This window comes from Rhopalosiphum padi, chromosome 4 (assembly GCF_020882245.1).
Source record: "Rhopalosiphum padi isolate XX-2018 chromosome 4, ASM2088224v1, whole genome shotgun sequence".
NCBI lineage: Eukaryota > Metazoa > Arthropoda > Insecta > Hemiptera > Aphididae > Rhopalosiphum > Rhopalosiphum padi.
The window spans coordinates 37,601,697-37,819,922 of NC_083600.1; the positions used below are offsets into that span (position 1 = coordinate 37,601,697).

At 28.0% G+C, this 218,226-nt stretch overlaps 2 protein-coding genes across 12 annotated transcripts; one reads left to right on the top strand and one right to left on the bottom strand.

The window, feature by feature from the left end:
* The first annotated feature begins 44,333 nt into the window (after positions 1–44,333).
* On the top strand, positions 44,334–192,583 carry LOC132930863 (eye-specific diacylglycerol kinase-like). Of its 5 annotated transcripts, XM_060996949.1 has the most exons (21): positions 44,334–44,659; positions 76,014–76,503; positions 79,201–79,836; positions 95,604–95,742; positions 151,906–152,103; positions 152,210–152,339; positions 160,322–160,443; positions 172,596–172,952; positions 174,084–174,297; positions 175,497–175,786; positions 176,742–176,935; positions 177,029–177,126; positions 177,745–177,897; positions 178,012–178,204; positions 178,307–178,420; positions 178,917–178,961; positions 179,212–179,278; positions 179,655–179,812; positions 183,039–183,202; positions 183,563–183,619; positions 192,406–192,583. In XM_060996949.1, the coding sequence occupies exons 2-20, from the start codon at positions 76,040–76,042 to the stop codon at positions 183,589–183,591; spliced, it is 3,765 nt and encodes a 1,254-aa protein (XP_060852932.1). In that variant the 5' UTR covers positions 44,334–44,659; positions 76,014–76,039; the 3' UTR covers positions 183,592–183,619; positions 192,406–192,583. The 5 variants fall into 5 exon arrangements, with proteins under 5 accessions (XP_060852932.1, XP_060852931.1, XP_060852933.1 ...); XM_060996948.1 differs by lacking the exon at positions 183,563–183,619; XM_060996950.1 differs by lacking the exons at positions 178,917–178,961; positions 183,563–183,619.
* A 9,103-nt stretch (positions 192,584–201,686) lies between these two features.
* LOC132929449 (cystinosin homolog) lies at positions 201,687–217,679 on the bottom strand. Of its 7 annotated transcripts, none has more exons than XM_060994804.1 (12): positions 207,964–208,430; positions 207,573–207,903; positions 207,368–207,456; positions 207,206–207,296; positions 206,922–207,104; positions 206,033–206,173; positions 204,592–204,688; positions 204,401–204,520; positions 204,074–204,244; positions 203,571–203,688; positions 203,403–203,505; positions 201,687–202,629 (listed from the first exon to the last, which is right to left on the bottom strand). In XM_060994804.1, exons 3-12 carry the CDS (start codon positions 207,435–207,437, stop codon positions 202,515–202,517), a joined length of 1,209 nt encoding a protein of 402 aa, XP_060850787.1. In that variant the 5' UTR covers positions 207,438–207,456; positions 207,573–207,903; positions 207,964–208,430; the 3' UTR covers positions 201,687–202,514. The 7 variants fall into 7 exon arrangements, with proteins under 7 accessions (XP_060850787.1, XP_060850785.1, XP_060850786.1 ...); XM_060994806.1 differs by lacking the exon at positions 201,687–202,629 and adding exons at positions 202,864–203,197; positions 203,269–203,335 and having other exon boundaries at positions 207,573–208,429; XM_060994805.1 differs by lacking the exon at positions 201,687–202,629 and adding exons at positions 202,864–203,197; positions 203,263–203,335 and having other exon boundaries at positions 207,573–208,429.
* Between the last annotated feature and the right edge of the window lie 547 nt (positions 217,680–218,226).

Consider the following 218,226-nt stretch of genomic DNA (forward strand, 5'->3'; position numbering starts at 1 on the left):
CATAAAAGCAGCGAAAGTACCTGCTAGTAAAATTGGTAAAAGTACGTAACATATCTAGTCAAACAGACCTGCAAAATAACATTTAATTTTTGTAGGTAATGAGGTACTTTGTCAGCTGCACGTTGTTTTACTATCGATGTCAGAGGCGTTAACAGAATTTGTTATTGGGGGAGGGGGGATATATGAACATTTATTAAAAAGTGAGCCATGGAGCTAAGCCCTCACACCCTCTTGCTTATAAAAAACAACATACATTAAATTATAATACATTATTTGTCTGTTAATCTTGTAATCTGTATATAAACAAAGTGTATTGATGCAATACACCTTGATACGAATATTGTAAAAAATTATAACAAGTCAAAAAAATATTTTGATTATATTTATTTATTTTATGTTTGATTATCATCACTAAATATCAGTTAAACAGGAAACTCTAAATTATATATATATAAAAAAAAAAAGATCATGGGGGATGTATCCCCAATGCCCCTCCCCTCCCGATTCAATGGTTAAGACATGCATTTTGTTGTTTTTGAATTATTATTAATAATCATAATAAATAATAATAATATATATATTATTTTTATATCATTTAATTCATAAATTAATTTCACAATTTAATGAATAAAATATCAAATGTTTATCGTTTAAGGTATACATGTTTAGTGATTCCCTGATTTTATTACTTGATGTTTTTTTTTTTACTTGTAACTCATTTTTGGAATTGGAATTAATAAAATTTTCAGCTATAATTTAATATTTAAATAAAAATCTTAGGAAGTCATTTAAAGAGTGTAATATACTTCAAAACCCATATCTATTTTATATATAGTACTGTGATCTATACATGGATATATTATTACAATTGCAAATGTGAAAAGTAGAGGATAGTACAGATATATTATTATGCAAATATATAATAATGTAATGTGCTATATATTATTCCTTATCCAGTACTTTTTTGGGTCATTAAAGTTCGAGCCCTATTGATATGAGGTATCAAAATAGTATATCACTTGAGCTTTGGTGCTCGATCGATATTGAAGGTTGAGAAGACATTCGGCACGGTTGTAACATAGTACCCAGGGTATACACGCAGTACGTTTTATAATAATACTATACTACAACGGGGTGTATGCAAGTTAGAAAATTTTTTTTATTTAGTTTTGAATTTACTGTATTTATGAGTAGTTGCTGCTCACCACGACGCCGAATGCGGTGAAAACTTTATCCCAGCGCCTGTGGTATTCCGTGTGTAATAATAAATTAACACCGTATACTCAAGAAGTCCCATTATATCTTCCCGGAAAGTCATATATATGCATACTATATTGCATAATAATATGCAAGTTTTATGCGCGATTTATTATATCAAAATTCAGTAACATTTAGTTCTGGTAGAAACCTTCCTCGGGCGTGCATAAAGTATACATATACACACCCAAAATGTGTTCGCTACTATTATAGTATAATGGCAAGTGTTTGAAGTAAATTCGTCACGTGTAATATATTACCATATAGTTATTTTGTCCGTAGTTATTAACAGAGTAAAAATTACATCTTACCATCTCGACACTCACGTCGTATTTCTTATAGACGTATAAATATATAATATGACGTGTATTCATGGTCGCAAATAACATTTCAAATTTGAGGACTGATGGTTTGGATATATAAAGTGTTCTGTATCATATTACTTATTAAAATAACAGAAAAATAGACCAAACTGGATAATTAATAAGATATTTATTTATATAATAACTACTAAGTAATAATAAATACTAGGTATATTATATGGCGTACATCATAAATATCCAAGATGCTGATTGGTATCTACATAATTTATTTTAGTGAGTGAATTGGTTTTATAAACTATATTTATTAAAATAAATTTCATTTTTTTTCTCTATGACAGTTATTGAGTATAACAATTATTGTATATCAATTTTAAATTATAATATAATATACTTTCACAACTTAATAAAATATTTTTAAGAGAATTTCATTTTTTTTTCGGGATCTTGAACCGTTAAAGCGCCCTTATTTTCTTATTTACGCTTACATTTAAGTACCTATTTAATGTCGACTAGTTTATTATTAAGTTATTCGATATGAAATATTACATTTTGAAATTTGTTTATCTTAATATTATTACTACTTGTGAGACTGTCTGGTTTTTTTTTATGATCAAAATCGTACACATTAATATAGGTATTCAAATAACGGTTATTAAAATGGGATATATAACAATATCTTATCGAATAATTTATGAACAAAATATTAACGGAAAAATAAAATTACAATAACTTTAAATAATCGGTTGTGATAATATTGCGAGTTACGGTATTTTAAGTATAGTTGTATGAAAACAATAAAAAGTGCTTTTGTGGTATTCAATTGGTTTTCAGTTTTTATGGAACTTTATTGATTAAATATTCATAATGCTATGAATACAATTATATAATCTTTTAATAATACATATTAACAAAATAATAATAATAATATTAAGAAGAAGAAGAAGAAGAAAAGAAAAAAATAATGAATAATTCATTAACAGATTCTTTTTCAATTTTAATAATTCTATACAGGTACACAATAGATTGGTATATTTATACATGTGTTATCGTTATCTGATAATGTTTGAATTATTTACCTATTTATAAAGAAAAACGTATTAACGAAAAGCTACAAAATCAAACGAAATGTCGACGCACTGCAATGTGATGCGACAGACAGATTTATAAGTTGTTTACAATCGTTCACAGAGATCAGTTGATAATAATATTTTACCGTCATACGTATACAAGTCTTATTGTATTTATAATAATATTTGACTACCTGACTATGATATTCGAATAACTTCTTTGGTGGCACGAAGAGCTCCGATTTAAAACGATGACTGTGCATTTGGATAAAAATCTCCTTGAAATACGCGTCTATAATTTGTCAAGACGACGAGAACGTTGAGAAATGGACGGCGATAGGAGGGTATAATATGTGTAGTGGCGGGAATATCACGGGGCTAAGACATCGCACGTGTATCCTATTTGTCAAGCAGTCACGATTATTAATCGTCCAAAAAACAAACGAAAGTCAATTTGGACGGATGAGCTGAACTTTTATCGTTCAACCACTGTACGCAAGCGGTTATAACTTTTTTTGAAAAAAAAACACTTGTATAGTTGTATGTACGCGTAGTAGCATTATTATATAATAATAAACTGGGTATTATATTCTCATATCGCGTGACACAGAAATAGATATATTTACGACGTATCTTTTTAATCAAATTTCTCATTGAAACGTAGTCGCATTTCTGGAGTTATTTCCTGTTGATTTATTTATTGTACGTATATCTTTTTAAGAACAGGTCATGTGTATGTTGATTTGTAAAAAATAGAGATAAACGCATCACTGCTTTTGGATATAGCCGGCCGTGTGACCGATTGAGAGTAACATATATAAATAATAACGAAAACATAATTTGTCTTATTTAGAAAAGCGAACATAATATGTTGTGAAGTATTAAAGTATTATAAACGAGTTAATAAATATATATACGTGCGCGTGTTTTAAAAGTCAAAATTTTATAAATTTGGAGCAAAATCTAATTAGTTTTTATCCCAAGTATACCGATATTACCATTGGACCATACATTTAAATTTAAAATAATGAACTTTATCATTAAAGTATGCTCTGCAATAGAAATCAATATTCACAAGGGTAATCATTATGAATCAATGGAATCGATAAAGAGATGACTGTTTTTCACATGAACAATTTTATAGCGAATGTTAAAAATTTCAAACCATAAAGATAAGTAATTTTGGTGCCAGAAAGAAAGACAGCTAATATAGTTTCTATAAAGAATCACTGAAATAATTTATTTCTCTCAAAGTTAAAATGTAAATTTTTTAATAGTTTTATAGTTTTCAATAATAAAACAGCTAGAAACCTTCCAACATTCTCATTGAGACAGCAACATGCATTTATCACTGACTTAAAATGTTCTTTAAACAAAGTCCAAATTCTTTTAAATCATAGGTATTCTTCATACGTATGAAGAGAACACTGGGACCAAATTATTGTTCTACTAAAGTCATATTTAGTCGTTTAGTGATACTATATGTATAATTTAATTAAAAATCGATCGATTGATCATCGTTATTTTTATTACCTGCTATTCAGTTTCCTACCCATACCAATATCTACTAAATTCTTTCAAAATATTTTAGTCAGTAAAATATCATAAATCAAAATAAGTGTTATTTTTTTATGCACTAACACACCATAGACAATGTATATAATAATTTAATACATCAAATTGCACCGGTATATATAGGTATGTGATACACGAACAATACATTATAATAAGTAGAAATCGTCCATTTAATATGAAAAAAATCAAAGATGTTTTAAATTATAATATTGAACAAATATTATATCATAATATTATATACCTATACGAGTACACATAATAACTTTAAGATCAATTAAAAATAAATATGCTTGTCGATCGGAAACGATAGTAATCTATTTTTATTTTTTTATTTATTTATTGAAATAAAGTTTTCAAATACTCGCCATTAATATTATAATATTCTTAAATTTAATATTACCAAAGTGTAATATTTTATTTCTTATGAACTGTTATGATTTAATGTATATTATGTATAATAATATACTTTATTGTTAAACTAACTAAACTACGTCAGTTTAGTGTTTTAAATATCGACTTCCTTTGGCTAAGTCTTCAGATATCGACGTATATTGTGTTTACCTTTTAATATTTTTTCCTGTGAAAATTCTGATGAAAATTATTATAAAAATGTCATTAGATATTATAAAACTCAATATTTCACTATTGATACTGCTAAGATTTTATTTTCCACCCCCAACGCATACCGTAAATAATGTACATTTTTTTTTCGCATCGACGATAATATTTCAGTGGTACGTTTTAGAGAGTTACCTAACGATTTCGCATCAATTTATTATGTCAAAAAGTAACGGATCACTTTTATAAAAACGGGTACGGTTGGCATACTTTATAGTTTAGGTATAATATATCCACTCAAAAATAATACAAATTTAAAACTAGTTGGACTTTATATGATTGAACGTATTCCTGCCACCAACTGTGAACATAATGGTGCTATACGCGAACTATTTTTATATATTACAATATGGTCTCTGCGCTATGTAATATTTAGCAATGAATGATTTATTATTCGATAATCTAGGAAAAATCGTTAAATAGTACTTTTAAGATGGGGCGAGTTTAAATATTAACGGTTTTCTTCCCAAATATCTTCTGCGCAGTTTAAACGAAATTATATTAAATTACAAGACGTAATTTCGCATAACATTAAATTTAATATAAAATAAGATAATTACCTAATCTAAACCAAAACGTGGCTTTTGAAGACTTTTACTTTCAGTCTATTAATTATCTTATTTATACGCATGGTATATCTAATTAATATTAAGTGTATCAAACAATCAAAATTGTAACTCACGTATATGCCATATAACGAGTAAAATGAACAATAAAACGTACTAACTGCATAAGTGTATAATATAGTTAATGACTGAAATAAATTAAAATAGCGTATTTTTTACTTTGATATACTTCATTTTGTATTTATTATTCATAATATTATATCATATATTTCAACTTATAAATTATCTACTCATTTAGAAATTCGTCTAGAAAAATAAATTAAATGAGGTATATGCATACATATATGACGGTACATTAGACTCGAATACAAATGATTAAGTGAATTCCTATCATGTATGAATAACCATAGCAAATATAGTAAAGTGTAGTATATTATCTAGTTGTTGATAAAAACGTTCAAATTTCAAACCCACAACTTGTCATTTAAAATTTCAAAAACAGAATGCGATTTATACACATATGAAATATTTTTTTGTTTTCGAGAAATTCGATATAGTTCAACGCTATTCCAAAAGCACAGTGACAAGGCTTTACTAAGAAATTAAATTTGTCTTTGAGAAAATACGAATTCAACCAAGTGTTAAATGGTATGAATTCGACGTCGGAGTATAACGTAGTACTTTTTCATAAACCTAACTCAAGCTAAAGACTCGTAGACATTTTTCACATGACTGAATTTGGAAATTAAATTTCGAAAACCCAGTCTTAATGTAATTTAAAAGACCATCAAGAGTTGTAGGAGTAAACCGTAATGATTTCGTTAAATGTTCGAATGTCACGTGTTACATTGTAAAATATGAATCTGATTATATACATACTGTGTAAAATATTTTTGTGAATCGAATTTCGCAAACAACGACAGACTTGACCAAATGTGGTATTTATATGCAGCACACAGTTGTAAATTAAAAAATAAACTAAATTATTTTTAGAGAGTTTAGAGTAAGACAAAAATAATTCTTAAAATAATGGTCGTCTAAACATAATTAAAAAATGAATAAGCTACTGTAAATACAATTAAAACAAAACAATAACAATTCAGTAAAAAAATCAACCCTTATGAAACATTGTCTTTTATAATTCCAATCTTATCTATTTAGTTGCAGAACGCAACTAGTTACTATTTATATAAAACTGCGTATTTCTAAACATTTAAAAACCGAGTGAATTAAGTTTAGTTGAGTATTTGGTGTGCTGAATTTCCAAACGCAATTTATAATTGAAAACAAATGGAACTTACTTTAATTGTAAAAATTATGTCTATATCAAAATATCGTTAAATCCAATCGATTTGCGCATAAAGTAAAATATTTATTAACGTAATCATCGATGACGTACTATAACTTGAATTTGTTCAAAAATAATATTTAAATATTGATAAAAATAAAATAAAATACAAAATTATCTGCTTTATTATCTGGACGAATGCCATGATATCATGATGTCGTACCTATAATATTATATATTAATGTTCTAATTCTAGTAAATTTGGCTTAGGAAACGATACGATTTTAGTGTCTGCCAGCAGTCAAAGACAGACATCCTTAGCAAGACTACTCGTCAAAAGTATATACTTGTACATAACTACTCGAGCAGTGCTGTAGATGAACAGAAAATACATCATACTTATATGATTTGGAGTAGGTATCTAATACCCGTATAATAGTACCTATTTAATAGGCACCCTCCATCGTCACAATATTGTTATAAAATATTGTTCACGTAATTTATTATTTACGTATTGTATAGTCATATACACGGTAAATTACAGTGGATTGTAAAACGCACGCAATGAAATAAAAGGTAATCATTATGAAATTGTACTGTACTAGAAAAATTGTTTGGATATTATGGTTTATTTTGAAAATCGTAAACAAAAATAGTAAATCAAAAATTATTTCAAAACTAAAAATATAATACATAATGTCTAATGTTTATATAGGTACACAGTATATTATTAGGGACAATAATAATTAATACATAGTCACTATATTATATATTTTGTATAGGTACTATAATTTACTATTTATATACTATATAATATAGGTAAGATTTCGTGAAATGTGTTCCCTGCAGTGCATTATATCTTAGGAAATCTAATTTGTGTTCTATTTTACATTGGCATGATATTAAGTTGAGTATTGTGAGTTATATCATACACTAGAAACGTGCATGGATTAGTTACCTACTTTAACCTAGCTAACAGTATTTATTCTGTGGTAAGCTGAGATATTTTATTTATTTTGACTAATATATTTATTAAAATGTAAAATTGAAATTTGATATATGTAGGTAATATAAAATATAAATAAAACTGTGTCGAAAAACAAATAAACTATTTTTTATTATTATTTATTGAAATAACATGGCAGCCATCATCATAGGCTGTAATTGTAAATATTTTGCAAAGTTATAAAAATATATATAAATATAAATGAATATAAATTAGTGTCTTTAATCGAATACTTGGTTGACTGTGGGCTTCTTATTATGTTCGTTTCACCATTACTATGGCATGACTATATTATTATACAAAATTGAGCTTGTGTTTTGCAAACATAATATGTACACAAGTTTTAATATCCAAACACGATAAAAGGAACGAAAAAAACGCACAACACGATACTTCATACTATTTATGTATTATTTTAAAAACAGTATACAGTGTGTTACGCGACTGTTTTATTAAGGGTTGACTTGGATTTTACAAACGTAACCTATATACCTATTATCCCATACCCACATTATAATATTATGTAAATGTCAATTTTAAACACCAATATAATACGGACGTAATCAGTAGAAGCGTCGGGCATAATGGTATATTTCCTTATTTCCAAGCTACGACGTACAAGCAGCCCGCGAGGCTGTGAATACCGAATAATGTACGTGACGTTGTGTGATCTTGAAGCGCAGTCTTCAAACTGGTGATCGAGTTGGGAAACGGACGGTGATGAGTATCGGACATGACACGGTATCAAAATAAAATGCCATACTTTCAACGATAATACGTTATACTTATACAAGACTCGTTTCGTTATTGTTTTTTTTTAGTTTCACGATGCCGCGAAAACGATTTTATTGTGAATCGTCGAAAGTAAGTTGGTAAATCGAAACGACGGAAGTCGAAAAAAACGACCAACTTAACGTAACCGTTTTCCACTAAAATCGTCAGTCGATAACGGAAAATATCGTAGTTACTCCGTGAGTACATCATCAACATAATAAACAACGTGGACGGTGTTCGCCAAATTTGAACCACGAGATCGTGATGGCCGAGAGGTGATTTTATACCACGACCTTCATCGATTCGCAGACAAACGGCAGTTAGACTAGACGAGTTTTGTATAATTTACGCGTATGTAATATATTATTGAACGTCGTCACTTCCGAACCGATGAAATGCGTCATTTCCTGAGGAAAATAACTTAGGGTATCAATGGTATCATTTTAAGGTAAGAAGTACGTAATACTCACCTATAGGTTAGACAAGGTATAATATAATATATTATGTTTATTTCTCGCATCTACGGCCTTTATTGAGAATTCGTTGTAGTCTCACATTGTGTACTGACAGTGTTATTAAATACATTGTAGAAAAAGACGGTCTCCAACAAGATATTCGTGCTCAGTATACTGTTTCGCTCATAATTATTTTAAATGTTATCAATTTTCTACATATTTTTTGAAAATTCTAGTTCCCCTTTTTCTAAAAAAAAAAAAAAATAATAAATACGCACTACCTTAGGAGATTGCCACTTATAGATCTTTACTAATGGGGATATGTTTAGTATGAGTATTCCACCTCTTGTACCGGAACTGCAATGGTCACAACAGTAGGTCACCACTTGTTCAAATCATCGTTTGACACATAATTGTATTTTCGATAAATCGTCCTTGGCCTGTGAGTTTGCATCCGTGCACTACGATTTGTAATAAAAATCATTGCAATAATAATATTCTATAAAACAGCGTAAGTGGACGGCTGTCACACACAATTGTTTTATTATTAATCGGTATAGTAAATATGTACGTTTACACTACATAGCAAGCTCACTATTGGACGTTTTTCCTCTTATACTACTGCGAGTAACCGGATAACCGACCCGTGTGATCATGCTGCTTCCCTTGTGCATACATAGGATTAAGTACACCACCGTTGATAATAATAATATATCATAACGTAGTCGGGTCATTATTATTTATAGTATAATTATTGCGAAATCCGATATAGCATCGCGTGTCGTAGCTATTTCGGTCGTACTTAACATTTTTTTTTTTTTACATACACCACAAAATATATAATAATATAACGATATTATACAATATGCACGTGCATTATCGTTAAATCAAACTCGGAACTGTAATATTATATATTATATTTCTGTCGAAATCGAATCTCTACCTACGCCTAGTCCGAAAGACGACACGTGTATCCGTGTATGCACGCGTGTTTTACGCATATATACACAACATAATTAGTACCCATTTATATTGTGTAATGATGTAAATCTAAAACGTCTACAATAACATCATAACTCATGTATTGTTATTATTACTATTATTATGATCGTCATAGCTGAACACAGTTCTTTAACGACATGTATGCACATTTAACGTACATAATATAATATCATATTATCAGTATTACCTATTCAATGTTGTTTCAATTATCAACCATCGTGTATTAGCAAAAAATAAAAATTGGGAAATGTATTTTTATTATATTTTTTTAACCCTGTGGTAGTCGTACGTTACATGATATTTTAAATTGACAATTATACATAACATAATAATATCATACCAGTAGTTTCCTTAATTGTATAGTACTCCAGACGTACGAGTAAATAGTAATAGTTAAGCCCTTGTGTAGTTGTGTGCCTACTACCTACCTATACATTGTTTAAAACACGGCTACTACAGGTCATTAGGTCATAACTAGTGAACGGATTTAAATACAAATTGCATTTTTTTCTGAATGTTCGAAAACATTGCTTTCCAAGCACAAAGTTCATTTCATATATCAAGGAATTAAAAAGTGTAACTTTTATTTTGCATCATTTTGCATTTTTCTACATTTTTCAGACTTATTTGCTGTTTAGAACATTTTTATATTGACAGGAATTGATAAAATTCGATAAAAGTTAAGCAGCACCTGATTATACAGTGCTATTATGAAACACAAGGTAAAAATATAACAAATGTATATTCGTATAATGTATAAATTGTATATTTATTTTTTGAAAATAATTTTTAGAGTAAAAAGAAGATAGGAAAACTAGAAGATAAGAAAAATGATACATTTTTTAATGTTAAAGATAATTTTAAGTGAATTTTTTAGTATATTTAAAAACAATTCTGTTATGAGCGCATAAAATCGTATTTGTGTTATAGGCAATGTTTTGTAGGCATTTTCTTGTTTTTTAGAGCATTTAAAACCGTTTCCTAGTCATAACATAAAATACTACGCAGATCCAACAGTTATAGTTGGTGCCTGGCTCTATAAAAAAATACCGAAAAAAAATTAAAAATTGCTTTATAAATGACAAAAAATGAAAATAAAAAATTAAGACACTTGAATTTAAATTATTATGAAATTGAATCTTATTCATCTTTGATATTGATAGCAATGATATACCATATACATGCTCAAATTCTCAAAGTTAAATGATCTACAGTTTAGTCGTAACACAGATTTGTAGTGACTAAAGGAGTGCTCGACTTCAAAGAGGTACCTATGGGGCAAATTTCGTATTTGTAATGTCCAAAGGAGTGAGTTCAGCCTGCAATATTACCCCATTCATTCCGCAATGTATATATTCTATAATTAATTTTAGGTAGTCTAAACCGGGATTTTTATTTAAAATACTGTAAATATATAGGAAAAATGGAATTATTGTGAAATATGTAAAAAAAAATGTAAAATAAAATAATGTATTTCATTGGAAATCGCTTGAAACGAATTTACTTACCACTTATCTAAATTAATTTTATCAAGTCACAGTAAAAATATGTATTTACATATAAATCCGAACCCTACTTATTATTCTTTTAATTCTTCGTAATAGGTATTATTATGGAATATAATATGTGTAATTTATATCGCGATTTTTTACGAGCTTATTATTGATTATGTAGATATACAATTTAAACGTCATATTGTATTAAGACCTATTTCACAAATTTGTTTTCAATAGCTAGTGGCTATAACAATTAGGTATAATGATATATTACGCGCGATTATAATTTACTATCACTGTGAACACATATTGGACAATAATATTACCATGCCAGTTATTATACATTTGGCAATGTCGAGCAAATAAAACAACGGTCATATAATATAATAGGTGATAATATAAAAGGTGATTTATCATAACATTGTATAATGTATAGTGATGTAGAGGGAGTGTACAGTGTTATCAAACGTATAACGCAACATCTACACACACACACACACACAAATGTATATATTTATATTTACATTATGCAAAGGATAAGTAGATATCATAGCATACAGACGGATAGGTCACTTTACCGATGACAGTAGCTGATGCAAACTGCATTACGTTTCCTGTATCTATATTACATATTTATTGTGTACTTCTGAGCACCAATATTATTTGTTATATTTGTTCGCGAGTATTTCTAACGGGATTGACCTGTCAACAATCGGTTAGGTTGGTTATACGGGTTTCATCAATATGTCCTGTCCCGCGTGCGTATAAATAAAGTATATAAACGATGGTATACCGTGATGGCAGTATACGCCGTGTGCGATGACAGTTGAACATTAGAGTGAAATTCTCGTGTTTTTTTTATTTTTATTATTCAATTTTTAAATTGGAATCGAAAACCCTGTTAGATACACTTTGTTTATTTCTAGTTTCTACCATCTTCCACACCTACCTCGCCCGACCGCTCCCTCGTCTAGTTTCAATTTTTCTCGTGCCTGTCAAAGACAGTTATATATCCGCGTAGCTTACAGCGTATAGCTTGAAACAAATAAAACAGGAGCCGAGATTTTTCGTCTTTTAAAAGACCAATTTTTCACATGATTTCTTCAGTCCTTTTCATGTCTTTCTTTCTGATTATTGATTGAACGATTCGCATAGTACCTAGTAGCTTAAAGAAAGTGTGGTTTAGGGTACAAAGTTTTGTGCTGAGTCTGTTTTTTTGTTTGTCTACAGACTGACAGCGTGTAGCCACCATAACCATCCTTTAAAGAATAGAGGCCAAATGTAAATGAAAACTTTACAGGAGTTAACTTCGAATAAGACATAATACAAATACCCCACATCTTAAACACAATCATTTTGTCGACAAATTGTTTTTAGACAAAAACCTTGACTGTCGATGGTTGTATATATCACAGAATAATCTATTATGCACGAAGTTGTTATACGCGTGCACTATAACGTCTAACAACAGAAATCGTAAATGTACATATACTTTATAATATATATATATATATATACATTATACATAAACTCATGTATACACGTATTCATAATCTTATTCACAGGAAATATAAACGAGTTAGTCTTGTAACTCGTAACTCAATAGTGGTTAGGTATATATATAATATATATACTATAACAATTGTTATAAAATGTTTCTTAATAAAAACTTTATAGATCAAAGTTTTCGAGAATTACATCCTGGATACGAAATAATGCTTTAATTTGTATCCCATCCAATATTTTACATTTATAACATACACTCACCGGTTACCACTGTGTACCTAATACTTTTAAAACGTAAAATATCGTTATTATAGGATAATATTTTCGAAATACATAAAGGCTATATTTTTTAACCAGAAAGCTATAATGCGGAGACAAAAAAAAATTAAACTGGTGAATATATATTACGATTGTACGATATAACGTACCTATATAAATATTTGATATAGTGGTTTTTCGATTAATGCGATCACTAAGTCCATACGTTGTACATATTTTGTAGGTACATTGCAAATACAGCCGTTTACAATTTTCATGAATAAATAACGAGATGGCGTTTTGTATTTCACCCGTGTATACAGTTTATATTCGAAATATATTTGCAACAATAACAATACAATAAATCGATACGCGAGATCTGCAGAAGAGGCTCTGTATTAAAGTCGTTTCACAAGATAATTGAAAATAGCTATTTTAAAAAATGTGAAACTATATTATATACGTATGTTTTAGGTCGAATAAAAATCATTCAAATATATTTTTACACTGGAGATTTTCGGCAACAATGACTTACCTATATCAAATTATGTTTTATTCTTAATTTCATAATTTCAACAATCCTTTTAAATGTAACCAGTTAAGAATTTAAAATGTCTGTAGATTTGTAAGTACCTAATGGTATAGTATTTTATTTAAGGAAAGACAATATTGTTAAAGAAAAAGTTGTAATTCAAAGAATTATTATTGTACACTATTTTAATTGAGATTGTATTTTTCCTAAATGTTGTACACTATAAATAAAAAAAAATATATCGAATGCTAATTTATTATCAATTGTCTTTCTTTGGCCATTGAGAACTAACAGTTTAACGTATCATTCAATTAATTTATATTTGGGATCTCCGCAGAACAATAAAACTAAAAAAAATTATCACGAGGACACAAAACCCGCATGCGTTGTCTGAGTCTTGTTTCTTTCTTACAAATGAAAAGTTTAATTCACTCTAATGGGTACTGATATTAAAGCATACAATACAAAACTGGAACCAACTTCTAAACACAAATTTCTACGATGTGCTTAAGTTTGTAAGACGGAAACAACGCATGCGGGTTTGGCGTCCTCAGTTTGTAGTTCTATTAAATTTCGAATAATAATCCATGAGATCTAGATCGTCTGAAAATAAAGTTTCATATTACACAGTCCATGCGTTATACATTTTTTAATAGATGTTAGTTTTCAGTTTTTATGATTAATAATGGCAATGAGATTTGTTGTAGATAAAAAAAAAAATAAAATAAAAAAAAAACCAATAGTATGAATGTCGTTTTGCGTGACTCGTGATTTTGATATTATATACTTTAAGGTAAATTGAATTCATCTCGGTAAGCGTGAAATTATTTTAGGTGTTAATATTTTATTTTATTGACTTACTGAGATCGTGAAAATATTTGAAAAATGTTTACTGATTAAGGGTATATACAGAAAATATAAACATTATTATATATTTAGACTCTTTTTCTTTTATACGAAGATCTTTTTCTAGCCAATACTTATTTAGTCGTAGGTACAAGGTTTCACTCCAATCTATGATTATCCTGCACACATTTATTATCTGTTTCCTTTCCCCAACATACAAAATACTTCTTAGTTTTGGTTTCCTTTGTTCTTAACCAGTTTAAAACCCATATGGGTTGAATGTAGGAAATTGTTACTCGCTTAAGTATTACTCTTTAGAGGATTTGACCACACATCAAATGCTCATTGTCGTTTTGTTCGTTTTGATACTTGTGTTTTCTACTTACGCCTTCGTTAGTATGCGTATGCTTGAATAAACAAACTTTTTAAGCGCATATTATAACTCGTCTATTTCTGCATGTGACTTAATGATACACTGTAATAATTCGATATGATTCTACAAGCGTTATAAAAATATTTAGACTTGATTTTCGTATTGTATATAATAATAATTTCATGTCGTATTATTTATATATAGAGAAAGAGGTATTAATACATTTTTTATAATTATTACGGAGCTTTATACGATCGTATTAAGTGTTCTATTTTATTTTAAACATAGTCACGTATATACACTATTTTACTATGTTTGTAATGACTCTTGTGTAATATACATACAGGTACCTATTGCTATACCGTATTGAAAAATATGGAAATAAATGTAACACATCTCGTAATTTCCATGTCCTAGTTAATACTTTCTTTCAAGTAAACATGTGTATATACGTGTACTTATTAAATATAACACGCTGAGATAGGTTAAAATGAAAGATGGGGAAAAAATGTATATACATTTTTATTTCGACTTCACAGTTATTAAAATGTTCGTATGTGTTTACTCGTTGCGAATGCGGTACTATTTATTTTACTGACTACAACATGATTTTTTAAGTAAGATATAAAATTTGTTTAAGAAGCAAAAATAATATATTACCTAAATAGTTTAAAAAGTTATCATAACACCACATTTTTACAAAAAAAATCTAATTTTTAAGATTACTTTTAAGTTGTAATTGTTTCATACGTAGTAATTTTAATGAATTTTTTTTTACACAAATATACACCTATATATTTTTTTTTATGCGGAAGTAGAATACTTTTATTATCTTAACTTGAAATGCTTATTAATACAAAAATTACGTTAAATCAAGCGGTTGTGAACCGATGGTCCGCGAGAAAATATAGGTAGTCCGCGGAAAAATTTGAACATTATTTGTAATATTATTTTATGAAACTTCTAGCGAGATCGTGTCGTATAATCATTATGTGAAAAAGTATTGTGTTATGTTGTTGAGTAGGTTCAGTTTGGTAAACGGCAAATAAGAATTAACATGTAATAACACAGTCATCAAAGTATAAGTGGTCCGTAAAATTTAGAGTATGGTCAGTATGAATTTAGTGGTCCGAGAGGTCCAAAAGGTTGTCTACCACTGGTATTATTTATTAATTTATTATAGATATTCATCAACATTTATAGTACTTTTCTATAGAAGTAGTAAACAAGTAAATAAGTACCTATATGTTCGATACTGTTCTTGTATAACTAATAATTATACATATTATACTTATATTTATTGTGTTTATTGTTTTTATAATAGAATAATAATAATAATAATAATAATATTAACGAGTAACTATATTTTCTATTGGCATTGATGCACTGTTAAAAGCTGGTCAGTACCTTTATAGTGTTTGATGACAAAAAAAAATTTGATTTAAAAGTCCTGCTCAACTGTTAAAATACATGCCGCCCTCTATACAATACGCTTTAGAAAATTCGCGGAATACTTGGATTTTCCACCAGATAGAGCAGTCGTTTACAATATAAACCGTTTGATCAAAACATTTCAAGAGTTGGACTTAGCAATCATATCGCACGTTTATACGCCGACTTAATTATACCCCAAATGCCAACTAAATACACAAATAATAAAGAAATCTTACGCCCACTTTTCCTTTTCCAAACATCATCATTACCTCTGGAAACGGTGTCGCACTAGTTAATATATTGTATACATGTATAATTCGTCGACTCATAAACATATTAGTATATTATATATTTATATATAAGCAATGCATATCGAAATTATTATATACAATATAATCATAGGCGGAGCTCGATAAATTTAGTGGGAGGGGGACTTAAGTCCTAGATAACTTAATGAAAATAATTATTAATAACTTCCTATTTAGTTAGAAATAATCTTGTTATCTGTAATAAATTTAATTATACAGTTTTTTTTTATATAGTTATTAAAAGTCAAATTATACTGTATTTAAGTTTTCCACATTAATTATTTATATTTATGACGTTATATTATATTATAAAGTATTCGAGTAATACCATTATTAAGTTAAATCATTATTTAGCATTCGAATACTTCTTTAAATGTTATATTTAGGGGTTTGTACATTTTTTTAACTTTACATTTTAAAGTACGTTTACATAATACATATAGCATTCCAACTTTCAAGCACTTAAAATTATTAATGTTTTATATGGCAATTTTATATATCTTATTAAATTTTCACCTAACTTTTTAGGTCCCTAGTGATTTAACATGAATATTTTTTTTTATGTTAAATTTTTTAAGTACTAAGAATTGTCTGAGTAGTGCCTTTAAAATATCGGAAGTCAAGTTTTTATGGTACTTACTCTGAAAAGATAATTATTAATTTTTCAATTTTATTAATGATTTTTCTAAGCTTCAAGAAAAAGAAATAACCGTATATTTTTGAAAAAAATATATTTGTGAATGGTTCTAACAGTACTCAATCACCCGTAGTATTTTTTAAATACAATAAAATACATACCTATATCAAATATAAGTAAATACATTTCTTATAATCATTTATTTTTTTACTTGTGTTAAAAATCATTTTTAATTGACAAATGAGGGATATAGATTGAATAAAAATCCTGTTTATAATGTTATATATTTACATTTTTTATATATACAGTAAAATCCCGTTACAACGAACTCCAGGGGACTGAATTTTTTGTCGTTATAACGAAAATTCGAATAAGCTCTTTATAAGCCCTGCTTTTCGGCAGGGGACTTCTATGACTTTCGTTATAACGGGATTTTTCGTTGTATTGGTATTCATTGTAACGGGAATTTACTATATATATAAAAAACATATTCTTATTTAAAAACTAAAACACAGAAAATTAAAATTTCAGTAGAAACAGTAGAAACAAAATAAAATCAAGAAATTGGAAGTATATGAGGGTAGTAAGTAAAAGGGGGTATTATAAGAGAAGGAGAAGACGGCAATGTTAGTAATGCGTTTATTAGGTACCTATATGTTATAAATATATGACAATGAACTGATTGTTGATTATAAAGAGATGGCGGGGTGGTTCTCTTAATTTTTCTATTAAATGTGTACATATTTATAGGTCACTACAAGACTAATTGTTATTATTATGATGATTGAAGATGTATACGGTATATTATATTTATTATATATGAATATATATTATATATATATATATATGTATGTGTGTATAATTACACATATTATGATAATATCAACTATACTGATTGTTCAATGGTCTAGTGTGTGTTGGTGAATATAGGTATCAGTAGGGATGAATTCAACACTTTAGATCACTATAAAAGTATTGCCTAATGTGTTTATTTCTTCTTAAATGTGTAACGTGTGATATGATTACTCTGCATTATGTTGTTACGTGGTAGGAACAATCAAAACGTTGTTTGTTTCAAATGCGGTGAAACAGTGACAGATTAATAAACTAAACGGGGGGATATGAACAGACTGATTATTATATAATCACAATGATTTAAATAATATTATACAAGACATTCAATTATACGGAGTATAATTTAACGTAGATATACTGAAATAAAATGTTTAAAAACATATACCGATGAACGGATAACTACAATACACAGAGCAAACGATGAAACGTGACTGCTTCAAGAGTTTGACACACGAATATGTAACAGGCCGAAGCATTATATCATTATAATATAATTGTTGTAAATAGTAATCAAAATATAGTTATTTGATTATACCTATGTGTCGAGATTCCGTGACAATATATGTATAATAAATGTAAGATGACACATGACGTGTCTAGCCATTTAAGATTTATGTTTAATATATGTATGTATATTAATATAATAGTAGCAAAATATAAATACTGTAATGGTGTGAAACACTATTACAATGCGTATACCAAATTTAATATTTATATGAATTATAAGTTCCAAACACGTATTATATTGCACCTTAACGCGTTTCTATAGTTGAATAACCTTAGAAATTTAAACTTTCATGATATTTGAATCCATAACAAATAAACTGTGTTAAATTTAGTAATATCTTATCCTTAGACAGAGTAAATTTTTTAATATTATAGTGATGAGACAAGAGTTTTGTATATTTTTATAATATATTACAAGAATCAATCACGGTTTATTATAATTATTGTTATTCTTTTTTTACTTATACTCATAATCTATTTATTTTTTGATACAAAAAAAAAAATATATGCTAAATATCATATTGTAAGTATTTTTATTTCTTTTGTATTCTACAACTGTAAGTATTAGTTACGCAAATTTAAATTCCATGAATTAAAGAATATTACTTCTTGTAGGCTCTTATTCCATAATGCGAGTACATTATGCATGTTTGCTCTCAATAACTATTAAGTTAAACAAAAAATAAATAAAATGCATCTATGATTTATAGATAAACCTATCTATTATTTATATTACTATATGTTCTACTATATATTATTAATTATTATGTTATACATAATCTATCGTAAAACGGTGGCTACTAAAATTTCAACTAAATACTTATCCACCAGATAGAGTAACGCATTTACTTGAATTTATTTTAAAAAATAAACCCATTTCATTTGGATTTAAAATAAAGAATATATATAATAAATAAAAATAGAATTATCTTTTTTTAACGATATTGCACGTGGAGTTTTTTTTTTTTCATTGAAATAATAATATTTTTAATATTATTTTATTAATTACCAAGTGTTTATTAATATTATAAATTAAATAAAATATTTTTTTTGCCCTATATTGAAGTACGTATATTCATATTGATATAGACGAATTAATTTATATTCAATCTGTGTGTGTTATAAAAATAATTAAAATTAAGAAAACGATTGGTTGATATTTATGTGATTATGTCCATAAATGTAAAATGCAAAAACTGAGTATTTTATGTTTCTAATTTAAAATTTCCGAAATGCCAAAAAAAATTATGGTTGAAATACTTTATTTGGCTGTGTAATCAATAGACATTTTGTGAAAAGTGAGACTATTTAATGATTTAGAAAAAAATCATATATTCATATTTAATATGATTTAATCCTTAAATCCTTACCTACACAATTAGACATATAAATTAATTATAGCAGTACTCCAGTGATCATGTCACTAACTGTACGAGTATTTAGGGTTTTTTTTTATCTTGAGATAAAGATGTCAATGTTATATTATTTTTTTTTTAGATTTGAGATTTATTGTAATAATATGACTAGCTCGAAGATCGATCGGTATGTTATATCCATATTTTTTTTGAAATTATATTAATATAAAAACATTATTTTGCATTTTGTATTATACTTTATAAGTTGTTCAGTGTTCATAGTTCAAACAAAATCTAAGGATATTTTTACTATCGTCGGTTATGAGTTATCACAAGTACAATAGTTATATTGAAGAATATAAAACAATGTTGTTTATGAGATATCATCAACATGAGTATAAATAATAAGTAGGTACTTTGGTTTGAATGGGTAATAAACATTTACATGGTGCAGAAGTGAACCAATATATTTGTTTGGCGCTTAAAATATATAACCTTTATCGTAGCGTGTTGTCGTGGCCTTATTTACTAAGAGAATTTAAAAAAAAAAAAATGCTTTTCTCTTCTCTTTTGCTGCTGTAAGTCGTGTGTTTACACATACACATACACGCGGTCTGGAAATTGCCGAACTCGTCGCAGTTGGGGTCGTAGTGGTCGAAGGAAAACACTTAGACATTTCTAGGGCTTTGACGGGTCATATATTATAATCCAATAAGAAGAAGAACGTGTAAGGATTCATCCTGGTGGTTCAAATGGAGTATTATATACATGTCCCGGAGCGAGAATACCTGCAGCGGTCACGTCCATCTATTGCATTTCGTTGTTATCGCAGCCATAATTATTGTTTTTTCTCGTTTTTTGTTTTCTATTTTGTCTATTTGTTCGTCGGTTTTGGTTTTTTTCCTCCGAATACGGTGGTCAAGCTGGGATCTTCAGCAAGCTCGGGGATGCCTCCAGACGGGTAAATACATATATATGCGAACACGAATGATAAATTCGTTTACATATTATTACTTTGCCCACAAATCGCATTTCTTTTGCCATGTTGTTAAGTTCCCTCGTCGTCCACGTAGTGAGTACCTATAGGAGAATGCATATACCAGGCCTTTTTTCCTATTTCCATTATTTATTATTGTTTTCATTTTGTTTTTATTTTGAACCTGCCACCTTTCCATTCACTACCCAAGGGAAATTCAGTTTGTCGAACTTTCGTCCTGCACTGCAATCCCAAACCAATCAAACGTTCTCTAAAAAAACATGTTAAAATATTAATAACGCGAGATATACTGTTAATTACTTTAAGTGCTATTTATTATATGTAACCAATATAAACATATAAACATAATATTTTATCGATATGCAACTAATGTAAATTAATAAAATCGTTAGAAATTTTAACTGAAGCGTACACAATACATTATGAACAAATAATAGTTTCGATAAAGTAAAAAAAGAAAATCTATTAGTGCGATTCATGTGAGTTTAATTTTATATTATTAATGAAATGACATAAATATTACGATTTTTTGTTTTGTTTTTTTTCACTGCGATTTTTCTAGCATAAACTAGAAAATATACTCTATATGATTGAATCATTTCATAGGTCATAAGTATTTACTTCTTAAGTTTTCAACAATGTACTTTTATGGAAGAAAAAATAACCAACGAATAATTGTGAAACATAATGAAATTATAGGATCTCAATTTTATTGACATCTATTACAATTATTTCATTATAATTCCTTATAGTTGTCTCTGAGGAATTGAAATATATATTGATTATTTATTATTCATTATCAATCGTAGATTTGAAAATTTTTTGTAACCAATTCATGCACATTACATATAAGTAAATAAGTAATTGAATAATTCGAAAATTCAAAATAAAATATTCATCTATGAGTAAATGTGTGTGACAGTTAATTTAAGAAAATAATATTTTAATTACATTATAAACGTTGTCGATTATAAAAATATGTGGACTACAATAAAACGGTTTTATGATTTTATACATTTATAATTAAAAATATACAGTTGTTTTATTTATTTAAAGTTTAATTGGTTTTCTTATACTAAACTTTTAAAATAAACTTTTTTGGAGGAACAACCTACATAATAATAAATTGAAAGAATATAATATTATGTTTGTATATTTGATTATGCAATTAATTGGCTTGCTTACTAAAACGTAGGAATGTAATTTAAAATATATATTCTTAAATGTGAATACAGACCTACGTTTATAAACTTTAAGTGGAAAATCTGGATCAAATTTCTTATTTTGTATTCTAACTTTTTTTCTATAGTTTTTCATTCCTGTTAAAGACAGAAGTATACTAACAAAAGTTTCAGTACATAATTAAAGTTTTTAAAAATCTAGTGATTTTCTGAATTGTAGAATGTGGTTATAACAATAATAATAATAATAATAATATCATTATAGTTGTATACTCGAGTTAAGAATAAAAACATAATTGCTTTTAATTGAAATTTCTGAAATGTATTCGCCGTATAAAGTCATTCACAAAAAAAATAACAAAAAACAAAAAATCGTTTAAATAACTTAATTTTAATCTAGAGAATATTATTTTTGTGAACATTGGATAAAAAATTATTATGTAAAGTGGATAGCTTTTCATTTTTATATATTTGCTTTTAAATTATAATTATAAGTCAAAACATTTTAGTAACATTGTTGAAACGATTTATGGCAAACAACAGTTTATATACTTTGAACGAAACTTTTGGAATAAAATCAAGTGTTTCAAAACGGTTCTTTGTAACTTTTTTTTGTGAATATGAAGGAAATTTTGGTTCTTTAATTTTTCGTTGTGACCAGTGTAGTAATTTTGAAAAAAAAAAACCATTATTTTTCGTATGTAATATATTTGTTTAAGCCATAAAGTTGTTGTAGAACAATGCTTGAAATACCGTTAATGCCATAAGTGTAATAGTTTATAAACATAATAAGATAATACGAAATTTTTCAAAAATGGCTGAAAACAGTAGCTGTTGAAACGAGATTGACACTCATCATGCTTTGCTCACCCCAGTCATAGTTAGAACCATTTATTATAGGTAAAATTGCAGTACTTATTACAGTGTATTTTCACAGATGAACTAATTATTCTAAGTACTTATATATTACCATCTAATGATGCGGTCACAACTTGTGTTGTTACTTTTGGTATTTTTTTTATGGTAAGACTGGTAAGAGTAATAGCTTCTGTTTATTTCAACCTTGAAGACGAAGAAATTTTACCGTCGTTCATACTGATATCTGATCTAGATGCATTAAATCTATATATGTCCTATTTCAGTAGGTCGTTGTTTTTGGTTCAACAAACATCGGAAACCCCAATACTTCACTTAATCGTAATAAGTGATTAATTCTAATTAACTTTTAGCTTGTATTCATGTACTTAAGTTATTTTTCAATAATAGTATCGTATACCTATATTTTATTCGAGTTTTTTTTATGATTTTGTCCATAATAGTCATGATTACATAATAATACATATATATAGTCTGAAGAATGCATTTAGATGAGCTATGGGCGATAGGTTTATTATAAACTGTAAAATGTCAGTCGGTAGGTACGTGTGTATTTTTTGGTTTTGATCTAATATTGTTTAAAAAAAAACCAACGCTAAAATCCCACATATCGAATTTTCGTCTTTACTGATCGATTACAAATAACCGGCATACGACCCATTTAATATTATATTTACTATCTACTCTTTGTAGGTACTCCTGTATAATACGAGAGAACTTGACTAGTACCCATTGCGTGTGTTATGATCTGCTATAACGCGTATCACGTATAAGGACTTATATCCTAATCCTTACCGCAGTAAATACAAGTATTATAGGTATATGCCGGTATTTTGTGCGGCGGTCGTCCTCCCCGCCCGTACAAGTGCAAGATGTGAGCGCCCGCGTCCTCGTATTAATAAGCGAGCCGGTGCGCGCGCGCGTGAATAATATAATAAGCTCGAGTCGTCGTGGGTACAGTATATCGGCGTACGTAGAGATAATATAATATTATATCATATACGTATAGATACTCTGCAGTTAATGGGAACATGCGATTAATCGACACGAGACGGCGGCGGCGTCCCCGCACCGGCAGCCGCGCCATCGTTTTAGTGCCTATACCTGCGCCTATAACATAATATTATGTAAAGGATATTAATATTATCGTACGAGGACACAGCACCGCGCCGATACACCGACTGTTGGTCCTGCTGCTCCTGTTCCTGCTGCTCCTGCTGTCTGTGCCGCGCCGGCAATAACGACCCACTCGCGGGCGCGCACAGCACCCACTCAGACACAGCCGCACTCGGAGCACGTGTGCCGCCGCAAACGCGCATTCGGTTAATTAATGCGCGCGCGGACTTAACTGCCGTCGAACAACAATAATAACGGTAACGGCAATGTTATTATCGTTTTAGCAGACGTGCATAATACGCGGCACACGTACCTGTGTAATATATGCATATTACACTACCACCTACTGTAATAAATATCGTAGTACACTGCAGCGGCGTATCCCGTGGACTGCGTTATGATGTTAGAATAATAATTATTATTGCGGAGACTCGCGGTGCCGACGAGGGGGATGCCGCGCCGCCTTCTCTCGCGCCCTCTCCGACGTCGAAAGCCGTTATGGCCTAGCCGCGCGACAGCAAATAACGACTCGTAAACCGCGACACGCGTGTACCGGAGCGGCGAAATGCCGTCGTGCCGCGTTCACGGCGGCCCACGAAATTGCATACACACGACTTCGTTCGCGGGTCTATATGGGTGTATTGTACGCGATTTCGCTTTATATCACTCGACCCGCTGCGAAGGATTTAACGATTTGCCGCCCAGAAAAATTCATTCCGGTCCCGACTTCCACGTACATGCAGACGAAACGACTTCGTACGGCCAGCGGAGTGCGGACGAAACGCTCGATGGTTTGAGTTTTTAAACATTACGTTTTTAATTCGAACGCGTTTCCAATTTATTTAGATATATTTAGATATATGTATAAAACGTATAAATTGATACGTTCGCTCAGAACTCGTCAACGCTGAAAAGGTTTGTGATGATGACGTGTTTATACCGACGTTAACGTCAATAATATTTTATTATGTAAAAAAAGTAGTCGGTGAAATATTAATCAGTCACGAATAAATTGCAATTATTATCCACGATTATTTCGTTTAATTTTGTTTTTATAATAACTACTATAAAACACACTTCGAAATCATAACTACCTAGTATGTTCTATAACACCTAGTTTGACAGATATTTTGAAAAAGGCAATGGCAGCATATTTACTGAAGTTTGTGTGCATTTTAAACTACATAATATATTTTAACCTTTGTGCACTATAATCTTCGGTTTATCATAAAGCTTTTTGTCCGACACTGCGTATACAACGGCGTTACGTGATATATTTTTTTTTCAATTGTCGTCGCCTTCGCTTTAACCAAAATACATTTATATAAACTTTATACTTCGGCTGTGTACTTATATTTATATTTAACTGTTCGTTTCAAACGGAGAAAAACCAGGATTTAACTATAATTGAAATTACTTTTTTGTGTTGACCCAGTTTTTCATTGGCGCCGTGCACCTACACGAAACACGCTGTAAACTGATAGCCGCCACGTATTATAGAAATCATAAAAACAATCCGAACTGACCTTATATTTATAAACATAAAACAAACTATAGACGAGCTGTCAATATTCGCGCATTGATGGTGACATGAACGTCTATCTCTAGTGAAAATGTAGTTCTTTACTTTTTCTTGTCTATGGTTTTTTAGGTGTGCATTAGCACAAAGACATGATACGTTTTGAAGTTCGGAATTCGGCGTTTACGTTATGTCCTTTAAATGTTACAATGCCTTGTCGCTTTTAAAATAACGATCGATTTCGTTCCATCGAATCACCTATAATAGCATTTGGACAATTTGTAAGAAGAAAAGAAAACAACAACCCTTATTGTACTTTTATACGCGAGTGTTTGAAACGCTATTAGGATAGCATAAAAAACCCCGTTCTTCACGTTTGTTGAAATGGTTCTATTACTACAGGACCTGTAAAATATAATATATTATTATCTAAACGTGAAGTGAGTTTTGTCAATGCGTAACGTCATCTTGTACTCGGTTTAGCTTTAGCATGCATGAATATATAATATATATATATGGAGACGGCAATAACATATTATTGTCTCGATGTTATATTATATGTGAATTGGCTACGAAGTTTGATCGAAGTTTTGTCATGATAAAAAAAAAAAAATGATAATAATAAATTTGCCGTCGTTAATAACTTATTATAAAATACATTTATAATTTATTATGGTGTATTTTATGACGGGTCGGAAGTGCATGTTTCGCGTGGCGATTTTAAAAAACAATGGGACTTGCCCGGCTGTATATTTGTATATAGCGTATAGTTCTCGAGAAAATCTCATCATCGAGAAACTGTAATGACTGTATTACATTTAAACTTAGTGATAAACATAATTGTGTATAAAAATTATAATTCTTAGTAGAGATTTTGTGTCAACTTCTATTTAAAAATATACTAATATTATATTAATAATGCTATAGAAAATTAAATTTGTAGGTTAAATAATTATTTGTCAAAAAATATCACGCACGTGTCATATTAATATACTACAAAAATATTATAATAAAATTTATTCTTTATATTAACTTGTAGGAAAATCAATATAAACGTACCATATAATGATGTGAATGTATTTGTGATATGAATAGCTTGTAATTAATCTTAATATTTTGAATAGTACCTACCTAAATGTAAGATTGAACATAATATTACATGTACCTTAGGTATAGACAATAATAATACACGTAATATAAGAAAGTTTTAGTACCTATGCAATTAATATTTTTTAAATTACTACAAAATAATTAAAATTGTTAGCGAAAAAAATCGTTATTTTAGGTTTCAGTTTCAATATCCAATTTCATAAACATTTCAACTTTAAACACTTCTAAAAAAAATTAATTGTGACTATGTATTATCGGTATTTTATATAATTTTTAAACTTTTATACGATTAAATACCAGAGCTTAAGGTACAAAAAAGAATTTTTTTTTAATTAACTGTTACAACTAAATTTAAACTGTATTTTAGTCACTTTGAAAAATTTATCTCCTAGCTGTCTATTAATAGTAGAATAATAATATTGGATGGCTGCGTAATAATGCATAATATAAAAATTATAAAAAAAAGTATTGTAACATTAAGTCTATTATTTAAAAATAAATGTGCGTACATTTTGATATAAAAATATTTTGGTAGAAGTATGTATGAAAGTAAGTATGTATGGGCGATAATACCAATTTTTTTATTGAATTTGATAATGACCAATAAAAAATAAACTATTAAATACAAAATTTATTAAACATTGTAATTCATAATATATTACAAATTAAAATTACTGAAACATTTAAAATTTCACACTACTGATAAGAAATTATTTGAAAATATACTATCAACATTAGAGCACATACATTATTTATTATAAACATTATGAACTAAAATTGAAACTCGTTCTATAGAAAACAAAATAAATGTTTATTTGATAGATATGTTATAGGATTTTCTCATTTTTATATAAGAATTGTGTTTTTGTGTCATCAAATTTAAAAGTTTGGTGTTTGATTTAGTTAAGTTTACGGAGCTTGATTTTGACAGCCAGGTAATATGACCGGTGAAAGAACCAGTGATACAACTGAAATATAAAATATGATGGGGGGTGAGTGAGTTTAAAATAGTTTATCTTATTATATTATTGAAAAAGGATTTTGATGATTCAAGTTTAATTTGAAATACAATGTTCGGAAAGATACTTCAAATATTTAATACATATAAGATTTAATTTTTTTCACAACGAATTCAATAATCATATTTATTTGATATATTTTTACTAAAACATTCACAATAAAATTTTATTCTTTGATTTAATTATTACTTAATTGCATTTGGTTCGTTTTAATAAATATTAATTTATTTGTTTATTTCAGGTATGTTTTTGTTAATGTCATATTTTAGTCAAATACTTAAGTATCTTTATTATTGTAACTGAAAAAAAATAATTTATGTTTTCCCAAATAAATATTTGAGAATTAAATGACGCATATTCTTTAATTTTAACGGAATTTTTTTTTAGCTAGTTTAAAATCATTAAAAAATAAGATTTTTAAAAAGAATTATAATTTTACTATTTTTATAAATATGATTTTTTTAGATTTTAATTTTTTTATTAATGATAACGATAAATTAATAAATTAATATATTTCTAAGAATTTCAATACATGAAAATATAAATTTTAATGAATGGCTTATGAATTATATTAATTATAATAATTAATATTTAGGTATTTTAAGTTTAGGTTTGTAAAGTAGTTAATTATAATGTTCTAGGGTATCACAATGCCACTAACAGCCTCACATATTAATGATTTGCTATATTGACCTACAAAATGTAACAAGATTTAGGGGCGTGTTAGACCAACTTTGATCAACTCGTCTATATTTAAAATACTTGAATAATTATTTAAAAACTGATTTTTATGTATTTAAATTTACAGAAAAATATTTTGTTTGCATTATTAAATTGAAAATGGCACTAAAAAAAAAAAAATAATGATTACAAAAAATAATTATTTCTAAAAATATCACTATTTTTTTGGTAAATTTAGTGTTAATCTTTAAAACAATCACCTTGTATATATTTGTTCACAGGATAGTTGTTTAAATATTTTCTCTTTTCGGTATTCTTCTTTTTTTTTTTTTTAATAAAATAATAAGATATTTTTAGCCAATAGGTTTCTACATCTATGGATCTCTACAATGATACATACATTTTTGACTATTTAAACATGATAGTTAAACAAACAATGTTGGGCATAAGAATAATAATTATTAATAAATATTAATATCTAACAATATTATACATTAAGGTCGTTTTTAAAATTAATAGCATAATAATAATAGAGAAATATTAATAATAATATAATATGTTCTATCTGTTTTATATGTGTGTAGTTAACTATGAAGGTCATGAGAACGGCTCTGTTTTAGTCTGTGTTGAGGTTACGTTGAGGATGTGCGTGAAAATTGTAATAAAGTATAAACCTGTTGAGTTAAACAATGATCCGTGAATATTTTTAGATAAAGTCGAAATGTGATATTGGATTTATTGAATTTGGAAATATTTTTTGTTAGTCAAAGTTTTTCTATAAATCACGGGGCATCTGAAATGTATTATTCGAAGTACTTTATTTTGAAAAAATGTTATTGTATTAATGTAAGAGGTCGTTCATTTTCCCTCGATTTTTAGTTTATTTTTCACTTTATTCAATAAATTTTTTTATGGAAACCATTACACTTACATCATTTAACTTTAAAAATGTGTTTAAGTAATATCAAGTATAATGGATATTTTAGGAATATAATACGTTTAGAAACGTATAATCTTCGTACGTTTTTAATTTAATTAATAGTATATAGTATGTGCTACTATATTATAGTACAAAACTACAAAATAAAACAAAAACTTATTAATAACCATATTTGATTTAAACTATTGCATACTCCACATTATGTAAATAATTAATAATATCTACATTTCCAGAGGGGTTGTTTTAGATATAATCCAATAACTAGCGACGAGCGATATTTAATATATGTACAATGTACATGTCATTCTGGATTTTTGACTCTTAGCCTCGAGCAGCCTTTAAAAATGTCACGGGTTTTGATTATTTATGAGATTTTTCGGTCAAAATGACTGACACGAGCGAAATGAAATCGGCGGTGGTCCCGTGTCCTGCATGTTAACTATTAAAGGTGAAATCATATTATATATATAAATCGTAGTGAAGGTCAGGGCACGACGACCGCGTAAGTCTAATAGATTTCGTCGACAACTAGCACGTGCACGCTATAACCCGCGATCCATTATAAGTATATATCTGCATCAATTGCATATACATACTTTTTTGCAGTCGAAAGGGGTAAATCTAACAAATGTACAATAATTAGATATTTTAAGGTACCTATGTATATAAATCGCTAAAAATAAAATATTATTTTAATTTACGACAATGTTTATAAGTTACATATAACTTATAAATAACCTATACAATGTTTAAGAATATATTATTACATATCATTAATTTCAAAATGACATCTCAAAATAAACTTAACTATAAAACTAAATTTATTCATTCTTTTGTCAATTTTTCTATTACCTCTTCAGAAGTGATAAAAATATCATAGCGTGAACCCGAATTAAAATATGGTGACGAAAACGGCGATTAAACATTATAATATATTATCTATATATATTATGGAAATAATATTACTATATTATATATTGAGTGAACAGAGTTATACTGAGTACTCAACGTAGTAAGTTAATTCGTAAATTGTCGCTATGCATTTTAATACGTAAAATATTTATTATAATGAAATAACAACATTTTTTATGAGCACGAGCTCCGATATCATAATTTTAAGCTTAAAAAAACATTATTTCATATAATTTCATTAAAAACAAAAAAATAACGCTATAGGGGATCTGACCCTCAAATCACCTTTTTGTTTACGCCCCCTGACCTGCACGGTTGCTATGAACATGATTTTTATTTTATATTATGTTTACCTGTGCATAACATACCCGTATATCATTATTGTATTGCGCCTCGCGGTTTCATCGAGAAGGGCGATCGCCAAGTCATTTAGAACTAAATTCTTAATATAATAATAACCATATACCTACATACTTTGGACCTTAGAAATTGTGCTATTATATCGGCGGTGTTGAGGATAGCGATGCGATGAAATGGGTTATAGGGAATGGTTGACTATGGGCGAGTGCTCGTAGGAGGTGTGTGACCGCGGGTACGAGGCCCGTTGGGGGTAGGTGACTTTCGACAGATGTGACGTCAGCGCTCTCGATCGTCATGGCAACCTTACATACGTGTAACTCCTTATCCCGCACGCTTGCAGGGCATTTGTGCTTTTCTCTTTGACTCATCATCGTCTAGCTCGAATGATATCATTAAACGTCTGTCGAATCAACAAAAGTGTTTTTTTTGTACGCGTGACCCTGGTGTTTTATTGTATTTAAGGGAGTAAGGATACTATGCATCGAAACAGTCACTGCGAACCTTTGCGTGAATTAACCGCCTATACGAAGATGATGACATATTATTATTGTTTTCACTTTACGAGTAAAATATGGTTTTGCAAATTATCGGTCACCATTGGTTACTCGTGAAATTCCATAACACGAACAAAAAATAATTGAAATCACCTTTCTTGTGTTCTATTTTCCGATGAAAATTACATTTAATAATGATTGATTTACCTATGAATCTATTGGTTTTATTTATATTTGTTTTCATATGACATTATGTTTCAGGCGTTTTTAAATAAATTCGAAGAAGTTTCTCGCCCAAAACTGATAGTACTTTTAAATTAAATTATACAATATTGTTTGTACCATACATTATGGAATAAAAAAACTTTGGTCAAATATTGAGTTGAAAATAAAACACATAATATTTCTAAAAAATGTTCAAAAGTATATCAATAACTACACTATTTATTATAAATTTAAATTAGTACAACATCTAATAATATTATTATATTAATATATTATTATTGTTTTTACATATTTATAACCTAAACATTGAGAATATTAACTAATTATAACATATTATTTACTTTATTTAAGATAATTGTATTAAATTAGTTAATGGAGATAGGTTTTTTTAATACATTTTCTGAATAACAGATTTTTATGAAATTGCGTTGATTTCTTAAGCAGTGTCTGAAAATTTATATTTGTGTATTAATTTTATACATTTTTAGAATTTTTTTGACTGAGATTATTTTGTAACACTAACTGGTTAATAAAATGTGTCATCTTTAGCCTTGAGGTATTTATGTAATTAAAAAAAAAAAGTTATATGACTGGTTGGGTCACAGTATAATAGGCTGTTTAATCTATCTAAGTTAAGTATCTTATAAGGTTAATCTATTTAGAATTTAAAATATTTTTATTTTACTTTTATTATTAAATATGTACATATTCAAAAAGTTTTCATTATAATAACATATTGATCAAAGTGTTAAGGTATATGATTTTTTTTATGCATACCTAAAAATTGCTATTCAAACAATGGTTGAAATTAGAATACTACAGTATACATACATTTTTTATTTTATCAATTTTTTAAGACTAAACTTTCGAATGTTAACATTTGTGTAGCTAAAGTGGAATTATTTACATCTTCCTATTATTTATTCAAAAGCTTCTCCTGCATAAAAATAAAATTTCAAAAAGAAAATGTAATAATAAAACATACTTGACGAATATCAAATGCGCATTGTTGGAATTATATCACGTAACCTGTCCAAGAAGTTGAAACATAAGTTGAATTACATGAACTGACATGATACATATTTATTTTCCCTATTTTTTATTTTAAGTCTATTTTTGGTAACTTGAACCTAAAAACACGAAATTCTCATATGCTTAAAAAAAAAAATCTCTTCAAATTTTCATAAAACATAGTTCTTCATTCACTCAAAAAATTCAATAGTTCCAATAATTTATATATTTCCTTTATACTTGAAGTTATTACGAATTATAACAATTGAACTTATAAATAAGTTACCAACTTTATTGTTTAACTTCTTGTAAAAAAGTAACACCTCTATATACATATTTTAATGTTATTAGTAATTCTTTTATAAAAAGCTTTATTTGTAATAATAAATTTCACCATTCATCTTCTAATGAATATTATACAATCTAATAACAAATGTTTACTTATACATTGTGTAATATACACATCATACTAAGTATTTTTCAAACCTTTATTTTCAAAGGAAGAAAAAATAATAGGTTATAGTTTATAAATTTTAAGATAAATGTCTAGTACGATATAAGTTATTATAATCATCCATTTTTTAATTTATTAAATGCATTTAGAGTAAGAAATATAATAATTATTGAACGACTTATAATTAGTCTTAGTGCAATTAAAATATTTGAATAAAATATAATAATGGATAATATGACTTAACTAATAAAATTGAAAGATATAATACTATCGTATGACCTAAAAATTACAAAGATATCAATACTTGATTCATAATATTATTATATTAATTTCATAAAAACGTTTTATATCACTCAAATTCTCTCATTTCACGATACCTGACAACCTTCTCCGACAATTTAAAAGAAAGTGGTAACGCGATATCGTTATTGTATTATTTAAAATGTATAAAAAAATAAGTTAAATTAAATTAAGTTCATATTTAATAATAGTAGTGTCGATGGATGGAGCATTGTTTACGCCCTCATACTTAGTAAAAATAGTGAACTTATTTACCCATTGTATTATTATGTAAACATATTGTAATTTTTGTAATTTCCTATTTTCTATCTGTTTAATAGAAAAAAAATAAACGATAGTATAAACTGTATAATTTATCTACCTATATTATATCAGTTATACTGAAATATAGTTTTAATATTATCTCGATTGTTCAAATAACAATATTATTAAATAATATATTTCATGTATTTATATAAAAGTATAGTGTTTTTTTTTTGCAGAAGTAGTGAATCAAAAAGGTTTACAAAACCCTGATCTATACTTAAACTTTTTTAACTATAATAAAATACTCAAAATGACAAAATATACAACTTATAAGCATAATTTTAATGAAAGAGTAATAATTTACCTTAATGTATGCGTATAGCTTAAATAAATTAAACTTTTCAAAACTATTATGAACTTAACAATTACGTTATTACGTTCATGCAAACGACGTAGCAGAGGTGTACGAGTGGTGAAGTGGTGCCTGCAGGGTATATGGTTGTAAAATAAAATAGTCAATAGTATACACGAGTATAATATTATAATATATTATATTGAACAATTTTTTTTTTATAGTTTAAAACCGTATACAATTTATAGTATCGAGTAAAATATGATATTATACTTTTATTAAAATAGTACATTAAATAATACGCTTTGGGTCCAAATTGAAATATCTCTGTTCTATTACACGTATAAAGATACATGTGACGCAGTATAATAGGATTATTTGTTTAGAACATTTGAAATAAAAAGTTAATCAATTCGTAGTCGTAATATCAGCCTGCAGTCACTATACGTTGTTGGTAGATTACCGACCGAGACGTGCTTATAAGGGTGTCCATACGATTTCTAAAGACTAAATTTTGAACATAGTCCTTTTTCTACGTTACACTGTTGAGAAAATATGAAATAAAACACTAAAAATCGGAATAATAATAAATCTATGGTAAATGTCACAACAGTGGTGAACTATTCGTGTTTACTGTGAAATATACTATTATTGCTATGTTCAATAATATAAGTGAAATAGGATAACAGTTTTGTGTCCGCCCGTCCTTAAGATGCGTCACTATGTCATGGAAATATATCTTGTAAATTAATTACATACATTTGTATTAAATCGTTAAGCCTAGGTCATATCTATATCTATATTTCTGTAGCTTATAATAGTTAGTGTAATTTAGTTTGTACTATTAATAATTTACATTAAATAATAAACTACTCTTGCTATTTCACGGTTAATAAGTTATAACAACAATCAAATTAAATTAAATTTCATACTTCACATGAATTAAATAAAAATGCGTTGCTTCGTGCATTTTAATTAAGTAAAAAACAAAAATAAAAAATATTTAAATTATTTTTTATGTGTTTACTAGCTCTGGTAAATTTCGATTTGAGCGTATACTCCACGTTTGTATTGGTGGTTTAGTCCTGTGATCCCGGGAATAGAATACAGTGATCTATCTATAGGCCTTGGTGTTTTTTGTTTAAAAAATAATAACATGATTAAAAACATCATTAGTATTATATTACGCAAGATAAACTTTGTAAAAGAGTGGTGTACCTAAATTGCCTATCTTATGTGCCGTGTAACCATAATTAAAGTTTATAATATTATATTTAATATATTATTATATAATAATTATCATTATATATATATTTTATAAACATTTACCTTACACAACATAGGTAAAATCAACTCACTCAATAGTTTCAACAACTAAACAAAGGTTGGGACAAAAAAAAAAATTTTCATTGAATTAATATATTCTAATAAATAAATAAATGCTTATAAGAAAAATATTTTTAAATATACTAAATTATATATATTATAATATAATTTAATATATATATAATACTCTTTTCATGACGGCAATACAAACATAATATAAGCACCCTCATATTGTTTAAAATATATGCTTAATTAAACAGTTGATATATAGAATCATTATTATATTCATACACACTTCATATTATAAAGTTAATACATTTATATATAATTTGTATAACCGCTTTATATTCCGTTATAATATTATGGTCTACCCACCATGAATAGTTTAACGTACTGGTTTTTAAATTATTCGTGTAGTGTTTTTCAAGCAACGCAGTCAAATTAAACTTTATCAATAGCATAATTTCACTCGAGTACAAGCGCCATTTTCTTATAGCTGTCATATTGGTGTAACGTTGGAAATATGTTCATATAATGTCCTTCAACGTTTTAACATTTCTTTTTTTCGATTATAATGTGGAGTGTATCGCCCTGGGCGTCATGGTCGCGTGGTTGGACGTGTATTATGCAAAAATAGAAAAACACTATGTCACACACTCTGTATAAGGCGTATATTTGTATACTTCATTATAAATAACATTTCATAGTCCGTATTATAAACACTGTTATACGTACTTGCTATTATACTGCAGGCTTCCTCAATCCATTTATCGGGAGACATTTTCAATATTACCCCAAAAACCTACACCGGACGTGTAGTGTGTAAAAAAAAAAAAATGTTTATACACAGTTTGTAATAATACATACATCTTTTGTGAGAAAACGGTATAAGTATACGTTGGAGTTCATAAGTGAAAAAGAAACTAACCAGGAAGACAAATATACTCCTTTATATACCTGCTTTCGTATGATATTATTTATTTTATTATAACATATTGTATATTTTGTATAAAAACGATATAGTAAAATTAATGTAAGCCGTGTATCAAAAACATGATATAACACACATAATAAATACAGCCAATATTGATTTTGTATACATGAAATCCAATAGTAGTAAAAATAATTAAAATAACAATAACGTACATGTTGGTAACAATATTAAAGTGGTCGCAAAAATAGAAGTGTGCAGTGCCTAATTTATTATTTATTCGATTAGCGTATAAGTTATTTATAATGCTAAAACCATATTGTATTCTAATAATGTGATTGCTATCCATTTGTTAGGGGTATGTAACAGGAGTAGTTAGTCAATACTTTATGTTTTTTTTTGTATTAAAACGTTTGCGTACATTATCTGAAATTGGCCTACTAGATCTTTAAAAGTTTATATTATGCACTAAAAAACTGCATTTTTTTCATTTTTCCAATAGTTAGCACCGCTTTTGTTCAAACAAAAGATCACTGTCATAATTCCTCTCCACAACCATTATATTTTAGTCTATTCTTTTTTTTCATATTATAAACTTATCTATAGCCCTATAGGTTATTGATTTAAGTATTATAATATCATAATACTAAAGCCTTTATATTTTTTTCAAAATAAAAGTTACCTAATGAAAAAAAAATATGGTGAACAAAGTTTTAATAGAGTTATGATGGATAAATTAAATTTCATAAATTATTCGTAATCTTTTTGTTATTATTAATTCATTAGAATTTTTATTTCATCATCAATTATTATATTTTTCTCTGTACCAAATACTTCATAAACTGCTCATAGAAACCATTAAATTGTTTATTTGCAATTTAATTAAAATATATTTTACAAAACATTGTAATAAAATAGATTTGTTTATTTTTTGTTTCAGGTGAGTGGATACAATATATATTACATACTAAATATTTGTTTGCTATATTTTATAGAAGTAAGTACCTACACATAATAATATCATCTTAGAGTATTTATTTAAATGTTTAATACGTCGATCAACAGTCCAGTATAAAACCATTATATTTTAATAAGTATAGGTAGGTACTCATTATTATGTGTGTAAAAGTATAAACTTTAATTATTAAGAAATTGAATACAAAAAACAGTATGACTGTAATAATTATTTTAAGTGTATTACTATTACTTATTAAAAATAGCAATTTTAGATATTCTGTTATCTTGCTAATCTGTTTATGTGTAAAGTATAATTTATTATTGTTCACTTTAATTATGATTATTTAATAATATTATCGTGCGTAATAATTATATAATAATATATTATAATATTCCAATATATTTTCTTATATGGGTGGTATTATTTTTATATTTTTTCACATATTTACATATATTTAAGCTAATGATTATCAACATGACCCCATTTTAATCGTTATTTATCATCTAGTAGTATCCTACTACACTTGAATTATTTCTATTACATAATATATTTTTAATCAAGTGAATTTTATAGACACAATTCGGTATCACTGAAATTATTAACTATTTAGATAACATAATAAGATCAGATATTATATGATATGCATTTTTACAGACATGTGGTCACCTTTTTTTGTTTTTAATCTAAACATTATTAAACATATCATACATTATAGTATGATATTATATATCATAATAACTATGCACTATGCACAGGTATTATACACCATTATAATACCTATATGCTGTGCATAGGTAATAAACATAACATTATACTTTGTCCAAACTATTACAATAATATTAAAACTTATTATCTAATTCCATTCCATTCGGTGTGCAATTATATAATTATTAGTAATTAGTAATTATAGGTATTATAAAATAATTTTACTCAACAATGTGTTTTAGTTATAATGCAAGGGCATTAATTTGTCACTTTTACATATTATGTTGGCGTAGTTGATCAGAGAATTTATGGCGTTTATTATATGGATCGCTCGTTGTTGGACAGTGGGGCTCTAATTATTACTAAGTATATATAAGCACTACATGTCTACGGCATTATCGAAACTGGCTGTGCTCGTTAATTAAATGGGCCTCCTACTTTCCAATAAGAAACCTCAAGTTTCACTACACTGTTGCTCATATTATATCTTTACTTACAATTCTAACATTGTTTGAAATTCCTAAGTATAATTTGACCATTAGTCGTGATGAAAAACTCGGATCTTCTGATATCATAGTATAAAACATATATACCTACGCTATGAGTTACTCCATTTATTATTATTACAATCCTGAAATAGCATTACTACCAACTTCACTCTTGCAACATTACCAATGATATGCACAGCATAACTTATTATAGTACTACCTGAATTGTATAACATATCGCTGTTTTCATAATGAAAATATAAAATACAATTAATTATTGTCTTGAAATTAGTATTATTTTTTACCGCAATAATACAAATTGTTGTGTTTTAATCTTAAATTTACAAATATTGAAAAGTATTATTAAACGCAAAAATATGTATACGTATAGGATATATATATTTATTTTAATTTTTTAATGTGATATGAGGCTCAATTAATAAGTAAGTTGCATTGGACTATACGTCTATACATTATTCCAAGAAGCATTCACATGCTTATTGATAAAATTTGGTGCCAACACTGCTTGAGCAGTTCTATTCTGTTGTATTATAATGGTATTGTTTGTAATTTATAAAATTAAAAGGTAAACGAAAAACAAATATTTATTCGTTTTTAGACAAATAAGTCAGAAAGAAATAAACCGAAATTTGTGGCGATGACCAATGGAGAGTGTTGGAGTTAATAACAGTTTTAAATATTAAATTTTAATTCAAAAATATTTCTATAAATTGTTTTATTTTATATTAATCTCGTAGGTAAAAAAAAAGATACATTGTCTTTTTTATTATTTTTTTAATTAATATTATATATGATTAATTTAATGTATCTATTTTGTTTTCATCGTATCTATACTCTAACGTATAGGTACGATAGAGTTATTACTTAAAAAAATAAAATATAAATGAGAATAATTTATCAAACTTACTTTTTCTGATAGATACATACTAACTATTAAATTAAATATATTGAACATAAACATGAAATGCGTTGTGTTTAATGTTGATTTACGTTTTGTGGTATATTTGAATGGTTTCTAAAAACATTGACTTTTAATAATATAGTTGACGTACGACAGCTTACTCGAAAGGCTTTTGTAAATATTAAACGAATGTAATAGTAAAATTATTTTAATTTATACTGTAATAATAAATTGCATATTATTATGTTTGATTATTATCGAATAATTTTAATAGTCTTAATAATATTGTGTATTGTATGATTATAACAACTAATTATTTGTGAATAGTATTTTGTTAGTGTCTTATTTGCCATTTCCTAAGAATAAATATTAAAGCCGTTTTATAGTTTTATATTATTATTTAATAATATTATAGTACTTTTTTAACCATAAGTTTTTATAAGAGAGAAAAATACTATAGATCAAGATTTTTTTGAATAAATGTATAATGTAAATATTATATACATTAGTAAATTGAAGAGATGATACAAGGAGATTATATATGGATGTATACTCTAAAATCAAATTTATAAAGGAAAAGTAGGGAACCACTTTACTTTACAGTAGGTGTCAAATGTTCTTCTTTATTGAGTAATCCACTGTAATGTATGTGTTAAATTTGAATTCAATGATAAATCATTGCAGACGAAAAACGATTCTGAGCGAAGAACTCTGAGCTAATCTAACCTGTCAGTTTATATTACTAAGTATATTTTATCATATATTTATATTGCTACTTAAGTAATTTATTAAAAAACCAATACATTTTATATTGATAATTAGGTTAGTTGAATAAATATTTATTGAAAACATTCCATTTATATTATTAATATTTAATTATTATAATAGAATATAATAGGTACACCATTGTTATTTTGTTATTTAATTTTGATTCATTATAAACTTAACGTGAATATATTTAAGGTATGTATAGTATAGATAATTACTTAAAATGAATCTAATTTTTTGAAAATTTCATTGTATACCTACTTAATGAACCATAATAATATCGTTCAATGTTTTAAGTCCTTATGAAAAATATTTTTGAATTTAACCAAAATAACTAAAATTATTCTTCTTTGCTCTTGAACACCTTATTATTTCGTAAAAAGGTTCAGTTTTAGCATGAATTATTTACAACAGATCTCATATTAAGCTACCAAGTCTTAGAAATAAAAATTGAATATTTTTTAAACTTTCAACTTTAAAATGATTTTCAAATTTTCTAGATTTTTATAGATATTTTCAAAATTTTAAATTCAAATGCTTATAAAAATTATTATTTATATGTAACTTTTATATTTTTAAATAGCTATGAAAACAAGCCGTATAGACATCGAAAACCACTTTATTAATATTTAAAGAAAAAAATGTTCTCATGTATAATAGCTTAAAAAGTACCAAAATATTTTGAAACGTTTTTAATCATACTGGAAAATACTATTAAAATTTGGTGAAAATTGCAAGTATCTATGGTACTTTATTTTTATATAATAACAACTAAATAAGAAAATAGATTTTATCAAAAACTGGTTTCCCGTTTTTCTTTATTATTTTCCTGATTATTTTGTATCGTACTGTAGAGTGAAGATGTTTTGCTTTTGACTCTAATGTACTAACCATGTTCAATTTATTACCAGAAAATTTATTGGAGTGGAAAATCTTAGCATTTTTACTACTCCGAAAGATGATAATTGCCTCAAGAATCAATATACGCATCTTTAACACCATTACATGCATCGCTCCGTTCAGAATTTAAAAAAATATTATAATAATGTTAAAGTTATATCATATTGAAATTATTGCCATATTGACAAAAATGCTTTGTTATACAATAATGAATATTATAAAATTGGTATATTTTAAATTTTCAAATTTCTTGATGTTAAAAAATAAATGCGTTTCAAGTTTAGATTTTAAATAATAAAACTGGATATTTAACTATTTACAGTTTTTACTATTTTACTTATATTAACTTTCCTGATATGATGAACAAAATATTTGGTTAATAAAAGGTAAACTTTAAAACATCTTTGTATATAATAATCATTTAGACATAATCGTATATATGTTTATATAATGTATATACGTAAACGTAATACATAATATTATGTATTATGTTGTATTAAATATATATTTTATGTTTCAAAACAATTTACTCAGTAAATTATAAACTTTTACCTTTTGACGTAGTATACATATTATTATATTGGTATACGTAAAATACATTTTTACATTGTCTATTCATGTAAACTTCAAAAACAAGAAATATGTCGAAATCCTTATAGTCTTCTTTACTTAATAAATTTGATATTTTATTTAGATCTTAAATACATGATATAAATAAGAAATATTTTTATTCTTAAGTTTTATAACATACTTGTATCACTATAATTATATTTTTTCACACATTATATTAATAATATTATTTCAATCGAATTATCTTATGAACGAACAAATTATTCTGTATAATAACTTTTTTCTCAGAAAAGTCTCCATGGATTATTGTAATGGTTTATTGTTATATAATATAAGTGTTTCCTCTCTAACTCTCTTTTATTGAATACATCAGATATATGATTGTTACTTAAAAAATGATAATTTATTGCAAATCTTTGGTTGTTTATGTAAATTTGGGAACTGTGGTCTGTGACAAACATTGGTGTTTCTAAAATAACTATTTTTAAAATTATTAATATTTTAAGTAAGTTGATTTTTTTAAGTACCTACCTAAATGTATTTTTGTATTATTTAATTTTGAATTGAAGTCTAATGTATTACAATTCGTCAAAATACTGTACAGGCTATCTATCTAATCATTGTTATTAAATTAAATAAAGTTTGCCACTAGACTATACTGTGCATTTGAACTTTTTTTCGTCGAAATGGCACTAGACTCTATAACTTTTAAGTGGATGAAATAATACATTTTTGACGTGTAATATACTCGAACTATGAGTATTATTCTGTATTCTTTCATTGTAAAATTTTAAGTGATTGGTCGACTTTACTATAAATTAAAGTACATTATTTGAATGTTTCAATTTATCAAAGATAAAAAAAAAAATCATTATTAATAATATTATTAGGTTAGGTTGATTTTTACTATGTTTAATGTGGCTTATAAAGATATTAATTTTTTATTTTTACTGCTGTGTCTTCTTACAATATATAACATTATGAACTTAAAATGGTAAATAATATAAAATAGAACACACTGGTTCATTGTTAATGCAAACAACTTATTAGCCAATTTATGTATATTTAAAATTAAAATGAATAAAATGTTTTACTGAAATCTAAGAATGTAACTGAGCACTGAGTCCGTGTTATTCATTTTTACCCGAATTATATATTATTATAAAATATTGCTATACTAGTGTATATGACTATAACATATATAATATTATGTTTACGTTCAGTTACCGACCACTTGTGGAAGATAATGACAAATCAACCCAATTCTTCTCGAGTTTCTGTGATGTTTAAGCAACGCAAACGATCCAACAGGTCCTCTTCCTTCCCCTTGTGACCCGCTGGTCTTATTTTGGGGAATAGCTATTTCGTTTCCGGTCGAGCGACATGCACGACCGGCAGCGCCCGCCAATAGCAGGCACGCGCTCCCTTCAAACATGGATAAAAACTCTGTTACGATCCGTCCGATTTCCAAGTACTGTGTTCACATAATACAGGATGATTCTTTCTCAGTTTTTGTTTTAATAAAGTATTTTTTAAATAAGTTTTGATAGTTGGCATTTTAGAGTATTATATTTTAAAATGCTCAAATTTTTTATAGTTTATACCATTTAATGAGTATCGATATAAACTTTTTTTTAAGATAAGAACCGTTATTTTTACAGTATATATTATTACACAAATGTTTTCTTTGAAAACATTGATTTTTCTAAATCGAAATTGGAACAAGTAGCTTTTTAATTACTTATGTTTGTGCAAGCTATTATATGATTTAAAAATTATGCTAATTTATACTAATCTGTAAACATTTTATAACTTAAAATATTGTCTGAATACATTAAGTACTTGACTATAAATACTAAATGTATTTTATATTTTATGTAAAATCATTATTATGGACTTCTGACCTTTCTACATATATTTTAATAACAAGGAAACTAGAATTGAGATTCATCAACATAAAATAATATCTCTGTCTTTATAATTTACGGTAAAAAAAGGTTGTTCTAATTGAAAAAATAGATTTTTTTATAGCTACAGAATAGTGTCTTATTGGTTTACAAATTCAAGTACCTAAACAAAAACATAGCTTTTACGTATAAGTTAACATACGTTATACAACGTGTTTTTACAAATGTAAAAAAAAAATCGAATATATAATAAATACATTATTTAAGAATAGACGAAGAGTGAGCGTGTTTGGCAAATCACTTTGTCATTTTTTATGTTTTATCAACATCGTATTTCATTCACTCAATATGTCATATTATAATAGGCTTATTCTGAGGAACAATTTTTATTTTGTTGCACGTCCGCGTTGGTTGAGGATGTATGTTGCACATGTCTCAGTTGAACGGTGGGTGGGCCAGCTGTTACAGATCAGTTAGAGTTTTTTTGGTCTGGAAATGAGACGATTGCTGTGTACACTTACTTTCGAGACTTGAAAAAAAACGATTATCATAAAAATTATAGCAAATGGTAATGGTACAAATGTTACCTGCAGTGCCTACATGAAATAATCGATGACTGTCAAATAATTATAGGTAATATTATTGATAAAGTGTTATTGTCAAGTTCGCCGATGATTGATATTAAACCCAATTCATAATATTTTACTCAGAATTGGGGTTCGGATAGACTTGAAAATGCAGTTTATATTATTTAAAAAAATAAATAAATTGATCAATAATCAATACGAATCTATTTAGAATTTCGGTTCGAACGGTTCGTAACATCGGACTGGTAAGTCGATAACGATTTAAATATCATACCCACTAACATAATATAATATTTATAACTCGTGTACACGTCCGTTGCACGAAAGTCGACGCTACTTTCGGAGAACAACCGCCGCTGCCGCCGCTGATGACGACGACGACGACGACGACGCTGCCGCCGTAATAGTAATATTATTATAGCAGCCGTTGTAGGAATATACTCTAGTAGTCGATCAAACGCGGTATCGCGCGGACGCGGTTGCTGCGCCGCGAATCCGGTGTGAACGGTGTGCGTGTATTTATATGCGCGTGTATGCTTGTATGTGTATGTATATGTGTATGTGTGTTTGTGTGTGACTACATGAGAGAGAGTTTGTTTGTGGCACACGTGCTTTGTTTTTGTTTTTTTTTTTCGATAATAATATTATTTTACAATAATAATAAAAATCTTAGCTGAAGGAAAAAAAAAAACGAAATCGGATTTAACAACGTCGTAAATATGGAAACGCCGACCACATTTTGAGACAACCGCTTTCCGGATTAAAGGTTACGACAATATTTGATTTTCTTAACGTAAAACCAAAAACAACAATGATAAATTTGTTACGATAACGAACAAAAAAAAAGTAATAATAATAAACATACACATAATTCAAACGCACCGTGGAAATATTTAGTCCGACAGGGTTTTTGGTGACTGTTACCATTTTTTTGGGGGGGGGGGGACGAAAAGGTCGCATACATTTGCATAAGTACTGTGATATAATGTTTTGTGTCGGATAAACGCGATACACGTCCTACCCAACGGCTGGTTTTTGATTATAATATACTTTATCAGCGTATTATAAGACAATCGTTAATAAAAATTAATTTTTCTATAGTAAATTTTCGACCGTTAAACAACATTAATAACAATATTGTATTAGATAATATAATATACTTACAAATAAAAATGCCAGATATGTATGATCGATTAAACAATTAGATATATGATTTGGAAAAATATAGCGTAGGTACATAATATGTCCCGCAGTTATTGCATATTATTTAGTAGATACTATAATAATGCATATGTTAGGTATATATTATAATCATCTCTACGCCGCACAAAATATAATCGAATACTGTTATTAAGTAATTTGACAAAATTTTTTGAAAATTGAAATTTTTTTTAGTATATGAATTTGATAAGATGTTTATTATTATCTACAGAGTTATTTTATATTAGTTTTTAACACGCAGATTTGGTGCGTTTACAACACGCTTTCGTGTATTTTTCTTGGCTTACAAACTGTTAATTCATGTATGTATACGTATACAATTTTTGTCTAATGGTAAACAACTGTTGGACGAAATAATTTGAAAACATTACCTATAGATTATATTTTAATAGTTTTAATTGATTTGGTCATTATATCATAATTTTTTTGTTTGCTTTTATTCAATACATCATATTTTATCTAACTATAATCAAAAACAGAAAACATAATTATATTTTAATATAAATTTAAATTTACAGTAAACAGATATTTGGTACACATTTTCTGTCTCTGTAATTATTATAAATATACAAATATTATTATTTTAATGAAACAATCATTCGTAAAAAGCAGGTATTATAAATGTATATAATGACAAATACCTAAACTCACATATTTTTAAACAAAAATAAAATCAACTCTCATTTTATAAATAAACGTATTTTAATTTATTTTCTCAAACTAAATAAACGTTGTTGGATATACATATAATATTATAATCTACTAAATGATATGTTTTGGTACTTGAAAATTTGTATTAAATTATTTACATAACTCTAAACAAATATATTTTATGTACAAATACGATTTTTAATTTAGCTAATAGTGATTTTCAAAAGATTTGTATATTTGTATGTTATAAATAATTAAAAACTTGCTATACCTTTGTTTGGGTTTTTCCATTTTCCATTTCAATTTAAATATGATATTTTATAATTTAAAAAGCTATATAACTGTGAAACAAATATTTCTAAAGGAAAAAAAAAGTAGGTATATAATATTTCTTTAATCGTTTAATTCAATATTTTTAGTAAAAACCAACTAAGTATTTGCATATAATATAATGAATAGATGAATATTATTTTTTTAATTATGAAACTAAATTAACCCAGAAAGTGATATGAAAAGTTATTTCCTCAATCGGTATAATTAACATCAAATTAGTATTTCATTATAAATAACAAAAAATGTAATGTTTCTAAAGATTTTATAAGTATATAATTCAATATGATTTTTATTTATTTCAAATAAATATATATACCTATTCTAGTTTTAAAATTTTAAAAACGTAATTTTAAGATTATTACTCAAACACATAAAAGTGTTAGATTTTTATTTTTTTATATTTTTTACAGAATATATCGCACTATTGATGTACTTAATGTAATATGCAAACTGTAAATTTAATATTTAGTCATTAAAGTTTAGACCAGTCTTAGAATAACAATAATATTTAAGAATTCTATTCGAAATACGTTTCTAAACAACATTTTGATTTCACATAAATGGTCGAGATATTTGACATCATGTGCTTGTCTATATTACTTCGCGTTCAAATATTACACTAATAGTTCTATCTATGTTCAATTTAAAATCTTCTCCGGGAGATGCTAGATTAAAACTTTTGTGGTTTTCAACTGAGTAGATCACTTTAACAGGAAAATAAATATATAAGAGTAAAGCTCAAATAATTTAAAAATAAATAGTTTTTTTTCTAACACATCATAGAATCAAAAACACCGATTCAGTAAATGTATTTAAAAATGACTTCCCCTTACAAAATAATTTATAGTATGAGTATAAATGATAATTATATAAAATTATTATGCATCTTGTATTTAAAAAAAGAATCTTCAATATACTCTAGTGTTTCTTATTTACTAACAGGATATACCATTAATATTCAGGTAATCATAATAGGTAGAGACATTTGTATGTTTTTGTAAAACTTTATATCTCTTAAAATTTTTCTAAATGTATTTTATTGGAATAGAAATAAATAGTTACTATTGAAATGAAAACATTATTCTTAAATTATAACATTTTATTGTATTGACTGACTATCAATTTATACCTATATTTTTTAAAACCATTATAATATCTTATGTCCGAATACAGTAGTAATAATTTTAATCATTTCTTATTCAAAATACTTCTCTTAAATTATGCCATTATGCTACCTTAGTCATAAAAAATAATGAATATAAATAGTTTATGTTTGTAAAGCGTATCATGGTACATTATGCTATTCCTATTATGTTTAAATATTTTTCACCATATATTACATTTATTAGAAAATTAATTAAAAATAAATATTCGCTACTTTTTAAATATTATAATAGTTTTTAAAATATATTTCACAAAAATGGTAGGTACTTAAGGTTTAAGTAGTACTTATGTGATTCCAACCGCGATTATGTGATGTAAAATTTGAAATGTCTTGTATAAAGTAAGTTTTTATCCAAATATTATACAGGATGCTAAGCATGCTTACCCCTATTTTTCTTTAATAATGTAAGTTGTTTAAAATATTTATTTTCGGAATTTTTAAATATATCATATACTTTAAGATCATTTGTTTTTCTTCTCTAATCAAATTCACTTATTTTATAACTTTGTAATATCGATTATAAATATAATAATTTAATAAAAAATAAAACACTGGTTTGATATTTTTGATTTAACCAATTATATGGCATGCATTTACTTAACTTATTCAATTTATTTTTATTTTTATTTGCCTATACTTTAAGTATATATATATTACACATTAAATACAATTATGTTTAATGAAGTTACTTATTTAAATTTACATATATGAAAACGATAGGTTTATTCGTAGTACCATAATACTTTTATTTCTTTAATTTTAGTCACTACAATTTATTTAATACCTAACTAAAAATATTATATATATAGTTAATGCTGTATGTGTACTCATTTCGTTTTAATTAAGATACAAAATGTTGAAACTTGTTATTTACTAATGGGAATTTCAGTTAAAAGATTAAACTAGTTAATAAAATATATAATAGTATAATACATACAAGTTCTTACTTGACTTTTAACCGTAACAACTTTCATGTATCTCTTTGAAGTGTTAATCTAGGTAATAATTGCTGATTGAAACATTTTTTTTCTGTAATACTTTTTATGTGAACGTTATACAATTTGACTAACGTTATGTTTTTATGTTTTACATTTTGTTAAAATATATTGTTTTGAGATTGTTTAATATTAGTGATACATATGTTAAAAATTAAAAAAATAAATAAATATATTACTAATGTTATATTACAAATATAATATTATACTGTCGAGTATTTTATCTGCAAATAAAACATTTTAACGATTATAATAAGTTAAATAAGTATCTAACACGAAAAAACTAAAAAAAATAATATACAATTTTCTAAAATGTTCTAATTAAATTGTTTAAAGTCTGATAAATTATATTTATATTAAAAATTCTTCGTTACTACTATTTATTTTAAATTAAACTTTTCTCATACTAATTATCATTTTTCAAAAAAAATATTTCTTATAAAGTATGCATAAAATATTTTTTTGACTTAGCAGAACCTATTTTTGCTATACTATTTGTGCATACAATTTTAGTGAGTATAGGTAATAAAAAGTTCTTTCAAATTCATATTTCCAAAATATAATATGTTTTGTTAACGAAGTTAACTATAAACTTAATCTTTTTTGAACATCTGCAGCGTCAAGCATTTTCTTATCTCAAAACTTTCATATTTGGCACACATTAAAATCACATTTTCCTCTTCCATCTTCTCGTCAAAACATTCAATTTTGTTTCTATAAATCACAGTCATGTTTTCCTTTGAGTAATAACGTCACATTACTAGAGACAACAATATTTCGTATTTATTTTTCTTTCAATAAGTACCTTTACGAAAAATTGCTTGGTAGGAAACGTGCGAGCCGTGAGGTGATTGTTCATGTTTTATGAAAACAAATAAAGAGATGCTACTATGTAGGTTATTTTTCAATTCAACATTTAAATAATAGTATGACGTCCTTCCGTCTTCTATACACTTATAAATCAAAATATTTTTTTTCAGATATCTATATTTTTATTTATTTTTTTTTTTATCTATGCTACATTTTAAAATATTTCGTATCTAATTTAATATACTTAACTTGTTATGTATTATAAAAATGATAAAACAAATGAGGAAAGTAGGTAACAGCTTTGCTATACAATAATCATTGAGTTTACCTCATATATTAAATAAACCACTGTAATAATATATGTGTTTAAAGTTGAATTTAATGATAAATCATTATTAACATTAACAGAAAAAACGATTCCGAGCGAAGACCGTCTGTCAGAGTGTCAGACGATAATATACTATGTAATGTATTGTATAACTAACTATATGTGTATTTTTAAGATATATTATATTTATATTATAATAATTTATTTTAATATGCACAACGTTTTATCATTGGAAGATTCTTTTACTTAAGTCTCATTATTATTAAAATGTAGCTAATTTATGTATACGAACCGTATGCACCATAATTTGTGAAAAAATATTTAATTTATTAAATTATTATAATACAATATATTTATATCACGTATTATTGTTATTAACTTTTTAGTCATAACAAACTTACCACGAATAGGTTCGAGGTATAAGTAGGCAATATTTTAAAATTAATCTTTGTGTTTTGATTATATCATTTTGTATTTAAAATGTAATAATATTAGTATAATGTTCCACGAAACGAGGACGTAAGTCCCCAAGAATAATATTTTAATTATAACAAAATAACTAAAATCGTTATTTTTCATTTAAATATCTAATTTTCGTTCAAATTTAAAAAAATCAAATGGTTTAAAAAAAAAAAATAATTATCCTGAAGTAAAGTACATTAATGATTTATTTTTGAATTCCAGTTACAACAAATTATGAGGAAACTTCATATTAAAATTCCAATCTTTTTGACCTATTTAAAAATGTCATTACTGACATTAATTAGATTGCTAATTTTGTTATATTTATTTTTTAAATTATATCGAAAATTGTTTTTTGTATGCTTTTTTAAGCATAAATTTAAATGTATATGTTCTGTATTGCAGCTAATGTGTTTCATATTAAATATAAACAATTGAAAAATGCATATAATGTGAGAAATATGCATGCTTATTCTTAAATTGATTTTACTTATTCCTAATTCAGTTACAGTAATATGTCGTTTAACAATTTATTACATATAATACATATTATTACTATTTATGTATAAATAAAATATTTTAATATTATTTTTTCTACATTTGCCAAGACGTTTTTTTTCTTTAATTGGAATGTTTTATTAATATACCGAAGACGCAATATAGTTATACAAATAAAATACAACTTAAATAATATATTAGACAACGGATAAAATAATAACTGAAATAATGTAAATACATTATGTATTTTAAAGACCAACAAAGTGTATACTATTATCACAACTCATATTTTCTTTCGTAAAACATAAATGCCTGTTGAATGCTGTGTTAAAAAAATACAATAACTGTATAATATTCTATTGTTTTTTAGACTATAATATTATCACGATTGAATAATTTAAGTTTTTAGATTTTTTTCTATTTCCGGCACAAAAAAAAAATAAAATAGTTAAAACGCGCTAATGTGTCTATATCCGGCCCTCGTGCTATAGCCACTATAGTACATAGATCCTGGAGATTCCGATCAAAAAATTTTTAATAGTGTTACTACTTTATGTGCGATATTTCAAGTACCTTAATGCGTTCTGTTCAGATTTTACTGAGCATGTAAGTCGTCGGTTGTGGATTTCGACTAACCAATATTATATCGTCGAGTTGTTTCTCACGCGCACGATTTAATTTTAAAAAGTATGTCCCTTCCGCCAAGTCCAACTGGGTGACTGCCAACCACGAAGAAAACAACGACAAAAAATCCACTCTTACCGCCGCGGCACATACGCACATAGCACACGTGTCTTGACAACTTTCTATATCGTTACACATCGTTACAATACTCAAATTTTCACTAGACATCGCGTGGGTGGTATGATGTTTATTATAAAGTTTTCCACTAGGATTTTCACACCGTCGTTTATCAGCTGGTGGATTTATTAATTAATTTTAATCATACGTGATGTGTTATGCTTAGAATTTTATACGAAATCAAAATAATATGAATTGTAATAGGCCAGTGACTTGATAATTAAAAAATATTATATTTACCTTTATTGTATTTCCAACATAGATAGTATTTAAATATAGTAATTCATATCATGCGAATGACCGTAAGGTTGGATCAGTTTGGGTAAAGTTTAAATTTATAAGCTGGTTTAAGTTTTCACGTTGTACGAGAACACTGGTCGGTATTAATAATTTTCTTCGAGTAGAATATAACGAAATAATGTTATTTCAACAGTGATCTCGGGTTGGGTAATGTTCATGAAATTTGAGTTAGGACAAATTAGGTTGTATTGAAGAATTAAACGTTTAAGTCAACAACGTGAAGCTGAAAAATAATTTCTAGAAAACTGTTTCTCTGACATTCTTTAATTCGAACCGAGAATAATAAATTTCGGATACGTTTTCGTTTAATAATTTCGAACAATATTTATATTCAACGATTTATGGTTAAACTGATTGTATGATAAACATTGCTAATCGATGATGAATATTAAACGATATAGGTATCTAAATAGGTTTTAAAAAAATTATATATATATTTAAAAACCTCAAGAATAATAAGTTGGTCTCGAAAGAAATAACTGATTCTAATACCTTATCCGCAACCATACGTGCGATGTATATTTTATAACATAATTACGTATATTGAAGTATCACAGTTTAGTTATAGTGTATACTATATAAAGTAGGTTATCTACTTCGTAACTTCATTCAAAAGACGAGGATAAGCGGTAGTGATAAGAATCGTGAAGTAATTGTTTCCACTTAGTTGATAGTCTTAAATACAATGGGATTTCATCCTTTTAATGACATTTAAACAAAAAACATTTTTTTTTTTAAGTACCAACATTTATATTAATAAGAAATTCAAGTTTTAACGAACTAGGGCGGTACGATTTAACACTGACAGATTATAAATATATCAAAAATCGTATCAGCTTTATTTATGACCGCATAAGATACAATAATTGAAAAATAAATGATAAAGTTATTTAAATACCTATTCGTTTCTGATGATGAATGAACTAGCTAATATTGTGATTATGAAAATATTCTATTTCACTAATTACCAATTGGATTTATTTATAATATAATATTAAGAAGTATAGTTTGCAACAATGCTTCATTTGACTTTTATAATAATAATATAATTAGTATCAGACTGAGCGATACATATAATCTTATTTTAGTACTTCAGGCGAAAGTATATATTATTTTTTCATTAGGATTAAATTAACGAATAAATTTAAATTACTGTTCTTTTCGTGTTTACTAAAATACATTTTTATTATGGCGGAACCATAATACCACCTATAATAAATCTACTTTGCCTCTATGCAACATTATAGATCAACTTTATATGAATTTCGTTAATTCAATGTTGGCATATGATTTTAATATTTTTTCAATAGAAACCAAGCATAAAAATTAATATATTTGTCCCTTAATATTCATAGTAAGTAATAATTTTAATAAGTTTTAATTAAATAATATTTTTTCTCAACGCGTTCACCGGACAGAAAAAAATGTATATATGTTTGTAATTTTTTACCAATGAAAAATCACTTACCAAGTTAAAAATCTTAAATATAAATAATATCCTATATTGTTTTCAATTGATTTAGAAGCAATTGAATATGTAATGATATGCAATGTAGTTTAATTATTACCTAAACAATTATCTAAATATCATGTTACCAATCTTAAACACTTTTGAAAGTTTGACATAAATAACAAACCCCGAGATATCTGTAGAGAATTTAAATTATTCCTAAGTGCTGAGTGATGAGAAAAGGAACCCAAATGTTGTACGAACAACCCTCACCACGATTCCAGATTGAGTAAGATATATGTGTGCGTTCATTAAATCTAAAACTAATTAGTATTTGTATTGAGCACCCAAATATTTGGTTTCCTATAGCTGTGTTGTACGAACGTGTTTAACTCTAGATGTAGGTAAGGTATATAATATAATATAAATATTTGTTATTTTTCACAAATCGACAACCACCTCGATTAATTAAGTATAATTGCGCGACAGTCATCGATATTGTGAAATGTTGATATAATAGTAGTTTTATTTTTTTTTTTTAATACGCCGGATAATAACAATAGACATTTATTGTATAATTTTACTAATTCTGATCACGATGCATAAACGACAATATCCAATTAATATCATAAAGGAAATTTCTCTTTGAACTCGCGTGAAATCCCGCTTTAATTCAGTATATTATTCCGTTTGTTTATTAATGATCACGATTTCAGTATCTTGAACTTGTTGTATTGACTTGAATATTATGTGGTTTTGCACTACATTTCATTAAGAAAAGTCGAAGGCAATACTTGTAGTTGTTCCTTTATTTATATGTATAATTAAATGTATTTTGACGAATCGTCGTTTAAATTTTTGTTTGATGTGAATATTCTTAGTGCACACAAAAGTTCCGACAAGAACAAAATCGTATTGTTTATTAGTATAGAAATATACCTTTAATAGTATAATATCGATTTATACATTTGCTGATATTTTTTCACTTCTGCACGGGACTGCGTTCGCAGCTATCAGTTTTACAACGAAGTGATTTTCTGTAAAACTTTTTTACAGTAAAAATGCTTTAAAAGTTTCAAATGACGTATGTATCAATTGGAAATTTTAAACACAATCGGTGCGATTCTATTTCGTTACAGAAATTTGTTTGCCAATTTTAAAGTCATTTCAGAAGAGATATGTTAACACTAAAGTCTTAAAAAACAATTTTTTTTCTGCGGTATTAACTTGAAATAAAAATGGTTGATTATTATTAAATTATGTGAAATACGGACTCTTAAATTTACTATTACTATTTATGTAATTTATATAAAATTGTATTCAACATTGCTACAATTATTATTATAATTGATGCTGCAGACGTCGTATTTCATAAAATAATTGATGTTGACCTATAGTCATATTATTGAACTAAAATCTAAAACCAAACAAATGCACACGAACATATACTTTAATTATCCAAAAATGTATTTTAAAATATAAATAAACATGTATAAAATTGTAATTAATTATTACAAAAAATAACTAAAACTAAATTAAAAGACCTATTCAATAACAAGGTGCATAGGACTTCTACTTTTTAGCAGAGCAGTTACCTATACATCCTCTCTTTTATAATTTATTTTAAATACATTCAGAAAATATATTTTCAAATACTTAGTATGTTTTATGTTTATTACAACGTCTGGAAATAAAGTTATGAAAATCGAAGTCCTATGAAACTTGCATAAAGAAAAAAAAAAATGAAAAATATTTGAAACTGACTTTTACGAGGCCTAATATTTTTTTAGTGAGGTTGTTTTTTTATACTTATAAGGCAAATAAACTATTAAGGTACCTAATAATAAATTTATAAATCGTCATACTAAAAATTTATGTCAACCATAAAACTGTACATAATTATTATGAATTTGGTGTTTCAGTGTTTGATTTTTTTACAACTTCTTTATTGGGGAAAACGTAATTGTGTTTGAAACTTTGATTCCATATACTTTTAAACGACGATGACGGTTCTGTACATAATAAATTACATACAATTTATAGACATTTACACCTGCCTAACTCTTTTTAAAGCACTATATCAATGTTTCAAAAGACGATACAGGAATTTCACATAAATCCCGTTAAGTTCATACTCAACCTATATATGCGATTTGTACCTATAGTAGTAGGCCATAATTTGAAATCGAACATAAACCATATAGGGGATTTTATAATCCTCAGAATATATCACTTCCCGTTGTTGAATTTATTCCGGTCATTAATTTCTTTATACCTACATTTCAGGCCAGAATATACCACCACCATGCTTTATTTAATAATACATTAATACGTAATAGACATCGTATAAAATTACTATCAACCAAAAGTAAATTTTTATTTTAAATAATGTTTCATAAAAATGTCGCTGTTTATTAAAATGTATCCATTGCGTGTTTCCAATGGCATAATGTTTTTTTTTTACGACAAGTAAAAAATTGGTCAAGGAAATCTGTCAACCGTTTATTTTATACTATTACCCTGTACGGCTTGTAACAGACAGCATAGGTTTATCGAACAATATATTATATGAAATGCATAAAACTGGCGGTCATAAAGTAAGGGTTCGTGAATAAATATTTTGATAATTTGTATCGTAATAACACGATTGACATATTAGGTACTAGGTATATACCTCTAAATAGAAAAAAGAGAAGAATATTCGTTTAATAAATAACTTTTATTTTGAAAAAATAAAAAGGTGGTTTCAGTTTAAGAGATTTATAACCACGTTGTCGAGCCTGTTGGTATTATGTTACTTTGATACTTTTTCTTTTTCAAATTTTGATTAGTCTCTTTTGTTTTGTCTTTTAATATCATTGTGTAGTAAAAATAATCATATATAGTCCCCAACTCTAAAAGTATGATAATCGTTAGCCATAACCTAAGAAAAAATAATATATTATTCGTTGAATACCTACCTCATGTAATTTTAAATAAAATGTTATGCTATTAAGATTTTTTAGATAATACAATAAGTATCTTAGCTGCATTATATTTATAGTTTTTAATTTATTTATTTTAATATATTATACGTATACATATATGTAGTTTTTTAATAGAGTTTATAATACAAAAAGCATAAATATGAATATATTTATATGTATACGTTAATACACAAACTATTAGCAAATAGTCTAACAATATAATATTATTACACATATATTATATAATTTAAAAGTTAATTCATTATAAACTCAATTATATTATACTTTAAAATTATAAATGTTTAATATAAGAGAAGTTTAATTATTTGTTTAGTAGATATTAATAGACGTATAATTGAATACTGAAAATATGAAAGGAAAAAGTAAATTGGATTGAAACGTATTTTTAGATTTGTCTTCATACATACGTGATTTGTTCTTTATACAAAGTTTAAAAACCCGATTAGTTATTTTTCTTACGAAAAATAGTGTAAAGTAACTTTTTATTTTACTTGGTGTGATGATTGAATTCAGATCAAATAACGAATAATATAAATAAATCCAAACTATGTTCTGAGTCATATAATATTTGCACTTGTTCAGTGTTCGATGTATACAAAAAAAAAATAAGTATGACGAATTTATAACATTTAAAATTAAATTATTTACTCCTTTTTATGTACAAGTAAAAAACGGTCGACCAAACGTTAAGGTTCGTCAAAGAAATCAAAAATAATAATATTTAAACAAATGTCTTCTGTGCATTACTATAAATTATAGTTTTACAACGTTTAGATATGTGTTCATATACAATATACTATATAGTGTATACACTAAACATCATAAAAAAAAAAAATCATGAAAACGATATAAGTAGCCCAATAGGTATTTACTATTTTGTATAATAATAACAATAATAATATTTTATTATATAATAAGAATTGCGTTATGATAAATTTGAAATACTTTTTGGATCAATTATTTGCTGTTTATTTGTTATAGATTGTGGTCTGGCACACCACATTTGCATAATAGTATCCAATGCTATACAACGTTGCCATTCTGACTTCCGATTATAATATATATATATATACGATCTGTTAAGTTCGTTTCGTATATGAATCCATTTATGACAAGCATGTCAAGTGTACCCTGTGTTGATTGAATATACATTGGATGTTGATTTAGAAATAACAAACAAACACACTTAGTAATAAAATAAAAACGTTTTAAAACTAGATTTAACATATTTCTCTCTTGCGTAATATCATATCGGCGATATCGTTTTAGCGTGCACATTTTCGTTTTAAGTAAATGAGCTTTTTCTCGTTTTTTTTTTTTTATATACCTCGCTGGAATATTATATCATTATTATTGAACTCGACCGTTTATCGAACATTAAATCATATAACTCGATTTCGTAGAACTCGATCATCATAGTTCAGAATAATATAAACGCGCGCGACACGCGTCTTATCGTCTATAATATCGAGTTGTACTTATATTTATACAGTTTTCGCCCGTTATATTTCTTTTACCGATAATATTATAATATTACACGCATTTTTCACCTTCCCTCACACTGCAGCTGTTAATAGACGTCACTCACGTTAAGTCGTCAAAATAAATCGCGCACATTGCACGTTAATCAGATAAGCTGACACGTCAGTATTTTATTCATGTATAGTGAAAACCACCGCAATATACGACGGTGCTTGACGTTTTCCACAGCGCACAATATTATAGTACGCCGCCGCCCCCTTTTGAGAGCTGCACGACACACGAAGTGTGTGGTGGCCTTCGTCAAACGATCACTACAAATTTTAATATTTGATACGGTTATTGTGACAAGTTCCCGCGGAGGTCCGTTTTATTGTTTTGTTTTATATTATAATACGAATTTGAGCAAGGTGTCATAGTTCCGCGGTAAAATACTTTTTAAAAACATTTTTTCATTCGATGTAGGTACACATGTTCGATGTGCGTACGTTTGAAGTCTGAAATATAAAACCGTAATATTGATTTTTTTGCCGTTGGTTTGGTTACAAAGATGATTACTGCAAATAAGAACGATTCACCTATGATTATCTGTTCGTGTTATCATTTTTTTTTAGCGGTTAGACACGAATATATAAAAGAAAAGCAACCATTCTGAACGTGTGAGATAAATCAATGTTTAATTAAAATAATTTAGTAAATATTTCATATTTCATCATTTATGAAGTATTAAATTTGCAATTTATAAAATTGTTAAGAAATAAATACCTGTTGTAACATCATCAAGACATTCTATAAGATATTTTGTTTTAGTAGGTACGAAGAAAAATATCAAAACTGATTACCATCATAGCGATTTCCACTCCGTCTTATTTGCTTTAGCGCCTCATTTATATTTTAATAACTTTATTTCCAATACGTTTATTCATTATTTATAGAGAAAATTAAGTTTGGTGTTTTCGTGTAAAGACCGAACTACCCGCCCTCCCACTCCACCGCTAAGCGAATGGAAGTCATGTGACATGAGATCGGTTTGTGTAAAGAACAAACGGCATTAGATACCCTATGCTATGCTTTTCGTGTACGTATAGGTACCATAATAAAAAAAATATATATCATACTAAAACGTATGCGACGTATCTATATATCTGTTGCTTCGTATAGCCAAGCGGATATGAGTTGCCATGGAAACCCATTGACTGACCGTGTATGGGTATACATTCCTATTTTGAAAAAGATCAAAGCGATTTGTTTTACATATAAATTTGAACCAATAAGATTTTTTGTCACGTGCTATTATATATATATAAAAAAAAATTATTTTACTCAAAGTTGTTTCCTTGAAAGCGACATGCCGATAGTGGTGTGCTTCGAACACACTATAATATAATATCGTAATCGCGTGAGCGTTAATATAATATTTTTAATCACCAAACTTAATTAATTAAATTCTAGTATGGGTTTCTGAAAATAACACCGTACTTGGAAAAATTAATCACCTAGTGTAGTGCACAAATTGTGCGTCATTATTAAAATAATATATAATTTTGAAGATATTTTAATTTTAACATCTATATACCATAAAAGTTTAAAGTAATTAATTGTTAAAAATAATATCATCAACGTCCGTCATCGATTTTCACCTCAAAGCTAAATTTATTATAATAATACATAACCAATGTACGTTGATAACGGATTACGTTTGTACAGACGATATGCTACGTATATTGATTTAAACGTCGACTTCCGGAATAATTAAAAATGTACGAATCTCTCTCTCCCTCCGCAGTATATAATAATATTTTGCATAATTAAATTTAATGTAAAATCTATTATTGACGACATGTTATACGTAAACAGATCACCCACGATATTAAACTTCCACCATTTTTATGCTAATCCCAAGAAATGTTTTTTTTTCAATTGAAACGAAGAACACGCGTTTAACATTTTGACAGTTATTTCTGTCCCCATGTTCACTGCAATGTGATTCTTGAATCCAAAATAGGGTATACAGCTTGCTGAAATTAATGCTATAATAAATCTCAGGCGGTCCGCAGACTTAATACAAATTTAATTAGGCAGGTAGTTTTATTATTTTTTTGTTTTTATTTTTAACTGTTCTGTCCGAATACCATGAACTGGATTTAATTTAAAAACAAGACTCAACAGGAAATACATCAAATATAATTTAATTTATTAATCCTGCATTATATTATTCCCACATATTATGTAGAAACGTTTATCTAATGGTGATTTGTTAATAAAAAGTCGTGAATACTTCCACAAATTATAATTTATAACAAATTCGATTGTCAGGTATTGTGGTAAAATTAAATATTTATGTGATGATCAACGGTTTTTTTCGTCTCAATGTATACGTACACCACTATGTACAGACACCCACACATATATATACAAAATATGTATGACTTTTAACAACAGTATTAATATATGGTATAATATATTATAATATATAGAATGTAAAACTATGAATAAAGATTTGCTATAAAATTTGTTTTCATAATTTTGTATTAGCTTATATATTATAAAGATGTACTAGTTTTCTATTTTTTCTATTTTTTTTATTTTTTGTTACAAACCCTTCCTGGTTTTTGAAGATTTCGGGAAATATCTAAAAGAGAAAAATATATTGTGACGAGACGAAGTGGCGGGGAGAGAACAACACAGTACAAAAAGGAAACAATGACAAAGATGAATAATTAAACAGACAGTGGGAGAGACTGAGGCGCCGTAGTAATTCCACGAAAAATAATTACTGTGAACATTATTTTTTCTTAGCACGCGTCAACTGTCTCGGTCGATGTTGGGTGGTGCTAACGTAGTGTTAGCCGATCGTGCCTTTACTCATTTCAAAGTGTTCATATGAATCGTCAAATTATTTATCATCGTATATTATTGTACTATAGTATGGTATGTTTTCCTCAACGCTATCTACATGCATACTTTTTAGTCTGCTGTCAATGCAGTGGTGCAAGATATGTACATAATTCTAGAAGTCTATAATATAGTATGCGTGCAATCACTCGTTTTTCTCACATTTAAATATTATAATATGGAGATTGGCGACTGAAAACAATTAAATAGAAGAATATTGCTGTAAGCAATAATATTTATTACTAATACCGTAGGAGTAAGTTTCTGAAGATAAATACAATTATAATCATTGTAAAAAAATGTCGAGCTGGTACCATTTAACTAAACGGAGGGCATTAATATTAATTAATAGACGTATTTATGTCATATTATATTATTACATAACATACGTATAATAAATTATTATTTTACGATGGTGACGGAGGTGATTCTCTGTAAATATACGGTCTCGTTGTCGTCCGTCACTGCTACCTTCATCATCATCGTCGTCATCGTCGTCATCCATTAAGCACTCGCTTCAACATTATTTGCATAATATAAAGTTAACACAATATTAATACCGCATATATCCGTTTTATTCTTGTTTAAAAACAACGACTTAAATGGAAGTTTCTATACGCGCGTATAACAAAGTAACAACAACAACGGCATTAATAATGTTTATATATATTTTTTTATTAATATACAATACGCTCTCACACATTATGTTAACTATTATTAATTTATTATACCGGCGTATTGATTCTAATGTAGAAACATGATTATGTCTTGCATCTATATTTTAAACTTAATAAAAAAGATCAAGTAACCCATATGTTTTTATACTAAAACGGTTATCTAAATCGCACGAATTGAAAAAATAAACGAGCTCAAGTTTAACGTATATGGGTGATATTTCAATAGATAATAAATAACACTACAACGAAGAAGCTATTTACGCTATATGTGTATTTAATATGATTTTTGTTACCCTAAAAAGTGCAATAAATTCAATTGATGTGCCAGAAAATATAAGATGAATTGTTTAACAGTTTAAAAAATCTGAACGACTGGAACGAAAATAATATTTCTTTGTATTTTTTATAGGCTCTAAATGATTGAAGGATAAGGTATATTAACATTGAAATTATATCTTGAACAATTACTTTTAAGAGAAGTAAATTAAATTTAAAGTTATTTAAAAGCGTCATAAAACTTTTATTTCCATTGATTGTACATTCACCTACTGGTGAAAAATATAGTTCAATAAGGAAATAATTTCAGGGTGTTGTTAAATCACAAGAAGAAGTTCTTCGAATATTAGTCTATTTATTGAAAATTTCAATGTTTAGTTTTAGTAAAGTGTATCAAAATGATAATACCATGTGGCAACTTCGTTTCTCAGAACTAGTTTTCATAGTTGACTTTTAATATTATGTATCATTACCTTGAAATGAACTGACGTTTATATCTGAACCTTATACGATTTGTAATTTAAAACGATTTAGCAGAATAACGATGATTATTTATATTTACTTTTTGGTTTAATATGTAAGTGATTTATGTATCTAAAATATAATTTAACAAGACCAAAAAATGATGTTATAACTACAGTAAATAATATTTCAATAATCAAAAATATTTCTACACCTTTAAAAGGATGAATACAAATTTACAATATTTCACGGTAAAAATTGACCAATAAAAAATGTAATAAGTGGATACAATACCAATCATCTGGTTTTGTTAATCTGAATGTGTTTTAAGCCATGACTGGGAAAAATTAAATGTTTTATTAAATATTTGTTAGGTATACATTATTTTAGTTTCTATAGTGTTTTCAACACCTTTCAAGATTTCTAAGTGGTTTTAAATTGTTCATACATCAATCATGATTTGAAAATTGCTTTTACATACACGTCATCTCTGTAAATAAAATTTAAGCTCTTGAGTGTATCCCTAAGAAGTTTTATCAAGCTAAAAATAAAGTTATGAGATCTCGTGCTATTCGATTTATGACATAATTATACAAAAAAAATAAATTAAACTTGCTACCATTTTATAATATACCAACACGCAAAATACCTATACAAAACACTTTTATATTATAAAAGATTGAATTTAAAATTTGAACAAATAGTCGATTATTAAAATGAAATGGACTATGGCTTTTATATACCGTATACTGCAGGGCTTAATGCTTAGAATTATTTATATACACTGGAACGTTTAAGTTTATTGCATATAAGTGACACGGATGCTGTCTGACAAGAACTTAAAGTTCCAGTTTTTCTGTCTAAATGTCTAATTTGGTCTTACTGTTTAAGGGTACGAACTCTTGGTTTTTACGGTCTAAAAATTAATTAATTTATATATTCATTAATTTCACCTGTCGTTGTTATTATCGAGTGAAAAAACTGGAAAACGATCAATATAGAACCATTTCTCGTAAAAATGATTTCAAAACGTGACGCATTGAAACATCTGACACTACCAAAACACAGCGATTTCTGTCTCGGCTATTTTTATCGAAATTATATATCGACGACAGGAGTCCAACAATTTTTTTATTTCACATAAAATAATACGGATTAAATCATAATAACTCTAAAACTATATTGGAAACTAACGTTCAACTGGGTTAGCGTCTTTTCGTGCTATTCGTCGGTAAATTTTCTGAAATCAAACAGAAATAACTGTGTTTCTGGCGTTTCTGCAATATCAAATCGTCATTCGTGAAGTTTTACAGAATGTATTATAATAAGGTCTGTTTAATTATAATTTATATGTACGTCATGTTAAACATTTTTTGAGTCGAGTCTTGAGTAAAACATTTCATGTTAAGACCGCTTCTAAGATAGATATTTCACATACATATGTTGTATGTTTCAAGAGGATTCTGTCGAGTCGTTAACATGATATCACGAATGCATTGTAGTGTTTAACGCCGAAATCCTCTCAAACGCACTCAGATTATATTACATTGTATTAAAATATTAGAACACGATACCGTAATCGTAAGACCACCGTAATATAATTATTATTGTGATGACGTTTTAGCGCAACGATTTATTTGAGTATTTCCCGATTATCGGAAATATAAGAACGTTGTATCGGATGCATATATTATCATCATAATACTAAATATATTCAATACAAATAAGACGCGAGCTCATGGTTTTATAATATTTTATGTCTTTTACAGTTTTATGTAGATAAGAATTTTTGGAGGAAAAATATTATTATAGTCCAGACATTCGATATTTAGCTTCCGGGCCCCACCTTTTATGTCCGGCGTAGTTGTTACGCTGTATAGCAGCGATTCGCCACTATAATAATAATAAGAAGAATAATATGTGTAGCTATTTTATGTAGCCCAGTTCCAGTGTTCTATATTTAGCTTAACGTATTTAATGTCACATCAAAACACATTATTCTCGGCTTATACGTCGACGGATAATTCATAAACGATATGATGACTGTTCGGTGCAGCACTTATTACTCATATATATACGAAATTCCGTGTCATTAGCGAGACATATCAAATTAATTTATATTTTATAATAAAATTAACGTATTATCATTATCAACGTAATTGCTTTCGTCATGATTGCGGTATACATCAATTGGCAAGGCAATTGAAAATTGTCTTCATTACAATGATATATGAATATTTTTACATTAAGGCAACATATTGTCTTTGACAGTTAAATTTATTTCAATTTACGAAGATAAAATATTCATAAGCAACATTTTATTGTTTACCAAGAATACATTTTGATACTAATAGTTAATTAAATAATAGGTACATTTAAACATAGAAAATAATAAATTTACCTAAAAATAATATAATATTTAAAAGATAAAATAACAACTATATAATAATATGCACTCAGTAAAATTCTACAATGGTTAAATTAAAAATGTGGACAAGCTTTTTAATTTTAATACTTTTTTTTTCAAAAATGATTTGTATAAAAAACATTAAAATATATTTCTAAATAGTTTTATTATTTAATTTTAAATATTTTGATGATTTAGTTTAAAACAGACGTCCTCTACTACCCATTTATAGAGGTTCTTACGAAAATAATGTTTCTTTTAGAAAGACAACACGATAATATTATACAATTCAATGTAATATATTTATTCCTCAATAAGAACTATCCATTCTATGAAGGTAATTTCACATGTGAATCGGCTTAAAAATATTAATTCATTCGTTCATTCGGGTGTTAATTTAAGTATAAATTTACTATCTTTAAGCATTATTGCACACATTTAATTATTTTCCATGGTGAGAATACATTATTGACTGATAACTGTAGATTAATATTTTCCATGCTTTTTAATTTTAATACTCTTTTATTTGTTTTTAATATTTTAAGATTAGTTTTTTTTTATTTATAAGCTCTGAATTGTTTGCCAAGTACAATTTTTATCGGTATAATAATAATTATTGTTAAATAGTAAATATTAACGTAACGCTAATAAACTAAAATTCTCGCAAATACGAATACAAAAAAAAATAAAAAAAACCGAAAAATAAAATAAATCATTACACAATTGCATTGCAATTTGAATCGTTGATCATAAAAGTAATACTTTTTTTTATAGGCTATAAAATTAAAATTAAAATAATTGGAAAACATTTTATTTGACACGAAAACTGTTTTCAATGTCCACTGACTATTTAACGCCACGAGCAAGTTTATAGACCGTAAAACAAAGTCAAAATTATGACCCAAGGAGTTGCAATATGTTTTCATTTCTCCCTGTAAAAGATTTTCCCGAATGAAAAGCAGTAAATCTAAGCTAATCCCAACGCGTCACTCAAATAATAAAAAAAAAAATCTGAATCAGATAACACAATCCATTGTTTTAGTCAAGTGTATTCTTTGTAATGGTTCATTTTTAACTTTAGGTACTATTTAATTTTGACAGAAGAATAATACTATACCATAATATACAGATGACAGTTATATCTTTTTACTAATCAAAACGTAAAATAAAATAAACTTACTCTTCTTGCAGAAACAATGGAAAATTGCGAGTTTAGGTACCTACACAATATTATATACTGATGTAAAAGTTATAAAAAAACAAATTTTCCACAATCCTACATATATAATTAAAATCGTTTAGTCGTATGGTTTAAATTGTTTAAAACAAAAAAAAAAAATTATGATCTAATTTATTTAAATAAGTGTGCTGGAAACTATTGTTTAAAAAATATTAGGTTTGACATTGACTATGAAAACATGATATCTAACATGTACGAAATTAGCTATTTATCAAATATATCTTATTGCGATATGATTAAGACTTTTTCATTTATTATAAATTTCGAATTAATGTAAGTTGAACGATATTTATAAATATAAAACATCAGCGTTTATTATATGAATGATACGAATAGGTAACAAAAAAATGTAATACATTTTTAATTTGTCGATGTATGAAATCATTATTAATTCATGCAGATTATGTTTGGCGAATTATCGTAAGCCGTATTAATTAGACAAATAACTAAAACAAACCCACTGGAGACGTTAATCAATAATTTATTTCAATTGTGTTGAGTGTGTGCACGCGAATTTTATCAATGTCTTGATTCTGCGAATTCCTTTTTATTTTTTATATTATTCACATATAAGTATTTGTAACATATTTTTAATACTTAAAAACGGTGACAGAGTTCAGTATATATTTGCGATTTCGAATGGTTTACTATACTTTAAATCGTTTTCATAGAATATTATAATGCTTAAGTATTTTTATTTTTGCCCACACGATTTAAGTTAAGACGGTTTTCCATTAACTAGCGCATTGGCCAATACCGTACTTAAACACATTGTATGCTCTGCGAAAAGCATTTCTAGTTTTTCTCGTATTTCAATTATCTACCTAGATACAATAACGACTGCGTCGGCGGCCATGTCACGGTGAACAACGATTTTCTGTAGGTACCTATCTACGAACTTATATTGGCGCGCGGAAACAAACTTCAGTCGTCAAACATACTCCGCACTTGTGTGGTATAGAGCAGCGTGTGTAAAACCTCTTCAGAAATTATTACAAAATATCCTAAAATAATAACGATTCGATATATTATTACAATACTACGTACCTAGGGTATATACGAAATAATAAGACGACAAATATTTTCTTTGCAAAGCGAAAGTATTTTACCGCAGGTATAGCTGTTATCGATCTCTTTATATATTATTACCTATATATAGTATATATAATATAATATAATAAGGAGACTCGTGAAGCCGGAACTCAAAATTACTACGTCAACGAGTGACATGTCCAAACAGGAGGCTCGGGTATAAAAAATAACCACCTCGTGACATGGAAAGGGCGTTTTCCGATACGGCTTATGATAAATGACGGCAATGTCGCACGAGAGTAAAAACAATATATATCGATTGTTTATTTTCTTTCACTTTTTTTCCGCTCACTTATAATATTGTAATATTATATACAAGTAGCTAGCCTGCAGCAGGGACGCGCTCTCTATGTATGACAATAATAGTATAATACATACTGTATTATACGGTGTCAACAATATTCAATACTCACCACTGTGCAGCGATAATAATGTACTACAACAATAAGAATATTGTGACGATAATTTGTAAGACGTAATAGCGATGTAAATCGTATTATGCTTATTGATAATCGAACAAAATCAAAACGTTCCGGTATATTATTTTATCGTAATTTTTGTCCGTAATAATGTATAAAACGTTGGTGTCTATGTGTATAAAACAATATTATAATTATATGAAAATAACATAATCAAATTGTAATTTGTTTTCAATTAATGAAACAGACGTTAGAAATGATTATATTATTATTATGCACTGGTCCTTTTTTTTTTGCAAATGATTTCACATCATTAGGTACACAACTTGTTTTAAACGAAACAGGGATAATGTTGCAGCTGACTTGATCTGAATATAATAAGTTTTTGATTAGAAGAAGGATTAATTATAGGTGGTACCTATATATGAGCACATACACGTAAATGTTTATACCTACCGTTTAGATTAGATTATAGGGTATTTCGACGAGATTTTGTGATTAAACGACTAGATTATGCTTATTTTTTTCTACTTTAAGCTAATTTCATTTATTTGAAAACATACAAAACGTATCACAAAAACAGTAGTCAATTTTTCACGAGGAAATTTCTATACATTTTAGAAATATAATAGAAATTATAGAAGTTTCTAAATTTTGTTTTGTTTTGGGTGAATATTTTTTTCCATTCCCTAGTTTTGTTGGAGTGTTGTATTTAAATTTGGTATACATGCAACACGCCTTTAACTTTTTAGAAATATTTTTTTAGAACAACCTTTGATTTTAATTTTCTAGTAGTTCTAAATGTGTAAGATTTCAATTGTACAATTAATGTTTTGATAACATTACACTATATTATAAGAGTAGGATCTACAATTTTTTACTGCTTTCCGCTAATAAACTTCTAGAAACTTTAAAGTTAAATTGTTATATTCTTGCAAAGACTCTTGGTAGATGATTAAATCTTTACTTTGTTCATACTTATTAAAACAAGATAAATAAATTTTTATTTGCAAACAAGTGTCACGACGTGTTAAAAAATAACATCCTAATCATATTAAAATATTATATATACGTACGTATTCTATAAGGACATTGTTAGCATATTGTACTAATAACATTTGTTTACGAAGCAAATAGGGCCCTTGAAAATGGAGGAAACGGCATACAAAAAGTTTCCATTCATTCTAAACAAACACAAAACACACTGTATATAATAATAATAATAATAATATTATCATTATGTTTTCTTCTTGTATTTATTATACGCGCGTGTGCTATGAATGCGTATACCTTTACCTATCGACCTTTTTGAACCAATACAGATTTACCGGTCGTTTTAAGATAGCTTACACGAATTGTGATAGTCGTATAAAAGAAACATGATCGTCGCGTTACATAGGTATGTACGATATGACACGTGAGATTGGTATTCAAGTCACGTCCGCGAGTATTGGTACAAAAATACAAACAAACGGCAACGTTTTAAGTTGTTCGCCGTTTTTCGTTTATCGTTGATGGTATACCTATATGTACGGTTTGTGGTGCGTTCCGTTTAATAATCCAATATTTCGTATAACAGTATATAAATCCATGAAAAAAATTATATGGTAAAATTACAATAAACGACACGACTCGACGGTGTACGACTGCATAACCGTGCACCAATAAAAAAAAAATAATATAAACTCACAATTTTAATTCTTATTTTTTTTTTCTTTTCGGGTTTTTCTTATTTATTTATTTTTTTTTTACATTAATTAAAATTAATATACCTATAAATATTAATTAATTGAATTTTTTAATTTATTGTAAATATTGTAATATTTATTGTACGTATAATAAATTATGAATTATGTGAGTACTTAATTTTTATTTTTTTATTTGCGTTGTGTTTACAAATTCATTATATTTGATTATTTTGTTTATGTTTCGTATGAGATTACTTGTAAAGAAAACATGGACTATACAATGTTTATAATTATTTTAGACAAGTGGATTAACATAGTATAAGCACTAACATTTTTATTAGTCACGCACATATTATTTACTTGCCAATTATATAAGCCTATAGCACGTATTACCTCGTTATTGCTTTAGTTTATTGTGTAAACATATATATACACATATAAACTTACTAAAAGCCTACATCCTATTTCCATCGATTTACAACCGTATTTTTCGATTGAAAATTTAAGCATCAGGTGCTAGTGACATTTTCTCTACAGCAATTACATTGGTACTTTGTTTTTAATATTTAACACTGACGATTGAACAAATGTTAAAAATGATAATAAAAATAATAATAAACCTTTGTTCCATTTTATTATTTTTGTAAAACTAACACATATATAATTATTAATTTTGTAATATCTGTTATATCCTTTGTAAACTTTTAGATTAAAATCGGAAATCATCTTGAAATTAATCACAACTCTTCTCCATCACAAAAGTGCTACATATATATCATATAATATACAATAATAATTTTCTAAATACATAATATAGGTAACCCCTGCGAAATGTTTGCTACGTAAAATATCAAATAAGAGCTGTAATGCGTACACCAGTAATGTTATTATGTGTGTTTGAGTACCTACAAATAATTTATCGACAATTTTAATTAAATTTGGAGTAGGGATTAACATAACTATTATATAATGTAACAGATAATGCACTCGTACATACATCATGATATTATACGTATATAATTATGATCCACTGCGAATCGTCGAAAGCCTCCTGAAAATACTTGTTGTAAACCTACCGTATAATGTCCGTATGGCGTGTACCTACGCGCCACACGGGTATTGGTTATTATAATATGTACGCCGTTTATTATTATTATTAATATTATTTTTATCGAAATGTGACTCGTTATTGATTATAACAAGACACACGTGCTCGAAAGCGCAATTTTCCAAAACAGGCGGGCGACGGCGGCGTCAATAATAATATTTCATGTCCGTAAAAAAATAAATAAAAAAACTACGACAGATAATTATTACGGTCTGGGAAGTTGGCCAAATCATTATTATCGGTCTGACGTATCATTATGTATGTATTACGCTATTATGCTATGCACGCGTTAACGATAAAAACGAAAAATACAAAAACAATAAGTCGGTCGATCAGTCAGAGTGTGACCGAAGACATAATATTATATTGCAGTCTTGTGCGTGTGTATATATATATAATATTATTGTGTTGTGTACGCATTGTGAATTACGGAATATTTCTTCTCTGCACCGGCCCATACGTTTATCCTTCCTGCCGACGTACAGTATATAACCTTATAAATGTAATTTTTGTAGCGTGTAGCCCAGATTCTCGCTGACGATATAGCCTTGTCTACTTTTACCGATCACGCGCGTCTTCCTGAAAACGGCGAAATAATTCGATTTACTGATCGCACATGCGTGACCACTTGCCGTCGACGAGAAAATATAAAACACGACCCAGAGATAACGACATACAATAATGTATAGAAAAAGGCGTTTTATCTTTTGGTCCGTATTAGACGGGTACTTCCATTGCCGATTTTCGGTGACTCCAACCTCCGCCACTCCATTTTCGTGTTTATCAATGACAAGCGATTAAACTCGACAGTGTTGTAAAAACCGATTATCGATGTAATAAGTAAACGATATACAATGGCGTAGTTTATTTGATTGGCTGATGGTACGAGATAAATTTCTTTTAGTCGGGTGTTCGACAAAGTTGCGGTTCGCGTTTATGTGCAACGCATCGTCATCATCTCGATGTATGTTTAATTTTATCTTTTAAATGTATAGATTACAATATTCCCTGTTTGAGTGAAAATGCAAAGTTTTCAAAGCTGGCGCGTAACTATATTAAGACGCTCTACATATTTTTATTTCTTGCTGCGTACATCATATTTCAAAATAATAGTGTTTCAACCGTCGACACTATATACTTCTGTTGCTAGATTCACGATTTTTCAAAAAAAAAAAAAACATTAGCTGAATTAAATATTTAACGCGTGTTTCGACATGGAGTTTATTCTTCGCTTGTATAACATCAACGTTACACAATACACACATAGATACATTGTTGTTGAATAAACAATAAACGTTTTTTCCCCTATTCAGATAGTAGGTATATTGTTGTATCTTTGCCAACCACTTTTGCCATTTTTATGGTTCGTTTTAAAACCTGTAATATAGGTAGACCTTTATAATATATTATGAATACGTCGAAAATATACATTTATTATTTCAATGAACCTAACAAGTACCTGTGACGAATATATCACAATTTTTCCATAGCCACATTTGATGTGCATTGAAAACACACCTTAATGGTGAATTTTACGCGTTTTTACATATGCACGACAGTACTCAATGATACTGCAGGTCCTGGAATAAAAAAAGCTCTATCGTACCTTTATTTATTTTCCGTACGAATAAAACTGTTTACCTAACGCTTAATCATCGACAATTATCCAGTATCGTTTTTGTTAGTTATCTATTTATATTCCATGACGAAACAAAAGTGTTTTTGCACTGTAAACAGGTTAAAACTTAATGGTGTTCGGCTGATTAAGTCAATTATAAATTATTTTATGTTGTACAAACTAATTATTCTTTGCGCAAACCGTATTTGTATATGACAATGGGAGTATAAAATAATTAAGTTTTTCGTAATTATGTCTTTAGGGGCTTTATCATGATCATTATGTAAAGTCAGTTGTATGTAAAACTTGTATACACTATAAACATATTATATACATATATTTGTGTAACAATAGTTATTCGAAAAAATAATGAATATTTTAATTTTTGAATTTTCACTACAAAATGTTTATCTTTCTATATAGTTTTCTTTGTATAACAGTCATTAACATAAATATTAAGTATTTTACCGTTTCCAATTAAAAAAATATAAAAGTTGATTTGAATATGAAGTAAAAACTTAGTAATCGATAAGAAACTTTAAGGTAAAACTAATTAATAAATTATTATTGTTTTGTATTATTCGGTACAAAACTAGTATCTATCTCAACTCTCCAGGAATAACAATAATTGACAACACCTTATTAGTTGGGTACCTACTTAATTAATTGCTCTGAAATGCTCAATATACATTTGAATAATATTTTGGCAAACATTATATATATATAATTGCATATAGATAAACCCTAATGCGGTTATTTACTATTGAATTTATAGTGAATTATGTTTAAAACCATAACACAAATAGATATATTACAACTGTACAACACTTTAATTTAATTAGTCAATATTATATTAGTATACGAAATATATTAAACCAAAAAAGAATTATGAAAATTATATAAAACTGTCAACAAAACATATTACCTATCTAAAAACACATAACAGATGTGTACATGTAAAGTTTTTGAATAAAACCAGATATGAGAAATTACGAGTGAGAACTGAGAAGGGATTGCTTTTCATACAAAACATTTTACTTTTGTGTTTTATTATTAATACCTTTTAAATGTCTTAATTTCTAAATTATTTAAAGGAAATTAGTTTCAGGTGATATTATAATTTATTTCTCTATATACGTATATTGGAAAAAAAACAAATAACTGGCGCGAACAAACGATAAGAAAAACTTAAATTAGCTGAAATTTTTATATACATAGAGTAATAAAATATTACATTAATTAAGTGTACATTATACATCGAATCCCGTTACGCGTTTCTAAATTGTGTTCATTGGTTTTGCGATCAAATTGTAAAAAGGTCTGTTTGCGGATAAATAAAATATCTTGTAATATATTTCCAAGAATCTTCAATATTATGTTATTTTTGTATTTGTACGAATATTCCATACTGCACTTGAATAATATAGAACTTTGCTATATGCCATTGATTTGAAACATAATATATGTATATATATACATTACGACGCATTTTAACTTTATCGTATTCAACTAAATTTGTATAATATATATATAAATTAAATAGGTTGATAATATTTTCTGTCTTTAATATATACCAATAAATATATGAAATCATACTTACACGTGTATCTATATCATATATGATATTATATTTATTATTTGTACGTAATATTCAATATTATACGCAAACCAAACAATATTGTTTGACTATACACTACACTGGATCTGATTGTGCAAAACTTTCATAGTGTAATTTTTCCTATAATATTCAATGAAATTCCATTACTATTATAATAGTAGTATCAAATAAAAAAATATATATTCGACCAGTTGTTCGTTATTTTTTATTTTATTATTTTTCAATTCCACTACGTACAAATTATTTATTTTATTTTATTTATAATATTTGGTGCTTCCGTGTTAATTTACTCGTAGCGTTTGTATGATAAAATGTAAAACTAATTATTTAATATCATAGTATATAATCGTATAATAATCTTCAAGCATTATCTGATTTAACGGCGAGAGACGGGCTGATTGGCAAGATAATAATTATAAAATGCATAATAATAGCCTATAGCAGCGATACTGTAAAATTGAAAATAAAATATATTTTACCACAATACGCTGTGTTCGAAAAACGTAATAAGTCGGCTACCATAAAATAAATAATACCGTCAACTTAAAAACGATATCAGTATTATGAGAATTTCATTTGAGCGTTTACAAAATTAATTTCCTGATGTCGAGCATTAAACATCTCAAACGAATAAACGCACATTGAACAATATTTGGTCAGGTGTCAGGTCTGCAGTTACATCTCACTCGAGCCGCAAACAATCAGTACGCGTATAAAACGTAAAACGGTTGAAATGATAATAATAATAAAAAAAAATAAAAAAAAGAGATAGCGTTTTTCATTTAGTGAAAAGTATTTTGTGTAGGTCGGTATTACATAGGTATGTAATATATTATATTGTGATATTAAGATACACTATAATGTAATACGGCTACTGAGGCCAAGCATGAACGAAAGGCCGGATTACGAAAGCTTTAAAGACACGAATGTACAGAACCTGTTTACCTATACGTTTTGACGACGACTACCTTTTAAACCGCGGTAACCTCACAGAAAAATCCGTAAAACCGTGTGCACCCCGGCGAATAAAAATAATATTAGGTATATATATGTACACAGCGAATTTAACGTTCGGACCACGGTGAAAATTTATAATAACGGTTTCCCTCGACTTCAATATTGAAAAAAAAGTAATTTTTTTTTAGACACGGGTCTTAGTGCGCCGCTGGTTGACTCGAGTCGTTAAAATCCTATAAATAGTATATATCTCTCAACCGTTCCGCGCTACCGATTCATTATTACAACCGCATATTATATTTTATATAGCCAATAAACCGAGCGCAGGGTTGTAATAAAAATGACGGAACACCACGGCGTTCTAGACGATTAATTAAAGCGCCACATTAACCTGAAAATCGCATTTGTCTGTATGCCCGCTCAATATTGATATACGTCTGGATAATAATAATGCAACGTATAAACACGAACATTTATCTCTCATCGGTAATCATATCCCCGAACATAGTTTGTCGAATCGCGGTGGTACCGATACGTAAATCAATCACGTCTATTCAGGAAAATCCGCGCGATATTCATCTTATTTACATAAACATGAAATCAATGGTGGCAATATTATATAGTATTAAATAAAACACTATGAAATTTACTATATATCACTATTTGTGATAATATTAAACATGAAAAATATTATATGAACTAGATTTCCGTATTAGGAATACAATAAATTTATAGGCCTTATAATGTTATACGATTTTAAAACTATAATTAATCACTTATAAGTGTTATTAAAATAATATAGTATTTTATCGTTTGAATTCAATGATACACTTAATTATAGTCTACATTCGTTTAGAAGTACATATTTTATTATTTTTTTCAAGTTTTTATAGTAATACACAGACATATTAAATTATACTATGAAATTTATTTTATTGATTTTCACTTCGTACCCTTATTATGCTAAAGCTATTTTATTTTTTTTACATATTAATAAAATACCAATTATGAATTTAAGAAGAAAAAAAATGTGTTGATGGAAATTTTCTAGATTTGTAAAAATATATAACTACTATATAGGGTGGTATACAACAGTATGACGTAATATAACGGGAATTGCAAATATAAGTATAATAATGATATTCATAGGAATCTTTTTCATAACTGCTTTTAATAAACATTACAATTCGATGAAGTTATTGTGTATAGGTATACACACTTTATTTTATTCGAACACAACAACTACGATACGAAACGTAGAAAATACGTATTTTCGCGAAAACCCGCGCGAGGATTGCGATATCTAATATTATTAAATTATGTTTTTTTCGCGGATATCTCGCTGATGTTGTCATAACTGATTATGAATCGATTTAACGGTCAGTTATACATCAGAATTCGTCGACGTTGTAATAATAACATAATTAAACGGAATATCTGCACACATGTTTTCAAGTTTCAGCTCGACAAAGTGTATCCATCACAGTCGGTTGCAACTTAACGGTATCATAAGGATATATATATATATATATATATTATCATAATATACGTAAAACCGAAACCGATATTGTGCTCGTGCCGGGCCGGTTAGATGTATAGTGCGATGGAAATAAAAGAGAAACGCGAAGTCACGTCATCCCTTATATAGATCCTTTCCGATGTGTCTCGACGTCGGCTTACGCGCGGGTTACGTCGAAAGTGGGTCAAAAAGGGGTGGAAGCAATTGTTTGAAAATAATATTACCGCGCGTATACAATGGCGAATTTTACGTTCGGGTGACCTTGCGCAAGGCGGAAACCCGACGTGTACTCGGCGCGGCCGAAACGGCAGAGAGATGAAAAAGAAAAAAAATAATAATATGATAACATATAATAATAAATAAGACCTACGTAAAATAATCATTATTTTCGCACGCTCGTTAAGTATAATAACGGCACGGCGGCGACGAGGGACTGCATATTATAACAACGCGTATTTATATATTATTATATAATTAAACCTACCCCCACCCCCACCCACACATCCACAGGTGCGTTTGAAGTGATTGTTTCTGGAAATTATTGTTGTTTTGTTTTTCGTTTCGTTTCATTCCGACTTTGAATCCGACCGGATCGACGATCGCAACGGTTCGCATCGGTCGGTCGGTGCAATACGTCGCGTTACCAATGTGTGTGTATATATAGGCGCCACGGCAAACCTAACGTCGGTCATGGACCGTCTGCGTTCGACGTTCAAGCGGTCGCGGACGCCGACGGGCGCCGAGATGAAGACGCAGAACAGCCTGGAGGTGCCCAAGCAGGTGCGGTCGGTGTCGTTCGACGAGATCAAGTTGGGGTGCACCAAGCGGGACGAGGACGCGCGCAAAGAACGATCGTCGGGCAGCGTCGGCGGCGGTCACGCGGCGGCCGCGTCGTCGCTGCGCGTGCCCGCCGGCGGCGGCTCGGGACAGCGGTCCCGGAGCTTCGACTCGTCCGCCGCCGCCGCCAGCACCTCCTCCGGCGACCGGGACGACCCGGGTGTCTACCTGGAGGTGCCGTCGTCCAAGCACCAGCTGTTCCACCGGCGGCGGTCGTCCGGCGAAAAAGTGCCGGCCGCCGCGTCCTGCGTCCACTGCGCGTACCTGGAGGAGCTGTCCAAGATGAACAGGTCGTCGTCCGGCGAAGAGAACCATAGGTATTGGGCGACACGTCGCGATCGCTAATGCGGTGACGCTTTTTCTTATAATATGTCTTTTTTTCCACATCAATCTCGCAGTCTCCGTCGACACCGATACGGCGCACGCGCGCAATGCCATTCCGTCGTCGCAAACCGTCCGACCTCCAATATACGCGCGCGTATACTATATTATGCCTCCTATATGTGCGTACGATAGTATTACTATTGCTCCGACCAAGTGGGGTCCTGAACTTGACGTTTATATTTCGTATTAATTGCCGGGCCCCAAATTATATTAGGTACCTCTATACACTATGGTTGGGTCCTGGCGCGTAATTTGAAGAAAAAAATGCATCGCAATGTCAAGTATGCATAATTTTACCGCGTCAAATCGACCATATCCTAATAGTTACAAACAACACTACACCTGATCATCCCCCCTCCCCAAAAAAAAACATCTAATACCAAATTAGTGTGGTGACTAAAACAATCCAAGACTCAATTAAACTAAGCTATATTTTATCACGTAGTCTAGTATCATTCGGAACCCAACTCAGATGAATATAATATGTACATGTTGGCCACGGCTTAATAAGCATCTATTATCAATAAAAACGTTTTTCGACGTCTAAACAATGGTTCATATAGTATTTTCTAAGACATTGATGGCGGTCACGACAAGAGAATCATCCCGTTTCGACAGTGCGGGATAGATAGGGTTATGGGCAGAGGGTAGGTCTCGAGCGAGTGTTGTGTCACCGCGCACGATAACAATATCTTATTATTGGGACGCACGGTCGAGGCATGTGGGTATGGTTTCAATGGATATGGTTTGTAAAGGCGGAACGGGTATGGGGAACGTGGTAAGTGTACTGTACGAATCGGCGTATTTCTTTTAAACTTAGAGGATTCGAGTTCAGATGTCGGCAATAAGACCGAAAACGGCGAGGCTTATTTTACTATTGTTACTTCTGTAACGATCCCCCAGATTATTCTTGGATCTATTTATTTCGATCGTTGTAATATGAATACAATTTGTACTATATATATTTTTATGTATGTATAAACAGTTCAATATTTTTAAATAAATTGCTTATAACAAGCTTGTGACTCGGATTGCCATAACTCTATAGTCTACGCGCATATTGTTAATAAATGTGATCAACAATAATCTTAGTTATATAAAAATGTATATAAATTTGGAATTATAGTTTGCAAGATACGTTTTTATTTATATAAATTCAACGCGTATAAGTTTTGGACTGAGACTCAATAAGTCTGACAGTATTATTTATTCCTAAAGTAGAATCTGAAATATTATGTGATCAATTTAAAACTATGAAAATGTTCACGAAATTCAATGTTCGAATGTTTATTAAATTTGTTTATTCACACGTAAAATCTAGCTTTGAGAAAATTCATGAACATGGTACATCGTGAAATGACGGTATTTTTCAATATTCTTTATCGAAAATATGTTTAGTTTTACAATATTATAAAATACGTAATTACATTTAATACTGGCGATGTATAATGCATTGTCGAAGACTTTTATTTTATTGAAATTACGAAAGACGTATAATATATTATTATTATTATTATTATTATTATTATCTACGCCAACTGAATACCGAATCACGATGGAAAAATATATTTGGCCAAATAATAAACCGTGTATATATACTATATAGGTATAAAGATAATATATACTTCTATCATCATTAATGCTTAGAGTTATTTCTGTTCTTTTGGCCGACACCATCTCCGTTGTTCCTGTCGAACATGATAATGTTTTGCCGTTCATATAAAAATTCCGAACAGTGTTATCAGCGTTAAAATTAATTTTGTGTCGATAGCCCATTGAATATTCAATAATATTTTACATTATTCAGCAGGTATAACTCAATAATAATAATATTAAAAACGCGAAAATATTTGATTGAGCTCGGCCTCTTAAATAATATGTAGCAGTATAATAATATCGATTCCCCACCCCCACCCCGCTACACCACCCAATCATTAGATAATACGCTACCATTGTTGTCAGGGCTGCCACGTGTACACCCCGTCCATAATAAAATTATACGACAATTTTTGTTCGTTTTCAAGTCTCTCTCTTTCTTTCATAATAAATAACACTAATTTTTTATTTTTATTCTCGACGGAAATTTATTCGCGATCTTAAATATAAACATTTTACTCACACGAACAGTCGTGGTGAATGAACGTCGTTTTTTGTTCAGGAGAAGAACTAAACAAACAAACAATTTTCCGACACAAATAACAATAAACGAAGGTTTCGATCGCACCGCGAGTTGCAGTGTATAAAAAAAATAAGTTTTTGAAAATAATAATATTTATTATGATGATGAAGTTTTGAGAATCAGATTTCAATATTGAGGACTCCCTTACATACTATTATTAGAGTACTTCCCTTCCCAATTCTTGAGAACAATATACCTACATAATATATTATATTAGACGGATGAAATCGAATACGAATGTAGCGAAACCAGCCTTGTTCGGGCGACATCGAACGCGAGAAATCCGGCGATTTTTGCGAGTGGGTTGGTCGTGATGGTGAAAAATACGAGTTTTTTTGAGGGGGGGTTGGGCGGTACATGGCGACGCGTGCTATTCGGTGGACGACGGAAATTAGCCGAGACTGACCTACGCGCGTATGTGTGTGTGTGTGTGTGTGTTGTTTGAACGCAGTCAGAGATCGTTAGCGTCGACGTCGGCCAGCGAGGACATGGAAGACGAGGACGACCGCGGTTGTCAGATCACCGTCACCGTGGACACCGACCTCCAAGACGATCCCGCGGCGGCGGCGTCGGCGATCCGTTTGTTGTCCGTGGCCGACGGACGAGCCGGTGACGCATCGTCGCCGTCGCGCGATTTGGAGGAGGCGTGCGTCAAGAACCAGCTGACGTTGGAGCTGACGCCGCCGGACGAGTACCTGCAGGGCAACCGGCGGCGGTCGATCACGTCGCCGAAGCTGGAGCGACAGGAGGCGTTCGTGGTGAGCGACCCGGCCGACCCGGCGGCGGTCCGCGACCTGTTCCTCACGGTGCCCGACCTGAAGCGCGACCGGGCCGCCAGCATGGACTCGTGTTTCATCAACAAGCCCACGCCCGCCGGCAAACCGGAAGAAGTAGTGCCCGTGTCGCCCACGCAGCTGCTGCTCGACCCCAACTGCGGGCAGCCGGCCTGCAACAACATCAGATCTCGGTCGGTGGACATCGTGTTGCCCACCGACCAGCAGGCCCGGTACAAGGCGCTGTCCACCAACAATCAGACGTCGTCGCCGCCGTCCGCCGTGCCCGCGCACAGGGTGCCGCCGGACAAGGGGTGAGTATATATTGTTATTAATTGATGTTGTTGTTGTTGTTGTTATATTATTTATTACGCACGTGATTGACCATAATTTCGTTTAAAATATGTCGGCGAAAAGTTCGACTTGACGACGACGACGACGAGTGTTGTTCTACAACGCAGTCATGTCAACTTTCGTGTTTTTTTTTTCCGGTTATTGAGTCGTACGGGCGCGATAGCGCATCCGATCGCGTTTCTCCGGTGGGATTTGTCTCGATCACATTGACATTTCTGACAGTCTCACGCTTTTATACATCTCACTAAATAAAAATTATATTACACTCGAATACTCGATTTTAAATAACATGTTGTGTTAAGCGATCGTAGTAAATGCATACGTTTATCAGTTTAGCGACACAACGCGTACGCGAATCCGATTTTATTTTTAATCTAGAAAATATGTTAGAGCGCCGCTCGACTGACCGCCGTCGCGTTAGATTTTTAGAAAATTAATTAATGGCTTTAGTTAAAATAAATGTTCTAATACGTTTGTACTTAACTGCTGTCCAAACCGTTTGTACACACTATACGCAGTCGTTAATACTTACATCATCTCTCGAATATATTGTGTGGTCCGACATTTAAGATGACCATCTGTCGGTTCAATATTTTTAAACTATAATATCTGGACCGTCAAAAAGCACTTTATCTGTCTCGTCTAAACACACAATTATTCGGTAATTAATATTATTGTTATATCGGCCCGTCATGTATCGGGTTCACTTAACTCATGGTAGAACGCATGGTTACACAGAAAAACGCATGTATCCCATGCCAATAATATATCGATTTTTTCCGGAAAAATACTTCAAAAAACGGTCGGAAGTGATTATCTCGATTACGAGTTCTTGGACAAATCGCGAACTCCTATCGAAATTTAATACTAGTAGTACGTACGTATATAATATTATAATAGATGCGATACTATTGTTTGACTTTAATATTATATACATTGCTTATATTGCTTATAATAATATGATCGTTCAAATCATTGTTTTATAATTATCTATATTATAAAGCAAGTGGATATATAAAAAAAACCTAAAAACAAACATATTATAACGAGTTGAATGGCCAGTTTTAAAACGTTTTCGAAACACACATGTATCTATAATATTACTTATAATCATTACGCCGCGCGCCGACCACAAATAATTATGTGCTTAAAAATAGTAACTGGACTGGATATTATATTATTATACTTGTATAGAGGCGTGACGTCGTGACGTATCGCTGAAAATGAGAATTCATCTGGTAATGCACTCTTTAAAAACGATCTCAAATAGGTTTTCTATTATAACAGTAATACATTAGGTATACTGTTTAGTATAAAACTAAAAACAGGTCGTCCAAAATAAAAAATAGTGATCTCTTTGGTTTCGTCGAAATTCCAGTGAATCATTTCTTAGCAATACAATTCGTTATGAATAATATGGTTATTATAAAGTAGTTTTATGAAATAAAATATTATCCTTTACTATCTCGTGTGTTGGCGTGGCCAAGACAATATGTATTCTGTAGAATTGCATAAAATATGGTCTCGTGGACCAGGTTTAAGTTTTATTTCTAGGTCGTCAGTAAAATGTTAATAAAAATAAATAAATTTGTCATATTTTATTATGTGTTTTGATTTGGAAAAGATTACCAATAAAATCTGTTACGCTTCAATACGGCGATGTTGCATTAATATAGAATGCTTATAAAATGTGTAATGATAAAACGATAAAATTTGTATATTACAAACACCAAATTTCGTAGAAATATATTTTAAAATTTTCATTTATTTTTAATATAACTTGTATTTGTTTATTTTATTACTATATTATCTTATTATTAAATATTGGCATACAATTGACAAACGACCGCAATACAAATTATTAATTAATTTTTAACCGCGATTAATGTAGTTACATATTTAATTAAAATATGTTTCAAAATATAATACATTATAAATACGGGGATTAATGCATATATTATTATTATATAATGAATTAATATAATTTAGCCATCAGATTGTGTAATTTTTTTTTCACACAAACAAGCGTAACAAAATCGATTTTTTTGTTCTAAACAAAAATAATTCCAAGTATTTACATGTGCTTTGAGATATAACATTAATGTAAATATTTTCAAAAATGTACATTATAACGATGTCCTAGTTTTTACCAATATATCATTATTTATATTATATCTGCGGTTCGCCAAAAGTTCGTGGCAAAATGCATAAAATTAAATAAGAAAAAAAGTTTAGACGTTGTTTTGACTTGTGTTATTTAGCTCGACGACAAACCTTATTTAATTAGTAGTTTAAAACAAATAACTAACACAATAGTTTTCTAGACGAATCATACATGAACGATTTTTAATCTCCACGTTTATTTTTCATTTTTACCTATATTGGTCGAATGAGACATATTATACGCATATATTATAATGGTGTTGGTCACGTAAAATATTATCATTTGAGCGTCGAAAAAAGAAAAATGCAATCTTTCGACGTTCTTGCCGTCTTGTCGCGCAGTGTACATGCGCGGCACTATAGCCGTGTTTTGCTGAGTTCTCGACAAAATCGATTCGTCTTGTTGTTTATAATCGCTCATGACAGTGTATAATATAATAATAATAATAATAATAATTACTGTTATTATTGTAATAATAACGCCGAAGCTGTATAAATATACATAAATAGAACGAAGTTGTCAGACTTCAGTCAAATACCTAGTTATCTCACATCGACAGTCCGTATTTCACTTGTAGTGAATAATGGCGGTTGCGGGGCTTCGGTCCGGGATCTCAGGATGTTGCGGCGTACTAGAGACGATGGTCTCGGATCCCCGGAGTCTCTCTACTCTATGTATATAATACACGCACACACGTATTGCATATATTAACCCTGTTATTATAGCATTTATGAATATAAGCAATAAAATATAATAATATAGTCTGGCAAGAGATGGTATAAGTGACTCTACACGAGGTTGAAATAATTGGTATATTATGACGTAAGTCTAGACGGAAGTGTCTTCACAAGATAAACAATATATTATCAAGTTCGTTTTGTTAAGTAGTAATAATACTACTGTATAGTTTTATAAAAACCGCAGTGGATTAACGAGTAACACAATCTAAAGAGTGAAATTTCACGATTAAAAGTTATTATTTTCCCCTTTATTGTTTTTCCATTCGTTAATAGTACTAAAGTGTAGCCATAAATAGTAATAATAATTTTTTTTTCCACAATTTGAGTATACATTTTTAAGCACACTTAACCCGTAGTTGAATTGCTTGAATCTTGAATTTATTCGAGTTCTCGCTATAGAAACTTTTAAGTAAGTCTAGTAAATAGTTTTAAAATCGATTGTGCTCGCTAAGGATTTTACAATTGCGCAATCATTATATCGATGTTTTATTATTTAGAATTTACAGACCTATATAAGTAAACACCATGCGCATTATAATTTATAAAGTGCGATTGACCATTTGTAGTTGATGATTATAAGCTTAGGAATAATAAAGATTTATATGATAAATTAATGTAATCGTAAATGATTTTAAAACTTTATGATTGGACTCAGATCTTAACGAAGAAGTTAACGAAATCGGACCATTTTCAAAACAGCAGCGACTGCAGTGTGTAATTATACGTACTCCGCCTGGTTGAAAAAACACAATTTTAGTGGAAATAATAAAAGTGCATAATCTTTTAAAAGAAAAAACTCCATAAATTGAAGTGTGAAGTGACCAAGAGAGTAAGAGTGTAGTGTGGAACATCGCTTCATAGTGAATGCCATAGATTTGTTCATGTTAAGTTATAGATTTACGTCCTGAGTCTAAGGTTAAGTCTGGTTTATCGGTTATTTTCCTGTGTTTTATTTTTGCCGTACTTTTGCTCTATCAAATCATTTTCACTTCATCTTTCGAGGGTTTGCATATAAATTATTTAGTGATGCCGGACGAATCAAGTGCGTGAATATTATTATTTATTTGCGATCCTCATCGACCCCGATCAAACAAAAACCCATCGTCACCCATTTACCGAAATACTACGAACCGAGAGAGTCTCATCAAAGTTCACGTCATTATGTCAACTATATAATTCACAGGGATAGACAGTTACATGCATATGCTTCTACAGCGATTTTCTGCGTTATTTAGAATTAATTATGAAATAAATGCCGCGATGATGATTATTTCAATAATTAATAACTCCTTTGTATAAATTTGCAATGAAAATAATATCTCTTCGTCGATATAATATAACTAACTCGAGTTGGCAAAAACCGGTTGGAGGACGTGACCGCGTGAACGTCGTTAAGGATGCTCCATAGTAATAACGCCTAAAATAATTGTGTTTACATAATATTATTATAATGCGCGTTTTTTTTTTTTTTTTGTTCGACCATTTTTCGATCAATATTTACGCTAACCAAAAAACTTTTAGGTATGAGTATTTTTTTCTATATAAAACGCTATCGTACCTTCTACATGTGATAATATTTGCCTTTTACAATTTTATTTTATTTTATTGTTACTTGTAAATAATTACTCGAACGCAATAGTTTTATTTTTATTGTTATGTATTTTTTATACTCGTTTTTGTATAAATATTTAATCATTTTAAAACTATCAAGTTACGACCCTGAAGTATTTATTACTCAATCTTACAAGATGAAAACCATTTAATTTTAATTGTTTTTTTACTCGGTTTTCACTGTATTGCAAAGTTCGTGTATCCTATTACATGGTCTTATTATATTTTTTTCTTTACATTTCCAAATATTTTTACTTCACTATTTTATTCATGCTTAACTAATTAAGAGTGTATGCATTTTATTGACAAACATACCAATAATTGTTTAATTATAAGGTTGTTAGACGTTATTAATTATGTACAAAATGGATTTAAGAAAAAATGTCTAACCTATGACGTATATCTACTATTGTAGCTGGTAATGCTTGATACTTATTTGAAGTTAGTACATATACTGAAATAGGTATTAACATAAAATTGTCATTTCAGCAGAATAGCAGATAATAACGTTCAGAATTTCAATTGGTAATTGGTTATGCAAAAATGTATTATATTATGCATACAATTTCGATCGAATCCCGTCGTGTTTTGTTCTATTTTTTAGTATTAATACATATTTTAGCTGAATTATTAAACTATAAGTTAATTACAATTTAATTTAATCTTTGAACACGAGAATTGGAACTAAGATTGAACCCCTAGATTCATGATAAATAATAGTTATACATAATATATTATGTGCTGATGGTGAAGTATTTCTAATAACATGACATGTATGATAACTTTTCTTGTATCACGTAGATATTTGATATATTCTTAGAAAACATAACCTATACCTGAATAATTAAATTTCCAGTATAATTTATAGATATATTATAATACAGGTAGATACTATTTTATTTTGTGTGAATTAATTAAATTCCCATAACTTAACGTGAAAATAATAAAATACTACGTAATTAAGTTTTGGGCATAAAATAATTAAGTCCTAAGATTATTTTAAATAAAATACAAAATTTACCTTGTCAAAACAACTGTAAGTCGTTTTTTAAATGAAATTATTTTGATATGAATATTATTTAATATTATTTTGAGAAATAAAATAATATAACTTCCATATTATCTCAATAGGATATTAAAACTTTAATAATTATATTCAAAAAATTAAATTAACGTCTCACATTATCTTCCTGAAACGCGGGCCTCATTTACATGCTCTTTGGTATGGACAAATAATGATCGTAAATCCAAAATCCTTCTATTTTAAATGCAATTCTATGCTTTATTTATCTTTATTTATCAATTTATTAACATTTTGATACAAATTCAATGCATTCCTAAAAATGAGAAGTATTCATACTACGAAAAATGATATATATGTAAAAAAAAAAGCAGCTGTTGCTTTCAGACAAAATAATATGATTTTAATATACGAGTATTGTACAAAGTTTACTCATATATTTTTACCAACATAAGAAATTCAATTTAATCATTACTTATATTTATTTATTTATTTATACACAAGACGTAAAAACTGAAATATATACATATTTTACATAGTACTATTTACCCATTAATTATTATATTATGTCTTTAGTAACTGAATTATACATAATATATTACACGCATAAATAAATTTTTTTCAATCAACATGAAAAATAACGTTTTTAACTACACCTGTAGAATTATTTTATTACGGACAGTAGTATTACCTAAGTCTATTAAAATGTGAAAAGAAGATGATTATTTTTTGTAATTTGACTAGAATCAGTATTTAAAGATGGACTAAATTAGGTAGTATAAATCGATTAGACATAATATAATTTATAACGCATTTCGATATGTTTACTGATACTTATATCATATTCTCGTGTGACCAAAATTTAACTCGATTAGTAATGTATATCATTTATTCCACAACGGAACCAACAGTAGAGAATTGAATTACCGATATATATATGTACAATATACATACATATCATACTCAGAATTCTTAAGTGCGCATAATGAAAGCGCATTTGGAATTGTCAACGCGACATTTCGGAATGTGAAATATGAACGACTCGCAGTAATCACGTGGAGGTGATCGTGACCAAGTGACCGCGCGGGATGGCGAGTCACGATATTCTATCGCTATAAATATAAGCGATCTATGAATTTCTTTCAACGACGTAAATTAGTTTACAGCCACACGGCAGATGTAATACAGTTTATTTATATCAAAAGTATAGATATAAAGCGCTTATTGTAATATAATGAAGCTGATTAGGATATATAATAATATTAATAATACATGGTGGGGCACTGAAACGGCCGATTTTAAAAATAGATTTTCTCAGTAGTAATTAAGATAAGAATTCTCACTAAATACTATTAGTTCAAAGACAACATGCCATTTAGTAAACATGGAACAGTGGAGTGGTAAACAAAGTGCTTATCATGACGTGCGACATCCCACACGGCCCGAGTATCAATAAATGCTATTCAACAAATTTTTGGAAATCGCATTATTTCCAAAAAATAAATGGTGATATTCATTGGCCACCTCGATCACCGGATTTATCAGTATGTGAATTCTTTTTGTAGGGGATATTTAAAAAGTAAAGTCTATGCACAGAAACCTCGAAATATTGATGAACTAAAACACAAAATTAAAGAAGAAATTTCCAGTACGCCTTTGGAAGTGATACACCGTGTAGTGGAAAATATACGAAGTAGGCTAGAAGAGTGTTTGAGAAGAGATGGCCATCATCTTGAGGACATAATTTTTAAAAAATAAATGGCATGTTATATACTTCATTATAATAAATAATAATTAATTTTTATTTGGTTTTTTTATTTTATAATTTGTCTATGAAAATCGGCCGTTTCAGTGCCCCACCCTGTATATAAACTACTGTAAGCTGGTACGAGAATCCTAGAAAAAAAAAATGAAAATTGTGCGTTTGAAAAAGAGCGTTTGTGAAAATATTGTCGATAATAGAAAAAAATTTAATATTTTAATTAATGTAAAATTGATTTATAAATAAGTTTATTATAATACGTTGGTGTTTTAGTACTGACCAAATGACAAATATAGTTAACTTAAGATAAATGTTATGAGTTCATATCACTTGGTTTGAATTAATATAATATGTATTATTTTATAATTTAAGTAGATACAAATGTGTAAAGAGTATACGAACTGATGAATTGTCACTGTCGGTTGATACTATAAAATATGTACATTTATCAGAATCTAGGGGAAAATATGATACGCATTTTACTCAACATGTAATTTGGGATGGAAATTGTCCCACGGGCTAGCGTGATTCTTGGCTGAGTTGTTTCATAAGCTATGGATGTTTTTAATCGAGTACTAAGTATAACAATGTGTGGTAATTAATTAAAATTCTAGCGCGTATACAAATATGTTGACATCGTTTAACTCTAATGGGATAACACAAAATGTATACGGATTATGGTGATAATTTATTGCGTATGGCTTATCCGCTTGATGGTAAACATGAATAATATTTCGGTAAATATTGGCCGTGATGGCATACAACCACATTCACGGTATACAGTTACATATTATTGTGTAATTTAATAAAACGTGGATTTTGCGATTCCGACGGTACCTATTCGAGTATTTCAAAGGGCGACAATAGTCTCAGACATCAGTTGCAGCACACAGTGACAACGGACGTTGAATTTCGCAAAACACATACATATTATTCATATTATTAAATACATTCCAACTGTACGAGCCCACCCGGCTTATTTAAAGTTCATACGCAAATGAAAATATTATTATTATTATAATTTCCAATAATCAATTGTTTTTATAAAGTTAAGTTATTTTTTCTATTACATGAATTATAAACAAAAAATATATTTTTATACCTAGAAATAATTATTTTTTATTTTTTATTGTACCTTACATATAAAATACAGTCAGTAAAAATAATAATAATTGTATAACGTATATGCGTTCAAATTGAAATCGCGTTGGAGTTTAAAAAAAAAATGAACCATTAAGAAATGCGAATAACGAGAAAATGAAAGAAGCTAATGACGTTAAAACATGACATCAAGAAAAAGCAGATGGCGAAACGATCAATCATCCTCAGTATAAGATAATAATAAAAAATAATAATAATAAAAATAACCTGAAAGTAAAAATTATTACAACGAAATAAATACCATAGTCAGGCCTTATGTACAGTTTTTAATTTTGTGTTTTCAAAATATACCAAGTGATTGTTGTACCCTAGTAATTAAGCAAGTACCTATACACTTTTGTTTGTGCGTCTATATCAATTAAAACGTGGAAAACGCCAATAATAAAATATATAATTATATTTGTCTTCGAAAACTCTCGGTCCGCTTTAATTTTAACGATGGCGGAGTGAAATTCTGTGTGGTAGAGAAAACACGGTTGGACAAGCCGGCTAAAATGTCAAAGTAAGCTGTGCACTTGAGGCAATGACTCGTTCAATTTTTTAAACTCTTTGGCCGTACGCGTGTTGTTTGTGTTTTGCGAAAAAAAAAACACCATAATGTAGAGCCATTGAAGTGTAAGTGAAATATTAATTCACTGTGATTGCAGACAATGTGAAAAAAAAGTTTGTAAACGATATTTTATTTATGTATTCATTCACGCCCAAAAACTATATATAATTGTACACTATTGGAAAATATAGTGACCGTAATAATTTAACGTTTAGGGGTATAGAAAAAAAATGTATTGGATCATAACTAAAAATCGGAGACGGAAAAACGATTCACTAAAATGTAATGAACTATTCGCGAATCACTAAATCATGTTTGAGAGGGGACTAATATTGATTAATCGAATCATTAAAGTGATTTTTTAAGATAATAGGCATTATAAAAACAAGGGTCCAATTCCAACTTTAACTTTTTTATGGAAACAAAAAACTCTAAAGGAAACTTTTTTTTTGTAGTATATTTAAATATTTTTATAATCCATATAATGTATTGTTCATTAACTTTTTTTGTACCTCGTGATGACTGATGAGCTAAATTTATTAATCGAAAAATATATTTTAAACTTGATAATCAGATTTAAACGTATTTTCAAATAGTGGAATATTATGCTCTTGCTCTATATTATAAGTTTCTTATTTGCATTATCGGCGAATTAAAAATAAGATATTTAATTTTCTCCTGACATGGACAATAAAGAAGTTATAATTATCGACAACAACGTCTCAACGTTATTAAAATTCTAATTTTTAGATAACTATTTTGTTTCGTTAGGATGAAATTAATTTTACTGATTCGATACTGAAACCGAAAATCCAAAGTCCTACCTGTACGTGTTGAAGGTACACTACACATATTACGTACGAATAATTCACACGGAAACAAAATTTAACTACGTTTATTTAGGTTAATACACGCGTAATAATATTATGTTAATAATAGATTTACTACGACTGTACTTCGTTAATTTTATGTAAAGCACAAGAATGCGTGTGAAAAAACATCTGAACTTTACTATAAGGACAATAAAACGCTTAAATCCGCGACACGTTGAACACTATTCACACTGTGATCTTTTTATATAATATTATGTCAAATTACACTTATCATAATATTATTATATTAACGTTGACGAATATCGAAATACATAATAGATCGAAAAATGTTATATAATTAAGGGAAATCCCCCAGCTTAATTGACACCGATTGAAGATTAAATTATATATTATAATTATTCAGAGTTCGAAAGTTTACGTCAATTGGTCATAGACAGTTTATTTATTTATCATGATAAAATTAGTCAATTCAAAGGACAGTGAATAATTTAAATAATTTACGAATAGTAGGCATAAATAGTTTTTTTACTATAAGTTATTGATAATTTTATTTTATTTTTTTTTTGCATAAAAATAAACACTATTATATTATACACACTATAAGAAAACTATAGTATGGTATAAATATTATAAAATTTCATCGTACACCATTCTTAAATTTAATTACATAGAATTAAAATTAAAATACTAAATAATTTCACTAATTTCTACAATATGCAAGTACCTACTATAATAATTGAAAATATACACAAGTCACAAATATAACGAACAAATTTTATATCAAGTTTATTTTATTTAGTCTTAAAATGAATGTACGAGTATTATTTATTTAAGTAATATTAAATAACTGAAAATTTAAAAAAAAAATTCATTGTTCGATAATCTAATATTATATTTTTATTTAAATTTAATATCAGTTTAGGCCAAATTTATGTTCTATTATAATATATTACATATATAATATTATTAAATCTTCTTGTATACCTATATATTACGTATATAAATTATATTTAATGGGTATAGCATATACACTGTGACGATTCATAATATCTATGTGTATTACTCGCTGGAGGTGTGTGTTGAGGGAAACGAATATAACCTAACGAGATATAAGAACCACGGGACTATTATACGGGGACAATATGTTTTTCCTTCATCTAGAACATTATATATACCGTCGTATGTTTTTAGGCGCATTGCGAAAGTTCAAACTGTCGGTTTTTGCAAACTCCACACGTACGCTCCTGGGGTTTTATACCTACGACCGTACAGTGTATAATATAGTATTTCGGTCGTTTCCAAAAACAACGGTTAAACAGTCTCGATGCGGTAGATGAAAAACATCTAACGTTGGAGGTTTATAATAAAATAACGTATAAATACGGATTTTGCGTTTTACTTAAGGCGTTTACCTCTTGTTTTGTATCCGATTCGATTTACGTTATTTATGTATGTATTCGTCAACACGGTGCATCGTGTATACATTTTTCTTTTCTTTTTTAAGTACCTCTGAGAACTTTATCAAATAATATATTTATTATTTTTTTTAACAAAACGTACACAGAAAGGTTAATAATTATCGTTATAAAAATAGGTATAGTTATAATATAATACCGTTATGAAAAAATAAATATATATATTCAAAATTGACGCGAATATGTGACGATAGTTTTTCAATTTGATCGAATTAAAAAATTTACGTTACTTCGATATCGACTACAGAGTAATTAATGAATTTATTAATGCTTATAATTAAATCGAAATGAATGAATGTCTACTATACATTATGTGCGACAGTGCGATACACTTGAACTTTATACACTGCATTCTGTTATATACAAGAAATTCACGATATAATTATTATGATCATTTACACTTAGTTGTAATAGCAGAATGAATCAATTTTTTTTTTTTCAAAGTTATCAATATGTTATGTATTATGTACTCATATATTATGTATTATTAAGTCAAGTATTACACTGTGTCATATATACAAAATATAGCTGTGGTATGTTCCACTAACAATTGTATTATCATATTATTAGTTGTAGTAGTATAGTATATATTTATTTCATTATTTGTGTACATCGTTATTTTATTCGTTAAAGTAGGTAGGTACTCATATTTAAAAAAATATTTAATTCATAATATTGATGAAATATTATTTTATTTACATTTTAATTATTAACTCTTTAAAAAGTATACTACTAAAATTTATGTTACATTAATAAAAAATTTACTTTTCTAAACTAAATATAACTTAATCTTAATTCGAAACTATCCTTTATCAATTGAAATAATTGGAAGACCCACTAAAACTTGTAGCTTGAAACTTATTTCTGATGTGCTAACCACTATATATGTAACCTAGCTACGTCCTACATGCATAATTTATTTATTTTACATGGTGTTATGGTCAAATGAAATAATTGAAAATGGGACTTGTAATAATTATATTATGGAAATTTATGAAACTTGTTTCTTCATTAAAAGCATATAAATGTACACCTAAGAATTAATATGCTTTAATCAAAAGTAAAATATGTTTATTACTCCCGTAAGAATGATTACATTTTACAATTTACATTTCCACCATAAAAGTATAAAAATTATCAAATGGTATATTGTGTTAATTTAAGTAATTATACTATATTTTAAATTAAAATTTTTCTACTACGTTTAATTTTAATACAACTAGACTCGGACATAGATTAAAACAGTAGGTTTTGCGCGTCTAATAAATTCTTCTCAGTTCACACTAGTCTAATTTACATTTAGCACAAAAATGGAGGTAATAATTTTCATACAAAATTACCCGAGTGAATATATTTTTCGCCAACAGATTATGTCTAAAAAATATATAACTATTATCAACAAAATATAAAATCTCTTTATTATTTTGACACAATAAGCTATTTTAAATTATTTTTTTCATAGTATACATCAGTTAAATAATAAAAATATTACACACACATAATAATCTACAGTCTACAGTACCTATAGCGTTTAAGTGAACGTATTTCAGTTTTTCATTTAGGGCATAGCATCATATTCGAAACATTATTATTATTATTATTCTATATAATACAAGTAAATACTATAAATAGTTTTTGTTCATTATTTAACCATTATCGAAATATAAGTTGCTAAATATAAGGTGCTGAAATCTAACCTATAACCACAGTAGCGGTGGTGTCAACTAGTAAACGAACAATTTTCCATTCACTGTGATGACATAACTATCTAGATTACGTCTTGTAACCATCTGCCGTTAGTACGATCGTAGACGGTTTATTTGATAATATTACATAACAAACGACTTTTAACGATATCAAGTCTGGTTCCGATTTCAATTTTTGTTTTCAATCTTTAAAGACTATGGACTATAATAAATGTCCAATAAGTCTACTCAAACACCTTTAAAATGTCGCTCTTAGGAGTGTGATCTCAGATAAAATATATACCTAAAACAGGAATGTTTCAAACTGTAATCATTTAATTAAATTGGACGAATAAAATCTCTTATAGCTCATATATGTTCTCATATAACATCTTCAGGACTCTAGATTAACGTATCCTCTAGCGTTCTTATGCATTTTTTGTTTTCGTAAAATTATATGAATCCAAATAATTTAATGAATTGCCTAAGCATTTATTCAAAATTTAATTTACATTCATTGTTTTATTCTCTGTTAATTCTTTTTTCAACCAACTTGACTCTTTGAAACACGGAAACTATTTTCTTTAACAAAGATTTTCATTTCAATAATTTTAAGTATTAAATTATATAAATTTAAAATGTGTTTATAGAACAATATATTTTGTCGGTATACATTCAGAGTTAGAAAAGTTTGCAAAATTTGGCAAAATAAGTTTGTAAATACGAAAACTCCTTATTTTGTTCCGAGAGCCAATTGAAGTTCTATGACGTCATTCAGTTTCGAGTTCAAAATAACTTTCTCGTTAAGAATAATTACAACATTATTATATCCATGTAATGGACTTCCAATGTTTTACAAATTAATAACTGTATATTGTAATTACCATTACTGCAGGATATTGTCTCGTATATACAATAGGACCTAAAAAGTTTTGTTTTTAATACGAATGTTTTCGTTTTCATTTTTTAGTTTAATTGCCACTACACCATGGCCATAACAACATCGATTGAAATATAAGTTACAAAATTATTTTAATAGCAAAAACAATATAAGATTTTATTATCATATTTTTTCATAGCAGTACGGTAAAAAGTCTCACTGATTTATAACATGATTAAATTGCATTTATTCTCGGTGGCAGAAGAAAGCTTATTTTATGGCCAAAATTTAAATAATAAGTTATACTTACATAGCCAATGTACCTACAAACGCTGTGTCCACTTAATACCATCAACCAACATCTGTTATTTATTGTATTGCATTATATTATACAAAGTAGGTACGTTTTAACGAAAAATGTGGTGGACGACAGCGAATTTCTCTATGCGTAATATGTGTCTAATTAATCTCGTGGACACCATGTGTACCTACACATATAAGTACAATACCACAGAATACGAGGAGTGTTGGTGACATTATAACACAACATTTTCCCCACGGAGGTGTACAATTATTTAGAGGAGCGACCAAGCTTTAACAAATTATGCACATATTAAAATATCACCGTTTCACCAGAGATAGAATCGGTCACGCAGTGAGGGGGTTGATAAAATAAAACCACCGTATGACGAAACTAAACAGTAAATTCTTTACCAATGTCCCAACGTGCTATCTGCCACTCGATATACATCTCACAATCTGCTACTTATCGATTGTTGAACGATTTTAAACGAAGTATTAAAAATATAGTAATTTTGGTTTATTGCAATATTAGATTAGGTACTAATATAGATTAAAATAACCTGCAATATATATTGGTAAATATCATTATTATGATTTATGACACCAATTAATACAATTAATAATTATTTTAACTAATTATCAGTATATACTAATTTTAATTTTACAATAAATAGTCGAAGAACTAATTCGATTAAATATCATTGGTCTACTTACATACATTTCACCAACATCGATTTTGCTACGAAATGCAATAGAAAATCCATACAGATGATTTGAAGTTTTAAGTTTAGGGAACTCAATATTGAATAATTGTTTTTAATACTAAAAAAATGTAAAATTATATATACCAGGAATTTATAAAGAAGTGTATAAACTAACATAAACGCTATGGATAATGTTTTATACAGTATTATTATATTTACAGAAGAAGCTAATATGTTTTTGACTAAGACAGTTTGATTTAATAGAAAGCCCATCAACAATTATAAATCGGAGATTATTTGCATTCGAAAATGTATATTATTGTTATATATTTAGTTATTTAAAAAATAATTGTGTAATATTGTATTTTTGCGCACAAGATTAGTTATAATGTATAATTTACATTATACCTAAGCCATATTAAGGAATATTTAGTGTTAAATAAATAGGTCAAATGGATATGTATTTGCAATTAATTAATTAATTTGAAGAGTAACCACGATGACCGCAAGTAAACATTGGTAGCTGGCGGAATCGATAGGTTGCTTTTAAACTACCTTTACCTACTGGCTCTCTGCAGCCATTAAACCGAGGTCCACCAATCAAAAGCTCATGTAAGTGCCGTAGGTAAACACAATTTTCACCCAAAATTTACATCATATTATGGAGAAAAAAAAGATCAGTGACCCAATCTGTGATTAAATTATTGTTTGGCATTTATTATTTTAAGTAAAAAAAAAGGTCTTGTCAAATGTGCCCTCTTGTAATATTGTTTTCGTATAGTATAATTGTATGGTCTATGATACCGATTTTGATTGTAACTATTTTGCAATGTTATAGAGCCACCGGAACCGATGGCAACGATAAACTCTTAAAGATTGTGCCCGATTGGACGGAAGAAGCTGCCAACGACGATCACCTGTGGTCTGTAACGTCCCACAACGTGGACTTCTGCTACATTGGCGAATCGGAGTGCTCGGTGAGTTGTAATGTCAACATATTTGTGATATGGTTTTAGATGTTTTGCGTTTAAGAATTGTTTCTTATATAATATAATAAATATAATATACACCGCTGTAAATATTGTAAATATTTATACTCGCGAACATCCAACACACTACCTATATATTACATGTAGGTATATAAACATTCAATATATTTATATCGTAAACGCGTTCGTTATTCTGAACAGACCCGTTTTGAAACCATTTTTATGTCTATTATATTATGTTATCCCTTAAAAGTTTTATCACAACACGTCACACATGGTTGCCTTAGTTTTATGATTCTGTGTGTTATTAAAGTTCATAATGGGTAACCAAAATTCGTAAATAAAAATTATTATTTCTAGTCAACCGAATATCCAAAATAAATACGTATAATATTATACATGTATGTTTTTAATGAATACAATATACATTACATTATATTATTACGATTATCCATAAATAAAATACATTTGTGTCATTATTGATATTTTTACACGTAAATATTACCTACCTACAGTATTTTCCATTGTTATTGGAAACTTTATAGCTTTGCATAAATAATAAGATTGGTTATTAGATCTAAACCAATGTGTTATCATTAATACACGTATTTTAATGTAAAAATGTATATGAATATGCACATATTTGAACACAGAAAATGTCTAAAATATGCGCAACCATAAATTATTAAACTAATGAATATGCAACTAGAATTTCAATTATTTATCAATATGACTTGTTATTATAAATTACATATACATTTAATACAAATTTAAAAACATGGATCAAATATTTAAAAAAGTATTGATAAATACTTTTAATCAAAATTTTGAAATCAAATTTATTTTTAATTTACTATTGAAAACGTTTTTAGATTTACACACCAGTTTTAGTAGGAAAAATAACAATGTGATAATAAAAATATAATACTGTTATAATATGTTTTGGTTTTTAAATGGAATAAATAGAAACAAAAATAAAAAACAAATATTTTAAAATAATCGAAAAATAGAATAAACAATTATTAAAATATATATGGATGTTACAAATATTTACAAAATTAGTATCATTTTTTTATGGCTTCAAATGGTCATGAAATTTAAAAATTAATTATCCATAAAATAATTATTAATAAAAATATATAAAATAATGCATCATCAGGAATAGTGAACCAAGTATCCATTACCTACTAAAAAACTCAATCAATATTGTTTAATTTACAGTCGGCAAGTGAACACCTAAACTATATTTATGAATTGATTGTGGAAATATAAAAAAAAAATTCTCATGTATAAAATATACAATATGCATTATATGTATGTAATGTACTTGGCTTCTGTAAACAAAAAATGATATAGATTTGTAATATTTTATGACCACAAATTTAATCACGAATCATATTTTATTTGTAACGTACGTGATGAACAAAAAATACATACAATATTTTGTTATAAGTACTTATTTTCATTTTTGTAAACTTGATAAAATATGAAAATCATTATTTCGTATACTTGGTTGTTTAACTTTCATCTAGCTTTTTTATTCTTACATTTTTTTTGATAATTTAAAAGTTTATTTCCTACCCTGAAAAATTACCACAGAAGAAAATTTACTGAGCTATTTAAGAAAAGTAAATTAATACCCAAAATCAATTTACGTTCCGTTTAAATCGTCTGACAGTTCACTAAATACATATAGAATATCCAAACAAACAGAACCATAAGCAAAACTATTATCCTACGAGAGAAAAGATTGCTAAAATCATTATATTATAACTATGGATACTACACGACCTATTTTGACCAAGTTTGGCACGATGGACATACTCGAATGACCTCGTGTGTATATATATATTTATATTATATTATTTAAAGTCTTTCCTCAAAGACCGACTTTTTACTATGAGAAAATTTTATATCACTACATAAGCATAAAATCAATGTAAAAATACCTCAAGGGAATGACCTTAATATTTATACCACTGACTTCCCAGAAGTAATCTCACAACTTGATCAACTTACACCAAAATACCTTTAAATAATAACAAATAACAAAACTGATATGTCATTACTTAATATTATATAAATTACAAATCTAGTGAACCTAATGAATGGAAGATCACGATAAGTTTATATATTTTAGTTAAAAAAAAAAATCGATGACTATTGCTTAACAACATACCTAACCAAAATAATTATTCGTATTACATAGAAGTATATGTATTATATATATATGATAATACTTAGTTGGAACCCAATATGACTGAAAAACAATCCTAATTGATGATGACTCATCAGTAAGGAGTTAATAAACCTAAAACCACGCCTGCATGTTTCATTTAAATGTTTTTTTAAAGGGTTTTGATAAATATTTATTTTTTTCATGTTTAAAAAATCTAAATTGATACCGTTTTATTGTAAAACCTTTACTAATCCAACTCTATTACTTAATAATATATTAATATTGATGTTTGATTTTTTTTTTTTCATTTTATAATTGTTTTGACACATTTTACATCAGATACTGTTACGTATCAATGCCTTGGGGTTTTATATACAAGTATTTCAATTTTTTACTCGCTGATAAGTTTGTTTACTTTGTTTCCCAATGGAAATCAACATGACAATATCACTGTGCTTGCTAATGCTACGGAAAAATAATTCAAAACCGAGATAAGATAAATATGTCAAACAAAAGTTTATCAAAATCAAAATTCATTTGTCTCATATCAGCTCAATCTCTAAATAAAAGCTTTTCGGTATAACCACAATGTTGTACATACTACATTACTATATTATTATATTATGCATATAACTCTTGATGCTATTAAATACTTTATTGTGTAAAGTTTTACAACTAACACTGCGGTTATGGTTTTACTTTCAGGAAAACATGTTTATAATAAATAGACATTAGACATGTACACCAAAAAAGTATTTTAACCGTAAAACAAATATTTTCGGTACAGGAAATTGAATAAGTAAGTGACTCTTCCATTCGGAGATCTAACTCATTAGCGTATTCCATTCTACTCACAAAATTCAATCTGATTTATCTCTAGTTATATAATATTAACATACAAATAAGTCCCCAAATTCTATTTGTTGGATTTGACTTGACAAAAATTGAGCGAAAATTAATCATTTTGATTAATTTATTATAATTTATTATGCCTATAATATAATAATTATGATACATCTTATTGATATACTTCAAATTTCATCTCTGGTTTTACTCTAAAATCTATATCCAGATCAATAAGACTTAATTTTTGTTTATTACTGCAGTGAGTTAGTTTTTTATGGAATTGTACTATTAACATCGTAAATTATTAATATAATATTAAACATAGCAATCGTTTCATGCACTACGTCGTCATTATGAATCGTTGACCTGGGACGCAATTCAACTGACTTCTGATGCAAATTTTCAGTCCAATTAAATCTGTAGTATACCTACGTATTTCCATCCATAGACTATTTTTACGTTCTACGTAAAGGTTTTACATATATATTAAAAACACACATTCTCAGTGACCGCCTATCCCATTATTTGCGTTTGTCATAATAATTGCGTGTCGGTGGTTCGTTTTTCGTTTTTACGTGCATCGTCTATAATTCTGGGAATAGTTTTCGATTGATTTGTGTCCCAACCAATACGTTTAAATAAGCAGATACTTTTTATTATACTATGTTTTCTCAAGGATATAGTTATAAATTACTAATGCAATTAACTGTGGCTTAAATCGTTTCCATCATTCTTGTTTCATCGTTGTGTCGTCTATAAGAAAGTGGTCCGTGTTGGTGATGCATGAGCCATTTAACATTTTTGAGACGTCGACCAAAATATGACAATTTATTATAATGGGCTATACTTACATAACCTGTCTTGTACATTTTATCGTGATAAACTTTTTTGAAATTAACATCTGAATTTCGATTCTCACCTCCTTGCGTGCTTTTGTGTTTCATATTCATAAATACTACTATATTAGTATATATATATATATATATGTAGGCGTGACTTATAGTTCACTATCAAAGTTTATTCGACCTACGGGTAGATGTTAACATAACATTATCATAATATTTAAGTTTTACCATTAAAGTTTTATAATGTACGAATATTCAGATTTCCTACGCCAACAGTTGTCTGTAACACGTATCATTATATATTATCAACATCAGTATTATTAACTAAAAATTTAAAGTGTCCGAGAAACAGTTAAAATTGACAATGGTGATGATAATTATTATAACAATTTAAATTATAATAGTACAATATTTGTAGATCCACGTAGAGTTGTTTTCATTTTTTGTTTAATTTTCAATTGAATTATAAAAAAAAAAGTTGACTAACAAAATATAACGATGTCACGCAAACTAATTATTTCATATTCTACATTTCAATTAATTTACGGTGCGGCATGAAAAAAATGCTGGGCTGTGTTAAATTAATTTTCATCGTCCAATATTTTGTCATGTTATTATAAAATATGTATTATGTATATTATACTATGTTTCAATGTTGAAAATATCTCTCTCAAATAACCGTTATATATTAGAATGGTTACTGCGTATACATCCCTTTTTGACGTATCTATTAACATTAATATATAACGATGAGTGGTTAATATTGTTACTACTGTGAGTAATTTTCAACATCGTAACTCCATTATGCATGTTTAACATAATATTATTACTATTATTATTATTCTCATTATTATTATTATCAACCTTCCTAAACGTATAAAAAAACACTATGTTATTTACACTAAATCGACTATATATACAGTAACTAAAAATACAACTATTGTATATTTGCATTATTGATGTACCTATTCTATAACTGCACAATTAATTGTCTTATTAGGGGGGGGTGAAAACTTATTTATTATTATACACAATTATATAACTACCATGACTTAGAAGTTAAATTCCATATTAAATATTTTTAAAACTATTAAAATCTAAATTAGATTTATGTGTGAAAGATAAAAAAAAAGTATTACTATACCAAAGTACGTAACTTACGCTATCAAGCTTATTTCTTATTAATCATACAAACGCAATATAAGACCAGTCAACAAACTTCGAACAAAAAAATGTAAAAATTAATAACATTGATTTTAATTTAATTTACGAGGTTCGCTGTTTGTAGTTGTATACAAATATTGACGTAGCTGTTCGTTTAAAATTTTCTTTTTTGTTAGTTTTATAAATTACTGTATTTGAAACTTATGTAAGATAATAAAAGAATATTTGAATGTTAATAATGTGCTTAGTCATAACCTATTTACATTTACAATATTTTTAATGTTACTTACTAATAATGAATTTATTGTTAAATTCCAATAAAACGAATAGGAAACGTAAATAAAAATGTTCTTTTCCTTTCTGGCAAAGCAGAGCAAGCTTGTATGAAATCAAATGAAATATTACACGAGTCTTCGAGTGGTTCATTAATAATCTATATTCCTATTGGTTTTATTATGTTAAGAAAAAATGGGATTTTATCTAGTTTAAATTGAAACAGAAAGAGGATTTTGTTGTTAACAGTTACAATCCATACTTTTTTATTTATATTTAGGTACGTTACTTTAAACAAGTATAAATAAAAATGATTATTTTTAGATGTAAAATTGCAGCAGAAACATTTGGCTTAACTCAATCTCTATTTCATAAATGAATACAAATGTAATAACATAAATCATTCATTGTAAATACAATTTTTTTTTTAATTTTAAATATTAACATTTGTCTGATGTTATCGTGATATTTGTTAATATAATATATTATTATATTATTTAATATTTATTTATTAAACTATAAAGTGTATACGATTTGCAATAAAGTTAATGCCGATTAGAAATATTGCAATTAAATATAGGTAATATATAATATATTTATTGATCAAAAAACCATCGGCAATACAGGCCATTAGTTATATTATATTTATTACATAATTTTCATGTATACAATTATGTTTGATTAATTTTATTTCCGGTATAGGTTCCCTGGCTAAATTATAAATACTGTATACTGAACTGCTGCAAAATTCTTCTATTGCCAGTCAATAGACACAAACTAATCAGTTAAGTGCAGATTTGGACGCTGTGTATAACAGCAATGGTGCGCAACTTTTTTAGATCCGCGACTCCCCCCCCACACTTAATTTTATTTATTTCGTTGAGATAACCCCTTATCAACATTACATTTAAGCTAATATACAATATTTTTGTTCATATAAAGCAATCATTAATTTTAAATTCAAAAATATAAATATAAAGTACAATAAAAACTAAATTGTTTATTATACAACATTGCACCGTAGTTATATTTAGTAGTTACATCTCCCAGTCATAATGAAAAAAAAACGTAAATTTTCATTTTAAAAATTATAACTTATTATTAATACATAATTAATCAATATTTTCCTGTGCAGAATTTATTAAAGGTCTTGCATACTTAAAATATACATTAAACATTTTTTGAGGTATCTCATGGCATACCATTTAATCTTAACAGAAATCCTGTGCATTTAAAATTATATCTTTCATCAAAACTGCCATCGTAATTTACTTATATAACATTTTAATTTTATAGAGAAAGACTAGTTACAATAGTTTTAAAATATATAAGTATATACGTGATTATACAAACGAATTTCAGAATATTGAAAAAAAAACGTAAATAAAATTATAAATACAGTTATTGTGATAGGAATAATAAAGGTAGGTAATAAATCAAAAAAATAAATAAAGAGAGAAATGTATAATATTAAGTATTTTATAAAAAAAATCAATAATATCATATCTCTACTATAAACAATAACATTTATTTTTATTTTTATGTTTGTTGTGTTTTAAGCAATTTAGATATTATTTATTCAAATTATAACAATTTAATATTATTTATTTGATTGAGTTTGCTAAACACTAAAAAATATGTTTATATTTGTTGCTATTTTTACATTTTTAATATTATGATATGGTAGGAAATAATTTACCAAAAGCATTATCTGTAATATAATATAACATATGTGAGTGGTCTGAAATTTAACTATTCGAGAATTTATTTACACAATACGTTATTTAATGGAAAAATAAGATATAATAGTTTTCCATTTGAAATGTATACTTAAAAAGTATGCAATTTATTGTGGTAATATGTACTCTATAGTTAATTCGTTTATAAAAGCTATGCAAAGAAATTATTAATCGATACAATTTCATTGAATTTACGCATTCAATAAAAATCTGGGTTTCGTTGTAGACGAGAAAATGTTATAGTTAAGTGGTTTTATATTGGCCGACACTATTAAAAAAATAAAAATTATACATATTAAAGTGAATACGCGTATTTCAAATATTGAACTATACACGATATTTATTTCAGATAGTATACCATAAAAACCTTTTTCGCAATATGTTTTGAAAATATTTGTATAAACAACGTACGCCTACGTTGTTTGTACATAAAATGCAGTACGTGAAAAATATTAAAATATTTATAACGTAACTTTGTAGAATACGACCCCACGTAGAACGATTGGTCTGAAAATGTGTAGCACTATTATTATTTAATTGTTTATCAAAATATATACAACTAGACGATTTAAAAAAAAAAAAACATTTGACGATGATTTATATTATAATACCATATAAATGAAATATTACCAGTACACAAGTATGAATATAAATGTTCATAACCAGAATTAATTTATTATTACACTTTTGACGATCGATTTTTGTCTTACCGAAACTAATTCACAGTTCACACTTAAGTACAAGTACAGGTATTTAAAAAAAAAAAACAGTAAGTAATTCTTAAAGAACAAGGTAAATAAATAATTTTTTTAGATGTCTCGTACTGTTCGTTTTCTGGAAAATGTAAATGAATTATTCATGTATAAATCGTGGTCTAGCCGTAGTAGTGAATCTGCTATAGTATATTATTTCTTTGGCGTCTGTCCATTAACTCCAATCCACGATATCCCTATAGTAATAAAAGCTGGTTTATTCTTTAAGTTTTTAAATTATTCGATTTCGTAAAAGGTAAATGTGACATATTATACGATATGTTTTGTTCAAAAATAATTTTTGTCGAACCTAGAAAATATTTTTTTTAGGTTTATATTTGATTTTTTTTCTATTAAAATGTCTATAAATGAAGATATTAATAAATTGTGTAAATTTATTTTAATTTAACGGATATCGAAATAATATTATTACTTATGCGTTATGCATATATTATCGAGTATCTACTTAATCATATTATATTTTGTGCGAATGGAGTAATTCAGATTTTAAACTAATTTAGATTCGGTTTAATACAAAATATATGAAAGTAATATTATATACAGATGTACAAGTATTAACTATTCGTTTTTTATTTTTAAATATTAGTTATCACTGTTTTCAATGTTTTTGTTTTAAAATACTAATTGCGGAATTATTTTGTTATTGTAATTTTTAATACCTTTGGTGATGGAATTGACTATTGAGATGGTTGAGATAATATTATGATGATTGTATAATATATACGCCTTATTGTTCTAATTTATATACACGAATAAATATGTATACATATTATATATTTATGTTAATAATTCAATATTGAGATCTCCATTTACCATAACTGATTGATATAAATTTTTTTCCGTTACGATGTTTAATATAATTTACCCAATAATTTAGTATTTATGTTTATATTACTCATGCAATTGCATTGACTGCAGATAATATAATGCCATAATAATCTTAATAATTCTGGATTTTAAAACCTTTTTTTTATTGTCTATACGGTGAAGCTTAATATTTATCAACAGAACGCCAACCACTTTTAACTGTCGCTTTAAAATCCAAGGTTATCAGTTTATCATACTCTTTCTTTGTAATGTAAATTTGTATATTCGTCTTAAATATTACAATTACATACACGTCTAAGTTTATATATTTATAATACAAACTATACTGGTGACTGAACTTTGTTTGATAAAAAATATATCATATTAGCGATTGTATCTTTCCGCGAAAGGTTTCCATAGAATTCTATTCTCCGTATTTTTTTATTATATTATTTTATAACTTCGAAAACTTTGCCTTCGTTTTATTTATTTTTAGTTTTGACGTCTCTCTCGACATGTTGATTTCGTTTGTCACATCACGCGTGTTATGTATTTAAATTATTAATGTTTCACCAATACAAAATTATTACCTAATTTATGTTTTAAAATATTATAATTTATAAAGTTCAAATAATTCATAAATAAAAATACTACATACAGTTATTATACTAATAGTTCATAGTACATACACTTTTTCAAATGCAATAGTATTATACTAGTATATTTTTATTTTTCCCAGTTCACAATAATAAAATCGATTAAAAATTATAATATTATTTGACTTATTTATGTCTTGTATACATATTATATCGTAGCATTGTCATTTTCACGTGTACGTTTTATTTTTTTCTCAGTTCCAGCTAGTATCATCTATTTATTATTTATTCATTATATTAAACTATATATTATTTTAATATTTGATTAGGTGGTTAACATTGAGCTTTAGGATATTATGTACAAATTGTACCTATAACCTTGACCTAATAGAATATGAAAATATTAATTTTGGAAATTTTTATTTTTCAAACATTTTAAATTTTATCTCTAAAATGTTCACCCTAGCTGTCCTGTACAACGCAATCATAATATATATATATAATAAACATATATTACTTTTTTCGACCAATGTTGGTTTTAATTTGCTTGACGAGATAAATCAATTTAGTATTGAATGAATAATAAATAATTAACCGAAAAATGTTGTATGTTCGAAACAATTTTCACAATTTCCTGTTTAATGAATGTATTCGAATCATTTAACCTACAGCGTATAATATATTATTATAATATAATCAATCCATCGAAAATTGTTTCCATACCGTGAAATATATACGTAAATATATATACACCGGAAGGAAAAAGGTAAGACTAGAGAGATGGATGTCCGGACACGCAACTCTGAAATATCTACCCCAAATATAAAACGAATACGATATCGTGTAAATCCAAACGGTATTTACAGCTGTATAGGCCGTCTGTACTTACGAACTACCTACCCACTTACTGCCTTTTCCAATAATAATATAATCCACCTGATTGAATCCTACTGATGAATATTTGATCGGGCAAATGTTCGGGTGATTATTTTCAACGTAAGAAGACGATCACTCCAGTGCTTTTCGACGATTTAGGTTGTTTTTGAATGTTGTTTTGGTACATGTGCATACTTACATGACTCAATGTAGGCACCCTCGTAAAACCACATATTTTTTCACGAAAAAGAAATCAATATTTTTAATACATGTTTTATCTTGGTGTTTTTTTTCTTTCTTTAATACTTTGCCCTTACTATGGCAATAACCTTGCTATATCAAACGTTGTAACAGTATACTAAAATAAAATATTTTAAGTGTCATAGCACGTCATATCGATTATTGGAACAAAAATTGACTATATTTTGGTGGTTAAATCTCAAAGTTCAAACAAGCAGAGATGATGATGATGATATATTATTGAACATTTTCCTCTTCGCCTCACTAAAGATTAAATTTTACAAATAATCAACTATTAGTTAAATTATGAATATTTATCTTAACTATAATTTTCATAAGTAAGGCTGATACCAATACCTGTTGTCATTTATTATAGTTATTAATGATAATAATTTATCATTGTACAACGGCATACATTTTATTGTATTATTTATAATATATTATTAACAAATTCATGTATAAATGGAGAAGTATTTTAATGTTAAATTTACAAATCATTATCCAAAAGATGAAATATTACATTTTATTATTGATTATCTAATCTCGTGCTTGCTTGACAATATATCATTATTTATTAAAAATAACACAAGATAGGTATATTATTTCTATAACTTATTCTGACTTATAAATTTGTTGGCCAGTAAAACTTAAATTTCTCAATTTGTCGTTCAGTCAGAGTTTATTATAAAAAAAAAAATCTTCCCTTCCACGCTAAAAAAATAATGTGAACAACTATATTATAATGGATTCTTTTTGGAAATAACTTTTCCAATCAATCTAACTTTTAAAGTTTCGAAAGTTGATTTTAAAATGCCAATAGTTATAAATACGCATTTATATTTTATACGAACCGAATCTTGATATCATTAATGTTTTATTTTTTCAATCTGGAAAAAAATTTAAAATTTAAAACTATAATTAACTTATTTGTATTTATACAATATAAATTATATACCAATTTTGGTTAGCTTATCATTACCACATAACTCGATGTAAATAATATTATAATATACATCCTATATATAAATTAAGCACTAAATATATACCTATAAGGCTATATTAAACGATTTATAAATTTATGTGATAATTTTATTTTTATTTTTAATCTTTGGGTTATTATAGTCTATATAAAAGTAACTGTACAATTGATTACAATTATTTTATTAATTATTAAATGTCTAGACTTTTAATTTACTATTTTTTTTATAACTTTTTTGTTATTGTATCTTTCATATTTCTCTGCTAAATTTAATATCGGTGAATTATGTGAGAACCATATGCAACAAATTATGAATACTGTGGAATGAGATAAAACAATATCGAAACGCGGTAGTAAAAATAATTGATTTTGGTTTATAAATTATAATTATAAACCAACTTAAACTATAAGTTTATGACCAATTATTTGTCCTTCGCTATTGATCGATTCGATTTAATACCATCGGCTGTGTATAGTTCTTACTTACCTATTCGCGATGTGATAGAAGAGTGTATGTCACCATTATCGAGTATATCCTATAAATATTTTAGGGTTTTTTTTACAATCTTATAGTCTCACCATTTTTTCAATCAAAATTTTTGAGTAGAGTACCTGTCAATTGAATTAAACAAAGTGATTATAAAATCATTGAGTAATAAATTCACACTATAATTATTTCAAATAGTGTATTTATTTTTACGTATTAACTAATAACCTATTAGGTATAATACGTATATGTATCTAGATCATTTAAAAAATATTACTAGAAAATAATAATATTATACTTATTTCTGATTCAGATTCCTATATTGTATAGTTAAGCCACCCGAAATGATATAATAGTGACCACGATTAAGTCCACAGTTTTTGAATCGGCAATCGTACACAATAGTAAATAGCAGGGGTGACCAAACTTTTTTTGGTCATGATCTACTAAAAATATACTTCACCTTTGAGAATCGACTTCCATAGAAAATGTATATAATATATGAAAATTATACAGGTAAAACTTATTGACAATATGTTCACTATCTAACCTCGATTAATTTTCGTGCGCGTGGCACTAAAAATAAACTCTAACATGATCGATTTTGAAACTGTCCTCGATCGACCGTTTGACCGCCCCTGGTATATTATATCATACATATTACATTATTTTCCATTACCGCGATACATTGTTTATAATTGTCCATTCCAAAATACGTGCGTCGTCCCAGTTGTTGAGCTTATTTAAAAAACTGTATACAAAATAAATCAATATAACATTAAACCTAGAATGGATACATACGCCAAGGGCGTCGTAACGGATACTTGAGCACTGCACCCCCATTGTTTTAAACGAATTGTAGATTGGTGTAATAATATGTATTGATTATTACAAAATAAAAAAATAATAAAAATAAAAATAAATAAACAATAAGGGTTCTGATGCAACTTTAATTTGACGTAAATAATTTATTACAATTATTTTGTGTTTGATATAGAACCGCGAATACGCAATTATGTCTTACAAATTAAATTACAATGTTCGTTCCTACTCGAGTGGCAACAAAAATAAAAACGTTATCACGTCATGAAATTCTCAATTTTACAATCACGCATTCGTTTCAGGAATATATTAGGTGGTTACTTTTATAAAAACTACGTGAGTGTTTTATATTGATGTTTTTTTCCCCTTATCGTTTATGTACATACTATAGAGTACCTGTTATTATTATTTACCCTTTTTCTGATAGTAATAATGGTTCTGAAAAAAAAATCTTGCTAAAAAGGGTTTGCATGAGAATTTTATTTAAACGAGTTTTAATCGAATTTATAATACTGACTGTCCTAAAAACCAATACGTTATTCGTACCCTTTTCAAACGTGGCCTTTATTTCATCAAAATATTTATTATCATATTTACTGAACAAGCCTACATATAGATAAAGAGATTGATGACTTAAAACAAAACAACGAATAAAAATAGTAACAATTTCTACCTTTCTCGCCAATGTGCCCAGAAAATATAAAATTTAATTTTACCTTCCATTTTGTTAGTGGACATATTCAATATTTGTTATGTTCATTATTTTTAATAAATGTGATGATATATTGGGTAAGAGTACCTTGAAAATAAAGTTAAGCTTTTAGGTAAATTACAGAAATGGTAATAATGAAAGCTGTGGGTAATCAATCATGAATTAATTTTAATTTCATAAGTTATAAATATCGCAATAATAAATAATATATTATACAAATAATATGACTAAAAATGAAAAATAATTGATAAAAAAAATGTTTTTATTTTACTTTATATATTTTATTTTGTGTAATTTAGTAGTCATGTAAAATATTCGAATAAAAGCGTATAGATACTTTTTCAGTTCCTACTTAAATACGTAGGAGTATATGCTCATAAATATTTAATAAATTAGAATACGATGAAGAAAACTTGTTTCATTAGATTAAGAAAGAAAAATATTATACATTAGTCGTTCTCATCTACACATCTATTATAATATTTTGCACATTAACATATTTTATCTTAATAAATGAAACAGCAAACATTCGTGTTTACACTTGAAATCAAAAGATTCAAACCAATATCTCTGTATAAAAGATTTTATTCATATTTTAATAGTTTTATAGTTTTCGAGGAAAGAAAACTACATATTTATTGTAGGATATCGCAGAAATCTAATTATTTTATCCTACCGATACATTACATTTTTTCTATTCCATATATAATATTATTTCAAATCAGATAAAATCTGCGTTTCAAAATTTTGCACTTTTTACTTAAAATTTAAAATAAAAATATAATTCTTAGAACTGTTAATAATAATTTAAAATACTATACCTTTATTTAATATTTATTATCGATTTGTATACAAAAAGTAAATCAAATGTAATTTTATCACAACGCCCCTTATATCTTTTCTATTGATTAATACTGAATTGATTTCATAGATTCTTATAAACAAACATTTCATGTATTATTTATTTTAAAAGATTTTTAAAATCATAAAAAATATACGATGCATTGAAATTGCATCGTATAAAAAAAAATGAAAAAAACCAAAACAATAACAATATCAATTGTATGGAATTTTTTTTTCAAACCTTCTCTAATTGTTATCATAACCATTGTATTTCATATCCATTTTGTTCGCTGACTATTTATTCTGTCATCCCAGAGCTCATCTTCATCAAAACTATTTTAAAGAATGAAGAACTGCTATTTTTAACAATAGGTAGCTTTATCGTGATACATTTCGCTAATTGTTGTCGACATTTTACGCATTCGTTATTTTTCTAACTCGGTACAGGTAATGGTTCAATATCAGGACATGGTTCATTATTTATTTATTCTTATTTTTATTATGCACAGATAATTCAGCTTTTATATGATTTAAATTAATCAAACCATAAGCAGCTACAGCGCCTATATTATTATAATATAAACAGTAGTATTGTATTACACCATAACATTTTACGGCAGTCTAATTCTATTTTTCATAATTTAATTTGTTAACAACTGTAACGTCCGCTCGGCATTCCGAATATTATATAATGTATACAGTAAAACTAAAAGTATAAAATGTTACGAGCCAACATTTCATCCAAACGTATAAATTATTATATATTGTTTCGCTTAATACGAAACCGAACGGCGTGGCGGCGGTGTACGAAAGAACAGAAGAAATATTGTTTATAATACACAAAACTCGAGTAAACCAAACCTTGATTGTTTTCGGTTTGAATTTATGATGACTATATTAGCGCAGATTCCATTGTACCTGGTGTGTGGCAAACGCGGCAAATTGCAGGAATTTGGGCGATGAATGACGATTGACATAATACAAAGAGCGTTGTTAAAAAAATAATAATAATAACGACAATAAAGGTTTGTTCCGTGTTTTTCATAGACCAAAACGGGAAACGCAAATTACCCATATAGGACTGCACACCTTAGGACTAAACATAACATAGGTAACGACGACTCAATACTGCATAATATTATTATACCTGATAAATACGCACACATACATTTGATCATATTATTATACATACCTGTCAGCAGCTACTTATTAACCATGGCCGTGTGTAATATAGTATATTGATGGTATATTATAATAATATTTATCGCCGTATTGTAAATCTCTGTCAAATCGGATAAACGTTACGAAAAACCGTCGATCTCGAGTGGCCACGCGTATGTCGCTGCATAATTATTTCTGTAAAATCGTGAGACTTGATATGGATGTCATATCACATCATTTTTTAGAGATAACGTCATATTGAAAATTACTATGTCAAAACGAGGTATAAACACATACGGCTAAACGTACAAAAATATCCCAATCCACGGGGTCTCTAGATGTTGATTAACGTTTGTTAGTTCTGGTTTATCCTCATTGGTTAATTTTAACGTCTATAAATACATTATTTTTAAACACTCCGATGAAAATACAGGTTTATATGAAACACGTTTTTTCTGAAATTCTATTGTCGTTGAGCTGAATTTGGTGCTTTAAATTTCAACCCATTCCATTATCATAGTCAAATTCGAAAACGAGTGTGGGCTATATCCCCGCGATGGGCAATTTTGCAGATCATGACACCCATACACACCCATCAGGTGCGGCCTTGATTCGAGTACATTTGAATTCGTTCTATAAATAAATTCGTTCCAACACGTCTTTCTTATTTTTCCAAACAGTATTTTGATGGTGTAACAAACGTATTACGGATACAGCTCCGTTCATAATATAGTCGCACGTATTATATTGCACGTGTTTCTATTTAAAGTAAAATACAATGTATCCATTTATATACTCATATATTATTATACATTTTAATATTAAACTGTAATAGTATTGGTGATTTCTTTTTTCTGGTTGTGCGAGCGGTTATTACTTATTAATTTATTATCATCATGCCACAGTAGCCATGTATGCACATTATTATAATATATAATAATTAATTGTACGAACGAATTTTATATTTTACGTCACTACATTATTATATTGTATATTGCGCAAAATAAAAACGTCATTATTTAATTTTTGAAGATAATTTTTTTTTATTTTTACTTGCCCACATGTCTTATAAAAAAGGATTGATATCAATATATGTTATGAATTTAATTAATATTTCATAACACACTGTATGGGGTATAAAAATCGTATAATATTAAATATTTTTTACCTCTGATAACTTATAAAGAATATAGTAAGATACATAGTATTAAGTTTTGGTATTTTTTTTTTTAGCGTTTAAAAATTAAGATTCTCAGTGTGAGTGTGATGATGATATAATTATTGAAACTACACACAGAGTACGATAATTTTTACTTGTTGGACGTGTTTAAGTAACCGTATGCTTTGGAATTTATTCATTTTAAAATTCAAAAAAATATATATATACGAATGTATTTATACTTCATAACAATGCAATATTGTTATAATGTTATTTTATGATTCGTGAGTTAAAAAAATCTTAGATTCTTCTTTTTTTTTAAATTAACTTAATTTTTTCTTACTGCGTTAAAAACTGTGACTCAGTATTATAATTTTATATATATTTTAAATTTATTTACGTATTTTTTTTTCTTCAAAGTTTGGAAATCTCGTTATCTAAAATTGATATCGTACCATATTTGTACTACAAAAGAAAAACCAAACAATCGTTTTTCACACAATTTGTTATCAATGTACTTGAATTTGAATTATGGCATTAACTATGTACTGATGCTTAACTGCAGGAAATTGCTTTCTGATTGCAGTGATCGTGATTTATATCTATTTTCGAGTGTATAATAATACAATACAACCCTGTCTTGTGCACCTGAGTTACATATGAATAGATATATTTTAAGCTAATTTATCTGGTTTTGGTTTTTTTTTGTTGATGTTGATGTTACTTTAACATCGATGAACGTTTTATATGACTATTATAGTACTGAATGGGCCACCGTGGTTGATATATTATGCTATATTCTGAAATTTTAACCCATATGATAAACTGTACAAAAAAATGATATAACATTTATTATTTTTAGTAGAAATTGAATAATATACAGTGGATAATTGAATTATTATCTGCACACGAACTATAAATGTATGTAGTTTGTCACTACGAAATTAATAAGAGATATTTATATACATCGTGGTTCTATTATTATTAATTTTTAATTGATTGAATTGTCTGATAGTATATAAAAGCGATAAGATGAAAATTTGAGTATCATTCATTTTCATTACAAATAATAGTAGTGGTGATTATCATGATCACTGTGTTGGTGTAAAAATATTGCGAGAAAATATTTTATTGGCGAGTTTCTTCTTAATTAGGCAGGAATTTTCCATTCCCGCCCTGTTCCACGATGCACACTATATTATGCATCTACGTGAACTTAAAGAACATGTTTAAAATAGTCAATATAATAATAAAAAGTATTATAAATCTAAAATATTGTACAATCATCCAAATGTATTATAACATAGAATCTATCGTATAATATAACTATTATTAATCCTATATAAATTATATATTTTTGTTGTGGAATCAACTTTTTTTTTTTTATTTCGTGTAGTGTTTCCAATTTCGAATTAAAATAATAATTACTAAATTAAATTACAACCGACTGTGCAACAAATTCAATTATTTATTGTGGTGTAGGTAAATACATTTAAATTTATAAAATGTAATATTTTGATCTAATAATCCTATTCTTCCAAACCATATTATATTGTAGTACGTTGATTTTTTTTTTTTGCACACAGCCCACTATATTTCTAAATCACGCTATAATATAAATAATATAATATCTGTACAATATAACAATTTTTTATGGTTATTATACTTTTATTGTATATGTGAAAACCCCGATTGCGTGTCAACTGTAAAAAACGTAATAGCCATTATTATACTATTCACACGTAATCTGAATTTAAATTTGACTGAGCAAACACCATTACTGACTAGGTACCCCAGATGCGTATTAAAAATGTATAGCGTGAGGTAGAGTCCACTTGGCACTTAAACCCTTCCCCATTGGCACCTGTAAACATTTTATTATATTTAAAATATTATTTATTCGAGTTTTTTAAAATGTGATATTCTAATAAAAATATACCGGAATATATTAATAATTTATTTATAATAATATGTACGATCTATTTTTTATTTTATTACATAAAAATATAATAACACTTCTTTTCTTTTTTTAAATATTAGGAGAGATTTTAGCTAGATACTTTTTTTATCTTAAAGATTGTGGTTAGGTAGAATATGGCGTGTGTGTTGCTAAAATTCCCAGGTATTATAGACTAGCAGTACCCACCCGGGCATTAGCAACGGAACGACTAGCTTAACACCAGCACCGACAGGCAACTGGTGCGTCCACTACGCCACCCCAATAATAATAATACTTAAATTAGGGATTGTTAAACATTTATGTTTTTTCCGGTTTTGGTTAGGTTTTTCAAAAACAAATTCTCAAGGTTTCGGTTTTAATCATCAATCTTAAAAATATGAAACTAAGGTTGCGGTTAATACCGGTTATAACCTGTTACCAAAAAATATTGTTTAATTAAAATTTTAAGTGATTTTAACATACTTTATGTGTGTACAATATTTTATAAACGTGACCATACGCGGCATAAACGATGACTGTTATAACCTGCACTCGCCAGCAAAATACGATGAATTCAATAATGAGTATATAATATTATTATGTGATTAATTTAGTATTTTATTATGAACATAATAATTGTAATATTATTGTATTATATTATTCTATCGTGACACTACACGCTATTTATTGATACACTGTGCTTTGCTATTAATTAACTTGTTTTCATGAACAATGACGTGGATAATTAGACAATCTATTTTTAATATGTTTTCGAGTTTCAACATTCTCTTCAGTCAATAATTTCGTTTAAATATTTTTGAATAGTACTCGATAATGCCCAGCTATATTACAGTCTATAAACTATAATCAATTATTATTATATTATTAATTATATGGATACTTCACTTCTTTTAATTCTTTTAAAAATAGTCCGTATAGACTGGATTGCAGGAAATTAATATGATTATTTTTGCCATTATACATACTATAAAATATTCTTGGAAAATATAAATTAAATAATAAATAATATTGTAAACGTCAAACAAAAAGTATAATTTCTTTGATAAATTTACTTACAGATAAAAAATTATAACCCAAATAAACCGAAAAATAATTAAACTTTAAAAATTACATTCGGGTTTTTGGTTAGGTTTTTTAAACATTTGAAAAAATGGTTTAGGTTGAGGTTCCGGTTCACAATTAACACAAGGTTCCCGGTTCTATAACCGGTTATTTTCGGCCCGGTTACAGTCCTTAAATAGAAAATTTTAATGTTGGGAAATTATTTCCTCCCCTCAAATTTCAATATACTTATAAAGCTAAGGACGCCACTGTAATTGCACTTACCTAACTATAAATTTCCGACAAAAAACAAAGTATAATTTATACAATATTATTACTATAAAATAATAATAAATAATATAACTTATTTTATACAATCACCAAATTTTTATCTAACAACATTATACTCTATATTTGTGGATTAAAAATAAAAAATAAAAAGATGGAATCGAATAAATTTACATGTCACGTAAAGCACATACCATATGATGTATTGTGGGTACTGTATCTTATACACAATACACAAATATTATATTGGTAATGTGAAGTATATGTGCATAATGGAAAAAATATATATGGTTTTGATAAAAATATGGCAACGCAAATGATGGATCTAGAACAAAAAGTGAAAACATATATATATACTCCAAGCCAAACACAAATAACAGTCGGTGAACCTCGAGATCAATTGTTCTATTTATTTTCTAATGTTCGTTCAAGAAAACAAAAGTCAACGAAAGACTACTGTTTGGTGGAAGTTGATAAAAAAATAATAACTTGAAGAAGTATTTATTATTAAAACACTACACGGTATCTAATAAATATACATTTTATGTGATGGTCACATATATATTATATTTCAGCGTTTCATTGTTTTTTTACTTTAATAACTATTACTATTATGACTAAAATAATAAAAATGCATAAAATATAATAATGCATAAATTATAATATTTTATTTAATCTACATGACGTAAGTACAATAACGTATTTATTTTGTAAAACGTAAGTCCTCAGTTTTTGTTTGTAAATTATTTGGACAACAAATGACATACTATTTACCTACCAAAAATAAAATGAAAAACATAAAACTCATCAGGCAGTGACTAAACATATTTTTACCTATGGAATTGTAACACGTAACTTACATTTTGATATACATCGTCAACTTTTGTTTTGATAATATTATTTTTGTGTACCGCAAAAAATATGAGAGATTTTATTTTCGACTACAATATAATTTTATAACCCCTATTTGTAGTTCGAACACGGTTTTCGACAACGGTTTCGACGTCCGCAAATCAATATAAGTACAATAAAATTAATGTTATGTCTGTGTCAAAAACATAATATTTCTACAATCACAGGTTAGTCTCAGACCTCCGTGTTTGGGTGTGACTACGCGTTTAAAGTTGGATTTTACAACTGAGAAACTGTCACCATAAAATACCCTACCCGCCCCCACCATCACTACAAGCCACAGCAGTTATGCGCAATGACACGCGCACGGTCATTCTTGTACATATCGTATAGTAAGATAAAAGTGACCGCATAATAATATTATATGATTTATAACTACGTTTACCTTATCTATAACTGTATCACTGTATTTGAACAGTGCACACGATATATTATGTTTAGGTCAGTGGTGGCGGGCCCGTAGCACGTTTACGTAAGTCCGATTTGAATAGCAAGGGTATATATTTTTATCGCTTTCCGTAAAAAGAAAAAAAAACAAAATATTGTTATTTCAATCGCTTTTTTTTTTGTTGTGCGTTTATTACAGTGTAAACAGTGTATTGTATAGGTTTGAATTTCGGGATTTCTTTTATGCCTCTTTGATCGTTCGTGAAATTGTATTTCAAAAATACACACCAAAGCCAAATGTTGGAATTTGAACAGAAATAAAAATAGTTTTCTGTACCTGTCGTCATAAAGGTCCAATGATATTATGGATAGAATTTCAGAAACATAAACAATGTATATTATACTATATATACTATATACACATTCGGTAAATTCCATTACCCACGAGCTTAACATAGTATGGTTTCCAGGTTTCCAGTAAAATGTATGTAATTTTCTCTATTAAATTAAATAATTATTATATATACGAAAATATTCATTCTAAAAACATTGGATATTTCATTTGCCCAGTCATAAATATAATGTAGAACTTACCTAATAATAAATCTTACAAGCTGGAAAAACACGCGAACGCAACAAAGTTCAAGCCCTAATAATTATGAGTACTTATTACCGTTTACGGAGTATACAGCTACGGTCGATTATGAAGCTTTAAAATAGCTATAGTAAAAATATTATTAAAGAGATAAACAATTTGAAAATGAATTTACTTATACGTTAAAACAATATAATTTAGCGCATGGAGGCTTATAACACACTTGTCTTGATCAAAGTAGGACGGAAAATAATAATTATTACTAAAATAATAAAATAGCAGCAAACTAAATACAATATTGCTCGTAAAGTACGTCAACGTTATCACAGTAAATAATTCCTGAAATTGAGATATTAAAATGAACGTAGGTCATAATATATTGTACGTATATAGCGGGAAATAATCTTTTCATCACATGCTTAAAAAACTTTTTTTATTGTTTTGTTTTTTAAACACCTTCCAATTTATATTCAAATATACAAGAAAATAAAAATATTATACAATAGGTACACAGCACGCCTTCGGTAAAACGTTCAAGTTATTTCGTTTTAAAACAGTAACATTTCAAAGCCTTCCCCATACAGAAGTTTTACCTATATAATAACACCTCTATAATATTACATACAGTTTGAATGGTAAATTTGAAATTGTGTAGAAAAAAATGAAAAACTCGCATAGATATATATCACACCCACTCTTCCGAAAAACGATATTCATTTCGGCATTACGTAAAACTGTCGGAATATCGTGTTTCCTTCCATATCTCAGACTTTGATGGGATTTTTATAGGAATTTGGCCGTTCAAAATCCGCTATTGGCGCACGTTGTTTGGCGATTATCATGTGAATAATAATTGGTCACCCTATATACAGTTTTGTATACCTTATAATGACATATATTCAAACTGCGAATAACCGAAACGCCTCATTTAGATATAATTCAAGACGAAGGAGTCGAAGGGCATCCTTTCCGACATTTAAGCCATTTAAGAATTTCAACAGCGTAGCCGCTAACCAGTTTATCCAAACCTCTCTCACAGCCTCGCTACAGTTTACACAATTAAACGAATAACCAAATCGGAAGTATTTATCGTCGATACTTGCAAGATCACGATCAATTTTACAATATAACACAAGTTCGATAAATAATTAGCGCATACCGTATTTTCATGCATCCATAAATTATCTTCGTAATATGGTGTACAAATCCCGAGTAACATTACTTATTATTTATTAAAATAACGAAGTATTAATGCATTGTGTTTCGACAAAATTAAAAAAAATTAATATGGAATTATTATTATCTAAACTAGCAACAGTGTTACCGTTTACGCAGAAGGTACAAACTCAATACCGATTGTTCTCTAGTGCAGAAAACAAACTTTTGTAAAATCAACCTATGGTTGCACACACAAAAAAAAAATAAATATAAATATTTGTCGTGCTACATTATGTATTAACTGCCTATGTATATATACTACGTAATAATAATATACAAGTAAGTATTCGCTGAATGATTTACATATAAATTATTATTTTACTTTATTTCAACGAAATAATAGTATAAAACCACACATATTGCTGAAATAATAATATTGTTTTTTATTCGGATTGTGCATTGCAATTACTCTCGACCGAATAAAAAATTACCTTTCACGAAAAAATATTTTATTATACGTATGAATAAAAGTTACCAAATAACAACAGTTGGCTGTCAGAAGTAAGGATTTTCTTTCCGTTAATATCGTTTCGTTTAGATTTAACGTTTTATTATAATAAAATCTTAGAACGTTTACTCATTTTTTGATATTCCATTAAAATGTTATGCTCGCTATGAATACGCGGTGTGTATAATAATATACCTATCCTGTGAAATAATAAAGTCTGGTAACGTTCCATTCGTTTACTTACCACAAACCTGCGGTATGATTATAATGTTCAGATTCAGAATAAAAGTTTTGCTGTATAACAATAATATACCAACTGTATACGGGTCGAAGCCGAATTATGACCAAGTCGGCCATTGTGATTTGTTTTGGGTGGCACGTGGTAGGACTAGAAATTAATTCTTTACGGCATTATATTTTTAATCCCATTGGAACATTGAAAACATTTATTTTTAAAAGTCGAAAATTGATTATCAATCAAGTAGGTACAAAATTTTAATATTTATATTTGTGGAATTTTTTTTCACACTTATTATGTCGCAACATGCCAGATCTAATTCTATCGATCAATAATATTCCATTATTTTATCAATATTTTATATTTCTATCGATATTGTATCACAAAACTAGTGTATTTTAACTATTTATTTATTTTTAAAGTTGTATATAATCTTGAGTGCTTTTAAGTTTTCCATAAATTTAATTATGTTGTAGGCTTGACTTTTTGTGGTCAAGAAAATCAAAAGATTTTTTGAAAAATTATTCTAATTATATAGTAAATATAATATTCAGTTATTTTAAACTATTAATAATTGAAAAAAAATACCTTCTAAGTATACCTAGGTACCAGATAGAATAAACAAGACATTTTAAACAGGAATTACTGTTAATTAATAAGTTATTATTGTTAAAATAATTAATAATTGAGACAAATTTATACCATTAGCTGGGACAACATCACAATGTCAGAAAATCCTAGTCGCAATTGTTTTATTATTTTCGTTGATATTTTATTTAAATAATAACTATTTTACCTATCCATTCGATCAAGATATAATACCATGAATTAATGCAGTTATCGTAATTTTAAGTAAATTTCTATTCTTTCGTGAAAAAAAAGTCATTGCACTTGGTAAATCGTATACATATATTATGTCCTATTGTATTATTGTTTCGATACCGATAGATATTATATTAAATAGTATATATTTTACGTAATTATTAAAGTATTAATTTCGTGTATCGTCTGCGCCACTCTGCGGGTCTATAGGAATTTTTTATTTTATGTGTTTACTACTCTTTTTCATCGAATACGTTTTTAATAAATACGTTGATTGATGTGTTAATACGATATGCGTCGTAATCTCTTTTAAATTTAAAAAAAAACAACTGTAATTAAAATAAAATAAACGGAAAAAATCGTTATAATATTAAAAAATAAACTTAAATGGGAAATTAAATTGAAATTGAAAAAATAAAATACATGAATCGAATATACTATGGATTTTTGTGACTTGTAATAGTTAAAATGAATACGTCTTAAGAGTATGACTCACCCTCGTTTATTTTCTTCGACTTACAAAACGTGCGTAATAAAAAACACATTTTATGTTCAGTAGCTTTCGTTTAGCTTAGTTGGTTTTAATAAAGAGTGAGTTAGGTACACATTATTAAACTTAAGGGTAACAATACTTTTTATGGTTTTCTGAAAATGAATTTTGATATTTTAGTTTCGAAGACAGTTATGGACATTTTTAAATTGTAATATTTTACATGCGTAAAATTTATAACTTTCATAACTTTCATCAAAACTTAAACATTGAAATCCATTTACAATTAACCACAGAAAATCATGTTACCTTTAAGTTTAATAATATGTGCCTAACTCACTCTAATATTAAAACTTACTAGGCTATGCGATAACAAATGAACATACATTTATCATGTCGCGCACTTGTAAGATGGAGACAATACATCACCGTGAATGAGATATTGGAAATTATTGTGAATTTCGTACTGACTATAATCTAAACTCCAACAACTCGGTACCACAACTTTATAAACGTCTCACTTGTTCTAAACAAATATGTTATAATATTACCATGGTGTAATGTAATCAAATACGTGCAATGGTATTTAACTTTTAGTAACCATATAAATACGCAGTAATTTCTTGTGTACACGTTATTGTTATGTTAAACGGCCCAAAATTGTTGTTTCGCAATTCTACCTAGTCCTTCGTAATCGTTTTCCTTTCTCGAAAACTCTAGAAACGTACTCGTGCATTTTGAAACTTTAGAAAACATTTATACTTCAGTACAAATATTCACGAGTCCCTACTCTGTCTTATTCTCCCAAACGTGCCTATTATGTGAATTGCAAAACTTAATTATCAAACGATTCATACTCTCAGCTGATTAATCTAAGTCTTAATTTAATTCTCATCTAAGTATGATAATATTATGAGCAGTTCAACTCGAGTATGGGTAAAGATATTCACAACAACCGGAGCAGTAGAAAATAACTATTTATGTAATAAAATCGATAAATAAAAACAAACGATTATTGCTGAATTGCTCATCGGCGAGGATCGAAATACATATCATTATTTATATCGGACATCTGCCATGTGAATTTAATTTTTAAAGACAAGAGCATCGACCTAGTCTTAAACTTAGGTTTAACGATTTTATTTACCATGAGACGTTAATATTGAATACGTTTTAAACAAATAAACGTCCAACAGTTGTACATTATAACGCAATTACATCTGTTCGAATACTGTAAAACGCGTTACATCTCAAGATTGGGTAAACGATGGTAAACACCTTTACTTATTTTTAAGCGTTAGACTAAACAAATTTGGACGATCGAGCGTAAAGGTTTAATCGAACGATGTCGATGGTGATTTATTTCTGGACAATCAACATAATATAATCGACTCGAGTAAAATCACCTATAATAATGTAAGCTTGTACAAAATATTCTAGAATAATATTATCTATACAATATTACATTTACAAGTCCATTTGAGCAAACTGATTTTTTTTTTCAAATCCAAACGTCATTGTCTACTGGTCCACATTTTCACACGGAAGGCATTGAGGAATATATTATTTTCATCTTGAGTTTTCCAATATTTTTTTTTTATAGTCATCCATTATAATATTTAACTCTAATTAACTATCTTGTAAATCAAGTTGAATTTTATTTTCGAACGTTTTGTATTTTATTATGCTATAAACACATATAATTAATACGATACATACATCCGCAGACACATCTATGATGGCTTAAATGAGCTTTAATTATTATTACATTTTAAATTATGTTCACATACAGTAGTTGATAACACACTTTTTTTTTGATATTTGCAAACCTGCTAACATTTTTTTTTCTTTTTATGTTTGAAAAAAAAATTAGCAATACACAATATTTCCATTATTATGCTATAAATCTGTATTAAATTATTACTAAATAATAAACACTAAACTTGTGTATAAAATAGTATACCTTAGTTTACCTATAACTGTTTATACAAGACGAGTATATTGTAATTAAATTAATTTTAATTTTGGTCACATTTCGTTCAGCTTGATTAGTTATTGGTTAGTTAAACAAGTTTGGACCAACAATATCAGGCAACCACGGTAGGTTAAATACAGTAATAAATTATACGTAATTATTAAAGACCAGTTTTGTGGTCGTCCGTATAGTCATATAATCACAGGGACCATTGGCACATTGATTTTGTGTAATCGAGATCACCGAACGGAAGTAAGATAACGCGCGACCGCTGCCGGAAGTCCGCATACTACCACTACCTGACTCCACGAGACATCAGAGAGAATATTATATTATAGACAGGTCCATCGAGATATAGGGTATATTATTATTATTATTATTGTCTTACTGTATTCGAATGATACACGTCGCATTTACTGGTAGTCCGATTTGAGCGCGTTGACAATGGTGAATGACATAGAACGATGAGGGCTATTAAAGTACGAATATTTAAATCGGTAAATTAATAATTACAATACTTTTACTGTATAATACGCCTGTAAAGAATGTTTTTAACTTATAACTATGATATGAACTTTTAACACAGCCAAAATGCTAGACGAAACTATTTGAATTTATCTGATATCATTATTAAAACTGATTTAAATGTATCGTTTTGTCATCTGTGTTGTTGAATGAATAACATATATGTTTACAAATTACAAAAATGTTTTTTTATATATGTATATGTATAAATATCTTTTCATGATCAATTTCATCATCTAAGATCGATTCTGATTGAATATTAAGACAGAAACATTTACATAACTATCTTCTTTAAATATTTTAATTAATCAATAAGCTTTACGGTTTTATTTATCTCTCCCGAATTTTTATTCATTATATACCACACGTTCTGTCAGTTAAATAAAATAAAGCAATTTTCATGAAAAATAAAACTCCATTGAAAAAAAATGTATTATTATTAAAGGTACCTACAACATTTATAATAAATTATATGTTACAAAAACTATAAAAATTATAAAAAACTAATACCACGTTATTATTAATTATTAATTATTTTTTATGTGTACCGAATTGGGTTTTACTACTTAGGTACTACTCGTTTTGAATTATAAATAAATAATGTGCATAATTGATTTCACGTTGTCATAACTCATAACGACTATGTTTATAAATTATAATATCTTAGATAATAAAACTGATATTATAACTGTTTATTTCATTTGAGTGTAGACTTATGTTATTACCACGGCAGATTATAGACTATAATCTATACCGTTGTTATTACTCATATAGTTACGTCAATGACACTGTCATTAAATTATGTTAGTTGTCGCAAAAACATATTATTATCTAATACTTACTTGTTAATACCGGCAACACCGACTTTTCCGCCAATTGCACGCCGAGAAGACGTCACCGTGACCGAGACACAAACAACGTTTACACACACAGGTGCAAAAAAACCACAGCAACGAACGATCTCAAGGTTGAGATTCTCTTCGAGAACGATAACTATTACAACGCGTGTTATATATTCTTATTTACTGGGCGTAATGGAAAAACTAATTTATAGTATCATTTCCTCGTGATTGGTGCATATTCTACAAAATTCTTCGGAACTCAAATATCCTCTAAGATTACTGTAGTTTTCATTACTGCTTCTATATTTTATCGATACATTTAATTATCATTAGTTTGTTTATTTAATTACATTGTTGTAATACCGTCAATACTGCATATGTTGTTGGATGTTAGTTCCGTGATCACCGCAATAACCAGACTAACTTAACTCAATAAGATCATAACGTACATTTAATTTAATAGTACGATGAAATACTGGGTTATCGATGTGAATATTTTTACTATCTCTGTTTTTATCCACAAAAGTAAAATATACTTTAAATATAAGTTAAACTATAGTTTACTTCTTGGGTCTGCTAAACTCTGTTATTAACTATTCATCTGACAAACTTTTGATGGTAAACACTGTAGAATCATCTAAGTATTATTTACAAGAACAGAATGACCAGTGCAATAATTTTAGTTGCTAATTACCAAAATCTATTATTGAAGATAGTCAGCTAGATTCCTCATAATACGTTGGTATATATTATGTGCTTTGGTAGGACAGGCATACACATTTTTTCAATTACTCTCCTCGCTTTGATTGTAACTAACGTTAAAATGTTTCCCCGGGCCGTACTGATGTTTTCCGTGAAGGAACGCCGGGTAACCAATTGCATTCTACTAGGTACCGCCATGTTGGCATTCGGTGACAGCATATCGCTCAACAAACTCGTGTAAAGTCGTTTTACTTCTTGCAGATCGGCATGACGATTTTTTTTTACTATAAACCAGCTTAGGCTTTTGTTACACATCCATAATATTATCACCACCAGAGTCTAGTTAAGATAACCTCGACAAATTTACTAGTGTGAATAATTCATACGGTGTCAGGAAAGATTAGGTATTAGTTAGACAGGTCAGCATAGACAACTTTCAAAAAGGCCGATATAAAAAATAAAATGATTAAAAAACACTATATAAGTTCTAATGTTGAATAAACGTAAATTCAATACGTACATTCAATTTTTTTATCACAAGTAACAAGAACGCAACCATACTCATAATTACGTTTTCATTTTTAAATTCATGCATTTTTAGATTTTGTTTTGTAATATTTTATGAGATTTCACTCTCAGCTTCCACTTGAAAAAAAAATATTGGAATTCAAAACTCGTAGCTTTTTATACTAGCAAAAACCTATAAATTGTATATTTTACCAACCAAAAATTAGACCCTACATTACCGTAAGTCATCGTATCGCGTAATTTAAAATTACAAAATAAAATTACGCTAATTTGCTGTAGGTTTCCACCTTTAGTCCCTAAACTATAAATTAAATAATATATAAAGGCATCTATCAACTATACTTACGTACAGTAGGTATATTTGAACGATACCTAAGTTTATTAAAGGAAAAGTCCAGCGTGACGCGATACACAATTACCAAACTTCGTGAATATTTTAAATACTTTTATTTTTTTAAGGCAAACAACTAAACTTTGGGTTTCACTTTCCTATTGGAGTACCCATTTTTTTTTATTTATTCATGTTTTTTAAACTTCTTATTAGCGTTAATCAATTATGTTGACAGGTATTTCGAAATAATACTAAAGAACACAATACATTATAGGACAGATGTAAATATTTTATCCAAAAATAATTGTACTGACAGCTGATGGAAATTATTTCTAGGTAACTTAATCATTCACGTCCCTACTTCATATATTAGCACGTGTAACGATGAAGAGCCTTTTTTTGAAATTTTTTTTTTTCATCACGTAACAAGTATAACAACTCACTCAATACGTCAGTGTTGTTGGTGTTGCCGGTGGTAAGGATAATCGATTAAAAACGCTTATTTATTTTATTGTTTTTACGTAAATGAAAGATGTCGTAGAACTATTTTATATTAAATATTATTTTATAGCATCTCGATAAAATAACGTGTGGTGCTAATCGGTATACCTGAAATTTGCTGATGGATTTAATTCTATACATTAGAACCTTTGAAAAATATCCATACTAAAATTCAATATACAATTTTTAGTACCCAGATTTCATTACAATTGTCCAATTTTTTTCTTCAAATTGTTTGACGCGATACTTTCCAATTAGCAAGAAAGTGTGTTCTGTATTATGATTGTATTATAGGCTTCGTCGCGGATGAATATAGAAACTTTTGAAAATTCCAATCCGTCACTAGAGTAGCCGTCTACGGATTTTCCCGCTCTTTTGAAATCCATATAAAACCAAAATCCTGTAATTTTTTTCCTGTCAATTTAAAATGGTATTTACGCAGAATACGGTTCACAGCGTTCAATTGGGCGTGGCATTACTATATAAAGTGCCAGCGAGACACGAGTTGAATTAGTCTTGCATAACACGAGTGGTAAATTAAAGAACCGCCAATACGGTGCAATAAATTCATACACATATATGTATATGTGTATTGTGTATGGTTATATATACATATTATAGTGGTGATAAATCATCGCATAGTGAGGCCTGGACTTGAGTACAGCAGCAACGTGGAGGTTAGATATCGTACAAAAATGGTGAGCCTAGGGCTCGAATTGAACGCCAGGTTTGATTTTTTTTTCTTTTTATCGTCGATGTTTTGTTTTTTTTTTTTACGGTTTCTCGAGTTTTTTTACCCGGTTTTAACTGGCCGGATTAAACGTTATGACACGTGTGACAGCGGCTGGTCTAAGCGCATTACAATATTATTATATATCAGTCGTACTCGGACGACGTGCCGGAGAGGCTTTGCCCGACCGAGCGCACGCGTGTTATGAACGGTACAATTAATCGCGGAAAACGCGTCGCATGCCGGTTATTGCAAGCTAGTCGAGACGTGTGATATGGCAAACATTGACGGCAAATAATATTACGAAATAATAATATAGAAGACGTGTACTACGCATTACACGATCGGCAATAGACTCACCAGTATGTCTGACGGCGGAGATATTCTACTCGGAACCAATTCGAAATCACTGGTTCGAAATGTCTCTAGTGTGTCGACTGCAACTGCTTAATCCCGATGTCATGTTATTAAGCCACTGCGCTGTTTGCCATAATATAGTAGTATTATGTGTTGAAATAATGTAATGAACGGGCACCTATAATATACGATATTATTACAATTTACAATATATTATGCGCTGCGCATAAATCTAACTAATTTAGTTTGTTTTTTTTTTATATATATTTTAAACTAATTGATACAGTTTTAATTTACCAATTAATTTTTCGTGAATTTAAAAGTACACAAAATATAAAACACAAACGTAATTTTTAAACTCGATTTATTTATCAATATTGCCTATACGGGTATTTATAATAATAATCAAAACTCTAATCTAATATATTAATTAACGAAAAATAAATCTAAATCAAATTAATCTCCGACAATATTATAGGTTTATCATGAAAATATGCAGTTTTTATTTAGTAATATCAATCACACAACTGTATTGGTGTCTAGATTAGTACTTAGTCTGGTGCAATTTTAGCACCGTGTGCGATCTCGTAAAACATTTGATAATTAGTTATCATTATAATAATGATAAATCGTATAATATTATAATGCTTCATTTATTATAAACTGATAATCATTATTTATAAATTTTCTCCTATCTTTATATGTAAATTTTAAAATTCGTCCTACTACAAAACTATGTACGGTACCAGCATAATACGGAACAAAATTAATTTTAAAACTGCGATATTTTTATGATTTCCGCTGTAAACATATAGAGATCCATTATTGTATTCTCGGGATTCCTCGAACATTAACGAATATAAAACATATTTAATGCAAAGTGTTTTGGCTGTGTAAAATGTATTATGTTTCGCGGAAAAGTATGCGACGTTTTCTATACCACGATATTAATTTCAAAGCCGCATACCGTACTACGACATGCGCAGTGAAGTGCACATTATTTGACCTATTCAAATTAAAATTAAATCTCCACTTCAATATCCAAACCCGAAGGTTGAAATCTATTTCCAGTAAATACAATATTTTTCACGATAAGACTGCACCTAAATAATAATCGTTATAGTGAACGGTTATTAATTATTATGTACGTTTGAAAATAACATTTTATCGTATATAATTGTCCCGGCAGCCCGGAATCTATAAAATATTCTATTAAAATTATTGTTTGGTTATTATTTTGTAATTTCATTAGATGACCAACTGGCAACTAGCAACTATCATAGTTACTTTTTTCAAGTTGTAACTGGATTGTACTAATCAATTATATCGTAATATGACCTACGACAAACCTTTGGATTAAAAGAATGACGACGAGTTCAAAGAATTCTATCCGTCATAATATCGCACAATAGTTTATTTTCAATTTCCCTGGTATATTAGTGTTAGATACTACGTTCTATTATAACCATTTTTGTCCAAGTTATTTTTGGTCTAAATAATGATTGTAAAATTCTCCTATATAACTGTTAGCCGTTTGCGTACATTTTGGATATTCTACCAAACATTTGTTGGATCGTTTGTCATCGTTGACATTTTGTGTACTTTAGAAAAGTCGTGGTACGTTTGCACCAGTTGAAAATATAATATTGCGACCCGTAGATAACAACTGTTAAAATTACAAATATATATATATATATATATTAAATGTTCATATTTTTTTTTTGTACTATAAATGATTGGTCGGTACGCAACATAAATTCATCATCAAGAATAATTCGGATTTAGATCTGCGGTGCCCATTGCTAGAAAAATAATATTGTGGGGCTCAAAATAAATAAACATAACAATACGTTTTTTGTGTATTAATAACATTTGATATGTCAGTGCAGTAACAACTACTAGCTGCTTATTAAATTTTACTTTAAAAAAAATCATACAAACAACCATTATTTTTTTTTAATGACAATTTAATTTTAAATAGAAAAAATACAATTTCATTTTATATATTTTTAATATATATAAATTTGAACTAAATTTACTTTGTGTTTGTCGTTTAATAATTACAAAACTACAGGGGTCTAAATTGTTGACAGGTCACACAGTCTCCTCTCTTCTCTAAATCGGACATGCGTCCAGACATCATGTCTGCGTGCAAGCAAAATGGTAAAATACATTAAAAGAAAAATATTTGTTTATATAAATATTAGTATAATATATACTCCCCGTGATACGAGGGAAACTTCGTACAGTATGAGTGTAAAGTAGATGGCATTCGTTCTGATTTCGCCAAGTCACTACCGGTTTATGAAACACAATCTTGGTATATTTTAAATCGCGGTTTTAATGTAAAATATTGACTGTAATAATGTATTAATCTCACGTAAACAATTAATAATAGTGTATATTGTAAAATGCTATTATCTGTACACTTCAGTACACTTCATTTAATCTTGTCTCAATATAACGTACACGTTTTTAAACAAAAAATCCTACTCGACATTTAAAAATTGAATATAACGAGCGTCAAATTGTAATCTAAAAGTAAATAAACAAATGATACTTTTGGGTATCCCTAATCCCTTCCAGTTCTATTGTTAAGTATAGTGATGGATGCACAAATAACATACAATAATCTGACATACAGTTAAAGGACGATGCGCAAACGACGCATAACCCAAATATCGAACGATGTGCAAATGTCTTACAAAAAAGGTCAAAATGAACAAAGGAGACGCGCAAGGTTAGGTACGGTGAAGCGTGACATTCAACCATCAACACATATCTATGTATTATGATATGATGTTAAGATTTTTACTTATAAATAAATAGAAATCAATTCACAGATTAATTAACCACATAGTAACTCTATTACACATAATACACAGCCACATAGGTTCAAAATAAAAATAAAATAGTGCAAGTAAAATATGCAGTTAATATGCCCGAAGTTCAACTGTTATATGGTCAATCTGAATATGCTGTACTTTAGACTTCCTGATCTATTAAATAGGTACACGTGTCCTAGAAAGGTCTACCATTCATCGAAGTCCTTGTTCTCGTTCACATGTGGCAGGTACTATCCGGTTCGTCTATTAGATAGATCCTGCTGATTCACAAATTGCCAAATACCTTAAATCAACCACTTAAAACCGTATTTTCGACAACACGTTGTTACATCTTATCGAGGTAAAATCTTCGGATATCATTTCGACCACCAAAATTACTCGTGTTGTGCACCAAACATACTTCTTGAGCCTCTATTAGTAATTCGTTCAATGAAACTCACGAATCTGTTTAAACACTGTCTATAATGGATAGTGCAATAATATTACGGGTTGGAAAAGTATTTAATCAAATATTATTTTCGTAACGATGTAGCGATACACACAAATAACGTTTACTATGATGTCATTCGTAAGCCATTTATCGGTCCTTATCATGCCTACGAGGCCTATTGTTATCGAAACACTGACACATAATTAGATGTATATTTAACATTATCACACGGTAAGATTTATATCATAAATTATAACGTTGTCATAAAATACATCGTTCGAATTTTTTTTCTGAAAGAATTACTAATTTATTCGTTTTACATTACACTGCAAAAATCCTATCTACGCTTGAGTGTTGAATTTCGATTTTCAATATTGTTTGCTGTTAATTGTTTAGGTTTTCACACAATTAAAAGGGTATTAACACTTATTTTGTAAAGTGTTGACAGCAGTGACTCAGGCTTAACACAGTGGTCAGAAAACAGAAAATAAAATAATATACACTGCAATTTATCATATTCATTGAAACGCTCAACCCCATTTTAACTTGATAATTAATTTATTCAAATTCTGATTATTTAAATCTGTAAGTATACTCAAAGACCATATTTTTCAATTATTTAGATTTTTTTATAATTTAAGAAATGTTCTATGATGATAAACAATTACTTTTTCAAATTAGATCTGACCATCTATCCCATAAATTATTGAACAGATAATTATTTTTAAATTTCGATATAACTAAATCATGATGTGAACCGAGAAGTTTTTAGTATTTTAATGATATTTTAATATGTGGGTATATTGTATATATTAAAGATAATAGTCTTTAAAAATAGTTTTGCAAAAAAATAAAAAAGATATTTTTATATTCAACATAATATTTAATCACATTCGTACATTTTCACAAATTATAAAAAGTAAATTGATCAATATTAATTAGCAATTACTGAAGTTTTCAAATCATTATCATATCTTTTATTTCTACCAAACTTATAATTATTCTTACTATACAAAGTTAAATAACTCGGAAACTACTCGCTTGAATTTTAATTTAGAAACATATGAATTTCGAAAAAAAAATCAATTTTAAGGAAAAAAATGATTTTCATTAAATAAAAAATTATCTCCCTCTTTTCAATTCATAAATGTTATAAAAGTATTAATGTTCTTAAATAATTAATGCACTTAAAAGATTAGAAAATTATATTTTGAATAAAATATTAATTATAAAAAGGAAGTATTGTGAGTTAATATACTTTGCTTGATAAATCACTGTATTTTCTAATGTACGAAAATGATAAGCCATCCATACTTTTCACTTTGTCCCATAAGACTATTATCGGAAAACGGAAAAAAATTGTTTTCGAGATGAATCATTGACTTCATAGGAAATATATATTTTTGACTTAACATCGTTCCTATAAAATAAATATCGTACTTTTGTATACTATAAATTGACAGATTGCATAAACACATCATTTATTTACATAATATGTGATATGATAAGAAATACAAAATTAACTCAGAAATTTCACTTATACGGGAGTTTAAGACATTTGACGACACTGCATTACGCGTAATCGGACTTCTATAATGTTTTAATTCTGTTTCGTCAAAACGCGTAAACCAAAAACAATATTATCTTTTACGATTAATTGAAAGTCATTGTCAAGGATTCCCTCAAACTCAAATAAATCTACTATATTTCGTAATTTAATTACAAATATATTTACAAACATAACTATAGTGTAATGTAGGCTATACTAATATTTGTTTTTTTTTTATTGTAATATAACGTAAAAAAGGTTTATTTAACCGATTTATATTTTGTTTTACATAATATATTCAAACTAACATTGAGTCGTCTTAAAATAAATTATCTCAAATTATTTGAAAATGCGTGTTTTAGTTTTCAGAAATATAGAGTAAATTATAAAAAAAAATCATAATTTTGATTGTGTAAAAGTTTGAATTATGATATCCTGCTATTATAGTGAAAAATAATTTTCATTATTATTGCGGTTGTCACTCGGTGACGCGGCGGTCCAGGTAGTGTTTTATTGGTGACTTATGGCGATGTGACCATATATTATTATTGTGTCACACCCGCCCACTAAATACGCGCGTAAAACGAATATTGATCATTCGTGCGATGAAACGTAATTAATAAGTAATTTGTTTTTATAATTACAATATTCGCGCTCAACGTCGAAATGACACTGCACAATCCGTGAATCGACGACGGATTCATTATGAAAACGCTAACAAATGTAGTATGACTATAAATCAGTCTCCCTAATTGAAATCGTCGAATTTTCAGTCGTTGACTTTTTAACACAATATATAATATTATAGCTAGTAGTGACCAGTGGGGAATTCTGTTAGGAACGTTATTAAAATATAATAAAATATATTCGTTGACAACACTTATGTACCGAAATTGCCTATACATCTCGCCGGCCAACCGATAAAAAATTATTTTATTATTATTAAACAATATTAGGTATTATAATATAATATTGAAAATATTATTATTATTGAAATTTTACAGATAAAAAAACTTTAAATAATACTAACGGGGTAATTACTATAATTGATTTTCCTATCACCTATATTTGCTTGTATAATATTTGTTATTTAAAATTAAATATTGTACCTAATAACTAAATTGCCATATAATTCTATAAATTAAAAAATGGACTAAAAATGATTTTAAAAATTTTACATTCAATGAAAATTATGATTTTTTTTTTGTAATTTACATCATAGAAAATTTAAATTTAAAAGAATTACCAACTATACATTTAAGGCTAGTCATGTTCTTCTTTACCAAAGGCACTTTTTTTGTTTTTGTAGACAACGAATAAATAAAAAATTCTCTACTATTACATCGTCAATACGCGTCATCTAGACGTGTTCGTAGTTTTTATAACGTTACATCGAATTAATTTAATTACAAAATGATAACATTATTAGTTGTTAATTTCGTTATATACAAGTAAATCACACACACGGATAAATTCAGGAAGTCAGAGTATTAGATGGTATTTTCGTTTACTTAGTTCAACCTACGATGATTATTCGATAAATAAATGCATCCTTTTTTATTTTTTAAAAAGAACATCCCATCTTACAACGTCGCATTTAATGGTCTATCAATTTGTGCTGTTACGTACGTAATATACGAATATTGAATCTCACTAGCCCAATATAGATGCACACAATTTATTAGATTTCACGTAGCAAAAAAGAACCCATCAGATAATTTAATCGAAAGAGTTCCGGTATCGATATATTTTGTATAGCATGTTTACTTATAATACAGTTAATATATACAGAAAAATTCATTTAGAGGTAAACGTTTATTTTATCCGAAATTACTAACGGTTTTAGTAACTTTTTTTAAATTTATCAAAAAGCATTTTTTTTTTAACTGTTGTTATCAACAACAGTATACATTATAATTTTTATAATTTTAATTTTTTTTTTTTAAGAACAGTATGCAAATAAATTAATTTAACCTTTCGAAGCGCAATATTTTTTGACAATTTTACGATTTTGATACATAAAAATCGAATTATTTCGTCTACTAGGAAATAATAATTAGTTAAAAGTATTTTAAATTTAGACGAATGTATTTTATCTAAAATAATATTAATAATATTAATTTAAAATTTATACCAACATGCTATATAAAAATCTCGCTAAAGTGAACATTAAGTATTCGAATAGGAACATTATTTTCTCCAGTCTTTGAGGTTCCGTCAACCGTAAAAGTGTTAAGAAGATCGACCGACTGAAATAAGAGAACCCGTAATAGGGTAAAAGGATGGAAACAACGGTCGATAGTAAATTATAATATTGACATTTGTGTTTTAAATAACTGTTTTGAAAATAAAACTATTTTCTTAATAAAAAAATAAATATTGTTTTTAAATAATATAATTGAAATATGGCTGCCAAATTATCGTATAAATAAATTGTATTTGTATGTACCTATTATTTAAATAATCCTAAATTGTATATTATATTGTGTTATTAATGCACGCGTTAAATATTATTCTATATTATGATCATATGTTCGGCTGGGCTCTATTGTATATGTATAATAAGTTTTCTAATAACTACCGACAACTGTAACAAAATATGTATCGACTTTCAAACACATTTTGTAATGGTGATTTATCATTGAAAATAATTGATAATATTCATAATTTTTTTCAGGTGTAAAAAACTAAATTAATGATTTAAATATTTATTCTATATGATTTTTTTTTTTTTAATTTAAGAATGCACGGGACAAAATAATGATTTTCTTTATTTATATATATTCTTAAAATGATGAAATATAAAGTTATAAGATATTCACGTGTGCACGTAGTCGCTATTCGTTTGAAATATATTTGCATTAAATGGTTAAATATATAAACAAATCGGCACAATTTTTTTCATTGCTATCAATTAGTTTTATCATTTGGGCTCAACGTCGATTTTGGGAAGCATTGATCAAGTTTGAAGTGTATGCTTTAATTTATTTTAACGGTACAGAAAATAGCATCACAATATACAACGCACAGGCATGTGAACAAATATAATATTATACGATACACGAGATTAACATAATATTTGTTATTGTATAATATTATGATGTATAGACGAGAGTAAGACCTATGGGACAAATGATGACAAAATTATATTATGCGATCCATACTCGTATACTGGTATTCCCTACAGACGACATCTGGTAAGAAACAGTATTTTAACAATTTTATTTTGTTCATCGTAAGAATCTAATATCTTCAAATCCATATACAAACTTTTTTTTCTGCTTTATACGATGACGAACGTAATATTATTATAATAAATCGAATGCTTACACTGACCAAAAACTGCAATAAAATGGTAAAAAATATTCACACGGCACCTTCTATCTTCTGAATGGAATTTAAACACAAAATAGATGACAATCAATAAAATGTTTCCTTGTATAAAGTTTTACGCAGAACTCACAATAAAATGTTGAACATTAATGTCGATGTTAATCCCGCGATTTCCAGCTTATTGTGATGTTTTAAAATTTGTAAACAATTCTATAATACTGATAAATAGATCTACATTTTTAAATATGTATATATATCCGCACACATTCTTATTATAAATTAAACATTACAGATTATTTGTTTTAAAATTAAGTAACGTACAGCGAACCAAATTGTTTTCATTATCCATCACGATCAATTATACGAACATTTTTGAAAGCAAGGAACCAATCATAACAATCAAGTTTAACGTTTTTTATAAACTATTTCTTAAAATATTTCTTTACATCTTGTTTTTATTTTGATGGCCAACTCATTCCAACTTAATTCTAAGTCTTGTATAGTATATAATATTATTAAAACCCTATTTTATATAGTAACAATACTTTGAATAATGCATATTAAAAAAGGAGCATAGAGTTTATATCAGTTAGTCATTTGTTATGTAGGACTGCGGACCATGTAGGGTATAATACATTAAAAAATATAAATTTTTCCAATACAATATGAACCGGTACCTTTTTAATCGCAGACCCGTGCCGGTCCTCGAACCGACGGTTGAGAATCACTGAGCTAGTAGATAATTATCTCACCGCGAAAACGATTTAAGCGTTGTCATACACTTTATGTATAGTAATACAATTTCAACATTTCTAGACAATGTACATATTTCGTGTTACGATTTTCTATTTATTCATCTATATAATATATATAATATATAACACACACATATTTATACTCCTGAAACAGAAAATTTCAAAAAACAATAATTAAGATAAGCAGTAAATAGGGACTTATCTTGACATTTATATTAAAGTTTTATCATTATATTTATTTTATAAGAATTGTTTTCTTTATTTTTGTATTATAATATGTAATAGGATGTACACATCAATAAACGTTGAACTCGTTTTAAACTTTTTTTTTTTATTCATAAACAGTACAGTACAGTACAGTAGCATGCTAGATTAAATTAAAAATAATTAACAATTATTGCATACGAATAAAAAAAGCATAAATACAATTTTATTTTTTCAATTTTAAACTTTTTAAAATAACGTTAATTTAATAGTTTATATTATATATTATATTATATTTATTTTTATTCCATTTGCATTATAATTCGTTATTTCTTATAAATCTACTTAAAACTTTATGTTATAACTTTGATGGAGTTATTTAAATTATTTTAATACTATTATAATGCCTACGTATTTATCTAATTTATCCACACTTCACCCTCACGTTAATTATTTTGCGTTAACTGCATACGAATAACCGCCACAAAACTCTAGACATAAATTAAAAAAAAACTATTTTATGCATATATATGCAGTGCACGAATGATAAATTAAAACTTTGGAAAATGTTGAACTGTACATATAATGTTATACCGCGAATGGATGAAAACGTAAAAACAAATACGAAACGAAGAATACCAGATACCAATACGATGATTTTCGAAGAACGCCGAAGGCAAGAGTTTATTAATTTGATGCGTTGAACGAATTCAAAAACTCTAACTGGTGTTTGTTTATTTGTATAATATATTATTTCCATACATTGTTGTCATCCGTTCCGCCGTCACGTCATTTTATCGTTGATTTTAATATAATAAATACTTTGTAATAACATCATAGTTACTATACGACATTATATAATGATAAAAGTTTGCAATCAACGATATTACAATATAATATTATAATATTATGTCACGGCTGGAAGAGGGTTGACGGATTTCCAGAACCGCCGTTACACAGTAAATTCCATACTCGCACAATGTATAAGTCGTAATCAATGAATATTACAATGTAGACGCGTACAGTGAAGTTATTACGGCACAGTTTATCAAACAATGTTGTGGTGGACGTTCAATATTACTTCAACAATAGTAATCGCTAAAACCGAATATAATAATTATTATATTATATTATTATTTATTGGGAATTTGCTTAAAAGTCGACTTATTGATACTTTACGGTTTAATTATAGGAGGCTTACCTGATATTTGTTAGATTTTAGTTATAAAAATAAATAATCCTCCAACGGAATTTAAAGCCATACCGTGACAGTATTCTAAAAACCGACAATCGGACGAATTCGTGACTCATGGCAACCTACTAAATTATAATTGCCCGTAAACAACGATATTTAAAATATTTATGTCACATTGCTCTGAGGGGTTGACGGATTCGCGGAGGCATTATGCGGTAAATCCTCACTCCCACGAAGTCAAATATAAATCACAAACAATAAATATATGGGCGCGTAGAGTGAAGATATTATACGACTCGGTACATTTAACAACGTGGTTGTAGATGTTGAAAACTACTTCAACGAGTAACTGCGACAACTAAGTATATTATAAACTATAATATCGTATGTACATATATACAAATTCATTATTATTATTATGGTTCCGACGCAATAATTGTTATTAATCGACCACTCTATAAAATTATACAATAATATACTAACGCCGTATATTATATTATATTGTGTACCTATAATTAATAGGTAATTACAATTTCCAGTCGTGAAAACCGTTGTAATTACACATCGGTGTAGTGTTCGCGTAGGTATTTAATATATGGTTTATGGCGTAAACCCATCCAAAAGACGACGAGGAAAACTCAGGTTTTTATAGAACAGCACGTACACCATTGTGACGAGCGAGTGGTTAATTTTTTTTTTAAACTGTATACTAGGTTTGAAATATTCGTAATTGTAGTTTTGTATTCTCGTGAAAACTTTTAACGTCGCGTACTATTCAACTATTTTTTTCCTCATCACGGCGTTTTTCTCCTTCACTTTAGTGTTACCCATAATTATTTGTGTGTCTAGTTGAGTTTCTACAGTAAATATTTTTTAAATTGCAATAAAATAAATAAAAATCTTTATTTGCTGTATGAAAATCTAATTCCATTAAAGTTTGATTTTCAAACACACATAAAAACAAATGCACCTTTATGCTAAACAATTATTTTTTAATTTAAATAGAAAAGTTCATGAGGAACCTTTTATTCAATTTTAAAGGCTTGGGTACTATACTTAAAACTTTTATAAATAGTTTTTAAATTGTATTGATTTTGTCAAAAATTGAAATTCAAGTGTTTATTCAAAAAAAAAAATTGACTATCTATTTATATGGTTTAAAAACTACCCTAAATTAACATAAAAAATAGCCTATTTCTTAGTAGTGTGAATTTGAAAGTATTTTATAATATTAACTATTGGCTTCTTATTATTCGTGACATTTTAACAATCTAGGAGCATAAAAGCTAATGTCCCGGGGCTTTGGATGGATTTGCATTACTCTACACAAGTACCCCCAGTGGTTAGCATAGCAGTATAAAGGTTTTATTTGCTTATAAAAAAAAAAAAAAAAAACGAAAACGATAATTTACACGATACATCAATACTTATTAATATTCGTTAATGTTTTCGGAGTAAATCTTATTTTGGCAGAAAGATGTTAAATATGAAACTAAAGAAGAGATACGAAATAAAATCGCAATAATTTGTGTTCCATCAACCCAATGTGAATTAGTATAAATCAACTATCAGAATTTTAATACAAAATTAATATTATTTTTAGAATTAATGATGTATTATCACACTATAAATTCTTTTATTATCATAGTATATATAATAATATATAAAATATTTAGTCGCTAAAATACAGTTGTATAAATGTACAAATTTTGTATTGTTAACAAAATATATTTCGCTACAATTGAAATTATTCACAAATGCATATAGGTACATACAACATTGTTATTTGCAAAATATGATATTTCAATATTTTTTTTTATAGATTTATTAAATTTTTTTACTTATATAATTACATTTTTAATGTGTAAATAATTTAATAATACACATGGAAATATGTGAATGGACAAAAAAAAATCGTTCATTAATATTGTGTGGTATTATTATTTTTGTTATCGTTTAAGATTTTTTTCGAAAAATAATACTAATTTAATAATTCACAAAGAATGACAGTGATGGCTTGACTGGTGACGTATTAAGTTGTCAACTTTTTATTCAGTCAATGTTTAAAATGTTTTGTATCAAAAATTTAAATTGTAAAATAAAATCTGGATACGCGAATATAGACTCTCAGTTCTGATTATCTTTATAGAGTGTATTGATTTGTTAATACTATCAGAAAACTTTATCAAAAATATATATAAGTTATAGATTCTTTGTCAGTTCAAATAAAGAACTAAAAAGTGAAAACAGGACTGATAGATATATGTTTAACCTTTAACATGAATATCCACTTAAGGAGGCCATAGACCATAGTTGATCTGTCTGTCCATCAGTTTCATACGTTTATATTCCGTACTTCAAATAGTGTGAGTCAATATTAAACTAAATAGACCTGCTATACAACACAAAATTCTACTGTTTCGTTCTCTTAAATAAAATACTAATTAATTAACAGTTAAAACTTTAATCATTATTATTTAAAGCTTTTATATTTTCCTGAGGTGACCAAGTTCTTATCATTGTATCCTAAATCTTAGTCGATTTTCAGAAAATTAAATAACGATTAATTACTTTTAGATTTTACTGAATATATGTATATATATATTATATAATATCACCATTTTTACTTTTAAGTAGTATAATTAATTAATACATAATGTACATTATAACCATTATAACACGAACTTATGTTTCTGTCCTACATAAGTCTTATTTTTGGGATTAAATTGTCTGTATGTATAATAATAATAACCGTATGCGGGGGGTAAAAAATAAACGTTTTGGGCTTCTAAGTTCTAAAATCTTTAGAACATTGCTGGGCTTGACTTAGTCCAACGAGAGAGGTTTACAGCTGTGAGTTCGCATACATGTTTGGATTGGTGTATGCTTCATTCCACGCCACTAAACTTTGAACTTTCGTCATTGAAATCGGGATTAAATTATCGTAACCGAGTTTATGTATACATTATGTATGCTAGTTACCTCGATGTTATATAATAGTTGCCGATCGGATCGCTGTTCAAGAATTCTGGTCCGAAATTTACTTAAAACGTTTTATGCATATTGTATAATATTGTATTTCATGGGTGATACGTATCACATTTCATCGTCATATTTATTGTCCATTTTATAATAATTGAATACAATACTATTGTGAACATGCTTAAAAGTAGCAGTGCAAAATAAAATGTTTATTAAGTACTGCGAGTTTATTTTGAGAATTGTATTTAAGTTTAATTTGCCATTTTGGTATATTACCAGGTATCCATCGCTATATTTTCAATGTAAGTATTTTTTTTATGGCTGATTGATATTCAATACCCTAAAACGATAAGAAATATGTACAAAAAAAAATTTCAAGCAACCTTACGTATTCTAAAAATGAATTTAAAATGTAATTATTATTAAAAGTATGAAAAAGTATTTGAAATATTGAATGTATAGGTTTATTTAATTATTATTTACTTGGGAAATTCTCAATTTATTATGGAATACTTTTTAATAACTTTTTTTTAGAACTTGACAATATAATACAAAGTTCCTCGTAAAATTTTCTTACAGGAGTTAAAATTAAGATAAGACTAAATTTACAATATTTAGAAAAAAATCTAAAAATACCTTAAATTATATCAAAAAATAAAATAATTATTTTCATAACTTTAGTATAACTCAAAAATAATAATAGTAAAAACTTGAAACATTTTAATTTAACTTAAATTATTTTATAATTTTATATACACAATAACATTTTTTAAATATTACTCATTTACCAACTGTAAACTATTTTATGAATAGGATTTAAATTGTTTGATACAAATTGTTACACTTAATCAAAAACTCAAAACGCTTAAAATTTCAATAAATTTACTAATTATTGTTTAACTTATTACAAAAAATTTCGAATATACTTAGCAACAACTTTTTTATTTATCGGTTTAAAAATCAAATTTTTACAAAATTTATCAAAACTACGAAAATTTGCAATTATTTTGTAGTTGAAAATGCAATTAGTTTTAAATTCGTATAGTAAAAGCTCAAATATATAGTAAAAAATTCACTATAGTTGTTTATAAGTTGGTCTTACATTATTTTAAAAATATTGAAAATAAATAAAACACTTCTTTGTAGACAATTAAAGAATTTACCTAATTATTAATCGCTAACCAAGTTATACATTTAAATTTACTTCATTAACTGTTACCAGAGTAGATAGTTCTGTGACGGTATCAAAATACCCCTAAGCATTGTTGTTATTATACTGTGTACTCATTTATCTTTATAAAACGATTAATTTTTTAAATGATAAAACATGTAATTATACATAAAAAAAGTATACAATTATATCAGTACGTAGATGAGCTTTACACATACTTCTCGAATATTTGCCTAGGTAAAATTTCACTTCCAGGCACAAAATGTTGAAATTATGTTATTGATGTATAAATCATAATTTGTATTCAATTTTTGAATAATTAATTTTTTTTAATTGAATTAATATGATTATTCTCATGTTATATTAAATCGATAAAGAAAAAATAAATATTACACGTTTAGTTAATTTTATTTGTCTATTATATATTGTATGATAATATGTTTATATTATTATACACATAATGATATAATATCTTTATAGATATCATATTCACACGTATACGCACGTCCATGTTGGTGATTATTGAAACTGACGTGCCGGTGAAAGAAAAACAAAATATATATTCGCGTAGCTACATAATATTATTATCGTGTATAATATAATATGTACATCAGCTGGTACCTGGGAAAACGAAAACTTTTGGGCGAATTAATTATTATTGCGTACATCCTGCAGACCGCGCCGCGGCTCAATGATTTATGACCACCGGCGAATGGACGAAAACATAATAAACCGCGTATAGCTAAATAATTAAACACTAATAACAAGTAACAACATATATACCCCGTTCCCAACTTGACGCAATACGAACGATCCCGCGCACAACACATAACGATGTACAATAATATTATGTTACGCGTGGCGTCGTCATGGCTGCCGCGAATTTATGTAGAGAGGCCCGAGGCACGGATGGGCGCACGTCCGGGGGCGCAAAATATTTAGTTGAAATTGGTTTTAAGATATTTTTAATCAAAAAGAAAACAAATAATCAAGCATAAGTTAATTTTGTAATTTTGTAATATTACTGTAGTTTGGAAAAATTTAATGAACCATATATTTTGTGTTACAGATATATTATTATTATTGTCAATATTATACTTCTCGAATCTGTTATTGTTGATAATATGTATATTGTATACAGTTTGTGAACATTGTAATACATTTATTAGAATATATTATAGTCCAAATCTTCATCTTGATGAAATAATGTTTTTATAGTATCGTGAAATTACATTCACAAATTGCGATTTTAATGAAAATGAAACAACTTATAAATGCAAAAAGAATAAAAAATCAAAATTATGTACAATATGGTTAACGAAGCAGAAGTTATTATTTTATACATAAATACGGATACTTTGAATTCAAAGTCAATACATATTACATATTATGTAATTTATGAGTTGATGACTTGACTACTAGACAATTAGTATAATTTTAAAGTAACGCAATAATAACAAATATAAGATATAACAAATATATCGAAGTTTCGTTTAAAAACTTTAGAAGATTATGAAAATATCAAAAGTTTACTAGATATTTTATATTCAACGTACAAAAATTATTTGAATAAATAATATTTATAAATTCATTATACTTTACTATTATATACAGTATACACTATCCTTTTTATTGTTTTAACTATGCACGCATAAACCAAATATTTATATGACATATATTTATAGTATAGCTTTTCATATATTTTCTTTATTTCCTAGTTAAAAGCTATAATATGGACAAAGCCATGAGCTTTTCGTTGACTGGCCGCAGTGAAATATAATATTATACGCGTCAGCGATGAGTTTAAGAAAAATCGAACGTTGGTCGTATACAATTTTAAATTATTACACTGACATACCATTAACCTTAGATTAATTTTTAGGAGGAAAGGAAAAATAAAATAAATCTCAAAATGTAAGCTACACAAGATACAATGTTATTCCAATATTCAAGGGCTATTATGCTAAGAATTAATGATTAATATTTGTTTTGTTATACATGTTATACAGTAAATCTAGTGTAATCAAATTCATTATGCGATATTATCAGTAAATAAGAACTATACATTTCTCTGTTTTATATAAATCTTCATACATGATTTCATTAATATTGACATCCTAAATGAAACTATAACCCTAACTATAGTTAAGTCTATCACTTTCACGAACGTAATTTAATTATAAGTTTATAATATTTTTTCAGTGGGCGTCAAGGCCCAAGTCTTGCCTTCCCCCTTACTCAATGGTCGCTTATGTTATATACTGATAGGTAATAATACTGCAAAACACTATCCCAATCCCAATGAGTCATAATAAAATTAATTTAAAATGCATGAAATAAAACGTATTTGTATAAATAAATCGTACAATACTCATAAACACGGTGAATTGACAAAGTCCGAGGAAAAACTATTCGTTGGCGCCAAACATTGCTTTGCTGCCACCACTACCATTACTGTGGGAGTCACATCACCCCAATCCTCTCCACCACGTCCGCTCTTATAGTATGAAAGAAACGCGCACAATATTATAATAATTAAGTGTAGGTAACGTTTCGTGACTAATTCAATATTATTGTTATATGCATACAGAAATGGGAGACCGACCGTAATTAATTTAAGACCTTAACAGTCCTGCATTTTTTTTTTTTTTAATCGACAATTTTTCAAATGTATTTTAGTATTCATTAACAAAAAATCTTTGAATTTGCTTATATATAAAGGGTTATTTTTAAGCATATTTATGTAGCTATACGTTGAAAATTATGGTGTTTAAAACATTTTATTTGTATAATAATTCGCCTTTACTCGAACGAGTAGGTCAAAACCGAAATTAATGTAGTTACGTATTATTACTACTGTCGCTATTACGAATTGTGTACTTGTACTCGTGTATATATATATATGTATCGTGTTTAATGCTTTTTGTAGAAATTGTCATCCGATCACATTATCACTATAAATTACACTGATACGTATTTTATTATGAATATTATTATATCATTATTGCGGTGAAATTGACCAGAATAGTTACAGTCCACAAATAATATTACAACGTTATTGCCACCACGAAAAGTTAACTCCGTCGCCTCACTCCTATATTATATTATAATCTAGGTTGTATTCAGAAAAAAAGTTCATGGACATAAACATGGTAAAATTAATACCTACACTCCAAACGAAAAAATCCCATACAAACAAAAGCCCATATAAGTGAAATATAAAATATTATGTTAATGTAATATTTTAGAAATATAATATTTAAGTATAATTTGTCATCACCTTTACTTGAAATAAAAATCTCAATTTATACAATTAATTATATAATATTAAATATTAAAGTATAAATAAATATTTTAAAAGTAAAAAAAGTACGAAGAACACGGATTTTAATAACTTAAGATGTCGAAAAAATTTTTTATTGAAGGGGCAGTTACACTTAACGTACTAAAAGTAATATCCGCTTTAATAAATAATACCTTTACTCAACTAGGTTTTCAATAAGGCATTGCCTGATTCTAGTGGAGTTATAGTTTACTTAATTTATATTTTTTGGTACTTATGCACAGGACTGAATCTATATTTATCTATACATTTGTTGTTGTATAGATTAAAAAAAATTAAAAAAATCTTAATTTTTTTTGATTGTTTTAAACTAAAACATAATAACACTAAAATCAAATATTAAAACAACTATGTATTTTTTCCTGGGATTTTTTTTCGGAAGGAATTTTTCTTGTATAACGTCTAGAATCTTGATTATAGATAGTAGACCCACTGCTTAAAACCGATTTCTGTATTATTGTTTTTCTATAAGATATTTTAGTTGTTTGTTAGAGAGCACATAACGGAACAAACGAAATTTTGTTTTTCGAACGTGTTTGTGTTATTCTGTGGCCGCAGGGTATAATTTTTTTCGAAACATTAATATTTTTCTCAAGAAGAAAAAATAGAATATTATTATACTCTCGTAAACAATATTATTACAGCACACGCGATACGCGCTGCATTGTAAATACTGTTAGCGTATCAAACGAGAAACACAATATTATACCTACGCGTTTTACTCTTTATTCTCCATACACGTCACGCGTCAAATATAACTATGAAATATCACCCACGAACAATGCCCCGCGTGTTACAACAAGTGGGTAGTTATGTATAAAGGTAACAATATATTACCATTATAGTTAGTGGCGTTAAGCGAAACATCTACACACGAACGTAATATATTTTCTATGTAGGTACCTACCAGTTTATTTAATCGACTCGTGGAAACATTACACAACAGTCGAAAACTGAAAAATAAAATATTATATTATTTTCATCGCGAAAATTACTCGATCTATAACCCGTTGAATCGCAATTGAATAACGCGGCTGGTCACTACTGCAGTAGCATTTTGTCTATATTATATTGTATTTTGGAAACGCAAAGAATGTTTGTAGACCGCGAAAAAAAAATCAATAATTATATTAAGTGTACAGTGTACCTATTGCTTTATTTTTTTATAAACATATTTTACAGTATGATAAAATTATTACATATAAACTACAATTTAATTACCCACACAAATTATTAAACGATTTTTGTTTTGATTTGAATTGGAGATTTTAATATTTTTTAATTTTAAATATTAATCTTGAATATTTAAAAAAAATTGTAAAATTTTGCTCGTTACAATTTGTAAATTATCTATAGCCATATCTATTGCCATATACCTATCCGATTTTATCGATGCCATAATATTATATGGTCTGCAAAATAATATTTAGGTACAATAGGCAAATAAACTATAATAACGTCCTATATACCAACACAGAATGAAACCTTATATAATATGCAAATGGCTATCTGTCTTACGGAGTCACTATAATGCATTTCGTATGAGAGAAACGAATCAAAAGTTTTTAGATTTAAAAAAACGAATGGAAATATCATCTATTTGTGGTGTCGCGGGTAACGACTGTGACGGGCTCCATACGCGCATGAAATAATATACAACGAGTATAATAATATATTTGTGAATGTTCAAACCTCTACTGAATATATAGAACCTATTTGGTAATATTAATACCTATACCAATCAAAAAATAGATAAGTATGATCGAATAAAACATATGATGTTCAGTCATCGCATCTGCTCCATACCAGGCATGTTCTCCGCTTTTGATTGGTCGATTGAGGTTTCCCAATTATAGGGCACAAAACTTAAAATCGTACATATATACGTTTGTATTCACATTCAAAATTATATCATATAAGTGCAATCATCATGTATGTTATTATTAGAAATAAATAAATAAAAATTATTTTTTTAAATCAATCAGCATTAAAATCGGAATATTCGGATAATCTAAAGTCTTACAATCTTGTCACTACGGAAGGTCTAAAAACGAATTTTTTTACCGGCTAGAATCGCCTTTTAATATTATTTTATAGCTCTTTAGGCTTTAACTGGTTTTGTTTCTTGAATTTAATTTATTTATATTTAGGTCTTCTGGTAAGCTTTTTATTCCAGATAATTTTAAGTTAAAAATGTTTTTTTATTTTCTTCAGTAATTTAAAATCAACATTAGTGAATTTAAATGCAGTAATGACATTTTCAGTTATGTCAATCGAGTTAGTTATTAATTTAGCATGTAACGTAATATGGTCTTGTTTTAAAATTTATATTTAATAGACTCGTGAGTAAATATGTATAGACACTATTCACTGCAAACGTTAAAAATTATACAAAAATTAGCTATATAATATATTATAGTTTTTTTTAATAATTATTATTTTCACATATATTATTTATTATATATCTTGTTTATAAAACGATTATTTATTTAATAAACAATTTTAAGCTTTTATAGGAATTACCTCTAAAATATGCTCAATTAAAATATAAATTTATTAAGTCCGGAACCCTTGTTTTATGTATAATATGTGTACATGATATGATGACCAATAATAAGTGAACAACATCTACGATACAGATGTAATGACGAAATATTTGGAAGTATCAAATAAGTTGTAATCTTACCTTTTTATTTTTCATGGTAAAATATCCTACCATTGGTTCGGTTAACAGCTATTTCGGACGACTTTTTTAAGTTATCTGTCTATATGAACGAGGTTGCACTGCAATAAGTTATGATAATAATATTTCAGATTTGCTTATAATTGCTTATATCTATATAGTAATGTAATAGTACCATTATCATGACATAGACAACATGTATTGCAGTGTTCAAGGAAAATAATATACTTTTTTTTATAAACATAAAAACATCAAGCGGTTACCGGTAATACTTTTAAGTATTCAAGAGTGTTATTCGATCAAACAATACTCTGAGTTTATGTATATTTATAGCGGCACCTACGCTCAGAAGTGGATTTAAAGTATTGGTTATGTGTAAACTCATAATATTATTTAAAAGCTAAATTTATTATTTTTATAAATTTTGTAATATTATAGGCTAATTTTAATTATGAAATATAATATGTACGTATGACTGTGATAGTATGTATAATATAATAACAAATTAAATATTTTTAAATAACAAATTAAAATAAAAATAAAAACTAAATTCAACAACTATTTATCATTATAAAATTTAATAAAAATAATAAATCTAATATACTTTTTGAATAAATTGTGCAACGTCGTTAGTGGATATGATAATAAATTAACTAAAATAAAAATGTAAAAACCCATAAGACACTGAATTAAGAAACTAAACTATAACTTATAAGTCAACAAAATAGGTTTTTTTACCATTGTTTGACATACATTTATTATAAATATCATAATTGTAAACATTGTAAATTTTATATTAAGAATAACAATATTATAATATTTTACTGTCATATTGCTGTGAATTTTTGTTTCTATAGCAATATATTACCATCAAAATAATATAATGATATAATAATTTCCACACATATACATAAAACAAATATTATAATATTTTATTTTTTTTGAGAGAGAGAGAGAGTGAAATTGTTTCCGTGGTTTCTATAATGATATATAAATATTTTGAATGGTTATATGTTTTTCCCAAAGAAACTGCAATGTATTTACGTGAAAAAAATGTAATTAAATTAAAAAGCAGTAACCAAGAAATAATCTGCGTTGGCATATTTGATATTATTATTTGTGTGTATAATGATATGTTGGTGGTAATTATAAAAATTAATGAAGTAGTTTTGTCGAAATGACTAGGAAATAACTATTATAGGTTAACTATTTGATTTTATGAAATAATGATCAATGATAATCCATGATAGATTGCAATGTTTGCATCATTAATTGAATAATTTAGACAGTGTTCTAAACGTATTTATTGATTAGTTATTGTCGGTAATTCCTGATCGTTTACAACTTGAGTTTTACCCAGTATACTACGATAACAAGAATTATGGATAAGCACCTCATCATCATTATCTAAATTATTATTTTGTTTTATATGTATAGGTATTTAGAGTTTTGCCCATAGACACCGAAAATAATTTCCCGAAACACAAATACCCCAATACAAAATGACATGACACAAGAACAATTATTATAACAATAAAAAACGCATTAAAACATTCATAAAAATAGTAAATACCATAATACATATTAGTTATAATTCATAATTTGTTTGTATTGTATCCGAACAGTTCGTCATAAAATACAATTTATAAAAAAAGTTTATTAGTAAAATCAATCATAATTATTCATCAAAAATTCAGTTGATCAAATAAGACGTCTAATTTTTGGTTTGTTGTAAGATTCCACGTTTACTATTCGTATTTAGAAGATAATACAGTATTATTATAATACCGATTCCCTTATAATTAGTTTACTATAAAATGGCTATATCAATATTTCTGCTAATATTTTAATGCTAAGGGGAGAGGGGACTACAAGTTTGTGGCAGCCGTTGCAACGACTTACGTATCGTCGCTATACAAACATTATATTATCCAAATCGTGTAACGAGGGGAAGGGGGACGAGATGTTGTTCAAAGCGCATAGCAATAATTATTATTAAGGACATGACGTCGGTATTTTCTTGAGATTGCGTGACACCCGTGTTAGGGATGAGACACACTCCGTGATACAAAAATTTCTGCCACTGCCAATGTACTTTATATATATTTTTTTTATATAATATTATACAGTCATCGCATTAGCATGCGTAGACATAATTTAACGATCGTCATGGCAGCACCTTATACTACACCCTACACCCGCCTGATGTGTAACGAGCTAAATTCATTAAAACCTACCTACACCAGTGTGTCGTATACATAACTTAGTATTATAATGTCATGTGTGTATTTGTGTGCATCGACTATAAATGCATTTAGCCGCTGCGGTCCGATGGTGCGGGGTGTGCAGCTTAACGGCCATCAATATTGATTAATTTCGTACCCCGTACACGGCTTTGCGTACTTGCACCACCTCCGCCGTGGGTTTCGGTCGCGCGAGAGATCCTACACCACCATCACGCAAGTCGTTCCCCAATGGCCAACAACCTGTCACGGATTCTGCGGCGAGAATTTCCGTCCAAGTTCGTGCCTCATCGTCGTCGAGTGCATACGATCGTATAATACTATTAATATTGATATCATAGATAATAGCCGGTTGGTTGTCATGACGGAAATTATTTCAATTAGCAATAATCATAATCTCAGCAAATTGATTTTTTTATTAACATTATAAGAAAAGTATAATGTTTTTGGGTAAAAATAGTGGTGGATTAAAGAGGGTAGGAAGCAGCGAGGTAACCTGTCCTCGAATAAAAATTATAAAAATCGTACAATTTAACAGTCTTTACATATATCATTTGTACGTGTGTTTATCATAAATAAATTACCGTTTATATTTTAAAGGCCGGAAGACACTTGTTTCAAAAGGTCGGAATTCAGCCTTTTTCGAGAGAATGTATTAGGAAGTATTGATTAATATCTATAGATTTATCAAATTGTATAGTTTAGTTACAGTGAACTAACAAATAACATTTGTAAATGACTATTGGAAACATGAAGTCGTTAAATCAATGTTATTGGTAATTTAGTAATATAGGTATAGTAATTTATCAAATATGGTTCTTAAAATTGACAACGTTTAATGTTTATACAAAAATATGAAATAAACAATGAATTTTGATTGAACATTACGCTTATAGTGAATCTAACGATTTAAAAACGGAAATTTCGTTTTCGATGTAACGAAAAACAATGTGGATTAATAATTTAAATAATACGATTTTTAAACTCCATCCGTTGTATAATAGGTAATTTTTTTTTTACACAATTCATTTTTAACCATAGTTGTATAATTCACAGAAAGTTCTGATAATCTGTTAAAATTAAAGGGAATATTTAATGACAAAAAATTTCCCAAACGCAATTTACAGCATATTTTTTAAAAAAAAGGTCGTTTGAGGACATCACAATATTTTAAAATCCATTCATTCAAATGTATTATGCTAAATTCCACAAATACAATGCTATTTTTTCATATTGTCTCAAATACAAACCACCCAAACTTCAGTTACCCAGTAGGTATTTCCTTTCGAAGAATTGACTATGACGACCGTTTAAAGGTACGTTCCAACCACCTTAAACGCAGTCAATGTTTTTCTTCAGAGGAACCAAAGTATGATAAATTATCTCACAAATTAGGCTCGGATTTTATAGCATTTGCTAATTAGTTTAGGATACAGATAAAAATAGCAGAGTGAGCTATAAATTTATCTGATGCACCAGGGACTCCAAGTATGAAATTTCATAATGCTATTTTTTGCATATTTGAAGTATTTTAGGTTTTTGGTGCTATTTTTTCGAGTTTTGGTGCAATTTACGTTTTATTTTGTATTTTCGTAGATCTAGTTTATATTACGTGGTATGAAAACTATAAAAATGTTGTCATTTATTTATTTATTTTTTTATTTTTTTGAATACATATGAAAAATACTGACATTATCATTCATATTAAAGTCTATTTATAAATAGTCCGGCGTATTGGCCTATCGAACAGTAATTATGACTCATCGGCTCGTATCCATCTTTTTAATTATGAACAGAACACATTTTAATTTTTGTACTTTTCATGTTTTAAGGGCATATTATAACGCATATTTCATTTATTTTTAGTGCTATAAAATCCGACCCCTGAACTGATAATGTTATTTTCGTATTATCACAATTAATATAATATAATTACAATATAAAATAAGAATATATCAGATTATAAATATTAAACAATAATTATAACGTGTCAATAATGTGGTGGTTTTCGGTTTTTCCCCTGTAGAAACATGGAGTCCGTCTGAAATGCTCAGGTTGCCGTATAATCGTGCACTCGGAATGTTTGGGTAATCTACCAGAAGCGGCTAAATGCAAGTCAAGCTTCAAAGATGACGGCGTCCGGCAATACAGAGAACATAAAACAGTCAAACACCATTGGATGCACAGGAGGACGCAAAAGGACAAGTGCTCGCAATGCGGAAAGGTGCGTATATTAAATTATTAAGATCAGCATTACTGCTCCGTTGTCTTATGGATCCCATAAAAATCGTAAAGATTTCCGTCTAATCTAAGGGTTTTTGTGTTGGCAGGCATTTCAGTCGGTTTTGTCGTTCAGTTCCAAGGAAATCATAGCTCTCACATGCTCTTGGTGCAAGCTTAGTGTCCACAATAAAACCGCGTGTTTCAATGACACGAAAATGAACGAACCCTGTTCCTTAGGTGAGCATTAAAAATGATATTATATTGCAGGCGTACGTATTATACGGTATTAGTGTTCACACACGTCAATGACCTTTTAGAAATATAATAGTGTTTTTGTTTATAATGTAAGATACGTAAGATAGACGAAGGTACGATTTGAAAGATTTTTTTTTACTTAAATATTATCTAAATTTAAAGAGAATACTAAAACTAACTGAATTCTCGAGACTGGATAATCGTGTAAATATTTAAAAAGTTGAATTTATTATTAATATATTATCACTCTATGAAGTATTCATAGGTACCATAACAATATATAGTTACGTTTGATAAAAGATTTATTCCGTACTATCCGGGAGACGGGAAGAAGAGTTTAATGTATAATAATATTAAGTATAATGGCTTTATAATATTATTATCTTTCTATCTTTAATACTATGAAATCAATTGTAAAAATACATAATTTATTTTACGAATCGATAAATTGTACTATAATATGAAACGTTCTCTTTTTAATACATATAGTAATCATGGATCTACTAAAAAAAACTAGGTTACAAAAATGTGTGCTCTTATTATTTCATCGACATTATTTGTAAATAATGTTTTCATCATAAATCTGGATAGCTTGTCTAGTATTTCAATACAATGTATTCAAATATTGATACTTAAAAACGGATATAATATTATTTAATTAAATCGTCACTATATTATTTATCTTGGAATTGTACAATCATTTTTATTTCTCATTATAATTTTATATTTTCATATAGACATATAGTATACACATTAATAAATTATTAACAACCAACAATAATTTTTACGTGATAATCGTACTATACAATTGTACTTAAGACGGACGATGATACGTATATAAAATTAACTGTCATATAATCAAGCAACCACGAAGGAAAACCAATCACATCGAATCAGATGCTACAATTTCGAACCGGGTCAGCTTAGGTACACACAAATTATTATAGTGAGGGGATGCAATTACAAATGCTAAGGAAATAATATTAAAACAAACATATTTGGAAAAATGATACACAAACGAAAAAATACAATGTATAAATAAGAATGTATAAGAATGGTACCTATCTAAGGCGTAGGTATACGACTTTTGAGTTAATGAAAGTTAAACACGCTCGCGTGCCTTACACTACAATGCTTTACAAAACGGCGTAGGTATAGATAATTGGATGTTCTTTAAAACAACAAACGTTTTTCTAGAAACCTAATAATGCTTATTATTTTCATGACCTACGAATTTAAACGCTGTGTACGCGTCGTAGACCGTAGGTGATTAGAAATTAAAATTTGTAACCGTTTATAAATTCGAAAAACTAAGAGTAAATTAGAACTGTAGAACAAATATAAGTCCTCAATAGCTTTATTTGATGAAGACTAGTCGAAATACAAATCACGCCAGAGATAAATATACCAAAGGATTTGCGATTGATACACCAACAATTATTATTTATTCACCTATAGACTTATAATTAATTACGTACTCGTTAAAATTCTGGCGTAAAAATACATACTCTAAGAGTTGCGTTGAAAAGTCTTTATTTTTTGTTTTCATAAACACATTTTAGAGGTATTATTTACTTTTGATAACGTTCGTATAGTATCGTGACATGTATTATAGATAAGTCGAATTTTCGATAACTCGAATTTTATTTTCACCCCCCAACCGATTCGAATAAATTATCAAGGTCCACTGTACAATAAATACAGAATTATTTATTCATTTAGTAATATGTGAAGGACGATAATGAAATAACAATCAGATTTCGTATATTATTGTATTTCGGTTATATAAATATAATTTATAATTATTATGTATCGTATTTAATTAAATATTTTATTTTTTACTGTTTGGTTTTTTTTTTCATTAACTGCAAAAGTACGTGTAAATATTCAAAAACAATATCGCTATTTTAAAATTTAAATTTATATTTTACACCATGAATTTGTATGCAAAAATATACGCACTTTGCGGAAGCAAAATAAATTACAAAATACCATACACTTTTCCTCAACTCCTCGTTGTTGTTTAAAAGTCTAAAAAAAATTGTTTTTTTTTTTCTATTTCCTTTTGCTATTACGATTGATTGGATTAAGATCAAGGAAAACATTATATCTACAAGTTGAATTTTCAAATAATACTAGGTGATTTATCAAACATGCTACCCTCCATTTTTTTTTTTAATAATACAATTATTCAAAATCTAAAGATTATATTTGAAATTGTTCATACTAATTATGGAATGTCCGGTAGTGACACAAACTTCGTTTTTAAACGAACATTTGACAAATGTATTGACTAAATTAGCTCTTCAAAAACTAAATTGTCCTATGTCTATTATTGGTAAGAGATATCTACAGAGAGATAGATTAGAAACAATATATTTTTAATATTTTTCACCTAAACGATAGAACACAAAAATGGAATTTTAATCCGGTTAAATTAGTAGACTAATAAATTTAATATTTTCCAAACCTATAATCATGGATCCATAAACTTTCCTTACTACCTACATATTAGTTAGTAACTCAGAACTTCATATACCAGTTTAAGTGTTTAAGTTTTAATTTAAATACTTCAAAATTATTAAAAATGTTAAATTTCTGATCCTAAGATTAATAATTATAATAATAATAATAATCCATCTAGGTTTTCCGTTCGTGAAGCGATCATGGTCTCCGATGGATAGTGCTAAATTTCCCGTATGATGCGCAATTATCGTGAATTATTATTACTAATACAATATTATAATGGCGTTATCTAGAGTTTATTCGGTTAAATGCAGTGTCAAAAACTTGTTCTGCCGTACTCATCAATAGATAATGTAAAAAAATAATGTTAATAATAAACAACAAACAATAAATAAACAATAAACACTGATGAAGCCGTTTGTCATCAAAAATAATAGGTACACTCTCTAATAGGACTTCAATTAGGTACGTAAACATATTCTCACTATCATATCAACGTAACAGCATAAAAATGTGTATTCGGGTATTCTCGTTTACCTCCCAAAAATAAAACTCTAATCCAAGGCCATACAGCTGAAATATTTAATTCACCTAGAATCTTTTGATTTCACATTGTATATTACATATTATGTTTTTAAAATTACATTCCTTTCTTTTGGAAGATTCATTTAAAATTGTTATGATAATAAAATAAAATGTATCTATTTAATATAATATTATATTTTGGATCTAAAAGAGAATGCGGGATATAAATTTAAATACCATAATTGATTCAATTTCTTAAATTAAATAAAAAGTTCAAACGTTGAAAATATATAAACTGATTAATAAATACCGTCTTAAATTTTTTAAATTAAATTGGTTTCAGAACTCAGCATCTTCTTCATAGCTAAAGAAGTAATTGATTTTGAACATAAGAATTAAGTACCATAAAGTTAGTTGTGTCTCGGTCGTTTTTCATGTTAAATAAATAAAATAATATAATAACGTGTTTACATTTTTATACTAACTTGATTCAAGTACATAAATATATATATATATGTTAAATACATTTTACCTAAGCTCTGTAGACTTTAAAATATAACGTTTTAAAATTATATTCAAAAATAATCAGAGCGGAAGTATATGTGATGTGATTTTTTTTAATAATAATAATCCATTACTGGATTTTACTGAACAAAAAAAAAAAGGAAAGTGGTCGAAACACCAACAAGGAAATGATATTATATAATATAAATAACTTTCAAGCAATTTCCGGTGTATGGAAAAATAATAAAATAAGTTCATAATATTGGTTTATGTATAACTTAATGAGTAGCATTGAATGGTAATATTTTTGAAAAAAAGAGGAATTTAAATAAAATACTATTAAAGATTAAAATACAAGAATTTAGTACAGGATACATTGAAGAGCTCGTTGAAATTTTAAAATAATAGTAACAATTTTATAGCGAAAAAACATTCACACCAGTGGTTAGTCATGCTGGTTATCCCAACACTAACGCCAGACAATTTTTTTGCTTACAACAAGATTATAAACATTCGTAATTATATTGTTGCAATAATTAAGCAGTACAGATAATATTACATATCTATAGGACCTTTATATAAATCGAAATTCAACATAAGAAGAATTTCATGTAAGTATGGTTATGTTCCAACACTTTTTACTAAAGTGTTGACTAAGATATTATTGACATTTTTTAGACTTATAAATTGTACAACTTCAACACTTTATTCAGAATCCAAACACTTGCGGAAATGCATTAATTTTAAGGTCTCAACAACAGGAAAAATCTTTTAATTTGATCACGACACGGAACTAACGATTTAGTTGAGCGATACACTTTTCAAAGTTATCCCGTATTAATTTAATTTCACCCACTTTGTGAATTTGAAACTCACGTGACTTTATTATTATATATTATATATATATACATGATAATGCCGAATAAAATTGAAAATGACAGTTCAAATAACTTGAATGACCGACCCACTCATCACTTACAATTTACCACATCCTCTGATCGTTTTCTTTTTATGTATACGCTATTTTAAATGGTAAACATTTGAAAAGCAATAAAAAAATAATAAATTTGATTTTTTAATAATCATTTTGTTTTTTATATCAATATTCAGTAGTACTATTTAGATTTTTTGTAGATGGTTATAGACAATATCGTACAAGGTCATTGTACATAGTTGGCCATTAGGTTTGCCTCCGTCTATACAATTTAATCAAAATAAGAACATTTTATTATTTACATTTGATTACAACTAATTCTTAGAAAATTAAAAAATTGGATCTATTTCATATTTTTAGTGGCCAAAAGCAAATTTTTTTATAATTTTCAATAAATTCGGAAAAAATGTATGGAAAAAAATGTTGGCTTTTATAAAGGCATAACTGCATGTAGGAACTTGAAATTTCCCTCACATATTAGTTATATCAGCAGTTTCTATTTATTATAACTTAATTTTCAAAATAATTTTATGATTTTAATGTACTTAAATAATTAAGTTAATAGTCTTATTAAACATCAATACTTTATTGACATAATAATATAATATGACATGTCACTTGTTTATTATTTTACACTTGCGTGCTTAAATTTTTAATGTTTCAATTTCAATGCAGTTAAACCTTCGATTTTTTATTATTTTTTTTATTTCAACTAAATATGAAATATAATTAAACTAATATTAATACTGTTCAAACGATCTTACTTAAAAGTGTACTGGTATATAATTTAGACGTTATCATAAGCATTTGTTTTCCAAATAAGTTATTTATAATACACCCATAATTATACACGATTATTCATTAAATCTAAAGCATCAAGAACCAATGAATAAATCATAAAACTTTTATGAACGATATTTATAATAATATTGTCATTCATAACGCGTGGTGCTGACAAACGTTCGGGGGTAATACAACGTTAAAACGTAGGTATAGTTAGGTTCTACGTGTTCGGTTATCCCTATGTTCGACGGAAAAATAGAGGAATATGTGTTATGCGAAAGTCATCCGTCACTTTTTTTCCTTCGTAGATGGCATCGCTAATCAGTCGGTTAATACAATCACGTGATATACAGGCCACAAAAACCTTAAATTCTTAATCAAAATAATATTTAACTATTTCGTGAACGATTCCCCACTAACAGTTATAGAAATATTGGAAACAAGAAATGACTGTGGCATATTCTTAACCCATACATTCACGATCGAGAATAGGTGAACAAAAATTATATACATTATAATTATATTATACAATATCTTCTTGAAGAATAAATAAATAAATTATAATATACTATAGGCGTATTTGTACACGCAAATACCGTATCGATCATATTTTTTCCATCAATAATATATGATTTTACGCCCACAATACTCATACGTTCTATTTCAACACTAATTTATAACCAATAGATTTAATAACTTGAGCTAATTTAATAACAATTGTAAAATCTATCATATTATTTCGATCAATTTAGTATGTTGAAAATTATTTGTGGCATAATAAAGATTATACATTTTATTTTACAAGCACCAAAAATACAACAAACCCTTACTAACATATCAAAACTCATTACATAAAAGATAATATATTAGCTTCGTGACAAAAAAATTTATAGAAATGTTGTTTTTATACATTTAGCATAAAACCTAGGTACCTGAAACATAGTAGGCAGTAGCGTTTAAAAGGAAATAAAAAATCCGTCAAACGTGGTCTTCTCTACACCACAGATACTCCAATCTTAAACATAACTCAAAACACGTACGTAGACAAAAACAATTATTTAAAATATATACTCAATTTAAAATGCCGAAAATACTGAAACCCAAAATCACATAAACAAACCAAATATCATAAAAAAAGTTAAAAAATAAAAATTGTATAACTTACGTAGGTCTAAAAAGTAAATATAAATCCATTAAGAATATCTATGAATAAGAATCACGTCATAATACATAAAAATAACACTTTTCTTTAAAAATAAAAAATGTTTAATCATATAAATACTCAAAAATATATAAAGTAAATTTGATAACTTAATATATTGCATGAACGATATAATGAAAATATCACACATTTGTAATAGGTACCTCATCATTATTAAAACAATATCCACGTTCTCTATGTATAATAAATTATTACTTTTTAGTCTACGCATGGGTGATTTAGATTTGGACCACACAATAAGGGTGTGTATATATTTGAATTTTGGTGAGAACTTTAATCGATTACTTGGACCAGTTAGGTAGTTGTTAACATAATACAATTACCTTCAGGCCAAAAAATTAACCACCTATACTACATGAATAGAATGAAGTGAATAATGCAGTGACAATGCATTTTATCCGTTTTAGTTAGTATTCTAACTAAGTAGAAAGGGGGTCCTACATTAAAATAATAAATATTTTTTCTTACCTCTATAAATAAGGACCGCCCTAATATATACATATAGTGACTTAAAGTTTTAACGTGTTTCTGAATTAGGTCAGGAATAAATAAAGATAAAAGGAAAAAAGCACTCTGAAACTTGGCAAACATAGATAAGTAAACTTAACGGCTCTTTTAAACGCCACTTAATTGTTTCCAAACGCAAGATGTGACGTCCGTTCGTAACCTACGATTGAAATGGTTTGCTCAGAATTGCACGCTTTGATTGTTTTCAATATCACATTATTACCCACGATTCAAATTATATACCATTTTCTAATTTATTACTTAAGAATATCGATAGAAATATAAGGTGAACCATACATAATGTATGTCATGCATCAGGAATTGGAATTCCAAATACTCGTATAACATTTTATACTGCATATATTATGTTTACATATTATAAGCGTTTTAGATTATTGATTTGATTCACCCATTTTTAGTACTACCTATATTTTTTTTTACTAACCAAGATTAAATTACATTTATTTGGTATTTTTCATTAATCGTGTAATTCGCATGAAATAAGTAAAATCAAAGTTATAGGACCAATACTCACAGTTAATTTTACTCTTGTAATTAATTTATTAATTACTTTATATTGACTAGTATTTTTAAGTCATTAATATAAATAAATAAAATTTACACATTTTTTATCATTTTTAATGCATATTTTATAATCTTTAGGCTATTATGTATAGCCCACATCTATCAGTATTCAGTGCTATAAAATCCGAGCCCTAGTTAATAATCATTACCTTCCACGTTTCCCCCTTCCACTTAACATACCATAAACCCCATAAACCATGAGCGTCGAGAAATACAAACACGAAATGTACACAGAGAAAAACGATATTGTTTGAATATTATATTTTATTTTATTGTTATGTCGGCAGTTGCTGTAAAACGAACTACGGAAATGGCCGACCTTTGGAGATTTTTTCGGGAAACATAATATTATATTTATTTTATTGTATATCTGCAACGCGATTATTATACCGGATTCGGTATACCTTTTTGTTAACCACTCTGTATATGTGTTTTCAGGTAAACATAGTAATATAATTGTCCCGCCGTCGTGGATCGTAAAGTTGCCGCGGAAGGGCAACTTCAAGTCCAGCATTAGATCGCCGAAAAAGAGATCATCTAAGAAGAAAACGAAAGATAAGGTGCGTATGATCAATTAAATATATGATGTCAGTACAATATAATACTCTCTAGTCTCTATATTGGTATACACTATTCTAGTATGGTAACCGTGGTTAATGTGGTACCGCCGTTTGAACCGTACCCAACCTGCAAAGCTGAGCGCATTTACCCGTATCGCTTGTAAATTATGTAGACCTTATATCTGCCCGTCGATCGGCTCCGTTTGTTGTTCGGTCGAAACAAAACGTTGCGGACTTTTATAAATGAATGTACATTGTTCTCTAGGATCGCGTGTACCATTGTTTTATTTTCATACGCATCGGGAAACGTACGTGTTGTGTACCTTATAATAGTTAATTAAAACTACTTACATTTTTTATGGCCAAACGGTATATTATAACAATGCGTTTTCTGTTGTTGAAAAATTCATTGCTTGCGTTATTTGTACGTAGAGGAAGTACACACACATAACACTGCTACCTGCTACTATACACGCACGGAGATAACTAGGACGAGTCTTGAAAATTTAAAACTTTTATCCCAACCGAAACTTGTGGCTAACAATCGCACAATTCCACAACACTGAATGTCGAGAGCACGCATTATTATAATCATTATATAACATTCTGCGTCTATATTATGATCTTGTTAATATAATTTTCATTATTCTCAAAGTAATATACATAGATGAAACCGACTGCACTGAAATCCGTAGAATAAAAACCTATCTAACGACATCGAATCAATTATTTTCCGCACTTAAAAATGGCCGGTTCTTAAATGTGAACCCTGTTAACGGTTTTAAAAATACATTCTTTTTATCACTTCTATATGCTATTTTACAGTGTTAGGTTGAGCAATTAATAAACTGATATAAAATTATTAAAATTTATCGGTATTGTTTTTAAAATTTAAAGTTCATAAATCTCAATAAGTATACGTTCATTGAATTTATCAAAATCTATATGGTTAAATATAACAATTAAAAATATAATTTAGAATTCTTCTTATTCTTCTTCGTTTTCTTCACATTTTCACATTTTACTCCCTACAGTCCCAACTATACTTTAGAATTAATAGAATAAAACCAGAAAAAATTAAACAAGGATATAATGATGGAATTTTTAATAGTAAAATAATATGATTTTAATAATTAGTTTCTTTATAGTCAATTTTTTTAAATATTAACGTCGATAATATACATAGTTTTAATATTTTGGTAGGTACTTATAAAATATTCAATTAATACATATTTATTAAAATGTATCTTTATAAACTTAAATTGCTGGTTAGGTAAATTCGTTATTTTTATGCATAATTTGTAAAATTAAAAGGGCCTGGACATTGGTCATAGGTAGCTCCTAATTATTTATAATTTAACCTTTAAATGTACCTCGACATTAAACAATTTCTCATTTGTGTTTGAATAATATTTGGTTTTCTTGTGATAATGATAAAATAACAAAATATTTTATAAATGTACATTATTTAAATTGCATGCATATTAATGATTAGTTAATTGCTTTTCAACTTAAATAAAATAATAAATTAAACAGCAATGATCTTTTGTTTCCTAACCTTATTTTCTACTTACTTTTAACAACAGTAATTTTATTAGATCACTTAAATTCTTAGAAGAATTTTATTTAAAACATTTGTGTTTATTAATTGCAAGAAATGTACTTCTTTAACTTAAAAGTTATAACATGAACTATAATAGACCAAAGAAAAACCAATATAATTGTATTATACAAAGTTTCCACCTAACCAACCTACTATAGAAATTCATTGTAAACTTTCTTATTGCCATGGTTTATCTAATTGTTTTGACATAATGTTCTATCCTAAGCTTCTAAACCGTCTAAAACAGCCATTAGAATGAAACTACTAACGCGAAATTTAATGACAGTAACCCGTCTAGTCAATTTGTATAATTAAATTATTAAAAACGTCTACTTTTAAAACATTTATGAATTCTGACAAAAAATAATCAACCATTAAAATTGGTTTTACATTGATATAACAAATGACAATTATTATATTATATGTTATGTTTTAATTTTGGAAAAAACATTTTCAGATTGGTATCATAATATTGAATAAATAAATTTAAACACAATAATATTATGTTTCAACTTCGAAATCGATTTCAATTAAAAGTTATGTTTTAACCTAAAATGTTTAAACAATTTTTTTGTCATATGGACATAATTGGGGGGGGGAGGAACAACAGTGTTTATTCTATCCTAAATATCGGTAAAAAATTACGATTTGGCGATTGTTTCTAGATTATAATGTGCATTACATAAAAATGAAACTTTATTAGTCATTACCTAATACATAATAATTTATTATATCCATATAGTATTTCATAATTATACCTATAGAATATAGCATTGAACTGTAATATAACTGATTTAATAGATAAAAATACACGTTTCAGTAAAATTCAGTATGATATTGATAATTAGATAATACAAATTGCAATAAGAAAATGAAATTGTTTTTAATCTATAATGAAATATTATGTATTATTCGTGCATCTTGCGTTCGTATTAAGAATGAATCATAATATTTACGAAGCATCAAAATAAATTAATATTAATGAAAAAGTCACATTAGTGCCAATAAATACATTTACCAAATTCATTAACTTGAGATTTAAAGTTTTAAATGCCAATTAAATAATAGCACATTGCAAAGTAATTGCGAGTATAGTGTTGCGTGACATGTTATTGCATGTGACGTTATCGAACGACTGTACATATTACATATTTTAATAAAAATATACAGAGTGATTCACCAAGCATGCTCACGCCCATTTTGTCTTCTAGTAATTAATTAATTCAAATTCTGATTTTTGAATTTTTAAGTATACCTACATAAAAACCATATTTTCAAATACTTAAATTGTATTATACTACGGTGAAACAAACTTATTTTTATCAAATGAGAATTAGCCTTTTTTCTGTAAATTATTAATGAAATGACTTTTTGAAGATGTATCTAAATCGAAATTAAAAGGAATAATTTATGATTTGTTAAACTTTGTATACTTAAGATAATGCATAGGTCCTTAATAATGGACTTGGGAGATTTGAGGGCTATGAAAATTATAACATTTTAGTTATTTATATTAATCCATCAATATATTATTTTGTAAAATAATGTTATAGTTATAAATTATAATTAATACTATTCAACATCATATATATTTTTTTGTAAAATTGTTTTTTAGGACTATTATCTCTAATATATAATATTAATTTTAATAACTCAAAAATTACTGATTCGAATTATGATTCAAACACATAAACATTTAAAAAAAAGCAATTTGTCTGTTTAATAATTTACAGTAAAAATGTCAATTCCCGTTTAAAAAAAATATTGTAGGTCTACAGGGCACTATTTAAATGATATAAAAAATAGGAAGGATCATATGTGATCATACGTGATGAATCACCCTACATAATACGTAAAGCATTGTATTTGAATATTAACAAATATTTGAGTGACTGTATTCGAATAAGTATTGATTTGTATTTATTGAAGACGTAGAAGATTTGTTGTATATGAGTATACGTATTTAAAATAATCAGTTATTATTTTACCACTGTTTATATTAATAGATTTATATATTTTTAATTTTACACATTTTGCATATGCCTATATTTGAAAATCTCATATATAAAAAAATATTATGTATTATAATATAGTATTATGATTAAATGATACAATAATATACTACCTATATTATAATATAACTATAGTTATATTATTGAAGCGATTTTAACTGTACGATTATTTATAAACCCGAGCAGTATTTATATCATGCGTAAATAGGATAAGAATGACGAATTCATCTCGGTATTAATTTTTCGACGGCAAGTACATATTTTAAGAATAATAAATTATTCACCTGTTGTCGACCTTAAAATTAAAGTTTTTATTTGTACCTATTAATATTAAAAGCAATACTCCATCAAACATATATTTTCGGTTAAATATTACAACGAAATTCTTAAATAGATTAGCTTACACGTACTAGGTACCACAGAATTAATTTATAATTCATCCCTTTGAAAATTAAATCACATCATATCACATAATAATAATATTGTAAATAATTTCTATCGAGATAAACGTAAATCCATTTTAAAATACCGGCATCGCACAAAATATTTCATTTCAATTTTCATAAACTCAAATTAATAATGCAAACTAAAATATTTACATTGTTTTCAAACAGTATTATTATACAATGTAAACGTGTAAACGATGTACTTACAAGGTTTGTATAATAATATATTAGCGTGATTTTTATGTTTTGTTTTTTATAAAAATAATTTAAAATTTAAATCACATACGACCGTATTATACGTAATATATAACTATATTATAATTCTGACATTTATATTTTTAAACAGATATTTTGTTTTGTTACCACAGAGTTGTGGATTTATTTATTTAAGACGATTTGTATTTAAAACAAATACACAAATAAATTAAAAATAAAATAAAATGTAAATAATAGCGTCCATATTATTAATATTATTATTTCGACAAATTATTCAAATTTTGTATACACATTATTTATAGTGGATAAACTTTTATATTTTTATGGCAATACAATAAATTACAACAATTTAGCTACATTTAATATCAGCATTTCAGAAGTTAAATATTTCTCACCTATCTACTTGTTATTCGTAAACTTTTTTTTACTTTGTTCGTTTTGAACTGAAAAAGTAATAAAAACAAAAATGATAATGATAATGTTTGTTTCGTAAAAACTGTTAGAGCGCGCCGTTGTTTTGAGTTATTTATTTGTTTGTATGTGCCTCGAATTCTATACAATAATAGGTATGTTGCATACAAACTATGCTACAAGAGAAGCAATACAATTTCATGGACAGACAATCAAAGTTAACATCTGTAATACGCAAGTTTAAAACATTTGCGCACAATAAGCTTGATACAGAAATGATTATAATAATCGAATTGAATTAGTACCGTTTTCACTACAGTAGACACAATATTATCATAACTAGTAATCATTTATAATAATAAATCGCCATAAAACTATATAACCACGAATTAAATAATAATAATTAATCAGTCTCAAACTCTGGATACCGTATCATCCAATCGTACTACGATCATTAATAAAATCAAAACGGTTTAATCAAAAAACCTTCGACATATAATATATCCAACGCCACTCAACGCTCTTCCATACATATTCAATGAATTTATCAATGAGTACTTAAACGTCTTAAACACGCCCACCGTTAAACATATTTCCATAATATATCGATAAACAAATATGCACGATTGTCTCCTGCAAAATCCTTTGAAAGCCCTAATATTTAGGAACTATCTTCTCACTCTTCCGGGAAATCCTCTTCGTCGTTTTAAAAATGAATTAAAGTGGGATTAATCCGGTATAAACTATGAAATTAAATGTCAGTAAGGATTGCCTCTAAGGAAAAGTTTCTTCACGAGTAAATTTTAATTATATTTAATCTCTAATTATCATCATGAATATTTACAAACTGTAATTTTTTCAAACAGTATAATAATATAAAAGTTTTCTCTGACCAACGTCCATGATGGTATCCAGAGGTTTTGCGTATCAATCCAAATGCAAAATCATAGTATCTATAGTTATATAAAAAATCTTTACAATGAAAATAATAACTGTGATAAATATTTACATATTTAAAACAAAAATAACAATGTTAGAAAGCCTATGGGTGAATAACACCGATACGTTTTGTACTTCCTTATATGCGGGTTCGGAGTAAGGCATAAACGTGCTTTATTGACAGTTAGAATTCATCGCAAGGTATGCGAAATAAGAAATTTAACCGATTCCCTCTAAAATAGGGGGTAAAAAATGTAGAGATAAAATCACAAATTATTTATTATAAAAATAAAATTTATTAATTACTTTTTATTAAAAAAAATATTTATAGCGTTTTTAATTCGATTTTAATTTTTAAGTGATAGATATAACATGCATATTATATTATGTATACCTATACAGTTTATATATTTTAATTCATACAATAAACATATTTTTAAAAATAATCTTTCACTCTAAATATAACGATTATCTTTATTTTTTACACAAATATAATATTTCAAGAAAATAAATATCATCACTTTTTTAAACACTATCACTGTGATTTTTTTCGTAATTTGTGTTTTGTAACTTTGACCGCCAACCCCTAACGATTACAACGGTAACGGCGGTCGAGGTCGTGGTAGTGTGAAGAAAATAAATTGTCGTCCAACAAAAATCATCGTTATCCAACTATAACCCATAGCCATGTCATATACTAAGTCCGAATATAATAGACCTGAACAACAATATGGTGTGTAGTGTATATGTATATACTTATATATTTTCTCTATTCTCAGTCTCTCTCTCTCTCTCTCTCTCTCTATATATATATATATATTTGTGATATTATACTGATATACACAGTGAATGCCGTTCGCAGCAGCAACTTGCTATATATGCTATTCAACCATACATTTATTTATGAGACGGTACCGGTCAAAAAGCGGTCGTAAAAGTTTTAATGTCCCGCGGGGACTGATGTTGCGGGCTCGTGCGCGTAGGTGTGTTGCATACAATATAGGGTATATGGTGTGTCTGAAAAGTTTGGAAACCGCCTAAATCCGTTTATTATACAACCGAATTTGACGTGCAAAAATTGAAGGTCATGGAACCATGCCAACCGACATCGTGAGAAAGTGGTGTTTACAATATTATAATAATACCTATACTAACTATAGTCCAGAACTGTGGATTTTGTGTATTAAAAAGTAAAAACCATGAAATATGCATACAATTGTGCAATAAATATCCCAAAATATGTGAGATTAGAAAAACAAACTTTATGCGTATTATGAGTTCACAATTATGCGTAAAATAGGTTCTAAAGTTACCAATAAATAATATGCATAAAATATAAAAAAATATGTATGATGAAAAATAAAATAGACAGTTATATAGATAATCATGATCATAAAAAAAAAATGTTAATTTTGAAATTTAAAATATGAAAAATTAACTTTTTATGGAAAACAATCTTATTAAAATAGTACCTATATAATATATTTTTATAAAATACTTTATCCATTTTCCATCGAAATATCCATTAAAAACATTTAAAAACAATTGTAGCCATCTATGTTGCATTATGTCTAAAAAATAGTTTCTTGAATTTTTCCACAGACCGCGACAGACTTTTTATAGATTCGATTCTATGCTTTGAACGCCCATATTAAAAATAAATAATAATAATAATAAGTATATTGCTTTATTTTTATAGCAATAAAATAAATATAAATTTTCGAGTTGGATAAAAATATTAATTAATATTGTATTTTAGGTTTAACATGACAATTGTCAACCTCAAACACCGTGTATAGACATTTTAGTTGAATACACTTTTTAATAACCATTGTTATTTTTTATTATATGTTTTTGCGCCACAAGAATAAATATCATTTGTTAATATCTTAAAATATATTTCCAAAATCAAAAAATGAAATAAATAAGTTAATAACTTTGATTTCTGAATGTAAATAGTTGGATTCGTCAATTTGATATTTTATCAAAGTGTGCACATCACAAAATTTTAAAAACTAACAAAATTACAATAGACTAACATTTACTGTAATTTGGACATTATTTATACATAGGTAGTAGGTACTGTAAAGTATACCATGCTGAAAATAGCACGATTATAACAGCGTAGCCGCAGTGTTAACACAACTACACAAGTACTGCAAAAGTATATTCCTAGTCTGTTAGATAACATAATATACCACAATATTATCGACAGCACAAATTAAATTTTTAATTGGGTAGAAATGACATAGAATATAATTTAAGAAGGTAATTTTAATGTTACAACTGAAGTAAATCTATTTGTGTCATAAATAGCACTCAAATACACTCAATATTTTAAGTTTTGAATAATGTGTGTGTAATTTTCTTATCAATCAATAGAAATTGTAATAATTATTAATTTCTCGCAATTTTAAAATGTTTATTATTAGTATAATCGTTTTAAAATATGCACGTAGACGATTCTCTTTGTAAATCACGGATTTTTCACTGCTGACCATATTGCATTAAAAAAAAATATCGAGAAATCTGACCGTATAAGAATTTTGCAATTTTTACCGGGAACATGGAAATAAATAATGATAAGAAAAAATAAATGTATAAATGACAATTATAACTGGTTACACACACATTTTCATCATCTCTATTTATATTATTTAATTTTTGAAATTAATTTGTGTAATTTGTGAGTTATTTAATGTTATTATGTAGGTATATTACACATAAATGATGCGTTATCGTTCGATATAAATATAAAATAATATGTATAATTTCCCCATTTTCCCAGAAACAATTGATTTGCGATTAACGATATTATATTATATAAAACAGTAAACGGTCGATCACCTGAACAATATTATATTTTAATTTAACCGCTTCCGAACGAAAATTTTGGTTCGGAGGCCATGAAAATAAAATATAATTTACGGGGGATTATATGTAGTCGTAATGGCAGTGTATAAACACCGTTTCAGGTGTTACAGTGATGACGCCATGTGCTCAAAATTATAATGTTTCGAAACTCGGCATATGGTGGATGGTATGTAGTTGATTCAGAGGAGGGATGGTATTGAAAGGATTTCTCGAAAACTTAAGACTTGCGATGCGCAAAACGTTCGCGCACATAAGAATTTAAACATTGCACATCGAAATTCGCTGATGAAACGGTCTATAATAATCGTTTTAGTCGGCGTCGTCGTCGTCGCCGTTTACGAACTGTAAGTGCCGCGTATTTCATGACGACAGTGAAATTCAATATTCTCACTGTTCACGTTTAATCGTATGACATACTTAGACGGTCTTTTGAGTAAATCATATCTATACTATAGCGTTAAGCGAAAGTGATAGATATATATGGGATGATTCATCAAGAAAGTTCACACCATTTTTATTCCTTTAAAATAAATTTGTTCACATTCTGGATTTTGGAACTTTTAAATAAACTGCTAGGTATAATAAGAACAAAATATAATAAATAAAGACTATATTTTAAATTATTTCTCGTTTAAATTCAAAAATCTCGTGTTATTCTTAATATTTCAACATCTTTATAAATCCTATTTAGAATAGGCGCTCTAGTAAATTCATGGGGAATTTTCCAGTAGGTCACATGAACACGTACAATCATTGCCACAAATATTAAAATATTAAAACTTATAAAAGTTATACAATATTATTATTAAAATACATAAAGTAACGACGATATGCGTTCTGAAATAAATATTAATCAGTAAATAAATTACATAAAATGACAATCGTTTCAATATCATGATAATTTTAACTATTATTGCTGAACCGAGTTTCTCTAATCCTCTTACGCATTTATGCATTCAATTTGTATGATAGGAATTCGGCAGTTACTGCAACACTTTATTATTATGATACTATGATATTATGACCAATGTGGTAATTACTACGTACCTACGTAGCTACTTGTTGTTATTTATAAATATTATTAATAATTAATTACGAATTTTTTTCTCACTTTCGTTTAATTGTCTAAACTTAATATTATGTTTGAACATCTAAAGTTTAATAGTTGGCTATTAAACTACACCGTGAATTTTTGATATTCTTAAAAATGCCTTACCATGTGTTCCCGCCAAGTTATGTTTATCAGAATTCATCAACCTTACAACTATTAGGGTTCTCTAAATAGAATAAGTATGAATCACATAAAATAATTTTAAATGTTGACTTTGTCTTCAAAAATATAATTTAAAAAAACTCTACGTTAATTTAATTTTACTGTATAAATTAAATATTAAATAGAAATAATACTATATTGTAACTATATTATATATTCCATTTTCGCTCTTATTTCTAGCAGATTGTATTAAATTACATAAAATAATATTTTATAATTTTGCCATCGGGATTTTTAATAAATATAATTATTATTATAAGTGTATAGTGTCTATTCAATATAGTATAAAAATGAAACTGATTTAGTTTTGAACAAATCTGAGAACGTACACCATAGCTTATCGATTTCTGTGTTTTTAATACGTCAGAATGCTAGTAATTTGATAACATTAGTGTTATTTTTATGATAGATAAACGAGACTGGATTTATTACAATGGTTTATTTCAATATACATTGGATATAGATAAAATTTAACACATTTTCCAAGAAAAATTTACAATTTACTATAATTCTAAAAAATCTGTACCATAATGGTATTGTTTTTAAAATTTAGCTATATCTAATATACTACATTAAACGAATATATGCGTTATATGTACATAGTCAAAGGATAAACCAAAAAATACAAAATTAGGTATTTTAAATTAAAATATTTCCAAGAGCAAAAATGACTTTTCTTTTTAATTGTCGATATTTTTGTCCGCATACGCATATCATAAATTTTTTCGATGAATAATGAATATAGATATACAATTACATAATATTTCAATTCAATTAAATATTTTGTGACATGAAAGATAATATTATTATTTAAAACACTTACCAATAAATATTCTATAATCAATGCTAAAATCAATTCGTGAACTTATTGCTGCCGTCGATGGACATGATAATATAATATATGTTCGAACTGTGGTTAGTGGGGGACACATAGTGATTCTTATTTTTAAATGACTTTTTAAAAGTATCTATCAGTCTTCCGAAACGTTATACATAAAAAAATATCAATGATTTTTTTATAGGACTTCCCGTTTTGAGTAAACTTTTGTGACTATTGTTTCCAATTCAAACTCTATTTACGTGTGCAATTAGCACGTATATAAATTAAAAGTATGTTTTATGTTTTTCCCGTAAAATAAATAACGAAAAATAAACATTGGGCACGAAGTGTAGAAGCATCATTAAACGAGTACAAAGCTAAGCTACGGTTCATTAGTAGCGTCGCCATTAGTGTTCGTAACTGGGGTCACATTTCACTCAATGTGACCAACCTCCGGGACTCGTGATTTCGTTGAAACTTCGGTCAGGTGACGTTTTCAATTTCCAAAGCCACATTATGGTATAGTCTTGGAACACGTTAACCTGCAGTACATTATATATAGCAACTATATTATCACAATGCAAAATCTTGAGAACGCTTGTCTATATAATATTGACTAAGTCATAACGGTTTTTTCATCATCGATTAATAATACTAATTATCGTGATTTGGTTTTACAATTTTTTACAACAAATAATTTTACAAAATATCTTGTTTCGGTTTTTGAACATCAACACAAGTACACAACGGGAAATCAACTAACAGTACCATTAAATTATGATATAATATTGATATATACTTTTAAGATTTTCTACGACAGGCGTATTAAAAAATTTTAATAGAATGTGATCACATTGGTAGGTAGGTACACATAATATTACGATTATCAAGTTTTTTTTTTATTATCCTTTATTAGCATATTCATACATTTAATAAAAGTTACTATATTACTATATTTTAATATTATATATATATATATATTATCATAAAAAAATAAATTACGTGTTCAATAGATGATTGCATCACTTGAACATCGCGTAATTTATTTTGCTAGCCTAAAATCATCATGTTTTTTTATGATTATAGATCTGTTTTTATTTATTTGAAGTCATTAAAGCCATACAAATAATAGATTTAATTATCCGGTACATATAGTGATTCTATTAAAAGTTCAATCAAATACTACCTAGAAACATATTAAAATGATTTAGTTTGAGCTTTTGATTGAAATAAATGGTTGATTCTATAAACCAATGATCACATTAAGTGAAAACTCACTGTATAATAATATCATATTATTCCGGTTACATAATACACATCGATAAACCACAACCCCCTTTCGCCCACAGACCTCTCTCTAAAATCGAAATAATGCCAATTTGATCTTAAAATGATTATATTGTCCTAGTTACTATAACTCACTTTGCCCGATTTGGAGGTACTTGGCTAAATTTTGGGGTTTTAGTTACACGCAAACTGCCCTATTTATTCGTCTACTGTTATCATCGTTGTGTATGAATGGTATGGTATTGTATTTATAATATATTGTCTTTTACAGCCGGACAAAGAAGACAAGCTGTTTGTAATCAAACCGATCCCGACGGTGAACGTCAAGCCTGTGATAATATTTATAAACCCAAAGTCTGGCGGCAACCAGGGTGTAAAGCTGCTGCAGAAATTCCAGTGGCACCTGAATCCCAGGCAGGTGTTCGATCTCAGTAGGGGTGGTCCCAGGATGGGCCTGGAACTGTACAAGAAGGTGCCAAATCTCCGAGTGTTGGCATGCGGCGGTGACGGCACAGTCGGGTGGGTGCTGTCAATCTTGGACCAAATAGCTAACGCCGTGTCGTTTCCAGTGGGCGTGCTGCCGCTAGGAACGGGCAACGACCTGGCCAGAGCTCTCGGCTGGGGTGGCGTAAGTATAATATGAACATATTTCAATAATAAATTATATATTATATTATTGATGTATTAAAAATTTGGAATGTCTTGGATACAATCATCTAATATTTCAGATGTACCTTATAAATGCATGTGATTTTGTCTTTTGACATTTGTTAATTGTATATTATACCTACAAATGATTTTTTTTTTTGTGAATTTTTACATTAGATACTAAGCACAAATGAAGAAAAAATGACTATTATTAATTTAAGAGTTTTTAAATATGTCTAATTTTATATCAAAAAGTGATTGAGAAAATCATAAAATTAATCGATAATAGTCTGCACTATTTGATGTATATAGAACAAATTAGTAGTAATTAGTAACTATACAAAGTATTTTTTCCAAAATTTTGAATGTATCTTATACCCAGAGTTAATGGTGGGCGTTTTTAATATAAGCGTATCCAAATAATTTTGTTTAAATTATTTTTCGCATCCCTTTTTACGATTATGTCAAAACAATCGATAAATCTACCTAGCATATCTAAAACATAATTTTCATTATTTTTTTTTTTTTTTAATACGAATGTTGAGTCATCTGAAATCAACTGCATCGAAAATGGATAATTATTTGTGTATTGATTTTAGATACACTATCGACTAAAAACTAAGGAATACATCACGTTAGGGCGTTAAACTATACCTATATATACCTATATATAATTGTAAATTAACTATATTTCCTCACGAAAACCACAAAAAAGTACACAATAATATATTTCACTACACAATAATATTATTCACTCACTATGTATATTATTTTCTAAACGATAACTTAAATCCACATAATCTATACAAGTATATACATATTACTGTATTTTATATACGTTTAATTGTACCTAAGCACGTAATATAGTTGTTTTTCTTTAGTACAATATAAAAATGTTAATAGTTTTAACCATTGATTATAGAATAATATAATATACATTCTGTTCTATAATCAATGGTTTCAACTACATATTACGCGTACAATAATTGAAAAAAAAATGGAAATAAGATCGTTCAAAATAATATATTGAAACACATGCATATATTACTATATTTTATTGATATTTATTTTCCTCTCCTATATTTAAATTCTAAAATTAATTTTCTCACAGGGTTACATGGATGAACCCGTGTCGAAAATATTGACCAACTTGGAAGAAAGCGAAACAATCCGGTTGGACCGCTGGAACTTGGAAGTAGTACCCAATGAACACGTCAAAGGGACAGATCACGCTGGGAAAGATAATTTACCATTAAATGTAATGAATAATTACTTCTCGTTGGGAGTGGACGCTCAAATTGCGCTTGAATTCCATGAAGCCAGAGGTAATGGTGATGACATTTATATCTGACACAGGCTCGATCGCGTTCTCCTTTGTAGAAATGGCTTGTTTAGTACACCACTTCAATCGCCCACCGTCTCTTTACAAAAATATCTGTTAATTTCCGTTTAAAATGGGGAAACCACCATACTCCCCACCCTTGACTCTCACGTCTTGTACAATATTATACTGTTTCACAGAAGATATTAATATCATTTTTATCTTGCTGTCGTTCTTACCAATGATCTTATCATTTCATTGTATCAATTGAAAAACATGGACCCTAAGGCAGGCATCAAATAACTAAACAATCATTTTTTTTAAATACATAATTCAAAAATCTTAACTTTTGCTTAAGAATTTTAATAAAATATATTAAATTAAAATCATGTTTGTACATATATATATTGTATTACTAAAATTTAAATCATTTAATTAATTAACTATAATTATTTTGTTTAAACATTTAGTATAGGTACATAATTAAGTACAATAAATGTAAATAAACAAATAAATATTACTTGGGTTATTCATTTTAATATTTTATTTATTTATAATATCTGAAACTTTTATAGTTAGTATGTGGCAAGAAGGATATACTACTCCTTCAGATCTCTTCAATAAATAAAATATGTAAGATGCATTATTAACAAAAATATTTGGTGATTATTAAAACAAATAATAATCAAAAGTTCACAACCCCTATAATCTATATATGTCATAACCCATGTGGTAATAAAAAAAATCAAATATCTTTTTTAAGCATTTTAAGTCGATATTTTTCTCCATAACATTATTAACTTAAAGCTTTTAAAACAGAGGTCTCTAAACTTTTTTGATAACGGTCCAAATCTAAGATACTTTTTGACATCGTGGTCAAATTGGTTTTAAATTATTTTGTAAGAAATGGATGAATAAAAACAAAGAAAACTAATATATTATTTTCAAAACATTAATTAGCTTGCTCCAGAACCATTCCGTGGGTCGTAGTTTAGAGACCCCAGTTTTAAAGTAAAATAAATGGTTCGTTCACTATCATCGTATAGCATAATTTTTTATCATGTTTAATTAACTTAACTATTCAAGTTAATTGTTTTCATTAACTTACATGCCTTTGAATACATTACTAGATAAAGTATTCAAAAACATATTTAATAATATTAGAAAAAAATGCATAATTACGCATTTATTTACTCGTTCCAGAGGCCAATCCGGAAAAATTTAGTTCACGAATGTACAACAAACTTTTTTACGGCGTCAGGGGCGGTATCGAACTATTGGACCGGAAGTGGAAAGGTTTATCGGATCACGTGACACTGGAGTGTGACGGCAAGGACCTAACGCAGCGCATCAAAGACTTGAAAGTGCATGCCATACTGTTTTTAAATATACCCAGCTACGGGGGTGGCACGCGACCGTGGAACAAGTCGGCTGGTAACAATTCTACCGACGATGGGCTGATCGAAGTCATCGGTTTAACGATCATGCAAATAGTAAGCGTTTCCGTATTTAAATAACATAATATTAAATATTTAAATACATCTATACTCAAACGGTTATTTACTTACCTGCCAGCAGTACGCCTTCCACTCACCGAAAAATTGATTTTTAATTAGTTATGAGGAAGTGTTGTAATCGTATACATTCGTATACGCCTATTTTTGTCTGCAGTATTTACCGAACACAATATAATAATGGAGCAAATTAGCGATACACGTTACAAAATAAAATATGTAGTCTCAGTGATAATATAGATACTAAACTTAACTGTCGAATGATCCTTTTTATGCGTTATACTATAGCTAAAATAGATGAAATCGTATAAAGTCAAATTTTATTGATATTCTTGTTTATGAACAAACAAATCGCTTTCTGAACTTAGTTTGGTTCATTATTTTGAACAAATATTGAAATATTCAACGCTTAGCGATGTGTGTAGAGCAAAAAACTAACGACAATGCGTCGAACATAATTCGTTTTGCTGTGATGTATTAACAGTTTCGGTTATTCTGAGTAAGGGAGACAAAATCTAAGTATATTATTATCATTAATAATAACTAAATGAATGAACACAGTCCATACCTAATATACGAAAAGTTTTATCCCTGAAAAAATGCTAAACGTCTTAGTGGTTAGCTATTATTATCGTATATTATATAGTTATAATTATCTTAGTAAAAATTGCTAGTGATAAAATCGATATTATTTTTTTTGTTTATGTTTATTATTGATAACCATAGTTTAACCTGACTACTATTACTATCTATAGTTACTATCTCCCTCTTCAGTCGCATATCATTATTTATAGGTAAGCCATAGATCATGTCTAATCGTAAATTACAATACCTTTTCGACTTCGACAATCCTATATATAGTGCATCAGTATGATCTTATATCTATCAATATTGCGTGATCAAAAGTAACCCGGTCTGTTTTTATACTGTCTAGACGAGATTGCAAACTGGAGGGACTGGGACACCGTTGTGCCAATGTAAAACTGCTCGCATAACTACTAGTATACCGGTGCCCATGCAAGTGGACGGTGAAGCTTGCCGTTTAAAACCGTCGGTGATCACACTAGGATTCTTCAACCAGGCAACGATGATGGCGAAACGTCGGAAAGGCAGACAGACACCTACGCGGTAAGTAGACGGCTGATTAGGTTGAAATGATTGACTGCAAATGCCGTACACGTAATTACAAAAATATTGTTGGTTTTGTCTTTTTTTATTCAGCGAAACCACGATAGACAAACACAAAGTGTCTGTACAAAGACTGAGGCTTCAAGATTATGAGCAACACCACTGTGACAAAGAGCTGCTCATCCAGTCGTGTGAGTAAAGATTTTCGATTGTATTTATAGTTTGAGACTCAAATATTAAATGAATGTCCTCAGTATATGTCTAACATACTCAAATTAACTCGATTCTTAAACTAATCCTAAGCAATAGTTATAATACTTATACTCTTTTTAAAATTATTTATAACTTGAAAAAAGTATTTTTTTTAAATTTAAAACACTTTTTGAGTAGTATTACAAGTATTTTATAAATTCCGTTATCCTTAATTATTCTGATAACGCATAATATTTTGGGTGTCTACTATTTCTTATTAATACTATAAATATTCATCTTAAATGCTTGTATATAAAAAGTGTCCAACCCCTAATTCGTGCATATACAATATTACAATATGTAAATTAATTGAAAAGTCAATAGCTGTAATTCGAAAAATAATGTAGATATTATAGAACAGTTTTTTTTTCAATATAAACCTAGCTTTTACAGTGGTCTAAATAAAAAATATACTTAATTTTTTTTGAGTTTTTCAAAAAAATTCTGCATTATATTTGAATTACAATAATTACAAACTTTCCAATTATTTTTCATACTGTATAAAACTACAATCTAAGTAGGTAATTCATACTAGATTGTTGTTTTGATGTTTTCAGCGATCAATATGGGTGAGATCGAAGTGGAACCGGTCGCGGATTTAGAAACTGTGCGTAAGTTAGTGGATAAGTTAGAGTTGAACGGTAGTCCATCAAAAGACCACGCGGGCAATGCCATGCCAAAATTATCGCCCGATTGGTGTTTCGTAGACTGTACGTATAACACGATTATTACTAGTTATTTTAATGAGCAGTAATAATTATATTTGTAACAACGACAAGTGACTAAAATAATAAAAAATATGTTTGTCATTTGACTGCACACAGGTTGCACAGCCGAACGGTTCTTCAGGATTGACCGGGCTCAGGAAAGCCTTCACTACCTCATAGACATCACACACGACCAGCTTTTCGTGTTGGACGATCCACATAGAGCAGCGTCCACCGAAGAAGATGTGACCGTGGTGCTGAAAGCCAAAGAACCGGCCGACGACCAAGGAGCTCAAGACACAACAACGAGGTCAGTATATAATAGATGTAATATTTTGCTTTAATGATCCGCCGAGATCAGGTAAGTGGAGCATCGTTTTTAAAGGGTTACTATTGTTGTTGGTGTTTAAAGCATGCGGGTAAAGTCGGAGATAAGTCGATTGGAAAGCATCAAAACACATTCTACGGTCAAATGTCCACAAGACGAAGGCCAGGTCAATGGAACCAATCATTCCACAAGAGCTAGGTACACATCAGGTCTTGTAATATTATTTTCATCGAAACTTACTCGATTCATTAACTATTATTGTGTCTTACACAGTACATTTGTTTTCATTTAACTTCACGGCTTTAATTGTTCCTAAACGTAATAATTCGCATACATAATTTTCACCAACAATTTTAACAATGCACAAAATAAATGATATATGCTTATCTATCAATAGACTCTAATTTCATTGCGAATCCGATAGGTATTAATACTATGATTATATTTGTTTTTATTTTCATAAATTATTAAAAAAAAAATATTATATTAAAATTAACTTACCGATAAAAACTTTTAAATTTGACGAAAGTATGAAACCGTTGTACCTAACTTAATAAACGCTGATTTCATACATCAAAAACAAAAGTACTTTTGTGAATAAAAAATATTATTTTTAACTTCAAAACATATATTATAACAATGCACGTTACATTCTATTTTTTTTTTTTTTATATAATTCTGCATGTTCGCTTAGTGAAGTATACAACCGTCTATTCGACCTACAATCAAATGAAGATCAGTAAGTGCACTTAATCAATAAGCACACTATCTTACAAACATTACAAAAAAGATTCGCTATTTAATTAACGAAGAAGAGTGTGTGAGTGTGTGTGTGTGTGTGTGTGTGTGTATAGTTTTATTTTAACTTTACAATATACATTTTTTACGTCAAGTGTGAATAAACGATAAAAATATGTATGACAAGTATTCAGTGAATCTTTTTTGTAAGCATTTCATTATTTTTAATAAGTGTTGTCGTTTGTTTGCAGTCATTACGGCCAAGTGCGAACTTCCGATAAAATAATCGAAGCGGCTAAAACAGGGAACTTAAACATGGTAATGTACAGAAACACATATTTAATCGTTGCACCTATGTTTCATAATAATATGTCGTTATTTTTGTGTGAAACCCTGCTACAGCGTTTCCGTACACAGTATACGGTGAAAATAAATAAAATGATATAATAATATAATATAAACCATTAAATTATTTCATTTTTTCCGTACTAAACTATAGTACTTTTATATTTTATTCAATTCGTTTGCCCCTCCCCCCCTATATTATGATTTCTGTTTAAAACCGATTTACAAGCTTCTTGTGTTTATTCCACCGATAACATCATATATGATATTGTATATCCACACATCGCGATACAATATACACATTACAAAATACCGTTTCCTGAACGTTTTGTCGACTTTCGTTTTTCAGCTGAGAAATCTATTCGAAATGGGTTACTCTCTGATGTCCATCAACAAGGACGGGCAGACAGCTCTACACGTGGCTAGCCAGCGTGGCGATTCGAATCTGGTTCGGTACATACTAGCCAATGCGCCGTCCAATATCGTGTCTATCAAAGACAATCAAGAGTGAGTTAATCAGATACACATATTACTATCAGCTATACATATTACCTAGCTACCCAAAACTTTGGCTAGTAACCCTATTTGTAGATTGTAGCACATTACGTAATTTCCAAATAATAAAATGTTGTCAGCATTTTAATCAAATAACGAAAATGTAATAGAAATTATTTTTGACAAGTATTTTTTTTTTTTTTTTTTTTTTATTAAGTAAGTTAAAACTTAAAAGTAATGTAATTTTATTTGAGTATTGGTTAAATTAACTTCATTACAATTATACTATTATTTATAATTGACGATAGTGAAGTAACTTATTATCAACACTGCAGTGTCACTGCCTATTATACTACCTATAGATAATAATATAAATTATTTTATTAAAAACATTTTTTTACTTTAAAAGATAGGTAGATTACATACCTGTAATAATTATAAAATAATATTTAATATTTAGGCCGTATTATAGTACGTTAAGTTAAACAATCAAAAACTCGTCTAAGAGGTATTATAAAATATTCTAAATTATTTAATGAAGAAAAACTTAGACCGTTTTGTTTCACTTTCTGAGTGGTTTTGTTTAACCGTCGGCAAAAATTTTCTTCTCTCTGTTGGTGCGAACATAGTGAACGCTTGCACAAACTTCAATTGCCCGAGGGTACCATTGGAGTAAATCCGCCTCCGCTAATGCGGTTTCGTCGTACCTACACGCGCACGTGTACGCCACAACAACCAGCTTTATACTACCGCAGTCGTTCGTTTACTCGATATAATATTACATTATCTCATTCAATCGCATTCACGTACTCGTGCCTACACGATTTGGTTTTTACCACGGTAAAATAAAAATAATAAAACAAGCCACCGCATAATACGTATTCGGTTTGATCTCTATTATAGAGCATTAACCGGAAAATACTGCACGAATTAAGGATTTAACCATAATTCTTTTGTATATTGGTTATTAAATGATTTTATTATATTTACCATCAGTTCGTTTACTTATAAATTATAATATTAGCTACACAGAAATCTGCAATCTTGTATTTCATTAGCTTTGAGGTCTGGGACCCGTGGAGACATGGAATCTACGGGCCAATCAACTGCTGTATAGGTATGCGTATTGCATATAAGTATTATTCTTTGATCAGCAAATCCCAAGTAGTGATTTCTATAATATTTAACTCAACGTTGAATAATATTTTATGATCCTTAACGATTAATATGATCACTGTCACAGTCTTGGCGTACCTATGTATGGCGATGATGATTGCCCGATATTCTTAACACAACTCTCGATTCACATACCTAAACGTAAAATTAATAATAATATCTGTTGTGAATGATATCCAATATTGTAAAAAAAAATATATGAATACAAATTATTATCTATCAAAGTATAGGTAAGTCATTGTTATTATATTAAAAAATTGTAAGAGAATATCACACAAGATACATATTGAAGGATCTGAATTTCTCCTCTTTGAAATGAGGATGTAGTATGTACCTATTGGTGTAATGTCCTATTATGACACTGAAAATATAAATGTTATGTTTATTTTATGTATTGTCAAAAAAGGACGACAAATAGGCGATTCATGATGTTAACATTAGAAATTATAGTAGTATTAACATAATATAATGTTATATTAATTTATGTTCTTTCATTTTTATTCTATTAATGCAATTTATTGTAATACGTCATATAATACAATCATAAAGTATATAAATATAGGAGCTTATATATTATAAAATAAGAATTCTTAAAACAGCTGGGATAAAATAAAATAATATATTAAAGAGATAGAAAAAAGTTACGGGTTGTTGAATAACAGTTTAATTTGACCTCTCATGTAGTTTTGAAAAATCATATTATTACGATAAAACGTATTGAAAATATAAAATATCATATCGTTATATTATTTTGAGAAGTATCCGACCGTTATAATCACGTCACCGCGTTTTTACGAAAATAACATAGGTATATTTAATAAGGTTTTTTTTTTTAGAGATTATGATTAATTATTTACATAATATGCGCTTAGTGATAACACTTAAAATATATAGGTTCTAATGTTCTATTCGGGTATAATGTTATCGGAAATAACCGTTTAAGAATATTAAGAAAAAATAATACAATTAAATTAAAATATGAACGTCTAACAATAAATGGCCCGTACTTAAAATACAGCTATAGTAACCCTTTGTAACAACCGTATGAAAGATTTTACTGCTATTATTCTCATAAGATAAAACCTTTGTAAAAAAAAAAAACACATGTTTTAGACATGATTTAATGGTTATGACTGCCCTAAACTGACCGATGTCCAAATCAGCGAACCGTACTCAAGTGTAGAACAGACAACATAGTACTTTTAAGGCGTTGGATCAACAAAAAACAGAACGATTTCGCTTGATGATAACCCGAACCTACAAACATTTTGTGTACTAACTTTATACTATTATACTGTGTAATGTATTTTATACGATCGTTAAAAATGAGCCTAAAATGGCACAGTTTAACTACGAGTAGGGGCGAGAATAAGGTGAATTTCCGACACTTGGATTTTTTCATTTGAATGGTTTATCCCCAGACTTGATTTTTTAATAAGAACGACTTTCACCCCACAATTAATTATGCACATATTTACATGAAAAGAACTATAGTCTAGTTTTTGTTAGGAAAATTATATTAATATAATATTTGTGTTTACACTGCAAAGTTAAAACATAAAAACTTAAAACTTTTCACTGACTACGTTTAAAGTGAGTATTTTTTACGTAATATATTATAAGTACTGTTATAGTGTTATAAATTGTACAATATACCTAATGCTAGGGCCATAATTGATGGAGCGCATTAAGGGCACCTGCCCCTCAAATTTTAGAGAAACAAAATTTACAAAATTACAAATAAACTGTAATTATTTTCTAAATCTATATTAAATATATATATATTATCGGCTTCTTAAAATAAAAACGTTGATTTCTGTCTTGTGTATCGCCATGGGGGGAAAGGGGATCGAAAGTTCTAGATCACCCGTCTTATCATACGCTATCGCACAAACCGCTGTGGAATCCCGAATACAGAAAAAAAGCGGCAGTTTGAACAAAGTTAATCCAATAGTTTCAGAAATAAATTGACGAAACTCAATTACACATTTATTAGATGTTATCTTATACAGTTATCTAAATAATCGTTTAAAGCGTTTTTGTCTTTTTTACTCGCGTTTAGGGGGCAGACGGCGCTGCACGTGGCTGTTCAAAACGGCGAACGAAAGATCTGTTACCTATTGGTGTCGGCCGGGGCGCCATTATTAGCCGTCGACAGACAAGACCGGACGGCTCAACAGATAGCCGAACAGACCAGAGACTACGACCTCGCCAAATACTTGGAATGTAAGTACCACCCCTCCTTTATATATTTATATATTGTAAATACAGTGATAATGCCGCGTAAATAATCCCAAATACCTGCACCCGGCCGCGACGACTCGAAACGAAAACCACCGGATGACATAAGTCAAACCGTCGAGGTTAGGTAATCGTCTAGTTCCTACGATTATTTTTTAACCCATCTCGTCACAGGTCCATACATTATTATAAAGAACTACGTACTATAATTGGGGACGGTGTACGGCTACATTTCAACGATAAAAATTAATATTCTCGTGGTGTAAACGCGACCAGAAACATATTCTAAATCATTAACAATTATTACTATTAGAAAATTGTGACTTTTCTTTCAATTTTTTTTAGACAGAAGACGAAACGACGAATTTGCTTAAGGACTAAGGAAAGGCTAAAACCGATACGGTCTGTATCTGTTTAAAGAACAAAACAAAAAATAGTGTTTCATAGTAAAAGCTATAAAAAATAATAATAATAATAATAATAATACGATCCCGTCCTTCATATGTAGTTCACCACATGCCTATTACGCTTTTATATTATACGAACGACGATAATATGATACATTATATTATTATACTCGATCGTAAATCCGCATGAACAATAGCAAATATAGAAAAACGTAGAATTCAAAACGTATACAATACAATTTGAGAACTACTTATTCTGGTACCTACTTGAACTGTTACTGCATGCAATATTCGTTTTTTTACGCTCCTGACGTCCCTAGAAACCTATTATTATCCTCGCTATACATTCAAAATCCTTAGTGCAGACGTCATATTATATTTTGCATAATTCGACCGTATCGGTAGTAGGGCTATTAGCTGCGATAATCTAATACTAGTAAGCGATTTTGTTGCGTATTTATTATGTAATATCATTACTCATTATGTTGTATTATTAAAATATTACCCTACATATACCTACCAGTGGCGTAACTAGAACCATTTTGTGGGGAGTGATATGGGTATTTCATAATATTGTCACAAGTTATAAGGAGTAAAACAAACAAATATTTATACCTCATAATTCATACATTATATTAATTTTTTTATTTTTTTATTTAACAATAATATTTTTAGTTTTCCTAACTAGTCAACAAAGTATATAAAAAAAAAGGTCTAGGGGTGATATATCACGCATATTATCCCCGTGGTTACGCCATTGCTATATATTATGTATTATGTCTATATGTTATGTCTTTAACCTACTCTTAGCATAGTTCGTCTGTAACTGTAATATTATTCTCATGTAGATAACGCCTAAAGGGTGATTTTCTCGGAAAATGCATATTTAGTTATTAATAATATTTTTTTACTTGTTTTAAAGTTATTATGATACTATAATTTTGAAAATAAATTAGTTTTTAGTTTTTTTGTCATTTTTTTATTATTATAATACATTTTAATTTCGTACACAATTATTATAAATATCAAATTCCTTAAAAAAAATATTTTGCTTTGGGATATGACATTTTAAAATTTATGTTATCAAGAAAATTGTTGTATCAAAAATATGTTATAATAATTTAAAATTATGTAAGAAAAATGTTTTCGTGATTACATAAATTTACTGCAAAAATTATTTAATTTAGTTACTTACCTATAAACAGGACCGCGGCTTTGTATGTGTTTACAAAATCAACTAAATATGATGACTGATGAGTATAGTATTACGCCAGTTATTGGCATAACTTGTGTAGATCAGTGGTCGGCAACCGGCGGCCCGCTATATTATTATCGTTGACCTTAAGAGTTTTATTCATATAATACGCGGAGTTCTCATCATTTATAGAGAGGTTTTAACAAAATCGTTTTTAATAAGTCCAGTGTTGGGAAAAAGAACTCTATACGATTAATAAATGGTTTAAGAATAATTGTATGAGTTAAAATAAGTAAATATCAATAAATAAACATTAATATTAATTAGATTTAACAATGCTAAGGATTAATATGATGTTGATGTAGCATATCAATGTTAAAGTACATATAATTTGATTGAAAAACTATAGTTTTTATAGTTAAAGTGAAATAAATCAACATGATTAATTTATATTTGTTAGATATAAAATATAATTTTAATTATTATTATTTTATATTATTTATCTCATTTAGAAAATGACAAATTGAATAAATATAATTTATATTGACATGAAATTCATGCATTTTTAATAACAGATAATATAATTCTCTTAAGTTTTGATAGACGGTTAATCCAGCTTTTTCATCGATCGTCTCGAACCCCCAACCATGACCTGCAAAACTATAGAATTTTATTATATCCTACCACGTAGACTCAAAAGAAAATGGACGATGCCTCGACTTATTATAGTAAAATTTTATAGATTTAAATGTCCTTAATGAGTGACTGTTTTTTTTTAAATCTTAGAGTAAACATAAAATATATATATATCTATAGCCCTGTAGGACAATTAAAAAATTAAAAAATAGATCCTAATAGTACGCATGAGGTTATAATATAGTTGCGTCGTTTTCGTCGACTACGCGTTTATATGACTTCGTAATGATGGAAATAAAAAAACTCACGACGGCGACGTCTTAATATTATATAATAATAATGTCAGCGGAAGCGAAAAACGAAATAAAAGAAATAAAACGTATATTCGCAGCACGCGTGTGCAAGTGTGTGTGTATGTACGTGTGTGCGCGCGTGCGCGCGAAAAACTGTGTTCAGGGATTATTCATGCGCGATACATCCTTATTAAAATAGACCTCGTCAGAAATAATTTTGTCTTGAGTGCATTGAGCTCGATGCGGTTTTTTCGTTAAAGTGTGTATGTGTACGGCCGTCTATTGTTCGGAAAAACGGAAAACAAAAAATATGTGAGTAGCTCTTTTATCCTGAACTTTTGTGTTTTAAAGATCGACTGTAAAAATACGGGCGTCGAGAACAATGCATATATCTTATATATTATGTATAAAAAAAAAAAAAAACAAAAAAAATAAAAAAAACAATAACAACAAAACGAATCGCTGTGACGCCCCTCGTTGAAAACAAAAAGATACGTTTTCGTTGTAGGTACGCGTAGTCGAATAGAAACCAACACGTCTTGTATACTCGCGCTGTTTAATAATATGCTGTCCGTTGGGCATTATTTACGTGTATACGGCGCACACAATGACGTTACGGCATACGCACCGCGAATGAAGACAGTGCGTGTATGCCCAAGGGTCCATGATAAATCTGTCGTTTTGGCTTTTAAAAACAATTGCAGATACACGTATCATTATCGGAATAAATTGTATTGCGAAATTATTGTTATTGGTTTTGCGGCGCTTTTTAGAGATTGATTCACTAAAAGCGCTAGTAACTATATATTATTACAGCAGAAAAAACAAAGTCGCACATGTAAACTATGCATTTAGTATTCACACCCCATTTGTTATCGTCGTGTATAACTAATAAAATTAATAAAATATAAACATTAAATACGAATATATAATAATTACATATTTGTTGACCAATTATCCCAAATCCCTGGCGTACAGCGCAGACCACCATCCATCTGGCCAAGTGGCTGTGCATTATTATTGTTCAGCGTTGCTTTATAAAATTGTTCTGCAATAAACATATGTCTCCCAATTGAAAAACTAAAATAACGCACCTTGGTTTAAAATAATAATAAAAACTTAATTGAACTCATTTAATTAAATCTAATAGTATATTTATTGTATATTTAGCCTTATAAGTTATAATATTGTAATCAATATGTCTTATTATACTTTGCGATTAGAAGTGAATTTTACCATTTTTTACATTTTGTCATGATTTTTAAACTAATCAAAAATCAAAAAAATTTAGTATAATAACTAATAAGTATAGACGATACTACTACGAGTATGTTTAAAAAAATTGTGATATTTTTTCATATGAATTTCGAATTTCATCAAGTTCTTTAATTTTTCTAGATATACATACCTTGTAAATTATGCTAAAAATACTAACTTTTAAATTCCAACAGCCTTTTCTAATATTAAAATATTTTTTTCAATGCATAAAGCTTATTAATTATTGTTTATACTACCCTTTTTTTCAAGTACATTAAGTGCGGAGAGTGTACGTTTCATTTTACCAAAGGTTTCAAATAACTTAATTCAAATACTTACTTTATAATATAATAACGTCATACAGTTCACTTATTAAACCCAATAACTCGTTTTAATTATCGTATTCGGCGACCTTTTTTTTTTTTTAAAATTGCGCACGCATAATAATTTAAAATACAATTTTAATTCATTTGTATATTTATAGTCATCACAACCGTTAAAGGTCGTTATTACTTGTTTTTTTTTTTCAAAAATGTTTTTAATTAATTTTAGATTCAAACACAGCTCATCTATTCCGATATTTTTTTACGGCCAATCCCAACCAATTTCCTATTTAATTACTCACGGCCACTCCTTGATAAGTTGAAGGTATACTATACTGGCGGGGTGCATCGGATAAAGTGTTGGCCTGATGTTACAAAAGCTTAACCAAAATTAAAATTAATTTTAAACTATACACATTTGAACTGTCGGCAGATATTAATTCAAAAATTAGTTGTGCTTGAATAATTGGTAGTTATTAAAAATTAAATGACCGTCAGTTTAAAACTTTAGCATCCCTATACTATATATGTATATATAATATATATAATACGGGACAAAATTCACCGATACAAAATTAAATTCCTACGTTCGTGACAATTTCGCATTCCATAACTCCGCGAATCCTATCCAGAAAATCGACGATGGCCTAAATACTGAAAAATAAAACGTCCAACGGCGTACAATATTTTATAGTTACGTGATTTTATAAATCGATCTCGTCTAAAGTCGAACTTGTGAAATGTACGACTACTATGAACTATAGTATAAAGTTTAAATAATCAACAATCATGTTATACGTACAGCACAATGTTCTTCAACATCATCGTGTAGACGTGAAATTTTTTCGCATTATTTTTATTTTTATTTTTTTTGCTTTTGCTAACTACATCGCATAACGTATAGTCGTATCCAACGAAACGATGCGTAATACACCGAAAAAATAAATCGGAATCGATTACCACCGTGATGATGTAATATAATAAGAATATTGGAATCCAGCAAAAATAATAGGTACACATTAGCCGTTAAGTCTGCATTAGTATGATTTGATCGGGGATTTTTTTTTTTGTCTAACTATATTTCAAAGTCTCGATGGTCAATCCCTCTCGGGTATTCTCTAAAATAGTAAAATCAATTATGCATCAAACAGGTTACGTTATGTATCCGTCAAAAAAAATATATATACATTCGGCTGCGACGCATATTATTATAATGAATTAAGAAGACGTCCACGAATTGTATGTTAAAACTGTAATGCACGAAAAAGCACCACTTAATTAGCTATACCTACACTGTTGTAAAGTTGAGTAACACAAATTTATACACGATATAGAAGACTATATTATTTGTTATGTTGTAGTTTTTTTTTTTTTTAGTAACGATTTAATATTACAATAACGTCAATAACGTTATTATACAACGTACTTAACTAATTTAGAAATACATGTAGGTACATAACTTATTGAACATATTATAATAAGTGTAGTAACTACATTTTGATATTATTGAACTTTTGAAATTTTATGCTAATTACTAAATTATAACATCACCCAATAGAGTATGGAAAATTCTCAAAATAATTTATAGCATATTATAAGTAACCTAGTGTAAATAATTACCCTGTGCCGTGTGCGCGTCACCAAAGATTTTAATTATTATCAAAAATTAATAAATATTGTATTAATATTAAATTTTACTTGTATGTAATTATGATAATAAAAAAATTATTTTTAAATATTGAAAATATACTAATCATTCTTCCTATATTTCTTTATTAATAATAGTTTTTTTAGTGTTTTTGTTATATTATGAGTGCAGTTCGAACAATTCTCGCTTCTATTCCATAGTTCAATTCGACAACAATAAGCGCAATATGGTCTTATTCTCGACACCTACTATACAACAGAACAACTTGACTGACTTTTTTGACTAATGATATAAAAAAATAACAATTCATCTATAAATAACTAAATCACTAAATATTGTTATCTTTATCACGTGTGCATGCACTTGGTTTCTTATATATTATTTTAGCTCATGTAGTCAGTGCCGAACTTAAGGGTCTCAGGCCCCCAAGGCAGCTACTAAAGAAGGGCCTTTTAAAAAGATATTTATAAAAAAATGTTTTTAATTTGCTTTTAAAAATGTATAAAATACGGTTCCGATACACTGCTATATCATTTTATAAATAACAATATAGTGTAACATAATATTAATTTCCAAGTTACTATACCTACCTACCTCATATTAGGCTCATAATAATATTCTTAAAAGCCTATTTCTATCAAATCCTTAAAAAAATAATAATAATTAAATAATATTCTATACACGAAATATTTCTCCATGTTGACCCATTTTGTGACTTTTTTTTTTTGGTACTTGACCAGTGCGTCGGTTTAGCTAACCCGGTTTAAGGATCCCTACTCTCTAGGCAGCTACCTAGTTAGTACTTAGTTTGCTTGGGCGGAAGTTCGGATATGATATAGTAGATTTTAATCTAACTTAAAGGAATAGTTACGCCTACGGGTTCATTTTCACACAAAACATTTTTTTTTAATTATTAATATTAATATTTATTAATTACGATAACAACCAACAATTTTACAGTGCTAATGTGAGGACTACTTGTAAATTGTTTATAGTCGATATTTAAATATAGTTAAGTAATTTAAAACTTTCTGAAAATGTCATTAACCTGTCGTTGGTAGTATGATGAGAAATTTTATCACATTAATATTTTTTCTTTGATACCACTGCCTATTGTATCAATTTATTGTATTAAACACTAATAATAATAATATTAAAGCTTAAATATTCATTTTTTTATAACAATATGTTATAACACGTTATTGACACGATAAATATGTATACCTATACATGAATAGCACCTACATGTGTATGTTTTTATAACTAAGAAAATTTCTCACCATCATATGCAGACCAATGAAGTATAAAAAATAAACGTGACCTACGACGGGTTTAAAATGACCGAATTAATTATCATAGATTTCATATGAAAATCCCAATAAAACCATATTATATGAGTATACATATATTATTTTATATTAATTCATATATTTTTTTTTACGACCAATATCCCGCATAACATTATGGACGTGCCATTAACGTGATGTTGTTCTCGCTTCACGACTATTATGCGAAAGTAATCTACTCTTTTCGATCCCCGTCGCACTGCCTGAAAAAGTTTGCGCGAACATTAAACACCATCGGAAGAGCACGCTGCACAATAATAATGGTCTCCCGACGATTCCTGCTCGTTTAACCGTACGGGACAAATCGTGTAGGTATAATATTCCCTTCAATAAACTCTGATAACAGTGCCCCGTGTGTACACGCCACCGGTGTGTTATTATGGTCGTTATGGACATATTAATACGTATACACGGTCGACTCGGCAATACCGTTGAACAAAATATGTGTATATCGGGGAAACGGACGCGTTTCAACGTAAAAACCAAATCTGTCACGCTGTAATGACTTTTCTTCGGGTTTGTTATAATTTATTGTATTGCCTACGCACAATTGTCGATTACGATGTTATATTATTAGATGCGTAGGTACCTCAACCTCTATAAATATTAGGACGCAGTCACCTCTTCCGCGGTTTATGCGGTTAAGACTCCTTAAATCACAAGACAGTTTTGGACACACGTCGTGTTCCAGACGTGTCAACCTACATAATATATTATTAATATATTAGAATTCCGTTTTGGGGACGTAAGGCCGTAAGGGATAAAAGTAGTAACCCGTTTCGCGCGTATATAAACTAGGTATACATTGAGTTGTCCGGGTTATTGATTAATCATATTCCTTAGGTTTTGTATTTTAAGTAAGTACTTATAAGATTTACGGTTAAAAATCGTATTTGAAACTTAATTTTATAAATTAAAACTTACTTGACGTGAAAAACATCAGTTTGATTTAAACGGTATGCAGTGGGAATACAGGAAATATCTAAACGTATTGTAATTTCTATTGAGTAACCTGTATTTACATAAATAGTGTAATTGATAATTATTAATCATGAAGTAATATTTTAATATTGTTCAATGGTTAATAATTTAATATATAATATAACTGTTATGCGTATAGTATAGAGTTATAGCGTTTTCCATCTATTATGTTTAATTAATTTGCCGTACGCGCGGACACTGACACCACGCCCCACGGGTGTAATTGGCAACTGCGCTTCACTGGTGTACGATAATATGAAATGGAATATGTTATCACTTATCAATATTATTATAATATAATTTGCGACCGTCAAAGCTAATGGTGTCATTTCTCTTCACTCGTATAGCTGATATTATAATGTACACTGCGTCACTGCACCATTATATTATATACCTAATATGGAATTCGTGTTGTAATATACTGCACTGATGGTTCTAATTAATATTTATACTTGTGCAGTCGCATGGAAAACGTTATAGGAATATTTTTATAAATAGAAATTATGGCTGATGGAACTTACTGATATCGTAGTATAACTACGTTTTGACTTTTGGTGTCAAAAAGTGAGAAATATTATATTTCATAATTATTTTGAATATGATTCTTGTATTATTATTATTTTAACACATATAATTAAAATTCTAAATGCAGCAATAAGCTGTGTAAAGTAAATAGCTGAAACACGGAATGATACAGGGGTATCACTGGTATCATTTTAATACCCCCTTGTATGAAATTAATTAAATTATTTAAATTATTAAAATAAATTTGATAACAAAATCGTATTAATACGAATTAAACGTTCTCAACGTTAGTTCATTCCCAGAAACGATCAAAATGTGTTCGCATTCCAAGAACAGATCAACGAATCCAGGCTATTTCAAACTAACCGACGATATTACAGTATTTATACGAAAATGTCAATACAAAACTTTAGTGAGAGTATCTATAAGACTAACCCCTCTCCTCTCCCTTTAAAGAACCACGTATAATTATTACTAAGAAGAAAAACCGACAACCATTTATCACGTCTATTATTAATATTGTGTACCATGTTAATATATATTAATCTATTTCGTAAAACAAAATTATTTGTTTCAGGCCAAGCTCAGTTCGTATCGTTTGCAGACATTGCAGACCAAACGGAAACATCGGTTTAGACGGCGGTTGAGTCTGAATTAGTCGACTAAAACTAACATCAAACACTATCACTAAATTCTACATTTTAAATTTATATAATTATTATTATTATTATCATTATAATTATTATTGTTATTAATTGATCATATTTTTATTCACTATCCGTTGACGCGTACGTCGTTTTTGATAGTCTCCGCGGAATCGATAAAAATAAGAAAAAATATATAATATAAAATATAAAAAGCACACTACAAGTCAATTAGAAAAAAAAATCGTATTTCACGCCAACGTATACGTTTTTCCCATACCTACTCGCTCTCTAAACCCTCTCCGCAGAAGTCGTATACACCTGATATTAGGAAAAAAGTCCAGAAAAACGGAAAAAAGTCCGAGAAAAAATTATTTAAATATAAATTAATTATTAAATTAAAATAAAATTAGTTCTTAAAAAAATTATTAAACAAAAATGTTTTATTGAGCTTAGTTATTTTTTTCAAAATTGTTTTCGCTCTGTATACTCAAATAGTCAAATGTACTTACTATAGAGACAAGTTATACACAATGATTTCTCAATTAGGGCCTATAGGAAGGGGTATTTACTATTTCCATATAAAACTAACAAGTAACATTACTACTTATCTAGTGTACCTACGATATATAGCACTAGTAATCAACCTCGTGCCATAGCAGTGTTAACAGTAATAGTGTATAATATACTTTAATACATAATTTCTATAACAATAGATAGTATAAAATTAATAAAAGATGGTAAAAAAATTATTTTTGGTGAATTTGCATATACAATCCAGCATAAATTAATAAAAACATTAAGATGGAAATGTTCCCAGAAGTCTTCGAAAAAATGTCCTGGTATATTAACTACCAACAGAGGTAAATACCTATATTTATAATATAACTGATATTACAAAATATATCACATTGTTTACGAAAAAAGGAGTAGGGTCAGTAAGGAGTAGTAACGATAATGGTAAATTATATGTGACATAATTAACTTATAATATGTATGTAAGTACTCAGTAGTCAGTATATAATATAGCCATAATAATTTAATATAATATAAGTAATTTTAAAATAATGATAATAATTAATGCATAATTAATTATTTTTTTTTATATATTTTAATACCTAATAAATAATATTATTTTAAAATTATTTTTTTCTAGGACTTCGTTTCCCCGGACTTTTTTACCATTTACCATACACCTCCTACATAGGTTTATATATATATATATATATACATACACATACACATACTCCTTTTCGGATGCGTTTATCGCATTACACGTTTGAACGGTTACTTTATTTTTTTTCCCCATTTAACGCTTTAGTGCATTATATTCGTCGCGACGACGAAGCACACACGTCCCGCGAGTTTTCTTGAAACCGAATTATTACATTTGGCGCGGTCACGCCCCCGTCACTATACACGAAAACCACAACGACGAAATACGACGGTTCGTGACCAAAAATAATACAATGTTTATTAGGTATACAATAACGTATTACACACCTTAACGCGCGTCTTCGTTTTGGTACAGTATTTTAATTACGCGTTTGGACTCGCGTACGTAGATCAGATGGGCAATAGATACATGAAAAAAAAAACAATATCTTAACGCGACAAAATAATATTATCTACTACAGTCAAATCGATGTTTTCATCCTAAAGTCTAGATACACAAAATAAACAAAGGAAATTCAATTGTATAATTCGAAAAGTTACTGAATTCGTTTTTTTTTATTTTTTAAATAATTATTGTAATAATAGTAAAACCGCATTGCACGCTAACCTATAGGTATATCTATACATTAGAAGTAAAATACTTCGTTATTATTATTTAACTCGATATATACAGCTATAATAAGCGTATCACTTGACATGATAATAATATATCTTCGTTGTCAGAACTCATTTGCATAAATTATTAATTGGTTTTTTTAAATTAAAAAAAAAAAATACATCTTAAATACGAGGCCCATCCCCGATGTACTTACATAATATTTCTGTTTGCAAAACGTCCTGTCAAAATGTTCTAAGTTTTTCTCGTCACGCGACTTCCGCGAACATTTCGTGTGCGGCGATTTGTTGGAATTCTGGATTGATGTCGTAGCAACCCGCTCTTCTTCGTATTATACACGGCGACGACGGCCTATACTCTCGATTTTTGAACGCGATCTGACGACTCCAAATCGATATAATATGTAACTGTTTTCGCCGGCGGAACAGCCAACTATCGTTTCACGTCCGCACGACCGGCGGAAAATTTGGTACGGCCGAGGGATGCCGGGCCCTTCGACCGCAGTTTCAACAGATTTAATTACGATAATAATAATATTAATAACAGGACAACTATACGATCGATATGCAGTATAATAATGATGAATGCGCGAAACGCGTCCGACAAACCGACCAAAACGTCGTTATAGGCACCGTTATGACGGGAATATCGTTATAATAATAAAATTATTATTATTATTATTATCGAGCGAGTGGTTCATCTCGTGATGGGGTAAACATCGTTTGGCGTGCGCGTTCGTCTTCTCTCCTTTACTGTCTTGAGGGGGTCTCCGGCACTCGCGCGCTGTCTTTGTGCCGCCGCGCGTACCGCGGAGACTCGGTGCCTCCGGCGATTTTCCGTCTTCCCGTCCCCGCCGACGACCTGTGCCGTAGCTTATATTTCTTTATAAATTATATAATATTCTTCTTCGCCCGCGCAATAACAACCGCGTCAACCGCGTACGACGGCTCGGGGCACGACGACGAAATAACAACACTGCGGGCGCTGACGACGAGTGTATGAAAACAGTTTGCGTTTTTCTCGTTTCGAACTCGAAAAAACTATCTCGCTCCCGGAGGCGATCGAATAATGACGTTAGAAAAACACCTGTGCGGTACAACTATAATACGACACTAACCCGCCGTGCCCGTCTCCGTCAAAAATGTCGTTTTGGTCGGACGCGAAACGGCCGAGTGTTTCAGAGCCACCGAAAAAGGCGTGATGACGATCATGACGACGGCGATGACGACGATGATGATAATATGCAGACAGCGATATTTTAGCCGCTTCCGGTGTTGACGAATAACTCGCGCCACTATAATAATATAATCACGTCCGCCCCCAAACTATGCGATAATATCATAATAATAATAATAATAATACGTAGGTATTGTGTATAGCCGATGATAAATCCCAAATTGCCAGACCTACTGTCGCGATATCGACGTCGAACGATGAAATATGCATAATATTCTTTTAAACATAAATTAAAAAAGACAGATATTAATATTATATGATTATTATAACCATCATAGTCAACGATATAGTGTATATACACGATAGTCGACGACCGTTTTTTTCGGTCATGTTATTCGAATCGTCCGAAACTCCACTTCGTCTTCTGACTGCAGTGCTGTCACTCCTCTCGGCGCATCTCGACCTAACCCACACACCAGACGGCCATTTTCGATTTGGCGGCAAAGAAACGAAACCACTCGAAAGACCGAGAGAGAGAAAAATGTTACGACCAAAGACTGACTTTAATAAACTTTTACGATTGTCTGTCATCCACGACGTTATTATTATTATTATTATTATCATATTTTAATATACTTACCGTTTGACATGAGACGGAAATCCCAACGACTATACATGACCTATTGTGCATCCGTCTTACAATAACGCACAACATGGCAAATATTACGTACAGAATAGTCCATTTCAACGTTGAAAGTCTTAATATATATAGGACAAATCGATCTTCGAACAAATTTGAAAGTAAAAAATATTATCCAAGGCATCACGTAAGTTCTTATTTTTTATTAAAATTAAAATTTTAAACAAGTCACGCGACTACGCGAGTATTTTAAAAATTATTATTAAGTTTAGATAATTAAAAAAAAAAATGCTCATAACTCGAATCGAAAATAAAACAAACTCTAAGCTGGAAAATGGATTATTCTTAACATATACGATTTGTTATGTTATATACGTTTGTAAGACAGAGACGATCCAATAACACATACATGTATGACCATGACACATTCCCTTGAAGAAAAACGAAACTGAAACAAAAATTAAACAAGAAAATGTGTATGTCCACACGATTCCGTTTTTTAATTATAATATTGTTATTGTTTTTTTTTGCACTTAATGAAAAGTTACTAGCAACTACATTAGAGCACTGTGAGGAAAATAATGTACTTTAAATTCTTTATTTAAATAATTATTTGTTCTAGTATTTGTCAATAATGATTATTATAATCATCGGTACATATTATTATTATTATTATTACTACTACAATATATATATACTATTTTTTGAAAACCTTAGGCTATTCTATTTTTAAATTTTATTATTATATTATACAAATGTTATTGAGTTCGTATTGTTTATAGTAGGTAACAATTATTATTATTATTATTATTATTATTATTATCTATGTATTTAAATATATTTAAAATAATCGCCTTATTCGAAATTTTAGATTTAAGCCTTGATTACGATTCTTTTCGTCGTGAACTTATGAACACCAATACCACTGTTGTTACTATTTTATCGAGCTATTACTGTGATTTAATTTTGTTCTTTAAACCTCTGTCCACCTTAACTAACATCTTCTAAGTGACATTTGAATGTACATACATATTATTTACATAATTTATATTGTTTTTTTTTCTAAAGCACTTCCCGTTTGTATATAAATATATATACGTATATAATAAATAAAATCGTTCAAACATCGAGTTACAAAAATACTGGGGATGATATTATTTTAATATAATAATATGAACCTCGCTGTTTTTGCAAACGTTAACTCAAATGGCTCTGTGTGTAATAAATAAATATTTAATCAAAATAAAATTAGACTACCTACCTACGTATATATTATTATTATTATTATTATTAGATAATGTTGTTATTCGGTAGCTTTCGAGGTACCATTTTTTCGTTGATTTTGATTTACACCTGTACTAAATGTTTGTAATGTTATTTTTATTGTTATTATTCGACAATCAAAACGATTATTATTTAGAATAATTGATATATAGTAGTGGTAGAGATTTTTGTTTAGTTTTACGAGAGTTTATTATATTATTATATATATTATTATACTGTTCTTTTTTTTAAAAAAAAAAAAATTATATTCACTTTGATAAAATACGTTTATTATTAGTTATTATATAAAAATATTATATACACGATAATATATATATATATATATATATGTGTATATTGTATATATATAATATGGTATTCGTACCAACGCATATGACGAAGATGTGAACGGTAAATCTTATAGACAGTCTGAAATTACTATGTTATATAAAACCCCGATTTAATAATGATATTTATATTTTGTTCGGATTAACATTGTTTTATCAATTACCTACCTAGGTACCTACCTATACGCAATATATTATATTTTATATATGCCTAATATTAATAATTATATATGATATTATATTATATGGTCATCTACTGACAATTTGACAAAAAATAGTACTTATTATTTCGTTGATATTATTCTTCAGAACCTATTACTCGCTCAGATTTACAAATTATAGATTACAAATTTTACTTAAGTATTAATCAGTGGTGCTGATGAAAAAATAATAAAAACGATATTGGTAATAATATTGGTAAATACATTTTTTATAAACAAGTAAAGTTTTTTACTAAAAAAATGCGTCACATATGTACAAGTTAGACAAACTAAAAATTCTGATATATATATATTGTAGCATTTATCTTTTCGAGATGATCAATATACCTACAACCTACTAACAATACAAATTTAATCTATATGTCTAACATTCGCCAATGACTTTGGTGTACGACGACATTAACCGGTAACTGTCAGCATTCACCAATTGCGAACTTTACAGTAATATATATTTATATATATATATATATACCTATATATATATGTATATGGGTTTAGGACAAATCCTTATTTATACATTCAGGACTCGTGCTAGCTACCGCACTATATCTATTGATTTCTAATCCAACCCTCCTCAATCCTCGTAGATCATTCAAATCTTACTCGACCGCGTCTCTCCGCCTAGTTTTTATTCTTACTGGGACACTGGGTGTTTTTTCATTACTGGGATCCTTTCGTAAACAGTTTGAAGTAATGGCGGTTTTGAGTGTTTTGACTTCTCTAGACAGAGGCATGTTTAGAGACATGACGCTCTAGATTTTAATAATTTTTACCTTTTCCCCCTCGCCCTTACCTGAAAGTAAATTAATACAATAAATAATAATACTATAATATTAAATTTAGATAAACAAGTAAAAACAGCAAATGATCAAAAAGCAAAATGCAGAAATATAAATTACATATTACTTGGAATTATAAATATTTCTTGAATTAAAGACGCTTTCGTCAAGCTTTTTGATAGGCAAATACATTGATTACAATGATTAGGTACATCATCGTAATTTAATTTATTAATTAAATTTGATTTGTTAAAATTGGATAAAAGTTTAAGCGTTTTTCAATTATTTTGGAGCTTACATAATATGGTTTAATTCTTGTATATCATACGAATATTTTGTTAGTGTTTCTTGTGTTACAATAATAATGAACAATCGCCAACACATTTTTTTGACTTGTTATTCAATTTTTTTCATTGTTTAGTTATTTCTCTCAAAATTTAAAAACTGTTTAAGAAATTTTTTCCATCATAGTTGAGTACCTACAAAAACATTATAGGTAGGAAAGCACTTGTTCTGATTTCAATTACTCTTTTTAATTTTTCCCTGCTAAAAATCTGTACCTAGGTACTCAATAATCAATAACTACACCGGTATTGTATTATATAATTAGATAACAGGAATTTAATAATACATTTTAAAATTAATTTATAAAAATTATATTAATCAATAAATGTATGATTGTTTATTATAACAATAGTACCTAAATGACTGTATTTTTTAGGTTTTGGAATAACATAGAACAATAGGTAATTACATCGTACCTAATATCTCCGTATTGTATGTTGGTATTGCATTAAATACATAGGTAGGTATCTACATATTTACTTTATTTTAAATTGGAGCAAATCATCCAAAAAATATAAAAGGGGCTTAAGCACCAAACAAATTTTATATGAAACAGACCCGTTTCACACTTTTCATTTAGGTACCTATCTACCAACCATACAATATCCAACATCCGTTACATTTTATCTCTTATCTAGAAAATATATTTAAAAAAATAAAATCAATTTAATCGTGTATAGGTTCCTAAATAAATTATAAAATTGTTTGCAAAAAAACTCGTAATAATTATACATTTATACTAGAAATGTAATTAAAATAATATACACTTATATTCAACGTTTTTATTTAAAATAGTTTCATAACTGTGTAAACGAGGAAGACTATCTATTTATGGGGATAATAATAATTGATTAGCCCGATGGTATTTCTTGACACATAGGTATAGCGCAATCATTTTCAAAGTGGGCATTGATAGTATTCAACTATTCAAGGGAGTAGTATAGGACCCAAAAACTACTGTTTTTAAGATACACTACAGTCTACAGATAGTCAAACTTAAAAAATTTTGGGGGTTGGAAAATTCTTGATTCTCAAAGTGAGCGGTGGATGATTGGATGAAATAAGTTTGAGCACCTATGATATAGTGGAATGTATCCGAACTTTGTGTCTACAATACTTACGTTTAATAAGATAATCAAGGAATTTGGAATACTAGGTACCTAGCTATAGCGTTAAAATTCAATATGCTCATCACTGTGAATTATTTTGATTTATGTCAATGCTTTTTTTTTGTTTCAATAACATATTTGTTTTATTCACTGATCTGTCGTGACCAGTGCAGTCATTATTTTATTTTGTTAGGTACCCACTTTTATTTTTTAATTGTCGAAGGTTGATTGTAGATGACGTGCATCAATATCGATGAACAATTTAACAATATAATATACGATTCACGGTAAATCGTCGTAGTGTAGTGTCAAACACATAAAATGATGCAAACTGGCCTTGGTAAATTGTTAGTTTGTTAACTTATATAACATCTGTTGGCAAAGCCGTAGTTAGGGGTTCTTTTTGGGTTCAACCCCCGAAATTTTCTCACATTATGAAAACTTAGAAATTATTTCTTCATTATTTTATACACCATCACTTACTAAGATTATTTGTATCCCCCTCCACCCAAAATATTTTTCTGTGTACGGCCATGTTTGTTTGGTTTATTCACTTAATTTCCACATCAATAAAATATGTTGTATTCAATTTTATTATCTATTGCCTGCGCTAATAATTAACACGTCAACATAAAGATTTACCATGCACCACCATAATAGTCAGTATCTACTCAGTATTGACAGTCAATTTTTATACGCGACTAACGTGATTCGTCCTGTGGTTTTAACAATCATAATATCGTTTTCAACAATATTACAACTTATACAGGTAAGGGTTATATTAATAACTAATATCTATTGCGGATAAAATAGTAGGTACCTATTATTACTTAATTATTATTATGAATTACGATCTCAAATTCTTTAGTTTAAAGATAGTTACGACCACGTCGATCACACTATGATACCTTGACGATTCATTTTCTGGACACTATACGTATATTACTGTTCCTATGTATTTTTTTTACTACAGTATAAACAAAAAATAGTATTTAGACACCCTAATTACCTGACAAAACCGTAGTGCGTAATTCATCGACGGGCCTACAATGTTTCTACCAAAACGATTTTTAACATTCTAGACTGTGTAGTGATGAGTATAATTTTCAGCAGTATAATCAACAGGGACTATAAAGGACTAGGATTTTACACATGTATTATTATAATTAGTAATTAGTGTAGAACTGTAGAATATTTCTTTTTATTCCAAGTGTAAAAATAATTTTACTATTAAATAATTGGTTTTGAATTTTTGATATATAATACACATAATAAATATTATATTATTATAGGTATCTATACTGATAATATTATTGATAATTGAGTACCTATTTGAGTGTATATTAAGTAACTAATTTTAATTGAGCTCTGATTTGCAATCATTCATTGTTTTCAATATTGGGTAAATTAAATTTATATTACTAATTGTTTGTAGGTAATCAAAATATACCTAAGTTTAATATATTTTGTATACCAACTATAATTAAACACTATTCTGTATTCATGTATACTGACAATTCTTACATATGAATTTACAAAAAATTACAATAAGTGATGTAGATATATTACAACACGTTAAATGTTACTACAAATCAATAGCTAATAATTTAATTATGATATCACATATTCAATTAACACTAATTATTAAGTCATGGTTAACATGTGATAGTTACTATCTAGTATAGTAGCATGCCTAGATTCAAGGGAGGAAAGAGGCTCAGTCAAGAGGACAGTTATATTATGTATGTAAGGCCAAAAATCAAATTCTAAATATTGTGTTTATAAAATGATAGGTATGATATGAATAAAGTATAAAAATGTTGGGCCCCCTAAAAAAAATCCTAGCTCTGCCACTGACAGCAGGTAGTTAGTAACTAGGTATTCACAATTCAGTATTAATATCTATAAAATCTGTTTTTCCATTATTTTGTAAATTTTATCATTATACAATTATTATGATAATAAATACCTTGAATACTCTTCAGTGGTTTGAGATTTAGATATTAGGTCTATCACAACATATTATAATACACAATAATATATGAGTTATTGCATCTTTTGAGAAATTAGGCGGTATGTTAAAGATGGCTTTGAAAATAGCCAAGCCCCACCAAGCTCCATAATATTTAACAATAGAAGTTTAAATCTAAAAAATTATTCTTTCCTACAAAAAATGATATTTCACATTTGTGTACAAATTAGTTATTAAAATATAAGTATAAAACATAGAATAAATATTGTACAAAAATAAATAAATCTTAAAATAACTTTGGTGTTAGTAGATATGTTCAGTCTTGTTTGGATGTACCTATGCAATTATGATGTTAAGCATAATCAAAGTCAATTATTAAAAATAAAAAAAAATTGTTTTTAACATATCTGGTCATCTGATTTATCAGTTGGTTTAGGGTGCTCTTCTGAATTAGTAACCTCATCATCCTCTTCTACCTCATTATAATTTTCAAATTCTGCATAGTTAATTCCACTAGAAAAAAAAACAATAACAACAACAATAATAAATAACAATAGTTGTATGCTTAAAAAAGTAAAAAATTGTTATTTTATTTTTTTGAAAAATGTGAAATACTAATGCTCTGAAATGTGTTTAAGCCTTAGAAATATTATTAATCAGAATGTTGTACATATCTACATTAAAAGCATACAGAACTGAACTAAGGAACAAAACGAGTAGTGATGAATAAACTAAAAAGCATACAAATGAGCGCATATGATTTTATAATTGTTTTCAATATAAATTGAATAATAATAAACAAAAATATAATATTTGAACACAATAAAACAACAATAATAATATTTATGATAATTTTTAATAAAAATATCATTATTCACATAAACTCTCTTTAATTAAGTTAAATTTATAAATTAAACTTTACATATTATACTACATAAATAGACTAATAATAATAATAATAATAATAATAATCATAATAATAATAATAGTAATAATAACAAAATAAAATAAAAAATATTTATTATTTCAATACTAAAATTACGTGCAACCTGTGAGATCATATATTTTCGAACTCTTCGGACTGAAAATATTAAAGAATAAGAAGATTCATTAAGTGTACATCAATTTTGATAATCATTATATCACCAGAACCATTTGCCAAGACAGGGGTTACATTTTCCAATTCTTAATTGATTTTTTCTCAAAAAGCAGACGATGGCTACAGTACAGTAAACATGCAATAAGCAACAACATGCACAATGCAAAATATCAAGCGTGGCACATACCTGTAGAATACATAATGTTGTAAGAAGAACAGTATGTCGAAGATTACTGAAAGCAAACCCAAACCAAATTTGGTCGGATCACCAAATACTGAAGCCCAATCATCTACAATAAAATAAAAGGTTGATAAATTCACAAATATAATATTTATTGTATAAAAATAAAATTACTGTAGTTGTATGCATTAATAATCATCTGCAATATACTAAGTAGTCCTCCTGTAAAATCCAAGAATATGTTGCCGATACTCCAGCCAATTGTACTTTTACGCTTGTAATTCATTACCGCCTAGAAATAATTTATTTCTATTGTAAGACACAAAAATTATAAGATACACATAATATATTCAATATTATTTTACTAGGTATAATAGCATATTATGAAAATTTGTAAAACCAAAAAAAAATATTAAGTATATATTAATTTTAGATTTTTAATAACAATGATCTACCAATAAAACTAAGTTAAAGATGTTTATTTTAATAAGTTATGATTTATTACGAAATGTTGACTAAATACATTATGGTAAGGAATGCGTTCCAAACAGCTGTAATAAAGATGTAAAAATAGATGATTTCACAAGGCATGTTTATTTTTGTGAATACAGAAACAAATTATTTATTCTATTTAATAACGGGTTTGAGTATTTTTAGAGGAAGTGTGTAATACATACTTGTGGAATGTATTTGATGAGTGTTATAGTCAACTTGATATATGAGCAATAATAAAGGAAGTCCAGCCATACTATCTTTTGTAAATATACAAGAACTAATAGTACGGCTATTATTAATCCGTATAAAGACATGATTGATTTGGCTGTCCGAGAAACTTGTTGATCACCTTTCTGCAAAATATATAAATATTTAATAGTAAAACAGGACACTTATTAACCAAATTATTTACATAACATACATGTTTTATAATGTGATGCAATAATATAATAATAATGATAATATTATTACATAAGCAATTTCAATAAGCAATGTTCACTAAAGATTACCTCATAGAAATAACATTGGGTCACAGTTATTAAAGTAGCAAATACAGCATGAATGGAAAAGAATATGTCATTTAATTGAACTGGATTTAGTCCTCGAGGATTTCGGGCAATATAATCTTTCTATTTAAACATAAAATATATATATATAGGTCAATAAAAGATGATCAAAAGATATTGATGACTAATATTACTTCAATTTCAGGTATCCACAGGCCAACATTGAACATCGAGTATAAAATAAATCCAACCAAGTTCAATGCAATGAAGTCAAAATTTAAACCTACAACACTAAAAACAATAATACAAATTATTAATGTACTTATCAGATTTTATATAAGCTTTGTGTGCTACATTATACTAAAAAATATTATTTTTAATAACATAAAAAAAATAAATTAAATATTCTAAATTATAGTTGTTGAAAAATGAAACAAATTTAAAGAATGAAATTATTAATAATATAATTGAGTAAGTAATTTTATAAATTCTGCTTGGAATAAAAAATAAAAATGAATAAATACAATCTGTATGTTAGTATTGCACAATACACAGGATTTACAAAAACCAAAACAATAAATTTATCCAATAACTTATACCTACTAAATACTAATAATGTTTAATGTTATGGAAAAAGGTCTTTCAATTGAAATAACTAAAATAAACTTACTAATATACTTGGCATTAGTATATTCAAGTTTTACTTAAAATCATTGAATTTCTAATAGGTTGTCAATCGTTATAACACTCATAAATTAAACATATGCTGTCTAACGGATGTTTACCATGTAGAATAATTCAATTGAATAGATTAATACTTCATCAAATATGAAGTAATTATCATTAACAAATGAATAATAAAATAATTCTTAACAATATAATTATTTTTTTTTTAGTTTTAAAAATTTTAAATAATTAATTTGTAATTTGGTAATTATTATATATGTTTATGGTATAAATGTTATATAAATTATATGAAGCTTCTTGTGTGAGTGCCTGTAATAATATCTACCTCGGAAGCCATACCATATAAAATATAATTATATAACATGTTATATAATATGTCAATAGAACATTTGAATCACTTACTACAAAAGGGATATGTCCACTTTTAATAGTTTTATTTTATTTTATTGGTTCACATTGTACTAACATAATTTACCAAAAACTTAGTCATACACAATATAAATCTAATAAAAATGGGTATATTCAAAATAATATATTGCAGAACCAATATAATAGTATGTCCAATTACTATAACCACAAAAAAAGATTCAATAATTATTGTATTCTTAAAAAATTATCAAAAATACAATGAAATTATGGTAAAAATTATTATATATAGTAATTTTGTTTTGTATAGGTAAAAATGTACATATTATCCTAGGAAAAAGACAAATTCCATAAGAATAAACAATAATAACATTTCTAATATTTTTAAATTTAATTTAAATTATTAATAAATTCAATTGAGTCATAGGTACAATCCACAAAACTGTATCTGTAATAATTATAAGACAATATTTTTTTTTCTGTAATATAACTGTATTTCTTAGGCATTTCTATAATAGTACAAATTACATAATATTGATAATAGATTTAAATTTTTTAGAAAAACACTTAAGTATAAGTTACCTTTTACGTCTCCAGTTTTCATACATCTGAGGATAGAATGATATTGACCATGCGACAAAATAAATCCATCCAACAACAACACTGACTAAAGCCAATTCATTTGAATGTTGCAGAGTAACTCTCACAAAAGCATCACTGGATCTGTAATAATATAAATATTATAATACCTTAATATATATAAATTATAATTGTGTAAAAACAAAAATTAAATTAAACTTTAAAAATGTAATTATATTATAATTAGGAATGTATGACACAAATAATAAATTGTTTAAAATAAAATACATAAAATTTGTTCTCCAGTTAGAGTATTGTAATTTAAAATATTCATTTATAGTATTTAAGCATCCAATACAAAGTGTTATTACTCTATACAAAACATATTATTTAGATTTCATAATAGATAAATTTTTTTTTTCTCATATGGTTTAAAATTTCTAATTTTTAACTATAATGGTTTTATGAAAATATACGGAATTAAAAATAATCAATACCTATGTTATGTTAAAAATACTTTACTACCACCTATGTTAAGTAAATCATTAAATTTAATGTAAGGTAATAGTAATTGTATTATTGAGCAATACAGTAATAATTGCTGAAGGCAATCTACAACAGACTTATGTCAAGGATGAATAACAAATAATAATATATAGGTACTGTTCAGTATTGGATACTTTAAAAATTTAACTAAGTATTTAAACACAGGCTTCATACGAGAATAACTTTTTTTATAAATCAATTATTTTCTTTATAAATATATCAATGACCTAATAATATATTTACAGATTCTTAAACTATAATGTAATTTGATATAATTTCATTTTAATGTTTAATGCTAAGAACAATTTAATACGTTAATTAAAATATAATTCATAATTTTTTTTACTTTATGGAAGGAGGAAATGCATCAACTTTAAGTAAGTCGTGGCCGGCATCATGACCAAACAATTCAATTGGCCATATATTTGGACCTGTAGAATTAGTGACTTCTATTCTGGTAATATTTGTCGTCAGTAAATCTTTATGATTAGTGCCGAGGATTAATGTGGTATTTCCTGGTACATTGTCCCTGGAATAAAATGGTATAGGTCAGGTTAAACTGTAATTTATTATAAGTAGATAACAAAACCAAAAAAATAAAATAAAATAAAACATTGTGAAGGTCTTTACGTTAAGGTCAATGTGAGTGTTGTTGAGTCATTCACCAACAGTACCAAATCCTTGATGTTGAACGAAAAACTTGCGCATGTCTGGGATACACCTGTTTGAGGAATCAATTAATGTTAACTTAAAACACATAGTACAAGAGTCGTTTGACGACATTGTTCTTACTGCAAGCGATCAGGACAAACGCAACTCGGACGAGACTCCTCATGACAAATTTTTCAGGTCGGACGGCCATCGGTTGCAGACTGAGATAGCTAGGAAATAAAAAAAATTTGACTGACATTAAAAACGAACGCGCACACACTCTGACGCAATTGCAGTCCAAACAACATGTGCATTATAATAACGTATTGTAATTGTTTGTATTTACATATGTAACACATGTGAGTGTGTGTGAGTGGGGTATAATTATTATTTGTCTGAAAAAATTCGCGAAACCGCAATCGAGCGAACGACGATTATGATGATGATGAACTGATGAATATCGATCGTTATTCGTTTCGTTAGGTACCTGACAACAGTGGTAGCCGATCGGACGTACGTGCAATCCGAGAACGGGAGCGGCGTCTGCCGTATTCTTGACCCGCACACATCATAAAAAATTATTTGATTATTTTAATAGTAATTATTGAATGAATCCGTCGGTCGATAACTGCCGTGCCGGCATCAGCAGCCCATTCTCCGTCCCGCGTGTCAAAACACTAGCCGAGGTCGAATATATTTTAGTATTACATGTTACAATTATTTTCGAAGTGTATTACCTAAACAGTTATCCGATTTGCACGTACCGACCGGCTACCGTGTACACGTTATCATCATTGTGGTTTATTTCAAGCGATACGACAAACGGACGATTAACACGGTTGTGCACTGCATTATTATCTATTAATCTTAAATCGTTATGAATCGACGGTGAACGAGCCGGTCGAAAAAATAATCAATGCCCGTGAATTTCTGCAAAGTTTTCCGGCCGACCGTTATCATCGCGAACACAATACTGGTCGTAACGCGTCGAACGAGACTATTATAATCGCTAACATATTATTATTATAACACGTTCATCTGTACAACGTGAAACCATATAGGTCAGACGTGCGCAAATTATAGTTATCATCGGTGCGGGTATTAAAAATAGATATTTATTAAAAAATTATTATAATTATTAAGAGGCAGGAAACAATAAACAGCTACAATTGACTAGCTCGGTGGTCGATAGGCGATAGCTGATTTTGAATGCGGAACGCCCGCGCGCTTGAGATAAGACGGGTCGTGAGGTGATAACAGTACTGCCGCCTCGGCAAATTATTATACTCTACGGCTGTGTTGTTATCTCCAAACAACATTAAAACAAATCTGCTCAGCAGCAGCATGGCATCGATCCGATCAAAGCGTGTCGCATCTCGCATATTATTATAACTATGTTTAATAATAATTATTTATTATTATTATTGTGTCAATGTCAACGCATTAATTATTGTGTTCTCTCTCTCTCTCTCTGACCTACGCGTAACATTATAATGTAGTTACTAATTATTACTAGTAATACTAGTTACTATAGTTAGCAAGTTTGCGTTCAGCGGAACCAATCGGCTTGTCCGTTAGCTTTAATATTAAAGCCTATTATCAAACTCAGAGTTATGAACATAATATTACCTATCTGTGTTTTGTATGTTGGATTGTACAGTCTATTCAGTCTAAGCGTAGCTATAATGATTTTATAATGATTTAATTATTAATGAAGTACTCATGTTTTTTTTTATACGTGTGTATGGTTTATCTATATACGATTCATGGTGGAAAAAAACGTTCTGTTATTCAACTTTGAAAGTAGGTTTATCGCAGTAGTAAATTGGATCAAGTTGGTGCTTTTAGGAGGTCAAAATTATGTTTATTATTTTACAAAAAAAAAAGAAAGAAAACTTGATTTTGGTATAATTAATTTTCTTATTTTGTTGTAGGTAATTCAAAATGCAAAACCTTTTTTCAAGCTATTTATAAACATATAAATTTATAATTTTTTTTTCCCCAAATGTAAATTAAAAATGTTTTGTTCGGTTATCAAAATTGAAAATAATAAAAGATTTTTCATAGGTAAATTGTTATTAAAGCTATTAAAAATATTAAATATTTATGTACTTATGATTTTTTTATAGGTAGGTATTTGAAGCTAATTTGTTGACAAATTTAACTTAATTGACCAATATTAAAGTAATTTAGGTATATTAACTTATAATTACTCAAACGAAACATTATAATGATCTTATTGTTAAATATAATATTTGGCAAAACCTTAGGTGTCAAATACTAGCTAATGATTATCATAAAAATATGTTGTACGAGTACTGAGATTCATGAAATCGTTATAGTAATGTCAAATATATATCATTAAAGACAATTAGTAATACAGGCTGACAGACAGAATTATTTTTTTTTGCATACTCCAAAGAGCAATGATTGAATGATATATTATCATTGAATTAAAATTTAACACATCCATTAATTATTACAATGACCCACTCGACCACTCGACACTTAAATTACTGTACCTATACGTAATAAACTACAGATAAAACGATACTCTTTACTTGCCCCTGTTTTATACGGTATTTCTGTAAGTTTATTGTGATATTCAAGCACTTTTAAATATTTGAATATTTTACATTGTATGTTCTCACATCTTGTTACTTGTGAAAAATGCGTAGCTATATAAAATTGCAGTAATAAATTCATGTAATTTCGTGTACCTATATACCTACTGGTTACTACTCAATAATTATGATAATATTTACATCATTTGTAATACCTAATACCATTGATTATAAATACTATTTTTAATCAATGATAATACCTATTCACATATATATGTAGCCATATAGGTACTTATAAATTATAATTATAAATTATTATATGTTTATCGATATAGCGTGTCCGCCGCGTTTGTTCTACTCGTGCACGTCCACTGAAATTAAACTAACTGTACACAAACACAACAATAATTATTAAGATATTTTACTCGTAAGCGGGACTTGAAATTTTTCCAATAAATTATTTTATTTAAAAAAGAAAAACTATAATTAATTGGGATAGCTATAATATTCTAACTTTATATTTATATAGGAGAGACACTCAGACACCTATGGATAGACCCATTATAAATCCACCAATAATTGTTAATTGTTATACCCACTTCCTCATTAAACTTTAAAAAATTTTACAATTATTATTTGAATACCCAATGGAAGTCATGGACCATGGTAATAAGTAGTTATACTATATTATATTTGTACCTATGTTTAAAGCACTTTTCAGCAGTTAGATTTTTAAAGCTTAAGTGGGAATATCCCCAAGCTATTTTTTTCAGTGTAACACAAAATAATAAGTATTATGAATATATATTATGTTTTTTTTGAAAATGTATGTTAATTTGTGTTCGACGGAAAAAATTAGCTTAAAAGAGATATTTCATCTTAAACATTAAAAATTGCCTTATTGAAAAGTGATGTGAACATACAAATATATACTATTATTATGGTAATTATTAACTGTTGAATTATTTACTCAATACATTATTAGCTCTATATAAATATAAAATACACATTTATAGTTAGTTAGAAATTTGTTGTCCCAAACAAAAAAAAAAATTTGCAATTCATTTTTATTTTAGGAAAACCAAAAAATGATATGAATGACTATAATAATTATGCAAGTCGTAGCCATTTGTAATTTTATATGTAATGATTAATCAATAATATTCAATAATTAATAATGTTCATTGGAAAAAGTTAAATTAACGAGGACAAACATTGCAATGATACACTATGTATGTGTATTGTGTATATTTTATATTATATAATATATTTACGTTAGTACGTTACGGACATCCGGTAGACTGTGAACTTATTAAACAATTTCCTAAACTGATCATTAATTAGTTTAAAGTTAAATTAGAAGGCGATTAGTTAAATATTTCAGTAGGCTACTAGTTATCAAACTTTTAGTGAAATAGTTTTGACATATTATACATAATATATTATATACTACATATTATAATAATATAATAACTGTCTTAAGATGGAAAAAGTTATTTCATAATAAAAGGGGTTTTATCTTATTAAACTAAACAACTTAAATTGATTAGGATAATACTACGCGAACATATCTATCTATTATTATTAATATAACAATATGTTAATCATAGTTTCAAAATTTAATATTTTTTATGATAGATTTTTTTTTAATTCGTAGTATAGGTACCTATAAATATGATAACAGAAATAAACGACATCATATAAAGCCAAATGAAAACCAATTCGATATTAATTTTTAATTGACTACAATTAAGTTAATTAAAATACGTATTTGGGTTTAAATTTATTATTTATATTACATTTGTTTATGGCAATTTATTAAAAAATATTCAACTTGTTAAGTTTTTTTATGCTACTGGGAAGAATGTGGATTGAGTTATCACAATTGATAAGCATAATTTTTTTCATTAAGTTGTATTAACCCAAAATATTAAAACATATTTTTATTTATTGTTTCATAAATACAAATTTGAAATATTATTACTGAAAATTATTACTTATTATTAGATATAGGTAGTCTATAAAATAATAGAAGATATGTAAAATTTATCTATAAAACATTACAGACCATGTCACGAATGAAGATATTTTCATCGCAGAAAAATAATAATAGAAATAGATTAATATCATAGTCCATAATATATAGGTTTTTTTAAATTCTAAAAAATTTTATTAGTTAAATATTTATAATATAATTATTTCGAATAAATAATAATCTTTTATTAGTATTATGTAATTCTGCATTAATGCTTATAAATAACCGCCACTATATTCAATCGTAATTCGTATTGAGTAGCTAAGTAATTAGTTTAAGAATAATAATTATGATAATTTAACTTTTAAGCTTGTTAATACTATGATTAAATTAACAAATTGATGTCCCTATAAAAGCATTATAATATATTAGGTAGGTATGTATTATAATTTACATAGTATAGATATGTAAAATTATTAGAGTGTAATGACTGTAATATATGCGTCGGTTATTGTTTTATTGGATGATGTATTATTTCGAATGGTTTCACAATAAAAAACTAAAAAAACACAACCAAAGCTTTCATTATTGATGGAAATCTGATGATATTATTCGCGTATGGACTGGATAAAAGGAAAATTATTACCTAATATAAAATAGGTACCTGATTATAATAGTATTCGAAAATACCTAAATTTTCTCGTTATTAAATTGTTTATTCTTTTTTTAGTTTTACGTAGGTATCAAAAACCTCTAAAATGTACCTATATTAGTGTATGAATACAAAATGTAAAAGATTTTCAATTTAAAAATGTTAAGGTTTAAAAATACCAAAAAAGTGCATATATTTGATTGTGCATAAATAACCTATTTTTATTGTATTATTTAAGCGATTGTAGTTCAAACGTCCATCTTCGTGTACACGAAATTGATTTTTCGTACCTACACAAAGACTTTTATAGAATTTATATTGAATTTAAACTTTTTATGCAAGGTATAGGTAGCTCTATGTTTAGCTGTGACTTTTTTTTTATAAGACAATAGCAGATAGTACTCAGTTGCCTCAGTTCACTCGGGCAGTTTATAGAAAATATTTTTTTAGTATGATGGGAAAGGGGAGGGTAAAAATATTTATTAACCACTTTTACTAAAAAAAATATTTGTATATAGGTAAGTACTTAATATCTTTAGTTTAATTATATATTTTCTATGTCATTTTGAACAACGTTTGTGTGAGAAAATATTACAATTATTTTCTAGTTGATTTTAGGAGGGGAGGCTTGAAATACTTTTGAGAAGTTTAGACACTTAGTCTCCCTATCAGATGTATTTCCATAGATTATTCAAAAATATATCGATGTAAAGATGTTGCAGGATAAAAACAAATAATTAATACAAATCAACATTGGACATAGACTGTTGGGTCAAATTTGAAAATTAAAAAATGGTGTTAATAGAAAATTAGAGTATAATATGACACTTATTTTATTGTAAGATAGTGACTAAAATATTCATTTTAAAATTTTCAGAACAATTGTTTTTCATTAATGATGATTTGTTGCATACAAAAACTGTGTTTGGCAAATTAATTATTTAAAAATTAAAAAACTATTTGTGTATAACCTTATGTATAAATTATGTTGTCATACCCAAAACTACAAAATATATTTAAAAGAAAACAAATACACTGTTTTAAAAATCACTATCGTTAAAATGTTAAACATATTATATTATGTGTGAACGTAGTGAAACTGCTAATATATTCTATTGTAATATATTAAGCTTTATACTTATAATTATTGGCTTGTATATTTTAAGAATAGGACAGTGACACTTTTATAAGTAATAGTGTTGTGATTATAATGGTCATACTCTCAGAATATATTGTTTAGTAGCCAACATTTCCAATACTATATAAAACGTATATAATACGTAAAAAATATTAAATATAGTTCATTCTACTAGAAAATAATTTATCATAAAAATATTTAATGAAATAGTAACAATATTACAATATTACAGTAAAAATATCAAGACATTTTAAAATTAAAATACTCCTAGATAAATCCTGTGTGCTCCATGCACTTATACTTTATTATGATTATTTAGTTATTAATTGTAATTTAAACTTTAAAACGAAAGATTTAATTTTTGTATAACAAATATTATTTTAATTTTATTTTATTAATGAATATTTAGTATTAATTATACTACAAATAACTTTACATTATCATTTAGTGTTTACGTTTATTTTAAAGTAAAAATTAAAAGTATTATGAAATAAATTTAGTTTAAAAAAAAATATTTTATTACATTCATGAAAATATTAATCATACATACATGGCTACATATTTTATATTTAACACAAACGTAGAAACAATAATTAAAAAAATTGTATGTTAATATCACGTATTTATAAAATAATTATTTAATAACGATAACTACTATTATTACTACTACTATATAGTATTAGCCTCTAATAACTGCTGGTAAAATTTTTTATTTATAACTAACAATATATTATTAGATTATTATTCTTACTATTGTCTTAAACGATAAACCAGAAAAAACATCTAACGTAAAAATTACTAGTTAAAAAATGTATAGAAATTATAACTGAAAGGGAAAAAAAAATTGAGGAAATAATATCCGAAGTGTCCAGTTGTACATCATTATTAATTTAATTTATATAATTTAAAGTATACAAAATAATGATAATGATAGTATAATATCATTAGTTATTAATAGTTGACTAATTTATATGCACGGTGATTTTATTTATCAAGCGTAATTTACTTTTACAATTGTATTCCCAATAAATAATTATTCATTTTCCTTTTACCTACGGACCTATAATATGTCCTATACCTTCGTTTTTACTGAAAACTGTTTAGCTATTGCTCACTATATTTTATTATACGCGTATATTAATTTGATTTTGTCATCGAGCATTCGAGCATTTTATTGAAATCTGCACGGCTTGTTTATAGGTTTTAGGTATATATTATATATTACCATTATTGGTACAATTTATTAAAATTTAAAATTCTGATGTAGATCATAGTTCACCGCACAGAAGAGATATTTTGATACCTATATTAGGTATATACGAGTATATTTTATCGGTAGACGCGTTATTCGATTAAAACACTTGGCTATATTATAATAAATAATAATACTATATAGTATAATAAAAACTTTTTAGTTTTAAATGTCTATAATATTTATAGTGATATTATAGCTGTATTCCGATTTATTATTATCGATGTTTTCACCGTGATGTTTGAATATACAGTATTAGGTATAAGTTATGAGTTTATAACAGTTATATTATTTTAACGATATGCTACACATTTTCTATAATGTCATTTTTCCAATTTTACTGCTTCTGACTATTCGGTGACACGTTTAGTTAATTTGTACGGGTTTTAACGAAATTAAAATAATTATTTTGTTTTATCGATTTATTTATACACGTTTACATTCCTATATGCCATGGCGTTGTATAGAGTATAAACACTTTACTTTCAACCCAAGACGTACTGAAGTACCTACCACAGGTATTGTAATATTGTTGTTATATCTACGCAGTATGTACAAACTGTTTGAGATATGACACAAATCCAAACTGAACTCCCAGTAAATAATTATAATTCAATAGAGGTATAGTTTATTAACCTATTGGGTACCAAATATTCAATAATATTATCGGTTGTATCTAGTTGTACTTTAACAGTCGATAGACGAAATGTTTGTTATCATTTGTCCTATGTGTAATTCGTCTGTGTAAACATACGTTAATTATTCCAAATCAATTAATTAAAGATAATTAAAATAAATAAATTAAAATAAAAGATGGAGTGATAATAATATTTTATGCATTGGAATTAAACACATGTAACATTGCTACCTAAGTATTTTTTTTAACGTTTCATGTGACATATTTAATTTATATTAATATATTATTATATTATTAACATATAAATTAATTAGAAAACTTAAAATTTCCAAATAAAAACTTAACCTTACATAGTAGTATAAACTAATACAGTTATACTCTAGAGCAGTGTGGTTCGGTCTAAGAGTTAAACCAAACAATATACGCCTAGTACTTTTATAAATTCAATTCTAAACGATATTCTTATAAAAGTCGATAATACCACAGGACAGATAATAAACAACGAAATGCAAAATAAACAATATCTCAAAAAGGACTTTTGAAGTTCAATGCTCTATATTATATTATATTTATTTACACTGTAACGCTAAATACCAACAATTTTAAATTTTGTTTCGTCGATATATTATATCTACGAGCCTAATACAGATCACTCGCACGGAAAAAATATTGGAATAGTTCGAAAAAAATATCACCGATTTCGTACATAAAAATATCTTATATACATAAGTAATGCCTCGCCCGAATATCCATATTGGTACGGTTGTAAAATGTAAGTATTTAAATTTAATATTATCATATCGTCAACGTTTGGTCAAACAGAATGATCCGATCTATTTGTTTGGACTCGGTATTCGGTGCATGATTATTGATTAATAAATGCGCTTATGGCGAAACATGATCCCGTTACAACTATTGTACCTACACCGGGTTTATTGAAAACGAAGATCAATAAACTTAATTATAATTATTATTATTGTATGATATACCGTTCGAGAGCGATGTATTCACGGACAGGCGTAATATAATGTTATTATATTATTGTTATTTTGTAAATTTACGAAAGTAAAACATCAGAATAATATTATAATTTCTAATAATTGTTTATAATAATATAATTTATGTATGGATGTCATTATAAAAATGAAAGCGTAAAACAGCTTCCGCGTGTAAGCAACACAAAATATAAAATACTTAATTATAATTTTTCCGCGTCATAAATAAACGACGTTTTAATAATATGTATTTTTTGGCAATCGGAGAAATAACAGTATTACATTATTATAGGTATTTTAAGAGATGAAAAAATAAAATAAAGATATTTGTCCTAAAATAAAATGGGTCGTATGCTATAGCCCACTCTATAGGTATTATACTGTAACGACGTCGAGAATTACAGTGTTGGAGGGTTGATCGTCGTATTATACGAATTGTACTAGAAAGCTCGAAAGTGAACTTGGCAAGGCATAAGAAATAACAGAATAACATTTAATATGTAATATCATGATTACTTACCGATTATTATTATTATTATATCTGTTGCAGTCGACTGCTCTGCTCCGCGGGTGAGTGTTGCGACAGTCGGCGGCAGACTGACGCGAGATTGTCGTCTGTTCCGATCGATAATCGTCTTCGGCGATTAGTGCGATGCACCTAATGATATATATTATCAGCCTTTGATCGCCGGTCGGTGGAGGGAACGTAGACGATTCGGCGGTAGCTTCAGACGATTATGATTATAACATGGTATTAATGTTTTATATTCTGTTTTTGATAAATCGCATTATTCCCAAAGAATATTGTTACGTATGTATATCATAATAATAATTTATAAGCGCAATTCGAATAATGGTGGTGACCGTACACAAGAGATGACCTAACCGGACGGTTGGCTTGCATCAGATTCGAGGAAGGCGAAGAAGACGAAGAAGAATGTATGAGAATAAGATAAAAGAATAGGAAAATCAACAAAAAACCGATTGTAAAATGTAATATTATGTTATAATCATATAAATAATGTATTATAATAATCTATGTAGATCGACGTCCGTTTATTTTTTATCGGCAGAAAATAAATATTATACAATAATTATCATATTATTATGTACTACGACCACGGCGTTTTTCAAATAAGAAGAATCGCGGAGGATCGGCGTAATCGCATAATAGACACGAGGCGGCGAGTTTCAAATAACGAGCGCGCGCGCGACATTTACCGCGACCGTCCGTCGTTGTAATAATGTTATAATAAATAACAATACTTGGCGGCCGGTCGTCCGCTCGACCTCGGGAGCCTTTCCCGCGTGAAATTTCGTCACCAGTCCCGATCCAATCCCCCTCCAAACCAGTGCACTCCTCCCCCCGTCATATTCGCACTTACTAGGAGTTTCAAATTTTATTTTAGGAGGAAAAATCGAATCTAGCTGGTTTCCTCACTCACTCTTGTCTCTTACTTACGTTTTCCTTGCGAACCAAACAAGACTACATGTTCATCTGTTGCGTACGATAATATCATTAAAAATTTTCCATCGGCGATAGGTATAGATTTTCTAAAAAAAAGTTCGAATTATGAAACAGTCGATTCAACTTTTGTATTTTGTATATTATTCTGACATTTTTGGCTTTGTTTATATACTTTTTATCTTATCTTGTTTTCTATATTTTGTCTACTGTTCGTAATAACGGATTCTGCCGAATAACATTTTTTTACATACCATATTTTATGAATAATTGTTTTCATTTTACACAGGCTGTATAACTATTTATTATTTTTTTTTTTTAT

Coding starts and splice junctions, on each gene's coding strand:
- LOC132930863 (XM_060996948.1), top strand. CDS start 76,040: ATGGACCGTCTGCGTTCGACGTTCAAGCGGTCGCGGACGCCGACGGGC. Junction 152,340..160,321: donor GAACGAACCCTGTTCCTTAG/GTGAGCATTAAA, acceptor ATGTGTTTTCAG/GTAAACATAGTAATATAATT. Junction 179,813..183,038: donor TCTATCAAAGACAATCAAGA/GTGAGTTAATCA, acceptor ACTCGCGTTTAG/GGGGCAGACGGCGCTGCACG.
- LOC132929449 (XM_060994802.1), bottom strand. CDS start 207,437: ATGGCCGTCCGACCTGAAAAATTTGTCATGAGGAGTCTCGTCCGAGTT. Junction 207,297..207,367: donor GTTTGTCCTGATCGCTTGCA/GTAAGAACAATG, acceptor TTCCTCAAACAG/GTGTATCCCAGACATGCGCA. Junction 207,105..207,205: donor ACACTCACATTGACCTTAAC/GTAAAGACCTTC, acceptor ATTTTATTCCAG/GGACAATGTACCAGGAAATA.